We start from the raw sequence: 285,712 nt of genomic DNA, 5'->3' as shown, positions 1-285,712 counted from the left end.
GGACGAGGTTTCCTGTCTGGTGAGCGGCCTCACTCGGACGTCCATTGCCCATCAGGATGCCAAGCCTGAGGTGAGGTGCTCACACGGGCAAGGGTTCCCTGACTCACCCCACCCTAGCAGCTGCGGGAAGCTCGGGATTAAAGAGGCTGGTGAAGCATCTGGCCTCGTGGTGGCCTAATTGGCTGTGTCTCATTAGCCAGGCGGGGCTGACCTGGGCTGACCTGGGGTGACCTGGGTGCCAGGGCAGGGCTGAGCCATGGACTCTCAAAGATTTGGATTTTGCCCTGACCGATTTGGCTCAGTGGATAGAGCGTCGGCCTGCGGGCTGAAGGGTCCCGGGTTCAATTCCAGTCAAGGGCATGTGCCTTGGTTGCGGGCACATCCCCAGTAGCGGGTGTGCAGCTGATCAACGTTTCTCTCTCATTGATGTTTCTAGCTCTCTATCCCTCTCCCTTCCTCTCTGTAAAAAAACAATAAAATATATTAAAAAAAAAAAAAAAAAGATTTGGATTTCGGGGCCTATCTCACCACTCCTTTCCCTTACCCAATCCTCCAGGCTCCAGCAGCTTCTGGTCCAGCCCCCCTCAGCCTGGTAGAGACAGCGCCCGAAGACAGCTCACCCCGTGGGACACTGGCGAGTAGTGGAGATGGTGAGCAGCCAGGAGTATGAGAGGTGCTAGCGGTTACTGGGCTGAAACCAGGGACCAGAGGGGAGGAGGGAGCAAGAGGACATGGCCTGCGTCCTAGGGGACTAATGCCTAATTCTGAGTACCCGTTCCCGTTAGGGTTTGAAGAAGGTCTGACCGTGGCCACAGTGGTGGAGTCGGCGCTCTGTGCTCTGAGAAACTGCCTGGCCTTCATGCCCCCAGGTAAGGTTGGGGTCTGGGACATGTGGATGGTGGTGGAAGCTCTTTGGCTGGGAGGCCAGGAACAGGCCCTACTCCTTCCTCTCCCATGACAGCGGATCAGAACCCGGCTCCCCTGGCACAGCCAGAGCCTCTGGTGTGGGTCAGCAAGTGGGTTGACTACTCAAACAAGTTTGGCTTTGGGTATCAGCTGTCCAGCCGCCGAGTGGCCGTGCTCTTCAACAATGGCACACACATGGCGCTGTCGGCCAACAGAAAGTAAGTGCTGTTATGGGGTGTCTTGTATCCAGGCCATTGTACCCAGCAGGGCTGCACCTTGGTGTGTGCTCCTGGGCTCGGGGCCTGGGCTCCCTGTGACCTCCGTCTCCTCCCCTCCAGGACTGTGCACTACAACCCCACCAGCACCAAGCACGTCTCCTTCTCTGTGGGTGCTGTGCCTCGGGGCCTGCAGCCTCAGTTGGGTGTCTTGCGGTATTTCACCTCCTACATGGAACAGCACCTCATGAAGGTGTGTGGACTGGGATGGGGCACATGGAGGACTAACATCCTGGTCCCTTCCTGTTCCCTTTTGTGGAGGGGCTCAAAGCTAAAGGCTGAACCTCTAAGGGAGACATCAGTGGAGAGGGCCCTGACTCATGTCAGACGAGTGACTTGCCTCTGCTCCCAGGGTGGAGATCTGCCTAGTGTGGAAGAAGTGGAGGTGCCTGTCCCCCCACTCCTGCTGCAGTGGGTCAAGACTGATCAGGCCCTACTCATGCTGTTTAGTGATGGTACGGTCCAGGTAAGAGCTTGTCTGGGATTGGGGAAGGTCGGGAGGCCTAGGATGGTGGGGAGGAAACGACTGGGGACCTAGGGCCTGATCCATGCCACCCTCCTGTGCACAGGTGAACTTCTACGGAGACCACACCAAGCTGATCCTCAGTGGCTGGGAGCCCCTCCTTGTGACTTTCGTGGCCCGCAACCGCAGCGCTTGTACTTACCTTGCTTCCCACCTTCGGCAGCTGGGCTGCTCCCCGGATCTGCGGCAGCGGCTCCGCTATACTCTGCGGCTGCTCCGGGACCGCTGCTCAGCCTAGGCCCAGCCTGCAGAGCGGGCTACCACCCCAGCCCTCAGGCCTGAGGCCGGTGCCTGTAAGGCTCTGGCCCTGGCCTCTGTGGCCCTCCCTGTCCCTTTGGTGCCTCACTGGGGGCTCTGGGCCTAATCCCCCAGGGAATCAGGGACCAACTTCACTGGGGTTGCAGGCCGCCTGTCGTAGCTGCCTCCTACCCCTTCTCCAAGAAGAGCCTGAGCCTTAGCCCCCAGCTAGGGGGCGCTATTTATGGACCACTTTTATTTATTGACAGATTTATTTATTGGGATGTGCCGCCCTAGGGAGGGCCTCCTCCTGGGATAATAAACCGTTTTGCAGAACTTGGATGCCTCCTCACTCGTAGTAGAGCCCATGGACCGTGGCCACTGCAAAGAGCGAGGCGTTGGTGAAGGTGGCGGAGGCCAGGCCGTCATGTGCCCCGTCCCAGAGCGCACGGCTGACCACGTGCACGCCCTGGCCCGTGTGCTGCCCCAGCACCACGCTGCACACCAGCTTGTAGCGGGGCGGGCTGAGCTCTCGCAGGCGCGTGTGTACCAGTTCGCACAGCTCCCGCGCCAGGGGCCCTGCCTTGGTGCCAGAGTAGACTGTGTCTTGTAGTTCTGTGGCCAGCACTTCCTCCAGGGCATGTTGTGTTCGCGTGGCCTCCCAGCGCTCCCCAGGCGCTGGCTCAGTGCGATATGAGGGTGCCATCCGCCGAGGAGGTGCCAGGAGCAACCCGGAGAAGCTGATCCTTGAGCCTAAAGGCGGCATTGGGCCCAAGGATGGTCGCCGGCCCCCAGGACCCATGCCTGGTCCAGCCAGCGAGTTGCGGCGGGAAAAGGATGAAGTCAGGCCCAGCACTGAGCCGCGGCGGGAGGCTGGGCCCGGACCTGCTGGTCGGGCCTCATCAATGCTGGGCAGATGGCCTGGAGGCCGGACCAGCGATTGTTTCAACCCGGGGTCTTTGGCAGTCTCCTCCTCCTGGCGTCCGGGGGGCACAGGCCTACCAGCCATGGACCTGCTGGCTGAGAGACCCACCCTTGGGTTGGGTGGCCTTCACCTTTGAATACCACTCATTTTCTTACTTGGTAGTAAGGTTACCCCCTAACCTCTTCTTACCTGTGTTTTTGAGACACGGAAATCAAATAGTCCAAGGCTGAGTGGATTCCTAGGTGCTTAGAGGATTAAGTGCTGTTAGGGACATAAACAAGGAAAGAGATGCTGTTTAATTGTCATCTTGGACTCGACCCTGTCCCTTGAGCTCCTTCGCCTGGACACTGGGGGTCAGCCAGCAGGAGAAGGGGTGGAGGTATCTGTTTTTTGCCTCAGCCCAGACAGTGGTGCCTTCAACCCCTAACCAGAAGGAGGGACGGACAGACCCAACTCCAACCCACAGGTCCTAGCCCTGTGGGTGTTAAATTCAGTCATCTTCCACCCCCACCTGCTTCTAGGACGGTGGGCACAGATTTCTCCCCACACCTGGCTGAGGCTGGGGGTGGGTGATACAGGAAGCTCCTTCGCCCACTGCTTTTGGCCTCAGGCCCTACCTCCAGAATCAGTTCTTGGATGGCAGCTCTCTTCTGAAATCCCTGCAGGCACCCTGTCACCTGCAGCCTTTGGCCTCCAGCTCTCACAGCCTGGGTGGCCTGACCCGCAGGTGGGAGAAGAAGGGCCCCTTGCCTGTGTTGTGGAGTTGCCATGGGTTGCTGGGCAAACACTCCTCCCTTCCTGGTTCCCTCCCTCCCTCCGGGCTCTGACTTAACCTGGGAGTGTTACTCCTGTGAGCAGGTGCTGAGCGCAGGGTGCCTGAGTCACCAGGGGAGAGGGGACAACTGGGGCGCAGAGCCCAGGAACATTCCACCCCGACAAGGACAACTGGGAGCAGATGTAGCAAGGGGTGCTGGTCAGAAAGGTGCCCCTACCCCAGGGCTCTGAAGCCACTGTCCATTTCTCTTCTTGTGAAGAATGCCTCTTCGCTCTTCCCTTGTGAGTCTCAGAGGCCTGGGATATGGGGAGGCCTTGAGGCTGCTGCGGGGGCGGCTGCTCGGGAATCAGGATGTGGGCCCACAGGAAGGAGCACATCATGACTCTATCGTCTCTCCTTCAGTCTAAACAAGGACAAATATTTCCGCTCCCTGAGCAGAGCTAGGGTGGGGCGTGGCTGACTTCCTCAACTCAGGGCTGCCTCAGCACAGGGGAGGGGGGGCTCACTCAACTAGGCATCCAGCCTTCTCCGACCCCTGCTGACCAAGAACTCAGGGGCTGGTCCCCAGCTTGCCACGCCTCTTGGGTTGCATTTCAGGGATGCCAGAGGCCATGACTCCTTTGTCAGAGCTGACACCTCCTCACCTGGCCCCTCTGGGAGAGACAGGACTGCCGTCTCCCAAATAAGCCGTGCCTGGGCCCTGAGAACCTGGGCTTTCCCTTCCTGGCCTGTGTTATGAAGTTGCCATGCGTTGCTGGGCAAGCACTCCCTTCCTGGTTCCCTCCCTTGTTGAGGGGGGTTTCCCAGACCTGGCTAACCTGATCCTCACTCTGTGCGTGTGGGTGAGGGGTAGGAGGGCAGGGAGTTAGAACTCCGAACCCAGGACCGGCAGGGCCAGGGTGCTTATGCCCTCCGATTCTGCTTAGGGCCCCTCTGAAGTCTGAGGTTTTTCCTGGGCCTGTGGGAGATGGGCGGGGCCTCCTCAGGCCAGGCTCCAGTTTCCTTGGAAACCCACAGGCTTCCCACCCTAGTCGGCCTGGGCAGGCTCCCAGCTGGGGCCTCATTTGCAGTTAGCTTCTCCTCCCCCATTTAGTCTGCTCCAACTCGGCCTCTTTTGGTCCCCTCCCTGGGTCCCCAAGCCGAGCCTCTGGCCTCCTCTACCAGCCTCTGATGCCTTCTTCAGACACCTGGGCCTCTCCTGCCCCATCCCTCAACAGCTTCTCAGCCAGCGGGCCTCCCAAACCCCCGCCCCTCCCTCTCTGGCCTTTCTAGTCTCTTTACCAACTGGAAGGCCTGGCCAGGCCTCCTGCTCCTTCCCAGCTACTGCCTCCCACATACGGACCTACAACAGGCCTGCTAGGCTATTTCACTCACACCCCTGCCCCCGCCCACCCATGGAGGCCCCTGGACTGGTGCATGGGGGAGCTGAGCGCTTCTCCAAAGCCCTCCGAAGCCTCGTCAACAATCGCCTGTACAGGTGAGGGGGTGGGTCCTCTCTGTGGGTTTCCATAGCCCTGAGTGCAGGAGAGGCGGGGAGTTAGGACTTGACCCTCTTGAACTCAGGGGCCATAATATCCCCAGACCAGAGGTGGAGGGCAGCGGGTGACCGTGTGGCCTGAGGCAAAGGCCTTCCTTTTTTGGATGTTGGGCTCCTAGCAAAGAGCCCCCTGCCCCTGGATCCGGAGAGATGGGAAGTAGCTTGAGTCCCTCCCTGGGGAGGCAGAGGAGCAGATGACCCTGTCCTAGGAACTGGGGATTTACTAGAGGAACGAAGTTCAAGAGATTGAGCCAGTGTCTCAGACAGGAAGTGGTTCAAGGGTGCTGTCTGGGGCTCAGTGTCTGCCTAGGACACAAGGGGTCTGAAACCAGGAATAGAGAATGGGGGCAGGCTGGTCGGGAGAATTGGCATGTAGCTTGCTGTCCCCACTGGCTCAGAGCCAGGCTCCTCACAAAGGTGGCTGAATCCCATAACCTACTGCTTTGGAGGCCACAGGCCTTGGAACTGGGACCAGGAGGCTTCAGGAAGTCAGCTTTCATCCCCTGCCTCCTACCCACGTTATTGTCAGAGGCCAGAGGCTGGGGCCGGAAGTGATCATGAAGATGGAAAATGTGGTCTGGCCTCTTGATGGTGCATTACTGCTGTCTCTGTACCATTATCCTCCCACCACCTCTTGCCTGGAGGAGGCTGAAAAAAGCTGAGTGTGCAGTCTGTGGAGGAAGAGCAAGCAGCGTTTCCCCTCCCCCAAGACTCGGGCTGGGGAGGAGAGGGTATGTGCAATCCATCAGCCCTGGAGCTTCTTCAGTGATCAAGCACAGCCACCTCCTCCCAGACCGGAGAGTTTGGGATTACCGTCCCATTTCATGGGGGAGCAAACTGAGATTCAAAGGTAGAAAGTCACTTGCCTGAGGTACCATAGGGTGGAGCTGGGACTAGAACACAGGCCTTTGTATTCCAAACCTTCGGCTGGAAGAACTAAGCCTTGTCTCGAAGACACAGAATGGGTAAAGGCAAAGCCTAGAGTTGCACCCTAGACTCCGGCCTCTTCTCCCCTGGCTCTCTGCCCGTCTCTTCCACAGTGATGTTCGCTTTGTGGTCGGTCAAGAACAGCAGGAGGTGTTTGCCCACCGGTGCTTGCTGGCCTGTAGATGCAACTTTTTCCAGCGACTTCTGGGCCCAGAGCCAGGCCCTGGGGTGCCTAGCCCGGTGGTGCTAAGCACCATACCAGCGGAGGCCTTCCTGGCAGTGCTGGAGTTCTTGTACACCAACAGTGTCAAGCTGCACCGCCATTCTGTGAGCCCACTGGGCAGAGGTCTGGGGGGCGGGTGGGGGGGTGGGGGAGGGTGGAGAGGAAGCGGGGTTGAGGAGCAGGGAAAACTCTTCCACTTCAACCACCACTTTGCAGGTGCTGGAGGTGCTGACAGCAGCGGTGGAGTATGGGCTGGAGGAACTGAGAGAGGTGGGTTTATGGGCAGGCCCCTCTCCTTTCCCTTGCCTCTGATGGGTTCATTTCATACCCTTCCTCACACTCATTCTGTCCCGGAGAGGAACATGTACCAACACCGGGAGAAGTATCTTACTGTGTTAATAGGCATTTATGTGTGCCTGTGTGCAAAAGGATGCCTGCATGCCTGGTGTGTGCTGGGGGAGCATATGGGGTGTTTATGGCTGGTGCCGTATATACCAGATAAGAGCCTTCATCCTTGTTCTTCAAATAGAAATAGACATGAAAACTCTCCTTTGTGGAGGGCTGGGCTTGCCAAGGCTTAGGCCCTGGTGATTCCCTGTCTCCCCGGCCTGGGAGTCCATGGGCCTGGGCCTGAGCCTGCTAGGAGTCTGATGGCTGACGGTTCCAAGCCTGCTCACTGCTTCTGGGATGGGTGGGGGTCTGGGGGCAAGGATACCTCAGCACAACCTACATTCATTTCTGTTTCCAGCTATGTCTGGGGTTTGTGGTGAAGGTGCTGGACGTGGAGCTGGTTTGTGAGGCTCTGCAGGTGGGTGTTGCTGGACCCAAGCAGGCAGTCCCCAGCGTGGAGGGCTGGGCTACTAGTACACGGCCTCTCATCGCTACCTTGATCTCCCTTATTCTGCTCCCAGGTGGCTGTAACCTTTGGCCTGGGACCTTTGCAGGAGCGTTGCATAGCCTTCATAGAGGCCCACAGCCAGGTACAGCTCCCCATTTTCGTACAACCCCACACACCTCATTCTGCTCCTCCCTGACCCACTCCTGGACCCACAGGAAGCACTTCGGACCCGCGGCTTCCTGGAGCTGTCAGCGCCCGCGTTGCTGCTCCTACTGCGCAGTGACAAGCTCTGCGTGGATGAGGCCGATCTGGTCCTGGCGGCCCGGAGCTGGGCGCGCGTGGGAGCGGTGAGCGGGGCGAAGGGGAGCGCGGGCTGAGGGTGCTGAAGGATCGGGCTGCCAGAACCGGCGAGCGGGCCGTGGGCCAGGTGCCCCGCTCCCCGCCCGGGCTCAGGGCTGGTGTTCGCAGGCGGTGCTGGAGAGGCCTGTGGCCGAGGTAGCAGCCCCAGTGGTGCGGGAGCTGAGATTGGCCCTGCTGGCCCCGGCGGAGCTGAGTGCCCTGGAAGAGCAAAACCGGAGGGAGCCGCTCATCCCGGTGCGGAGGCGGGGAACCAGGCTCAGAGCCACTCGGCAGCGTGGGGTGGGGGGTGGCACAGGGTCTGGGGGGTGAGGGGGGCACCGTGGGACTCCACCGTGAGTGACCGGCCTTCCCCTGAAGGTGGAGCAGATCGTGGAGGCGTGGAAATGCCACGCTCTGCGAAGAGGAGACACGGCCCGAGGTGCGTCGTGCCGCCGCCGGAGGGGCACCCTGCCCCGGGAGCATCACCGCTTTCTGGACCTGCCCTTAAAGTGAACGAAGGCCAGGTCTCGCGAGGAATGCCGGGCCTCCCCTAAACTACATCTCCCGACATGCTCGGCCCTCTGAGCGGGCTTCCGCTCCCACCATGCTCGGCGAGCGGCGCGCGGGAAGCCCCGGGCCGACCGGGCGCAGAGCTCTGTGGGCGGGGCCGAGGAGGGGCCGGGAGGGCGCGGGCGTGCGCTGGGCCCCAAATCGTTTTCCCTGGCGCCATACCCTAACCCCACCCGGCCCCTGGGCACTCTCGTCCGCCCCATTTACTCTGGCACTTCCAGGCTCAGCCCCTTCTTTCATTCCAGACCTGCCTCCTGGAGGCCGCTTTGTAACTGCCCCACGGACACCTCAGACTCTGTTCGAAACCGAGCCTCCTCGTCTTTCCCGGTTCCGACCCCATGTGTGTCCCATGTCCGTGAGCGCCGAGCCCGCACCCGGCCCCTGGCGTCCTCCCGCTCGCGCCTGCTTCCGCCGCCTTCACAGGGACCAGGCCGCGGCCTGTGCCAGGCCCAAGTGTGCCTTCGGACATAAGGGTTATTTTAAGCTGCCCTTTCGTAGGGGAAGTTTATGTTTATAAAGGAATCTCCATGTGTAAGGGCGCCTCCCTCTGTCCCAGGAGAAGGATGACTCATCACGAGGAGCTCGTCGGTGGAAAGGCGCCCCTGGGAGCCGACCGCCCTCACCTCCGGCCCCGCTGTTCTCCTCTCGGCGGGAGGTGGAGTTCCAGTGGGTGCTTTAGGCCGCGCAGGGACTTCCTCATTCTCCCTGGGCCTCTCCATGTGCACACCAAGTGCTCACGTTAATAAACGTGCTTTTCTCTTGTTAACCTGTGCTTTTGTTATGGGGTCTCAGCCAAGAGCTCAGACGAGAGGAAAGGTATTTTTTCTCCTTGACAAGATTTTTACAGCTGTTTCAGCTCTTTCCGCCAGTCTGTCCGCGCAGGAATTACGGAAACAGGAGAATTACCTCCTCGCGCCCCGAAGCCGCTCTCACAGCGCGGGTTTGCCGGATTATCATCCCGACGCCCCGCTGTTTGCCGGGATTATCATCCCTATGCCCCCCCCCCGCTGTTTGCCGGATTATCATCCCTATGCCCCCCCCCCGCTGTTTTGCCGGATTATCATCCCTATGCCCCCCCCCGCTGTTTGCCGGGATTATCATCCCTATGCCCCCCCCCCGCTGTTTGCCGGATTATCATCCCTATGCCCCCCCCCGCTGTTTGCCGGGATTATCATCCGACGCCCCCCCGCTGTTTTCCGGATTATCATCCCTATGCCCCCCCCCCCGCTGTTTGCCGGATTATCATCCCTATGCCCCCCCCCGCTGTTTGCGGGATTATCATCCGACGCCCCCCCGCTGTTTTCGGATTATCATCCCTATGCCCCCCCCCCCGCTGTTTGCCGGGATTATCATCCCGACGCCCCCCCGCTGTTTCCGGATTATCATCCCTATGCCCCCCCCCCCCGCTGTTTGCCGGATATCATCCCTATGCCCCCCCCCCGCTGTTTGCCGGATTATCATCCCGACGCCCCCCCCCCCCCCCCCCGCTGTTTGCCGGATTATCATCCCGACGCCCCGCTGTTTGCCGGGATTATCAGCCCGACGCCCCGCTGTTTGCCGGGATTATCATCCCGACGCCCCCCCGCTGTTTGCCGGGATTATCATCCCGACGCCCCGCTGTTTGCCGGGATTATCATCCCGACGCCCCCCCGCTGTTTGCCGGATTATCAGCCCGACGCCCCCCCGCTGTTTGCCGGGATTATCAGCCCGACGCCCCGCTGTTTGCCGGGATTATCATCCCGACGCCCCCCCGCTGTTTGCCGGATTATCAGCCCGACGCCCCCCCGCTGTTTGCCGGGATTATCAGCCCGACGCCCCGCTGTTTGCCGGGATTATCAGCCCGACGCCCCCCCGCTGTTTGCCGGATTATCATCCCGACGCCCCCCCGCTGTTTGCCGGGATTATCAGCCCGACGCCCCCCCGCTGTTTGCCGGATTATCATCCCTATGCCCCCCCGCTGTTTGCCGGGATTATCAGCCCGACGCCCCGCTGTTTGCCGGGATTATCATCCCGACGCCCCCCCGCTGTTTGCCGGGATTATCAGCCCGACGCCCCCCCGCTGTTTGCCGGGATTATCAGCCCGACGCCCCGCTGTTTGCCGGGATTATCATCCCGACGCCCCGCTGTTTGCCGGATTATCAGCCCGACGCCCCGCTGTTTGCCGGGATTATCAGCCCGACGCCCCGTTATCCATCGCCCTCGGGACAAAACAATCCGGTTCGCTTTCAGGGCGCTCACAAGGTATTAGTGGCTCCAAATAACAGCAGCTTTTCTCCCAACAATTCTCTCCCCGAGAATTCACTGGTCCTGAAGGCACTAGTCCTCCAGCTCTGGATTTATTTACTTATTTATTTTTTAAATGTATATTTTTATTTATTTCAGAGAGGAAGGGAGAAGGCGAGAAAGATAGACACATCAGCGATGAGCGCGGCAGCTCCACCCCGGGGACGGAGCCCGCAGCCCAGGCTCGGCCCTCGGCCCTCGGCCAGAATGGAGCCTGGGACCCTCCAGCCCTCAGGCCGGCGCTCTGCCCACTGGGCCACACGGCGCGGGCGGCTCTCGGCCACTGGACTCCCCGTGCTGGTCTGTCGTGCCTTACCCATGTCGTCTTCCTGAGGATCTGAGTCTCCCCGGAAAAGATCCCTGGGGCCTGGAGCGGGGCTGATTGCCTTCTGCTTCCCCGTCGCTATCAGTTAAACAGGGCTCTGCAAATGGTCAGCAACGGCAGCCCTGACCGGTTTGGCTCAGAGGGTAGAGCTCCGGCCTGCAGGCTGAAGGGTCCCGGGTTCGGTTCCGGTCAAGGGCATGTACCTTGGTTGCTGGCACGTCCCCGGTGGGAGTTGTGCAGGAGGCAGCTCATCGATGTTTCTAACTCTCTATCCCTCTCCCTTCCTCTCTGTAAAAAATCAATAAAATAAAATTTTTAAAAAATTATAAAAAAAATAAAAATAAAAAGATGTTCAGCAACGGCATTTTTCCTTATTTAAATACCTTTTTATTCCATAAAGACTTTAAAAGAGCTGTGAAATAAAATGCTGTCAATCTGAAATAAGGGAGCATTAACTATTTGGAAGAAAATAAAGTTAGACTCTAACTTAGAGATTTTATACAAAGACCTGTTGCACATGATTAACAATACTTCATGACAGTAGTGTTTGGGGAATGAGAACTGGTAACAAGCTAGATGTCCTAGCAGTGGTTCTCAACCTGTGGGTCGCGACCCCTGGAAATACATCCTGCATATCAAATATTTACATTACGATTCATAACAGTAGCAAAATTACAGTTATGAAGTAGCAACGAAAATAATTTTATGGTTGGGGGTCACCACAACATGAGGAACTGTATTAAAGGGTCACGGCATTAGGAAGGTTGAGAACCACTGTTAGAGGATTCGTTTAACCTCGGGGACTATTTAAATTAACTATGGTATATTCCTACAATGGTATAAAAATATATCTGTGATCTTTGGTGAGAAAAGCACAGTGCAGACCAAGTAGAACATGAGTCTGTCAACGTAAGAAATGTCCAAACCTGTAAAGAATTTATAAGACTTTGAGTCAAACTGATGACAGTGCTGGGAAGCAAGATCTCAAATGCTCTGGCGAATGACAGTTACAAAGTTTCTTTTTAAAAAAATCCTCATTGGAGGATATTTTTAAAATTGATTCCAGAGAGAGAGGAAGGGAGAGGGAGAGAGAGACAGGAGAAAGAGAAACATCAATATGAGAGAAACATTGATCAGCTAGCTGCCTCCTGCATGCACCCCAACAAGGATGGAACCTGAAACCTGGGTATGTGTTCTGACTGGGATTTGAACCCATGACCCTTTGATGGGCAGGATGATGCCCTAACCACTGATCAAACTGGCCAGGGCAGTGGTGTAGTTTCTTTTTTAAAAAAATACATTTTATTGATATTTCACAGAGAGGAAGGGAAAGGGATAGAGAGCTAGAAACATCGATGAGAGAGAAACATCATCAGCTGCCTCCTGCACGTCCCCCCCTGGGGATGTGCCCACAACCAAGGCACATGCCCCCAATGGGAATCGAACCCGGGACCCTTCAGTCCGCAGGCCGATGCTCCATTCACTGAGCCAAACCGGTCAGGGCTGCAGTTTCTTTTATACGTTTGGAATTAAGGAGGGACCATAAAGAAGACTGCATCAAAGTGGAAAAAAGCAAGGTGGGTATTTGATTACAGGAAGTTAAGATTATGTACATGTTTTTTAAAAATATACTTTTATTGATTTCAGAGAGGAAGGGAGAGGGAGGGAGAGAGAGAAACATCACTGGTGAGAGAGAATCATTGATTGGCTACCTCTTGGGGATCAAGCCTGCCACCCCACATGTGCCCTGACTGGAAATTGAACCCTGACCTCCTGGTTCATAGGTAAATGCTCAACCACTGAGCCATGCCAGCAGCGCAAAAAAAGTTTTCTTTGCCCCTCTTTGGGTTCCTGGCTGGGTCTGAAATTAGACTGACAAAGACACATTAACAGGAGAAAAGCATACACATTTAGTTAAGCTTTGCATGACATGGGAGTCTTTCTAAAGAAATGAAGGCTGGAAGAGGTTGTAGAGAAATATGATAGGTTAGAGGATATGAGGGAAGTGTAACTGGAGGAAACAGGCCTGTTGGTTAGGATTCTTCTGGGAGTCCCTTTGTCTTTGGAGATAAGGATGGTAACTTTCCTCTGGGTAAGACCTGTCTTTAGGGAGAACGGAGTGGGCAGCAGGAATGGGACCAGGTGCTGGTCCGGTGGGGTCAGACCGACCTGGGTTCAGCAACCTCACTACTTGGGTTCTGGCTAGGAAAGAATTCAGAGCCAGGACTCCAACTATAAGAGAACATTTATTTATAAAACCACAGAAGTAATTCATAGAAAAAAAAATGGAAACACATTAATAGAAGTAAAGGAAGGGTCCTTGGAGATTGGGAGTGAGGAAGGGAATGGTAAGGAGCCTGGGGGCATGGGGAGGCGGAGGGAAGGGCTCGGGCTCCCAGGGGAAGAGCACACTGGGTTCTCTGCCCTAAGGGTTTCCAGGGTGGAGATTTTAGGTGACGTCCCAGGGGAGGATCTCAGTAGAGTATTCAGCAGTTTTCCAGGTGAGTCCTTTCAGGGTCTAGGTCTCCACTGATTGATTGGGGGTCATTATCCAACGCGCTGGTCCTAAGTGCAAGCAGCCGTGGCTGGGTTTGTTGCTTTTCTGGGCCTGGAGCTGAAATACAACTGAGGCCTAGATACTATCTCTAGGGAGGAAAGGGTGTCCAAACCGCATGACCAGATATGCTAGGGGAGGAAAAGTCACCCTGGGGGCGAGGTCCCACCCTGCAATTGTCCTTTGCTGGGCACCTGGGGCTTTCCACCTGGTGACCTTCTGTGCCTGGCCCGTTGTCCTTGCTCTGCATGTGTCTGTCTAACTGCCTAAAATAGGGTGAGGGTAGGGAAGGTCAAAGTGACTTTCCTGTTTTCTCAAATTCCTTCAGTTTAAAATATTCAATATGTCAAGGTGCCATATTTTGGGGTAGCATGTTCTGAACCCCACTAGTAGCACAGTGATTAAGAGTGTGGCTCTTGCCCTAACCAGTTTGGCTCAGTGGATAGAACGTCGGCCTGCGGACTGAAAGGTCCCAGGTTCTATTCCAGTCAAGGGCATGTACCTTGGTTTCGGGCACATCCCCAGTAGGGGGTGTGCAGGAGGCAGCTGATTGATGTTTCTAACTCTATCCCTCTCCCTTCCTCTCTGTAAAAAATCAAAAAAATATATTTTTAAAAGAAGAAAAAGAGTGTGGCTCTTCTGGAGGCAGGCTGCCTGTGTTTGAATCCCACCTCCACCCCTTTCTGGCTTTGTGGCTAGAGTGAGGCTCTTCAACCTATCTAGGCCTCATTTATTTATAAAATCTACCTATACAAACGGCTAATATGCTAAGTGTCCGACCGTCTGGGTTATGACGTCGAGTAGCAACACCTGGCTTCCTCTCCCTAGCAACGACTAGCCTCAGGTGGGAACACTTTACACGTTAACCAAATGTCTGTGAAGCATTTTCCTGTGCCTCATCTCATTTGATCCTCACAGAAGTCCTGGAGTAGGTAGATAGGAGACTCAGTGGAATACTATTTCCTTTTCATCAGCTGGAAAATGGAGATTTAGAAAGCTTAGAAACTTGACCCAACTGAAAAGAAGTAAGAAATGGTGGACCTTGAAAATGACTTCAGGTTTTCTCACTGCGCAGAATATAGTCAAACACTGCTGCAATTAAATATTTTCCCTTTGTTCTCCTGTGTTATCTACAATAATAATCTGCTTCGTGTTGATATTTACTGCTGTGTTGCTGACAATTACCTGAAAGAGAAGTTGGGGTGCTTCACTGGGCTGGAAAAAGTTTAGCAACATCAGAAAGCAGGTCTAATTAAGCAAGTTCGTTCTACATCTATAAAAGGATAAGTTGACTCGTGCATGCATGACACATATAAAGCTCTCGCTGGCACCAATCGCACATGTGTGTTTGATCTATCATTGTGGATCATGAATTTGTTTTTGTTGACATTCTGAAGCTGAAAGAAAGCGGCGGTGCCACATGGAGGTAACAATGGTGACTAAATATGATTGTAATAGTGATCAGGTAGATATAATTTTCCCCGTGTAACCAAAGTTGCCGTCATAGTCAGAAACGAAGATGGAGGACCTCCTTTCGAAAGGGACTTGCTCATTCATTGTAAACCAGATCCCAATAATCTGAGTGCCACTAAAATGAAACAAATCAGTATATCCTGTTTCCTACATTAGATGCAATGACATATCTTATTCTTTTCGCACATGGTGAAAAAGGCTGGGGAACAGGTATTGCATTAAAACGCAGAGACAACAGTGTAATCGACAATAATACTAGATTTAACGGATGATGCTGAAAAGGATAATTTTCCCATCGAATTTCTTAAAAGTATTACTTCTTCAGGAATGCCGTGTCATAAATTAGAATTGAAAGTAGGTGCAATCATCATGCTACTGAGAAATCTTAATAGTAAATGGGGTCTTTGTAATGGCACTAGATTTATTATCACAAGATTTCAACCTAACATAATTGAAGCTGAAGTATTAACAGGATCTGCGGAAGAAGAGGTTGTTCTGATTCCAAGAATTAATTTGTTCCCGTCTAACATTGACCTCAGTGTTAGAATAAGTTTAATTAATTTATCAGTCATTGTTTTTATCAATGTTGTTTTTATATCATGTTTTTGTTGTTTCTACATCATATTTTTGTTGTTTTTATGTCATGTCTTTGTTGTTATATCATGCTGTTATTGTTTATTAATCAATTTATATATTATTTTCATATACATTTTACTACTTTTCTTTCATCTCTGACACTTCTATTACAGAGAAAGGGTGAATAGTAATATTAAAATATTTCTTCTAATTAATTTCCTTTCAATGCACACGAATCTGTGCACTGGGCCACTAGTAGAGATAATAATAGAACCTATTCTATAGGATTCTTAGGATGAATAATTCTGTAAAGTGCTTATAACTGTGGTGGGAGAGATTAAATACTATATATGTGATTTAGAAAATAAATCTATTCATCCATTTGCTAAACAAATATACCTTGTCGATGTGCCAGACATTGATTTGGGGTCATGGAATCCATCAGAGAACAAGTTAGGTGAAGTCCCTTCCTCACAGAACTTCCATTGTAGGAGGAGAAACATACAGCAGACAGATTAATGTATGCTATAATCAGGAAGTAGATTGTGTTCCGAAGAAAAATAAAGCCGGTTAAGCCCTAGCCGGTTTGGCTCAGTGGATAGAGCACTGGCCCGAGGACTGAAGGGTCCTGAGTTTGATTATGATCGAGGACCCTGGCCCTGGTCAGATGTGCGGGAGGCCACCAAGAGACACCTCGGCGTTTCTCTCTCTGTCTCTCCCCTCCCCCCCACTCTCTCTAAAATCAATGGGAAAATATCCTCAGGTGAGGATTAACAAAAACAAACAAATAAAGCCGGTTAAAAGGATAAACGATGATGTGGTGGGTCTGGAACTGCTCTATACAGGATGGAGTGCAGACTCCTGATAAGGTTGTATGAGACCTGAAGAAGGAAGGAGAGGATGGTGTGTGTGATCGGATTTGCATTTACATAAAGAGCCTGTTAAGTTCGGAGTTCAGCAACTGAGAACCTCCAACAAGTTGCGCCAGCTTGGATACTAGTCACAAAATTAAACATGAGATACAGCACCAGAGTAAAAGCCAGCTTCTATTTTTTTAACTTTTGGAAAGTAGCCTCGTAAAAACGAGGCCTCAAAAAATTGAGTAAAAACTCATAACTGTTCCTCTCCACGGAAATCTTTAGTAAAAGGCGAAAGATTTATGCGATCTGAAGAGAAACCAGAGTATGCCCGCCGCCCTCCGCCCGGAAGGCTTAGAGCACGCTCACCCCCAGCTCAGTTACGGTGGCCGAGTGCCCGCGGGCCCGCGCCCCGCCCGGCGTTTGCAGAGACCCTGCCTTTCTCACAGCGGCGTGCCCGGCGGCAGCGGGAGGTTCCCGCGGGTGGGAATCCGCGCGGGGACTGGTTTCGTGGTGCACGATGGGTATGCAAATCACAGGCCGCTCGGGGCGAGGCCGCGACACCAGCTGCCCTCGCGGGGCGGCGCCGTCGGACCCGGGGCGGCAACTCTTCCCTCTTCTCTGCGGGTCCGCCGGGAACCGCGCCCGGTTTGCCTGGGAAGAAAGGGCGTTTCCCGCCGGGGCCGGGTGCCTAGTTCCTTATGGGGCTGGGATTAAGTAAGTCCCCATCGTTGAGGTTCAGTCCGAGCCTTCCATACCCGCAGGGACCCCACAGCTGTAGGGACAGAAGCGGAGACCGTCCCGCACAGACATTAGGGGCCACGGGAGAGGCGCAGCGCCAGCACCCCCGAAGGAGGCGGCATCCGAGGTGTCCGAAGGATAGTCCCGTCAAGGGGAGGGCACCGTGCTCCAGCGGGGGGAATGGGTGTGAAATTCGGGCGGTGAAGCAGCCCCGGTGCAGCAGGGCGTCTGAATGAGGGCGTGTCTGCAGGGCGCTGCCCAGGGCTGGGGTGACGGCGGAGGCTAAATGGAGTTGGGCCTGGAAACAGCGCGGATTTGATCTTGTCAGTGATCGGGAGGGGTGAGGGTGTTGAAGTCGGAGTCTTGTGAGGTGCCATCCAGGTTGCACTGCCCTGCAAGCTCGGACGTGTCCCAGAGACCGGATGTGGTCAGCGTCCCAGGACTGACCACTCCAGTGGCCGTGGAGCTCCCTGGCGGGAATCCCTTCAGCTGCAGCCACACCAGGACACACCCTTCATTCCACGTTTCAGGGTTTCTCCCTAAGCATGCAGTCACAGCAAAATCTTTCGAAAAAAGCTCACATCTATACAAACTACAAACACAGCACTTAGGAGATGCCAGGTCATTTCATTTTTTTTTTTTTTAATATATTTTTACTGATTTCAGAGAGGAAGGGAGAGGGAGAAAGAGATAGAATCGTCAATGATGAGAATCACCGACTGGCTGCCTCCTGCACGCCCCCCACTGGGGATGGAGCCCGCAACCCAGGCCTGTGCCCTTTGCTGGAATCGAAGCTGGACCCTTCAGTCCGCAGGCCGATGCTCTATCCACTGAGCCAAACCAGCTGGGGCGCCAGGTCATTTCTTTATTTTTTTTTTCAAAGGTAGAGATTTATTGAAGAACAGGTACAGACTCCCACGTGGGGAAGAGGAAAGAACTTCACAGCACAGACTCCCATGTGGGGAGGGGGAAAGAGTCCCTGTGTTTCCAGTTTTGGTTTTAGAGATGCCCTATCATTTAAGGCCTCGGCAACCTCCCCGGGAGGGCCGTATTTTCAACTCTAGACGCATCAACTGACTTTCCAGGCAAGGGCCCAGGATTTTCTTTTGTGGTGGGGCCGGGGCAGGGCTTTTGTTGACAGTCAGGCTTCAGGTAGTAATCTCTTTAGTTCTGTCTTGTCACCAACTCCTCTGGAAACCCCCTGGGGGATCTCTTCCATAGATTTCCTGGGATTTCTCATCACCACTCCCCCCCCAATCAAAGGCTTCAGGTCTGATGACCTTCCAGGTACTCTCTCTCAACTGATTCTTCCTCCACATCTTCCAATTACATATATGTTCAGCCGCTAACATGACGTCAGCCCGATGACCTCCAGGCTCTCTAAACCTAACATGCCAGAACACCAGCAGCTGCCTACTTCAGAGCATTCTTCCCAAAAATGTTAACCCAAGTCTAATCAAGACTCTGACTTATTGTCCAGTTTACAGGAAACGCAGGGGCAGAGGAACAGGTTAAACACCATCATGAGGAAGCACCAGCCAATGGCAGAACGTGGGGCCTTCTTGGATAACTGGCTTGGTCACGTCAAATGTCAAACAAAAGTCATGGAAGGCAGCCTGCCTTTCTTCTATGTATGTATGTACGTATTTGTTTATTTCAGTCTGGCTTTCTTAAAGATAAAAAAAAAGAAGTCATGGCAAACATGAGGTGGGAACATTATAAGATACTGAAGAGATACAAGGACCACTGTCATACACGATCCTTGATTAGTATATAGTTCAGGAGAAGAACCATCTACCAAAGACATTTTGGGAAAATTTGAATATGGAAGAGCATTAGATATTAGAGAATTATTTACTGGGTGGTTTTGTGGCTTTGTAGGAGACTATCCTGACGATTTGGAGAAGTTTGCTAAGTGTTTAGGTGAGAAGTATCAGGCTGCCTGTAATACACTTGGAAATGGTTCAGAAAAAATCTCTTTTTCTACTAAACAAATGTGGCAAAGTGTTAACATATATTGAATCTAGGTATATTGGTTATATTTCTCTTTTTCTGTATGTTTAAAAAAAATCACAATAGCACTGGCCGGGTAGCTCAGTTGGTTCGAGCATCGTCCCAATATGCCAAGGTTTTGATCCCCTGTCAGGGCACATACAGGAATCAACCAATGAATATATAAGTAACTGGAACAATAAATCAACGTTTCTTACTCTTTCTCCCTCTCCCTCGCCAGGTCATTTCTTACATAAGGATTTTATTTAAAATCCTGAAAGAAAAAGATAGCACCCTACAAGATAGGCTCTAATCGTCCCATTTCTTTCTTTCTTTTTTTTTTTTAAATATATTTTATTGATTTTTTACAGAGAGGAAGGGAGAGAGATAGAGAGCCAGAAACATCGATGAGAGAGAAACATCGATCAGCTGCCTCCTGCACATCCCCCACTGGGGATGTGCCCGCAACCCAGGTACATGCCCTTGACCGGAATCGAACCCAGGACCCCCCAGTCCGCAGGCCGACACTCTATCCACTGAGCCAAACCGGTTTCGGCCCATTTCTTTTTTAAAAAAAATATATTTTTATTGATTTTTTACAGAGAGGAAGGGGAAGGGATAGAGAATTAGAAACATAGAGCAGCTGCCTTCTGCACACCCCCCACTGGGGACAGAGCTCACAACCAAGGTGCATGCCCTGGACCAGAATCAAACCTGGGACCTTCAGTCCGAGGCCCAATGCTCTAACCACTGAGCCAAGTCAGGGCTAATCTTTCCATTTCACAGAGGAAGACACTGGGGCTTGGGTGTTAACTGTCACAGGTCACTCAGCTGGTAAGTGGCACAGTCGGGGACAGCTTTTGCATGTTCCAGTCTTGTAAGCTCTTCTGCTCCACCCAAAAGCTCCTAGTGACCCAAACACCCCCGGACCCAAATCCAGCCAACTTCCATCCCTTGGACACCTTGGGTACACCCCCAGTCTAGTTTCCAAGCCAACTACTGTACTCACGTCTCGTAAGTCTTTTTAGGTATTTTAGTGTTGATTCAGCTGCATTAGGCTTAGTTTTTTCATTTTTGGTCAGAACATGATTATCTGGCCTTTGGGGTGGAAGATGAAGTGTGAGAAGGCAGTGCTCTCAGGGTGGGATTGTTCCTGGTGAGTGGGTGGCTGAGACTGAGCCCCGGAATAGTTAGGGAAAGGCAACAAAAGATCCGCCCCCCCACCCCTACCCTATGGACTGAGCCCAGTACTCTAGTCCAGGGGTGTGGCCAGAGTCTGCAAGACCTCTCTGCAAGGGGACTGTTCAACCTTCATAGAACAAACATCTTCAATACAGTGCCTCACTGGTTCCTAGCACAATTTCTGAACAGTTCCCCACTGATCCCCTGGATGTCTGGCCTCTGGGGTGCCAGGCTGACTGCTAACCTATAGAGGCCTCTGCCTTGAGGTTGGTCTGAGCACAAAACTGAAATATCTCCCCAGACCCTGAAGGCCCCATCTCTTCCATGGGCTACTTTCCTGATCTCCCATCGCACTTCCCATCTGCTGACGGCTGTGCCCTCATCCATGCCTGGCATGCTGCTGAAACAGGAAGGGGGCAAGGCGCCTGGGGTTGTGCAGGGCTGGATTATCGTGGCTGAAAGCCACACAGCAGCGTTTGACACTAAAAACATTTAGATCATGTTGTACGCTAAGCACTCAACCCAGACCATTACCAAGCACATGACTGATATGTTTGCTGAACATCACCTTCACTCCTAGGTGAATAGACTGCGGGCATGTGACAAACACTGAGAACCTGGGGCCTTTCCCACCCAGGAATAGAGCAGCCCTAGGACCTTAGGTCCTGACATTTCTACTTGGAAACTCCCAACTCTGTCGTAAAGAAAAGCATCAAAGCCATTTGAGATGAGTTCATATAGAATATATTTCACTCTTTAAAAATAAAACTTTCAGCATAGCTAACATCTGTACAAACTACAAAAATAAACATCTTCATATAAATAATTTATGTGGTAGGAGGTAGGCAGGGATACAGAGAGCCTACCCAGGAGTCACCAGGCAGTGGGGGCCAGGACCAGCAAAGGGTGCTAGAGGGTCCCTCAGGCTTGGTGGGCTGGGGGCAGCAGTGTGGGGTGCTGGTTTTACTCCTACCCAGACACAGGGACAGGCACGCGGGACCCAGTGTGGGAGGCTGTTCACAGCCTAGGTGCTGGTTCTGTGCAGACGTCAGGGAGGTCTGTGATGGCCGAGTCAGGGGAGGGGGTGCAGGCAGGCAGGCGGCAGCAGCAGAGCTCTCCAGGAGTCCTCCCTGCACTCAGTAACCACCCACTGCTTTCCAGTGACTTCACGTGGCCCAAGCAGGGCCTCCATGCTTCAGCTGCGCTTTCACTCCGGGGCTGGACATGGTCCCCTAGAAGTGAGGTTGCTGGAGCCGTTGGCAGCCGGTGTGGCAGCAGGGGACCAAGGAGGCTCATCAGAGGCTGGGTGGATGTAGGCACCGGGCAGTGGGGGCGGGTGGAGGGCCACGGTCATGGAGGTAGTCACTCTGGCGAAGCTCTGGGGCAGGGTGGGGGACAACCCCCACCTGAGCCCTCCTGCTCGTGGAGCTGGGGGCCTCAGGGCCTCGGGGCTCTCTTTGTACATCTGCACCACCTGGGGAGAGACACCGGCCCGTGAGCGCAGGGCTGGAGCCCCGATCCCCTCAGTACCTGCCTGGTGCATTGCCATGGCTGTTGGGAAGCTGGGCCCTTGTTGGCCTCCAGCAGGATATGACACCTGCCAAGGGACAGGTGTCAAGGCCTGGACAAACCGTGCACCTTGCTCTGGACCCTGGAGGCTAAGGTGGGTTCTGTAAAGAAGCCAGGAGAGATGCGGGGCAGGCCACGGTGTCAGGGCAAAGGGGAGGCTGCCGCCTTCAGTTGGTAGCGCCTTGTGGGGAGGATCCTTGGGAGCTGAGCCCTGACTCTTGGCCGCTGAGGGCACTTTGTTCTGGCTTTGACCCTTTCCCTGCCTGTCCCACTCAGTCCCCTGGGCCAGGAGCAGAGGGAGGGCCTGGTCACCTCTGGTGGGGGGCCCAGGATGGACAGCAGCACAGGCAGCAGCACGAGCCCATGGAGGAGGCCCAGGAGTGTGAGCACCGTCAGCACCACGAAGAAGTACCTGGTGGGGGTGGGAGGTCAGCCTGGGCAGGCCCCGAGGTCAGCACGGGCAGCCCTGCCCCCCTGCCCTGCGCACCCCTCTACCTTACGATGAAGTCAAAGTTGGAACCAGCAAGCATGAGCAGACCCAGCAACGTGGAGACGGCCCCATCGGTCACTGGGGCGAACGTGTGCTCGAGGGCCCGGGCAGCCCGCAGGTTCCGGCTGCCCTGGGTGGTCAGGAAGCCCTGGGGGAACAAGTGGTCTGGGAGCGGCTCCTCAGCCAAGCAGGGCCAGCTCTGCTAGGTGCCCGCTGCCGTCATCTGCCCCTGGGGCACCCATGCCCTGACCCACAGGAGGCCGATGCGCCGAGCGCCTGGGAGCTGTCCAGGCAGCGTGCACGAGTCCGTTTAGGTGGCACTGTACAGAGGTGTCTGGTGAGACACAGAGCACTGTCCACAACAGGTTGGCAAACTACAGCCCGTCACCTGTTTTTGTAAATAAAGTTTTGTTTAAACACAGCCACACCCATTCACTTCTGTAGTGTCTGTCTCTGCTTTAAGGCTACAATGGCAGAGATGCAATGAAGACTATAGGGCTCGCCAAGCCTAAAATATTTACCACCTGGGCCTTTACAGAAACAGCTGGCCTCCCTGGCCTGGGAGGTGGACACCACTGTGCTGTCACTTCTCAGGGCGGCGTTTCTATTCTTTGCACTTCTCCGCATGCTGCCTTCTGCCCCCTCCCCCCCGCAGGGGTATAGTTCTTATGATCAGAACAGTAACAGGGCTATTGTGAGTGGAAAAAGAAGGGAGCTGTTTGTGTTGGTGCCTCCAGCTGGTCGAGGCCCCTCGACGTCCCACTCCTCCCTGTGGGGGAGCTTGAAGCTTTGCCAGGCCGGTGCCTGCCTCCGTTCTCCGGGCCTGTCTTGCCAGGAGCCCGTCTGCCCCGCATTGCCATCTGCCTCCATCCGTTTCTCTGACCCCCTTCACAGTGAGGCCACCCAAAAGCAGCACTGGGTCCCGTTTTCTCTCCTTCCACTCTGCTCAGGGGTTTGTCCCTCCTCTCGACTGCAATGGCTGCTTATTTATTTGCTTACTTGTTTACCACTGTCCTCTAGAACAGGGGTCCTCAAACTTTTTAAACAGGGGGCCAGTTCACTGTCCCTCAGACTGTTGGAGGGCCAGACTATAGTTTAAAAAAAAACTATGAACAAATTCCTATGCACACTGCACATATCTTATTTTGAAGTAAAACGGGAACAAATACAATATTTGTATTTGCATGTGGCCCGCAGGCCGTAGTTTGAGGACCCCTGCTCTAGAATATAAGCTCCTTGAAGGTAAAGCCTGCCTGTACTGCTATCACAGCCCCAATTCCGAAGTAGTCCCCAGCACATAGTAGGTGTTTGGTAAGTATGTGCTGCATCCTGAATCAGCTGGCCCACGCCTCCCCCAGTGCCAATGCTCACCAGAGCCACATGGACTGTGAACTCGACACCGATGCCCACAGAGGCCACAAGGATCACCACGGGGATGGCGCTCAGCTTGATGCCCAGGAAACCCATGATGCCAAAGAGCTCCACGGTCATCACGGCCAGGACCAGCACCTGGGGAGGGCAGAGCTCAGCCAGGGCTCCTGGGAGGAGGGGTGATGGGACGGGCAGGAGAGGGTGGGGAGCCCTGGGTCTCTCCAGCCCCAACCCTGCAGAGACTCACTATGAGGCCGGCTGTCCAGGGGTTGAGCAGCAGCAGGGCACAGACCAGGAAAGTGCACACCAGCAGGATGCAGACCGCCAGCAGGAAGCAGCGCCGCAGGCCCAGGTACTGCTCCCAGAAGAGGAAGGGGGAGCCGCTGGGGTAGGCACGCACCCCGGCCTGGCCTGCCTCGGCGCATGCTGCCCGGGCCCCCTCGATGGCCTCCACAAAGTCCTCTGTCTTCTGGAGGCCGCGCAGTAGGAAGGGGAACTGGGCAAACTCCAGGGGCTGGGCCGCCGGGACTGTGGAGGGGAGGGGGCGGCAAGGAGAGGAGGGGTGGCCAGTGAGCACGGGGAGCAGTGGGCAGGGCCTTTGGGTAGGGCCTGTGTGGCCCAGGCCGAGGCTCTTCTGCCCCCCTCCCCCTCCCCTTGGGACTCACTGCGCAGGTTCTCCCCGGTGGTGTCATACTTGTCGTGCAGCCACTCGGGGGGTGGGGGGTAGAAGTTGGCCTGCGAGGCCGCCAGGCCCAGGGGGTCACTGCTCACCCACACGGTCAGCCCCACGTAGAAGAGCTCGGGTGGAACCAGCCCCTCCGTGTCCACCAGCTTCCTCGTGGTCAGCTGCGGAGGCAGGGAGGGCTGAAGGCCTGGGCCCCTGAGGCCGGGTCCCCTGTGCCCCCAAGCCGTCCAGCCCTCCCCCCACCTGGCTGAAATCCAGAGGCTCCCGGGCATCCCCGGTCTGGATGAGCAGCTTGTAGGCCAGGGCCCCATCCTCAGAGCCATTGCGGTAGGAGTGGCGGGTAATGCGCCCAGAAGCCCAGTCCTGGTCAAACGCAGCCTGGATTCCTGGGGAGGACAGGGAGGGTGCAGTCAGCCCGGGCCGGGGTTCTGCCGGCAGCAGCCTCCCGCAGTCCCCTCGCCTCACCCTGCAGCCAGTTGCGGTAATAGTGCAGCCAGGTGCGGGGCGCCTGAGTGGCAGGTGGCGGCAGCACGGCCTTGAGGGAACTGAAGCGCTGGTGCAGATCAAAGAGGGCGCGTTGGGCGTGGGCGTAGTCAAAGCCACCCTGTGTCACCAGGGCCACCTCGTACAGGGAGAAGTACCTGAGCTGGGCGCTCAGGAAGGCATGCTCCTTGGTGCCCCGCGGCACCACGTCGGTCAGGGCCAGCCCGTCCTGCACCAAGGTCGCTCCGTAGAGGCTCAGGCCCAGAAGAGCCCCAAAGAGGACCAGCACCACAGCCTGCGGGAGACGACAGCTCCGATGGAGGCCCAGGGACACCCCCAGTCAGCGGGTGGTGGGCTCGGCCCCTGCCCTTGGGGCCCAGGGACACCTAAGTGCCTGCCCCCGTCCGCCCCCACTCCTCTGGGCTTGGACTTTTTTTTTTTTTAAATATATTTTATTGATTTTTTTTACAGAGAGGAAGGGAGAGGCATAGAGAGTTAGAAACATCATCAGCTGCCTCCTGCACACCTCCTACTGGGGATGTGCCTGCAACCAAGGTACATGCCCTCGACCGGACTCGAACCTGGGACCCTTCAGTCCACAGGCTGACGCTCCATCCACTGAGCCAAACCGGTTAGGGCAAGGGCTTGGACTCTTACCTTGGCGCGTGACTGGAGCAGCAAGGGTGCAAACTGATGGCGGGCAAAATGGGCAAGAGTCCAGCGGGCACAGGGCAGAGACTTGTAGGCTGCCTTCTGCCTTGTCCCCTCCTCCTGGCCCAGAAGGTCCCGAGTGGACCCTCCCGGGCTGAACAGCTCAGAGCTCAGTGGATCAGAAGGTGGAGGCACCAGGTGGGCCTGGGGAGGCAGGCTGGTGATCACATGCTGGCTGCTGGAGTCACAGTGGGCGAAGGCGTGAACGGTGGCCGTCAGGTGGGCAATGCCCACTGGTACTGTCCTGTCCGCCAGCTCCTGGGGCAGAATCTGAATCACCCGAGCAGAACAGGGGCTGAAAGGCAGAGAGATGGTGACAGGTCTGTGCCGGGAAATGCCAGTGAGGGGACAGGATGGGGTGCCAAGGGAGGACAGCCTGGTGGGGTGGAGGGGGGTGCAGGGGCAGCACCTGGAGAAGCAGCAGAGCACATCGAGGCGCTGGCAGTGGCGCCGGTGCAGGTCCAGGCTGAGGACCGCTGGGAAGACGAGCATCACGGCTGCAAAGTTGCAGCCAACCACGATGGCCGCCTGGGGACGGACAGGGAGGGCGCAGAGGCTGGATGAAGCAGGCCCGCCCCCCGCCCACCCCGCCCGGCCCTCTTCCTGAAGCCTCACCTGCAAGGAGAAGGCCCGCAGCGCAGGGATGGGAACGAGGGCGGCCATGAAGAAGGCCGCCATGTTGTTGATGGACGTGAGAGCGACGCTGGGGCCGGTGCGGAGCAGACACTCGCCCATGCGCTCCTGCCAGGACAGGGGAGGGGCCTGAGTTGTCGGGGTGCAGTGAAGGGGAGGCGTGGGGACGTGGACGGCCGAGGAGGGACAATGACCACACAGCAGCTAACAGTCCCTGAGCCCACGTGCGGCCCACACACTGTTCCAAGCACTCGACTTGAATTACCTCATCGATCCACACATCAACCTTTATGATACAAGCACAGTTATTACATCCACTTACAGATGAGGGAGCTGAGCAAAGAGGTAAATTACCAGCCCAAGGCCACCCAAACCACGAGGCTCTTAACCCCCGGGCTGAACTCAGACAAGCCCAGGCTGCAGAGGGAAGCGCACCTGCAGAGGGGTGCCAGGTGGGGCCTCTGCGAAGGCGTGTGCCAGCAGGAATATGTCATCCACGCCGATGCCCAGTGCCAAGAAGGGCAGCACCTAGAGGGGCACAGGGCGGGCAGCTGGAGGAACCGGGGAGCCTGAGCTGTGGGCACCCACGTCTGCCCTGCCTCCCGCTGTACCTGGGTGGTGGCAGCATTGAAGGCGATGCCGAGCAGGGCGCAGAGCCCGAGGCCTGAGGCCACTGCCAGGGCCACCAGCAGCACCCCGGCGAGGCCCACGGCACCCTGGGACTGGGCACAGTCCCACCGTAGCATCGTCACACAGGCGTAGGCCAGCTGTGGGGAGAGAGGACGGTCTGGGACAGGGGTTCCCAGGGCAGGCACTGGGCGGAGGGGGGCAAGGTGCCAGGGGCGGGACCCACCATGAGCAGATAGCCTCCGGCTACGCGGGCAGCGCTGACTTCGGAGAAGGCCTGCAGGATGTCATCCAGGGTGGCGGAGGAGAAGGCGTGGATCTGCTGGGACGCGTTCTCGGGCAGGGCCTCCTGGGCCAGCTGGAGACACAGGGTGGGTCTGAGGGGCAGGAGGAGGCGTGGCCTCAGGGCACCGCCCTGCCCTTCTCCACACTGACCTGCACGAAGCGCCGCTGCCAGGCCTGCAGCACGGTGCCCGCCTGCTCCTCGCTCCAGCCGATGTCGTGCGTCTGGTAGTCGCCCCGGAAGTGCTCGTACAGCTGGCGGGGACTCATCAGCAGGAAGGTGCTCTGCAGGGCCTCGGCCCTGGTGGGGGCAGGAGTCCGGGTCAGCGCTGGCCTGGATGCCAGGGGGGGCGTGCCGGGGGCTCTTGACCAAGCTGCCTGGAATTGGAGCGTGAATTCCCAGCCTGGGGTCCCCTTGCCAAGTCCCAGGAGGGCCCTACCTGAGCAGCTGTCCTTGGGGGCTCCTGGCCATGCCTCCCAGCAGCAATTCCTCCTGCCAGTGCATGAACTTGTGGGAGAAACCGTGGCAGCCCCCGCTCAGTTCCTGAGCCACACGGGGAGCCTGGAGGGGGCAGAGGAGGGTCATCACTCAGGGCTCTGGCTGAGGGGAACCGGGTCCCTGGGCTGGTCCCTTCAGGAACCACGGAGCTCTGTAGGCCTGAAGGGCAGATAACTTCTCCTGAGCTTCTTGCCTGGGCTTCAGTGAACAGCTAGTGACCTGCAGAGACGAGGCGAGGCCACAGGGCGGAGCAGGGGCCTGGGCTAGGCTGCTGGGAGGAGCTGGCCTCATTGGGTGCGTTTTGGGGAACGGCCCATATTCACAGGGACACTCGGGAAACCAGGTATGACATCGTGCTTAGCTACTTTTTCTCAGTTTCCCTGTACAAGTCTATTTTGACAAAGTCCAGCCTTTCTGGCTTAGAAAAGGACACAGGAATTCTTGTGCCACGGGCGGGTTCCCTGGGAGAACGGAATGAGAACGGAACACTAGATGTCTAGCACAGTGGGGACAGGGTAACAACATCCGGGAAACGGGGGGCAGAGCTCAGATGCTCCCTCCCATCCCAGGAAGAGAGGAGGGAAAAGCCAGGAAGACAGCCTTTCCCTGGCAGGCCTGCTGGAACCCACCTGCCTGCTGTGGTGGTTGGGAGCGCTAGGCGGGCAGTGAGGGTCATCAGGGTTCAGACAGGGCCGCCCCACGTAGGCCTGGCCCACCTGTGCCTTGGCGAGCAGCTCCCGGAAGCCCTCAAGGGAGGCGAAGGGGCCCAGCTCCTCCAGCAGCTGCTCGGGATCCAGGTTGGTCCACTGGATGTCGGGACGGCCGCTGAGGGGAGAGCCCGTGGCTGGTGAGAATCAGGGATCGATTCCCACCCTCCAAACTGCTGCGAGGGGACCCGTGCTGTACCCCAGCTCCTCCGCGTGGAGGGAATGCAGGCTCGGCTTCCCAGAGCCCCCAGGCTGCTGCAGTAGCCGGGGATGGAGGCAAGGGGCGAGGATGGACATCAGGACAGACGGGAAAGGCTCAGGAAAGCCGGGGGAGTCCCTTCCCAAGCCGTCGACCCTGAGTTCTAGCACATAACCACATGGGCACTGCTCCTAACAGGCTTCCTTTCTGGCCTGGGCAGCAGCGCAGCAGGTACCCAGCTAACTCTCCGTGGCACAGTCTCTTTCTGGGGATCTTTCAAAAAATCTTGGCTCAGGTCCTACAGACCTTCGTGTTTTGTCCCGTCTAGATAAGACAGGTCTGCCTTTCCTTTGGGGCGAGGAGGTGGGGGATGCGGAGAGAGCCCGGCAGCCCTGCTCTGACCGTGGCCTGGGAGGTCACTGGGCCCTTGGTAAGGTTTTGATCGCCTTTACTCCCACCCCTCTTTTCTGCTGGAGACGTCCCTGCACCCACCCAAGACAGGGCAGGGCCCCGGGTGGGGGGCGGGAGAGGGGGAGGGGGGCACTCACGGCAAGTAGGCAGAGCCCCCTTGGAGCTTGGCTCCCTCCCAGAAGCAGTCGAGGGGGGTAAGGATCACGCACGGGAACAGCTTCTCAATCATCTGCCAGGGACACCCCAGGCCCCATGAGTCCTGCCTCGGGGCTCCTTTCTCCATGACCTTTGTGTGGTCCCTCCACACCCCCCACCTCCCGACTTGGCCTCCCAGAGGGCCCTCTCCTTCAGGAAAGGCTCCACCTCCACCCACCGCGCACAGAACAGCTCAGGAGACTCACCCGCTCAATCATGCCATTTTCAATGAGGGGAACTCCTGACTTGTAGCAGATTTTGTTCAAGTCCCAGGACCTGCAGTAGCCGGGGGCACAGGCAGGAGGTCAGCAGAGGGGCATTCCCACTCCAGCCCTGCCCTCGCACGCCTCACCCCCGGCTGCTCGGGGACCAGCCAGACTCACTTTCCATAGAGTGATACTTGCACTTTGCTGGCGGTGAGGGCTGCCTGGAGGTGGAGGCGCAGTGCCTCAGGTGTGAGGACGTTCTCCCCCTCCTGGCGCGGGGTCTGTATCAACATCTGGGAGGTGTACGCAGCCTCCTCGCCCAGCTTCTCCTTGGTGTACTGCAGCTCCTGGCTCACCCGGCTGCCCACTGCCAGAGCGAGGGGGAGAGCGCAGGGGATCAGACTCTGGGGGATGTGGGGCCCTAGCCCACGATGCCCCCCAGGACCAGTGGGAGAAGTGCTGCTGAGCCCTCCCCCCACCTTCTCCCTGATGGCCACCCTGACGCCCCGGCTCAGAACAGGAGTCCGCAGGAAAGCCAGAGCCTCGTGGTGTGGTCCTATGGGATTCTCGCGTGGTCTAAGAACTGACATGAACCAACTGGCTAGGTTTGGGGCAAAAGACTAAAACATGAGACATCAGTTTGAGCTGGGCCAGGGCTGGGATGATGGGGCACTGTGCTGAGGGAGCCCTCACTCAGTTCCTCTCTGAGCTGGTGGGGAAGACGAGGTGACAAAAGGGGCCAATAGGGAGGCTGCCCTGGGAGGCTGCCCTAAAGGACGGGGCTGGGCCGGCTCCTGGCGCAGGCTGCCCAGGCAGTGACTACAGCCACACCGTCCTGCCAAGAGGGCAGGGCAGGGAGCGCCTGGAAACAGTGGGCCTACCGTGGCACAGGCGAGGGGAGGATCGCAGGCTCATAGTGTGACACCTTCACACACTGGGTCCCTCACACAGGAAGTCCCTGGACTCAGCTCATGTCCCTGGCAGCGGTGACAGCAAAGGGGGCCAAGGGGAAGAAAGGGCTCCCGATCCCTTTCACCAGGCTCCCTGCCAGACACCAGGGGTCCCAGTGCCAGGCCCCTCCCGCCCTGCATGGTGCTGGCCATGGAGTCAGGCTCTGTCACTGGGCTTGGGGAGGCGAGGAGCTGACTGGTTTGGAGGAGGGCGAGGGGCTTGGTGCCCTTGGTCTGGTTTTTTTTTTTTTTTTAAATTAAATCTTTATTGTTCAGATTATTACATTTGTTCCTCTTTTTTCCCCCCCCATAACTCCCCTCCTCTCAGTTCCCGCCCCACCCTCCGCCCTCACTCCCCACCCACTGTCCTCATCCATAGGTGCAGGATTTTTGTCCAGTCTCTTCCAGCATCTCCCACACCCCTTTCCCCCCCAAGAACAGTCAGTCCATTCCCTTTCTATGTCCCTGAATCTATTATAATCACCAGTTCATTCTGTTCATCAGATTATTTATTCACTTGATTCTTAGATTCACTTGTTGATAGATGCATATTTGTTGTTCATAATTTGTATCTTTACCTTTTTCTTCCTCTTCCTCTTCTTAAAGGATACCTTTCAGCATTTCATATAATGCTGGTTTGGTGGTGATGAACTCCTTTAGCTTTTCCTTATCTGTGAAGCTCTTTATCTGACCTTCAATTCTGAATGATAGCTTTGCTGGATAAAGTAATCTTGGTTGTAGGTTCTTGGTATTCGTCACTTTGAATATTTCTTGCCACTCCCTTCTGGCCTGCAAAGTTTCTGTTGAGAAATCAGCTGACAGTCGTATGGGTTTTCCCTTGTAGGTAACTGAGTTTCTTTCTCTTGCTGTTTTTAAGATTCTCTCTTTATCTTTTGCTCTTGGCATTTTAATTATGATGTGTCTTGGTGTGGTCCTCTTTGGATTCCTTTTGTTTGGGGTTCTCTGCGCTTCTTGGACCTGTAAGTCCATTTCTTTCACCAGGTGGGGGAAGTTTTCTGTCATTATTTCTTCAAATAGGTTTTCAATATCTTGCTCTCTCTCATCTTCTGGCACCCCTATAATTCTGATGTTGGTATGCTTGAAGCTGTCCCAGAGGCTCCTTACACTATCCTCGCATTTTTGGATTCTTTTTTCATTTTGCTTTTCCGGTTGGGTGTTTTTTGCTTCCTCACATTTCAAATCATTGACTTGATTCTTGCACTCCTCTGGTCTGCTGTCGGGAGTCTGTATAATATTCGTTATTTCAGTCCGTGTATGCTTAATTTCTAGTTGGTTCCCCAATATAAGATCGAGGGTCTCATTAGTTTTCTTGTAGATCTCATTAAGTTTATCGGCAGCTTCTAAACAGTTCTTGAGAGACCTTAAAAGTGTGGTTCTTGCCGAAACCGGTTTGGCTCAGTGGATAGAGCGTCGGCCTGCGGACTGAAAGGTCCCAGGTTCGATTCCGGTCAAGGGCATGTACCTTGGTTGCGGGCACATCCCCAGTGGGGAGTATGCAGGAGGCAGCTGGTCGATGTTTCTCTCTCATCGATGTTTCTAACTCTCTATCTCTCTCCTTTCCTCTCTGTAAAAACTCAATAAAATATATTTAAAAAAAAAAAAAGTGTGGTTCTGAACTCTATATCTTCCATTGACAATTTTGTCCTGTTTCTTTGTCTCCGCATTTTGTTATGCTTCCTTGGTGCACCCCCTAGTGGTCTTTGTGCGCAGTCTTATAGTTAAACCTTGATTGTTGTAGCTAATACCAGGGAGGGTTTGACCTCCAGGCCAAGTGGCTATGAGAATCAGCTGTGTCTGCAGTGAGAGAACTTCTGTCCTCTAGGGAGGTGCTAATCTAGCCTTTGCCTGAGGCTATCCGGCAAATGCCTCTGTGCAGGGCTTGGGCGGGGCGGGTCGCACAGGATCAACAGGGTGGGCCGGAGAGAGCAGTTATGGCGGCTCTCAGTCCTGTCCCCAGGGGCTCTGCCTCTCTGAGTCCCAGCACCCGCTGCAAACCTCGGAGAGAAAGCTGCACTCGCTCTGACCGAAGCCAGACAGTCCCGCTTCTCCCGTTTGAGTCTGGGTCCCTAAAGGCTCGCCTGTATCTGGAGCTCAGAGTCTGCGACTCCCTCCCGATTGAAAACGCCAACCGCGCCCTCCGCCGCCAGCCCGCTCCGCGCACTCCGCACCTCAGAATTTGACTTCAGCACTGCGCCTCCTCTGAGTGTCCGTATGTGTTTCTCTTTCCTCCTAGTTGTAGGACTTCCACTCAGCCAGCGTTCCTGTGGTTCTGGGTGATGTCCGTTCAGTTTTTTAGTTTCACTTTTGAAGTAGTTGTTCAAGGCAGCAAACTCCGGCGTTAACCTATGCCGCCATCTTGGTTCTCCTGGTCTGGTCTTAGACCCAGTTCTGCCTCTACCTACCCGGGCCCACACGCACTGCCTCTCTGAGATGCCAGTCCCACTGGCATCATCATGCTCCCCAATCTTTTTCAAACCCACACAATCTTCTCACTCAAGAGAGCCCCAAACCCTTGGTTCCCCCCAAAACAGATCTGCCTTACTTACATCCCCCCACCCAAACCCCATTTCTGGCCCTCCCTCCATGAACCCAGTTTCACACAGCCACCTTGCCCCCTTCCACCTACTCTTTTTTTTTTGAGAGAGAGGAAGGAAGGGAAAGGGAGGGAGAAAGGGATGGGGGGTTGGGGAGAAAGAGAGAAAGGGACATCCATTGCTTACCTCCCATACGAGCCCAGACCAGGGATTAAACTTTCAACCTGTGTATGTGCCCTGACCAGGAATCGAACCTGCAACCTTTTGGTGTATGGGATGACGCTCTAACCACTGAGAAACCTGGCCAGGGCATCCACCTACTCTTTTTCTCCCCCCTGACTCCCCACTCCTCTCCCAGGCCTGTACTATAGTGCTTATGTCACCAAGCTCAGGCCAGAGCTGCCACGAGGAAGGATGCGAGGGGAGGACAGGGATCAGCTCCCCATAGTGAGTGGGTGTGCTGAGGCGAAGGAGGGAGGGCAGAAGGAAGGAACCCAGAGAGAACTAATAAGAAAGCAGGAGAAAGAAACACTGACAATTTCAAATACAACATCAAAGAGAATAAAGAATCCTGAGAAAAAACGAGGAGAGAAAAGATCAAGCTTGGCTGACAGTGACATGATAGATACGGGGACAGATGACCTGGGATGTACTAAACGAGCAAAAAGAGAGGGTGGTGCGGGGGAGAGCAAGCAGGCTCTGTGCAGACCTGGCTTTGAGCCTTGGCTCTGACACTCAGTCTGTGCTTGGGGCAAAGTACGTTCTTAGTCTCTGACCCTCAATTTCCTCATCTGTAAAACGGAGACAACGCCTACCTCGGTGAATTACAATAAATGCAGGCACAGTCCTTACAAAATTGCCCAGCACGTAGTAGGCACAGATTACTCAATCGATGCTGGGAGGGAAATGATGTGACAGAAAAATGAGAAAGAACTGGAGAAAAAAATGACTGTAAGTGAGCGGGGAGGAAATAGAATGGGAGGAGACATCAAAATCGACATTTGCACCCGAGCCGGTTTGGCTCAGTGACTGGAAGGGTCCCGGATTCGAATCCGATCAGGGGCGTGTTCCTCAGTTGCGATTTGATCCCCAGCCCTGGTCCCGGCTCTTGTGGAGGCAACCAATCGATGTGTCTCTTGCATCAATGCTTCTCTCTGTCTCTCCCGCCCCCCCCCCCCCCCGCTTTTACACTCTCTAGAAATCAATGAAAAAATATCCTTGAGTGAGGATTAATAAAAACAAAAATCGATATTTGTTAAAACTTTCATGCCTACAAAAGGAAGAATATAACTAGTCAGCCGGCATGAGCATGGAAAAAGCCCACCTTATAGCTAATCCTATAAATGCAAATTAAAAAGGGCAATAGCCCTAGCTGGTCTGGCTCAGTGGATGGAGCGTCGGCCTGGGGACTGAAGGGTCCCGGGTTTGGTTCCGGTCAAGGGCATGTACCTGGGTTGTGGGCACATCCCCAGTGGGGGGTGTGCAGGAGGCAGCTGATCGATGTTTCTCTCATCGATGTTTCTATCTCTCTATCCCTTTCCCTTCCTCTCTGTAAAAAATCAATAAAATATATATTTTTAAAAAGAGCAATACTATCTATCAAATTAGCAAAAATAAAATGTTGATAGCACTCATTGCTGGCTTATAAGAGTGATAGGCCCTAACCGGTTTGGCTCAGTGGATAGAGAGTCGGCCTGCGGACTGAAAGGTCCCGGGTTCGGTTCTGGTCAAGGGCATGTACCTGGGTTGTGGGCACATCTCCAGTAGGGAGTGTGCAGGAGGCAGCTGATCGATGTTTCTCTCTCATCGATGTTTCTAACTCTCTCTCTCTCTCCCTTCCTCTCTGTAAAAAATCAATAAAAATATATTAAAAAATATATATATATTTAAAAGAGTGATAGAAACATCAACGATGAGAGAGAATCATTGCTCAGCTGCCTCCTGCACACCCCCCACTGGGGATTAAGCTCGAAACCTGGGCATGTGCCTTGACAGGGAATCGAACTGTAACCTCCTGGTTCATAGGTCGACGCTCAACCACTGAACCACACTGGCTGGGCGATTTAAAAAAAGGAGTTAGATTGTGGAGGGCCTAGAAAGTGTGCTAAGAAGCTTGGCCTTGATTCTGGAGCCTCCCCAGCACCTATAGAAAGTGATGGAGGGACTCTTAACAGGGACGGACTAGGCAAGATTTGGATGCACCACAGGAGGGCAGTGTGGAGGCAGATTTGAAGGTGAGAGGGACAGGATCAGTCCCTCTCTAACAGACCTTGCTTTTCTTGGCCATCCCCTGAAGGGCCTAATGATTCAGGGAAGCTGAGCCCCTTCCCAGCCTGGGGGGGATGGGAGGGAGGGGGTATGGGGGGGAGGAGGGTATCTGATTAGTCTATTACAGTGGTCGGCAAACTGCGGCTCGGCAAACCAAACCGCAGCTTGGGAGCCACACGCGGCTCTTTGGCCCCTTGAGTGTGGCTCTTCCACAAAATACCGACTTCTGCGCATGGGCCACGAAGTTTCAATCGCACTGTACGTGCACACCTGCACGTGGTATTTTGTGGAAGAGCCACACTCGAGGGGCCAAAGAGCCGCATGTGGCTCGGGAGCCGTGGTTTGCCGACCACGGGTCTAAGAAGTCAATCACAGTAATTCCACTGCCTTCCCCAGTGAAGAATTTAGGCACAGGGTGCTGCCCATTCTTGCCAACGTGACCATAGTGGGAAGTGAGCTGGGAGGCTTCTGGTACTGAAGCAACCATGACAAGGAGGTGACAAGTCTGAGGATGAAAGCCCAACACGCTGAGGCAGGCAGAGGAGAAAGGTACTTAGGCATTAGTCCTGAGGTTGCTGAATTAACCACCCTGGAACTTCTCTACTGTCTACTGCCAGATTTCCTGTTGCAGGGGATGACAACTTCATCTTCTCCCTTCCTCCCCCCCGCTTTCCTTTCTCTTTCATGTGGCTAAAAGCATTCCAAACGATACAATCAGAAATGTCCTGCAGGAGAGTGAGAAAGGCTTCCACTGGTCAATGTCAAGGGCCATTGGGATATTTATAACATCAATCACAGTCCATACGAAATTGTCAACTTAGAAGCAAGCCTGCTGTATTTGGTCAAACATTTAATTAACTCACCCCTAATGCCTTAGCAGGTCCAGACCAAATGATTTCTCGGGCCTTATATGGGCCTGCGGGCTGGATGTTCCCCACCCCTGAACTAGAGCAATGGCCACGAAGGTGAGAAGGAGGGTCTGTAATGAGAGAAGGTAAGAAGGAAGAATTTGCTGGTTTAGTAACCAATTAGGTGAGCAAGGAGAACTGAGGCTGACCTCTAAGGTTATAGAAAGAAAATCTAAGTATTTCAATGGATTTCAGTGGTTCTACCAACTGCTGATGTGTGGCCATCCCTTGCCTTCTAGATAGAATGGCGATGTATTTCTTATTTTCAGGGACAGCTCCAATTTCAAACCATCTCTATCACTGTTTCTGTAAGTACCATTTGGGCTTTTCATTTTAACGATCTATTTCTGAGACCTTTCGTCTTTTCTTTAAGTTAATCAGAAAGGACAAGTCACATTCCAACTCTCACCAAGGCAAAGCTGGAGCTGGAGAAGACCCTGAACTCCGGTCTAGAACTCGGATAGCCAATGTCTCGCTTCTTTCTTTGCTTTCTGTGTTAGTAACATGGAAAGGAATAGAACGTTCCTTTCCATCCTCACCTAGATTAGCTCCTCACTGAATAGGGCAGTGATGGTGAACCTATGACATGTGTGTCAGAGGTGACACGCGAACTCATTTTTTGGGTTGATTTTTCTTTGTTAAATGGCATTTAAATATATAAAATAAATATAAAAAATATAAGTCTTTGTTTTACTATGGTTGCAAAGATCAAAAAATTTCTATATGTGACACGGCACCAGAATTAAGTTAGGGTTTTTCAAAATGCTGACATGCCGAGCTCAAAAGGTTCACCATCACTGGAATAGGGCATTGCTGGGAGAAGCCTCACTACAGAATATAGAGAAAAGATCAGGTCAAGATCACTGCTTTAACCTCTCCCCCAGCCCAAGCCAGTACAGGACAGAACGGTATTCGAAATAAAGGAAAAAGTGCTAGGAATTGGCTACACCACTTACACCACTCTCTCAGCAACAGCAGCAAAAATCTGGTGGGATCTAGCCTGTCCTGGGCTGGGGTGTAGGGGAGAGAATGAAGAAACGTGGAGGTGCAAGCAATGTTGAGATGGGGAAGATTTGCGGAATGGAGAAGGAGGAAGAGGGGGGAGACAGCCTCCATTGTGGCAGGAAATCCAAGAGTAATTTGGGACCACCCAGGCAGCAGTGGTGTGGGTGGGGATGTGTGTATGTGCGTGTATGCACATGTGTGTCCTGGGGCTGGGGGCAGGCAGGCACGCATAAACATTGCCCTCAACCCCAGGCTGGCCTGGAGTGTGTATGTGTGTGAGTCTGCAGAGGGCTGGGGTGGGGTGGGGATGGGGTGTGGGAGCCAGGCAAGCAGGCAGGCAGGCTCTAAGAAACATCTGCTCTGGATCCCAGAGCTTGCCAGCATTTGAAGTAACTCGAGAGTGTGAGACTCTAACCTAGGCCCTGCCCTTGGGTGTGGGCCAGGGCTGGGGGAGGTTTGGGGAACCTACAAATGCAAATTTTTAGGCTAGAACAGAAGGGAGTTTGACTCTGTTAAAGGGCTGCCATATGAAAGCAGGCCCCGGGAAAGGAGATAGTTATGGCAAAATTATTACTAAGAAATAATTTTAGCCGAAACCGGTTTGGCTCAGTGGATAGAGCATCGGCCTGCGGACTGAAAGGTCCCAGGTTCGATTCCGGTCAAGGGCATGTACCTGGGTTGTGGGCACTTCCCCAGTGGGGGATGTGCAGGAGGCAGCTGATCGATGTTTCTCTCTCATCGATGTTTCTAACTCTCTATCTCTCTCCCTTCCTCTCTGTAAAAAATCAATAAAATATATTTAAAAAAAAAAAAAAAAGAAATAATTTTAATCTAATACTTCCATGAGGAAGTGAGGATTTGGTCTCCAGGAAGTGCAGACTGACTAAATGGTTGCAGGGGGCTGGAGGCCTGGGGCCTGGGACCACTCCCTGGAGCCTAGTCAGCCCCCAGCTCTAACTGCTGGTCTCCAGGTCAGATGGGATCTCTCCCTGCCTTCTCTTGTACAACATAATCATATTCTGCGTTGTATTATATTCCAGTACATGTTTTACTTTGCTACTAAAAGATGGGTCTTTAAAAAAAATTGCCTCTGCAAATCCTGCCATGCAGTTCAAAAATACACATAAAAGGCAGGCAATGAATGCTAGACACACACTCACAGATGACTATTCTATATACGTATTCACAGACCCCGTCAGATGTCCACTACGGGTGTGGGTGGGAGCAGTGCTGCCAGGTGCCGGGGCTCCGGCGGGCAGGTGTCCCCTCCAGACCCAGAGCCAAGTCCACTAGAACTCAGTATCAGCTCCCCACTCTGTTCTTCTTTTTTAAAAATTGATGTCAGAGAGGAAGGGAGAGGGACAGAGAAATAGAAAGATCAATGATGACAGAGAATCATTGATGGGCTGCCTCCTGCATGCCCCCTACTGGGGACCGATCCAGCAACCTGGGCATTGGAAATGGCCAGGAAACCGAACCCTGCACGACCTCTTGGTTCCCAGGTCAAGGCTCAACCAGTGAGTCACCTGGGCCAGGCCTCACTCTGTTCTTGTCTGGGGCTCACCATACCCCAGGAGCTCAGTGTCTACAACTCACCTTCCACCCAGAGCTGTTCTAGGTCTGTCTCAATGATGGCCACACGGAGGCCCAGTGCCAGGGCCCCAAAGGCCAGCAGTCCCAGGAAGAGCACTTTGCCACAGTGTCTCTGGATCCTGCAGCCCAGCGAGAAGAGCAGGCCCTGGAAGTAAGCACGAAGCCAGAGCGGAGCCTTCAGGCTCCCAGCTAGGATCTGGGATGGGAAGAGAAGGGTCAGTCGGCATTACTGCAACAAGGCACAGAATCCTTCCCTTTCCTCCCTATGTGCACCCTCTGCCAAACCCTAGCTTCTTGGTTTCTGGGTGCAGGACAGGGTGGACCTACATAGTCACAGGGCCAAACATGGAATAAGACTAAACTCCATTTCCTGTTCTCCTACCCAATGCACACTGAGGAAGGCAGAGCCCTGTTTTCTGAGAGTAGGATACATATATACACACCTGTTCTCAGGTAGAAAGGGGTGAAGCCACAGACACACTCACTGGCCGAAGACAGACACACACACACACCCCTTTCCCAGGCAGGCAGTAACACAAGGCACTTAGAGACGCCCCACCTTGCACTGACCTGAGTGCCAGACCCGGGGGTCCCAATCTTCCTTTCCCGGCTTCCCCTCCACTCACCTGGGGCGCTGCGGATCCAGCTGGCGGGGTGTAGTCCGGAGGCAGCTCCCCGAGGGGTGGCCGCCGAGCCATGCTGGCGGGAGTGGGGGGGCTGGGCGCCCCCAGCCCGCGTTATCTGGGAGCCCCCATAGGCTGGTCCGATCCCCCTGTACCGCTCGGGCGCGGGGCGTGGGAGAGGGTTGGGGGCAGGCGCGCCGCGGGGGCCGTGACCCAGAGGCGTGCGAGGCGGACTGAGTCCCGCGTGCCCGCAGAGCTACAGCCCGCGACGCCCGCGCGGCTCGAGGTGGCGACCGCAGTGCCGAGGAAGCGTCTGTAGCCCCAGAAAAAGGGCGAGGGCAGGGGCGACGCTCTCCCATTGGCTGAGGGGCCGGCAAATTACCCAGATCCGCGCGGCCCGGATCTGCTGCTAGGCAACGGCGCCGCGGGGGGTAGCGCAGGAGACCACCCAGGCAGGGCCACCCCTCGCCTGGCCTCGCCTCTCCGCCTGCCCCGGGGGCCCTGGGGAGGAGGAGGGAGGGAGATCCCGGAGAGCGAGGCGCTGGCCAAGTAAAGTAGGGAAAGGCCGATGCTGAGAAAGGCAAGACACAAACCCTTCTTTCCACGCTTCTCTGTCTCCAGTCTTGCCCCGTTCAGTCCACTCTTTGCACCGCGAGGCCAGTCATCTCTCTCAAAAGCAAATCTAACTCCAAAACACAAAGCCCAGTGGAGCACAGCGCTCAGCGTTCTAGCCGTTTCTCCTCCCATCGTCTCTTCACACCCATCCCGTGTTTCTTCCAGCCCCGCAGAGCCACATGGAATTTCCTAAAGGCACCGCCTCGCGTTGCTGCCTTTGTACATGTCGTGGCAGACAACCTTCAAAACTGAACATGCGTCAGTCACCTCTCTTTGAAGCCTTCCTCGATTCCCCCCTCCCTCCGACAGTTTGCTTCTCCCTTTGCACTCCTTATAGCACTCAACTTACGTATTTATTATTGCATTTGTGATAATTCATGTACTTGAAAGTCTGCCTCCCTCACAAGACGACACGTAGATGCTCAATAATTGTTGAGTGAGTCACTGAGAGTTGCGGAAATCAGGGTGGAAAGGCCTGGAAACAGGAAATAGTCCCTTTATTAAACTTTCATCAACTATCCCATCTGAGCGTGCTGTTCCTGCCAGGTTCCTGACTCGATTAACCATGACTGCAGAAGAGGGTAAAATCAATATTCTAAAGTTTGGGAAAAAGAATCTCCAATAAATTCATTACTCAAACACAATTACTACTATCTCCGGCCAATTTCTTGGTCGGTTCTTCTAGACTTGTTTATCATTACATCATAAATGTATTTGGTGTTACTACATAGTCTTTGTATCAACCATTTGGAGACGGTCCTTAGGACAGATTCCCAGAAGTGGGGGTGCTGGGGTTGGGTCTTGTTACAGATTGCCAAACTGCTTTCTGAAAACTTGTGTCAATTACCATCAGCTCCAGAGCCTGGGGAAGGGAATCTAGGCTGAGAGGGTGAACAGCTAACAGGTTTGCAGCTTCCACTGGTCCATTCATGTAGCAAAATGCCTATGGCACATTTTGATGCTATTGGCCAAGTAGTAACTACACATTAAAAGCAGCATATGTTCATAGCACTTTCTTCCTCCCTGTCATGGAGCAGTGAGTGGGTCCTGTTCTGCATAAAAATAGTATGTCCTGAGCCATTCTCTGGAAATGGAAACAGCCCCTGAAGGAGGCTGAATGGGCCTCTACATTGTTCATGGGCTACAGCCAAAGATGGGTATGGCTGGGTGTCACTAGGACTGCAAGTGGAGAAAATTTGCTGTAAGTAGCTCTGAGACCTCCTTCCTTCTAATCAGACTCTGCAAGACATAAGGTCCATGGAGAAGTAGATTTGTAATTGCCTGGGCCTTGGGACTCTGCTTCCACAGCAGGCCCACCATTGCTAACAACTGTGGCGAAGGCCAGCATGTTTATGGGTGCTCCCAGGGTAGGGCCTACCTGGTGAGGAAACATTTTGCCTTGTAGTTCAAAGACCAGAGTGGGAGAAATTGGTTTGGAGTTCCAACCATTCCCACCCAGAGCCTAGAGCTCTCTGGCTTTCGAAATGACTTTCTTCTCCCCAACCAAGTGATTTCCTGAGTGCAGCAGAGCTCAGCCAGGGCGAGCTGAAGCACAGACCCCAGGGAACAGGAAGGGAAGTAGAAGCGCACTTCTCTCTAAAAGCAGCCCGCTTCCCTGTGGAACAGCCTGGGTCACTGTCACTTCTACTGGACCTAGGCATGGGTTCTGGGCTCAAAGTGAAGAAGTTGTGCCAAGAATAACAAGAGAAAAGCAATCTAATTAAATTCATAATTACCAAGGAATGGATCCAATTACTGATTAATGAGACCAACATCCCTCAGGGTTTCTTATGTGTCCTTTGCTAAACTCGGGGGTTGCAGAGGACCTGCTTTTTGGATGTTCATAGCGTAAGGGGGAGCTGGAATCCTCAGGGAGGTTTCCAGGAGTGAGGAACTGGATCAGAAGTGGGAGGAGGACTGGATCTAAAGGAAGGGGTGATTCAAGGTCTGAATCTTCAATTTACTGGCTGTGAGATACTGGGTAAGTCACATAATCTTTGACATTGACATAAGGATTAAATGAGGTAATATATATGGCCAGGAAATGGGAACGCGCTCTCTCTCTCTCTCTCTCTCTCTCTCTCTCACACACACACACACACACACACACACACACACACACACACACACACAGGTTGAGTGAAGTGTGGCTTCAGGGTAGGGTCCATGTGGGAGAAGCCAGGGTAGGCCTCTCTCCTTGGCACTCCCCCAAGCTTCTCCAAGCTTCTCACTCACTAGCTGTGGGCTGGCTTCTGTTATCTGGGCCAGGCAGAGTCAATGACCTTGAGGTGTGGAGGGGCCTGGCAATCCCTACTGACACCCATTACGTTTAGAGGCCAAGCCTGGGAATGTATGCCCCTTCCCAGTTGGTAGCTTTTGGTCAATTGTACCCATCAAGTCTCTAGTGCCAGAGGCTGCAACCAGAGATCAGAGAATGCCTTTCCCCTTGAGGGTGGGGGAAGGAGAGAGGCGAAGAATCCAAGGAGAATCTGCCCATTTATCCATGGCAGAAAAGCCATGATGCAATCCTTCTGGGTGGTGGCAGACGGCTCAGGCCAAGGACAGGTCATCCTGGCCTCCAGGAGAATGTGTTCTCCTGCCCAGCCTTTCCCTGTCAGCTCCCTCATAGCTGAGCTTTCTAGACCGTCTATCTGGGTGGCCCTTCCCACACCCTCTCCCCCTTCCTCAAACACATTTAACTATTTAGAATGCAGCATACAAAGGCCTGGCTTATGTACCTCCTTAGGGGTAGGGATGGCTATGAATAAAAGTATGCTCTCTGCAAATTCTCTGGAAATAGAAACAGCTTATAAACTAGGCTGTGCAGGCCCCTGGATTGCTCTTGGGGCTCCAGGTAGAGACAACCCCTCCCGACCCCTGCCCCCCCGCCCCTCCCCCCCTTCCTTTTGGGAATGCAAAAGGAAGAATAATGTGGGGAAGGACTGGGAAGTGTAGCCTTGGTCTTGGAGGGCAACCTTGGAGGGCAACAATTCCCTTACAGGCTCAGGGAGCTCTTGCCAGCAGGTGAGGGGCAGTGGAGGAGAAATTCCTGGAGTGGCAGCCATCCATCACATTTTGTTGGGCCTGGCAGGGTCCCAGAGCCCTGTTCCTCCACACCTCCCCAGTCCTCCCTGATTTGGCACAGAAGGCCCCTTTCTTCTAGTTCCCCGCAGGGAGCATCGCTGGGAGAGGCAGGGCAGATCCTATCAACGCTTCCTGCCTGGCTCCCCTGGCTTCTGTCCCACGGAGAGGTGGCTGGCCCGTGGACATTCAGTTGTGCACTATGTCTCAGACACACTCAAACCCTCTGTAGCTGCTGCCAAAAAGAAACAAAAACTGTCCCTGCCTTCCGGCAGACAAATAGAGCAAAGAGAAGAGAAATCAAAGCATCTTGGGCACCCGGCCAGTCCTGGAGTTACAGAGACAATAGCAGCAGTGTCCTGAGCTGGGGGCTGCTCCCACCTGGGACTCAAACTCAGCAAGGCCTTCCCCTGGGGAGTCCTTGCCTAGTCTGTTTCCTGGAGTCGGGGCTGCTCATGTGCTCAAGGGAAGGCAGAGGAGAGGTTTTTCCTCCGACTGTCAGGGCTTCCAAGGGCTCAGTGGGGAAGATTGGGAAGAGATATGGGAAGGATCTGGGACAGTTCAATCAATCCCTTCTCCTTCCCCACCCACCCTCCCTCCGAACCGACCCAGCTCTGTCCGTTTTTGTGGTTAAGGAGCAGCCTTCTGGCCTCTCAGACCACCCAGACCTCAAGGGGCAGAAAGCTCTGAGAGGTGACAAAACCCGAGAAAGGGCCTTAAAGTTACCTAGTCCAGCCCTGGACAATGTTACTCAGTGGTCAGAGCACGGGCCCCTGCACCAAAGGGTCGCGGGTTTGCTTCCCGGTCAAGGGTGTTCAAGAGTCAGGGCATGTAAGGGAGGCAACCAATTGATGTGTCTCTCTCACACTGATGTTTCTCTCTCTCTCTCCCTCCCCGTCTCCTCCCTTCTACTCTCTATGAAAATCAATGGGAAAAATATCCTCAGGTGAAGATTAACAACAAAATATTACCCAGTCCAACCTTCCTAGTTTGCAGATGGGGAAACTCAGGGACAGAAGAGAGGCAGTGATTTGGCCAAAGCCAAACAGCATTACAGAGGGTAGGTCTTCCTCCATCCAGGCCAGGCCTGTCTCCAGCATCATCTGGGCCCCACGAATTTAATTTCAGTGCCAAAGGGGACCATTCTGGGCGCCACCACAGCTCTTTATTCTCACTTCTGCTGCAGTTAATCCAACCACTTCTGCTGGGCCATTTCTGCACACTTTCAGGAACCTTGTCCGACCTGAAAGTGGAAAGAATGTGAAGCTCTAGAGCTCCCAAGAAGGCTGGTGGAGGTGGAGCTCCCCCAGGGAAGGAATGCTCTTTTACTCAGCCTCTCACAAGTTCAATGAGAACAACACTAAGATTCAGGCACGATTACTCAAATTAACTTGAGAGACTTCAGATTTTTGAAGCAATGTAGAAACCAGTCTGTTTATAATTACTGCCACCCACAGTGAGCACATCAAGAGAAACCTTTACTTTGTTAATTCCAGGAGGTGAAATCTCACCCCAGGAACCACTTTTATCTTCCACCAAACTCCTTCAGGTTGTAAAAGCAGTACAGGGAGCGGCAAGAGCAGAGTGTCCGAGTTTGGGAGTGGGTGGTGAAGGGAAGGTGGCTAGGACTCCAGAAGAGCTGAGTATGGAAATCTCATTTCTCAATTATCTGAGGCAGGAGCGTCTGTATAATTAGGGAATAGGGGAGTGCACCTGGAGAAGAGTCAAAAGGTTTTCAAACCGTGATATAGTTTCCTGGCTCTTCCTCACCAGGTTGAACAGACCTCATTAAGGGGAGGTGGAAAGGGGTCTGGCTCTCAGACCATGGCTTTCTTTTATTGTTCTTGCTGCCACTAAAACCGGTGAGGATATTGATGGCCAGGCAGGGGCTGCCTTCTGCTTGCTTTAAGGGTCTCTAAGGGACAACAGTTGAGCTGGAGAAATTGGCTACAGGCTGTGAGGGTAGGGAGGGAATGACAGGGGTTAGAGCAGGGGTGGGCAAACTTTTTGACTCGAGGGCCACAATGGGTTCTTAAACTGGACCGGAGGGCCGGAACAAAAGCATGGATGGAGTGTTTGTGTGAACTAATATAAATTCAAAGTAAACATCATTACATAAAAGGGTACGGTCTTTTTTTTTTTTTAGTTTTATTCATTTCAAACGGGCCGAATCCGGCCCGCGGGCCGTAGTTTGCCCACAGCTGTTCTAGACGGTCTTTACCACATGACGCATGAGCACACACTGGAGCCCCGCCAATGTGAGCGTGGCACTACTCTATAAGACTCCAGCATGCCTGTGGGAGCCCTTCTTTATTGGGAAATAAATACAGTCAAACAGGTGGGCCAGCCAACATCTGTAGTTCCGGGGGCCAAGAGGAAGGCGTCTGACTTGCTCAGAATTCAGATCTCCATGAGCTGGTCATTCCCCACGATCACCTCATTTACTCGTTTGGCTACAAAAGAAAAGAAAAAGGTTGTTTGAGAACTGTCAGCAAAAGATGTCATCTTAAACCCAATTACTTTTAATTCTGTGTTCATAAACATCTATTCCTCTCCCAAGTGGCTCTGCTCTTGGGAATACAACTTGCCAAAGGAGGACATCATCTTCCCACACAGCAGGAGGGTCTGCTCCATGCACCTGGCTTTCAGGGAGACTGCACAGGAGGGGAAGGAGCAGGGTCTTAAAGGATGAATAGAGTTTTCTCAGGCAGTGTATCAAAGGGAAGGCACTCTAGGCCACTAGAACAACATGCGGGAAAACATAAACATGTAGGAAAGGAAAACATGAAATACTGTGGCGTGGCCTGGGGATAGGGAATAGGGGAAAAGAGTGAGGAGAAATGAGACTAAATGGTTAAATGGAGATATACAAAGGAAAAAGGGAGTTGCCTCATCTGTAATATGGAAATAATAGCATCAACTGTATAGGGTTGTTGCGAGGACTCAATGAGTTAAAGAATCATTGAGTGCTCCATAAATAGTGGCCATTGTTATTTTCATAGAGTCCAAACCCATAAGCCCCTCCATGACCTGACTCTTTGTACATCTTTAGCTCCATCTTCCACCGTTCTCCCTTTGTACCTAAAGCCATATATACTATTTTATAGCTCTAGATCTCAGCACATGCTATTCCAACATGCCTTACTTCCCCATCACACTCTTATCCCAAATGCCCTAATCAATCACCTTCACTATGTGATTAATGCCTTCCCGCCTGAGCTGTCCATTTTCTGCTTTGTGAGAACATCCTATCTAATACCTGTCTCTATCTCTGTATCATTATTTCATTCTCCTCTACCTCACTGTAAGGCTCTTGAGGGCTGGGGCAGTGTATTTATGCTCATAACCCAGTGTTTAACACAGCTACTGGCACATGAAGGATTTCAGAGATTTGGGATAATGACAAGGATAGGTATGTAAGTGGAGAGCTAAAGTTGAAAGGAAGTGAAGGTTGGTGGAAAAGTTAAGGAACTTACGAAGCTAAATTATGAAGTTGGATGTTTCACTGATGAATATGTTTAAGTCGTCCAAGATGTTTGGAAAAAAATCGGGAGGGAAGAGGAATACTGTGAATCCTCAATATATTTATAGAAGTGCCCTGAAGCTGATCAGTGGTGTGATGAAAGGTGAGGGTTAGCTTTAAAAAAATTTTTTTAAAAAATTGATTTCAGAGGGGAGAGGGAGAGATAGAAACATAAATGATGAGAGAGAATCACTGATCGGCTGCCTCCCACATGCCCCCCACTGGGGTGGAGCATGCAACCCGGGCATGTGCCCTGATTGGGAATTGAACCGTGACCTTCTGGTTCATAGGTCAACACTCAACCACTGAGCCATGCTGGTCAGGCTGTATTTATTTCTTTACTCATCTGTCTCCCTATAATAGATTATGAGCATCTAGACAGCAAGAGGCAAGTCTTATTCATCTTTATAGATACCCTCCTAGAGCCTAGAATAAGTAGGCTGTAACTCTTTGTTGAATGTGTGGGTTTTTTGGGGGGTAAGTGAGAGTATAGATCAGGGGTGGGCAAACTTTTTGACTCGAGGGCCACAATGGGTTCTTAACACTAGATTGCCCAAGGAAGTCATTTTGACTGCTTTTTAATTTCAATTAGAAAAACAATTATGTATATAAGGACACAATGTCTTAGAATTTTGTGATTTTTTGTACAACATATAAATGCATTTATTAATAATTGTAGTTACCTCCCCCTCCTTCATTTCCGGTATATATATGTGTTATACCTATATTGCCCAAAAGCAGTCATTTTGACTGCTTGGGAAATTTTAGACTCTTATTATTGAATTGAGTAAATTTTTTATATGACCAGTTCGGCTCTGTATTGAAATAACAGTTTTCATTTTTTTTCGATTACCGTCACATGATAACATACAAGTACATGATAAATTGTCGATACTTGATAAGTTGCAGTTGCTCAATAAGCTAAACTAATACTTGTTATTCGAATCTTTATGCAGTGATACTTGTTCTAATAAGTTATTTTATTTCTTTTGCGCCCTAAATTCATGAAAGAAATGTCGAATAGAAGTGAGCTATTGGAAAAGCTAAGGAACATAAGTGAAGAGTGCTCCGATATTATTCTTTCACAATGCAGTCATTTTGACTGCTTTTGGGCAATATAGGCATATACTAAATTTCAGTCTTTCTAGTGTTAAACTGGACCGGAGGGCCGGAACAAAAGCATGGATGGAGTGTTTGTGTGAACTAATATAAATTCAAAGTAAACATCATTACATAAAAGGTCTTTTTTTTTTTTTTTTTAGTTTTATTCATTTCAAACGGGCAGGATCCAGCCGTAGTTTGCCCACGGCTGGTATAGATGTAGGGGGAAAACCCCCACATGTATAGAAGAGAAGGCCTCCAATCTCCTTCTCAAAGAGAATTTAATTGACACGTCTGTTGCAGTAGAGCAACGGTGCTTGGGGATCCTGAATCCTCAGGCCTATTTCTCTAACTTTCTCCAGTGGGAAGAAAAACCTAGGTCTACATCTTTCACAAAGTTTGCTGTTATGGCACCGCATTGGACAGGGGCAATCTCATGTGAGAAAAAAAGGACAGGAAAGAGAGGAAGAAAAGGTAACAGTGCAGGAAAGGAAAGAGCTTGAGTCATACAGACTTGAATTCTAATGTGACTTTGAGCAAACTGTTCCAGTCTTTGGGCTTTAGTTTCCTCACAAAGTTGTGGAGGTTCAGTAGGATAATTGATGTAAAGAGCCCAGCACAGTGCTTTGATACGTATTAAACAGACATTACAGAATGGGGCTGGGTCTGGTCTGTGTACTCGTGCCCTGGGAGGAGCTCCTTTTTGGACTTCAGTGAGAGGAATGGGGAGGAGACCCAGACAGTGCTCAGGCTGCCAGATTCCCTAGGGCTGGGCTGGTCTTGGAGTGTGATTGTCGATCAGGCTCCACTGTTAAGATAAGACTGACCAGAAAAAAACAAAGGTGATGCCGTTCTAGTTAGCTTCCTAGGGCACCTCCAAAGGCTACACTTTACCCTTTATCCCTCTATAGCCACGCGTCAGCCTCATTTGCTTATATCCAGACTCGGACATTTGCTCTTCCTTCATCCAGTCTCTTCTTAGTCTCCAGGGACACTGGGCTGCTCTGAAGACAGTCCCAGCTCCATCTAACATTCTTCTTGGCCCTCAGTGCTCCAGACCAGAGGGGCTAATTATCTGCTTGGCTGGGGTAGACAAAGCCTTTTGTGCTCTGTCAGACTCTAAACACCTGAGCCTTCACAGGTTCGCCCTCCCTACTCTACACTCTGCCCTCTGGTCTGCTCTTACTCTGGGGGTAGGAGAAGAGAGAGACTAGATCTGGTATTTTCGGGGTGGATGTATTTTCATGGAGATTCAGTAAAGGTGGGGGGAACCTGTAGGGGAGCAACGAGCAGTTCTAGTTCTGCTTGACCAGGGTGGGAAGCAGGCTCAGTACACACTATAGAAAAGTTCTGGGCTAGAATCAGGTTGGGAAGATTTCAAAGGTAAGAGTACAAGGGAGGATGGTAAGTTGGGGAAAAATCAATGGGATAGAAGGCAATGACAAGTCACCTATGAAGAGCTGCACTTCTGGGAAGCTAGGAAGGATTCCTATTAGCCAGAACCTGCTCTATGCACCCATGAGGTCTACTTTCATGGACAAAAGACTGATCACTGTGGTCACAGGGAAGAGACCCAAGTTCTCTCACTGACAGTGATAAGAGACTCAGAGTCTCATCAGTCTCCCAGGTTTTAACTTTGTTGGCTATGGCTTTCTACTGGCTTAAGCAGAAAGAAGGTCAAACTTGGCTACCAGGATTTTTGTCAGAAATAATCTCATTAACTGAGCATGATGGGGTTGGGTGAGAAAAGCCAGAACTGTTAGAGAATAGTTTGTTCTGGTAATGTTAGAATAGAGTAGAGCCTGCCAGTGTGGCTCAGTGGTTGAATATCAACCAAGGAACCAAGAGGTCTCTGCTCGATTCCTAGTTGGGGTACAGGCCTGGGTTGTGGGCTTGATCCCCAGTGGGGGGCATGCAGAAGCACAGGCAATCGATGAATTTTCTCTCTCTTCAATGTTTCTATCTCTCTCTTCCTTCCTCTCTCTCTAAAAATCAATAAAAAAGCATATGAAAAATTAGAATAAGGTAGAGAGGCTTACACTGGGTTATGAGAGTCACATTTTTGGTAAAAGACTGTTATAGATGTAGTGACTCTGATATATAAGTGATTGGAATTTGGAGAGGGGGCATTACTTATGAGGGTGAATGTTTTTTCCTGAAATCCCTCCATGTGAGGAAGACCGACTGGGGATTTTACCATCTATTAAGCTCTTTGCTGGTGAACACCTGAGTTACTGATGTTTGTCTGGGTCATCCATATTAACAGGTCTTGAGTGCGGCACTGATGGCTAGGAATTTGCTTTATCCATACAGTTCAGCCTCAAAGAAAAGTGATAGTGGGAACAGGTGATTGGCCAGAAGTCCTTGTAGCAGGACGGCACTGTTAGATGTACAGATCCCCCAGCATTGAGGACGGAGCAGAAAGTGCTGGGGTTCTCTACTTTAGAGTCTAGATAACTTCCCTGGTCACCTCTCGTTCAGGAGAACCAGTAAGGAGTCTCCTTGCTAAAAAACGGGCACAGAGTGTTAGTTAGTGTCAGAAAGCCCCCAAGACAATGAAGCAGCCCTATGCTCCCTGATAGGAGATGCCCTGCCTCAGGCCCTCAGTACCTGGCATTCATGCATTCTGCACATGGAATAAAAAGGGTCCTTGCAACTTAAAAGGAAGGAGTACCATCACTTTGTTGGAAATGGGGAGGAGAAGCAGCAGAAACTGTGAAATTCCAGGTTCCAGCACACAAGAAAGGAGGGACCTCTAGGGTGCTGGCAAATGGAGTTCACTCATTCAAATAGGCCTATAGAGTAAACTCTTTTTAAAAACAACAAAAGGAAGCAGCTCCTGGCTCCAGGAGGGACTGAAAGAAGAAAGCGCTGGGGGATGTTTCTACTTTTTATTGAGCAGGAGATAGTTTACAAAGACAAAGAGGCAGGAAGGAGGTGGAAGAAACACTATGTGGGGGTCACAAACCCAAACAAGAGAACAAACCACAGAGAAATACAATGAGGAGCTGGGAGGGGCCAGGATGACAAAGCAGCTCCACAGACCAGATGAACAGCGGGCCCCTTCCAAGGCCTTCCACGGAGTCAGAGAAAAGGCTGGGGCTCTGAATCCTATTTTAAAGAAACAACCAACAGGTCCCAGCTGTCCAAGAAACAAGTTTCTCTGAAACCTCAGGGTAGGCTCATATGTTGAGCAGGAGGAAAGAGCAAGGACCCGAGGTTCCTGAAGATTACAAAAAGCTTGTATGTGAAGGCCAAATACATTTTTCCTATTGGTCCGGGAAAGATGGACTAAAAGGAGAAATGGGGTATCATTGATCAAATTCTGCTGGGCAAGCCAGGAGTGGCTTCTTCCTTTTTTTTTTTTTTAGAGAGAGAGAGAATGGAAGGGAGGGAGGAGGACAGGAAGAGAGAGAGGGAGAGGGAGAGAAACATCGATGTGAATGAGACACATTGACTGGTTGCCTCCTGCATGGCGCCAGGGATCAAATCTGAAACCCAGGTATATGCTCTTGACTGGGAATAGAACCCATGACCCTTGTGGGTTGATGCTCTAAATACTGAGCACACCAGCCAGGGCTCCTTTGGCCTATTTTTTAAAAAATCCTCACCCGAGGATATTTTTCCATTGATTTTTTAGAGAGTGGAAGAGAGAGGGAAAGACAGAGAGAAATATCGATGTAAGAGATACACATCGATTGGTTGCCTCCTGCACAAGCCCAACCAGGGCCTGGGCTGGGGAGGAGCCTGCAACCAAGGTACATGCCCTTGACTGGAATTGAACCCCAGATCTTTTGCTCTGCAGGCCAACACTCTATCCACTGAGCCAAACTGGCTAGGGCTCGTTTGGCCTTTCTAAAGGGTATCTGGCAATAATTCAGGCTGAAGACCCTGTTTTGTTACCTACTAGTTAGGCATCTTGGGTAAATTTCACTTTTCAGTCTCAGTTTCCACTTCACCAAATGGGTCAATAACGAATCTTATTCAGAGGACTTCTGTAAGAATCCAGTAAGACAGTGAATGTGAGAACATTTTAAAGTTTTAAACAGTTTTAGGCCCACAGCATTCCAGGAGGGCAGTGCCATCCATGCTTTCAGAGTTGGCGTTTCAGCTGCTGTCCAGCCCTCTTACCTGGGCTCATATCTGTGGTGCTGCTGCTGACCAATACTCCTGCTCAAAGGTTTTCTGGGTGGAGTCTGTCTGCCAGTAATTGAACTAAAAATACCGGCCTTCCTTGCAGCTAGAACATAGGCATATGACACTGGCTTGGCCTATCAGGTGCAGCCACCCCAAATCTTGGGCTGGAAACTAGTGATACAAAGAAGTAGGAACTAGGCAGCATCCACTTTGGAGTTGCTGGGTGGTTGGAGAGCTATTCCAGTGTTCAGTGAGATGGCAGCAGTGTCTACATCAGAATGGTTTGGGGTATAAATCTTTGCTATAGTCCATTTTCTAAGCTTAATTTGGCAGCCATTGTAGAGCTGTGAGCTAGTTTCTCTTCAATGAATTAAATTTAAAAAAATCCTCACCTGAGGAGATTTTTCCATTGATTTTTAGAGTGGAAGGGAGGAGGAGAGACACAGAGAGAAACATCAATGAGAGAGACACATGGATTGGTTACCACCCCCCCCAGTACCCTCCCAATGCAACCCTGTCGCATGCACCCCGACCAGAGCTGGGAATGGAGCCTACAACCGAGGTACGTGACCTTAACCGGAATCAAACCTGGGACCCTTCAGTCTGCAGGCTGACGCTGTACCCACTGCGCCAAACCAGCTAGGGCTACGTTTTTAAAATATGTTTTTATTGATCTTTAGAGAGAGAGGAAGTGATAGATAGAAACATCAATGAGAGGGAAATATCATCTATAGGCTGCCTCCTGCATACTCCTGGGGATCAAGCCTGAAACCCGGGTATGTGCCTTGACTGGGAATCAAACCAATGACATCTTGATTTATGGGTCAATCCTCAACCACTGAGCCACACTGGCTGGGCTGGTATGTTTTACATTTTTTTAAAAGATAATTATTTATTGTTGAAAGTATTACATATGTTTCCTTCCCCCTGCATTGCCCCCCTCTAGTCTGTCCCCACCTCCTGCCCCAGGACCTCACCCATTGTCTGTCTCCAAGGGCCATGCATATATGCATTATCCTTGGTTGATTACTTCCCATGCTTTAATTTTTTTTGATACATGTATGAGTTTATCTGTAAGATAAATTCCTGAAAATGGAACTGTTAAGCCAAATTTAAAAAATTTGACAATGATGTTAATCCCCCTGCATGAGCAAGCAGCTTTACCAGTTTATGTCCTCACCTCTGATGTATGCATGTGCTTGTTCCCCAATCCTCACCAGCACTGAGCACCATCTGTGCTGGTGTGATAGGTAAAAAGTGGCATCTATGACTGTAATTTGGGTTTTGTTTACCTTTGGCTTCAATCCTCTGGCCACTTCCAATTAGGCAGTCCTTGATGTCTGCTCCCTTCTCGATCACAGCATTGTTGCAGATGACACTGCCCTGGATGTTGCTTCTGTAACACAGTAGCCAAGTCAGGAAGTGTTTATGGCTCTCATCACCACCCTCACCACTATGGGCTGGGGGTTCTGGCTCCTCCACAGGCTAGGAGTAGCTGGTCACTCCAGTTAATGACTACATGCCTGAACTTATTACTAGAAGCAGAATGGCTCAGCTGGGTCAAGGGAGGACCTGGCTTTAGGGAAGTCCAGAGTTTGGATATGCTCACAATGACCTTCTCCTTAAAAGCCCGAAAAGAGCACACTCTGACTTCAGTTCTTTAGGCACCCCAGAAATAAACTCCACCCAATATTTCCTCCTTTATTTGGAGGTGGAAGCTGGTGCTGGTCCCTGGGCTGACTCATCCCTCCGCCTCTCATCTGGGAATATATACACCAAGATTCATTTGATATATTTGCAGCTCAGATCCTGCAATTTTCCTAGGAGATCAGCTATGGAAAATAGTGGGTGCCCCACAACTCATCACAGACTCTGGTTAAACCATATGCATTTAGGAAAAAACGGATGCTTTTCAAACCAGCTCCATGCCACATTAAAGACTACTCCAGATCCTCAAGCCACACTCTCAAGAGTAGCAACACTTGCTCTTAACATTTAAATGTGTTTAAAGAGCATCTTCCTGGCTCCTGAAATCTTCACTAGCATTAATTCATACCTACTCTATGCCAGGTACTATGCTAAATACTTATGTATATTACAGGAGTGACAAATCTAGCCATTTATCAGAAAAATCACCTGGGCAGTGTTAAAAATAGCAATCAAAACCACTCTCCATGTCTGGGCCCCCATCAATCTTTTTGGTAGGTCTAGAATGAAGGGCCTTATGCATTTAATTAGGGGGAAAAATGCTTCCTAGATGATTGTGGGAGTATCATTTTTACCTCAGATGTAGTAAAAATAATAACCACATTTTGTAGATAAGGCAACAGAGATGTTCAACCATTTACCCAAAACCACATAACTACCAAGTAGCAGATCAAATCTAGGTTTGCCTGACTCCAGAATCCATACATTTAACCATAATGTCATACAAATAAATCAAGGGGAGAAAAGGCTGGAGGAAGCCTGGACCTGCCAGGTTGCTTTTCTGAGCTGAGATGGCTCCAGAAGGATCTCTGTGTTAACGGGCGATATTCAGTGCCCTAAAGAGTCAGGGCAGCTGGAGGGGAGAAGGAGGTGAGAAGAAGGGTGTGAGCATCCACTGAAGCAAAACAAACAAAAATAAAACACCAATTAAGGAAAAATCCTACGAAACCTATGAGGAAGGGGGGATAGAGAAGGGACAGTCCAAGTACTGAAACTGTCGATGCACAGGCCATTAAAAAAGATCCTCCCAAATGCCAACACTTTAGTAAAATGTGAAAAATAAATATAGCACTTCATGGCATTTCAGAATCTTCTTTATCTCTGTTCTTCAAGTCGGTCGGAAAGCAGTGAAAGGCCAAAGCCACAGCACCTCTGTGGTATGGGCTAGAGACGGGCAGAGACAGTATTAGTGTGTGGGTGTTTTTTTTTTGGATCAAAGTCAGGATACACTCACTGGACAGGCATTAAGAGACTTTCTAGAGCTTTCCAACTCTCCCTCTGCTTCAGACGAAGCAGTTCAGTCAGAAGTTAGAGTGGTTCTTGTCCTTGGGGAAAATTCTCCCCCAAAGAACAGTAATGAAGTATAGAAAGCCTCAGATACACAGGCGCCTGGGACAGAGCAGGCTTGCAACTGGCTACTAGTTTGTCACTGAAAATCTCCTTTCTTTTTCCAAGGTGAGAGAGGGGATGCTCCTGCTCAGTGGTTTTAGGAGCCTGTGACAGCATGCTCTGGAGCTAGGCAAGAGGTAAACATGGTCAGCAGACAAAAAACAGCCAACAGAAACTCAAGCAGCCATAATTAGACACTATTAACTGGCTACTTTGGAATCTGGGATATAGGTGGGAGCCATTTCTGAAAGGAGGAGGCTGGAACGTTTGAGGTCAGATTCCCATAGCAATGAGTTCTCCTTGGGTTTAGCAGGTCTGAATGAGGTCTTCAGAGCCTCCCATATTGCTTTTCTCATCTGGTTTGTGTGTAACACCCTCTGGACACATAGAGTGTCTGCAGATGTGATGGAAAAAGTTGGGTTGATAGATGGGAAGCTGGGCGCTCTCCTGAGGCTCTTGGCCAGTGGATCTGTGGAAGGCTTCGAGATGAACACCTGACAAAATGCTCAGTGAGTGTGAAGCTCTTTTCTACCACTCGCTTCTTCCATTGTTCCTCATCATCATGCTGCAGTTACAAGTCACCTCCATTAGCAAGGCTGAGGTTCTCTGGAAAAATTTCAAGTCAATATACCCTTCCCTCTGTCCAGAAAGAAACTCCAAGATTAAGGATTTTACTGGAAGTGTGTGCGTTTGCTCATGGTAGAGAGGAAGGACAGATACTACTGTATGAAACAAGCCCCCTCATTGTTGCCAATCCACAGTAATGACTGCCTTTTCTGCTCAGTGCTTAAGGTGTGGGGGAAGGTGCCAGAACTACAGTTTTTGCATCTAGTTTTAACTCTCAACTGGGTACTAAGGACTTTGCTGTGCTAATGCCTGGTTGTGGTATCTAAGAAGCTGCTCAGAGATAGCCAAGATTAATGCTATTTTTGTTTGTTTGTTTGTGTGTGTGTGTCTATATGTTTTTTTGTCAATCTTTACCTGAAGTCCACTGATTTTTAGAGTGGAAATGAGAAGGGAAGGGGAAGGGGGGGGGAGGAGAGAGAGAGAGAGACAGAGAGAGAGAGAGAGACAGAGACAGAGACATCGATGTGAAAGAGGCGCATCGACTGGTTGCCTCCCCCACATTCCACAAGTGGGGCCAGGGATTGAACCGGCAACCCAGGTATGTGCCCTTGACAAGGAATTGAACCCAAGACCCTTCGGTGCACAGGCTGTACTCTAACTGCTGAGAAACACTGGCCAGGGCGATTAATGGGGTTTTGGTCCTCATTTCTCCTTGGTGGGGTTAAGTTTTAAGCACAATTGTAGGTCTTGGTAAATTATCCTGCTAACCTTAATGCTTCAATGAAGAGGAGGCCGTGAGGAAACACAGAGGTCTATGGTAAGATTATTGCTTGGCCAGGCACACCAGGCCACACACAAAGCACTTTATATTCATTATGTAACTTAGTCCTTTTAGCAAACCTGTAGGGTAGTGGTATTTACTCTAATTTTTACAGAGAAAATTGAGGCTCGCAGGGGTTAAGCAATGTGCCCAAGCTTACACAGTGGTGACTCTGTGTCACGGGCTTCTGCCTTAGGTGTTGACTTGGCAGTATTTGGCAAAGAGCCATGAAACTTCTCAGTAACTCCGAGGACAGGCAGGTTCTTCTCTAGGGATTAGTTGGCAGGCTTTCTAAATTTACTCATAACCTTTTCTAGACATGTGACTAAAGATCTGACTCACTACTTCAGTCTAAAGATTATGGCTGAGTCATCCATATCATCCCAGATACCAGAGCCTCCTAACCTTAGCTCAGTGATTTTTGTTTAAATCCTCACCAGATGTTGAAGGATGGAGGGAGGGAGGAAAAGTATAAGGGAGGAAGGGAGAAAGAAACATAGAAAAATATCAATTGGTTGCCTCCCATATGCACTCCGACTGGGGATCAAACCTGAAACCTAGGTATGTGCCCTGACCAGGATCAAACCCTTGACCTTTAGGTTTACAAAATGATGCTCCAACTGAGTCACCTGGCTAGGGTGGGTAGGATCTAGATTTTATTGTGTCTGACAGATATTCTTTTTTTAAAAAAAAATGTATATTTTATTTATTTTTTTTACAGAGAGGAAGGGAGAAGGATAGAGAGTTAGAAACATCGATGAGAGAGAAACATCGATCAGCTGCCTCCTGCACACTCCCTTACTGGGGATGTGCCTGCAACCAAGGTACATGCCCTTGACTGGAATCGAACCTGGAACCCTTGAGTCCACAGGCCAACGCTCTATCCACTGAGCCAAACCGGTTAGGGCCTGACAGATATTCGTTAGTCTGTGTATGGGTATGTGGCAGTTAACCTAGTGTTTTCATTTTGTTGAGTTTCAAGGAGTGAAGTACTCAGCTCTTTTTCTAGAAGTAGACAGGGCTCTCTTGACAGATACTCAGCCAATTACAGTACAGGGATTTAAACCAGGGATCTCTATTTTTCATTCAGTAAATACTTACACAGTATCTAGTATAGAAAATGTACAGTACTAGAAGTTAAGGAATACAAATACATATAAGAAGTATTTCTGTATTCAAGGAATTTATAGTCCTGTTGATGAGAAAAGAAAGAGGCAGTTAAATGCCATGTGAACATAAGTTAAGTGTTATGGGCGCCCAGGGAACACAGAAATGGGGAAAATAATTTCTGGCTAGGACAATTCACGAAGGTTGCATGTAGGAGCTATAACAGCCGTGGGCAAACTATAGCCCGTTTGAAATGAATAAACCTAAAAAAAAAAAAAAAAGACCGTACCCTTTTATGTAATGATGTTTACTTTGAATTTATATTAGTTCACACAAACACTCCATCCATGCTTTTGTTCCGGCCCTCCGGTCCAGTTTAAGAACCCATTGTGGCCCTCGAGTCAAAAAGTTTGCCCACCCCTGAGCTAGAATATGTATTGGACCTTGAAAGATGGGTAGGATTTATACAGATAAAGATCTCTAGAGAGAGGCAATTCAGGCAGAATGAATGTCAGGAATGAAGGATAGTAGAAAAGTAAGGGACCCAATTGGCAGGGCAGTCAGTTGAGTGTAGGTGAAGAGAACATTCAGGGTAACAATGAGCAGCAGTATCATCTTGTTTAGCTCTGAGGGCTCCACTTGCTGCTTGCAGAAAGCATGGAAAATCTAGGTGAAAACCTGGCTTCCTGGCCTGTCTACATGTGAAGGTACTATCCTCGACTACAGCTTGGGTCACTCACCTTGGACTAAGAGGAAATGCAGATGGACTACAGGGCCAAAGATGCAGAACACAGACGGACACTAAAGTCTCGACAATGAACTTTTCACTAGACTTTGGATTGCTAAGCATCAGCTGTCATATAAATTGGAAGTGGTAGAAAATGAGAAAGACAGGCAGGAGCCGTCTCTGCATAGTCTCGCCTACACCTTCCCCAAGGTGGTCCTATTAGCATCCCTCAAGCCCTGAGGACCTTGGGCAGGTATCCAAGCCACTGTCCAGAAAGCCTCATCAGTTCACTACTGAGGTAGAGACAAGCAAACAAAGAATATGAGAAAATCTTCCAGACAAATTTATGCTCCTACTCTACCAATCAGTCCAGATGTAATAGCAGCAGAGTAATCAAATCTCACATAACTGCAATTTAATTACCTTTCCCACATTTACCATAAATAAGACTAAATGACCTGAAAATAATGGGGAAAAGTTCATATGGGATTCAGGATGTCTGATCTTATCATTAAACCCATGTGGGCTATAGCTTTACTTCAACTTGTTTTTTTTTTAGAGAGAGTAAAGGGGAGGCAGGAGGAGTGGGGGAGAGGAGAGAAAGAGAGAGAGAGAGAGAGAGCGAGAGAGAGAGAAATATTGATGTGAGAGACACATCGATTGGTTGCCTCCTACATGCACCCCAATCAGGGCTGGGGATTGAGCCAGCACCTGAGGTATGCACCCTTGACCTGGAATTGAACCCGTGACCCTTTGGTCTGATGCTCTAACTACTGAGAAAAACTGGCCAGGACTAGCTCAACTTTTTTAGTTGGAAAAATAGCAGCAGATGCCATCTAAACCTTTATTGTTTCCCCAGCTAGAAACCTTATTAGGCCATCCAGAATTATACCTTCTCCAAAACAGTAATTGACTCTGAGATATTATGCAGGCCTTTTCCATGAACTTCTCTCATACAAGCAAGCTGGAGTTTCTTAGGAAGCCTTGGTTTTCTCACCAAGTCTCTTCATGTCAATTCAGGACACTAACACTGGACTTTAAGGAGGAGCTAGAGAGCTGATGCTTTGTCTGCCCACCCACAGGAAGGGAGGAAGAGGCTGTTGGTTAGAGTAAATGGTAAAGTTATGGCACTGTTTCCCTGGAATGTCTAAGGCAAGATGATACACAGAGTGGAAGTGACAAAGCCTCCTGAGCTACTCTGGAACCAGGTGATCAAATGGATAAAGGCTAGTGCAGTTCTGGTTTTCAAGAGAATGGTGAGGTCTGTCAGTCTCACACAGGAATCTAGAATGGGGCATGGAGTAGCAGAGGTGCAAGGAGAAAAAGTTTGGAATGCCACAATTTATTTATCTGTAAAAATGCAGGACTTGAGCTGGAAGACTTCTAATCTCATCTCTGCCCCATCTCACTCTAACATTCCAGGACTCGGTGTTGGAGCTAGATCATGAGAAATCTTGAAGTTCAAACTTTATTCTATAAAGGTAATGGAGAGTTTTCAAATGTTTTTTTTTTTAATAGGTCAGAGATAAGAGTAAAGATATCCTTTAGAAAGACAATGCTGGCAACATACTACCTCCGTGAAATGAGATAAAGTAATGGTGATGATAATAAAGTAACAGCTAACATTCTATGTGCCATGCACTGGTTTTTATTATGGCACTTCCTCCCTAAATCCTGCCTATTGTCTTTCTGCTCTAAGTGCTTTGTCTGTCAACTCCTTTAGTTTAGTACTCCTCATAAACCTGTGAGGTAGCTCAGTTTTTACCCCATTTTATAGTGAGAAAATCAGGCACAAGGAGGTAAAGCCAATTTCCTAAGTGACTAGTAAGTTACAGACCCAGGATTCAGTCTGGCAGTCTGATTCTAAAGTTTATGCTTTAGATGGTGGATTACATAGTAGGAGGATTTGGAAGAGAAAAAAAAATGGAAACAGGAAAATAAGTTAGAAAAGACCACAGTAATTCAGAAAGAGGTCTCTACGTCTGACCTCTTCTCTCAACCTTTAATCAAACTGGGTACCTAGATACCTTCACACATCTGAATGAAGTACTTCCAATCTCACGTGCCCTACACAGGCTTTATAGCCCCACAAATATACTGCTCCTTCTCCCTTCCTCATCTCAGTGAGTACTACACCATCTACCTGTTTACCCAACGAGAAACCTGGGCTTCACCTACCAACTGTCCCCTCCCTTGCCCTTTATATACCTTCCTTGCTCATTCTTTGTCAGTCTCCTTAGATCCCATTTCTTATGTCTAAAATTGCTGATGTTCCCCAAGATTTTGTCTTGGTTTTTCTTATAATGCCACACACTATCCCTGAGTGATCTTATGTGACCACTTCTATGCCAACCATTCCCAAATCTGTACTTTGCATAGGCTTCTTTCCTGAACTCCAGTCCTGCACATCAAGGTTGCCTGCCATGAACGCAACTTGTCCCAAGTGAACTCATCATTTCCCTGCCTACCAATTAGTAATGTCTTGCTCCTCCTTTTTTTTTTCTTATGAGGAGGTGGTAAGGGGCGAGGAGGGGTGTGGTGGAAGAGGGGGTGTGGTGGAGAGGAAAGGGGGGTGGTGAGGGGCAAGGAGGGGTGTGGGAGGTGGTGGTAAGGGGTGAAGATGTGCAGGAGTGGAATCTCTTGCTCCTCCTTTATTGATTTATATCTTAGTGACTAGCACATGAGAAACTTTATTGCTCAAGCAAAACCTGGGCATCTTGATTTCTCGCCCTTTTACCTCACATATTTAGGCAGTCACCATGTTTTATAGTGTTTATCACCTTATTATTTCTCCTTTCCATCTCCACTGCTGTTGCCTTAGTTTAGGACCTCTTTTTAAATTTTTATCTTAAATTAGTTTACATTCAATATTATTTTCTATCCGTTTCAGGTGTACAGCATAGTGGTTAGACAATCATATTACAAAGTGTTCCCACCAATATATCCAGTATTCACCTGGCACCATAGTTATTATAATCTTATTGACTATATTCCTTATTTTGTACTTTACATCCCCATGACTATTTTGTAGCTACCAATTTGTACTTCCTTTTTTATTTACTTATTGATTTTTTTATTTCTAAATATATTTGTATGATTTCAGAGAGGAAGGGAGAGGGAGAGATAGAAACATCAATGATGAGAGAGAATCATTGGTTGGCTGTCTTCTGCATGCCCCTACTGGGGATTGAGCCTGCAACCCAGGCATGACAGGCTCAATCCCTATAGGGCAGTGGTCAACAAACTCATTAGTCAACAGAGCCAAATATCAACAGTACAACGATTGAAATTTCTTTTGAGAACCAAATTTTTTAAACTTAAACTATATAGGTAGGTACATTGTTATTAACTTAATTAGGGTACTCCTAAGGCTTAGGAAGAGCCATACTCAAGGGGCCAAAGAGCCGCATGTGGCTCGCGAGCCGCAGTTTGCCGACCATGGCCATAGGGGAATCGAACCATGACCTCCTGGTTCACAGGTTGATGCTCAACCACTGAACCACACTGGCCAGGCTATTTATTTATTTATTTTTTAGAGAGAGGGAGGAAGAGGAAGAGAGAGAGAGAGAGAGAGAGAGAGAGAGAGATATTTTGTTGTTCTACTTATACACTAGAGGCCCGATGCACGAAATTCGTGTGGGGGGCGAGGGGGAGGGTCTTCTCAGCCCAGCCTGCACCCTCTCCATTCCAGGACCCCTCGGGGGATGTCTGACTGCTTGGGGATCGGGCCTAAACATCCCTCTCACAATCCTGAACCACTGGCTCCTAACTGCTCACCTGCCTGTGGGCCTGATTGTCCCTAACTGTCCCCTCTGAAAGCCTGATCATCCCTAACCACCTCTGCCTGCCAGCGTGATTGCCCCTCACTGCTCCCCCTGTCGGCCTGGTCACCCCTAACTGCCCCCACCAGCCCGATCACTCCTAACTGCCTCTGCCTGCTGGCCTGATCGCCCCCAAATGCCCCCCCGCCCCCCCCCCCCACTGGTCTGGTTGCCCCCAACTGCCCCCCCTGCTGGCCTGGTCGCCCCACGCAGCCTGCTGTTCGGTTGTTTGGTCACCCCTCACTGCGACCCCTGTTGGCCTGGTTGCCCCATGCAGCCTGCTGCTCGTTTGGTCGCCCCTCACTAACACCCCTGCTGGCCGGGTCGCCCCACGCAGCCTGCTGTTCGGTTGTTTGGTCGCCCCTCACTAACCCCCCTGCCGGCCGGGTTGCCCCACGCAGCCTGTTCGATTGTCCATTTGGTTGCGATGGTCGCTTAGGCTTTTATATAGATAGACTCATTCGTTTCTTCTTGTATGTGCCCTGACTGGTGTATCAGGACAACACTCTAACCAGTGCCAATGTGTACTTCTTAAGGCCAGACAGTAAAAATGCTACAAAGGATATAAGACAGGTTGATGTAATGGAGAGTACTGGGACAGATTATTGCTGATAGGGTAGTAAGCAAAGCCTCTTCTTAAATGGTGAAATCTGAGCTAAGATCAAAATGAGGAGATGTTTCTGAAATAAGAAAATATGTTACCATATTTTTAATTGCCTAGGGTTCTTTTTCTGTTCTTTGAAATGACAGGTTACTTGAAAGTATTTTTCTCTCCCTGCAGAGCCTCTGTTTCTTCTCAGTTGCTGTTTTCTATTTGTTTGATGTGGTGTCTATCTTTCATGATAGAAGCTTTCTTTAGATCTCTGGTGATCTTTGATTATGTCTTTGTATTTAAGGGAGAATTCTAAAGAGCTGATTGGAAGCTCTAGAAACATGAATGAAATTTGTCACTACAGGGTGATTTCACTGGGCTGTTAGTAATCTCTGATGCAAACAAATTTAGGTTTTTCTTATTGGGCTGGTTGGATTCACCAGAGAAGATTCTTCTTAACTTTTGGCTGAAGGCTGAGGGCTGGTTGCAAGGGTTCTGGAAGTCAAGCCAGGTTGTGGGCTTGGGGAAGGACAGATCTTAGTGGCAACAGCCCTGTGGTCTCCAGCGTTCCTGGTTTTTTATTATGGCACTTCCTCCCTAAATCCTGCCTATTGTCTTCCATCAGTCATTCTTTCTAAACAGCAAAGGCTTAACCTTTAGCTCTATCTCTATTCTCTTCCCAAAATGCTTCTCCCAACCCTCACTGGGAGCTGTGAGTAGTTCAGCTTTCACCAGGCTTGCAGTCTTCCCCTATACTTCTCTCCTCTCAGTTACTGGACAGAGAAACCAACAGATGTGTGAGCCAGAATCAAACTCAGGCTGGTCTAGCCCAGAGGTCTTCAAAATTTGTTTTATAGATCTGCTTCACATCCTATAACAGGGGTGGGCAACCCCTGGCACACGTGCCAAACATGGCACGCCAGTAACTTTTGCTGGCACATGAAACCCTCTCTTATAATCTTCCATTTACAATTTTTTTTCTTAATATCGACTTTTTTATTTTTCAGATAAATTCAGTGTAGGTGCATCTTAGATAAATAAATAATTTTACATAACATGTATACAATAAAAATTAAATGTATTTTTCATCATATACTGTGTTTTTGTCGCTTGAATGAATTTTATTATTTCTTCAAGGTTCTTCACATACGTACACCTTAAGAGATATCAAGTAGGTGTAACATGCTCTCAAAAAATTAGGGTTGGCACGCAAAAGAATTTTGAGTCAGAGATTTTGCTGGTTTTGGCACGCACTCACAAAAAGGTTGCCCACCCCTGTCCTATAAGGACAAGCACCCCTTCCTCACAGTATTCCAAACCACTGTGCTTTTATCACTTTTAAATACTGAGTTTCTGCATAAGATTTGCCTTAAGAAAAAGTCTGAAAACCTTTTTTTTGGGGCAAACCTTTCTAAAACGTCTGAAAATCACTGATTTGGTATCCTTCCTCTGTTTTCACGTATGCTTGCTTTTTATATAAGAAAATATCTGAGGTCAATACAGAGGAAGAATGCTATTAAACATTATTCATGTTTTCTTACTCCAAGTACAGGTTGTTCATAAGCCAAGATTTTAGGACACTATAGAATCTCAAAATGGGGGAACATTCTCCATAATTAGTAACAGAGAAGCGCTCCATCAAAAACGGTGTGTGGCTTATACGTCCACTCTTCCTAGGCCTCTGCCTTCTTCAGGGCATCTCGGGATACTAAGATATGGGACGGTGACCCTTAGATACCGGTACAGTGTCATCCCGCATTGCCAGTTCACTACTGAGGCCACCCATCAAGCAGGATATCAAAGCAGGAGAGAGTAGTTTCTTCTAGGACCAAATGTCATAAGTATGATAAGACTGTTGGAATGCTTTCAGAGACTATTTCATCATGGAACCAAAATTAAGACCTCAAAGGGCCTAGGAACTATTCTTCCCTTCATCCTTTTGCCTTTCTTCCCTTCGCCAAGCTGAGCCCTTTCCCAGGCTGTACTGGCTCCCAAAGCCTCTGAGCGGTACCACGGGCCTTGTCTCAAGTGGGCACAAGGGGAAACATACCCTTCCTCCACGGTGACTGAGTTCATGAGAAGGCAACTGGTGATAGTCACTCTATCTCTTATGACACAAGATGAACCAATGACCGAGTGCTTAATGGATGACTTCTCTCCAATCTGTGTATCTGGCCCAATGAGGCAGTCAACTCCAACCTGCAAAAGGCAAATAATAAAATTCTCTCCATTCATCTTGGCCAAATGCAAATTAGCCCCCCAGATCCCTTGAGCTGGGGCCTAACAGGATATTTTCCAAGGGATACTTCAGCAAGAGAAACCATCATCAGTATTTCTTAGGGTCACAAGTCACGCAATACCTCTGAGACCAACTCAAACTTACACTCTCATGCACTTGGGTGTATAGATATGTTCTCTTGGAGACAGTGCTCAATTCAGGGTAAGAAGAGGGGGAGAGAGGGAAAGCTCCTTTGTCTGAGCCCCAGGACTATAATGGACTTTCCTTAATAGGGTTTGTGTAGTTGGTGTCAGCACCTCTCCAGGCAGATTCTAGCCCAAGGTGAAATTTTGTAACCAAAACCCTGTTGGGATTTCCCTGGGGCTAATGAGGTTCTGGGCTTGAGAGCCCTATCTAGCTTCCCAAGAGCAAGCCTCAATGCACCCAGAGATCATCCCATACCTGCCCTGCACAAGCTAGCACTTACCAAGTGTCTGTTGACAATCTGGGCTGATGAATGAACCAGTGTTTCTTCTGGACAGAGAAGAGGTAGCAATTTGGGCACCTTGAGGAAAGAGATTTAGCCATTAAAGTAATACCAAAAAACACCTGAAAGCACCTTAGGTAGAACCCAATGCCCAGTCAGAGACGTGGGAGTTTCCAGCCACAGCTTCCTGTCTGGATGAGGCAGAGCAGGAGGCTCTTGCATTTTCCCTGGGACAAGGGTTATTTACGCAGCAGCTTCTATGGCCTTATCCTCAGTTTCTGAGCTGAGAGTATCATCCCTGAAAGTAATGCCATGTCCCTCAGCTAGGAGGTGTTGAGATCAACCTTTGACATATCCAGGCAGCACTTAGGGGAGGAGGCCTAAGGAGGGCAAGGAGCATTCTGAGTCCTGACCACAGTCATCCTAGGTTCTTGCTCACTTCCTGACCTCTGTGGCCATGCATGAGGTGAGGATGGGAGCAATGTTACACAAATTTCATAATCAGGACAGATCCTGAGAAAGCACCCATGTTCTTCACCAGTCAAAATAAAATGCTGATGGGAAAGTTACCACCATTCTCTCTCCAGTATGAGAAAACAAAAATGGTTAGGAGAATGGAGATCTCCTCTATTACAACCAAAGCCATTCAGGCCTGTTGGCTGCACAGCCTTTGCTGTCACTTCAGAGGATACTTCTCTAGCCTCATGCTGTCCATGGACCTGCTTTTGACCGGTCTGACAGACTAATGATAGTCTAAAGAAAGAGAACTAAAAATCTTGGAAGCTTTCTAATAGCTCTGACCCTAAATTGGGGCTAACTTTATCCAGGACTGCCCTGAGTAAACATGGAATTAGTTGTGATTTCTCATAAACTCTCTGGCCTGGATTCTTTTAAATCTATAACCAATTTTGGTGGAAGCCAGCTCGGGGTCTGGAGCTGGTGTGGGTTCTCAAGATTCCTGAGCCAGGTTTTCTTTGGACTCAATCCCAATCCCAATTTCCAGCAACTTTAATCACTCTACCTGCCTCTCCATCCCTCCCCAGCTTATACCTGCACTGACAGTTTTCACAAGGTTCTACCAGGAACCATGTCAACAGCTAATCTTTTCATAATCTCATCTCTGTTATTGAATGTCATTCTAATGTAGTTCCCTCAATCATCTATCTTTTCCTATTCTCATTTATTTTTTATTTTTATTATTTCAGAAAGAAAGAGAGAGGAAGAGAAACATCAATCGGCTGCCTCCTGCAGGCCCCGACTGATGACTGAACACGCAACTGGGCATGTGCCCTTGACCGGAATCGAACCCGGGACCCTTCAGTCCCTCGGCTGATGCTCTATCCACTAAGCCAAACCAGCCAGGGCTCCTGTTCTCATTTCAGTCCTTTACTGCTCTGTGTTTCTTTTCATGGTCTCATCTTTCCCTTCTCCAAAAACCTTTCTCCTGTGATTGCTACACGATAAGAGCTCCCCTATACCCTTAGCCTCTTCTCTGTCCCTCTCTGCATCCCTTAACTAAACTAAAACCTGGCTTGTCTTTCATGGCACTGCTTCCCCTTCAAAAGAAGTTACTCATTCTCTATATCTCATAAACCTCAGGGTTAAAAAAAGGGGTTAACAAGACTCCTCACCTTCTAATGCTGTTTCCAGGCATTTCTCTCATAGACGTTCCATCCTTGAGGTGTTGCCATCTGGCTACTCTATACTCTGTTCCTTCACTTTCTTAGGAAAGCCTCCTCTGTGTGCCTGTGTTTATGTCACCACAGGACTTATTATGCAGTACTTACCTGCTTGTTCATGAAGTACTGTACATATACCCCTGCTGAGCAGAATAGGGGAAAGCTGCTGAACCCAGAGCCATAGATTAGCCTTCCTGGAGATCTTAGCCTCTTTTTAGAGTCACAGAGGCTCTGCCTCTATGGACCAGGCCCTCTGCTGCCACTTTTGCTGTACCTGGAAACTCCAATGGTCTCGCCTGATAGTCCAGGTCTTTCTCAACCTGGAGTGAAAGGGATTCTGAACAAGTCATGGTCTATCTAATGAATAAATTAAGACAAAAGACTCAGTTTGTTTCTAGGGAAGGAGCTCCCATGACTTCTCTTCTAGACCCATCCTCTCACCTGTCTGTTTGCTTCTATGTAGAGTCCCAGGGTGCTCAATCGAAGGCAGAGCCCCTCTTTCATGATGTGGACATAGCAGCGCACCCGTGATCTGGACAAGTCTTCCCACTTGTCTCCTCGACAGGCATTCCAGCAGCCATCATAAGGGGCAAAGGTCAGTGCATTGGTTTCTTTTATAAAACTGTAAATATCTTCAGAACAAACATCCAAACCAAGCAAATGAATGAGAGAGGTGACAGAGGGGATAAAGATTCAGTAAGTTTTGAAACAGGGCAAAGTTCACACCTCTCCCCGTGGAACCCACTCATGCAGCATGGACCCTGGGAAAATCCCACTAGAGCTTGAAAGACTAAGTAAAATTAAAAGAGGCAATGTGCTTTCTTGTATGTTTGAAATATTGTAAGAAACAAAAATACTTTAAAAGAGGTCCTAAAGCAAATTTGACCAATAACCAAGCGCTACTAAGGGGAAAAAAAAATAGGTGACTCCTGTAAATCATGAAGTAACACAAGCAAGTGTCCAGGTTTTAGTGACCCGCCATATTGTGGGGCTAGCCTCTATTACATATCTGGAAGTTGTACCAGGACAGAAATAGCACAAAACTTAGATCCAAAGTAGCTGGGCTCCAGTTTTTCAACTCTTACAATAATCATTTGGGATCATTTATGATACAAAAACTGGGGTTTAGTAGACTGAGCACACCAAAAGCAATCTAAATCCATCTACGTATCACAACTGAGACAAATTGGGGAGTATGTAGTCTAAGGTCAAATAAAATGTACTGGTTTAAAAAACAAAAGAAGACTGAGTAACCTCCTTCAGGTCACAGAGCTAATAATTCATTTGATAAGTATATATTTTTAGGCAGGGATATGAGAGCAAACAAGACAGACCTCGCCCTTGCACCCTGGAAAGGAGACCTCTGGTTGGACTGTAATTGTACACCTTTCTTCCCTTGACAGAGAGGCTGAGTTTAGTCAGGAGTGGGGCTGCCCAGAGCCTAGAAAACAGGGGAACTGAGAAGTGGTGGGAAGAGTTTAAAGTTAAAATGGTCTAGTGAGGATCTAGAGAATGGTCTAGAGCAGGGGTGGGCAAACTTTTTGACTCGAGGGCCACAATGGGTTCTTAAACTGGACCGGAGGGCCGGAACAAAAGCATGGATGGAGTGTTTGTGTGAACTAATATAAATTCAAAGTAAACATCATTACATAAAAGGGTACGGTTTTTTGTTTTTTAGTTTTTTTTTTTTTTTTTAATTTTTTTTTTTTTAATATATTTTATTGATTTTTTACAGAGAGGAAGGGAGAGAGATAGAGAGTTAGAAACATCGATGAGAGAGAAACATCGATCAGCTGCCTCCTGCACATCTCCTACTGGGGATATGCCCGCAACCCAGGTACATGCCCTCGACCGGAATCGAACCTGGGACCTTTCAGTCCGCAGGCCGACGCTCTATCCACTGAGCCAAACCGGTTTCGGCTGTTTTTTAGTTTTATTCATTTCAAACAGGCCGGATCCGGCCCGCGGGCCGTAGTTTGCCCACGGCTGGTCTAAAGAATGAACCTGAGACATGATTAGCTTGTCCCTGAAGAGCACAGTGACAGGATCTGCTTAAGCAAGTTTACCCAGAGCTCAGAGAGTGGCGACAGCTAGCCTGTCTTGCTGGGTGACTAGACAAAAATCAGTAAGCTGCCCAGCCACTCTTTCCAAAGGTGCTACTACCCCAACCTTATTGCACCAACCCAAGTACTGACCTAAGGGCTTCAGCTCCTTTTTCTTTAGATCCTCCTCTTTTTCCTCTTGTCCTTGTTGTGAGGAAGCTGAGGAAAACTGTTTTCTTACTAGGTATGGAATCAGTTCACTCCGGACGGACGTGATTGACCTAGGAAGAAAGAGTGGTCAAATATGAGGAATCTGACTGTTTAAATCATAGAGATTAAAAGCTGTGCATCGAAGGAAAAGCTAAATTCCTTCCTGTCAGGCCACCTTGGGACTGACAGAGATAAAAAGTGGCATGAGGAGCAGTGGACCTAAGTTCTCTATCAGCTTTAGGTAGTATACTGAATCTGGGACTCCCTTCGCGTAATCTATGCAGAAAAGAGTCTTTCACGAAGCCCCATCTACATGGCATGTGTGCACATGCATGTGCGTAGGAGTGTGTGTATTTTAACATGGTGCCTTGACTATTAACCGACAATTATGCGGGAGAAGGTAGAATGCTCTGATCTTTTGAAAAAAGTTGCTTAAAAAACTTTCTCCATAAAGGCCTTGCTTATCTTCTGTTAGATTAATCCTAAGTATCGTATATTTTTGTTGGTATTATAAATGGTATATTTTATTAATTTTTTATTTAAAAAAATCTTTATTGTAAAAAAAAAATGTTTTTTTAAAAATATATTTTATTGATTTTTACAGAGAGGAAGGGAGAGGGATAGAGAGTTAGAAACATCGATGAGAGAGAAACATTGATCAGCTGCCTCCTGCACATCTCCTACTGGGGATATGCCCGCAACCAAGGTACATGCCCTTGACCGGAATCGAACTTGGGACCTTTCAGTCCACAGGCCGACGCTCTATCCACTGAGCCAAACCGGTTTCGGCTTTTTTTCGTTTTCAAAAAAAAAAAAAAAAAATTTCTTTATTGATTTCAGAGAGGAAGGGAGAAGGAGAGAGAGATAGAAACATCAATGATGAGAGAGAAGCATTGATTGGTTGCCTCCTGCACACCCCACACTGGGGATCAAGCCTGCAACCCAGGCATGTGCCCTTGGCTGGAATTGAACCTGGGACCCTTCAGTCCGCAGGCCGATGATCTATCCACGGAGCCAAGGCGGCTAGGGCTCTTTATTGTTGAATGTATTACAGATGTCCTGCTTTTTCCCCCACTGACCCTTTCTAGCCTCCCCATTTCCCCCAGGCCTTCATCACCCTATTGTCTGTGTCCATGGGTTATGCATATCTGTATACAAGTTCTTTGGTTGATCTCTTCCATCCACCACCCTGCCTTCCCTCTGAGATTCGACAGTCCGTTCCACGCTTCTGTGTCTCTGGATCTATTTTGTTCATCAGTTTCTTTTAAACAATTATTTTCTTCTTGTTACTGGTTTACAGAAATTCAACTTCTTCTCTATTTTGATCTGATAGCCAATTGCCTTGCTAAAAAATCTTATTAATTCTAATAATTTATCTGTAGGTTCTGACAATCATACCAACTATGAAAAAAACAATTTTTTTCTTCCTTTCTAATCACTATATATTTTATTTTCCCTATTTTACCATATTGGCTGAGTAAAAGCACTGATAGCAGTCATCCTTATTCGTTTTTTATTTTAAAAAGAATTCTTCTAATATTTTATCACTTAGATTGATGATTGTTACAGTTATATTTTTCATCATCAAAGCTATCATTTATTGGTTGTCTTCTATGTGTAGATATTGGTCTTCATGCTTTATAGCTAATAGTTGGCACATGTTATAGGCTTTTTAAAAATATCCCTTTTATCAGATTAAGGAAGTTCTCTTTTATTCCTAAATTTGTTAGGAGTTTTAATCAATGAATGGGTATTGAATTTTATTTAAAAAATTTTTTTGCATCTATGGAGCTCATCATATTTTTTATCTTTTAATCTGTTTGGGGATGACTCCTCCCCCCGCCCCCCAATAATAACAGCTGCGTTATTCAAAGACTGTATACAAGATTTCTGCTCTATCCTTCCTGTCAGTAGAGAGACTATGGGAGATTCTTTTATTCTTTATGCAAATTATTGAATTCTACAAATTTAGGCCATTCTTAAGTTTCTTGTCTCTCTCACTTTTTATTAGCTTCTATGAAACTGCTCTCCTGGTTTGATTCAGATTTTATAAATTTAAAATCTATTTAAATACTAGTAAGTACTTCCCATGCAAATTTCATTCTTCTGAGTCAGGATAGTAAGAAGCTAGGAAAATTCCTGGCAAGTGGAATGGGAAAACTGAAACAAGAGAATTAAATAAGTTGTTCAAACAATTTGAACAACTTATAGCCAGATAGTGAATCATAAGACCTTATCTTCCCGAACCAAGGATACTTGAGAGCAAATGGTTTATACCTCTTCTCCTTAACCAGGGAATACATAACTGAAATCACCCTGGTCAGGGAGATAGAGAACAGAGACCCGATTAATGCCATTTGTGCCAGCCAAACTCAAGGACAGATGAAATCAGGGGAACAAATAACAAAAATCCCATTAAAGTCAGACAGACCCAAGATAAAAGTAAAATAGCAAAGCAGACCAAAGAATAATACCAAACTCCCCTAAACTCTATTTTGATGCATCAGATATTAAAAAGGTACCTGAAAAACTAGTGAATATTCTACTGAAACCCCATCCCCTAAAATTCTTGCCCCAGAAGAAAGATAAAAACCCTCAAGACAAAGACCCAGTGTGGGCTCTCTTTAGAGTATGCCCATGACTCTTCTTGGGCATGAACTTTTTATTTCCTCCTAAACTTTAAGGGTCCCCACAAGACTTGCAACCAGGGAAGCAGTGGGTAGTGGCAGCTCATCCTGGGCTAACCCATAATACTGTCTCCAAGGCCCTCCTTTTCTCTGACTTCCCTGTGAGCTAACAGCAGCCCCACCTTGGCTCACTTCTTTCCTATAACGTTTCTAGGGAGCCACAGCAGAACACTGCCTAGACCAGGGGTGGGCAACCCCTGGCATGCGTGTTTTGCTGGCACGCGAAACCCTCTCTTCTAATCTTCCATTTATAATTTTTTTCTTAATATCGACTTTTTATATTTTTCAGATAAATTTAGTGTAGGTGCATCTTAGATAAATAAATAATTGTACATAACATGTATACATTAAAAAATAAATGTATTTTTCATCATCATATACTGTGTTTTTGTCGCTCAAATGAATTTTATTATTTCTTCAAGGTTCTTCACATACGTACACCTTAAGAGATATCAAGTAGGCGTAATATGTTCTCAAAAAATTAGGGTTGGCACGCAAAAGAATTTTGAGTCAGAGATTTTGCTGGTTTTGGCATGCACTCACAAAAAGGTTGCCCACCCCTGGCCTAGACTCTCTTCTGTTGCTTCTTCTACCCCAAGTCCTTCCTTTGTTTCACTGTCCCCAGCTTTAATAAACACACTCTCAAAGTCACCTGACTTGTATTGTGAAATCTTTCCTGTACGAAGTCAAGAACCCATGCACTACAGGCCAGCCTGAGGCAGACCCACTCTGGGCTGGTCCCGTCCAGTAACACTTCCATCTACTTAAGAGTGGGCTCCCGGAGAAAGATAAATATCACATGATCTCACTCATATGTGGGATATAATGAACAACATAAACTGATGAACAAAAATAGATCCAGAGACTAAGAAACACTGAACAGACAGTCCAACCTCTGAGAGAAGGTAGGGGAGGGGGGTAAGAGGTCAACCAAAGGACTTGTATGCATGCATATTAGCATAACCGATGGACACACACTGGGGCGGTGGGGGCTTGTCCTGGGGGAAGGAGTGGCAGGTTGGGGGGCAATCGGGGAAAAAGGCAACATATGTAATATCTTAAACAATAAAAAAAAAAGAGTGGACTCCCTCATATTAAATGTACTTATTTACCAATGGCTATCAAAGAATTTCTACAACAAAGTTAACTTCAGTTTACTTTTATATAATCACATTCTGTAATTACTTACAGAAATTAAGATCAAAGATCAATGTATAAAAGAACTTCCAGAAGCAAAAAAATTCCAGCAGTATTTTTACATTGCATTACATTACAAGTAGTAGGTTACTTTGGCTAAGAGCTTTGGAACTCTCCTTCATTTGGCCTTTTTGGGTCTCAGGAAGCATGGTGCTTCCTGATGGGTTATTGAGACAGGAATCTGTAACAGGGATGAAGGGACCTGATCCTTAGTACAGTGAGTACATGTTTGATTTTTACCGAGTAAAGGAAATGAAACCACAGAGGGATGAAAGATTTGCACATAATTTTTAATTTTCTCTCTCACACTGTGACCTTGTTAGAACTTTAAATCATGAATTAATTTATTTAGCATTTAACAAGCATCTATTAATATGCCAGTAACCGTGCTAGGCCTTTGAAATATATAGTTTCTGACTTAAAATAAGTCGTAATCCAGTGGAGAAGGGTAGAAGGAGTTGAGGCTGATTAGGTAATAAGGGAGGCAGACCATGGAAGCTTTTTGTGGTAGTTTTTAAGCAGGAAAATGACATGATCAGTTTTATTTCTTAGTAAGATAATTCTGGCAGCAGTGGAAATAGGCCTGGAATAAGGAGACTAAAGGCAGGGAGACCAGTAACAAGACTCTGAAAACAGCTCTATAAACATGATTGCTGCTCTACTAGTATACTCCCTCCACCCCCAATTCCCATTCAAAGAAGCTCTTCAGGCTGACACAGGACCACACAGATGGAGTATAGGTAGGAAGGCAAGACAGAGCAGAGGCTGAGGAGGGTAAGTAAAGTTATGAACCCTGAAGCTACACAGTTCATAGTTTTTGTCATTTTGTAAAGGATCAAGTCAAACATCTTTGAAAAATTCTGTGTAAGCTGGAAGCTCCTGTATTGAATTTCAATGTGATTTTTCTTCTGATCCTTTGATGGAGATTAAAAATTTCCATATGAATACAAAGAATGAAACAACATTTGCTTTTGGCTCTTTTCCTCCCCTTTAATGCATCAAACCAGTGTGGATAGCAAATGTTCCTTGGCCCCCTCTGGTAGAAAACAAGTCAGTTCCCTTTGAAGAAATAACAAAGCATGGACAGCTGGGGGATTTCAGAGCCATGACATTTACATTATGGACCAAACAAAACTGTCACTGCAAGAGGCAAGCAAACAAGCCTTGGCACACAGCCCCTTTAGGCAGAGCCCTTTAAGGAGATCAGCCAGTGATATGAGGAGAGGACGTGAAGCAGTCCTGCCAGTTCCCACCTGCCTCTGCTGGTACTGAACATCAGGTCAATTCCCTTAATGCAGTTGGCTTAGCAGCATAATGGAGGCCAAAAGTACTCTTCCTGTTTCCTACTCAAAGTAGAGACAGCTCAAAGCTGTGCTAAGAAGTGGGACAGGCCACTGTGAACAATCATCGTGAACATCCTGACCTTGGGGCCGAAGACTGGCAGCTGGGTCCACTCACTGCCCTGAACTCAGGCAACCTCACTCTCTCCCTTTCCTCTTGTACACAACCTTCCCAGAAACACCCACCTCATGAAATTATAAGCCCCTAAGAAATAAGAAATCACAAAGAACAACAGACTTGACTACTAGCAGTAAATAAACAACTCGACCAAATTAAAAAGAAAAAATAATTGCTACCAATAGAACAAAGGATTAATAGCCTAAATAGATATAAAAGTTCAAGAAACATAAAAAATTTTTTTAAAGAAATAAAAATTAAAACAAGTTGCAATTTCTAACCCCCAATCAAATTAGCAGATTTAAAATAATTCTCATTACTACTAAGGGTGCTTTCAGATGATAGTTACTCTCAGACAAAGGGAGTCAGAGTATAAACTGGTAAAATCTTTTCTGAAAAGCAATTGGAATACATTAGCAAAGAGTAGAGAGAATAGTTTTGTTTTTTTTAACTTAGTCAACTGCAGAAATCCTCATCTCTTTTTTCATTGCTGATGTACCAAATTATTTCTGCTGTTTGAACTGTTAGTACATTTCCTTTCCTTCCATTCACCAAACATACAGGGGTGAGCAAAAGTAGATTTACAGTTGCTCATCTGGAAAATAATACATAAATAATAAAATAATAAACTGTGTTTCGTGTATGCATAACTGTTAACCTACTTTTGTCCACCCCTGTATACCGAATGCCTTACAAATCCAGGTAGGTATCTAATTTCAAAGAATTTTGGTGGAAGAATTAACATGCCAACAACTAAAAAAGGCACAGGGCAGAATATGCTAACTTTTATAGGTGAAAAATAACAAAGGATGGCTAAAGCAGTCTTTTCTTGACGTTGCATCTCCTAGATTTACTTTTTCCTTTCCATCCCTAAATAAGTCATCACTCCATAGCTAGATAATTATAAATGACCCCTATTTCCCTTGGAGGATTCTCTTTCCTACCCAGAATCATGTATGTTCTCCTGCCAGGTTACATCATTGCTCATTCCATATGGGACTATTCTGTTTAAAGATCTATAACTCCCTGCTTAGCTTTCAAGGTCTTTTACATGCTGCTCCCACCAACCTATTCAATCCTATCTCCCACAACTTTCAGACAAGACCTCCACTATATCAGCCAGGAATAAAGAATCTCCCTCGAGTACCATTCTAATTTGTCCTGCTATGTCTTTACGTTTTCCCTAATATATTGAAATCTGTCAATTTTCAATATAACGATTTTATTCCCAACAACTCTGAGAAGTGAAGGGTAGATGGGGGGAAGAAAGAGATGAGGGTATCTTTAGCAGATCTTGAAATGGGGAGGCAGTTTGAGTTGAGGCTCTGAATCACTCTCTATTTCAGCAGGTTCTGAGAAAGTCCTATTTGGCAGGGTTTCTGACTAGAAGCCCCAAACCCACCAAATTCAGGCTCGTCCTTAAGGGACATATCACTGTACAATACTTGTCAGGTATGGGAACAGCTACTTTTGGTGGCCAAAAGAGCTACAAAGGAGATATTGTTATCCTGGTATCCAGACACCAAAAGCTATAATCCCATTTGGTAGTATTAAGGAAGCAATGTGTTTTGTTTTTTTTTTGGGGGGGGGGTTATAATGGTATAGGTCTTTGTTTAAAACAGAAAAATATTATTTATGTTTTAGAGATACATACTGAAATATTTACAGATAATTCAACTGAAATAATTACAGATGAAGTTATATCATAATGACTTGCTTTAAAATAATCTGGTGTGATGCTGTATGATGGGTATAAAACAAGATTGGCCATGAACTGGTAATTATTGAAGCGGTGTGATGGATCTATGGGAGTTCATCACATTACTTTCTCTGCTTTGGTATGAGATGGGTGGAGCTGGATTTTCAAGGGAGAGGAGCTGCTCCTCTTCTTACCCATATGCTTATTACATCTTTTCCCACCTGTTCCCCTGAGGACTCTAGTTGTATTTCCTATCAAAAGTCCTGAGACCAATAGCAAAAGGAGGTTTTCCCTCTGGAAACCCAAGTCCTGTGATCTGGCAGACACAGTCTCTGGGAATTGTTAAAGCCCGCAGTTCTGTTCTCAAAGCAAAATCAGAAAAGTACAAAAATTTGTTTCTCTGCATTCATGAAAGTTCACTCAGTGAGGTAGACTTCTTTTCCAACATTGGAGAGAAACTTGCTCTTCTTTTTTCCTTCCTCTCAGAGAATTCTCTGGCCCTTTGCCAAGAGGGCCCATCTATGGGATAATTGCCTAGGGAAAGGACATCTACTTAGAGACAAATAGCACTAGAGTTGGGGAGCTCACCCTTACAGAAGGAAGCAAGAACAGCTTAGAGCTGTGCAGAAAGAGGCATCATAGGTTACTATTAATTTTATAAAAATATTTTTCAGGTTTATTATAACATAGATCCCAAAAATACAAGTGGGGGACTCTGTGGTACAGACAAAATAACAGGATGCTGATAACATGATTTCATTTCTTGAACAAAGGTGAAAATAAATTATAATTTATAAAAACTGGTTACCTAACATTATCAAGGTTTAAAACTGTTAACTAAGTCAGATAGTAGCTTTAGCACTGTGGACCTGACTCTACCCGCCCTCTTTCTTACTCATTTTCCATTAGGAAGTCCACAACGTATTTTTTCATGCAGTAGAGATGGGCGTCCACAAGGCCTGTGTGGAAACGTATTCTAGGGTGCCTGCAAAAAGAAAAGAGAGAAGGGGCTCACAATCAGGTAACATGGGTTCTATCATATTATTAGGTAGTAGGCATTAGAAAAAAAAATTATTTTTCATTTTCTTTTAAAAAATATTTTAAATATATTTTTATTGATTTCAGAGAGGAAGGGAGAGGGAAAGAGAGATAGAAACATTAATGATGAGAGACAATCATTGATTGGCTGCCTTCTGCATGGCCCCCTACTGGGGATCGAGCCCACAACCTGGGCATGTGCACTAACCAGGAATTGAATCATGACCTGGTTCATAAGTCGATGCTTAACCATTGAGGCACACCAGCTGGGCGGCATCAGAAAAATTTAAGAGCTATGTTGCCTATACCCCATCCTGGGGAGATCAAGATGGTGGATACTAGCTCTGATCCAAACACAGAACAGGTCTTTTCTTTAAAGAAACCCTATTTCACATCTTATGAGGCTTTTAGGCTTCTAAAGACATTAAACCAAAATCAATAAGCCATCAAATCACTGGCAAGCCACCTTCTATTCTATTGCTCCTACACACAAATCTTGTCACTAACCTTTTCCTGCTTCTGCTTCAACTGCCCCACTTCCTGCAGGCCATACTTTACTCCAGGATTTGGCTTGTGTTACTCCATTTTCACAGACGCTGAAGTAAAATTCTACGAATACTCTCTAACTCCCACTCTTACTTATTTATTCATCAGGACTTTCCCCAGTTGTACTTCCTCCAGGAAACCTTCACCCAAGTTTGTGCTCTCACACTTATGCCCACATATATCAGACAACTTATCATACACTAAGATAATTGCCTATTTATTTGTCTCTCCCAGTGGTCGGCAAACTGCGGCTCGCGAGGCACATGCGGCTCTTTGGCCCCTTGAGTGTGGCTCTTCCACAAAATACCGACTTCTGCGCATGGGCCACGAAGTTTCAATCGCACTGTATGTGCGTGCCCGCACGTGGTATTTTGTGGAAGAGCCACACTCAAGGGGCCAAAGAGCAGCATGTGGCTCGCGAGCCACAGTTTGCCGACCACTGCACTAGACTGAAAATTCCCTGAGAACAGATTTATCTTTGTAGATTGAGCTCTTAGCATTGTATTTCACACATAGTAAATGTTAATAAATAGTTATTGAATAAACAAACAAATGAATAAATTAGGTCAACTTAAGGCATCTGCCTGATTGCTGTCTATTTTAGTTTGAGATTTTGGTTTCAGTCTCAAGAAATGTCATGCTTGCCCTGACCAGTGTGTCACCCCATGGACTTAGAGGTTGTGGTTCAATTCCCAGTCACGGCATATGCCTGGATTTTGGGTTCGAGCTCCGGTGGGAGCTCATATGGCATGTTCAATGGGTACCCGAGGCAACCCATCGATGTTTCACTTTCTCTCTCTCTCCCTCTTTTCTCTCTAAAATCAATGAAAGCATGTCCTTAGGCGAGGGTAATAAAAAGAAAGAAATCTCATGTTTGTAATTTCCAAGGTCATTTTATTTAATAAAAACAGGCAGTTGGGAGGAAGGAGAAAAGGGTGGAAAATAAGGATTCCAATCATAGCTGCCTGGTTGTCATTTTTCTTCTACTCTGTTACTTTGCTTTGACTGGCTTATAGCTTTAAGGAAAATTATTCTCATGGGATCGAGATACCCTAGAAGTAATTTATCAAATAAATTAAGGTGCACTACCCTGGGCTTCCATTATTTTTGGAGAAAGGCAAACAAAATTCTTTGAAAAGAGCAACAGAGGAGTCAAGACTTATTATCCCATACCTATAACACATACATTCCACACACAAGCCAATTAATATATACAATGACAATGAAGAAGAAAGGAGAAGCTACTTCTTAATCCTAACTTTCTGAGATTCTTGATTTCTAAGAAATTCCTCAGGATGAATGTGGTTACCAGGGTTTTCCCTGAACTCCACACTGATAATTCTCTTCCTTGGTCTAACCAATTTGGAAAGTTGCACTCTCCTGTTCAGTCTCTTGGTTTACAAATTCCCTGAATCATTCAACACACTCTACCTATACTTACTGAATCCTCACAACTACCTCATGAAGTAGATATGTTACTCTCATTTTTATAGCAGAGGTCAACTGCTATAAAACAGCCAGGAAAGGAATAAATTAAAATTTGGAATAACCATCTTGTAAACTGTTATCAATTCCTAGCATATATGGCACAAGCATTCATATAGCATGTTATAGCTTATAAATATTTCTTCCAACTTTTTTTTTTTTTTAAATATATTTTATTGATTTTTTTACAGAGAGGAAGGGAGAGAGATAGAGAGCTAGAAACATCGATGAGCGAGAAACATCGACCAGCTGCCTCCCGCACATCTCCCACCGGGGATGCGCTCGCAATCCAGGTACATGCCCCCGACCGGAATCGAACCTGGGACCCTTCAGTCCGCAGGTCGATGCTCTAGCCACTGAGCCAAACCGGCCTCGGCTTCTTCCAACTTTTTACTCTCACCCCATAAAATAGGTTAAAAAAATTCTCCCATTTTAAAGAAAAAAAATGTCCCCAAAATTTAGAATACTCAAGGCTAGAGAATTAGGTACAAATATGAAAGACAATGAAGAAATAGAGATGGGCAATTCAGATATATTTTTTTCCTTTCATATTAAATTTGTAGTGAATGTAAATCTTGGAACTGGGAAACTAATTGCATTTAAGTTGCCAAAGAGGTGGGTTTCTTATTTCACTCTATTATTTTTGAATTACATCAGAAATAAGGATTGATATTTTAAAATAAAATAAACAAAACCTAAAAGCCTCAAAGAGTGTCAGTAATACCTGGGTAACTGGCAGACAGTTCTGAGCCAGAGAGGCTTTGGATTTGTATAACATAAAGTAAGAAATTAGTAAATAGCCCTGGCTGGTTTGGCTCAGTGGATAGAGTGTCAGCCTGCTGACTGAAGGGTCCCAGGTTTGATTCCGGTCAGCGGCACATGTCCAAGTTGTGGGCTCAATCCCTGGTGGGGAGCATGCAGGAGGCAGCTGATCATTGATTCTCTCTCATCATTAATGTTTCTCTCTCTCCTTCTTCCTTTCTCTCTGAAATCAATAAAAAATATTTTAAAAAAAGAAATTGGTAAATAGAAATAAGATAATTAGAAATGCTTGAAATTTTATGTTTGTAATTTAAAACATAATTTTCCAAGCACAAGAAAAGTCCATTACAATAAAAAATAAAATATGTGAAAAATTTGTGGGAATCCATTCAATGATAAAATAACAATAAAAGTTCAGAGATGTGGTATAAAAATTTAAACTTTAAAGTCTATAAGATCATTTGTGAAACTCCCACGTATTTTTTTCTTCTCTTCAATTAACATAAAAATAATTTTTTTTGTTTTGTTAATTCTAACCCGAGGGTATTTTTTCCATTGATTTTCAGAGAGACTGGAAGGGAGAGGGAGAGAGAGAATTCTTTATCAACCTGCCTTCAAGTTTCCTCATACATTCTTGGGAAGCAGGAAAGCAGATATTAAGAAATGCTCCTAGCTCCTTGGCAGGGTCACTGGTACCAGCTGCTACAGGAGCTGGAGGGATGGAGGGCAAGCTGCCCATGGTGCTCCCCCATGGAGGAGACAGCACACAAGGCTGCAACCCTCATGCTCGCACCTTCCACTGGACAGTGATGAAGGCTGTAGCTGTGCCAGTGAGCACAGGAGAAAGTGGCCTGTTCGAGGGTGTGAGCAGAGGTGACAGGAGCAGAATAGCAGAGGGTATAGAGACTACATCATCTTGCCTCCAGCACAACCATTTCTGTCCTGTGATCAATGTGAGTCGCAGGAACTTCTTAAGTAACAAACAAAATGAGCCAGGGGCATGGAGTATATGACCTTATATTGGTCTAGGATTGGCTATGAGCTCCAGCATTATCACTGAAGGAGGTTTCATTTTGGAACAAACATAAAGGTCTTCTGTGACTTGTCAGGAAAGGCTCCATGAAAGCAGGTCAGTAACGCATAAGAACCAGAAGCAACAATTCCAATGAGGACAAAAACCTCCCAAGATAACTTAGCCATCTTGAAAGGTTCAATGCAACAATACAAACAACCTTCCTCAGACAGTCACCTTCTACTTTATTTGGCAATCTGAAACCTATTCCAATAAAAAAAACATCTCCCCCCCGCCCCCCAGAGTCAGAGCTAATTCCCTACTACCTAATCATTATAATTTAAAAGAAATTAAAGACCAAAGTGTGCTTGAAATAATCAAGGTTGCTCAGAAGTAGAGGAAAGAAAATGACCCATGAAGCATGACTACTTACTAGCTATCTACAATTCTAATGAGGCAGATTTTGGGGCAAGTACCCGTTGCCTAAGTACCTGGTAGCTGTTTTATAAAAAAGTACTTGCCATACCACCCCAAATGCCTGCTCTTGATGGCAGGGTAAGGGGCAGGAACACAGGCTGCTGATCATTAGGAGTGCATATGGAGCTACCAAACCAAAGGTCTGCCTATGCAGCAGCGTGGGCTCTGGCACCATCGGTGCTCAGGCCCTCTCCTAGAAAGGCAGTGTTGAAGTGAGAGCCCTGGACTCAAAGCAGCAGACAGTAAAAGTGCTTCTCTTCATTGTACTGACAGAAAAACAAAAGGAAATTATTTTAGTTCACATTAATTGAATACCTACTATATGCCAGGCACTTGGGATGTAACAGTAAACAAAATGGACACGACCCCTGCATGAAGCTTAGTTTACTGGAACATAAATTATTGCAAGTATGCAATAACTGTAAAAGGCAGCACAGAATGCTACAGAAGCATATAATGGGGGACTTCACTCAGGCTGAGAGATATGGGAAGTTTCCCTTTCAGCTTAGACCTGAAGGAAGGGAGAGAGATAGCCAAGTGAAAGGGGCATAGCAACTAAGATGGGCACTCAGGGTAGAGAAAAATAGCTGGTGACAAGACCTTGAGGCAGATTGGTGAGTGTGAGGAACTAAAGATGCCCAGTACTGACAAAACACAGATAACAAGATGGGGAGATACACAAGATGAGGCTGGAGAGGTTTTAGGCCATGTTAAAGATTTTGATCTTTATTCTAAAGGAAGTAGGTTTTGCTTTCCAGTGGTGACAACTTCCCCACGACAACTTGCTTCTTGCTAAGGATCTCCTTCATCCCTTCCCAGAGAGAAGAGGAAACACAAGAAGAAGTACCTGGTGCAGAGCCCCAATTCCCACTTCAAGGGTGTGAAATGCCCAGGAGGCTATGAAATCACCACCACCTTCAACCATGCACAAACGGTACTTTTGTGTTGGCTGTCCCACTGTCCTCTGCCAGCCTACAGGAGGAAAAGCAAGGCTTCCAGAGGATGTTCCTTCAGAAGGAAGCAGCACTAAAAGCACCCAGAATCAAGATGAGTGGCAAACCATCCCAATAAGTACATTTTGGATTAAAAAAAAAAGCAGGTCTCAGGTTATGTGTATAGGGAAAGGTAGAGGTGTATAACACAAAATCATCTCCTATGTCTCTAGTATATTCAATATCTTGAGACTAATGACCACCTATATTCTGTGATGATATCATTGGCTTAATAGTGAGCTAAATCAGACAAAGTCTTAGGGGAGAACCAAGATGGCGGCATAGGTTAACGCCGGACTTTGCTGCCTTGAACAACTACTTCAAAAGTGAAACTAAAAAACGGAACGGACATCACCCAGAACCACAGGAATACTGGCTGAGTGGAAGTCCTACAACTAGGAGGAAAGAGAAACGCATACGGACACTCAGAGGAGGCGCAGTGCTGAAGTCAAATTCTGAGGTGCAGAGCGGGCTGGTGGCAGAGGGCGCGGTTGGCGTTTTCAATCGGGAGGGAGTCGCAGACTCTGAGCTCCAGATACAGGCGAGTCTTTAGGGACCCAGACTCAAACGGGAGAAGCGGGACTGTCTGGCTTCGGTCAGAGCGAGTGCAGCTTTCTCTCCGAGCTTTGCAGCGGGTGCTGGGACTCAGAAAGGCAGAGCCCCTGGGGACAGGACTGAGAGCCGCCATAACTGCTCTCTCCGGCCCACCCTGTTGATCCTGTGCGACCCGCCCCGCCCAAGCCCTGCACGGAGGCATTTGCCGGATAGCCTCAGGCAAAGGCTAGATTAGCACCTCCCTAGAGGACAGAAGTTCTCTCACTGCAGACACAGCTGATTCTCATAGCCACTTGGCCTGGAGGTCAAACCCTCCCTGGTATTAGCTACAACAATCAAGGTTTAACTATAAGACTGCGCACAAAGACCACTAGGGGGTGCACCAAGGAAGCATAACAAAATGCGGAGACAAAGAAACAGGACAAAATTGTCAATGGAAGATATAGAGTTCAGAACCACACTTTTAAGGTCTCTCAAGAACTGTTTAGAAGCCGCCGATAAACTTAATGAGATCTACAAGAAAACTAATGAGACCCTCGATGTTATATTGGGGAACCAACTAGAAATTAAGCATACACGGACTGAAATAACGAATATTATACAGACTCCCAACAGCAGACCAGAGGAGCGCAAGAATCAAGTCAATGATTTGAAATGCGAAGAAGCAAAAAACACCCAACCGGAAAAGCAAAATGAAAAAAGAATCCAAAAATGCGAGGATAGTGTAAGGAGCCTCTGGGACAGCTTCAAGCGTACCAACATCAGAATTATAGGGGTGCCAGAAGATGAGAGAGAGCAAGATATTGAAAACCTATTTGAAGAAATAATGACAGAAAACTTCCCCCACCTGGTGAAAGAAATGGACTTATAGGTCCAAGAAGCGCGGAGAACCCCAAACAAAAGGAATCCAAAGAGGACCACACCAAGACACATCATAATTAAAATGCCAAGAGCAAAAGATAAAGAGAGAATCTTAAAAACAGCAAGAGAAAGAAACTCAGTTACCTACAAGGAATACCCATACGACTGTCAGCTGATTTCTCAACAGAAACTTTGCAGGCCAGAAGGGAGTGGCAAGAAATATTCAAAGTGATGAATACCAAGAACCTACAACCAAGATTACTTTATCCAGCAAAGCTATCATTCAGAATTGAAGGTCAGATAAAGAGCTTCACAGATAAGGAAAAGCTAAAGGAGTTCATCACCACCAAACCAGGATTATATGAAATGCTGAAAGGTATCCTTTAAGAAGAGGAAGAGGAAGAAAAAGGTAAAGATACAAATTATGAACAACAAATATGCATCTATCAACAAGTGAATCTAAGAATCAAGTGAATAAATAATCTGATGAACAGAATGAACTGGTGATTATAATAGAATCAGGGACATAGAAAGGGAATGGACTGAGTATTCTTGGGGGGGAAAGGGGTGTAGGAGATGCAGGAAGAGACTGGACAAAAATCGTGCACCTATGGATGAGGACAGTGGGTGGGGAGTGAGGGCGGAGGGTGGGGCGGGAACTGGGAGGAGGGGAGTTATGGGGGGGAAAAAAGAGGAACAAATGTAATAATCTGAACAATAAAGATTTAATAAAAAAAAATAAAAAAAAATAGTGAGCTAAATCAAAGTTGAAAGGCAGCTTGGTGTAGTAAAAAGAGCAATGGCTAAGAGGGCTCTAGTTCTGACCTCACCACTAAAAATGACAAAATCTTTCTTCATGCCAGTTTCTTATTATAAAACGGAGTGTTGTGCTTCAGTTATTCCTAGAGTTTTGTGGAGGTGCTTCAGGACCTGTTAAGGGAAGCCTGAATAAGGATAACCCTGTGTTCTAAGTTTATATCTTAGGCTCCTATATAAGATTTCAGTTACAGAGAAAGTTCCACTCCCTTAAGAGAAAGTTGGAAAATGATTGCAAATTTTAATCTTAGATAATAGATAATTTATTCATTAATTTATTCTATTTAACAAACACTGAGATCTATCATATTACCTACTTGTTGCAGAGTTATTAGGATGGTTAGAAATTACTTGAAGTTTGTACCTGGTACTTGTATATTGGGCACTCATTAAATAACCATTATAATTACCATCATGAGCCAGGTACTGTGCTTTGGTACCAGGGACACAGAGCTGAAATAAACAGAGCTCCTTAGGAGTTCACAATCTAGTAGGGAAGACTACATATTAGAAAACATTTTATAGTATACTGTGGTACATACTAATGGAGGGAGCTCAGTACAGAAGAGGATGTAGTGAGATGTCTAAAGAAGCAGGCACAGGATAAGGTTTCCCTGGGGTGGATGAAGCTTGGGTGGGTTCTGAAAGAGGAGGATATATTTGCTAGGCAGTCAAAGCAGGAAAAGAATATTTCAGATCAAGGAAATATAGTATATGCAAAGGCAAAGTGGTAATGAAAAAAAAAATCCCAAGATAAATGGCAAAAAATTAAAGCTGGAGAGCTAGGCAGAGGCCAGAGCACAAAAAGCCTTCTTTGACTCTTAGATGTCAAGTTAAGGAGTTTGGATTTTGTCTCTTAGGTGATAAAAAACCATGGAAAGTTATTGTTTTAAGTAAACAGTCATGTGCTGCATAACAATGTTTCAGTCAACAACAGACCAGATATACAACAGTGGTTCCATAAGATTATAACCAAGCTGAAAAATTCCTATGGCCTATTGACGTCATAGCCATTGTAAGATCATAGCACAGCTCATTACTCACATGTCTGTGGTGGTGCTGGAGTAAACAAACCTACAGTGCTGTCAGCCATATAAAAGTATAGCACATACAATTATGTACAGTACATAATACTAGATAATGATAGTAAGTGACCATGTTACTGGTTTATGTGTTTACTATACCGTACTTTTTATCATTACTTTAGCGTATACTCTTGCTGTAAAACAGTATGCCGTGTTACAAGAGCAGCTGGCTCACACATCTCATACTTATCGTGTTTCTGGATTGCATCATTTTCTCTCTCTTTTTTTTCTTCTTTGTAATCCTCACTTGAGGATATTTTCCACTGATTTTTAGAGAGAGTGGAAGGAAGAGGGAAAGGCAGAGAGAAATATTGATGTGAGAGAAAGACATCCATTGGTTGCCTCCCACAGGAGCCCCGACCAGGGCCCAGGCAGGGAGGAGCCTGCAGCTGAGTTATATGCCCTTGACTGGAAACGAACCCAGGACCCTTCTGTCTGTAGGCTGACGCTCTAGCCACTGAACAAAACTGTCTAGGGTTGTATCATTTTCTCTTGTGGTTGATTTACAAAACTTGTGTGTTGTTTTGTATAGTAACACTCTGTATAGGCTCATAGCCTAGGAGCAATATGCTACACCATATAACCTAGATGTGTAGTAGGCTGTACCATGTAGGTTTACGTAAGTGCATTCTATGATGGTCGCACAACAACAAAATCACCTAACGACGCATTTCTTAGAACGGATCCCTGTCATTAAGCAGCACATAACTATACATATACACGCTATGCTGGTTTTGTATGTTTTGATTTAGTTGAGCTGGAATTATTTATGCAAAATTCTCTTTTCTGAAAGGTTCTGAGTCAGTGATGGACCCAAGAGATATTCTGTGTGACATTTAGAGGGCAGAAGTAAAGCTGTAGCCACATTTTTAATGCTATGAAGGTCGATGGATGGTGCCAAGTACTGTGTCTACTTGCACATGATGTCACTGATACACTTGCTCACCCAGTAGGCATGGAACAGTATCCAGTCCTGCAGCTCCTCTAGATCCTGACAGATATCCTCCTTCAGCTTCTCTTGGGTCCTGAGCCAAGCACTGCGTAGCTCTGTAGTGAAGGAAACCAGCTTTTCCCGCAGATTACCCACAGCAATGAGACTGAAGGCAATAAAGACAGATGTGGTCCTTGTTTTGTTCTTGCTCTTGTCCACATCTAGATTTCCTTTCTGATTGTTGATCTGGCTGACTGACAGCAATCACTGTCCTTGTATAACGTATAGTCCAGAGCAATAAAGGGTTCCAGATGTTATCTAGACATTTCTATAGAATACAGGAGGGCACAAAGGAAGAAGGGTCAATTCTCGATTCTGCCTAGTGTGAAAATGGTTAGAAAAAGTTTCACAGAGAAGTGCTATATGAGCTGAGTCTTAAAAGAAGAGCAGGTATTGAGCCAGGGAGAAAAGGGTAACTGGCTGAAGAAGTGCTAGGAATGGTGAGAGCAAAAGGACAGAGGTGTAAAAAGGAATGCGGAAGTCAGGGAACTATAAGCCACTCTCCATAACTTATGGTGGAGTGCTGAGTATGGGGTTGCATTTGGGATGGTGAAATATAAGGCTGGAGAGGTAAGCCTGGTTAGATGATTGAGGGCATTAGGAATTTGTAGTTTTTTTTTTTTAAACATATATTTTATTGATTTTTTATAGAGAGGAAGGGAGAGAGATAGAGAGTTAGAAACATCGATGAGAGAGAAACATCGATCAGCTGCCTCCTGCACATCTCCTACTGGGGATGTGCCCGCAACCCAGGTACATGCCCTTGGCCGGAATCGAACCTGGGACCTCTCAGTCCGCAGGCCGACGCTCTATCCATTGAGCCAAACCGGTTTCGGCTGGAATTTGTAGTTTATCCTGTAAGCAATGTGTATGTAGGTAGAGGGGGAAGAAATAGTAGAAAGAAAAGTTGAAAATTCTGGAGAGTGTTGGAAAAACTGATGGAGCAGTTTCAGGGGAGGCAGAGGAAAATGGGGTACAGACATAGTTAGGGGACTGGTCTTAAATAGGAGGACAGAAACTTCTTCCTTTAAGGTTAGAAAAAAGGAATTGAGGGTGGGTCTGAGTGAAGATAAAATCATGGGTAGGATAGTATGCTGGGAAAATCAGCATCTGGTAGCCAGGATTTTCTTGCAGAAGGAGGAGGCAGGGTCATTTCCTGAGATTGGAAAGTGGAATGGGTTGAGAACAGTTGCTGAGAAGGTGGTCCAGGACAGGTGTAAGAATGTGGAGTGGTCTAAGGGCTCAGCTAAGATTGGAAATATGAATTTACAACATTGTAAGTTGGTGCCAATTTGCAACAGTGCATAATATTTCTTCTGAAGTCTTTTTTTTTTTTTTTTTTTAAATATATTTTATTGATTTTTTTACAGAGAGGAAGGGAGAGAGATAGAGAGTTAGAAACATCGATGAGAGAGAAACATCGATCAGCTGCCTCCTGCACATCTCCCACTGGGGATGTGCCCGCAACCCAGGTACATGCCCTTGACCGGAATCGAACCTGTGACCCTTCAGTCCGCAAGCTGACGCTCTATCCACCGAGCCAAACCGGTTTCGGCACTTCTGAAGTCTTTAATAAAACAGATGTAGAAGTAGACAAAGTAGATGTTAAAGTAATCCAAAATTGAAGATTATGAGGCAGACACAAGAAAAGGACAATGAGTGAGGATATGGAGGGAAATGCCTGAAGTAATATAGCATATATTCTAGACTGGATGAAGAAAAAAGTGAGGGATAAAAAGAGAGAGGGGGTAGGGAAGCAAGCAGGAAGGGCTGGTAAGGGAATGAAAGATATAATGGGACTGAAATGAAGGAATCAGGATTCTAGGTAAACATGGCAGATTAAATATAGGCATAAAGCCCTATTCCTTTTGAAAGCTCATTAAAGTGACAGTAAAGGTGTTACTATTTTTAAAAAGGCGTAGCCCCCAAGAACAAAGATTAGGAAAAGAGAGGATAGAAACAATATTTGAAATCTGGCAAGCAGAAGGATGGTGGTAACAGATTTAGCATATCCAAGAAAGCTGAAATCTAAACCAGCTCTAAGGAAAGCTGAGTAGCAACCGGATTTGTACTGCAGAAGCCCTGAAATGATCAGGAATTGGCTTAAGGAAAAGGCTTAAGGATGCTGACATGGGTTCTTTTACAAATAACCTATCTATATGACTTTATAGACATGAGAGTTAAAAGTATAGAACAATAAGAATAAAAGTCTCACTGTGTGTGCTGGACAAAATACCTTGGGAAAAGTTTTTGATCCTGACTTCTACAAGTCCCTCTGCACTCCTCCCCCCCAAAACTGCAAAATTAGAGAAGTACTTAAGGAATTTATGGCTGGTTTGCAGCAATGGGGATACTAATGTTAAGTAAATAGCATTTCAAGACTTTCCATTGGGAAAATAATCAAGAATATAAACCCATTTCTCATCATCTCATCATCCCAGAAATACAAATTTGGCCATGATTTTCGAGATTTGATTCAAGTCCTTGTCTTCCTAGATATAAATGTCTAAACTTTCCAAGACGAATGTGTGAACATTTTATTCTATTTTAAATATATCCTTTAGAAGCTTGTTTTAATTTTTCATTACTCTTCCAGTAAAAAAAAACCCCTTGACTAGTATTCAAAAGAAAACAACACAACACTAGAGAAAAGCTACATGATTTTCTTATTAAATATTTGGCACAAATACCTTTAACTTATGAAATATTAAAAACACATGTCTTTCCGAAATAAAACAGGAAATTTAGAACTGGGGGGACCGTCTTTAAAGAACTAAGTCAATTTTAGTTGGAAAAACTGAGGCTTAGAGAAGCAAAGTGATTTGCTCGAGATCATATAGCTGGTTTGTCTCAAGACTAAATTCCAAATTCTCTAGACTCGAATTTCCAATCCTTCTACCAGCAACATTCTTTTTTTATTTTTTTTATTTTTATTTTTTAAATATATTTTATTGATTTTTTACAGAGAGGAAGGGAGAGAGATAGAGAGTTAAAACATCGGTGAGAGAGAAACATCGATCAGCTGCCACCTGCACATCTCCTACTGGGGATGTGCCCACAACCCAGGTACATGCCCTTGACCGGAATCGAACCTGGGACCTTTCAGTCCGCTAGCCGACGCTCTATCCACTGAGCCAAACCGGTTTCGGCAGTAACATTCTTTTCCACTACATATAATGCCTCTCCAAGTCAGCAATACTTCAAGTCAACATTTGGAAAAGGTTTTCTGCTTTTTTAAAAAAACAGAGGTAGTAAGAATCTGGACCCACTGGAGTCAAGTACTACCTGATGACTGGACAGCTTGCTGGGGAGACTGCTTCTGTACCTGACTATAGGCTTAGCAGGATTCCTACTCCAACAAGCATCATACACTATCTCACTTTCTAGGACCAAATATGCCTGAAGCCCAACAAAACAGAACATTTCCTTACAATCAAGCAAACACTTCACCCTCTCTCAGACAGGGAGAAAACAAATGTTGTCCTTTTCTCCTACAATCACTACAAAAGTAAGAAACTTTAAAACAAGAGGTTTCTGGTGACCCCAGATATATATATACACAAAGGCCTTTTTCAAGATTTAGTGTTTGACTAATAGGAACTAGTCTTCACTTTTGGAAATTCAGTTTAAAAAAAGGATAGGAAGAGAACGACACAGACACCGTGCGGGACGAGGTCAGGACCCGCTTCTCTCAGGAGGGACCTGCGATGGCATTAGCCCATAGCAGCTGGCTTTTGCCCATCTCGCGAGAACTGGAAGTGCCTATGTGATCTGGCCTAAGCGGAAGTTGAGCCTCTTTTTCGTGGCGCCTCGGAGGCTGTCGGCTGCTTCAGGATGAAGCTCAACATCTCTTCCCCAGCCACTGGCTGCCAGAAACTCATTGAAGTGGACGATGAACGCAAACTCCGCACCTTTTATGAGAAGCGGATGGCCACAGAGGTTGCTGCGGACGCGCTGGGTGAAGAATGGAAGGGTTATGTGGTTCGCATCAGTGGCGGGAACGACAAGCAAGGCTTCCCCATGAAGCAGGGTGTCCTGACCCACGGCCGAGTCCGCCTGCTGCTGAGCAAGGGCCACTCCTGTTACAGACCCAGGAGGACCGGGGAGAGAAAGCGCAAATCCGTTCGGGGCTGCATTGTGGATGCCAACCTCAGTGTTCTCAACTTGGTCATTGTCAAAAAAGGGGAGAAAGATATTCCTGGTCTCACTGATACCACCGTGCCTCGTCGCCTGGGGCCCAAAAGAGCCAGCAGGATCCGCAAACTTTTCAATCTCTCTAAAGAAGATGATGTCCGCAAGTATGTTGTGAGAAAGCCTCTAAACAAAGAAGGTAAGAAACCTAGGACTAAAGCACCCAAGATTCAGCGTCTTGTTACTCCACGTGTCCTGCAACACAAACGCAGGCGTATTGCTCTGAAGAAACAACGTACTAAGAAAAACAAGGAAGAGGCCGCAGAATATGCTAAGCTTTTGGCTAAGAGAATGAAGGAGGCCAAAGAAAAACGTCAGGAACAGATTGCGAAGAGACGTAGACTGTCCTCTCTGAGAGCTTCTACCTCTAAGTCTGAGTCCAGTCAAAAATGAGATTTTTGTAACTAACAAATAAAGGAGAGCAAACATCAAAGCCCAAAAAAAAAAAAAAAAAAAAAAAAAAAAGGATAGGAAGTATTGGATTCTCATATTCAAACATGTTTTAAAAATAAAATCTGAATCTAATTAGCTTTTACCCACCATCCCACTGAGGCCAGGAGGAGCACAATGCCCCAGAGGGTCATATGAATATGGGGAAGAAGATTTTATTGCTCATTTATCCAGCCAGCTGCCCTATTGCAACTATACTCCAAAAATCCTGAATCACTGGGGTGTAGATTACAAGTTAGAAGAATGGAGGGAAAAACCTGCCAACAACAAAAAATGCAATCTAGTCTTAGGAAACCAGAAGAAGATCTGGGCTTTTAAAAAAAATATGTATTTTTTATTGATTTCAGAGAGGAATGGAGGAGAAAGAGATAGAAACATCAATGATGAGAGAGAATCATTAATTAGCTGCCTCCTATATGCCCCATACTGGGGATCGAGCTTGCAACCTAGGCATGTGCCCTGTCCGGGAATTGAACCATGATCTCTTGGTTCATAGTTCGATGCTCAACCACTGAGCCACACCAGCTGGACTCTCTTTTGTTCTTTTAAAGATAGCATACAGCTTTTGGGTTCATGACTGAAATATTCTCTCATTTCTCAATGAGAGCAAGGTTTTTGGTGTGTTTTGCTCACATTATATTCCTAGCTCCTAAAGTAGTGGAATTCAGATGGCTCAAGTATTAATAAACACATCTTTCTGAATAATGTTACCTTTTTTGACATTTTCTTCTCTTCATAATGTTTCCCTTTAAGGTGATTTTTTTCTCTCTGCTAATTTATTGTTTTTTCCTGTTTAGATCTGGTAATTCTTTTGTGTGTGTGTGTGTGTGTGTGTGTGTGTGTGTGTGCGCGCACACACGTGCAATATCTGATTGGGAGCACTGAATACGTGGTGGGCTTTTTGAACTTTGAAATTTAATGTAGGATTACCTAAGAGGTGGGTTATCTGTTGGGAATTCCCCGATGTTTGTATCTTAAGGTCTTTCCTCTTAGACTGTCTGATACCAGAGAAGAATTCTCTTCTGTCCTTGCTTGACAGGTGCAGGCCTGGTTGCTAGTATTTAGGAACCAAGTGGGAGAAGAACACTGAGAACCTTACAACATAGATTCCCCATTTTTTGTGTGATATCTCCAACCTCATCTATGTTTGGTGTTCTAATCATATTTATTAGCTCTTGTATATTTTTTTTAAAAAGAATATTTACTGATTTTTATAAACCGGTGACCTCTTGGTTCATGGGTCAATGTTCAACCACTGAGCCACACTGGGGTGATTCTCTGTAACTATTAATCATTTTCTTTTTCATCTAAATCACTAAATATCTCAAACCTTTCCTTTATGTCAATAACTTTATTTTCATTGGTGTCTACTATTCTGTTATTTGTTATTTTAAAATTTATTAGTTAACTCTGAAGTTAAGTTACTTGGTCCTCTATTTTCTTAGTTCTCTATACTCTTTTACCTCATTTTGTTGTTTTATCATCTCATCACTGAAATTTTGTTTATAAAATCTACATTTTAATGAGTTGTTTTATAGTTGTAGAGTTGTAAAGAAATTCTTCCTATTCATTGAGTTATTATTTTTCAGGGTAGGCTCTTTGTCTTTTGCAGGGTATTTTTCTTGCTTTCATTTTGTTTGGTGTATATTTGCACAGCTGGCATGCTAATTCTTTTGGGTCTTGTTCATTCTTTTATTAATTTTGATACAATATAGATGAATTCTTGCCCTGGCTGGTACGCTCAATGGTTAAAGTGTCAGCCCATATACTGAAGGATTGTGGGTTTGATTCCCAGTCAAGGGCACGTACCTGAATTTCAGGTTCGATCCCCAGCACCAGTCGGGGCATGTGCAGGAGGCAGTCAATCGATGTATCTCTCTTGCATTGATGCTTATCTCTCTCTTCTCCCCACCACCTCCCTGCCTTCCACTCTTTGGGGGGGAAAAAATCCTCTGGTGAGGATTAATGAAAAAAAAAATTTTTTAGTGTTGTATAGACATACAATGGAATATTATGCAGCCTTAAAAAGGAAGGAGCCTGGCCAGCATGGCTCAGTGGTTGAGCATCGACCCATGAACCAGGAGGTAATGGTTCGACTCCTGGTCAGGGCACATGCCTGGGTTGTGGGTGTGATCCCCAGTGGCAAGTGTGCAGGAGGCAGCCAATCGATGATTCTCTCTCATCACTGACGTTTCTGTCTCTCTCCCTCTCCTTTCCTCTCGGAAATTAACATCAATATATATTTTTTAAAAAGGAAGGAAATTCTGATACATGCTACACATGGATGAACCTTGAGAACATTACACAAAATGAAGTAAGCCAGTCACAAAAAGACAAATACTTTATGATTCACTAATATGAAGTATCACAAGGAGTCAAATTCATAGAAACAGAAAGTTGAATGGTAGTTTACCAGGGACTGGGGAGAAGAGATGGAGAGTTATTGTTTAATAGATATAGAACTTCATATTTGCAAGGTAAAAAAGTTCTGGAGATTTGTTTCACAACAATGTGAATATACTAAGATTAGTGAAATGTACACTTAAAAAACGGTTAAGATAGTAACTTGTATAAAAAAGGAAGCTCTATAACATTGTCAGAAAAACAGTCCTGTTCCCTGTTCTCCCCACAGCTGCTTTGCCCCACTCCTATGCAGGATCTGACTCTACCTTGGCAAGAAAAGACAGAGAAAAGCTAAGCTTGTGTGGTGAAAGAAAGTCTTCATACTGTCTCAGGAGAAAACATTCACATTCTTCTGTTAATTTCACACAGTATAATCTAGTTTTCATAACTCTTTCCCATCCACTGGGTGGTTTTATTTTGTTTTAAGACATGAAGAATTGCCAATAAGAAACACCCTAGGGCTTACTTCTGCAGGATGGATCCCTTAATGACCAGCTCCTCATCCAAGTCCGCTTCATTAGCCATGAAGAGCAGCCTCTTTCCTGTGCTGTCCACTCCAATGAAGTCACGCTGCTCCACTGGATCATACAAAAGAAGGAATATCAAACAAAGACATTTGCTTTGCCTGTATGACTAAGTCAGGGAAGAGGGTACCTGCTCACATTTCTCTTGGAACCAAATACAGAACTGAGTGTTATGTAGCACATACTCATTACAATGTTTAAAATTTTTTTATTGCTCTAAAGGATATTATTAGGTTAACTGCGAATTCTGAATAAGTTCTATAGGTTAAAGTATTGTGTCAATGTAATTTTCTATTTTTAGAGATCTGTCCTTTATGGAGGTAGGCGGAGGACACACTTTTGTGTATTTAAAGGCAAAGGGAATGATGCCTGCAATTTATTCTCACATAGCTCAGAAAAAAAATTATATATACATTATATATGCATATGATATATATTGAGTATATGTTATGAAAGAGAGAATGATAAAGCAAATATTAAACTTTGGGTGCAAGATATATAAGTTCTTGCCCTAGCCGGTTTGGCTCAGTGGATAGAGCATCTGCCTGCGGACTGAAAGGTCCCCTGTTCGATTCCCTGGTTCAAGGGCAGATGCCTGGGTTGTAGGCTCGATCCCCAGTGTGGGGCGTGCAGGAGGCAGTCGGTCAATGATTATCTCTCATCATTGATGTTCCTATCTCTATCTCACCCTCTCCCTTCCTCCCTGAAATCAATAAAAATTTTAAAAAAGATATATAAGTTCTTTATACTATTCTTGTAACTATTTTGTAAATTTGAAATTATTAAAAAAATAAAAAGTGAAAGTGGTGGTGGATATGTTAATTAGTTTGATTGTGGTAATCACTTCACAGTACATATACCAAAATATCACCTTGTAAACCTTAAATATATATAATTTTTATTTATAAAAAATAAATAGATAAAAAAGTTTTTTTAAAAAGAGGGGCAGTCACAATACTGCTTAACCACCTAAGTGGATTAACCACAAGCCCACTGCCTGGCACAAAAAGAAAACACAAGAAATCCTTTCTTTGAAATAATCAGCTAGGTCTGCTCACTGTGAAAATGGGAATAACATTACTTAAGGACATCCACATTCAACCAACATTAACTATATGTCTACTATGCACTAGACTTTATGCTGTGTATGGGAGCATTCAAATAAAATAAGGTACATATTTATTAAATGTACAGAGTTATCTGGTAGATGGTGATTTTACAGGCTGCCCTATTATTGCTGTTTTCTGTGTTACATTTCTTCACCCCAACCACATTATAAGCTCTTCAAGTGCAGGCTTAGGATTCCTTTAAATATAAACCCAGTACAGTGTTGGACACTTAACAAAATCTGCTAAGATCTGGATAGTATCTATCTAAGCTTGCAAAAGCATTTTCAAATAGAGGCAGCACAACATATAGTTAAGGGAGCCTTTGAAGCCACACCACTTGAGTATAAATACCACTTACTATTTGTATGTCTTTGAGCAAGATACTAAACCTCTCTGTTTCTCAGTTTCAGTTGTAAAATGAGGGTAATAAGGACTAAATAAGTTAATACATGCTTTCATTTGATCCTCAAAAAATCACATAAAGCAATGATTTAACACCAAGGAGAAAGTGAAAGTTGAACTCGAGGAAATATTTTTATCTCTAAAGATGAATTTATCTGCCTCCTATTGACAGGCAATGACTACCATATGATTAAACATGCTTCCCTGTCAGCTTAAGCTGTCTCTATACCAAGAACCAAATGCATTACTCAAGTGTATAATGTGTTTAGCTCAGTGGCTAAAGCATTCATTTCTTCAGATGGTGTCCAGTCATCTTATCATATGTAGTGTCTGAATCTGAATAGGGAGAAGCTACCATTAAAAGGTATGTTATTTTTTCAATATCTAAGATTAGTGAACTCCAAAAAAGGAAGGGTAAATAATGCCAATTTGAAGGCAAGTTTTTTTAAAAAAATATATTTTATTGATTTTTCACAGAGAAGAAGGGAGAGGGATAGAGAGTTAGAAACATCGATGAGAGAAACATCGATCAGCTGCCTCCTACACATCTCCTACTGGGGATGTGTCCACAACCAAGGTACATGCCCTTGACCAAAATCGAACCTGGGACCCTTCAGTCCACAGGCCGGCGCTCTATCCACTGAGCCAAACCGGTTAGGGCTGAAGGCAAGTTTTACAGAGACTTTCAACCAAACCTAAAAACTGCAGAGAATTTCAAATGCCATACAGCAGCTTTGACATATATCAATTCATTCATTCATCCATTACATGGAAACTTGAGAACATAACCAAGTCTGCAAAGGTCTGATCATGAACCAATATTTTAAAAAGAAACACAGAGATATTATTTTTGGATATAATTTGGAGTGCTTAGCCTATCCAAGTCCTTAGGCCCACAAAACCCCGAATGTCCCGGGAGCAGTAATTTCCAAGTCCACTTTTCAGCTTTGGTGCACTTCAGTCACATTCCCCTCACTCTCAGGCCCCACCTTTTGTATTTGCTTCTTTGTAGCTACCATAGTAACTGGGACCTCAGAATATGATATAAATTAGGGAAACTTGGAAAAGTTTCTGTTCTGTGGTTAACAAAGTGAATTCCACTTTGACAGCAGAGCAGGTAACATTAGAATGTTCCTCCTAAGGAGAAAGACCACACAAATAGTGTTAAGAAAGCAGTTAAAACTATGAAGTTCCATTTTAAAAATCTGTCATATTCAACTATTCATATTTCAGTCATTTTTTTGCTTCTTTGAACCCTTCTGTTTCCTCCATAGTCATTTACTTATCCATTTGTTTATTCAGCTAATAAATATATTTGTGTACCTCTTCTGTGACAGGCATTATGTTTGCTATGTAGAGAGCGGCCCAAGTGACTTTAAAAAATATACATAAATGAGGACAGCCTCTAGCTAACAGCTAGCTAGAAATTGAGATTCTCACTTCAACAGTCCTCAGGGAACTGAAATTCTGCCAACAAACAAATATGCTTAGAAGAAATCCCTTCCTAGTTGAGCCTTCAGATGAATCCTCAGTCCTGATGACACTCTGATTTTGGCTTATGAAACACTTTTGGATAACTATATCTCTCTTTAAATTATGGGCATATAAAATCTTGATAAAAGTGAAAACTAAATTTAAAAAAAAAGAAAGCCCAAGCTATGGAGTAGGAAAGCATGGGTTCAAGTTCTGATTCTACCACCTATCTCTGATGTAATCTTGAGCAGCTACTCACAAAATGCTATTAGGCTATAAATAGATATAAAAACTTGGTCAATAACATACTATCTAGCTCCAGTCACTGGATTTCAGCTTGAGAGCAAATCTTGATTATCTCTGTTTCCCATATAGGGCTTATAGTTTAGCGTAGATTATACATATACAGTATGTCCTAAATGCAATGACTTAAATCAAAATGTAAAGCATTTGTAGGACAGGGATCTGATTTCATACCCATTACCCTGTCTGCACAAAAGTAAACTGCTCACCTCTTTCTTTTCAAACATCATGTTTTAAAATATATTTTCCTATAACTGAGACATTGCTCCCTGTATTTTGCACATGCTCCTATTATTGTACTTATCACATTGTGATGATGAATTCTAGGCACATTTGAACATAATTCTATATACTTGCTTCCTCCATCACAGAACTTCAGTTTTGAATAATGCAGGGATTTCAAATCACTTCTGTTGGATATGATTAGAAAAAAAAGGGCAGAGGAGTGGGAATTGAGAAGAGGAAATAGATCAAGCAGAAGCCCAAGCAGAGTAGAAGTTTTCCTTTGAAGTACAGCTTTAAGAAAAATGAAGGAAGCTGAAGCAAAAGAAACACAGGCTCAAAACTGCCTACCAATAATTGTTAGTGTAGAGGCAACTAAGTTGATAGAGAGGTGACAGCTTTCACTCGTGTGATTCTGAAGCACACTAATATATACTGGTTCTAGTCTGGATCAAGACTATATAACTCTGAGAATTAGAGAGGAATATGAGAAATACTACTACAGTAAACTGGGTTAAACAAATTTTTTCCATTTCAAATATCCCAAGAGACACAGTGGAACTTCAGAGATAACAGTCAATAATTTGTGTCATAAAATCATAACAGCATAAAACATTTGCACAGAGGAATATACCAAAAAGACAAACCCCTTAATAAACATGTTATCTGTAATACAACAAAACAAATATACCATGTTCTTATTGAAACTGAGGAAAAAAGGAAATTTTTTTAGCTTCTAACAAGCAAGGAATGGTAAATGGGAATTAATGATATTTATGCATTATTACAAGTTTAAAATATGTATGTTTTTATATCACTGATATTCTCTTTATGTAATGTTTACTGTTTGATTTTTGTGACTGCAAAAATTACATGTATGAGGCTTTCATTAGTTCTCTCAAGATCACAGTTTCTATCCAATTTTCCCCTTCAGAATTCAGGTTTCTCAAAATGCCCTATGATTAGGGAGGGTATAACACACACTTGTCTGTCTATCCTTTAGATAGGGATATTATGAGGGTTTTTTGCCCATTTATATGGGCCTTGTACCTAGTTCTGTGCTTGGTGTAACACATACCCAATAACAGTTACACTAATCTGTTGACCCATTTGCTCAATAAGTAATACTAAGCAAATGGTAGAACAATGGCTAAATACTGACAAATGGCAGATTTTATACTTCCGTAATGGTATCCAATGCTGCAAAAATCAGTAAATAGGATTTTCCAGAGTTTATATACCCCATTTCCCTGCACAGCTTAGCTGGGTTTCTGGGTCTCTCTTACACCACTCAATCATCTAATTTCTTTTCTGAGAAGATGATACCTAAAAAAAGCTTCAGAAAGCAGAGCCCATTTGAAACACCAGAAAAAGTTACATGTGGTTCTTCCAAGGAGGCTTGTCTAGATGTTTAGGCTGCCACAATTAATTTCCCTATAGACTTAGAAGCTATAATGCAAACAAAAGCATTTTGATATTTGTGGTCTATAAAGGGTTACCATTTTACCTAAAATATCTAAAAATTCCCTTTAAAAATAATGTAGAATGCTCGCAAAGTTATTAAATGTGATTTTGTTAGGCTACAGGACCAAATTACTTCCCATAGGAGTATTTCTAAAATACATGTGGAAGTGATAATGATGATAAGAATAGCAATTACAATATATTAAGCAACTACTATGTTTCAAGGAATAAACAGAATGCTTTACAAATATCTTATTTCTCACAAAAAAAATCCTGAAAGGATTCAGTTACACTTTACAGCTAAATAAAATGAAGCTCAGGATGGTTAGAAAATCTGCCCAATATCATATAGTTTTGGGGCATTAAAACCTACACAGTCTGAACAGAGCCTCTGCTCTTAACAGCCATGCTTACAGCAGTAGGTGTTTATTTTAAAATTGAAAACATTTCCAACATAAGTTAATAGACAATGTAGTATCAGTCTAAAAAAATCATGATAGCCTTAGCTGGTTTGGTTCAGTGGACAGAGCGTTAGCCTGCGTACTGAAGGGTCCCAGGTTCAATTCCAGTCAAGGGCCTGTACCTCGGTTGCAGGCTTGATCTCTGGCCCTGATAGGGGCTCATGTGGGAGGCAACCAATCCATGTGTTTTTCTCATATGGAGTTTCTCTGTCTGTCTCTCCCTCTCCCTTCTACTCTCTCTAAAAACCAATGGCAAAATATCCTCTGGTGAGGATTAACAACAACAAAAAACCCCATTATAAATTATCGCTCTTATAATATTCATGTGAATTATAAGTATTATAATTTATGCGAACTTGCAACCTGGGTATGAGCTCTGAAGGGAATCGAACTCACAACCTTTTTGGTGTATGGGACAACGCTCCAACCAACTGAGTCACTGGGCCAGTGCTGTTTTGTTCATTTTATCCCCAGGCTCTGGCCCAGATATGGCCTATGGATTCATGCAAATTATACTCATGAATCCAACTACGGCTCAGACTCATAGTTTTAGGATTTAAACTGCTCGGGCTTGAATCTTTCTCTTACCTAGGAGGCAATAAGAGCTGCCTTTATAGGCAGATCCCTAAACCATTCAACACTGTAATATCTACTGACTGTTCACCATGGGCCATATCTGGGTCAGAGTCTGGGGATAAAATGAACAAAACAGCCCTGGCCCAGTGGCTCAGTTGGTTGGAGCATTGTCCCATACACCAAAAAGGTTGTGGGTTCGATTCCCTTCAGGGCACATACCCAGGTTATGGATTTGATCCCTGGTCGGGGGGTTGGGGGGCGTATGGGAGGCAACTGATAGATGTTTTTCTCTTACATCAATGTTTCTTTCTCTCTTTCTCCCTTCCTCTCTCTAAAAATCAATAAAAACATATCCTTAGGTGAGAATTAAGGGGAAAAAAAAAAGAAATAAAAATGAACAAAACAGGTATAATCCCTGCTCTCATGGAGCTTACAGTCTAGTAGAGGAGAGCGTAAATAAGAGGGCAGAGCTACCATATGTAGGTAAACAAGGGGATATAATTTCATATTAGAGAGTCAAGGAAGGCCTTGCTCAGAAAATAATTTGAAGGCTAAGTTGGATTTAGAGTGCGTGTGTAGTGGGAGAAGAGAACAACATGTGTAGCAGCCTGCAGCAGGAAAAATAGTCCAAAAAATCCAAACATGAACTGTCTTCCTCAGTATCTACATCTCCTATAAATCTTCCAAGAAAGGGGCAATGGGGAAAAAGATGGCTCTGGAAACATCTAACCATAGCCATTCTCCTATAAGTCAGTAAATGATGATTTGGGAAACTTGGACCTAGGGGATCTAGACTATTAAACAAAATATGGGAAAGAGGGGACTAGCTGTTCTGTCACACAACAGCTGCCAAGAAGCAGACCAAATATATAGTCTGAGAAATTTAGAATTCTTTTAAAAAATGCTTATCACTAAAATGCATAGCATCCCATGGGAGGAATTAAAAACTCAGGTATTTAGGTGAACCTTTCGTCTCAACTATAACAAAATATAAAAAATGAGAAGTTCAAAGTTCCATGTTAAGAATGACAAAATCTTTCTAAAACATAAATCTAATTATGAGATTCTCTTGTTTAAAATTCCTCAGTAGCTCCTCACTGTTAGGGATAAAGTTCAAACTCTTTAGTATGATCACTGTTTCCGCTTCACTCCCATTTCCTGCTTCCCTGTCTCCATGTTCACACTCCAGTTAAAGAGCAAGTTACCAATATACATCATACTTTTCAAAGAGGATAGAAGAGCCAGCTTAAAGGAACTTCCAATGGCCAGACTGTGACAATTTAAGCATCAAAACACTTTCAAATGGATGGGCAGATAGATAGTTACAGTTCATTTAAAATAAAATTGTAAAAAGCTATGTATTTATTTACTTATTTATTTAGAAATATTCTAAAACTTTAATATGAAATATTGCATCCAGTGAACTACAGAAAGATTACAAGATGGTCAGTGATAAATATGTTTGTATTTAAGACACTTCTGTTTCACTGATGTTGGCATAGTGTACTTTTGACAACACTTATTTCAGTTGCAGTTCTCTTTAAACTAACTTCTATGCAAAATAATGTGTACACACACACACACACACACACACACACACACACACACACACACACGAGGCCCAGTGCATGAAATTGTGCATGGGTGGGGTCCCTCGGCCTGGCTGGCGACTGGGGCCGATTGGGGCTGTCTCACCCAGTCCCAATTGGGGCCAACTGGGGCCAGCAAGCCGGGCGGGGGGGAGAAAGGGAGGGACCACGGGAGGTTGGCCAGCTGTGGGAGGTTGGCTGTGGGAGCACACTGATCACCAGGGGGCAGCTCCTGCGTTGAGTGTCTGCCCCCTGGTGGTCAGTAAACATCACAGCAACCGGTTGACCAGTCGCTTAGGCTTTTATATATACAGACTAGAGGCCCAGTGCACAAAAATTTGTGCACTGGGGGGGGGCATCCCTCAGCCCGGCCTGCACCCATTCACAGTCCAGGACCCCTTGGGGGATGTCCACCTGTCGACTTAGGCCCACTCCCAGGGGGATCAGGCCTAAGCTTGCAGTCAGACATCCTTCTGGTAGCCAGGGAGCCCTCGAGGGATGTCCAACTATAGGCTTAGGCCCCCAAGGGATTGGGTCTAAACCATTAGTTGGACATTCTTAGTGCTGCCACGGAGGTGGGAGAGGCTCCTGCCACCACCACTGCGCTGGCCAGCCATGAGCCAGCTTCTGGCTGAGTGGCATTGCCCATATGGAAGTGTACTGACCACCAGGGGGCAGCTCCTGCATCGAGCATCTGCCCCCTGGTGGCCAGTGCACATCATAGCAACCGGTCATTCTGCCGTTCAGTCAATGTGCATATTAGCCTTTTATTATTATTATTATATAGGATGTCCCTATTTCCCCCCTCTACCCAGCTCTTGCCCCCAACTTCTCTCTGGCCATCACCATACTGTTGTCTGTGCCCATGAGTTGTGCATATATTTTCTTTGGCTAATCCCTTCTTTAAATTCACTTCTTTAAATTTTTATTTTCAGATAAGTGTTTATAACTGCACTATTATATATTTTCTATTATATCATTTAGAATTAAGATATTTAATTGAACCCTTGTAAATTTTAGCACAATCCAATAAATTATGCTAGAAGCAATTAGGAGATTTTTCATGTAATGCATACACATTTCAATTAATATTTTATTAATTTTTAATTTTTTAATATTTTAATTTGAAATAATCTCATACATGTAAAAAGAACTATAAAATAATACAGCATATTATATGTACCCTTCACCCAATTTCTTAGGTGTTAATAATTTAAAAATAACCATTATACAACTAACAAAATTTGGAATATATTTTTCTTATAAACTCTTTACTGTTACTTAATCCATTTACTTTGTTTTTGTTAATCTTCACCCAAGGATATTTTTCCATTGAATTTTAGAGAAAGTGAAGGGAAAGGGAGAGACACATTGATTGGTTGCCTCCTGCACATGCTTTGATAGGGATTGGGGATCAAGCCAGCAACTGAGGTACATGCCATTGACTGGAATTGAACCTGGTACCCTTCAGTCCACAGGCTAATGCTCTATCCACTGAGCAAAACAGGCTGCAGCTTAATTCATTTATTTTTAATCTATATGTGTCTATATTTAAAGTGGGTTTTGTTTTTGATTCACCCTCATAATCTGTCTTTTAATTGGTGCATTTATGCCGCTGACTTTCAGAGTGCTTACTGATAGAGTTACTACCATATCAGGCGGCTGCTGGGGCTTCTGGGTGGGTGCGCCTTGCTGCCCGGGGACCTGCCTATCTGGGGTCCCGGGGCGGCAAGGCACAGCCGGCTGCTGGGGCTTCTGGGGCGGACGTGCCTTCCTGGGCAGTTGGCCTGCCCTGGATGTCCTGCCCTGCCTGAGGTATGCAAATTAACCGCCATCTTTGTTGGCAGTTAATTTGCATATCGTGCTGATTAGCCAATGTGAAGCGTAGTGAAGGTACGGTCAATTACCATGTTTGTCTATTATTAGGTAGGATATATACATATATATATATTCAAGATGTCAACTGAGTATAATAATACTTAAGAGATAAAAGCTAACATGAAATCTAAAATGTTCTAATATCAAGAAGAGTAATAAACAGAGCATTTGATTTTTTAAATTATTATAAATAGAAAAGTCTATAAAATATACATCAGTTTACAAAGTCTGGATATACAGTGTTTCTATCTGAATAAGTAGAAAAGACTAAATAGAGGGAATTATGAGTAAGCAAACCAGACCTTGTGAAAGTAGAAAATATATCAAGAACAAAAGGAATGATTGACATAAGGATTATACATAATAATAAGGTACAAAGAGGATCCAACCATTAATCTGCACCAGTGATCACCTGAACTCAAAAAGCAGCTAGAAAGAAGTTTCAATGCTATAATGCAAAATTATAACTTAACCAAATGCCCTAAAGAAAAGAGCTAAAAATACAGACTAGATTACTCAAATCCTAGAAATGAAAGCTCTAGGTGGCTCTATTAATAGCAGGATGCTAATAAGCCATACATAGCTTCTAGTAATTGTAAGAGACTACATCAATATATAATAATGCCAGGATAACGGGTTACATAATGCTGGATAAGCAAAATCTAAAGTACTCATCATTTCTAGTAAAAGCTCCAGGGTAAAAACACATCATTCCAGAAACAACTAAAACCTATATAAAAAGTGTGATCTTACAAAGCTTTTGGTCATAAGTTCAGTTATTAAAAGTAGCCCCATCACAGAATCAGTGGTTCAGGTTTGAAATATTCTGGGAAAAGCAATCAGGAACTATGCCTTAACCAAAATCAATAATTAGTTAATAACCCAAATTCTAAAACCGTGAATTGACTGGAGTACTTTTCCTTTTCTTTTTGGTCTATTAAGATTACTATAACTTTCTAAAGATTAAAAAAAATAACCTACTACTAAAATCATAGGAAAATATAAAAATACGTATCTTGTAATCTTAAGAAGACAAAGCATGGTTAATGACTATCTTGTTTATTTAGGGTGATTGGACCATTCAAAAGAATCAACCATACTACATTTGTAATAGTAATTCTAACTGCTTAAATGTATCTAATTAAATTTGCAATCAAACTTTAAATATTTTTTCTCTCTCTTTTTTAAAGCTTTTATTTATTTTTTAATATATTTTATTTATTTTTTACAGAGAGGAAGGGAGAGGGATAGAGAGTTAGAAACATCGATGAGAGAGAAACATCGATCAGCTGCCTCCTGAACACCTCCTACTGGGGATGTGCCCGCAACCATGGTACATGGAATCAAACCTTGGACCTCTCGGTCCGCAGGCCAATGCTCTATCCACTGCGCCAAACTGGCTACGGCACTTTAAATATTTTTTACAATTAGTTTTTAAATTATTTTTTTTTGTTTCTTAGATATATGCATTCCATTTTTCGAGCCTTAAACACAATGCAAACAGTTCTGAATGCTCTGCTCTGTATACAAAAGCCTCTAGGACCTTATAGAATCTGATTAATAGTTATAATCTCTTCAAGTCAGTGACTGTTGTATTGGACTTCATGTCATCAACTGCTAGCACAGTGCCTGTACTGCAGATAGTTTTCAATAAATGTTTTTTTTTTTAAATATATTTTTTATTGATTTTTTACAGAGAGGAAAGGAGAGGGATAGAGAGTTGGAAACATCGGTGAGAGAGAAACATCGACCAGCTGCCTCCTGCACACCCCCTACTGGGAATGTGCTCACAACCAAGGTATATGCCCTTGACCGGAATCGAACCTGGGGACCCTTTAGTCCGCAGTCCGACGCTCTATCCACTGAGCCAAACCGGTTAGGGCTTCAATAAATGTTTTTAAAAGGAAGTATAAATGACAATAATGATTATAAAAACCCAACAAACAAATAAGTCAAACTGGTCTCCTTACCTGCCTTTTTTTTCCCCTTTTGACCTGGAACTGGTTCTACGCCATCTTGGCCTTTCCTCATTAACATGGCAAGTGATGCATCATGAGCTCTGAACAGGTCCACAACCTCATGTAAGGCAACATCTGTTATTAGGTCACAGCTCAGGACCAATACGTCTGTCTGTCAAATGGAAAAGGGGAAAGTCAGTATCACAAAGGACAATGGATCACCCAAATCAGTAAAAATTACAGTGGCTTAGAAACATTGTAAAGATTGTATGTGTGGATGACAGTGGGCAGGACAAGGAGCAGGGGGTGGGGCTAAGAAAGAAAGAGATAATAGCACTCTTCAAATACTTGACAGTCTTCAGGAAGAACCAAATTTTACCTCAATAGCCCAAGACCAAAACTAAGAACAAACAGGTAAAATATGAACAGAAGTATTTTTGGTTTTCATATTAACTTGTGTCTGTTAATCAGAGCTAGTCAAAAAAGAATAATTTTGTTAGGAAATGAATCATTAGAAATGCTAGGGCAGAACCTGGATTATTGCTTGTAGTGATTCATTTATCTAACACTTACTGAGCACTTACTCTATGCTCAACCAAGTCCTATTGTGGAACTTGGAGGAAACTTGGACTGTGTATGTGCCATCAGTTGGCTCAGACTCCTATGAATGAGTGCTGTCCACAATGTCCTGTCCTCAGTATCCCTGCTCAGCTCCTTTCGATGCATGCCTATGGCTTCCTTATGGAGTCAATCCATCTCACATTTGGTCTTTCTCTTTTCCTGATACCTTCTATTTTCCTAGCGTTTTCCTAAAAACCCTGCCTTTTCATGATGAGCCTGAAGTAGGACAGCTTCGGTTTTGTCAGTTTTGCTTTCAGCAATGTCACAGGTTTAATTTGCTCTAGGACCCACTTGTTTGTTTTTCTGGTGTCCAGGGTATCCATAGTGCTCTTCTCTAACTCCATATTTCAAATGAATAGCTTTTTTTCCCTATCAGCCTTCTTCACTGTCCAACTTTTGCATCTATACATAGTAATTAGGAATACAAAGGTGTAGATAATCTTATCCTTGGTTTCTAATGACAAATCATCACTTTTGGTGATCTTTCTGGGACTAGAAAGTATTAAATGTGACAGGCTAAGAAAAGCTATTTATATATTTTAAACAAATCTCTACATATACATTCTGTCATATTTTACCATAAATACAGAAAACAAGTCCAAAAATAATGAATTGGAAAACAAAATTCCTTAAGTTGCAATTTAAATCAACTACATCAATGTTTCTTAATAACACACCTACAGTTTCCCAGAGGTACCTCAGAGAAAGGTTGTTTGCTACTGCCCTTTCTGAGTCAACCAAGGCAGCTCCTCTTTAATTAATTTTATTGTCTAGGCTTCTGTATAAGCTTTGGTTTAGAAAACAGGTTCTGCTACTTTTAAAAGTCTGAAAAACATTGTACTAAATTATCCCAGATTTAAAAATAAAGTGAATATCTGTATTCATGGAAATTTTTCTAAGTGGTTCCAACTTTTCTAAGATTTTAATTTAAAATCAAGTTTCTGTGTTGGGTGGGAAAATGGATGATTTAAACTCATATTCTACTACAGCAAAGGGTTGTCTTTGCTCAGAAAGTAAGGCTCAATGTTTAGGATGCCTTGTCTTACTGCCTGAAATTTCTTATTCTGAATACACATGCTCCTCAACTTAGGATGGATGGGGTTATGTCCTAATAACCCCATCGTAATTGGAAATATCATTAAGTTGAATATATATTTAATGCATCTAACCTACTGAACATTATAGTTTAGCCTAGCCTACTTTAAACTTGCTCAGAACACTATATCCAAAAAACTCTGGTAACAGTACACTATAGAGTATTAGTTATTTGCCTTCATGACTACGTGCCTGACTGGGAGCTGTGGCTCACTGCCCCGGCCCAGCATCATGAGAGAGTATCATACTGCATATCGCTAGCCGAGGAAAAGATCAAAATTCAAAATTCTAAGTACAGTTTTTAACTGAATGCTTATTGCTTTAGCACCAATGTAAAGTCAAAAAATCATAAGAGAAATCATCATAAGTCAGGGACCATCTGTATAGAATCTGTACCAGAACCATCATTTCTTTTCCTACATATAACTTATTATTTACAGCCTAAACAATTCCTTTTGAAGGCCTTAAGATTAAGAAGTTCAAATTTGGATTTTTTTTTCTACCCTTCTGCTTCTCTCTTAATTCTTTTTTTAAAAAAATATATTTTATTTATTTTTTACAGAGAGGAAGGGAGAGGGATAGAGAGTTAGAAACATTGATGAGAGAGAAACATCGATCAGCTGCCTCCTGCACACTCCCCACGGGGGATGTGCCCTCAAGCAAGGTATATACCCTTGACTGGAATTGAACCTGGGACCCTTGAGTCCACAGGCCGAAGCTCTATCCACTGAGCCAAACCGGTTAGGGCTCTCTTAATTCTTAATTCTGAATTAAAAAAAAAAAAAAGAAGTCCCTAAAAACATTATTTTTTAAGGGAAAAAAATTGCTATGCTCACCATCCAGGAACTACCAAATATTAATAAATCAGCCCACATACATGCAAGCTAAGAAAGAAATAGCCTGAAGAATCATACTTATTTATTTTAAAATATATTTTTATTGATTTCAGAGAGGAAGGGAGAGGGAGAGATAGAAACATCAATGATGAGAGAGAATCACTGATTGGCTGCCTCTTGCGTGCCCTCCACTGGGGATCGAGCCCACAACTCGGGCATGTGCCCTTGACCGAAATTGAACCTGGGACCCTTCAGTCCATTGGCTGATGCTTTATCCACTGAGCCAAACCAGATAGGGCGAATCCTACTTCTTATAACAATGCTTAGAAAGACAGAGAGCTGGGCCATTACTAAAGACATGTCATTACAGAAGTTGCTCCATCCTATATAATAAAAGGCTAATATGCAAATAGTCCGAACGATGGAACAACAGGAACAACCGAACTATGACGTGCACTGACCGCCAGGGGATGTGAGCGGAACATGGCGGGTGTTGGCTGCGGCAGGATGGTGGAGCAGATGAGCAGGGGCGCAAGACCAAAGCAGGATGCCGGTCGCTGTCATCAGGGCAAGCCTCTGGTGGTTACTGAAAATTCTTTGCTCCTGCGCGCCGCAGTCCCGCCTGGTGCTCGAACCTGCTGCTGGCCCTGCTCACACCCACTGCCAGTGCTGGAACTGCTGTTTGCACACACTGCCAGCACTGGCCTCACTTGCACCTGCTGCCAGTGCCCGGCGATGGTCCCGATCGCTTGGCGCCATCAGCGGGTGCGAACGGCCCTGATCGCCCCTGAGGGCTTCTCCACCTCCCCCTGCTCCAGAGGGGTGATCAGGGCAGCAGCTGCCAATCACTCTGCGCCTTCAGTGTGTGCGAGTGTGGGTGCAAGCGTGGCTGGCGCCATCAGTGTGTGGGAGCGACGGTGGCGGGAGCGGGGTTGCCGAAAATAGGGGACCAGGGCCCGCGGTGGGAAGGGCTGGGTGGTGGCAAGGAGGATGGTCTGAGACCTGCCCCAGTGCCTACTGCAGCCTCTTGGCCCACAGTTCCTTTTGAGGTACACAAATTCATACACTGGGCCCCTAATTTCATTATAATGAAAATGACAGTTTGCTAAGGGAAGAAAAGCTATTTTTCTAAGCTTCTCTAATAAGATGACTGAGATTTGCAAGCTGACTGTTTTTCAATTAATTCAATTTTAAAGTATACTCCAAAGTGAAGAAAATGACACCAATGCAGATGCCTCTTAATGGTGTCAATGTTGTCTTGGAAAATGACTGCTGTTATAATTCAATATCTGCAAAAAATTAATCTGTCAGTACAGTGAATGCCAAACAAGTCCTGCATAATTGTGAATAGTCCACAAACTCATATTTCTCTTTGCTTTTAGATGACTTTTTGCTAAGCTGAATGCAAAATCCCCAAGGAATATAAGGAACAGGCCCCTCCTCCCAATGTTTGGTTGCCATCTGTTCTCATTTTGAAAAGACAGGCATTGGTCTGAAAGGTCAGGGTCTGGGATACAGATGGAGTGCTACCCCTCAGGCCCTCTCCTGCCTTACAAGAATGCACCATGTAAGACTCGCTGAGACCAAACACATTCCCATTCTCTTCTAAAGGAAAGTCTTTGCTATCTGATCAATGTACTTTGTTTCCAAAGCTGTAAATCCTAGAAGAAGAAATAAAAGTCTAAAAGGAATACTAAATAATCTTCACATCTTTGTAATACTACCCATTTTCCTTTACATTTTTATAAGTCAGCGATTTTCAACCAGTGTGCCACAAGAGACACATCAATGTGCTGCAAGAATTTTTAAAGCATGCAATACCTTACTGTTTAGTCATGGGCACTGACCTCTTCTACCTTAGATTGGCAAATTTAGCCGTCTGCTGTGAATGAATCAAAATTATACCTATTTTCTTTTGTCAGATTGGCAAAAAAATAATATACTTTTTTGATGTGCCATAGAATTTCAGTAATTAGTTTATGTGTGGATGAGATGAAAAATGTTGAAAATCAGTTATAAGCTATAAGAGAAAGAAATTACTATTGTTTTGATTTTTATTCTACAAATGTAAAGCCCAGTATAGAAATGCAAATGTTCTTCTATTAACTGGAGTCCAGAGAGAAAAAGCTGAAAAACTGTTAAGAACTAGAAGTGTTTCTGATCATGTGTGACCACAAGCAATGAATAAACAGACTGTTTGGACTGTAAAGCAACTGTACAGTATATCTGAAATGCAATTAACTTGAAAGTGCCCCAGACACACTAGCCCTCAGCTGCCTTGTGTTTGGGGAGACCACTTCTTTTCTAACACCAGCAGTATGCCTCTTCTTCTGCAGAGCCCAACTGGAATCCCCACAGATCTCCCTACTCACTATTTTAATAGTCCTCAGTATGCTTTACCCCAAGCTTGCTTCTCTAGAGAAGCCAAGGCAGTGTCAAGGGCGGAAAGCACAGCTCTAAAGGACAGCAAATGTGTGTATTTGTGACAAAGTGGAAACATACAAGGTCTTCAAGGGAAGGCGGAAGACAGCACTTTAGTGTTTGGGGAAAATCAAGACACCCAGGAATTCAAATCTAAACTGCTGCCAGTTAGTCTTGGCTAAAGCAAACAAATTAAGCAGAGAAAACCCAATTACCAAGTCAGGGCAAAGCACAGAACTCTCTCATTACAGGAATATTTTCAATCAAGCCAAAAACCACTGAGTAAAACTAGAAGAAAAAAACAAAAGTTAAATCAGAAAACCGGATGTATGTGTGTGTGGTGGTAATGGTAGAGTGGGAGGTGGGGAGAGCTACTGGGAATAGCCTCTTTTCTTTTCCTGGCAGCTGTTCCATGACAGATTGTTATAAATAACACAATCTGGCAAATAATTTCCCACAGCAAGGAGAAAGGAAAACATACTTACTCCCCTGGAAAAAACTGTCAGGGCAAGGTAACTAACATGCTTTTACCCACCCAGCACTTCTACAAACCATGGCTATGATCTAAATCACCACCCTGTAACTCCACCCCTGCCCATATGGAACTAATGAATTCAGTTACTTGGTTATGACTACGAATGGTCACAATTTACATTCTCCTATGTGGTCCAATCCCAATCCGATACCCAAGAGTAGTTTGTTTGGTGCTTTAATAAACACCAATGGCTAGCTGCAAAAGATTCCCAGTCCCAACGTGTACAGTAAAGAGCCAACTGCCATTTTGTTTATACTGAGTTTGGGGCATTAGGTGCAGGATGGAATGACCAATTCAATCTATAACAAATGTGACAACCTTTAGGCTGAGAGCCTTCCTGTGATCCTTAGCCTAATCACAGTATCACCACCATCTAGATCTGGAGTCAGAAATCTGGCCACAGTCTAGGGTGATCTCTTCCCTCTCTTATCCAGTCCCCTACCCAACATCTCACTGGTCTCCAAGTCCTCTTCTTTTATCTCCACTACCTTAGTTCAGGCCTTGAAATATTTTTCCAGTCTCTTAACTGGTCTCTCTCTCACTCTAGTTTTCCCTTATTCTAATCCATACTCCTATTCCATACTCCTATTCCACTACATATTTCATTTCCCTGCTGAAAGCCAGCCTAAAATAGTGTTCTCCAGGATTTCAGGGAGGTAGAAGAGGTAGAGAGGTAAAAGAGGGGGAATGGGGGGGAAGGAGGAAACAAAACAAAACAAAAAATAGTGTTCTTCAAACATAAACAAATGTTGAACATATCCACTTCTTCCTACTTACTTTTAAAATACATGAATCACTATAAATAATATAATATGCTCTTTATATAACACACAAGAATAGACATTTTATTTATTTATTTAAATACAGAGGCCAGGTGCACAAAATTCATGCACGAGAGGGCGGAGTCCCTCAGCCTGGCCTTTACCCTCTCCAATCTGGGACCCCTGGGGGGACATCCCTCTCACAATTCCGGACCGTTGGCTCCTAACCGCTCACCTGACTGCCTGCCCGATCACCCCTAACTGCCTCTGCCTGCTGGCCTGATGCCCCTAACTCAGCTGTGGGCAAACTACAGCCCGCGGGCCGGATCCGGCCCGTTTGAAATGAATAAAACTAAAAAAAAAAAAAAGACCGTACCCTTTTATGTAATGATGTTTACTTTGAATTTATATTAGTTCACACAAACACTCCATCCATGCTTTTGTTCCGGCCCTCCAGTCCAGTTTAAGAACCCATTGTGGCCCTCAGGTCAAAAAGTTTGCCCACCCCTGCCCTAACTGCTCCCCTGCTGGCCTGATCGCTCCTAACCACCTTTGCCTGCTGGCCCGATCACCCCCTAACTGCTCCCCTGCCAGCCTGATCACCCCCTAACTGCCCTCCCCTGCCAGCCCGATGGCCCCCAACTGCCCTCCCCTGCAGGCCCGATGGCCCCCAACTGCCCTCCCCTGCCCGCCTGATCACCCCCAACTGCCCAGTCACCCCTAACCGCCTCTGCCTCAGTCCCTGCCACCATGGCTTTGTCCAGAAGGATGTCCGGAAGATGTCCAGTCTAATTAGCATATTACCTTTTATTAGTATAGATATTTTTTATTGTTGACAGTATTATAGATATCTCCTATTTTCTCCCCCTTCCCCCCCTCCTAGCCCCTATCCAGACCTATTTTATTTTTTAATATATTTCTATTGATTTCAGAGAGGAAAGGAGAGGGAGATAGAAATATCAATGAGGAGAAAGAATCATTGATTGGCGGCCTCTTGCACGCCCTCCACTGGGGATCAAACCTGCAACCCAGGCATGTGACCTGACTGGAATCAAACAGTGACCTTCTGGATCATAGGTCGATGCTCCACCAGATCGGCATACATCGGTTGGGCAAGAACAGACATTTTAAAAAGAAGAGGCAACATTAAAGAACTAGAGATTCTAATATTTTCCTCTGTCGTCTATATTACACACACACCTCTTGGCTTTGAGAACACTCCATTTTGAAGATCACTGCTCCACAGGACTGAGTTTACATTCCTTAGGATGACATTAAAGGTTTTCAAAATATGACTCCACCTACCTAATTCAGCCTTCTCTCCCACAATTTCCCCTCCATATAGCTAATGTTAACTTGCTGGAGTAAACTGCCAAGAATGCATGCCCTATTCTCTCTTTCTACTCATTCACATTCATCTAGAGATGAAGTCTTTTCTTATCCATTACAGACCTTAAACCACTAAATTGGATTACATGGTTTCTTTCCCATCCAGACTTTGTGCTTCATAAGGAGCTCTTTCATCTTTGTATCCCCAGAGTCAACCTAGCGCTGGCAAAGAAGAATCAGTAAATGTCAGCACTCTTCCTATTACCTCCTCCTTGTTGGAATTGACTCAAAGATGAAAACATCCCATTTCAGATATTTACGAATAGCATCCTTCCTGACAGCGCTGAGTGCCCCCTTTGTAGAGAGTGTGACTCTTCAGAGTTAGGAGAGGGGCCATCAAGGTAACTTTGCAGCTCCCTAAAGCGATGAGATAGGGAATAAACCTGCTGATTCCAAAGAAGAAAAAGGCAGAGAGGTCTGAAAGAAAAGAAATCAGATGCCACGGTCCTGGGGGGCATGGCTAGATTTATAATTTTAAATGGAGGCTCATCTTTTATAGTTCTAAAGTTTTCCTTTTTAAGTCAAGAATAGAGGAATTCTACTCATGTTTCCCGGGTGAAGCTAAGAAGTAATTGAGAATGTGCTAATTTCTAACTCTGTTAAATGAGTTCTTTATAAAAATGCTAGTCACTTCTCTTGCAGGATGTAGATATCTGCAATTAATTTTAATCTTCAAATGTACTGATATTAATAAAGAAATAACAAAGGCTTTTTGTTCTCAAATCAAACCTTCACTTTGAAATAGTTTACTATTCTGAATATAAATTAAATAGTTTCATTCTTTTTCTTTGGTCAGACACTAATACGCCACAGGACAAAAATATTATTGTCCATTTCAAGACCATGGAACAATTATATATTTTCTGCCTGTAACTTGAATTTTTAAAGAAGTATTTTTTCTTTTAATCCTCATCTGAGGATTTTTTTCCATTGATTTTTAGAGAAAGTGGACGGGAGGGGGAAGATAGAGATGAGAGAGAGAGAGAGAGAAAGAGAAAGAGAGAGAGAGAGAGAGAAACATTGATGTGAGAGAGACACATCGATCACTTGCTCTTCCTCCACTCCCCGCCTCCACATGCGACCCAACTGGGGGTGCGGATCCAAACCTGCAACCCAGGAACATACCCTTGACTGGGGACTCAAACCCTCGACCCTTTGGTGCACAGGTTGACACTCTAGCCACTGAGCAACAACGGCCAGGGCTTGAATTTTAATTATATCCTTAATTATGACATGGAAATATTGTCCAGTTTACTTGGAAACCAGAAAGCTTGGGAGGAGATCAGCAGAGGGTAGTTAGGAGCTATGACAAAGAAAAGTTTATAACAACATGAGAAAAAGACAACTAGCAAGTTATAAAGAAAACTAAACTAAAATCAGGGTTTTATTAACCCCCAAAAGCAACTTCTAAGATTGGGTATGTTTTCTTTTCCTATTAATTCCACATGTGACTTTAAATAAGCCACTCCCTCCTTGGGTCTCAGTTTCCTCATCTATAAGATAAGAGGGATGCACTATCTCTGAAATCATTTATGGCATAAAACTGGCGAGGGAGCAGTTAAAATAAAGAAGGCTGGTTAAAAGATCCCTCTTTTCCACCTATGCAACACAACTATTGCACGGGTTCCACCCTGTGTAGTAGTCTGAAGAGAAAAAAATAGAGGATATCTGAATTAGGAAAGAATAATCACAGTTGGGAGTAGCGGGAGGGAGGCACCTTACTGAAAAGGGAGAACTTATACAAGAATCTGAGATACCCTGATCCCCACTCATTTCCTAGAATGCCAGCAGCTGGTCTTTACCTTTAAGAAAGGAGAATTTAGCCCTAGGTTCAACCCCGGTCAAGGGCATATGCCCAGGTTGCAGGCTTGATCCCTAGTGGGGGGCGTGCAGGATGCAGCCAATCAATGATTCTCCTCATTGATGTTTCTATCTCTCTCTCCCTTCCTTTCTCCCTTCCTCTCTAAAATCAATAAAAATATATTTTTAAAAAAAGAAAGGAGAATTTAATATCTTCTCTGGGGAATCTGAATAATCTGAGAGAGAAAAAACAAAGATGCAGATATAAGAGATTCCCCCCTCCCCACCAAAAGAGCCTAACCACATTACCATATCACCCTACAGTGAAGCTCACAGTCAACATGCCCCATCCATATATAAAACTTGAGCAAAAAGATAGAGAAAAGAAAATATGAGAGGAAAGATAAGAAAATTAGAGGACCAGTCTAAGAAATCCATTATCAGAATAAGTTTTCAGAAAAAAATAAACACAGATAAGAAGAATCATCAACAAAATGATTTTTTAAATTTCTCTAAACTGAAGAACACAAATATCCAAATTGAAAGGGTTCACTGAGTGGAGGGCTCACATGGATAAAACAGATTCATGGGAAAGCACCTCATCATGAAATTTCAGAAAACTTGAAATTTTTCTGAAAGAGAAAGATGCTACAAATTTCCAAGAAAAAAAGTTGGTTACAATCAAAAGATTAGTAATCACAAAAGTTTAGTACTTCTCAACAACACTTGAAGTTAAAGACAATGGAGCAATGCCTTCGAAATTCTTAGGTACCTACCAGCTTTCCAACTGAGAATTCTGTGTCTAGTCAAATGATGCATCAAGTATGAGTTTAGAGTAGATTTTTCCAGTCATGCAATGTCTCAAACACTTTTGTCAGGAAGCTCTAATATGTTTCCCATAAAAACAAGGGCAGAAGCTAAGAAAAAGAAAAACGTGGCATCTAGGAAATAGGACATGAAACTGAAGAAAAGAGGCAAAATGAATCCTCATGATGGTGAAGGGAGTTGACGTAATGACAGCTGTGGACCAGGCATGGAAGGCAATCACTATAGGTTGAATTATGTCAGAGGCTCTGGGAGAACTTCCTTAGGAAGATGTAATTGATAGAATAGCTGATGAGTCTAAATATCTCAAGAGGAGATTAGACAACTAGTGAAAAGGTTGGGAATGATTTAATATAGTTCTTTTCCCACAGTCTTGTGCAGGGAGATGATGATATAGCAGATAATTTTAATCCTCCGTACAAGTACAAAAAAATGGTATCTAATCTAATCTTAGAAAGTCAGGGAATGCTTTTTGGAGCAGATGATACCCAAGTTAAGAGCTGAAAAAAAAATTGGGTAGCTACATGATACTTCAAATGAACTCTCTGGTTACAATGACAGAATGCTTACTGACTTCCCACAAATTGTATGGTCCATTCCACTAGTCAGGCTGTAGTGTTACCTTATTATTCAGAGCAGGATAGGGGCCCAACCAAGAGTTTCCAAAAATCTAAGTCATGTGGGTTGCTTGTCACTCAAAGATAGAGTTTGTGATGGCAGCCTGGATTTTCTACTTAGCTATCACATCCCTGTCCTACCCTGTATCCTTTCATTCCATAAAAGTGTCCCTATAGACAAAGGAAAGTGAATCAAAAGAATCAGGCTCACCCAGAGCTTACAAGTTTTCTGGCTACCAAACTAGTATTTCTGGCAGAAATACTATCCCAAAGACCAGAGTTCCAACAAGTTGCAGTCTTTGAGAGGTTACGATGAAAACACTTCAAGCTTGTGCATACATACACTTGGTTAGTACAGTCAATAGAAAAGCTCCATTGAGATTTCTGGGGGGAAAAGTTTCAAAAATTCCCTCATTCAACTTGTTAACTTGTTTCTGCTATAACTGCTGGGCTTTTCACTATGCCACCTGCAGGCTCAAAGAAAGCATCATAGGGGATATATGGAGGCCCTCCTAGGCAACCACAGCCCACCAAAGCAGCCATAAGAAAAAAGTTGCCACTTAAAAAAGTCTTCAAGCAAGTTGGGACCAAGTTCTCAGATCTTCACTTGACCAAATTGCACTCCTTTTCAAGCAGATAGAAATCTGCCAAAAACAAGTCTCTGGGCAAAATGAAAGGTTCCAGGAAAGAATGAGAGATTTGTAATTCGATAAGGACATCAAACACGCAACTAAAAAGAACTTGCACTTAGCTTTTTGAACATCTAAAAATAGCATGTATGCTCAATCTTTCTAACACGCTGTCTCTGGGATGGGGATTTCATTGGCATAGTTTGTTCTCTGTTGTAGCATGTTAGGTGTTTCATAAGACAGATAACAATAGTTCTACATCAAAGGATTTAAATAACTAAACCTCTAACTAATGTGTTGATATCACAGCCTATTTTCTTGGCTGTGAAACTGAGGCAAAGGATAAATGAGGCTTGCCTGAGGCTAAAGAAAGATTTCTGTCTAGATTAAATAAAAAATTATTAGCTTCACAATCTCTAAATTAATAGAAGCCATGAGACCTGCAATATAAGTGCGTTAAATATAGACCACAGAAATAGATTATAGATTTAGTCTGCTGAGGCCTCTTAATATACCTCACTAACCTATTCTCAAAACATTTATCTAAAGAATAATCTCATTGTTTCTAAAGCACAAATGGCTGATTACCTCAGCCAATCAGAGGAGCATGTAATGTGGGTGTGTCAGGTTCAATGTGCAAGGAGTCAGCCAGCAATGCTTTGTGCTGATCACAGACTGCATCCCTTTCTTCTTGCCCAAGAAGAGTTCTTCTTACTCGCGAAGAGCTAAGCTTCTTGCTCATATTGCTCTAGCAGGATAGAAAGTCTTCCTATAACAATGGATCTCCCTCCACTTAGAGAAAGATATCAACAACCAACAGCTGTCCACTTGCAAGACAAGGATACTGCATAGCTCACTGAGTCTTGTTAGATTTGCTAATTTTAAAATGTTTTATACACTCCCCCCAAAATATTTAATTAAGAGTTCCATAGGTACTAAGAATTGCATACGTTAAAAGAGTTCTATATACAGGGTGGAGCAAAAGTAGATTTATAGTTGTTCATATGGAAAATAATATACAGGCAGTCCTCAGGTTACGTTGGAGATCCATTCCTACAGTGTGACATAATGCAATTTTCACCGTAAGTCAGAACCCACCTACATAAGCACCTACATCACTCACATGGAGCACATACACAGCAGTAATGAAGTGAAACAGTAAAAAAAATTTAAAAGAAAGATAACAATTCCTGACCTTTACTTGTGGTAAATAAATAATAAAAAACATAAAGCACATATGTACATACGTCGAAATGATGGAACTTATTTTTTTTATAGATAAATGGGAGATGGCGACATAACCACGAAACGATGTACATCAAGTCCGACGTAACCTGAAGACTGCCTGTAATCCTATATAATAAAGAGCTAATATGCAAATGGTTGTCATGCCCTCACATCCTCATATTTGGGCCGGGGGACCTGAGGCTGTGCCCCCCACCCAGAGGGGCTTGACGGGGATAGGGCTGGCCAGGTCTGGGTCTTGCATTATTTTGAGGTGCATACTGGTGGGTGGGGACTTGACTCTGGGTCCCACAGCACGCCCCAGACTCTGACAGGAGGGAGATTTTCATATACATTTTACTAATTTCCTTTCATCGCTGACACTTCTATTATAAAGAAAGGGCAAATAGCAATATTAAAACATTTCCTCTAATTAATTCCCTTTTAATGTGCATGAATTTCGTGCACCAGGCTACTAGTAAATAAATAATAATAATACAAGAATAAACAGTTTTATACACTCACAACTGTAAACCTACGTTTGCCCCACCCTGTATACATACAACTATCTAATGTACACAAAAATTTGCATAAACATGAACCCCACACACTCACAAAGAGAAGAAAAAAGTAATTTTAAAATATTAGACCAGACCAATTATACCTGTTCTTAAAGTCAAGGTTCTAAAATTAGAATAGATTATAAGGATTACTGATGCTTGTCTTTTAGAGGCAACATGATAGAGTGAAAAACCCATGGGCATTTGAGATGCACAAATTCATCTCACAACCCAGGACTGGATTCTAGCTCTGACTCAACACCTAACCAGGTATGGAATTTGGGGTAGGTTATTTAACCTCTATGAGTGTCAGGTTTCTCAACTGCAAAATAGAATAATACCATCTACCTTTTAAGGTTGCTGCCGGGATAAAAAAAATCTACAAAGCCAGACACAGTAAATATGAAAAATCTCCCTTGTGATCCTCGGAGCAAACATTCCAGGTAACTCCAAGGAAAATAAAATTTACATCCTCATAATCAGCTAACAACTTAACTTCCTACTTTAGGGTAGTATCTAAGAACAGAAACTAATGTTCTGAAGTACATTCATTAATTTCTCAAATGTACTAATTTATGAAGCTTTTGCAAATTTAAGTATCCTCAGAAGTGTTCAACTGGCTATAGATAGAGATCTTGTGTGAATAATCAGCTATTACTGCAAAGCAGGTCTCTAATGCTTTTCAATTTCATTTTCATCTGCCTTTCTGTTCTTCCCCAAATTGTTCAACCTCTCAATAAAAGATCAAAATGTATATTAAATGTATATAATTCAGGCTGTCACTCAAAAAGACTACCAATAAAGTTATTTAATTGATATGTTTTATTTTTCAATATATCTCAAAGAAATACAGACCTATTTAAAGGTTTATGCTTACACTGACTGAAGCCTTCAGATGACACAATTTGGAGCTAAAAATATCCCTTCATATCTCAGCTTTGTAGTAATTCTTCAACTGTTAAAGCACAGGACCTACCGTCATTTTTATGCTTTTTTCTGGAGCTATTCTATTCCCTTCACACTAGGAATAACTATTCCTACAAATTGCTCCACCATCACAAATTCCAATTCTTTCTTATAAGACTCAGAAAGTGACATTTATGAAGCAGTCCCAACGGTGTTTCTTGATACTCCTCTAGAGGGCACACAGGGCTATTCTAACTTTACCATGCATGCCCCTAACCTCAGATAAAAATTCAATGTCCCCTGAAACATGTGCCATCTGGCTGTACCTGCCGACATTATTCTAGTAATCCATTGATTACTCAATGCATTTATTGAGACTTTGGCATCTAATGCATAGTCTTTCTTTCCACCTGAACTTTAGGCAAGTTACTCAAGCTCTCTGAGCCCTATCCTTCTCATCTGCAAAATGTGGATAAAGATAGTATCTACCTGAGTGTAGTTGGAGGATTAAATGAAATAATGTACATTAAGTATCTAGCATGTAGGCCTGTGGTTTTGGAAAACTGGTGAACTAAGAACCCAAAAATTCTGCTATGACCACCTAAAAACTTTGGATAAGACATTACTGCAAATATAGTCAAACTTATAAGAAAGAAAAGGAAAATACCAAGCACCAGAACTGAAGAAGGAAATGAACACTTAGTTGAAACATTGGCTACCCTAACTGAGGGTTTTTTTTTTTTGCTTGGTTTTGTTTTTATTGATTTCAGAGAGGAAGAGAGAGGGAGAGAGAGATAGAAACTTCAATGATGAGAGAGAATCATTGATCATCTGCCTCCTGCATGTCCCACACTGCAGATTGAGCCTGCAACCTGGGGATGTACCCTGACTTGGAATTTAACTGTGACCGCCTGGTTCATATGTTGATGCTCAACCATTGAGCCATGCCAGCCGGGCTTAACTGAGGCTTTTAAAGGCTTCATTGGGTCAAAATAAGTGTCTTGAAGCTGATACGAAGCAGGAAATTTGAACTGAGACCTTACATAAAGGGGACCTCAGTGAAAGGGTAAACTTCAGAGAAAAAATAATCTACCTACAGCACAGGGAGTCACCTAGAAGGTTTGTCTGTCTCTGGGCTTGGGACACAAAATTCTGAAGAACATTACTTCTAATTTAGAATTCTATACAAAGGTAAGTTGTCATTCAAGAAAAGGATGGAATAAAACATTCTCAAACATGCAAGTTCTCAAAATATTTACCTTCTGTGCTCTTTCTTTGAGAAGCCAATAAAGTTTGGGTTCCTTTGAAATGAGGAAGTAAACCAAGAAAGAGAAAAACATGGGATCTGGGAACCTGGCATCCAACACAGGAGGGAGAAGGGAATTCCCAGAACGATGGTAAAGAGAAGCCCCAGGATGACAGCTCTGCAACTGCCTAGAGAGCAACCAGTAGAGAGATTTGAAGAGAGAATGGATGGCTCACAAGAGGGCTGTCTCAAAGGAAAAAGTAAGTCCTTTGTTAAACTACTGAAGTATGACTGACATATAAAAAACTGTGCATAGGAAACTTTGGGCTTTTTAAAGAAATGTCTGATTTCAGATCTGGATACAATACAATAGAGATTACACATATGAAATATTATTCCCAAAAAAGTTGAAATTGAATCTAATCTGGGAAAAAGAAAAAAGTTAAATGACACCAGTAGAAAGCAATTGGACATACCAAAGATGTGGGATGTTCTACAGGACAAATAATCGGTTTCTTTGAAAAGTAAGTGGCATAAGGAAAAAAAGTGGTTGGAGGGGAGACTGTTTTAGAGTAAAAGAGACTAAAAAGATATAATCGCGCCCTAACCGGTTTGGCTTACTGGATAAAGGGTCAGCCTGCAGACTCAAGGGTCCCAGGTTCGATTCCGGTCAAGGGCATGTACCTTGGTTGCGGGCACATCCCCAGTGGGGAGTGTGCAGGAGGCAGCTGATTGATGTTTCTCTCTCATCGATGTTTCTAGCTCTCTATCCCTCTCCCTTCCTCTCTGTAAAAAATCAATAAAATATATTAAAAAAAAAAAGATATAATCGCCCTGGCCAGTTTTGCTCAGTGGATAGAGCATCTGCCTGTGGACTGAATGGTCCCAGGTTCGAATCCGGTCGGGGGCACATGCCCAGGTTGAAGGCTAGATCCCCAGTGAGGGGTGTGCAGGAGGCCGCTGGTCAATGATTCTCTCTTATCACTGATGTTTCTATTTCTCTCTCTCCCTTCCTTCCTCTCTGAAATGATTAAAAAAAAAAAAAAAAAAAAAAAAGAAGATATAATTAGCCTGGCCAGTGTGACTCAATGGTAGAGCATCGACCTATGGGACCAGGAGTCAGGGTTCCATTCCCAGTCGAGGCACATGCCCGGATTGTGGGCTTGATCCCCAGTGTGGGGCATGCAGGAGGCAGTTGATCAATGATTCTCTCTCATTGATGTTTCTGAAAAATATTATGTTAAACAAAATAAACCAGAATAAAATTGTATGATTCCATTTATATCTAGTTCATAAATAAGCAAAATTAAGATATGCTGATAGAAATCAGAATAGCAGTTGACTCTATAGGTGGGGGACTGACTAATAAGAAACACAAAGGAGCCGAACCGGTTTGGCTCAGTGGATAGAGCGTCGGCCTGCGGACTGAAAGGTCCCGGGTTCGATTCCGGTCAAGGGCATGTACCTTGGTTGCAGGCACATCCTCAGTAGGGGGTGTGCAGGAGGCAGCTGATCGATGTTTCTCTCTCATCGATGTTTCTAACTCTCTATCTCTCTCCCTTCCTCTCTGTAAAAAAATCAATAAAATATATTTAAAAAAAAAAAAAAAAAAAAAAAAGAAACACAAAGGAAATTTCAGAGGTGAAGGAAATGTTCTAGATTTGGGTAATGGTAAATTGGATGTATATATTTTTCAAAACTCATTGAACCCATTAATATCTGTATTTTACTGTGTGTAAATTATCCCCCCCCCCCAAAGGGAAGGGAGGGCCATGTACATTTCTGCATAAATTTTTGTTCTTCAATGCATAGGTAGGTTGAACATATTAATACATCTGTTTGCAGTCACCAGAAATAGCAGAAGAAGGTCTGCCCCCCAATTCAAACAAGATGTCAACGTTATCACACAGACTAGACTTTTTCAAAAGGATATCAATTTTAGAATAATTTATGATGGCTTTTTCTCAGTTTGTGGGCCACCAGCTACTGGGAGACTGTGTACTCATTTCCATATGCCCTTGTTAGTTTCTTTTAAAAATATATATATTTTTATTGATTTCAGAGAGGAAGGGAGAGGGGAGAGAAATATAGAAACATCAATGATAAGAGAGAATCATTGAATGGCTGCCTCTTGCACACCCCCTACTGGGGATCAAGCCTACAACCTGGGCATGTGCCCTTGACCAGAATTGAACCCGAAACTCTTTAGTCCACAGGCTGATGCTCTATCCACTGAGCCAAACCAACTAGGGCCCTTGTTAGTTTCTTAACCAAAGGAGACTAAAAGTTTAAATATTATCATGTGAGGGGATCTGCAATTTATTTATTTATTAAATATATTTTTATTGATTTCAGAGAGGAAGGGAGAGGTAGAGAGTGATAGAAGCATCAATGATGAGAGGCAATCATTGACTGGCTGCCTCTTGCATACCCCCTACTGGGGATCGAGCCCACAACTTGGGCATGTGCCCTTGACCAGATTTGAACCTGGGACCCTTCAGTGCGAAGGCTGACACTCTATCCACTGAGCCAAACCAGCCAGGGCTGGATCTGCAATTTTTTAAAGTTCCTTTGTACTTCTTTCCAGTTAATCTATCTAATAATTTTGCTTATTCGTTAATTTCATATAAATAGAATGTTTTAAAGTAAATTTGAAGTATATATATATTTTTCATAAAGATGTACTATTACCTTAAAATATTGGAAACCAGTGACTGACTAAATGTCTAAATATTTACTTAGTAATTAAACTAAAAAGAGTTGAAGAGTACATGCACAACAAAGTATGTGATGTAATAATATATATTTTAAAAAGCATTGTAAACTATAAAGCACTGGAAAAACATAAGATAACATTTACCTTTTATAAACAATAAAAATCAAGAAATAGTTTTTCACCTTAAGTTTTGGATATATGTGGCGCAGAGAATCTGCAGTTCCCTTGTCAGCCTCATCAGGAATACACACTATATCTAGCTTCATTTTCATCTTGAATTCTGCAGATAAAGCCTTTTGGACATCTCTGGTTGTAATGACAATGACTTCTACAGCACAAAAGAAAAAAAAGAAGGAAAAATAAAAAAACTCATTCATTTAGGTAATGATTTGTCTATTTTAATTAAATTTGGTCTGTTTCTAACAGTTCATATTGTTGAGCCTTTTCAATGTATTTTACTGCGTTCTCTCAATTCTTAATAATAATCTCATTTTACAAATGAGGAAACTGGAACTTTATGTTGTTTAACTTTGTTCAGGGTCACACGATTAGTAAGCAATGGATTCAAGATAAAAGTCAGGTCTGTCTAATTAGAGCCCTCACTTTAACATATTACATGATGCTTCTTGATGTAAAGAACCCAGAAGAGCATTCATCAAAGCATATAAAATGGGATCCCATTTTAAATCTTCATTCACTACAGAGAAAGAGCTATCACCATTTCCTATGAGGTAGCCACAATGAACCCTCGTTAGAGGCAATTTTCACATAACAGATGTCTTTATTTTATCCATGAAGCTATCAACCAATGCTAGAAAACTTGGAGTTTTGTCATGGATCTTGGGTAGGGTAATGTAAATCCACTGTAACATAACATATGCTGCTGACGTCTGAAGATTGAATTTTAGCATCTCTATAGTGGAAAAATTTCCACTTGTTCCATTATAGTATGCCAGGTTACAATTATCTCTCTCTTTCACTGTAAGCATTCTTTTCTATTTTCTTCCCTTCTTTCTTTTTTTTTTTTTTCAAATCATTTAACCTTCCTTCTTCCTTTTTTTTCTTCTTTCTTCCTCTCCCTACTCTGCTTTCTTTTAGTCACTAACTTACTCATTCATCCAATAAATACAAATACATTTAATATGTACAGAACAAATAGGCACTGAGAATTCAGAAATGAACTCAACATGGTTCTTATTTTTAAGAAACCTAACATGAAGAAATTATACATGGAAATGGTTAAGGAAGGTATCATGGAAGGGATGGCCTTTGAGGACATGATGAATTTTAAGTACAACAAAAATTTATTCTAATTAAAAATATTTTTATTGAAATGATTGGGGTGACACTGGTTAATAAAATTATACAGGTTTCAGGTGTACAATTATGTAATTTACAAAAATGTCTTTAGTACATATTTATGTAAAATGCTGACATTACAAAAATGAATTAGATATAGTACCTGCTCTCAGAGAGATCAGTTCCCCAGGCCATTAACTACAGCATGAAACAGGCATTGAGAGGTACTAAGATAGAAAACCAAAGTGTGATGGAAGGATAGAAGACAAGGTGATTGATGCTGTTCAGGATTTCAAAGAGAAGAAGCAGAGATTTTAGGTAGAGTGGATAGAGTGAAAGAAGTAACAACTGCAAAAGTCAGTCTAATAATTGGACCAAGATTTTTCTGTATGGAGAGAGACAAAAGCTAAGGTCTATGTTAACTTCTCTAAAATCATGACTTGGTTATTAAACTCCAGAATACTATATTTAGTAAGCACTCTCCAATTCCTTAGTGAGAAGGAATTTTTTATGTAGGGGGTATTAAATATACCACAAAAGGTCACCCCTAAGCATAACTAACTATACCTAGAGTAAAAGTAAAAAGAAAAAAAAAGTTACAGATGATGTATCCAAAAAACGTAATTAACAGAAATTATGAGATTTTAAAGTATGTTAAGGTGTGTCCTTCACCTGTGCAACTGAGCTCTAAAAACAAAATCTCTTCTAAAACATATCTCTTAAATCAATGTCACATAGACTACTTCATAGAAATGTTATGGGTTTGTTTCAGGAAGGCAGTTCTCATAGTGGAATGATCAATGGATCACAAGACTGGGCCCTAGGATCTAGCACCACCTCCATCCAGTCCTTGGATTTGCTATATCTAACTACATATAGGGCACTTCAAACTCATTGTGGTCAAAGCTAAACTCATTATCTTCATTCAAACCTGTTCCTTGTCTCTTATTCCCTTTCCTAGTTAATGCTATCACCTAGTCCAGTGGTCGGCAAACTCATTAGTCAACAGAGCCAAATATCAACAGTATAATGATGGAAATTTCTTTTGAGAGCCAAATTTTTTAAACTTAAACTATATAGGTAGGTACATTGTTATTAACTTAATTAGGGTGCTCCTAAGGCTTAGGAAGAGCCACATTCAAGGGGCCAAAGAGCTGCATGTGGCTCACGAGCCACAGTGTGCCCACCACTGATCCTAGTCACACAAGCAAAAAGTAGAGGGAACGCTTCTCTTTTTTTCCTACTTCCCCTCCTCTTAATCATCAACATTCTCAAATGTTCCCTCTTCTCCATCCTAAGTGCTACTTCTTTAGTTCAGGCCCTCTCCATTGCTGGTGTGGACTTTTGTATCAATCTAACTCATCCCCCTGTTTATAGTCTTGACTCCTTCAAATTCATTCCTCATATAGCTTCTAAAGCAATTTTTAAAAACTGTAAATCTGGAGAAACCAAGATGGTGGCATAGGTAAACACTGGAGTTTGCTGCCTCGAACAACCACTTCAAAAATACAACTAAAAGACGGAACGGACATCATCCAGAACCACAGGAAGGCTGGCTGAGTGGAAATTCTACAACTAGAAGGAAAGAGAAAAGCATACCGAGACTCAGAGGAGGCGCAGTGCGGAAGTAAAATACTAAGGTGCGGAGGTGCATGAGGAGCGGGCTGGCGGCTAAGGGCGCGGTTGTCGTTTTCAATCAGGAGGGAGTCTCAGGCTCTGAGCTCCAGTTCTGGGTGAGTCTCTAAGGACCCAGACTCATACGGGAGAAGCGGGACTGTTTGGCATCGGTCGGAACTCGAGGGCAGCTTTCTCTCCGAGGGGCTTGCAGTGATTACCAGGATATTGAGAAGCGGAGCCTCAGAGAGCAGCCATAACTGCTAGCCCTGCCCTGTTGATCCCGTGGGACCCACCCCGCCCAAGCCCTGCAGGGAGGCTTTTGCTGGATAGCCAAAGGCAGAGGCTAGATTAGCACCTCCCTAGAGATCCAGGAGCCAATGTACCCAGAGGTCAGAGTGGGACCATCCAGTTTGCAGCTCCATGGAACCATAAAGGACACACTCAGGGGGCAGACCCAGTGAGCACCAAAGCCCCATTGAAGCAAGTCTTGCCCCAGTGGGGTGTCTCCAGCACAGAAGTTCTCCCACTGCAGACACAGCTGATTCTTACAGCCAATTGGCCTGGAGGTCAATTCCTCCCAGTGATACCTACAACAATCAAGGCTTAACTACAACAAGACTGTGCACAAAGACCACAAGGGGGTGCACCAAGAGTGTCCTCCTCAGGTAATTGGGGAGGCTGAACCACTGGCCCTAGTGGACACTTAGCACAGAAAACCACTTTATCAACACAGGGAAGCATAAAAAATGCAGAGACAAAGAAAAAGGACACAAATGACAGAAATGGAGGAAAGCAAAGTACTGGATATAGAGTTCAAAACCACACTTTTAAGGTTTTTCAAGAATTTTCTAGAAAATGCTGATAAACTTAATGAGACCTACAAGAAATCTAATGAGAGGCTCGAGGTTGTGATAAAGAACCAACTAGAAATTAAGCATACACTGACTGAAATAAAGAATATTATACAGAGTTCCAACAGCAGACTAGAGGATTGCAAGAATCAAGTCAACGATTTGAAATACGAAGAAGCAAAAAACACCCAACCAGAAAAGCAAAATGAAAAAAGAATCCGAAAATACGAAGATAGTGTAAGGAGCCTCTGGGACAGCTTCAAGCGTACCAACATCAGAATTATAGGGGTGCCAGAAGAAGAGAGAGAGCAAGATATTGAAAACCTATTTGAAGAAATAATGACAGAAAACTTCCCCTACCTGGTGAAAAAAATAGACTTACAAGTCCAGGAAGCGCAGAGAACCCCAAACAAAAGGAATCCAAAGAGGACCACACCAAGACACATCGTAATTAAAATGCCAAGAGCAAAAGACAAAGAGAGAATCTTAAAAGCAGCAAGAGAAAGAAAGTCAGTTACCTACAAGGGAGTACCCATACGAATGTCAGCTGATTTTTCAACAGAAACTTTGCAGGCCAGAAGGGAGTGGCAAGAAATATTCAAAGTGATGAATACCAAGAACCTACAACCAAGATTACTTTATCCAGCAAAGCTATCATTCAGAATTGAAGGTCAGATAAAGAGCTTCACAGATAAGGAAAAGCTAAAGAAGTTCATCACCACCAAACCAGGATTATATGAAATGCTGAAAAGTATCCTTTAAGAAGAGGAAGAAGAAGAAAAAGGTAAAGATACAAATTATGAACAACTAATACACATCTATCAACAAGTGAATCTGAAAATCAAGTGAATAATCTGATGAACAGAATGAACTGGTGATTATAATAGAATCGGGGCATAGAAAGGGAGTGGACTGGCTATTCTTGGGGGGGAAAGGGGTGAGGGGGATGCGGGAAGAGACTGGACAAAAATCGTGCACCTATGGATGAGGACAGTGGATGGGGAGTGAGGGAGGAGGGTGGGGTGGGAACTGGGTGGAGGGGAGTTAGGGGGGGAAAAAAGAGGAACAAATGTAATAATCTGAACAATAAAGATTTAACTAATCAAAAACAAAACAAAAACTGTAAATCTAATTTATCAAATTTATTATTATAAAGTTGTTCATAATATTCCCTTATCTTTTTAATGTCTATAGGATCTGTAGATATGTCTCCTCTCTCATTACTGTTACAGTAGGTCCTTGGGTTACGTCGGAGATCCGTTCCTAAACGCGATTTTCGCTGTAAGTCGGAACCCACCTACATAAGCACCTACGTCATTCACATGAAGCACATACACAGCAGTAATGAAGTGAAACAGTAAAAAAAATTTTAAAGAAAGATAACAATTCCTGACCTTTACTTGTGGTAAATAAATAACAAAAAAATAAAGCACAGCCGAAACCGGTTTGGCTCAGTGGATAGAGCGTCGGCTTGAGGACTGAAAGGTCCCAGGTTTGATTCCGGTCAAGGGCATGTACCTGGGTTGCGGGCACATCCCCAGTGGGGGATGTGCAGGAGGCGGCTGATCGATGTTTCTCTCTCATCGATGTTTCTGACTCTCTATCTCTCTCCCTTCCTCTCTGTCAAAAATCAATAAAATATATTTAAAAAATAAAATAAAATAAAGCACATATGTACATACATCGAAATGATGGAACATTTTTTTTTTTTAATAAATAAATGGGAGATGGCGATGTAACCACGAAACAACATACATCGAGTCCGACATAACCCGAGGACTGTCTGTATTAGTAATTTCTTTACTCTTTTTTTCCCAGATCAATCTAACTAAAGACTTAACAATTTTATTGATTTTTCTCTAATGCTTTTGTTTTCTATTTCATTTATTTCTGCTCTTATCTTTTTAAAACTTGATCATCTAATATTCTTTTTTGAAAAGATATATTTTTATTGATTTCAGAGAGGAAGAGAGAGGGAGAGAGAGACAGAAACATCAATGATGAGAATCATTGATCCACGTCCTGTATGCCCCACACTGGGGACCGTGGGGATCGAGCCGGCACGTGGCCCAAACGGGAATCAAACCGAGATCTCCTGATTCATAGGTTGACACAACCACTGAGCCAAGCCGGCTAAGCTAAAGATTTTAAACTGATTTTTAGAGAGAGAGGAAGAGAGAAACATCGATGTAAGAGTGAAACATCGATCAGCTGTCTCCTGCACAACCCCTAGTGGTGATCAAGCCGACAACTGAGGCATGGAGCCAGCAACCTGGGAATCAAACCAGCAACCTTTCAGTGCACAGGAAGTTGCCCTACCAACTCAGCCACAACGGCCAGGGCTACTTTTATCTTTTTAAAAATCTTCTTTCTACTTATTTAGGTTTCATTTGCTCTTCTTCTTCTAGTTTCTGAAAGAACTTTGATGATAATTTGAGACATTTCTTCTTTTCTACTATAGTGCTTAATGCTATAAATTTTCCTATAAACAGAACTTTAGCTATATCAAATTTTAATACAGTGTATTTCATTTTCAGTAAATTCAAAATATTTTCTAATTTCCCTTGTGATTTCTTCTTAAACATACAGATTATGTAGAAGAATGTGATTTAATCTCCAAATTCTTAGGATTCTCTTGATATCTTTCTGTTATTGATGTCTAATTTAACTCTACCATGGTCAGAGAATATAGTTTGTATGATTCTAATCCTTATACATTTATTGAGAACTGTTTTGTTTCTAAAAATATAGTCTATCTTGGTAAAAGTACTTGAAAAGAATGTATATTCTGCTTTATTGGGTGAAATGTTCTACAAATGTCAATTAGGTCAAATTATAGAAAATCCTGAAGTATCTACAAAAAAACTATCAGAATTAATAAATGTATTAAGCAAAGTTGCAGGATAAAAGGTTAGTAAAAAAAACTGTGGTTTTTTGCATTAGCTAGTTTGCCTCAGTTGATAGAGCATCGGCCTGGAGACTGAAGGGTCCCAGGTTTGATTCTAATCAAGGGCACATGCCTGGGTTGAGGGCTTAATCCCCAGTGGGGGGTGTGCGGGAGGCAGCCGATTGGTGATTCTTTCTCATCACTGATGTTTTTATCTCTCTCTCCCTCTCCCTTCCTCTCTGAAATCAATAAAAAAAATATTTAAAAAAACCAACCTGTATTTTTATGTATTAGCAACAAACAACTGGAAATTAGAATATTGTATAACAATTACCATTTACAATAGCATCGAAAATATAAACTCCTTAGAGATAAATTTAATAAAATATGTTTAAGTCCTACACACGGAAAACTATAAAATTACTGAGAGAAATTACAGAAGATATAAATAAATAGAGAGATATACCATGCTCATGGATCAGAAGACTCAGTATTATTATGATGTGAATTTTCTTCCTATTGGTCTATAGATTCAATTCAATCATAATCAAAATCCCATCAACCCTTTTTGTAGATATTGATAAGCTAATTCTAAAGTTTATCTAAAGATGCAAAGGACATGCTTGACATAGAATAACTAAAATACCAATCTAACCACATTATACTTTTGTTTAAACCTTTCACTGTTTTCCCACTGCATTCAGGGAAAAAAAATCTAAATTCCTCAGCACGGAAGGCAACGCACTTTATAGCATGACCCCTGCTTACCTCTCTCATTACATATAATACGCCTCCTTATAGTTTATATTATAGCCACATAGAATGAATAGCAGTTGCCAGAACATGCTGTACTGATCATGAGTCTGTATCTCATCATTTCTGCATGGAATACTCTCTCCTCGCTTGTCAATCTGATAATCTATGTTTTTAAGAATTAACTCAAGGTCAGCTACTCTGTGAAGTGTTCCCTGAATCCCTCAAGTTGAAACAGCAACTTCCTCTGTATACCCAAGCACTTACAATGTACCTCCATTGTAACATTTACCATACTACACAGTGGTAATCGATTTATATGTGTATCTCTCTGTTAGACTTTAAGGTCTAATGGAGATCAGGACCTGAGTTATCTTTTCTTGTTTTTTTTTTTAATCCTCACCCGAGGATATTTTTCCATTGATTTTTAGAGAGTGGAAGAAAGAGAGGGAAAGACAGAGAGAAATATTGACGTGAGAGAAACACATCGAGTAGTTGCCTCCTGCACACACCCCAATCAGGGCCTGGACCAGGGAGGACCCAGAAATTGAGGTACGTGACCTTGATCAGAATTGAACCCGGTTCCCTTTGGTCCACAGGCTGACACTCTATCCCAGCGGTTCTCAACCTGTGGGTTGCGACCCCTTTGGGGGTGGAACGACCCTTTCACAGGGGTCGCCTAAGATCATCGGAAAACACATATATAATTACATATTGTTTTTGTGATTAATCACTATGCTTTAATTATGTTCAATTTGTAACAGTGAAAATACATCCTGCATATCAGATATTTACAATATGATTCATAACAGTAGCAAAATTACAGTTATGAAGTAGCAACGAAAATAATTTTATGGAAGGGGGTCACCACAACATGAGGAACTGTATTAAAGGGTCGTGGCAGATTCTCATAGCCAGTTGGCCTGGAGGTCAAATCACCCCCAGTATTACCGACAACAATCAAGGCTTAACTACAACAAGACTGCGCACAAAGACCACAAGGGGGTGCACCAAGAAAGCATAAAAAATGCGGAGACAAAGAAACATGACAGAAATGGAGGATATAGAGCTCAAAACCGCACTTTTAAGGTCTTTCAATAATTTTCTAGAAACTGCCGATAAACTTAATGAGATCTACAAGAAATCTAATGAGACCCTCGATGTTGTGATAAAGAACCAACTAGAAATTAAGCATACACTGACTGAAATAAAGAATATTATACAGACACCAAACAGCAGACCAGAGGACAGCAAGAATCAAGTCAAAGATTTGAAAAGTGAAGAAGCAAAAAACACCCAACCAGAAAAGCAAAATGAAAAAAGAATCCAAAAATACGAAGATAGTGTAAGGAGCCTCTGGGACAGCTTCAAGCGTACCAACATCAGAATTATAGGGGTGCCAGAAGAAGAGAGAGAGCAAGATATTGAAAACCTATTTGAAGAAATAATGACAGAAAACTTCCCCTACCTGGTGAAAAAAATAGACTTACAAGTCCAGGAAGCGCAGAGAACCCCAAACAAAAGGAATCCAAAGAGGACCACACCAAGACACATCGTAATTAAAATGCCAAGAGCGAAGAGAACCAAGATGGCGGCATAGGTTAACACCGGAGTTTGCTGCTTTGAACAACTACTTCAAAAGTGAAACCAAAAAACGGAAGGGACATCACCCAGAACCACAGGAACGCTGGCTGAGTGGAAGCCCTACAACTAGGAGGAAAGAGAAACGCATACGGACACTCAGAGGAGGCGCAGTGCTGAAGTCAAATTCTGAGGTGCGGAGTGCACGGAGCGGGCTGGCGGCGGAGGGCGCGGTTGACGTTTTCAATCGGGAGGGAGTCGCAGAATCTGAGCTCCAGATCCGGGCGAGTCTTTAGGGACCCAGACTCAAACGGGAGAAGCGGGACTGTCTGGCTTCGGTCAGAGCGAGTGCAGCTTTCTCTCTGAGCTTTGCAGCGGGTGCTGGGACTCAGAGAGGCAGAGCCCCTGGGGACAGGACTGAGAGCTGCCATAACTGCTCTCTCCGGCCCACCCTGTTGATCCTGTTAGACCCGCCCCGCCCAAGCCCTGCACAGAGGCTTTTGCCGGATAGCCTCAGGCAAACGCCAGATTAGCACCACCCTAGAGGACAGAAGTTCTCTCACTGCTGACACAGCTGATTCTCATAGCCACTTGGCCTGGAGGTCAAACCCTCCCTGGAATTAGCTACAACAATCAAGATTTAACTATAAGACTGCGAACAAAGACCACTAGGGGGTGCACCAAGGAAGCATAACAAAATGCGGAGACAAAGAAACAGGACAAAATTGTCAATGGAAGATATAGAGTTCAGAACCACACTTTTAAGGTCTCTCAAGAACTGTTTAGAAGCCGCCGATAAACTTAATGAGATCTACAAGAAAACTAATGAGACCCTCGATCTTATATTGGGGAACCAACTAGAAATTAAGCACACTCGGACTGAAATAACGAATATTATACAGACTCCCGACAGCAGACCAGAGGAGCGCAAGAATCAAGTCAATGATTTGAAATGCGAGGAAGCAAAAAACACCCAACCGGAGGGGCGGAATGAAAAAAGAATCCAAAAATGCGAGGATAGTGTAAGGAGCCTCTGGGACAGCTTCAAGCGTACCAACATCAGAATTATAGGGGTGCCAGAAGATGAGAGAGAGCAAGATATTGAAAACCTATTTGAAGAAATAATGACAGAAAACTTCCCCCACCTGGTGAAAGAAATGGACTTACAGGTCCAAGAAGCGCGGAGAACCCCAAACAAAAGGAATCCAAAGAGGACCACACCAAGACACATCATCATTAAAATGCCAAGAGCAAAAGATAAAGAGAGAATCTTAAAAACAGCAAGAGAAAGAAACTCAGTTACCTACAAGGGAATACCCATACGACTGTCAGCTGATTTCTCAAAAGAAACTTTGCAGGCCAGAAGGGAGTGGCAAGAAATATTCAAAGTGATGAATACCAAGAACCTACAACCAAGATTACTTTATCCAGCAAAGCTATCATTCAGAATTGAAGGTCAGATAAAGAGCTTCACAGATAAGGAAAAGCTAAAGGAGTTCATCACCACCAAACCAGGATTATATGAAATGCTGAAAGGTATCCTTTAAGAAGAGGAAGAGGAAGAAAAAGGTAAAGATACAAATTATGAACAACAAATATGCATCTATCAACAAGTGAATCTAAGAATCAAGTGAATAAATAATCTGATGAACAGAATGAACTGGTGATTATAATAGAATCAGGGACATAGAAAGGGAATGGACTGACTATTCCTGGGGGGGAAAGGGGTGTGGGAGATGCGGGAAGAGACTGGACAAAAATCGTGCACCTATGGATGAGGACAGTGGGTGGGGAGTGAGGGCGGAGGGTGGGGCGGGAACTGGGAGGAGGGGAGTTATGGGGGGAAAAAAAAGAGGAACAAATGTAATAATCTGAACAATAAAGATTTAATTAAAAAAAAAAAGAACATAAAAATAAATAAATAAATAAAAAAAAATAAAATAAAATGCCAAGAGCAAAAGACAAAGAGAGAATCTTAAAAGCAGCAAGAGAAAGAAAGTCAGTTACCTACAAGGGAGTACCCATACGAATGTCAGCTGATTTTTCAACAGAAACTTTGCAGGCCAGAAGGGAGTGGCAAGAAATATTCAAAGTGATGAATACCAAGAATCTACAACCAAGATTACTTTATCCAGCAAAGCTATCATTCAGAATTGAAGGTCAGATAAAGAGCTTCACAGATAAGGAAAAGCTAAAGGAGTTCATCACCACCAAACCAGTATTATATGAAATGCTGAAAAGTATCCTTTAAGAAGAGGAAGAAGAAGAAAAAGGTAAAGATACAAATTATGAACAACAAATATGCATCTATCAACAAGTGAATCTAAGAATCAAGTGAATAAATAATCTGATGAACAGAATGAACTGGTGATTATAATAGAATCAGGGACATAGAAAGGGAATGGACTGACTATTCTTGGGGGGGGAAAGGGGTGAGGGGGATGCGGGAAGAGACTGGACAAAAATCGTGCACCTATGGATGAGGACAGTGGGTGGGGAGTGAGGGTGGAGGGTGGGTGGGAACTGGGAGGGGAATTATGGGGGGGAAAAAGAGGAACAAATGTAATAATCTGAACAATAAAGATTTAATTAAAAAAAAAGGTACATGGGGGACATCTGCAATAGTATCAACAATAAAACATTTATTTATTTATTTATTTATTTTTTAAAATATATTTTATTGATTTTTTACAGAGATGAAGGGAGAGAGATAGAGAGTCAGAAACATCGATGAGAGAGAAACATCGATCAGCTGCCTCCTGCACACCCTCCACTGGGGATGTGCCCGCAACCCAGGTACATGCCCCTGACCGGAATCGAACCCGGGACCCCTCAGTCCTCAAGCCGACGCTCTATCCACTGAGCCAAACCGGTTTTGGCAACAATAAAACATTTAAATAAAAGTAAAAAAATAAATAAAAGGGTCGTGGCATTAATAAGATTGAGAACCACTAGAGGTTGAGTTATCTTTTCAATTCTGTACCCCAGTGCTAATATATAACTTGGCACATATAGATTAACAGTAAGTATTGAGTATGAGGTGTGTGAATCCCCACTATTTCTCAACCTTTTTTTCACACAGCAATAGAGTATTCCTATGTTCCTAATTTAAAGAGGCCAGTCTCCAGTCAACAGAGTCCTAGTCTTCTCTCATTTATCCTCCTCTCTTACCCTCATAAAAACGACAAATCATTGGGATCAAACACCCTAAAAGTTTTATAAGTGCATGTCATTACCATAGCTCACCTTCAAATCCAACACGCTCAAGCAGGTTTAATGGGTACCAAATTAAAGGTTTGTTCCCAACTGGAAGAAGAGGTTTAGGAATGCTGGAAGTCAGGTCTGTCATCCGAGATCCCCCTCCAACTGCCATTACTACTGCTTGAAATTCCATTTTTACCAACTGCAATCACAGAAAAAACAATTAACAGGGGAAAAAGTAACAAAAATTGAAGCATACACACGAATAATGCTATTTCTATGTAGGCTATTGATACCCACCATGTCAAATGCATCACTCCCAAGTCCAATAACCAGATAAGAAAGGTTCCTTAGCTGTAGTAAACATAATCTTTATCATATTCTCTTACCAATACAGGGTGAGGCAAAAATTGTAATTCTTTGTATGGCAAACCCTGTATCATAAAAGCCTAATATGCTAAGTGTCTGGTTGACCGGTCAGCCATTCAACCAATCAAAGCATAATATGCTAATGATATGCTAAGGCTGCTCAACCGCTCACTATGACATGCATTGACCACCAGGGGGCAGGCGCTCCGACCGGTAGGTTAGCTTGCCGGTGGGGTCCCTTGGCCATGCCTGTACCCTTTCGCAATCCGGAACTCCTTGGGGGATGTCAGAGAGCTGGTTTCGGCCCAATCCCACAAGCCAGGCTGAGGGGCCCACAGGTGCACAAATTTGTGCACTGGGCCTCTAGTAATATAATAATCTATATAATAAAAGCCTAAGCAACTGTTATGGGGCACAACGACCAGAACGATCGGTCGCTATGATGAGAACTGACCACCAGGGGGCAGATGCTTATCGCAGGAGCTGCCACCTGGTGGTCAGTGCGCTCCCACAGGGGGAGTGGTGCTCAGCCAGAAGCTGGGCTCACGGCTAGCGAGTGCAGCGGCAGTGGTTGGAGCCTCTCCGACCTCTGTGGCAGCACTAAGGAGCAGCGAACCAAGTGTTAAGGAGCAGCGAGCAGGCGGGCGGTAAGGAGCGAGGGGTACTGGACTGTGAGAGGGCGCAGGCTGGGCTGAGGGCACACCGTCACCCCCCACCCCCCAGAGCATGAATTTCATGCACCAGGCCTCTAGTTAAATAAACAATAATACAAGAATAAACTGTATGTTTCACTTATAGTTCTTACAACCTCAAACCTACTTTTGCGCCACCCTGTATATACTCCAGCTGGGCAGATAGGCTGGAGAAGGAATATAAATTTAAAAAATCTGGCCTCTGCCCTTGAATTGCTCACAATTAAGTAGAGAAGACAAATTCAGTAAATTATAACATGCTATCATTAGTGCTATTGCAGAGATATACTGAGTGGCCAGATTATTATGACCGGCCAGATTATTATGACCACCCCATCAGTACTTCATTGACACTTCCAAAAACAGTGAATATTGAAAACTTCCTAAGCAAATACTCTCAAGGTTTTATTATTATTTTTTTACTTTTTTTATTTTTTAAATATATTTTATTGATTTTCCAGAGAGGAAGGGGGAGGGATAGAGAGTTAGAAACATCGATGAGAGAGAAACATCGATAAGCTGCCTCCTGCACATCTCCTACTGGGGATGTGCCTGCAACCAACATACATGTCCTTGACTGGAATCGAACCCAGGACCTCTCAGTCCCCAGGCCGACGCTTTATCCACTGAGCCAAACTGGCCAGGGCTCAAGGTTTTATTATTATTATTATTATTATTATTTGCATAACTAATTCACTTCATTGTACTGGTGGGGTGGTCATAATAATCTGGCCACTCAGTGTATATCCAAGATGAAGTAGGCAAATAGTGAAGGTAATACCTGAGTTTTCTTAGAAAAGACAGGGAAGGTTTTATAGAAAGTAATACTTGCACTGACTCTTGAAGAAGTAATAGTTTACGAAGTGGGCTTCTGATTCAGTTCCTATTCCTTGAAACTTTCTATAACTTCTGGCTAAAATCAACTGCACACTACAAGCATAGTAGGTCTCTGAAAAGTATGAAATGACTTAAGATTCCTCCAATAATTCAGCCAATTGCTCCCATCTTCTCATTACCCCCAACTATACTAAACACAAATGTAGGCTTGTATCTGGATTTAGATTTGAAAAGCTCAATTGCAGAAACAATCCAAATGAATTCCTTTTTAGGAATCCAAATTTAAGGAACCTATCTGACCTTCAAAAGAATCTCTTTACAGCAGCTACCACAGAAAAGAGGCACAGTGAAAGGTCATAAATCCGAATTGATTAAAAATAAAAGCACTCTTTGCCCCGGTCAGGTAGCTCAGTTGGTTGGAGCGTCGTCCTCTACACCAAAAGGTTGTGAGGTCGATTCCAGGCAGGGCACATACCTAGGTTGTGGGTTCGTTCCCAGGTTGGAGCACATCTGGGAGGTACGGATCAATGTTTCTCATATAGATGTTTCTCTCTCTCTCTCTAAACATATCCTCGGATGAAGATTAAAAAAATAAAAATATTCTTTGACGTTTTGACTTACAACAAATAATGCAATCTTTTTAATACAAGTGTGAAATGCAATGTTCAGAAAAAGATATTTATTTAACATAAAACTGGCAAATAATGTTGCACCTTTACCATCATTATGATCAGTCCTGGGCCCCTCGCATTAATATCTAAACTGCAGTGCTTACACTCAAAATGAATGCTTTTGAACAATGTTCAGACTTAAAGATATGGTAGTTTCGATGGCAGCAAGCATGGACTCAGATTAGAATTTAACTTCAATCTGGCACTCTATAACACCCCTCACATCTGACGTTATTAAGAGTAGAGCACTGGCCTGGCTGGTTTGGCTCAGTGGATGGAGCATTGGCCTGCAGACTAAAGGGTCCCGGGTTCGATTCTGGTCAGGGGCACATGCCTGGGTTGCAAGCTCGATCCCCAGTGGGAGCATGTGGGAGGCAGCCAATCAATGATTCTCATCACTGATGTTTCTTTCTTTCTTTCTCTTTCTTTCTTTCTCTCTCTCTCTCTCTCTCTCTCTCTCTCTCTCTTTCTCCCCCTTTCTCTCTAAAATCAATAAAAATATGTTTTTTTTAAAAAAATAGAGCACTGGTCCTTCCGGAGCCAAAAGGCCCGAGTCTGAGTTCTGGTTCTGCCATTTACAGGTGGTGTGACCAGGGGCCTGACATTTACAACTCTTCGCGTCCTCAGTTCCCAGAAAGGAGCCTGGCGGTAAGTGCCCTGGAGCCAGAGGGGCTGGGTGTGAATTCCAGCTCCACCAGGTGAGCTGTGCGAGCAGGGTGAGCACATCACTTTCCTAGGCCTCGCTTTTCTTCATGGTCTAAGTGAGGATAAGGATCGTTTCTACGGCACAGAGTTGTGGGGGAGAAATGAGTTAAGCTACGTAAGGCTCACAAAATAACGCCAGCCCCAGGCCAGCGCTATAAAAGCTAGAATTATTAGCGCTGCCAATGACCCACGCTGCTGTATCGCTCCGGTCTGTGTTACCATTCCTGTTTCCCAGGCGCCTTTCCCGGGGCCCAGTAGTCACCGATTACACTTGAAGACTCAGTGGTAAGAACCATCTGGCCTAAGCAGTCATTCCCCACCCTGCCCACCCCCTGGTAGAGCGGCTCCCCCCCTCCCCCCCAGGTGCTGCTCTCCACCATGTCCAGACGCCTCTGCCTTCACAGGCATTAACGCCCATGGACTTCAATGTCCGTTCCCCTCGAGGTCCTTGAAGGCGGGGGCTGTGTCATCGCTGTATTATTCCGGGACCTCACACCCCCCCATCCCCATCCCCACCCCGCCAGGCGCCAGGCACTCGGCGTCTGGGAATGAGCGTCTGTGGCCCTCACCACCCTGCGCAGGGGGCGAACCGGTGCAGACGGACAGACCGCAGAACCAGCGCGCCGGCCGGGACCCGGGGCTCCTCGCTCTCTGCGAGGCTCTGGGCGACAACACGGACATAACTATCCGCGACGCCAGGCGGCTGTCGATGCCTCAGAGTCACTGCCGGGACCCGGTGGGATGGGAATCAAGGCAACGTCTCTCCGCGGCCTCTCGAGTGGGAGAGGGCGGTCAGGGCAGCGCAGACACGCTTCCATCACAGCCCCAGGGCCTCATCCCTTTGTAACCGGGTGAGAGAAAACACGGTGTCATAATCGATCTCTCACACGGAGCTTACTGTATTCCATCTTATATGTCACTGCCTTGCACCTAAACAACTACAAACAGGAGCATCGTGAACGAAGGGCTCACGTGGAAGGAGTTCGGGCGCTGCGCTAAGGGCGTCGGGTCCTGGGTGTGGGGTTCACGCGCTGGGACTTCGGCAGATCCTCCGCCTCCTGACACTCAGTTTCACCACCTGTTGCACGAGGTGGTTGGCGCGGGTTCTCCCCAGGTTCTCTTCTAGTTTGGACACTTGGCTTCCCGGCCGGCCGGGTCGCGCAGGGACTCGAGCTGGCGACTCTAGGGCTCTGCACGCCCGTGTACCCCCTGAGGCCCTCCCAGGCGAGGCTCGAGGGGCCGCCTCCCTCGGATGAAGCGGGGCTGGGTGGCCAGCACAGTGCTCCACGCCCCCGCCCGGCAGCTCGAAGGCGGCCGGGCAGCGCCAGAGCCGCAGACTTACCTCAGCTCCCGGCGCGCCGCCGCTCCCCGCACTCCGCACGCCGCCTCCGATTGACAGCCGAAGGCGCAGGCGCGCGATGGCCGAGCTGATCGATGGGACGGGACGGAACGGGCCGAGCGCCGAGCGGTAGATTGAGGACCAGAGGCGCGCGCACCTCCGGGGGAAAGTAGGCGGGGCCGCCCTTGCTCTTCATTCACAAATCACCAACACCCACTGAGGGTCCCTCCCAGTGCTGGGCTCCTGGAACCCAGATCGGAAAAGATCACGGTCTTCCTGCAGGGAGTTCTCCTTCTAGAACCTGGTTCCGACTACCACTCCGTGAAAAGAGAGCTCATTTGGGAACCGCAGTTTTGGATTAGCCTGTGGAGAAATCACCAAATGCCTGTGCAGGACAGGGCTCTCTACATCCATGAGGTCCAACGTGGCGACTCACGTCGACTTTCTGAATTATTGCACGGAAAACATCCACATTCAGCCATCAAAAGAGTGGGGGGTAGGGGGAAATCCTTCAATGGAGACCTCACTGAGTCAGTGACACTGGACAGCTTGAAGAGAGCGAGTCAAGTGGAGATCTTGGGTAAGAACCTTCCAAGAAGACTGGCCAGCAAGCACAAAGGCCCTGGAGAGACTGCATGTTCGAAGAGCACCCAAAGAAGCCAACAGGACTGAAGGGAGGTAAGCTGCGGGAGATGGATGATGGCCCAGGAGGTCGGAGAGGCAATAGGGGAAAAGGCGGAGAATTCAGATCCTGTGGGCCTTATAGGCCATTGTGAGGACCCTGAATTAAATAGAAGGGACATAATATGACAGGTTTGGGAAGGATCACCCTGGAAGCAGAGAGACTATTTAAGAGGCTGCAACTGCACAAACACCTGAGTCTAGACAACTCCAACAATTGTGAGAGATGATAAAATAATTGTTTTAAGTAGTAAGTTTAGGGTGGTTTGTTAAATTGCAGTAGATTACAAGAACAATGGTCATTCTCTCTTTCCCACACATTCCTGCAATTTCCCAATATTTTGGAAGCCTCCTGATGGGCAGCCTCCTGCACCCCCGCCCCCCCCCCCCCCACGGGGAATCAAGCCCAGGAATTCTGCTGAGACATCCTGGTTCATAGGTCGAAGCTCAACCACGGAGCCACACCGGCCCAGATATATCTATCGCTAAACGTTGAGTTGCTTTAGCTCTCTGTCAGTTAGGAGGCAGTCTAATTTCTGTAATAAAAAAGAAAAGAAAAGGAGTTTAACTTCATTTAACAGTATTTATTGAGTGCCTAACATGTGCAAAGCAGTCTTAGATGCTAGCTGGTGGGGATACAGCAGTCAGTGAGAAAGACAGAACTTGTAATTGTCCCCAGAGAATAGAAGCTCAGCTGCAATCCTACTAAAAAGAAAGACCTGAGGCCATATCCATAAACCAGCCTTATTCCAGCACTGCCTCCTCCTTCACTTTATGCTGCTGGTGATCCGTTATTGCATACTTATTTATTTTAACTCAACTATAACACTGAGTGTATTGGTAAAAGCGAGCCATGGTGTGATTGATTTGACTACAAAAGGCCCGAAATTTAACTACTTTTTCCTTCTGCGGCAAGATTCTCTCTCTCTTTAGTATAAGCTCAAGCAAACAGAAGCCTTCAAAATTATAGCATAATTTTAAAGTAAGATCTAGTTATAAAACAAGGACAACATTCAACTCCATATCTAGTGTTCATTTAAAATGCTCGTGTTTGAACTAGCAAAAGTTTTCAGGGAACTAGTTGAGGGAAAGTAGTTGAGGGATCGCTGCATTTAAACTCATTTTAAATTATTCTCTCAGGGCAGTGGTTTTTAAACTTTTTGGTCTCTGGACCCTTTACACTCTTAAAAATTATTGAGACCTCCCAAGAACTTTTGTTTATATGAATTATATTTATTGACATTTACCATATTAACAATTTAAATTGAGAAATTAGAAAAACTATTCATTTAAAAAATAAAAATAATAAAACTACTACATGGGAACATAAATAACATTTTTATGAAAACATATAACTATGTTTTCAAAATAAAATATTTTATTGAGAAGAATGTCATGGTTTTGCCTTTACAGATCTCTTTAACGTTTGGCTAAGTAGAAAATAGTTGGATTTTCCCATCAGTTGTGATACATTGTTTTGGCTGAATTGTATGATGAAAAACTGACCTCACACAGATAGGTAATTGGAAGAGAGATATTTTAATAGCTTTGTCAAATAGTTGTAGGTATTCATCTTTGATACTACACCAAAACTCAGTGATAGCTTGTAAAGATTAGTTGCAATGTAGAATCATTATATCAATGAACATTTTGTACTGTTATAATACTTGCACTTTGAGTGGACATTTTACCCATGCTTAATTTTGCAACTTGATGCACTGATCATTTGTAAAATATTGGTTCACTGAGTTATGCAGATCCTCCCAATGTTGACAATATTTTTTAAAATTTATCTTTATTGTTGAAAGTATTACAGATGCCCCCCTCCCTCCCCCCGCATCAACCCCTTTCATCCCCCTTAGGGCTTCACTGCACTAGTGTCTGACCGTGGGTTATGCATATAACTTCTTTGGTTAATCTGTCTCCCTCCTCCCCTGTCTCCCCTTCCTTCTGAGATTTGTCAGTCTGTTCCACGCTTCCATGTCTTTGGATCTATTTTGTTCATCAGTTTCTTTTATTTATTTATTTTTTTTCTTTATTTTATTTTTTTTTCATTTTTTTTTTCAATTTTATTGCTTGCAGTCTTACAAAGGGTATTACATATGTGTCCCTTTTTCCCCCCACCCTTGACAATCATCAGTTTCTTTTATTAATTAGATTCCACATATGAGTGAAATCCTGTGATGCTTATCTTTCTCTGATTGGCTCATTTCACTTAGCATAATACTCTCCAGGTCCTTCCATGTTGTCTCAAAGGATAAGATATCCTTCTTTTTCACAGCTACATAGTATTCCACTGTGTAAATGTACCACAGCTTTTTTATCCACTCATCTACTGATGGGCATTTGGGCTGTTTCCAGATCTTAGCTATTATAAATAACATAGGGGTGCATTATTCTTTCTGGTTAGTGTTTTGAGATTCTTAGGTTATATTCCTGTAAGTGGGATCACTGGGTCAAATGGCAGTTCCATTTTTTTTTTTTTTTTTTTTTTTGAGAAAACGCCATACTGTTTTCATAATGGCTGCACCAGTCTGCATTCCCACCAGCAGTGTTCTAGGGTTCTTTTTTCTCCATAACTTGGCCAGCACTTGTTGTTCTGGCAGGTATGAGGTGATACCTTATTGTCATTTTAATTTGCATCTCTCTGATGATTAGTGATGAACATTTTTTCATAAGTCTCTTGGCTATTTGTATGTCCTCTTTGGAGAAGTGTCTGTTCAAGTCCATTTAAAAAAAATAAGTTTTCATTGATTTCAGAGAGGGAGAGGGAAAGATAGAAACATCAAGGACAGAGAAACATTGATCGGCTGCCTCCAGCACAGCCCCTACTGGAAATCAAGCCTGCAACCTGGGCATGTGCCCTGACTGGGAATCGAACCAACAGCCTCCTAGTGCATGGGATGATGCTCAACCAACTGAACCACATCAACCGGACTGCCCATTTTTTTAAAAAAAAATGTATATATTTTATTGATTTTTTACAGAGAGGGAGAGGGATACAGTTAGAAACATCGATGAGAAACATTGATTCAGCTGCCTCTTGCATGCCCCCTACTGGGGATGTGCCCGCAACCAAGGTACATGCCCTTGACCGGAATCGAACCTAGGACCCTTCAGTCCGTAGGCCAATGCTCTATCCGCTGAGCCAAACCGGTTAGGGCAGGACTGCCCATTTTTTAATTGGATTGTCTTCCTTCTGTTGAGTTGTATGAGTATTTTATATATTTTGGAAGTTAACTCCTTATCAGATGTATCATTAGCAAATATGTCCTCCCATACAGTGGTTCCTTTTTCATTTTGATGCTGGTTTCTTCTGCTGTGCAGAAGCTTTTTAGTTTGATGTAGTCCCATTTGTTTATTTTTCCTTTATTTCTCTTGCCCTTAATTTATACAATGTTTTTATTTTTACTTATTTTTAAAATAATTCTTTATTGTTGAAAGTATTATATATGTCCTTTTCCCCCCACTTGACCCCCACAGTCCCTTGCCCCCCATACAATATTTTTAAAATAACATTTGTTACTGTCACCACTAATTTCATCAGAAAAGTCCTTAAATATTGGAAAGCTGGCAAGCTGATAATGACAGATACAACTTTTCCAAACTTCTGATTTTCTTTTGAAAGCTCAACTATTATCATTGGCAACAAATACTGTTAGTGGTTTTCCTTGAAGTGGCTGGCTTACTCCATTTTGATCATTTGTTGGCCATATATTGTCAATTGTTCTTTCAAGTAAATATAGTGTTCTATGAAAAAAGCAGTAGTTCACATATCAAACATTCAGGTAAGTGCTTTTTCTGGAGACAAATCATCATACTTCTTTAGTATGTACATTTCCTATTTCATCACAGAATATTAAAAAGAAATGTACCCAATGAGCAAATTTAATAAAATTATTTTATTGCATTATCAAAGACATTCTTAAGTGAAACTTACTTTGCTTTATTATTTTTATTGCAAGTGTGTGTAAGTAACTATGAACACAGTGTGGTATCACTGCTTTGATCCATGCAGAGCACCAGCAGTTTCACATTATTGCTTTTGCACCATCAGTGTCAATATCAATACAATAAAAGAGGCAAATAGTGTCTTAATATTATTAAGAAAATAGTTTTGACCTGACAGATACCCTGCAAGTGTCTTACTTTAAGAGCTGCTGTCTGTGGATTCCTTCTTTCTGGCTCCCACTGTTTCTAGTGCTTACCTATGGCACTCACCATAAAGGACTGTCATCCCCTTTTCCATGTCTTCTCTATCACACTGGAAACCCTTTGAGGCTATATCTTACTTGCTCCTCTTTCCAGAACAGGACATTTCATATCACAGGACTTGGGACATGCTAAGTAAATAATAGTGAATGAATTAAACATTTTTAAATGTTTTCCTGACTTTCCATTTGGTGTTGGGAAAACTGGGCTGAGGGCTGGGGTCACTGAGATCTCGTCTCCTGAACATTCCTTCTTATGACGTCAGTCTATATTATTATCTCTCATGCCTAACCTCATGCTTATTGTTTATTTTTATTTATTAGTCACATGGGAAGTACTTGATAAATGCTTACTGAACACAGGCTGTTCCCTGTTTGTTTCCTGCTCACATTTCTTCTGCCAGAGGCATTTGTGTGTATGTGTTTGTATGTTGTGGGGAACAGTTTCAGAAGGTCAATCTCTGAAGGTCTCTTTGAACAATGGGAGACAAAAGAAACCTTTCAAAAGTTGGGCCTTGGCTCAGAAATACTCTTCCCACAGTCTATCTGCAAGAGATCTCTCTTTGGGAATTTGCTGGCCATGTCACAATATTCATCTACTCCATTTGGCTGTGGACTTGTCAATGGGGCAGGAATTATTATTTTTAGAGGGGAAAGAGAAACTCTACTTTGGCAACCAACTGCAGGCATAAAAATATTTATGTTTTGTTTTTGTACACAGGCCCAGCAGTTGCCTAATAGAATCATGGTAAGTTAGCAAATGATGCTACAGTGTTTATATAGAGATCTTGGCAAGAACCTTCATTAATTAGGACTTTAATATTTCCTTTCAAGTACACAGAATTTCCTTTAAAAATTTTTTTTTTTTTTTATTGATTTCAGAGAGGAAGGGAGAGACACAGAGAGAGAAACATCAATGATTATGGAGTATCATTGATTGGCTGCCTCTTGCATGCTCCCTACTAGGGATCGAGCCCACAACCTGGGCATGCGCCCTTGACCAGAATCAAACCCGGGACCCTTCAGTCTGCAGGCTGATGCTCTATCCACTGAGTCAAACCAGCTAGGGCTACAACTTTCTATCAAATAAATTTAGAAGCAAATAACAAAAGGAATGGCTGACATCAGTAAAAATGGTGGTCCTCCAAAAGTTCTCTCCTCCCTTAAAGCAATGAGATTACTGTCAAAAATGTCAATCAACTTTTTGGATGTACATCATGAGCAGTGAATCATGTCACTTCTTTCAGTTTGTTGGTGATTAGTCACTACACAAAAAGGATGAAAATGTCCCAGAGGAAGTGACACCAACAAAAAACTTCACATTAAAGGAATTCTCAGAGATATTTCGTGAGGTTTAAATTCCAAAGAATAAAATGTTGGGAGCTGATCCAAACTTAAAAAGGAGCATGACAATTCATGCATAGTGAAGATGCTTGCTTCATATTATAAGACAAGAAAAAAGAGGCAAACACTGTTCAAACTATCCTTGGAAAGTTTTTTACAAAGAAAAACATTTTAATTCTCAATTTTTGTAAGTGCTTCAGATTACAATATACTAAATATTAGTTTTACTATTTTTCCCATTTCCCTATACATTTATAATTGATAGTAAGAGTGTTTTTAATGTTTGACAAGAAATTTTAAAGGTCACAGAACAATAGTAATTTCTTCCATTGGTTATTAAGATTTCTTTGCTTGGCTTCAACTTGCAGGGTCATTTTAACAGTTTTGGCATTACTGTACTGTGCAAAATGAGGATTTCTTATATATAAAAGTTTACCATAAAATGATAAGTATGTGAAAAGGTAGCATTTCAAATCAATGGTAAAAGAATAGGTACTTAAAAAAAAAGAAAGCTGAGGACACTGGTTAACAGCTAGGATGTGGTAAAGCTAGGATATGAATGCAGGCAAGCTGACTCTAGAGAATGTGCTCTTAACTAGTTTACTATATTGTCTCCCCTAGTATATATCCAATAAATGGTTCCTTCCATAAAGATTCTGAAATCATAAAAATTTAAAATTTTGTATATTAGGAAAGAATACTTATGAAATTAAATGTCAAAGTACAGACTGGAAAAACAATGACAACATCTGACACAACGAAGGGGTTAATATAGAAGTTAAAGCACCTTAGTTACCACATCAGCAGGCTGTGGAGCTGGCAGACCATCATCCAATTTCTAGGTTCATCAATTACTACTTATGTGACCCAGGCAAGTTACTTATTTCATTTCTCATCTAGAAGTGGACATACTAATAGTACTTACTTCATAGAACTGTACAGAAGATAAAATAGATAACAGATGTATAGCACTTAGCACGTTGCCTTATTTTAGTACAATGGACTTTTTATTTTAGTACTATGCAAAGATTGTTATAAATCAGTAAGAAAATGTGTGCCCTCCTGGGAACACACACCTACTCGAATTTCCTTTTCGAGTGAATTTTCTTTCTCCTAAACTCTAAGAGTCCCCATGAGACTTGCAACTATGGAAGCAATGGGCAGTGGCAGCTCACCCCGGGCTACCCCCTGAACCTGTCTCCAAGGCCTCCTTTGGCTCACTTTTTTCTCCTCACATTTCTAAACAGCCAATGCACCCCCACTTAGGTTCTCTCCTGTTGCTTCTTCTATCCTAGGCCTTTCCTTGTTTCACTGTCCCCAGCTTTAATAAGCGTACTTTCAAAATCAAAATCAATCAATCAATCAATGAACCAGAAAAGTATAATCAAACCAACAGAAAAAACAGACAAAAGACATAAAGGGCAGTTCATAAAGAAGAGAAACAATTGCTCAATATAATAAATAATCAAAACAATGAAAATTAAAATAATACCATTCATTTCTCAGCTCATTAAATTATCTAACAATATTTTTAAGTGTTAATACTCTAGGTTGATAAGAGTTTAGGAAATAGACACTAAAGGGAGTGAAAACTGATATATCCTGGCAATTTGGCAGTTTGATGAAGGGATTTTAGTTATTTTAAGGAAATAATCAAATAGGTATGCAAGGATATATGCATAAGAATGTTTATTGTAACATTTATAGTTTCCAATACCAAAAATTTATAAACAACCTTTATGTCCATCTGTAGAGGGCTTTAAATTAATAAACAGTATGAAAATTCCTTATAATGTAATACAATACAGTCAATAAAAATATTGATTAAAATGGTCTCTGACCATCATTTCCTGCTTGGGTTACTCCCTGCCTCGTGTCTCCCTCTAAGTTCATTCTCTAAACAGCTACCAAACCCAAATCTAATCCTGTCTCTCCCCTGCTTGATGTCCTCTTGGCTGCTCATTGCAAAATCCTAAAACGGCTCTCTAAGGCTGGAGTCTCTTCTCTCTTCCTTCGCCCAGAACTGGACATGCTCCTCAGCTGGCCTTTGTGCCCGGTTGTTCTCCCTCAGGATTTAACGTTCATCCTGTACATCCTCTAACAACAGTACCCTCCACTTCTCCCCTGGAGCTCTTACACACGTGATGAAATGTTTTTGCCATTATTTGTTTACTATGTGTCTCTTCCATTAAGAGTTTAAATTCCAAGAGGGCAAAAATTATCTGTTTAGCCACCATTTTATCCATTACACCTGCTATGGTGCCTAACATACATGCTTGATGCATTCATTGAGTGATTAAATGAAAAGCAAGCTGTAAAATATATAATGCATTGTGAGTCCAATTTGTTAAAAGAGGGACCAGACTCATATGGCCAGTAACAGACACAGAAATGGACTGCCTCCTGCAGGTTGGCGCGGGCCAGGTCTTTCCCAGAAAACAGGAAGGTGTGCCTCGGATGGGCGGGAACTTGCTGGGAAGAACAGAGCTGAGGGGGTGGCGGGGAAGCCTCTAGGGCTCCAGCCCCTTTAGCTCCAGGCAATGGAAGAGGCTGCCAGAGGACGGGAGCAGGGGTGTCTCCTGTGGGCCACCCAAAGCACAGGGATTGGGCAGCTGCAAGACTCACCTGGGGTGTTAGACTCAGAGCTATGGGGAGATAGGCCTCAGGGTGCACACAGCCCGGGGGGAGGGGCATTAGGGCTTGGGGAAAGGTGGGAGCAACACGACTCTCCTCACCTAGCACCACCCCACATGCCACTTCACTTGGGACCCTCTGAGGGTGGCTGCCCACTGTGAGAGTGAGGGGACTGTATCCGCATTTCTCTCAGGGGCACTTTGTGGAGGCAGCATGGGGGTGGGCAGCAATGCTGTTGCCTCCTCTTCTGTCAAAATTCTGACCCGGGTGGTTTATCAGCCATCTCAGGGCTTGCCCTCTATGTCAAATTCTTCTGCCCAGTTGGTTCCTGAAGGAGGGCTCCTATCCTCCACAGCACCACACCCATCCCAGATGATGCTAGGCCAACTTTTTTCTTCCTCCCTTCTGAGTAGTGGGGTCTTTATTTCCCTCTCAGCTCCAGACTAAATGTTTGCCACTAAGAAGCCCACCACTCCTGGAAAAGTCTCCTCAAACATTCCTCAAGAGCCCAATAAACACATTCCAAAGGAATGAATTCACCCATTTATTCAACTTTTCCCATGTGCAAGACATCTTTGATGGAGTGTCTTGGAGGCCCTTTTGTGAGGGAGAGGTGGGGCAGAGATGTCCATAAGGCCTACCAGGAGGTTTAAAGTCTAGGCTTTATTTTAGAGTTGGGTAAAGAGGAGCTATTGAAGATTTCAGAGAGGCTATAACTGGCCTTAACTTATGCAAAATCTTGAGAGTGAAACAGCAGATGGGGAGTCAGGCTGGTGGGGAGGCAGAATGATTAATACGGGCGTAGTAGCAGTAAGATTTAATGTTGAGTGGATGTAGGTTCTGAACCAGGGGGAGGTAGTGGCACTTCCCGTCAATGAGACGGGTTGGAGGAAGAGGAGGGAGCTCACACCTTGGGTGTTGAGGGAGAAAAGGAAAAGATAAGTATATGAGGGAAGGTGTTCAGTTGCTTTATTCTTGGGGCAGGTGACTAAGAAGGAAGACCATCACTCCTTATCCATCCCTGATACCTTGTTTGGGGAGGAGATCCACCACCCTCTATATTTTTTGTTTTGAGTCCAGGCTGAAGCCAGAGAAAAACAAGGATAAAAAAAGAGAGGAGCCAAACATTGAAGCAAAGTCCATGGGGAGTAGGGAACTAGAAGGCCTCCTTCAAGTAACTCAGGCCTGGCAGCTTGTGCTGGGCTTGTGGACGGTTCCCTCTCACAAAGGCAACATAACTCTGCAAGCAAGCCGAGCACGCATAGGGCTTGTGCGCCTGCGGGGCTGGGCCACCAGTGTCAGCTCACCGCCCGCACTGCAGCTGCACACAGAGGCTGTGCGTGCTGGCTTTTTCTGAGTGCATCCACTCACATCCTGCCCCAGCTGTGGTGTCTTGCCCCAGGCAAGGCCCAATGAGACACTGCTGGCCCACAGGAGGTAGCCGACTCACTCCTCCCAAGGGCTCATGTCGGTGTCGATGGCCACACAGTTGTAAGCCGCATAGCGGAGCTTCTCCTCGCACACCTTGGCGCTGCCGGGGCAGGGAGTTTGTCAGTGCCAGGTATAGAGGCCCCCATCACTACCAGGGGTGATGGGGCTCCGATTCGTACACTTCAGCACTTCAGCCACCCTAGGATGCCATCCTTCTCCCGCTCCCCACTCTCTGGGCTCGAACCTAGGAAACCCACCTGGCATACTGCGGTAGGAAGAGGGTGCTGGAGCAGGTGGAAGACTCGGGCAGCGCGTCTGTGGTCTCACAGCTGGAGGCGTGGAGGGGTCAGAGATCAGGGAGAATTGTAGGGGCACAGGGCAGGGTCTGACATGTGGTGGGGGCGGTGCTGGACAGAAGGCTGGCCACAGCCCCTTCAGACCTCCCTTCCGCACTCACCCCAGCTTGTCTGGGTAGATGTAGATACGTGCAGGCAGACGGCTACGGCCTGTGACAAAGCGGAGGAAGCGGCTCCGGTCCTCTGGATGGAGAAGGAGATCAGTGCCCGCACTTCCAGCCTGACTGTATCCCACAAGTGAGGTCGAACCCAGGTATTGCTCTGCCCTCTACCACTGACCATTGGTGAAGTTGTTCAGTGCCTCCCAGAAATACTGCACCCGTGTGTCAGATGGCTCGAAGTCCTCGAATCGGGCTGGTGGTGACAAGGCCAGAATTCATTCTTGTGTCCCAACAGATATAGCCCTTAAGCCCTACCCGGTGCTGCCCTGCCCTGCCCCACACTCACTGAGCTTGCGCAGAGCGTCCACAGTGACCTCTGGGTCCCCGCACACCTTCTTCTCTAACTCTTGCCAGGTTAGCAAGTCCAGCACAGCCTGCGGCACCACCTTCAGCAAACCTGTCTGCATGGCGGCCACCTGGGGAAGAGGGAAAAGGACTGGTTGGGGAAGAGCCACAACTCCCAGCTCAGTGTGTGATGGAGCCACTTGGCCTCCACTCATGGAGATAATGGGGGACATGGTCTTTGCTCAGCACTGAGAGTATCTTTGTATTCCACAGACCAGCAGGAATGTGGGGCGGAGGGATGATGGGGGACAGAGCTCTTGGGATTGGGAACTGGTGGCCTATCAGGCTGGGCTCTGGGCTCTTGTCCAAAGCTCTCTGTTCTCCTGGCCTCTGGGCAGTACCTGTTCCTTGCTTTCTTCTAGCCGTGCCTTCTGTACCAGTTGGATGAAACGGGAACGGTCCTCATATCCCACCACGATGCCTGTACCACCGGGGATCAGCTCCACCACCTGCTGGTCACTCAGTACAGTGGTGAATGTTAGCTCCTTCCCAAATTTGAACTCAAAGGTCTCCTTGTCCATTCCTTCCATCACTTCCAGGAGCTTCACCTGGGGGTTGGAGAGAGGCAGGAAGGTCAGCTTTTCATTATGGAAACAGTCATTTTTCCTCAAGATGCTCACAGGGAAGCAGGCCACAAGAGAAGTGAAGGGATCAGTCAAGGGCTGTGAAAGTAACAAGACAACATGTAATCAGGCTTGGAGATCAGGAAAGGCACCCTGAAGAAAATGGCATCTATACTGAGACCCAAAGGATGGCTAGGAATTGGCTGAGCCACAAGGAAGCCAGGGGAAAGAATATTGGAAAAAGGTGGAAGAACAAAAGGCATAAGGAATCTGTTTGGTTGGAACCTGAATGTGAACCAAGTGGCCACCTATACATGGGTCATGTAAGGTCTTTCTGGATTTTGTATTTTATCCCAGAGCTGAGCCATTGAAGAGTTTAAGTGAGTGTGAAATAAATTACCTGGCTGCTAGAGATCAGATGGGTAAGAGTAGATAGGGACACTAGCCTTTATAGTTAGTGGTTGGGTTAGAATGGAAGGTGGCCTGAACTGGAGGGTAGTAGTAAGATGGGAAAAGTAGACAGATTCCAGGAGATGTGACAGAATGTGGGAGGTGAGGGAAGAGGAGTGAAGAAGGAGCCTGAGAGCCTCAGCAGGGAAGGTGTGGGTGGCAGTGCCATTCTGGGAGAGGGAGCTCTAGAGGGCGGTAAACTGGGGAGATGAAGTGTGTGCTGAACTTGAGATGCCATCATAGAGCAGACATCCAGCAGGCAGATGCATACATGGCCCAGGCTTCAGAGAGAAACTGGGGTTAGAGGTAAAGATTTAGGAGTCACCAGAATATGGATAGTAATTGAGAAAATGAGAGTAGATGGGATTGGAGAGGGAGCATGTGTGTGGTAAGAGAAGGTTCAGGACAGCCCTGGGGAACAGCAACCTTCAGGAGCTGGGCAGAGGAAACACTAGTTCGAAGCCCGACTCACCAGCACGGAATCCACAGCTGGGAAGTCCTTGCTCCAGCTCACCTCCTCACCAGACAGCTGCTTCCACACAAAACCAGGCAGAGCCAGGACCTGTGGGACAAATAGTCATTAATGTCTTCTCATCCTGAGCTGCCCAGGTTTGGCTGGTCCTTCTTCCTTCCAGGGTCCAGGGCTGATCTGATGGGGTGCAGGTTAGGCTACTCACCAGGAACTCCTTACCCCGAAGGGCAGCCCCCATCAGCTGTCCAATCCACTCGTACTTGGCAAAGTCTCGGCAGGAGGGGTTGGGCACATACATGTCCCGGGCCTCACCTGTGCCATTGCCCTGCCCCCGAGATAGGGTTGTCAGCATGGCATGGGGTGGACCTACTTTCTTGTCTGAGATTTCCCAAAGACTTCCCTGAACACCTTTCCCTGGGGGCCCTGAATGATCCCTCTGAATGTATAATGGCTCTCCCCTCCCTATCTGCCCAGAGGCTGTCCTGGGCAACTTGGACCCTCTTCTGCTCCCTCTCTAGCTCAGCCTGGTACCTGGGAGGTTTGCAGAGACAAAACAGCAGAAACAACTTGGAGGTAAGGGTGGGAGTACCTGGTTGGCCGTGCGCACAAAGAAGGGCAGAGGCACAGGGGTGTCTGCCGAGCTAGGACACAACTCTTCTGACATGTCTGCCAGGCTATCCCGGAAACCACCCCCTGCAATGACAGAGAGATGCCCTCAGCTGGGGCACTCAAGAGCTCCAGCCCCCATAATGGAATAATAAAAGCGGGCCCTCAGAAGCCCCTACCACTCTAACTAGGGCAGGGTGGTTATTACCCTCCCTCAGGGCCTCACCTTGGTCAATAATGCCTTCTGCAATGAATTTACACTCCCACCACTGGTCATAGCGCATGGGCCACCTGTAAATGGGGGTGGACCTCTGTCATCATGCTGGGCTAGGGCTCAGGACAATTCATCAACCCAGGCACCAGCCAGGAGTAGGGCTACAGAGGGGTAGTGTGAGGGGTGCCAGAGGCAGTGTGTGGGTGTGTACGGACACATCTACTCTGAGTAAATCATTCAGCCTCATGCCATACCTGTAGTCCAGGGGCTTTTCATACTTGTCAGAGGGCTTGAGGCCTTCATAAACCTGGGGCAGGGGAAAGAGGAGGGAGTTGCAGGAGCCTGTGTCAAGACCTAGCCCCATTCTTGCCCAAAGACCTTACTCAGGTCCCTCTTGACCCAGCCTCCTAAGCCCCTTACTGGCCCTCCCTCAGTACAAGCTCAGGTAGTCCAGACCTGGGTGAAGACAGCATTCTTGCAGGCGGGATCCCTTAAGGGGCAGGCACGGTGTTCCATAGCAAGGCGCCGATTGATGTACAGGCGTGGCATGAAACTGGGCTTGCTGCTCTCTGAGTCACGCAGGCACTGGGCCACCAGGCTTGGCCGCTGATGTGACAGCAGCAGGAACTGCTTCACTTGCTGGTGAGAAAAGGTAACCAGAGCAGGACTGGTAGGCAGTCAGCCTCTGTCCAGGCCCTGGAACCTTCCTCTATGCCTGGACCCAATTCCACCATTCCAGCGCAAGCCTAGTCCATCCCTGTCCATGTTTCCAGTCCCTCCCTTAGACAGCCACCAGGGGGAGCTTTCTAAAACAGAAAAACTCCAACTTTGTCATAACTCACTTAAAACCTTTCAATGGCTTCAATGACCTGGGACAAAGTCCCTGCTTCACAGCCTGGTCCTCAGTGCCCTCTGCTACCAGAGCCTGCTTCCTGCCCACTCCCTCCCAGCCTCATCCCCATGCTATAATCACATCATCTAGATGCTGCTAGGATGCCTCTCAGTTCATCTAAAGTTGCTAGGAACTACCAGTATACACCTTTTATGCAACCTGTTCTATCCATGCTGTCACCTTTCCTCCACCAGCGCTTGTGTATTCCACAGACTATCTGGGGAATAGCACCAGAAAGACTAAATTTGACTATTTGCCTCTGGCTTTCTTCCTATGTACCCAGAGCCCAGCAAAGGTCCAGGCCTAGGTTAGGTTTTAAGAACTCTCTGCTGAAGAGTGAACGACTGCATGAGCAGAAAGGGGGAGCCCACTGCCAAGACCAGCACTGGATGGGCTAGGCTCACCTTAATCTCACTGAAGGTGCCCAGCGTGTGGTCCCAGGCAGGTACCAGGTGGTGCAGGACGCTGTCTAGGATCTTTATGAATCTGGGGTGGGTGGGTAAAGGTAACTGCAGCTGATGAGTTTGGCATGGATGTCAGACCCCCTCAATCCCCAACACACAGGTAGTTATAGCCAGGGCCCAGGGCTGCTCTGACACTTGAAGTTGAACAGCTTACAGTATAAGACCTGGGGAACTCCTCCACATAGACAGGATAGGGGGAAGGGAGGGGGAGGGCCTGGCGGGCCCAGGACCACAGCCACCTCTGCAGGAGAACAGCTCTGCGGTATAGGACTTCTGGGTCAGTGCCTTCCAGGCGTGGATATCGCACCAGGCTGGCGGGCTGGAAAAGGTCTGCATTCAACCCGAGCTCCCGCTGTCTAGATGACTTGATCTTGACCCCTCGAAGACGCACATCAATCCCGTCATCTGGGGGAAGGAGACAGTGAGGTCACTTGCTGTGCCTGTTGCCTCCTTGGCCTTCAGTCTTGAGAATGTCTCCTTAATGCTCAGCCTTTTGTCACCTTTTGCCCCTAATTACTTGGGACCTTTGAGATCCCCTTCTACTTACCTATTTCTAATTATTATATTCTTTGCTGGTTCTTCCGTCCACCATTATATCTGTTGGAAAGCCTGTGGGTCCCATCTCGGTGCCTCTTCCAGGTGAGCCTTAAAATCTCTATGGCTGTAAGGCAGGTCTATACCCTGGTACCTTACACCTGGCTCAGGCCCCAAAGTTTCAAATCCTGGAGTTAGTTCAGCTATCGCCTTCATCTCAACTCTAAGCCCACCGCCTTCTCCACATTCACTTCCAGCCCCATCTACACAGTGGGGCTCCTTTTCCCTCCTTATAACCTTAAGCCCCACCTCGGCACTCCACAATGCGGATCTCAATGATTGGAAGGTGGACAGTCATATCCTCCAGGACACAGACATCCCCGATCAGAGTCCTGAGGAGACAGATGTTAGATACTTTGGGTACTCCTTGCCTTCAAGGATCTCTGGGATCTCACCCAACCTTCCAAGCTGGGCCATCCCCACTGCTAGGATCATACCCCACCTCCCACCCAGGCCAGCTTGCTCACTCGTCAATGCTCACGTCACTCAGCTTCTTCAGGTTGTCTCCTTCGCCCCCATAGACCACCACCCGCTTAGGCATGAAGTTGTCATCTGTGGTATCAACTGTGAGAAGCAGCTTCCTAGGGGGTCAGAGTACACATGTGGGTCTCTGTACACCCACAGACACATGGCGCACCCACTGTGTCCTACTCAGAGCCCACTCACTTGACAATGGTGCCCTTTTTCATGGTAAGCCGCACCCAGTGCTGGCACTGGGACCCATCGCTCTCCCAGTAGGTGTCTGCATTGCTGTCTGTCAGACAGGACACATTGAACTCCTCCTGGGGAAGGACAGGGGGGTGGAATCAGTGTTTACCCCATCCCCTGCACTGGGAGTGTGCTTTGGGTCAGGGAGGAGAGATGACACAGTGGATCTGGGTTAAATGTGAAGCCGGTATGAGTGGAACTGTCTAGGGCAGTGGTTCTCAACCTTCCTAATGCCGTGGCCCTTTAATACAGTTCCTCATGTTGTGGTGACCCCCAATTTCATTGTTACAAATTGAACATAATTAAAGCATAGTGATTAATCACAAAAACAATATGTAATTACTTGTGTTTTCCGATGGTCTTAGGCGACCCCTGTGAAAGGGTCGTTCAACCCCCAAAGGGATCGCGACCCACAGGTTGAGAACCACTGGTCTAGGGGTTCCTATAGAATTTCCCAGATGGGGGGCTGCACTGAGTCTGGCCTATGGGGATTCAGGTTTAACCCGAGTCTAGAGGTGAGGGTTCTGGGTCAAGGAAGATGTGACAGCCTCTTACTTGGGGGGGGAGGAGGCCCAGCACCCACCGTGTAGGAGGAGACGTCTATGCTCTCCACATACTGCTTCACGCTCCCCAGGTTCTCATCCTCCTTGCCCAGGTGGTCGTACAAGAAGTGGATCAGGTCCTCGTCGCACTCGTAGGTCCACGTCGGGGGCACATAGCTAAGCAATCCCAAATCCTGCATGAGGGCGGGCCCAGACCTGGGCTCCTCCTCCCCATCCCGCCCAGCTCACTCACAGCAGCCTTTGAACAGCTTCCGTGTAGGCCTCCGCGGGCTGGGGCCTCGCTCCCAGGCGATGGGAGTAAGTCAGGTCCACCACCTGCTCCCATCTGGGGGGTGGGATGGGGAGACATCAGTGCGCAGCAGGACGATGCCCCAAGGCCTGGAACCTTCACCAGAGCTCCAACTCCTCCAAACGACACCACCCGCCTCACCCCCTCTTCAGGCCTCTCCCCTTCCTGCTCAAAACCCGACCTTCGCTCCGATCCCACCTAAAGGGCGGCGCCAGACCACTTTCCAACTCTCCGGCCCGGCCCACCGGCGGCCAGCCCCCCCCCCCCCCCCCCCCCCGTGCAGCACCTGAGCAGCGGGCGGTAGTCCACGCCGAAGAGCTGCTGGCGCCGCTGCAGGTGGTCGGGAGTGTCGATGGGCACCAGGCGGGCCCCGCCCTCGGCCGGGCGGCACACCAGCAGCCAGCCTTCGTCCAGCCCGCAGTCGCCCAGGTGCTCGGCCAGCTGCTCCTGCGGGAGGCGTCAGATGGGGGCAGGCGTCGGGGAGCTGCCCAGCCCAAGGCAAAGGGCACCGGACGCAATGCCAGCTCCGTGCGGGAGGGTGGGGGACAGCCGGGGCCTCCCAGCTCCGGGGACCGGTGCGGGGCTCAGGGCGGGCCGGGCGCACCTTGGTCAGCTTCACCCAGAGCCCGTGGCCGTTGCACAGCTCCTCGCCGGTGGTGCGCACGCAGGAGCCGCGCCGCAGCTCGATGCTGTTGCGGGCAGCGCGCAGGGGCCCGGAGCCGGGACCTGGGGCCGGGCCCGCCGCTCCCACGCGCAGTCCCAGGCCCTCCGCCTCCCACACGGGCAGCAGCACGCGCGACGGGCCCGCGGGGTCCTTGTAGAGCTTGTAGAGCACCTCGCGCGGCACGAAAGCCAGCGCCGCGGGCAGCGGCCGTCCGGCGCGGAGGCTCTGCGCGGCCTCCGCCAGGAAGCGGATTCGACCCAGTAGCTGCCGCGGGGTCTCCAGCGCCGCGCCGGGGCTCGGGCCCGCCATGGCGAGGCGGCGGAGGGCAGCCCGGGAGCGACCGGCTCGGGAACCGGGGCCCCGGAGGCTGACTGCGCTTCCCTCTCCGCGCGCCCCGCCCGCGGCCGGCCTCCGTCGTAAGTTCTGGACTACGCGCACCTCGCGTATTGCCCTCTGGACGCGGATCCTCAACCTATTACCTCTGCGCCTCCCACTGAGCAGCCCGACCCAGTTCAACAGCTTCTGCCTGACCAATCTCCCCTTCGCTCCCCCACTTCTACTACCATCTTCTCCCCGCTGCTACCACCCTTATTCAAGCCACCACTCTGTCCGTCCTGGATCATTGCAACCACCGTTTTCTGGTCCCCTGGCTTTCGTTTTGCCTCCTCACTAACAAGTCATACCACAACCAGCAGTGTTAAATTTTCTAGACATCCTCTCGGCGCCCCGTCCTAGGGACAGTGTGACTTAAATGACTGGGGGTATAACCCCCTCCCCAGCCCTGCCATTGGCAAGAGTCTTGCGTCACTCAGGCTTGATCCTGGTTGTTGCGTTCAAACATTCATGTGAGAACGCAACGCCGATTGGCTGCCTCCAGGATACTAATGGTCATTATCCCGTTTCTCGCAGTAATTCTGAACCAAATGAGAGGAAAGGCCTAGACAGGAAGGGAGAAGGCAAAAAAAGATGGGCAGGAGCTGTTGATGAAGTACAATCATGGAAGGAGAGGAAACTGCCCCCTCCCCCCATTAAAAAAAGTCTTCTTGCCGAAACCGGTTTGGCTCAGTGGATAGAGCCTCGGCCTGCAGACTAAAAGGTCCAGGTTCGATTCCGACCAAGGGCATATGCCTGGGTTGGGCTCTATTACCCCCCAGTAGCGGGCATGCAAGAGGCAGCCAATCAATGATTCTCATCATTGATGTTTCTATCTCCCTTCCTCTGTGAAATCAATAAAAAAATATGTTAAAATATTTTCTTGAAATATAATTCACATACCATTCAATACACCCATTTAAACTATAATTCAATGTTTTTATATATATATTACATTAATTTTTAAAAATTGTGGCCAGGCCAGCGTGGCTCAGTGGTTGAACGTTGACCTATGAACCCAGAAGAGAGGTCAGGGTTGGATTCCCTGTCAGGGCATAGGCCAAGGTTGTGGGCTGGATCCCAGTGTGCGGCTGCCTCCCGATCAATGATTTTCTCTCATCATTGATGTCTCTATTATCCTCTCCCTTGCCCTTCCTCTCTGAAATCAATATATATATGATAAATTAAAAAAAAACTTTTTCATCACCCCACACAGAAACTTTGTACCCTTTAGCAATTAATTCTTCATTGCCTCCTTTCCCCTGCCCTTAGTAAACTCTAATCTACTTGCCTCTATGAATTTGCCTATTCTAGATATTCCATGAGAGTGGAACCATACAATATGTGTTCTTTTGTGTTTTACTTCACTAAAGCATGTTACAACAATGTTATAGCATGTATCAGAATTTAAATTCCTTTCTCTCTCTCTCTCTCTCTCTCTCTCTCTCTCTTCTTCTTCCCCTTCCTTCCTTCCTTCCTTCCTTCCCTCCCTTCCCTCCCCCTCCCCCTTCCTTCATTCCTCCTTCCTTCCTTCCCTCCTTCCCTCCCCTCCCTCCCTCCCCTCCCCCTTCCTTCCTTCCTTCCTTCTTCATTCCTTCCTTCCTTCCTTCCTTCCCTCCCTCCCTCCCCCCTCCCCCCTTCCTTCCTTCCTTCCTTCCTTCCTTCCTTCCTTCTTTTCTTCCCTCCCTCCCTCCCCCCTCCCCCTCCTTCCTTCCTTCCTTCCTTCCTTCCTTCCTTCCTTCTCTCTCTCTCTCTCTCTCTCTCTCTCTCTCTCTCTCTCTCTCTCTCTTCTTTCTTTCTCCTCTCCTTCCTCTCCTCTCCTCCCCTCCCCTCCCCTCCCCTCCCCTCCCCTCCCCTCTCCTCCCCTCCCCTCCCCTCCCCTCCCCTCCCCTCCCCTCCCCTCCTCTCCTCTCCTCTCCTTTCCTTAGAGAGTGGAAGAGAGAGGAAAACACAGAGAGAAACATCAACATGAGAGAAACATATTGATTGGTTGCCTCCTGCAGGAGTGCCGACCAGGGCCCAGGCCAGGGTCAGTAGGCCAAGCAGAACTTAAATTCTTTTTATGGCTGAATAATATTGTATGTATATACAACATTTTGTTTTATCTGGCCAACTATTGATGGACCATTAGGTGGAAACTTTTTTTTTAATAGGCTTTTTAAAAAATTTATTTTTAGAGAGAGAGGAATGGAGAGGGAGAAAGAAACATCCATGTCAGAACACAACATTGATTGGCTGTCTCCTGCATGCCCTCCCACCTCCCCCAGGAATCAAATTGGTAACCTCTTGGTGCATGGGACCCAACCAGCTGAGCCACACTGGCCAGGGCGGAAACTTTGTTTTGATATATTTTCCAAATAATTGAGGTTATCAAGAAATAAATAATAAATAATCCCGTGTAATTTTGTCAGTTTCCCATCTCCCTAGAAAATTGGGACCATAGTGCTTCTCTTTCCTTCTCTTCAAGCTATTTGCATGCTATCTCATTACTACAGAAGAAAGTGAACAAATGCACCTCACAAGGGCCTGCATGACCTGAACTCTGTAGATATCTCCAACCTCTTGAATTCCACAGATTGATCTCTTGGTTTTCATAATAACAACCATTTGCTCTTTTGCCTCTTCACTTTACACATGCTGTTCCCTTTGCTTGGAACACCCCCACTGCTTTCCCAAATTAAGCAAGGAGCCCTTCCTAGTTGCTTCTAGCTTTTTCTTCTTAAAACATTCATTATTGTGTCCTGGCCGATGTGGCTCCTCAGTTGGTTGAGCGTGGTCCCATGCACCGAAAGTTTGCTGGTAACCATGTCAGGGCACGTAACCAGCTTGTGGGTTCAATCCCAGTTGGGATGTGTATGGGAGGCAACTAATCCATGTTCACTTACATTGATGTTTCACATCGATGTCTTCCTCTCCCTTCCTCTCGCTAAAAATCAATAAAAGCATATTAAGAAAACACATTGTGAGTGCTGATTCCCCTTTTTCCCCATCAGTCTGTAGCTCCTTGAAGAAAGGGGATATCTTGTTCACCACTGTAACTTTCGCACCAATTATAGACTCTTAGTAACATAAATAATGATTTACGTTTCCTGTACAGCTTGGTTCCATAATCCACAGTAAGATTGTTAGGATCATGGACAGTGGGAGTGAAAGTGAGACTTAGGTTGAGTCTCGGGGATTCCTAGGTCTTCAGAGGAGGGGAATGCCTCAAGCCAAGGGAAGGTGTAGTTTAGACTCTGGAGGTGGGGGGTAGGGGGGGGGGGGTGTTTGTTGCTGCGTCGCTACACCAGACTTTACGGTGAAGTGAGGTCAGGGGCCCTACCCACAGCTAGAGTGTGATCATGTGACTACCAACATGGCCACCGCCTTGGCTCAGTCCAGGAAGGGGCGGGGCCTGGGGCGGGGCCGGCTCAGACTCAGGTTCAAGTGGGACTGGCTCGCAGTTACTGACAGCTTATCATGGAGGCGAACGGGTTGGGGTGAGTTCTCCGCACCGCGCTCGGCGTGGCCAGCGAGGCCTCTAACTTGTAGCGGAGGAATCTGCCGTATACCCCGCTCCCCTGGAGAGTCCCCAGCCCGAACCCCAGGGCCCGGAATCCCGAAGATCCTCCAACCTTGGATTCCCGAGACCGTCCCAGGGTCCGCCTCGCGGGACTGCGCCCCCAGACCTTCGTAGGGGATGCTCCCAGGACCTTCTAATCTTCAACTAGGACCCCCATTTCCGGACCGTCAGCTCTGATCCCTTCTTGACCAGCTCCCAGATGCGGAACCCGCCCACTTATACTCCCCTGTTCGCGTGGTTTTCTGGTCCAGAGACCCTCAGCCTCTCCTTTCTGCCCCCCCTTCCCCTGTCTTCCCAGTGGCTTTGAGCTTGGGGAGCTGGGATGTGGGTGGGGTAGAGGCCCCAGCGCGGGCCTGCCGTCCTGTGCTCCACCTGATAGGCAGAGAGGAGGCAGATGGCCGGAGCCACGGCTCGGCTCGGCTCGGGAGCCGGTCTGGGGCAAGCAGATAACGGCGCTGGACTGAATCCGCCTGAAGGACCTGCGCCTTCCCCACCCTTCAGCCGAGCTTACTGACACCTGCTCCCCTTCCCGCCCCACTCCAGGCCCCAGGGCTTTCCGGAGCTGAAGAATGACACGTTTCTGCGAGCGGCCTGGGGGGAAGACACAGACTACACTCCGGTCTGGTGCATGCGGCAGGCAGGCCGCTACTTACCAGGTCAGGGGCAGGGCTTGAGTTTGGGTAAAACCGTGGAGAGCAAAAAGCTTTCGAGCCCTGACTGGTTTGGCTCAGTGGATAGAGCGTTGTCCTGCGGACTGAAAGGTCCCAAGTTCGATTCCAATCAAGGGCATGTACCTTGGTTGCTGGCACATCCCTAGTAGGGGGTGTGCAGGAGGCAGCTGATCGATGTTTCTCTCTCACTGATGTTTCTAACTCTCTATCCCTCTCCCTTCCTCTCTGTATAAAATACATTTTTTTAAAAAAGCTTTTGAAGTGCAGGGGAGGGCTCTTGAGGTTCCTCCAGGCTGAGCCCTGCCCTCCCTCTCTTGTCTACAGAGTTCAGGGAAACTCGGGCTGCGCAGGACTTTTTCAGCACCTGCCGATCCCCAGAGGCCTGCTGCGAACTGACGCTGCAGGTGAGGGGCCCACAGAAGAGGAAGGGATTTGTGCCCTCAGCTCACCACTTAGCAACCTGTCTTCTGTTCCCTATAGCCACTGCGTCGCTTCCCTCTGGATGCTGCCATCATCTTCTCCGACATCCTTGTCGTACCTCAGGTACATGCTCAAACCTGACTCTGGAATATGGACACTTATCCTCACTGGACAGTGGGGAAAAGTTGGGCTGGAAGAGATGGAGTTTGGCTGAGCTTTATTCTCCTTTTCCTCTTTCCTGGCATGAGCTGAACAGAGCCTTTCCTCCTGGAGTTACAGGTTGGAAACACAGGTGTTTTCTCCCGTTCCAGGCACTGGGCATGGAGGTGACCATGGTGCCTGGCAAAGGTCCCTGTTTCCCAGAACCATTAAGAGAAGAGCGGGATTTAGAGCGCCTCCGGGACCCAGCAGCAGTGGTCTCTGAGCTGGCCTACGTATTCCAGGCCATCACCCTCACTCGACAACGGCTGGCTGGACGTGTGCCCCTGATTGGCTTTGCTGGTGCCCCGGTAATGTGGAACAGGGCAGGCACTTGGGCCTGGGGCAGTCACTCTGGCAGGTCTGGGATAGGCAAGGGAAGGAAGCGTCAGGTAGACTTCTACACCTTTGCATTCTCTTTGTATCTTTTGCAGTGGACTCTGATGACATACATGATTGAGGGTGGCAGCTCAAGCACCATGGCTCAGGCCAAGCGCTGGCTTTACCAGAGACCGAAGGCCAGTCACCAGCTGCTTCGCATCCTCACTGATGCTTTGGTACCATATCTGGTGGGACAAGTGGTTGCTGGTGCCCAGGTGAGTCCTGAGGGAGAGACAAATAGGCTGAGGTTTAGTCCATAAGGACCAGAAGCAACATAGTCCCCTGCACCTGAGGGAGGGTAGGTGTCTTAATGCCAGGCATGAAAGCAGCTTAGCTTGCAGTGATCTGGCTGGAGCAGCTAAGTCCATCCAACACTGGCGGGGGCAGGGGGGCGGGCGGGGGCTTAATGTTTCATGTGTTCAAAGACCACAGCTAGCACTGGGATCTGGAGGAAAAGACAAAACCTTTTGACTGGAACTGGGTTTTTAGGCAGTATCAGGGGTTGAAGTCACTTGGGGAAAATTGAGTTCCATTCTGTGTGTGGGGCCTGAAATATTTCCTTTTTGTGTGTTAAGTATTTCTCTTCACCACCACCTAACTGTAGGCATTGCAGCTCTTTGAGTCCCACGCAGGGCATCTTGGCCCACAGCTCTTCAATAAGTTTGCACTGCCCTACATCCGTGATGTGGCCAAGCGAGTAAAGGCCATGCTGCAGGAGGCAGGCCTGGCACCGGTGCCCATGGTAAGGATGGGAATTGAGTGAAGGTGGGACTGAGACTTTCAGAATAAGTCCTGCATGAAATGAAGTGACCACTGGAGGGCAGCCGAGGTACAGCTGAGATAGGTTAGTAGGCAAAGCAAGGCCCTCTGTAGGCTCAGAAATCTGTCCTTTTGTTCCCTCAGATTGTCTTTGCTAAGGATGGACATTTTGCTCTGGAGGAACTGGCTCAGGCTGGCTACGAGGTGGTTGGGCTTGACTGGACAGTGGCCCCACAGAAAGCCCGGTAAGTAATGGAGGGTGAGGTATAGGGGTGCAGCTGCCATATGTGAAGTCACCAGAACATAGCACCAACTCTGCTTCCAGGGAACGTGTGGGGAAGAACGTGACCTTGCAGGGCAATCTGGACCCCTGTGCCCTGTATGCACCTGAGGTAACAACCAGAGTCCTCGTGTATGTCTGTGAGTTTGTCTGCATTCCCATGGCTGTGAGATGGTTGTATTATTGTATTTTTATGTCTGTCTCTCCCCTCTACCCCATACACACCATGTGAACTCCAGGAAGGCAGGGATTTCTTTTCATTGTTGTATTTGTGTTTTCTTAGTGCTTGGCCCATCCTAGGCATCCAATAAATTTTTTTGAATTAATGACTGAATGAACAACACTGGGTAGAATCGCCTACATATATGTGTGTCACTATTATGTATAGGGAGGACAGAGGCTTGCTGGCCTTCCCTGAAGCTAATGCCCTGTTGGTCCCCCAGGAGGAGATCGGGCGGCTGGTGCAGCAGATGCTGGATGACTTTGGGCCACAGCGCTACATTGCCAACCTGGGCCATGGACTTTACCCGGACATGGACCCAGAGCATGTGGGGGCCTTTGTGGATGCCGTGCACAAATACTCACGTGCACTTCGACAGAACTGAGCATACAGTTTTCCTCCTCAAGTACTACCAACACAGAAGATTGTTTCCAGGAGAATAAAAGTCCCAGAGTTGGAGTCTAACATGTGGTTTTGTTTGTGAAAGATCTGTTTCCTTATCTTCAGTTCCTTCTTAGGGTCTGCTCCTTCCCAGGGGCCTCCGTCTGCATCCTCTCCCAAAGTCATGGGAACTCAGATATCAGGGTGTGCACTGTAGGACTTAATGTTACGGCTCTCCCCACCATCTTGACTTCAGATCTCCAAGCCCCAGAGCTACATGGGTTTGGGTAGAGTTTCCTAATAGCTGGAGCTATGATATTTGCAGAGAAATAGGGTCCCCTCAGCTTATGAGGTCAAATTGTGTCTGGAGAAGGGGAGTATAGATCAGAGAGGGGCACAGGAATGGCTGGAATACTTCAGAGAGGCCTATCAAGGAAGGTGGAGTCTGGGTAAGCAGGGAAGAGGTGAGAAGCCTGCAGCTTTGATACCAAAAGATGGGAGGACATAAAGACTTAGAGCTAGGTTGCTCAGGGTTAGAGTTAGACTTGCATCACTGAGGGAAGGGCCTCTGAAGACAAAAGTCCCTGTGTTGCTCAGGGTTGCTCTGCATTCTTTCCGGAGCATACCCTCCAGTTTTCTCAGGATCTTGGTGTTGCTACCTATTTCCTGGAACAAGGCTCTACGCTGTTTGTGAGCTCTGGAGTGGGGTTTGGTGTGGCAGGCGATTCATTTGTCCTCCACATCTTACACCACTAGAAATCCACTGTGCTATAGGCCCAACCAGCTCCCTGTCCCAGCCAGGGCAATGCAGAAGAGAGAGAAGAGTCCCATTTATTGAGAGAACACAATTTCTGATTTTACAAAAATCTTTTCTGTGATCCATGATTTATTTATAGAAAAGCACTGAGTTCACATACTTGCTAAAAAATGGCAATCGTGATACAGAAATGGGAGTGGCTTTTTTTTTTTTAAACCAACCTGTTGGGCTGAGAGGTTGTAGGGCCCATGGCTGAACAGTAAGACTTCATTAGCCACAAATAGCAAATACAACTTACTGGTTAGTGTGGAGGGGGGGGAAAGAAGGTGAAACAAACAGTTTGTCAAAGAAAGGAAAATAGAGCAAACAGGTCCTTAGTTCACACTCTAGCTATACCACTCTTCCTATCACACCCCATCCCCTACTCAGGAACTAAAACATAAAATAGTAAACACCAAGACACTGGCATCCAAATGACTCTTCGGAATGCCCTTGCTACCTCCTAATTTCAGGCTGAGCATAGGGGCAGGAAGGTAGCAGGAATGTCATACATTGTGGAGGTCAGCCAGGGCTAACACAGGGGTTGCCCACTAGGGCTAGAAACTAGTCAGAAAGGGAAAGGCCAAATGTAACCCAGCCCCAGCCTCCAAATCAGTAACCAATGGGACTGTGACCAAAGCAGGCAGAGGAAGCTTGAGGTAGAGAGGCAGAGGGAGAAAGCAAGTGCAGGGTGAGGAGAGAACTGGAGCTGAAGAAGCCACTCTTAAGATAGACTAGTGATTAGAAGCTTGTTTGGTGAGAGAATAAAGGAGGCACAGACGTGGGGAACATGTTTAGCTGGTGAGAGACTAAGGAATTGGGAAGACAGATCTGGCAAAAAGAGAAGAGCCACATCCATGCAGATGCTCAAATATAAATTCACAAACATACCTACATGTTGAAATATACACAATTACACATGTAAAGATGCATCAATGGAGAGCAAGCATACACACAAACATGTTTATGCACATGAACTCATGTGTGCCCAGATACACACTAAACATGTATCAACATGAACACACACACAGATAAGTATTCCTACATGTTCACAAAAGTATATGCCCTCACACAGAAACCCACAGTCCAGCACACGGACATGTATTCACACAGATATACATATGTGCACATACAGGTATGCACAGATATATATATCTGCATACAGACACATGTACTTAGCCATATGGATACACACACACACACACATACATAATGAGAGATGAAACCAGACACTAACAATGGTGACCAGAGCAGATGAACAGTATGAGCTCAGTGGCCTCCCAGACCTCTACCTGCTCCCTGATCTTGTTTCTCAGGAGCTCAGCAGGCTCCTGGAGGCTGGGTGAGGCAGGAGCATGAGCTTCAGTGTCCTCATGGCTTCGGGCAGCAAAGTCTAAGTTCAGTCCTGGCCCAGCCCCTTACTCACCATGTGGCTACAGCTACCCCTTCTGTAGGCTGAAGTTTCTGCATAGACTAGACTTGGGATTTATTCTAACTGGCGTTTTTCTCCCTGCCACTTGCACTCTGCCACTGCCAACAGTATATACTCTGCAACGGAAACCTGAGAAATGGTGTGAGTCTCCTCAGAAAACAAGTCTACCTTCCCACCCACAGCTATTCAAGTACCCATGAAATTAGAACCGGAATTATAAATAGTTACAACTTTACAATGTAATTGGCAACACATATACTATAATATTTACAGTACCATACATGCTTCTGTTTCTCTGGTTAAGCAATCCCTGAGATGGAACAGTGTTCTGTGTTTGCCAAGGGAGAGAGGGCCAATGCCCAGGACACACGCAGGATATAGGGGCGTGAGGTGGCATGTTGTAGAGTTTCTGATCGATCTGCAGGGCCCAGCTCCTCCAGGAACAGTGGGCTATACTGAGAACCTTGCCAAGGCAGGTTCAGGCCAGGGTTGGACTCTCCCCATGCTTAGCCCTGTGGCCCTTTGGTTCAGCCACAGGTGCTTAGGGTCCTCTCAGGGTGGACGAATGTTTCAGTGTCCTTGGCCTGACCTGATGGTACCGGGAGCCCAGGCTGCCCCGGCAGTGGGCTGTCTGCTTTCTCAGCCAAAGCGCTCTCGCACCAGCAGCATCAGCTTCTTCTTGCCTTTGTAGATTTGTTTGAGGTTGTCGATGAATTGGGCGAACTGCAGGTGGCCATCCTGCGGCAGCAGGAAGGTCTCCCGAGCCTTGCTCAGAAACTCAATAAACTCTCCGTAGTGACGAGGGCTGATGTGTGTCAGGCGTGAGTGTGTAGTGTTGATATAGGCATTGATTGTGGCATCCAGCAGCTGGCGCAGTGGAGCTTTGTCAGTGGACATGAGCTTTCCAGAGCTGCGGCGACCCGGGATGCCAGCCAGGCCAGGTGCAGTCACCGTGCAGCGCCGTAGGATGTCTGAGAGCACTGTGGCACAGTGCACGCTCTTCACCACCAGGGGAATGAGGGCCGCCAGCTCATTCTTGCCCAGAGAGTGGCTGAGGGCACACGCCCAGAGCACATCATTGATAGCTGGATGGGTGTCCTGGTTGTAGGCTAAGTTGAGATGGCTCATGGCCAGTGAGGCCAGCTTGAAGGCACGTAGCGGGTAGCCACGGAGCTCCATGTAGCGGGCGATGGTGAACAGCTGTGAATGGGTCATGCCACCGGCGGCAGCATCAATGGCGATCTGGTAGGCTGCCTCGAAGGCGATGTGGTCTTTCTCACAGAGTGTAAGGGCCGACAGGGCACAGCTCTGTGGATCCTTCATAGCACACTGCAGGGCCAGTGTGCGAGCACAGCTAGCCAGCTCCTCCCGCTGTGGATAGTCAAGACTGAGGCGCAGGATAGTGGTGTGGGATACAGCTGTGGCAGCCACAATGCTAGTAGCCTCGGTGGGGGTGAAGAGTGTGTACCAGCTCTGCAAGATGCTCACCAGGGCCCGCACACCTGTCAGGGAGAGCCTGAGCTCAGCTGTGGCCATCCGGGTCCCGATCCACATCTGCCCAGATTACCATTTGGGGTCAGAACTTGCCTGCAGAGATGAGTTTTCCCTTCTCCTCAGCAGCCTGGAGATGATCTGAGGCAAACCAGGGCAAGGGGAGCATCCCGGATGGCCAGACCCTGTTCCATTCCTTCCTTCCCCTGGTCAGAGGACTGAAGGTCTCAGCAGATGCTCTTAGCCCATCACAAGGACGGAGCGGCAGAGCCCCAGATCTGCCTGGGGGTTCTAGCTGAAGTGGGGCCTCTCAGGGTAGAGTCTTATGCTGGGGCTTTAGGCTCTAGATGGGGTCCTGAGCCTCCAAGTTGTTTTGGGATTTCTCAGAAGTATGGATAGGGACTGGGTCCAAACCACTGGGTCAACTATCTCGCAAGGGTGCACTTGAGTACTGGCGGTTGACAATTCATTCTCTCAGATGTCTCTGATCAGAGGGACAAAGTGCTGCTGATATCAGAATATAGTCCAAGCAGAGAGGCAGAGCCTGGGCCAACTGGGGCTACCAGTGGCCCCATCCTTTCTTAGGTCATCAGTAACAGGAATAGGAGGGCTCTAATGATTTGTTGTCCTGTCCCAAGAGTAGGGCCCAGGAACTCCTTTACCCTGGGGGTAGAGGGAGGTGGAAGACTCACCCACTTCTGTAGCACAGGTCACCAACCACCGCACCATCTCCCGGCGCCTCCAGTTAAGGGTTGATAAGGTCATTCTCATCACCTGGGCAAAAAGACATTTCCAGTGAGTTAAGCATATGAACTTTCTCTCCCTATTTGCCATTTCTTTATGCAACAAGTATTTATTAGTGCTTTAAACAGTCATCGTTCCCTTGATAAGTACAGACAGGTTTATTTAATTTCAGCCCCACCTCCTACAAAACAGATAAAGGCTTCACTGATGACCTCTAACAAATAAGGTGCTATTTACCACACCTTGCTTGGCTTGGAGGAATGGGAGTGTGTGGGAAGAAGACCTGGACCCCGTGGATTCTAAAGCTATGTTGCTTCTGGACTTAACTTCAAAATGGAGCCCGATTTATAGAGTTCTTACCTTGTGCCTAGGCTAGAAGTTGTGTTCAGGGGACACAGAAAGAACCAGATTTGGCCTATGCCCAGTTCCCCTCAGATCTTATCCTCTGTTCATGGTCCCTCGGTCAATTACCAGACTAACGCCGGGAAGGCCCACTCCTCCATACCTGTAACCCCAGCTCCAGGGCCACGTTGAGCAGGGTGCTGTCAGTACTGCTGTCGGTGGGGGTAGCAATCTTGAATGCATCTTGGGCCAGTTTGAAGATGAGGGAGGAGGAATGGATGTGCTTCTGTATTGCTTCCAGGATTGTTCGGAGTCTCAAAGTGTCTCCTATAGGTACCGAGAGAAGGGGCAGGTCTCAAATAATTTTCATAAACACCTGAATTTTGAGCTGCTTATACAGAAGACAGAAAGCAATATTGTTGCCAAAAATGTATGCCAGTCCCATTGTTTGCCTCCCTGGAGCAAAAAGAAGCTGGGCTAGCACTTCCTATTCAGTACGAGGGCACAGAGTTAAGGAATACTCCACAGGAAGGGCATGTACACCATCAGAAGTGAAATTCACTGCATGAAGGCAGTCTGGTGTATGGGAGATTGGTATATCTTGTAAAGGGGTAGTGTTAAATAAAGACGCAACAAAAAGTAGGTGCTACGTTTTACAAAGAGGTATAGTGGTAAAAATATATAGGCTTTGGAATAAAATACAGTGGAAATTGAACCTAGTTCAGCCACTTACCAGCTCAGTTACTTCATCTATAAAATGGAAACCATAACCTTTTAGGGTTGTTGTGGGAATTAGAAACAATTTGTGAACAGGTAATATTCTATTAAACTTTTATATAAAAAAAGATAAGTAGCAGTGTGTGTATAGTGTATGTGTGTACATACATATGAATAGAAAATGAATAGAATATTTATACGAATGTCTGAGTGGTAGTTATCTTGGGGTGTCAGGATTATGGGAGAGATTACCTTTTTGCTTCTGTCAGCTCTAAAAACAATTTTTAAAATTAATAAAATTGAGCATAGTACAGAGTTACCAAATACCCCATTTCCCCACTTGCAGTTTCCCTTATTATTAACATTTTACATTAGTGTGGTACATTGGATGAACCAATATTCTTACGTTATTAATTAAAGTCCATAGTTTACATTAGGGTCCATTGTGGTTGTACAGGTCTATGGTTTTTGACAAATGCACAGTTTCATAATCCTCCGTTACTGTATCATACAGAATAGATTCATTGCTCTAAAAATCTCCTATGCTACACCTACCTATTCATTTTTCCTTATTCTTCCTGTGACTACTGATCTTTTTACTGTCTCTATAGTTTTTCCAAGTACAATGCCATGTACTTGGAATTATAGTATGTAACATTTTCAGACTAGCTTCCTTCACCAAGCAGTATACATTTAAGGTCCCTCCACATCTTTTTGTGGCTTGATAACTCATTTCCTTTTATTGGTAAACTAGAAGCCCGGTGCACGAATTTGTGCACAGAAGGGTCCTTAGGCCTGGCCAGCTGCTGGCTGGGGCCTTCCTTCATTCCACGCCGCCCCCTGGTGGTCAGTTCATGTCATAGAGAGTGACTGAACTCCCGGTCTCCCGGTCAAACTCCCGAGGGGACACTGCATATTGGCCTTTTATATATATATAGATAATATTCCATTGTATGGATGTATCTTAGTTTATCCATTCACTTTTTGAAGGGCACCTTGGTTGCTTCTAGTATTTGGCAATTACAAATAAAACTGCTGTAAACATTAGTGTGCAAGTTTTTGTGTGGACATAGATTTTCAAGTCATTTTGGTAAATATCTTGGAGCACAATTGCTGGATCATATGGTAAGACTATGTTTAGCTTTGTACACAACTGACAAACCAACTTCCAAACTGGCTCCAACTTTGCATTCCCAATGAGAGTTCCTGTTGTTCCACATCCTCGCTGATGCTTGGTGTTGTCTGGGTTTTGATTAGACTTTCTAATAGGTATGTCGTGGTATTGCACTTTTGCTTCATTTCTTTTCCCTAATGACATATGCTGAGCATCTTTTCATATGCTTGTTTGCCACTTCTTTATCTTCTTTGGTGAGGCATCTGTTTAAGTCTTTGGCCAATTTTAAAATGCAGTTGTTTGTTTTCTTGTTAAGTTTTAAGTGTTAATTGTATATTTGTGATACAAGTCCTTTATCAGATAGTGTTTTACAATATTTTCTCCCAGTCTGTGGCTTATCTTTTCAGTTTCTTAACAGTGTTTTTCATTGAGCAGAAAGTTTTCATTTTAATGAAGCCTACTTATCAATATTTTTCTTTCATGGATTGTGTTTTTGGTATTATTGTATCTAAAACGTTATTGTCAAACTCAAGGTCACCTAGAATTTCTATGTTATCGTCTGTAAGTTTTATAGTTTTGCATTTTATTTTATGTCTATGATCCATTCTGAGTTAATTTTTATGGAAGGTGTAAGGTCAATGTCTGTATTCATTTTTTTGCATATCGATGTCCAGTTTTTCCAGTACCAATTGTTGAAAAGACTATTCTTTACTCCTTTGTCAAAAGTCAGTTGACTATATTTGTGTGGGTCTATTTCTAAGCTCTCTATTCTGTCCCACTTACCTATTTGTCTGTTATTTTGCCAATATCACACTGTCTTGATTACTACAGCTTTACAGTTAAGTCTTAAAGTTGGGTAGTGTTAGTTCTCCAACTTTGTTCTTCCTTAATACTATGTTGGTTATTCTAGGTCTTATGCTTTTCTATATAAACTTCAGAAATAGTTTATCAATATACACAAAATAACTTGCTGGGATTTTGGTTGAGATAGTATTGAATCTATAGATTAAGTTGGAAGAACTGACATAAAAATAATATTGAGCCTTCCTCTCCATGGATATGAAATTACCTATTTAGATCTTCTTAGATTTCTTTCATCAAAGTTTTATAGTTTTCCACATATAGATATTGTATATATATATATATATATATATATATATATTATAATATTCTTTATTTCAGTCAGTGTATGCTTAATTTCTAGTTGGTTCTTTATCACAACATCGAGGGTCTCATTAGATTTCTTGAGGATCTCACTACATTTATCGGCAGTTTTTAGAACATTATTGAAAGACCTTAAAAGTGTGGTTTTGAGCTCTATATCTTCCATTTCTGACATCTGCGTCCTGTTTCTTTGTCTCCGCATTTTTTATGCTTGCTATTGTATATATTTTCTTAGATTTACTCTTAAGTACTTTTTGGGGGGTGCTAATGTAATGTGTGGGTTGTAAAAATGGTATTGTGTGGGTTTTAAAAATGTTATTGATTTTAGAAAGAGAAAGGAAGAGGGAGAACAGGGGGAGAGAGAGAGAGAGAGAGAAACATTGACGGTTGTCTCTCAACCAGGGATTGACCTGGGTATGTGCCCTGACTGGGAATCAAACCAGCGACCTTTCAATGCATGGGATGACACTCAACCAACTAAGCCCACTGGCCAGGGCTTGTGTGTGTTTTTGTTTTGTTTGTTTTTAAAGCATTTTTTAAATGAAAAAATATATATATTTTAATTGATTTCAGAAAAAAGGGAAAGGAAGAGAGAGAGAAACATCAATGATGAGAGAGAACCATTGATCGGCTGTCTCCTGTATACCCCTTACTAGGGACCAAGCCCACAACCCGGGCCTGTGCCCTGACCAGGAATCAAACTATGACCTCCTGGTTCACAAGTCGATGCTTAACCATTGAGCCACAGTTGTTCATTGCTGGCATACAGGAAAGCAATAGACTTTTGTGTCTTAACCTTGTAGCCTTGGTATAATCACTTCTTAGTTCCAGTTTACTGTTGAATCTTTGAGGTTTTCTACATAGACAATCATGTCATTTGCAAGCAAAGACAGTTCTATTTCTTCCTTTCTAATCTGTATATCTTTTATTTCCTTTCTTGTCTTATTGCATTAGATCCAGTATGATGTTAAATGGGTTTGGTAAGAAGGGACATTCTTGTCTCATACGTGATTTTCAGGGGAAAGCACCTAGTTTTTCCCCATTAAGTATGATAGTAGCTACAGGTTCATTGTAGATTTTTTTTTTTTTAATTCTCACCCGAGGATATTTTTTCCATTGATTTTTTAGAGAGAGTAGAAGGGAGGGAAGCGGGGGTGGGGGGGGGGGGAGAGAAAGCGAGAGAGAAATATTGACATCAGAGAGACCCATTGACTGGTTAGCTCATGCCCAGACCAGGGCCAGGGATAGAACCTGCAACCAAGGTATGTGCCCTTGACTGAGAATCAAACCTGCAACCCTTTGGTCGGTGGGCTGACGCTCTAACCACTGAGCTAAACCAGCAAGGGCATGTAGATGTTCTTTATAAAGCTGAGTCAGTCTGATCTAGTCCTAGTTTGCTGAGAGTTTTTTTTTTTTTAAACATGAATATGTATTGGATTTGGTCAAATTATTTTCTTGCATCTACCGATATAAATTATATGCTCATTCCTCTTTAGCCTGTGGATGTGATGGACTACATTTATTTTCAAGCATTCCATACCCGAAATAAATCCCACTTGGTCATGGTGTATAATTATTTTTATATTTTGTTGGATCCAATTAGCTAATACATATTTTTAAATTAAAAATGTTTTTATTGATATTTAAAGAGAGAGGAAAGGAGGAGAGAGAAACATAGATGTGAGAGTGGAACACCAATTCGCTGTCTCCTGCACGCCTCCCACTGGGGATCGAGCCCGCAACCTGGGCATTTGCCGGGACCAGGAATTGAGCCAGAAACTTTTTGGTGCACTGGACGACACCCAACAGAGTTACACCGGCCTGGGCCAATTATCTAATATTTTGTTGAAGATTTTTGCATTTATCTTCATGAGTGATATTGGTCTGTAGTTTTCCTTTCTTGTATTATGTTTACCTGATTTTGGTATTACAGTAATGCTGGCCTCACTAGATGACTTGAGGTGTTCTCTCTGCTTCTATTTTCTGGAAGGGATTGTAGAGAATTGGTATCATTTTTTTTACCTTAAATATTTGATAACTCACTAGTGAACTCATCTGGGCCAAGTGCTTTCTGTTTGAAAGATAATTGAATCTATTGCTTTAACATAGATAGGCCGAGTCAGATTATTTATTTCTACATGTGTGAGTTTTAGTAGGTTGTGTTTTTCAAGGAATTTGTCCATTTTATTGTCTAAGATATCAAATCTATGAGCATACAGATGTTCATAATTTTCTTTTATTATCCTTTCAAAGACCATGGGCTCAGTAATGATGGCCCCTCTTTCATTTACGGTATTAGTCATTTATTTCTTCTCTCTTTCTTTTCTTGGCAAGCTGGATAGAAGTTTATCAAATTTAATGATCTTTTCAAAGAAGCAGCTTTTGCTTTCGTTGGTTTTATTTTTTTTTCTTATTTTAAATTTCATTGATTTCTGCTTATTTTTTTCCCCTGCTAGTTTTAGGTTGGTTAGTTTTATATTGCTCTTCTTTTTCTTGTTTTCCAAGGTGAAAACTTAGATTATTTATTTTATTTCCATAATAGACTTAACATTGTGTAAGTTTAAGGTGTACAGTGTGATTTAATATGTATGGATTGCAAATGATTACCACAATAAGGTTAGTTAACACATCTATTACTCCACAAAGTTACCTTTATTTTTGTGTGTGTGGTTGAGAACATTTAAGATTTAATCCATTAGGACATTTCAAGTGTACAATATACAGTATTGTTAACTATAGTCACCATGTTGTACATTGAATCCCCAGAACTTAATCATCTTATAACTGAAAATCTGTACCCTTTGACCAACATCTCCTCAGTTCCCCTACACTTCAGCTCCTGCCAGCTACCAATCTACTTTGTTTCTATGAGTTTCCACATATTAAATGAGGTCATACATATTTATCTTTTTCTGTCTGACTTATTTCATTTAGCACAATGTCCTTAAGGTTCATTCATGTTGTTGCAAGTGACTGGATTTCCTTTTTTTTTTTAATGGCTGAATATTCTTGTGTGTGTGTGTGTGTGTGTGTGTGTGTGTACCACACTTTTTTCTTTCTTTCTTTTTAAAATATATTTTTATTGATTTTCAGAGAGGAAAAGAGAGGGAGAGAGATAGACACATCAATGATGAGAGAGAATCATTGATCAGCAGGCAGCCATATTGGGGACTGAGTCCGCACCACACCGCACCATGAGCACGTGCCTTGACCAGGAATTGAACCATTAACCCCTGGTTCATAGGTCTATGCTCAATCACTGAGCCATGCCAGCCGGGCTGTTTCTTTCTTTTTAAAAAATCTTCCCCCTTTCTGCCTTCTCTGGCTTAAATTAAGCATTTTATATGATTCAATTTTCTCTTCTCTCCTATTAATTATACTTACTTTAAAAATAAAATAATATTAAAAAGAACTATATTCTTCTAAAATTAATTATCTTCCTTTAAAAATAATTAATTAAGTGGTGTTCGTTTTAGAATTGCTATTATTTTTTTAAGAAGACATTATTTATTAGTTTAATTAAGAATTAAAACCCTACCCTGGCCGATGTGGTTCAGTAGTTAGAGTTGGCCCCCATGCACCGAAGGGTTGTGGGTTTGATGGCTGAATGTCAGTTCTTAGGTATTCTGGTCTGGTCCCTCCCACTCCCATTCTTTTTTTCTCTTTGTATTTCAATTTGAGAAGTTTCTATTGGCATTTATAATTTAAAATTTTAGAAATTTTCACATGATTCAGTATTGAAGATACCAAAAGTAAATAATGAAAAACTGTTTCTTCCCCTCATTCCTGTCCCTCATTCATCAACTTCTAACCCCATATACAACCAATATTATCAGTTTTATTACCTTCTAGGATAATCTATACATAATAAGAACATACATTATCTATTTCCTCTCTTTAAAAACATCCCACAAATAATAGCATAGTATACACAGATTCTCATTTTCCCCCTACATATCAATATATCTTAAAGTTTACTTATTTATTTATTAAAGATATTTTATTGATTTTTACAGGAGGAAGGGAGAGGGACAGAGAGTTAGAAACATCGATGAGAGAGAAACATCAATCAGCTGCCTCCAAGGTACATGCCCTTGACTGGAATCGAACTTGGGACCCTTTGGTCCGCAGGCCGATGCTCTATCCACTGAGCCAAACCGGTTAGGGCCTTATTTATTTTTTTAATATATATTTTGATTGATTTCAGAGAGGAAGGGCGAGGGGGAGAGAGAGCGAAAAACATTAGTGATAAGAGAGAATCATGAATCGGCTGCTTCCTGCATGCCCCGCACTGGGGCTTGAGCCCACAATCTGGGCATGTGCCCTTGACTGGAATCAAACCTGGGACCCTATGGTCTGCAGGCCGACGCTCTATCCACTGAGCCAAACCGGCCAGGGTTTAATGTTTATTTCATCAGTATATAAAGAGCTCCTGGTTCTTTTAAATGGCCATATAGTATTCCATTTATGGGTATACAGGTCCATACTCCTTATTCAAAGCTGTAGAATTTTGAATATATTTTGGAATTCAGAATTTTAAAAATTGCAGAAAGATAATTTGTATATATATCTATTTGCAGCATCCCATAATTAAAAACATTACTATTTGTACAGTGAATGTATGAATAATCACACTAGGTGGGACAAAGGACAAAATTAGCTTTGCAGTTTATCAATACAATTAGAGGCTCAATGCATGAAATTCGTGCAAGGGGCTCGGCCCATGCAGCCCTGTGGCTGCCTCCGGCTTCGTCCGGAAGGTTGTCCAGACAGTTGTTCCACTATTTGGCTGTCTGGTCTAATTAGCATATTATGCTTTTATTATTATAGATAGTAAGTAAACTGATAAATAAAATAGTATGATATATACGATAACTACTTGGTATCTTTATTTCTGAGGAAAACATTCAATAAAACCTCATATCAAGCTAAATATTTGTATATGTGCATGCAATAAATGTGTTATATCTAATTACTTGAGGATTTTGGACAAAAGTCTTTATCAACATTGCTATTAATGTCGTCAAAGATTAGAACTGCATATTTAATGATGGTCCAGGAATGGGATTCTTAATGATGAAGCAACACGACAAATAGATGGCCATTAAAAGGTGTAGTTCTGCCCTGGCCAATATGACTCAGTTGTATGAGTGTTGTCCCATGCACCAGAAGATTGCCATAGTTGGTTTCCTGGTCAGGGCACATGCCTACGTTGCAGGCTCGATCCCCAGTAAGGGGTATGCAAAGGCAGCCGATTGATGTTGTTTTCACATCGATATTTCTCTCTTACCCTCTCTCTTCCTCTCTTTCTAAAAATCCATTTAAAATATTTTTTAAAAAGGTGTAGTTCTAGGGTAATGTGTCTATTAGTGTGGACTTCTGTATGAGCAGTCTCTTCAATTAAGTAGCCATAATCTCCTTTTCACTGATAAATGAATGTTATTCAAGGTCAATTAACTGTTCTAACATTTCTTCTATATTGCCTGTGGAGATTTTTTTGCATTTGTGTTACATCTTATCACTATTAGCCTCTTGCTTATTTGGCTTAATACCATTTTAGCAATTTTTCTACCCTGCAAAGAATGTACAACAGATATATAACCTATATATTCAGTTTGTTTGTGTTTTTTAAAATATAAACTAGCTCTAACTCAGCACTTCTACAACCATGGTGAGCATAAAAGTCATCTGAAGAATTTGTTAAAACACAGATTCATGGGATATACCTACGGAGTGTTTGATCCAATAGGTCTGGAGTTGGGTCTGGGAATTTGCATTTCCAACAAGCTTCCAGGTGAAGTGATGCTGCTTGTCCACTGATTATATTACTTTGAATAGCAAGGCTGACTTATTTAGACTTTTATCCAATAAACTTCCAATGTAAGTAATGAGACTATACATATCTGTTGCAAGTATAGACTAAAACAAAAAATAAACATTTAGCCTTAGCCGGTTTGGGTCAGTGAATAGAGTTTTGGCCCTCTGACTGAAGGGTCCCCGCTTCAATTCCAGTCAAGGGCACATTCCTGAATTACAGGCCCAATCCTGGCTCCATGTCAGGACGTGTGAAGGAGGCAACAGATTGATTGCCTCACTCACATTGATGTCTCTCTCTCTCTGTCTCTCTCTCCTTCTTCCGCTCTCTAAAAATCAATGGAAAAATATTCTCATGTAAGTATTAACAAAAAATAAATAAATAAACAAACATTTATATTTTTTCTTCATTGGGAGTAAAATTTCTTGGTCACAAGTTCAGGAGGAGAGTGTGTGGAATAGTGGTCCAAGAATAATCCTATCTAATAAAAGAGAAACATGGTAATTAGCCGTATATCCGCTATCCTTCCCATTGGCTAATCAGGGTGATATGCAAATTAACTGCCAGCCAAGATGGCGGCCGGCAGCCAGGCAGCGTGAAGCGAACATGAGGCTTGCTTGCTTCAGTGACGGAGGACTCCAACGTTCCCTGCCTGCCGCTGCTGGCCTCTGAGCTTGCAGTTTGAAACATTGTTACAAATATAGAAGCTAAACAAAACCCCAGAAATCTGCTTTCAGCCAGCCAGGATCTCAGAGCTGGAGTTGAAACAGTGTTTCGATTATAGAACCCAAACAAACCAGATACCTGCTTTCAGCAGCGGAGGCCTAAGAGCTGGAGCCAAGCCTCAGAGCTAAAGCTGGCCCAGAATTAAAAAAAGAAAAAGAAAAAAAAGGGAGGCTGGGAGCTTCAGTCACCCACCAGCCTGAAAACAGCCCTCAGCCCCTCACACAGGCTGGCCAGGCACCCCAGTGGGGACCCCAACCCTGATCCAGGACACCCTTCAGGGCAAACCAGCCGGCCCCCACCCGTGCACCAGGCCTCTATCCTATATAGTAAAAGGGTAATATGCCTCCCAGCACCGGGATCAGCAGAGCCGCAAGGCCTCCCGGCACCGGGATCAGCATGACGGGGGCAGCGCCCAAACCCCCTGATCGCCCTGTGGCTCTGTGTGTGACAGGGGGCGGGGCCACAACCTCCCTATCTGCCCTGCTCTGTTCGTGACAGGGGAAGGCACCCCAACCCCCTGATCAGCCCTGCTCTATGCCTGATGGGGGGAGCTCTCCAACCCCCTGATCGCCCTGCGGCTCTGTGTGTGACAGGCTGTGGTGCCCCAACCCCCTGATCGGCCCTGCTCTGTGTGTGACAGGGTGCGGCGCCCCAACCCCCTGATTGGCCCTGCTCTGTGTGTGACAGGGGGTGGCGCCGCAACCTCCCCATCGACCCTGCCTTGAGTGTGACAGGGGGCGGTGCCCCAACCCCCCAATCGGCCCTACCCTGAGCGTGACTGAGGGTAGCATCGCAACCTCCCAATCTGCCCTGCTCTGTGCATGATGGGGCGGTGCCCCAACTCCCCAATCAGCCCTGCTCTGAGCCCAACCAGGGGCTGCACCTAGGGATTGGGCCTGCCCTCTGCCACCCGGGAGCAGGCCTAAGCCAGCAGGTCGTTATCTCCCAAGGGGTCCCAGACTGCGAGAGGGTACAGGCTGAGCTGAGGGACCCCCCCACCCCCCCGAGTGCACAAATTTTTGTGCACCGGGACTCTAGTCCTATATAATAGAAGCCTAATATGCTAAGTGTCTGGTTGTCCGTTCAACCAATCAAAGTGTAATATGCTAATGATATGCTAAGGTCACTCAACGGCTCGCTATGACGTGCACTGACCACCAGGGGGCAGACAGTAGACTGGTCGACCAGTTGCTATGATGTACACTGACCACCAGGAGACAGATGCTCCGACCAGTAGGTTAGCTTGTTGCTGGGGTCTAGTGGATTGGGACTGAGCAAGACGGGGTGGACATGCCTTGGAGCACTCCTGTGGTCCCACCCCAGCTGGCCAACCTCCTGTGTCTCTCCCTGGCACTGATAGTGCACCAGTGGGGTCCCTTGGCCTGGCCTGCGCCCTCTCACAATCCAGGACCCCTCAGGGGATGTTGGAAAGGTGGTTTCAGACCAAACTCACAGGCCAGATAGAGGGACCCCACTGGTGCACGAATTCGTGCATCGGGCCTCTAGTTTAATTATAGTTTTCTTTCATTCTAGCTTGTGTGCAATGAGCTCATGTCATTGGTAAAGATTACTGAGCCAGTTAGAAAATATCTCTGATTATAATGTTTTTTGTTTATATATTAAAAATAAGTTGTAAACAACTTTGAAACATCTTCAATGTTGACTTTTTCTAACTTTCAACCTGTGCTTAGAGTCCTTAAAATCTTGTTTGTGCATCAATCATTGCTAATTTTTTTTGATTCAATTTAATTTATTTCAATTATTTTTTTTAAATAAATTTTTTATTGATTAAGATATTACCTGTGTCCTTATCCCCACGTTACCCTCTATCCCCCCCCCCCCCCCGCTCATGCCCTCACCCCCCCATTGTCCGTGTCCATTGGTTAGGCCTATATGTTTGCATATAAGTCCTTTGGTTGATCTTTCCCCCTTACCCCCACCCTCCCCTACCTTCCCTCCAAGGCCCGACAGTCCAATCAATGCCTCTCCATCTCTGGATCAGTCCTTGTTCATCAGTTTATGTTGTTCATTATATTCCACAAATGAGTGAGATCATGTGGTATTTATTCGCTCTCCAGTTCCATCCATGCTGTGGCAAATGGTAAGAGTTCCTTTTTCTTCTTCCTCTTCTTAAAGAATACCTTTCAGCATTTCATATAATGCTGGTTTGGTGGTGATGAACTCCTTTAGCTTTTTCTTATCTGTGAAGCTCTTTATCTGACCTTTTATTCTGAATGATAGCTTTGCTGGATAAAGTAATCTTGGTTGTAGGTTCTTGGCATTCATCACTTTGAATATTTCTTGCCACTCTCTTCTGGCTTGCATGGTTTCTGTTGAGAAATCAGCTGACATTCATATGGGTACTCCCTTATAGGTAACTGACTTTTTTTCTCTTGCTGCTTTTAAGATTCTCTCTGTCTTTTGCTCTTGGCATTTTAATTATGATGTGTCTTGGTGTGGTCCTCTTTGGGTTCCTTTTTTTGGGGGTTCTCTGCGCTTCCTGGACTTGTAAGTCTATTTCTTTGACCAGGTAGGGGAAGTTTTCTGTCATTATTTCTTCAAATACATTGCTAATTTTTAAAATAAAAGAATGCAGGCCAGAACAGAGCTGTTTCAGCAGCACTCTATACATGTTTGGGACTAAGGTTTTCATTAAAAATTATTTTTAAGATCTGGCAGATGTGGGAGCTTTGGGGTCCTAGTGAACAGAACAGACTTTTGGCCAGGCAGACTGCTTCTAGGTGGCTCGGCGTGAGCACCTCTATGCACAGGAGATTTCTCCAGGACCAGGAGAAGCTGGAGGAGAACCATATGCTGCACCTGCAGCTGGCCATCTGGAGGCCTCCAGCAGAGCCCTGAACTCCCTCTGCAGACAGTTCCAAAGGAGGCTGCCCTGAGAGCAGTCAGCTTCAACCTAGGGGTGGGCCCCTCCTGGAAACACCTGGAAAACCCAGCCAGAGCAGCAGGGCCTCCAGACTTCAGCTCACTCAGCTAAGAATGCCCTGGGTGCCATGTTCCAGAGAATCCAGGAGTCCTGCCAAAGTGGCACCAAGTGGCTGGTGGAAACCCCAAATCCAGGAGAGGGAAGAGAGACACAGGGCAGTAGCACCCCCCAGCTCACAGCCTGAGCCAGAGGAGCACCCGGATTTCTGGAATGGGCCCTTCCCACTCAACTCCGGGCCCCTGGGAGCGGGAGCCGCACTGCAGCTCCACCCATTGTGGAGGTCCAGGAGGGAGGCCGCCTTCTGGACCCACTCCTCCTTTACAGAGCCCTTCTGCTCCCCCCGTGAATTCGACAGTGAACAAGAGCCTGTGGGGTCAGGAATTCAGCGCCTCCAGAAGTTGTCCCAGGAGCTGGAGGAGGCCATTACAGCTGAAGAGAGCGGTGATATGACTGTTTCTCCTTCGAGACTGAGGACAGTGCCCTTCAGGTAACACCCTCCTCCTGAGCATCTTTCCTTCCAAGCATCTTCCCCAGCATCCTCTTCCTCCTCCTCCTCTCCTCCTCCTACATGAGCACGTGTGCGTATTTGGAGGCACATTAAAGAACCGAGTCTCCTAGAGGAACCCACAGAGCTGACGCCCAGCAGAGTGGGAAGAGTGAGGTCTTCCTACCAGCTCGGACCGGAACTGCTGACCTCACTGACTCACCACCTTCCAGCTCCTTGTCCTGGGGGAAAGCTTGGTGTCCTCACTCCCCCTGTGTGCAGCACAGTGAGGGGCAAGAAGAGAGCTCTGTCTTGCAGGAAGTGAGCCATACCTGACCCCCACGTCCCCACATGAGGGATCCTTGCCTCCCCTCAGTTCCAGAGGAAGCCCCCAGGAGTTGGCAGTGCCCACGGGCCACTGCTAACAAGGACCTGACTAACAGAGGCCCAGGCAGAGGCTGGTCAGGGGCCTCTGCTCTCCTGAGCCCAGCAGAGACAGCCTGCCACAGCCCAGGGGGTGACTCCTTACAGACCCGGCTCCTGGGTGCACAGCTCCTGTGCCTGCTCCACAAGAAGGAATGGGAGAGATATCCAGGCTCTGAGACCTGGGGCCCACGGGAGCCTATTGATGTTCACAGCACCAGGCACTGTGGGTGGCAGCGAAGAGTAGCTGGCAGGGAGGAGTACCACTGCTCAGCAATTTCTGCCCTTTGTAAATTATTTAGAAACTAGAGGCCTGGTGCACAAAAATTTGTGCACTCTGGGGGGTCCGTCAGCCAGGCCTGTGCCCTCTTGCAGTCTGGGACCCCTTGGGGGATGTCCACCTGCTGGCTTAGGCCCGCTCCCTGGGGGATCGGGCCCAAGCTGGCAGTTAGACATCCTCCCTCTGGCAGCCCGGCAGCCCTCGGGGGATGTCCATTTACCAGCAGGGAGCAGACCTAAGCTGCAGTCGGACATCCTTAGTGCTGCTGAGGAGGCAGGAGAGGCTCCTGCCACCACCGCTGTGCTGGCAGCCGTCAGCCTGGCTTGTGGCTGAGCAGAGCTCCCCCTGTGGGAGCGCACTGACCACCAGGGGACAGCTCCTGCATTGAGCATCTGTCCACTGATGGTCAGTGTGTGTCATAGTGACCAGTCATTCCCAGTCGTTCTGCTGTTAGGGTCAATTTGCATATTACCCTTTTATTATATAGGACTAGAGGCCCGGTGCACGAAATTTGAGCACTGGGGGGTGGGGTTCCCTCAGCCCAGCCTGCCCCTCAGTCCGGGAGCCCTCAGTGGATGTCCTACTGACGGCCACAGTCTGGCAGCAGAGGCTCGGAGTAGGCGTCGTGTGTGTGTGTGTGTGTGTGTGTGTCCGCTGGGGGTCTGCCCCCAGCCACATTGGAGGCTCAGAGTAGGCGCTGTGTGTGTCTGTGTGTGTGTGTGTGTGTGTGTGTCTGCTGGGAGCCTGCCCCCAGCTACACTGTGGAGGCTTGGAGCAGGCACCCCTCTCTGTTGATCTCTCAGGCTCCTGGCCTCCACTGAGTGTTGTACTCTCCCTTGAGCTGTGGCCAGGGTGGGGTGCTGCCTGCAGGCTGCCCTTTCCTGCTCTGGGATCGCCATGGCAACCCAGGAGCAGGCCTTGCTGGGTGCTGCCTACAGGCCGCACTTTCCTGCTCAGCAATCACTGGATCGCCAGGGCACCTGGGGTCATGCCCTGCTGGGTGCTGCCTGTGGGCGGCACTTTTCTGCTCTCTAATCACCATGGGGTCCCGGCTGGGGGCAGGGCTTAGGCCGTGAGGGGCTTAGGTGGCACACAGGGGTCACGGCTGGGGGCAGGGCTTAGGCCGCGTGGGCTTAGGCGGCACATGGGGGCCCCGCTGCCCAGGGCTGCACACAGGGCCCGGATGGCAGCTTGTGCTGTCCTGCCCTGCCTGCAGTATGCAAATTAGCCGCCATCTTTGTTGGCGGCTAATTTGCATTTCGTGCTGATTAGCCAATGGGAGGCATAGCGAAGGTACGGTCAATTACCATCTTTGTCTATTATTAGATAGGATAGAGGCCTGGTGCACGGGTGGGGGCCAGCTGATTTGCCCTGAAGGGTGCCCTGGATCAGGGTGGGTGTCCCGCTGGGGTGCCTGGCCAGTCTGGGTAAGGGGCTGAGGGCCATTTTCAGGCTGGCCAAGCCCCCTGGCGACGGAAGCTCCCAGCCTCTCCTTTTTTTCTTTTTTTTTCTTCTGGGATTTATTTACCTTCTATAATTTAAACTTTGTTGCCTTTTGCGGAGGCTAGAGCCAGCCGCGGGAAGCTTGGCTTCCTCCATCACTGGAGCAAACAAGCCTCCTGCTCGCTCCAGCTCCGTGGCTGCCGGCCACCATCTCGGTTGGGTTAATTTGCATACAGCCACTCTGATTGGCTGGTGGGCGTGGCTTAAGGCATAGCAAAAGATACGGTCAATTTGCATGTTTGTCTTTTATTAGTGTAGATTCTGCTTTGTCATTTTATTAGAAAGAAATCAGGGTCTAACTTCCCTCCATAACGTTGTTTTTCCATAATAAAGACTCTTTCTAACAGACTGACAAATCTCAGAGGGAAGGCTGGAGGATGGGAGGGATTAACCACAGAATTTATATGCACATATGCATAGCCCTTAGACACAGACAATAGTGTGGTGAGGGTCTGAGGGGAGGCAGGGGTAGGGTGGAAGAAAAAGGGGACATCTATAATACTTTCAACAATCATCTTTAAGCCCTGGGTGGGTGGCTCAGTTGGTTGGATTGTCATCCTATGTATCAAAAGATTGTGGGTTCGATTCCTAGTCACCTCTATCTGTATCTTACCTTTTCTAAAATGAGCATGGATTTTGGGGGGACAATAAAAAGATACAACATAAAGTTATTTTTAATAAAAAATACTTTGAAAACTCCATGTATTACCTCATATCAGAAAAATACTTAGAGTCCATGGTAGCTAGTATTTTATTATAGCTTCCCAAAGGCTTATTTTCATTTTATATACATATACATATATATCCTATCTAATAATAGACAAGCATGGTAATTAACCGTACCTCCGACACACTTCCCATTGGCTAATCAGGGGCAATATGCAAATTAACTGCCAACCAAGATGGCGGCCGGCAGCCAGGCAGCTGAAGTGAATAGGAGGCTTGCTTGCTCCAGTGATGGAGGAAGCCAAGGTTCCCCGCCTGCCGCTGCCGGCCTCTGAGCTGCACTCTAAGAAACAATGTTGCAATTATAGAAGCCAAACAAACCCCAGAAACCTGCTTTCAGCCAGCCAGGCCTCAGAGCTGGAGCTGCAACAGTGTTTCAATTATAGAAGCCAAACAAACCCAGATACCTGCTTTCAGCAGGCGAGGTCTCAGAGCTGGAGCTGAGCCTCAGAGCTAAAGCCGGCTCTCAGTTCCAGTGACAGCCATAGAAGGTAAATAAATCCCAGAATAAAAAAAAAGAAAAGAAGGAGAGGTTGGGAGCTTCAGTCACCCGCCAGCCTGAAAATAGCCCTCAGCCCCTCACCCAGACTGGCCAGGCACCCAGTGGGGACCCCCACCCTGAAGGGGGTGTGACCAGCTGCAAACAGCCATCATCCCCTCATCCAGGCTGGCCAGGCACCCAAGCGGGACCCCCACCCTGATCCGAGACACCCTTCAGGGCAAACCAACCAGCCCCCACCCGTGCACCAGGCCTCTATCCTATATAGTAAAAAGGTAATATGCAAACTGACCCAAACAGCAGAACAACTGGGAATGACTGGTCACTATGACACACACTGACCACCAGGGGGCAGACGCTCAATGCAGGAGCTGCCCTCTGGTGGTCAGGGCGCTCTCACATGGGAGGAGTTCTGCTCAGCCACAAGCCAGGCTGATGGCTGTCAGTACAGTGGTGGTGGTGGGTGCCTCTCTTGCCTCCTCAGCAGCGCTAAGGATGTCCAACTGCAGTTTAGGCCTGCTCCCCGCTGGCAAGTGGACATCCCCTGAGGGCTGCCGGGCTGCCAGAGGGATGTCTGATTGCTATCTTAGGCCCAATCCCCCGGGGAGCGGGCCTAAGCCAGCAGGTGGTCATCCCCTGAGGGGTCCCAGACTGCGAGAGGGCACAGGCCGGGCTGAGGGACCCCTGTCCCCCCCGAGTGCACAAATTTTTGTGCACCAGGCCTCTAGTGTGTGTGTGTGTGTGTGTGTGTATGTGTATATATATATATATATATATATATATATATATATATATATATATATGTATTGATTTCAAAGAGGAAGGGAGAGAGAGAGAGAGAGAGCAACAGCAATGATGAGAGAGAATCATTGAATGGCTGTGTCCTGCACGCCCCACCCTGGGAATCAAGCCCACAACCCAGGCATGTGCCCTGACTGGGAATTGAACTGTGACCTCCTGGTTCATTGGTCAATGTCAACCATTGAAATACAGGCAGGGCCCAGGGGCTTATATTCATTTTTCTTTGTGGTGAAACCTCAATAGTTAACAGGGAGTATGTGAGCTTGAAAGCCTGAGAGTCACTTTGGCTGCCTATCTTTTAACAGGACCTTGGAAAATACAAACTCTCATATCTGTAAAGAGATTTGCAGCTCCATCTTAGCCATCATTTCATTGAATCTTCCAATGGTCCTAGGAGACTGATAGGTCATTGACAATGATCCCCGTTTTATAGGTTTTGAACCTGAGGTTTGGAAAGGTGAAATGCCTTTATCATATGGATGGATAGATTTAGAAGTTACCTTAAAGATGATCTCATCCTATGTTCCCAGGATTCTATAAATAGTAAGTAGGGAAAAACTTTGGACTGGACCCAGGTGATCACTCTCATGACAGCAATCAAAATGAGAATCACTCAGTCTAAGACAGTGGTTCTCAACCTTCTGGCCCTTTAAATACAGTTCCTCATGTTGTGACCCAACCATAAAATTATTTTCGTTGCTACTTCATAACTGTAATTTTGTTACTGTTATGAATCGTAATGTAAATATCTGATATGCGGGATGGTCTTAGGCGACCCCTGTGAAAGGGTCGTTCGACCGCCAAAGGGGTCATGACCCACAGGTTGAGAACTGCTGGTCTAAGAGGTCAAAGAAAGATGAATGGCTTCTCTTCTTCAGGAGACTGCAGCCCAAGCCCTTAACAGGGCCATGACTGGGCTGGCATAGTGGGGGTGCTGAAGCCTGTGATCTATCTATGCTTACCTTTGGCAGCAGTCAGCATGGTGGAGGCCAGTTCACACTGCTGTGATTCCAAGTGTCCAAGTGTGAACCAACGAGGATAACGGCTGGGCACCACAGACACCATATGCTGAGGGTGGGAAGTGTCCCCGGTAGAAGTTGAGTTTTCTAGAACAGGTAACCTAAAAGAACCAGAAAGAGTCATTAGCCACCATCCAGACCCTTGCCATTTTGAGCCATCTTATAAATGCTTATCTTTGTAGTGAAGTAAATGAGCAGGAAAGGGTTAACTGAGAACTTTGAAGATTTAAAAATCTAGGGTACTGTACTCTATATGAGGTGAATGCCTAGATACTTGTAGAACTCAAGCTGAATAGTCACTGTGAATGGATCTGAAAGGCAGTTCAAAAGCCATAAGATATTTTTTTAATCCTCATTCGAGGATATTTTTCCATTGATTTTTAGAGCGAGTGGAATAGAGAGGGAAAGACAGAGAGAAATATCAATGTGAGAGAAACACATTCATTGGTTGCCTCCTGCACGTACCTCGGTTGCAGGGCCCGGGCCAGGAAGGAGCCTGCAAACGAGGTATGTGCCCTTGACCAGAATTGAACCTGGGACGTTTCGGTCCATAGGCCGACGCTCTATCCACTGAGCCAAACCAGCTAGGGTCATAAGATTATTTTTAAAAGTATAAGAAATATATGCCAAGGAATCCTCAGCAGTTCTTTTCTGGTTGAGGTGAGACGCTCTCAACCTTATGGTCTAACTAAAATTCTTCTGTATGGTCTGCTGCATCCTTGAGGTCCATCTGCCTGAACCAAAGATCCCATTCTAGTTTGGGAACAAGATGCTCATAGCTCATTGCTCTCAAGTTTAGTTTTAGAAAACCATTTCTACCTCCCTAGGTGCATCTGGTGACCTCTTCCTGGGAACCATGACTCAGCTGAGCTATGGAAAGGCTCAAACCCCTTCTCAGCCTGCTTAAATGGCCCCAGAACTGGAAGACTCAGGTCATGGGTGCTCCAGATCTATTAAAAACTCAGGGGCTTCCTCAGATGACCCACCAAGAGTAGAGCCAGGGACCAAGTGGGTCACTAGCAAGACATCCCAGATAGGAATTCTTGATCATATGAAAATATCTAAGCCATTTTAGGGCAGGCTTGGTGGTAGGTCCAACAGAATAGATACGAAAGGAAAGTGATAAAAGTCAGATAAACAAAGAAAAAGAGCACCAAAGACTTCTACTTTGGTGGAGACAATTGGGCTAGGAAACATTTACTCACCTCATGGCACGTAAGGCTACTTTATAGGCCAGGTCTGGATCATGAGGCAGGAGAGCTGAGAACAAATACTTGGCAAAGGTATGCATGGGAACACTCTCTCGGTGAATGACTTCTCCCAGACCACTGAAGGGGCCTCCTGCAGGAAGAAGATAAGCCAGCCAGTTACTTACCTGTATGCTCCTATTTGCCAGCCTAGACTTGAACCCTAAGATCCCACACGTTTGCTAGCCATGGGAACCTTCAGTACACTTTAATGCCAAAAATGTTTCTGTACCTGTGCTCTATAATAGAGGAGCTCCCAGAGTCACAGATAAGACAATAGCCTCTTTTCTCCTTACCTTCTAGCAGTAAGAGGCACTGTTTCTGTAGGGTGTGCACCAGTTCATCGTCCAGCTGAAGCTCCTGGAGTCGACTCAGGAGCTGCTCTTCATTGCGGCACACCTTGTCCTGTGCGTAGAGGCCTTCAGGCATCACCCTCTGTTGACCCAGCCCCATCAGAGCAACTTCCAAGGCCAATGACAGGTAAGACTCACTGCTGTTTGGGCAGCCTGCTGCCATGGGTACATGCTGGTACACAGGGGGTCTGCTTTCATTCATATCTGAGGGCAACAGGTCACCAGATTCCTTAGGTCAGGCCCCGTGGATTCATCTGCTCCTCTCTCCCTCCCACTTTGGAATACAGCTTGGTCAGCAGCTGTCACAGGGGAGCTGAGTCAGAACCCCATGGCAGTAGGAAAAATGTACCGAAAAGAAGTTACACAGAGCCACAAAGATTCCTAGCTTCTTCCTAATATATGACGGGCTGGGCCAGTTGGGGAAATATAAAAATCTTATACTAATCTTTTGCTAGTAATTATAATACTGTAATTACCTGTTTTTCTATCTCTTTCACTAGAGTGTGAGTATCTTAAAGGAAAGCGACTTTATCTCATTGCCCTAGGTATTTCCAGGGTCTGGTGTATAGGAGGATCTAAGTGTATGTCAGTGGTGAATAAACCCCAAGTGCAACCTCTGGCTTTGCAGATGCAAGTGTTACTGTGCAGATGAAACAGACCAAAGATGATGATTCCCTTTTAAGGGATGAGAAGGAAGGTAAGGGCAGCCCTAGCTTAGATTGGGGCCAACCTTTGTACCTTGAACCAGAGAAATCCAAATCCACCCAGCTAAACTATTACTTTTATAACACTTATAACTTCTATGTTATTATTACTTCATATATTCCACCTTTGGATTCAAAGTTTCAGAAACTTTGAAAAGTTTAAAAGTTAGAGTTTGGTTTCTTTCCTTTTCTCTTTCATTTACCAAGTATTTATGAACGACTATTAAATGGGAGGTCTTACACTAAGTGCTGGGATCATAAAGATAAGTCAGTCATAGTTTCTGCTTTCAAGGAGCTGACAGCCTAGTAAGAGATTCTCACTTGTAAACAAATTGTAATGCAGTGTGTTAAATACTATAATAGATGCATGTATACAATATAGTGATGGCATAAACGAGAGAAGAATCAATTTTGTCTCTAGTCCTTGCTACTTTGAGATTACTGAATAAGGTCCCTTCTATTTTTTATTTGTAAAACTGGTATAAAACCAACATCATTAGGAAGAAAGTTCAAAGGAAACAGAAGAATATTATACAATTGCAAGGGACACACACATTCTTGATGGAAGTTCTTTCCCACTTCCAGACTGCTCTGAGGACTTGGCCTTTGACTCCTGAAATCTCTCTACCTCTTATTTCCCTTAGATCACACTCTTTAGATATTCATGGGAAGTGAGAGGAGCAAAGGAAGGTGGCAAGGTAAAATGTGAGAGAAGGACAGGGCTAGTCCACAGGGTACAAAAGTAAGGTGGAAAAGAGAGGAAGCCTAAGGAAACCTCTCAGGGAAGGTGGATAAGAGAGAAAAAAGGCTGCAGGAAGGGTAGAACACATCTGGCAGGATGAAGAAGGCTACCCAGGACAATTCAGCTTGCCTCAGGCTGACCCCCATACCTGACACTTCCAGATAGCTATCATCATTCAGGCGGCAGGCCTCAGTTAAAGTAAGAAATAGGCAGCCAATGGGATCCAGGGGGTGGCCCACCCAGCCTTCCAGGTTTGTGATGGCTGTGGTTCCTCTCTGCAATAGTTCTGGAAAGAAGCAGGGCAGAGTTTTAGAGAATGATAGAGATACACTGCTCTCTGTCCCTGCCTGGGCCTCCTCGTCAGTTTCTTTTAGGACTTGGCCCTAAGACTCAGAGAAAGCTTCCCTCATTGTCTTGCCTTGGGTTGATAGGACAGGTCACAAGCTTCTCAGCCAGCTGCAAGGACTTATGGTCTGCATTTAGGCTCCCTAAATGGAGGTAGCCTAAGTGTCAGTTGGCAGCTCACATGTAGATACAGCTTTACAGTTTTAAAAGGGTCTTATATCAGATCTTAGTGGGCCTTCCAACTGCCTTCTGAGGGAGGCATGCTGCCATTATTATTCCCATTTTACAAAGATTCAGAGTAAAGTGAGACATTCCACATAGCATATAGCATGACCTGGAATCCCCTAGCCTCTGCCAAACCATGAAACTTCATAAACATTAAGACCTACAACTTATAGCCACTGAGGATCCTCTTCAGCCTTAGCCTAAGGAGTTAGGATGTCTCCTAATAGCCTTAGAGTTAGAAGGGCTCCTAATCACTGTACCTTTCTTCTGATGCTTGTAGATTTCCAGCTGCCGTTGCTGCTGCAACCTCAAAGTATTGATGATGGCCACCGTGAGTCTGAGGGCCTCTTTTGGATAACCATGGGAATGCAGGGCATCTACCCGAGCACAGGCTGTAGGCACATGTTCTACCAGATGAGAAGAAAATATTTTGGTTGTGTTACATTTTCAAATTAGGAAAATTCATGCTTGAGAAAAGGAGTTCATGTTCTGTTCAATTCCTCAAATTCAACCTGATATCTACCATGTACCAGGAACTGTGTTATCTTTTAAGGATATAAAGTTGAATAAGTCACAGGCATTACCTTTAAAGAGCTACCCTGAAGTCTCAGGCTATGGTATAGAAAGGGACACACAACTAGGATAATAAAATATTGTACCTCTTTGTGAATATGTATTATGGGAATCCAGTGGAGGTAGCAACTAACTGACTAAAGGGAGAGGCCTCATTCACTTATTAATCCTACATTTCCTGAGAACCTATTATTTGCCAAATGAAAGTACAAAGATGAATAAGAAATAGCCACTTCCCTCAAAGAGCTAAAAAATGTTACATAAATAGATCATTATAAGACAGTTAAAAAGAAAAGACATGATAGGAATATATACAGATAGAAAATAATACTTGAGCTGCATTTTGTAGGACAAAGATTTAAAATAGGTAGACAAACAGGGAAAGGCATGCCTGGCAAAGGGAACTTATAGGCAAAGGCATATAAATAAAAGCATAAAAAGTATTCTATATAGCATCTTCACAGCATGACAAATAGTTCTGTGTAGAGTTAGGCTATGTGGCTAGAGATAGCCTGGAAAGGTAGAATCTGGAAGGTAAAGAGCTTAATGCCATTCTAAGGAGTTTGGATTTACCTTAGGGATAATGGAGGACTACCAAAGGCTTGTAAATGGGCAAGTGATCATAATGAGATTTATGGCTTATTTTGTGATTTCTTTTAAAGAAAACATTAAAATTTATAAAAATAATTGCAGAAAATTAGAAAACATAGATAAGCAAAATATAAAATAAACATTAGAGATAAGCATTGTTTCCACTTTCATACATATATTCAGATTTTTCTATTCAATTTTAATTACAATGGGGTGATATAATTATTGTTTTGTAACTGGGTTTTACACTTCACACAATGTAAATATTTTTCCATTTCATTAAATGTACTTCTATAACACTAAAAGTGATTATGTATCACTCCACTGAATATGTACTATTCACTGAGTCAATCAATTCCCTACTGTTGGATATTAGATTGTTTCTAATTTTCTCATCTGTATATTATTTATAACCATGCTCTAACAGACCCCCTAATTTTAGGCATATTTTTAGGTAATTATAGCTCAGGATAAATTCCTAGATGCAGAATTCCTGGATCAAAGGGTATGAATGTGTTTTAAAGGTTTTTGATAAGTATTGCTAAAATACCCTTCAGAAAGGCTGTAACATTTATACTCCTACCAGTAATATGAGAGTAGGTCTCTCTGCAACCTCTTTCAATCAAAAACCAATAGTCTTTATTTTTAAAATCCTTGACCAGTTGACAATCCAAAAATGGTAATTCAATGTTGTTTTGATTTGCATCTTTGTTTATTAATGAGGTAATTCCTTTTTTCACAAACTTGTTAGATTTATGTAGAAGTGTTGAATCAGAGAAGAGGGAAGATAATCAGAGGGAACTTCAGCTAGTGACCCACAGTGAGTTTGGCCAAGGCTTTAGAGTGAAAGACAGGGACATATCCAGATTCAGCAAGATCTTGAGCAAGACAAAGATAATGGGCTGAGGGATAGAGGTAGGGAAATGAAACAGATAATAAAAATGTAAATCATTAGTGTAAGACTCAGAAAATAAATCTATTTTAAAATAATTTCTCTTTTGAGAGGAACCAAGATGGCGGCATAGGTTAACGCCGGAGATTGCTGCCTTGAACAACCAAATCAAAATACACCTAAAAGACGGAACGGACATCATCCAGAACCACAGGAAGGCTGGCTGAGTGGAAATTCTACAACTAGGAGGAAAGAGAATATCATACCCAGACTCAGAGGAGGCGCAGTGCTGAAGTGAAATACTGAGGTACGGAGTGCGCGCGGAGCGGGCTGGCGGCGGAGGGCGCGGTTGGTGTTTTCAACCGGGAGGGAGTCTCAGATTCTGAGCTCTAGATCCGGGCGAGTCTCTAGGGACCCAGACTCAAATGGGAGAAGCGGGACTGTCTGGCTTCGGTCGGAACTCGAAGGCAGCTTTCTCTCCGAGGTTTGCAGCGGTTGCTGGGACTCTGTGAGGCAGAGCCCCTAGGGACGGAACTGAGAGCCGCCATAACTGCTCTCTCCGGCCCACCCCGTTGATCCCATGCGACCCACCTGCCCTGCCCAAGCCCTGCGCAGAGCCATTTGCCAGATAGCCTCAGGCAAAGGCTAGATTAGCACCTCCCTAGAGGACAGACGTTTTCCCACTGCAGACACAGCTGATTCTCACAGCCAATTGGCCTGGAGGTCAAATCCCCCTAGTATTAACTACAACAATCAAGGCTTAACTGCACACAAAGACCACTAGGGGGTGCACCAAGAAAGCATAAAAAATGAGGAGACAAAGAAACAGGACAAAACTGTCAATGGAGGATATTCAGTTCAGAACCACACTTTTAAGGTCTCTCAAGAACTGTCTAGAAGCTGCCAATAAAGTTATTGAGATCCTCAACAAATCTAATGAGACCCTCGATGTTATGATAAAGAACCAACTAGAAATTAAACATACACGGACTGAAATAACGAATATTATACAGACTCCCAACAGCAGACCAGAGGACCGCAAGAATCAAGGCAAAGATTTGAAATGCGAAGAAGCAAAAAACACCCAACCAGAAAAGCAAAATGAAAAAAGAACCCGAAAATACGAAGATAGTGTAAGGAGCCTCTGGGACAGCTTCAAGCGTACCAACATCAGAATTATAGGGGTGCCAGAAGATGAGAGAGAGCAAGATATTGAAAACCTATTTGAAGAAATAATGACAGAAAACTTCCCCTACCTGGTCAAAGAAATAGACTTACAGGTCCAGGAAGCGCGGAGAACCCCAAACAAAAGGAATCCAAAGAGGACCACATCAAGACACATCATAATTAAAATGCCAAGAGCAAAAGACAAAGAGAGACTCTTAAGAGCAGCAAGAGAAAGAAACTCAGTTACCTACAAGGGAGTACCCATACGACTGTCAGCTGATTTCTCAACAGAAACTTTGCAGGCCAGAAGGGAATGGCAAGAAATATTCAAAGTGATGAATACCAAGAACCTACAACCAAGATTACTTTATCCAGCAAAGCTATCATTCAGAATTGAAGGTCAGATAAAGAGCTTCACAGATAAGGAAAAGCTAAAGGAGTTCATCACCACCAAACCAGTATTATATGAAATGCTGAAAGGTATCTTTTAAGAAGAGGAAGAAGAAGAAAAAGGTAAAGATACAAATTATGAACAACAAACATGCATCTATCAACAAGTGAATCTAAGAATCAAGTGAATAAATAATCTGGTGATCATAATAGAATCAGGGACATAGAAAGGGAATGGACTGACTATTCTTGGGGGGGAAAGGGATGTGGGAGATGCGGGAAGAGACTGGACAAAAATCGTGCACCTATGGATGAGGACAATGGGTGGGGAGTGAGGGTGGAGGGTGGGGCGGGAACTGGGAGAAGGGGAGTTATGGGGGTAAAAAAGAGGAACAAATGTAATAATCTGAACAATAAAGATTTAATTAAATAAAAAAAATAAAAAATAAAAAAAATAAAATAATTTCTCTTTTGTAATGGGCGTCCTTTAATAAAGTCAAGAATAGAATGATAGAAGGCCAGAAGATGATTTAAATTGACAAAGGAACAGCTTTATTCTGTTATGATGAAGGAAAGGTGGGAAGGAAGAAGCTTGGTGACAAATGCAGATTGTGCCCTAGCTACTAGCACAGTGTAATTTAAGTTTCAAATGTAGTGCGTTTTTAGCAAAACATAATTTCAGAATAGATTATAATCTTGCTCAGTAACTGTTGACTAAGGGAGCAATGAACTGATGTCTAATGGTTTTGGTAGTACTCTGAGATTTATTAACTCCTTTCCCCTACCAAAATTTAAATTACAGAATATAAATTCCTCTATTTGAGGTTATTGTACCTCAGCTGAGTACATACGCCAAATGCTTAGCATTCACATAAATATTGAGGCCTGAATCAAGGACCCAAAAGATATGCATGAAAAGCGTCCCAATTATAGTTGTGTTGCTGGTACCGATGCAGATGGCTCATTCAGGCCAAGAGGTGAGATTGGGCTCCAAAAGTCTTAAGAGTAGAAGAGAGATACACTTACCAAGCCACAGTGGCTGGCCTTGGGAATTAAAGAGTAGTCTCTCATTTTCCTGCTGACAGGCAGGAGCTATATATATATCGCTGCTAATTATTCGCTGTAGGTGGCTGTCTTGCCAATGCAATTCACGGCCCTCGATGGCTCTAGTAAACACTGTTCGTCTTGGTCTGGATAACGAGTCTGGGGAAAGAAAGAAATGCATGCAGCAGTTTAATGATGGATTATCTGAAGCTCTAACTCTTGTGTTCCTCAGGGTGGGAGGGTAGGCATGTGGTTAGTGAGAGCAGCCACTCTGCCATCTGTCTGGGTGTTTGTTGTGTTACCTGTTTATTGGATAGCTTTTAGTGTGTCTGTGCCCTCTATGAAAAGATATTTTTTACAGAGATCTATGGCTGCCTTTCTACTTCTTACAGAAAACTAATTTCTCCTAGGACCCAGAGCTACATGAAAGAGAGAAGGAACAATGGTGTGCAGCTGCTCAATTATGAGGATACAAACTGCTTCTAGAGAAGTCAGAGGAAGAGAGAAGTAGGGAGGTAATCTTTCTGGTCAATCTATATCCTGTTTCATTTACAGCATGACCCTTATCAGACTGAGGACTTCCATGAAATTCATATTAAAAGCTGAAAGAAAGAGCTAAAGCCCTGTGTATTCTGGTATCTTTATCACACGGATAACTGCAGGCTTACAGCCTTGTTCTCCAATAAGAAAAACTGATACTGACAACAGTCTTATTTTCTCATTAGAGTCTTACCATGCCATCTCCCTTCCAGAAAAAAGCTGTAAGGAAACCAAAACAGCAGGCAAATTAGACTCACTTCTTAAGGGTGGTGTGTATGAAGACCAAATGGACAATATACTGTTATAAACTGCAGATAGAGGAATCATGGGAATGACATTTTAAAAAATATAAAAAGATGTAAAAGATTATTTAATGGACTCTATGCCAAATTAAGGGTGGTTGAAACTATTTTGGGATAAAGAACTGAATACTGCACAGATGTTTCCAGAAATGCCCAAATGAGGTGTGCATCTACTGAGCCTGTGCAAAAATATTGGGAAGAAAAGTCAAAAGATTCAGACTGAACATACTCATACACTAAGCTAAAGTCCCTGGAGTCTGGTTATCTCTTCAGAATTTGATATATTCCACAGAGTATGGGCTCAGAGAATTAAATGAGAATAACACTGACAGTAATTACTGAAACTGCTTCTCCTTCATGTTATTCCTCAGTAGAAGTACAATGACCCCTCTATTGGCTGCAGTCTAAGCCCCTCTCTTGTTGAAGTGAGAATCCACTGTGAGTTTACTTATCCCACAGTGGGGATTAGGCTCCCAATATGTTCTGTAATTCATTAAGTTAGTAAATAATGAGTCCTTACTACATGGAAGATACAGTTCCAGGTGCTAAAGATATACAAAGTCCCTGCCTTCAGCAACCTTTACATTCAAATGGGGAGAGATAGTTAAATAAATACATATCAGATGGTTATAAATGCTATAGAAAAGATGAGAGTAGAGTTAGGGAGAAGGCAAGCTGGAGTTAGGTGAGGGTAATTGTTTTATATAGAATAAGGTAAGATTTGAACAGAGACCTGAAGGAACTGAAGGCAAGACATAACTAAGGGAAGAGCATTCCAAGCAAAAGGAAAAGCAAGTACTGAGATCCTGAGGTGGGAAAATATCTGGAGTTTTTAAGGGCAACAAAGAGGCCAGTGTACTTAGAATGGAATGAGCAAGCAGGGAAATCATAGGAGATGAGGTCAGAGAGATACCAGAGAGCTGGATAATGAGGGCCTTGCAAGCCATGAGTGAAAATGACTTTGGCTTTCTGAGTAAGATGAGAAGCTAATGGAGGACCTTGAGCTGTTGAAGGTATATGATGTGACTTGCATTTTAATTTTTTGGGAAATATATTTTTTATTGATTTCAGAGAGAGAGAGAGAGAGGAGAGAGAGAGAGAGAGAGAGAGAGAGAGAGAGAGAGAGAGAGAGAGAGAGAGAGAGAGAAACATAAAAGATGAGAGACACACATCGATTGGTTGTCTCCTGTATGCACCCCGACCAGGGCCAGGGGTTGAGCCTGCAACTACGTTCCCTTGACTGGAATTGACCCTGTGACCCTTCAGTCCACAGGACAACACTCTATCCACTAAGCCAAACTGGCTAGGGCTTGACTTGCATTTTAAAAGGCTAACTGGAAGCAATATTGAGAACAGACTATAAGGTAGAGGGTAGAAGCAGGAGGAGCAGTTAGGAGGCTACTGCAATAATTTGTGAAAGATGATGATAACTTGGCCAGAGTAATAAGCAGTGGGAGTGATGAGAGTATATGGATTTTGTATATATTCTGAAAGTAAAGGCAATAGCATTTGCTTATGGATTACATCTGGGGTAAGAGAAAAAGGGAAAAATCAAGAATGACTCCAAGGTTTTTAAGACAGACTTGACATATATAGAGACAGGGAAGACTGCAGGAAGAGCAGGTTTGGATGGGGTTTGAGGGGTAAGAAATCCTACTGAGATGTCCATTAATATCTAAGTGGAGATACTGAAAGGTCATTGAACACACAAGCCTGGAACTGAGAGAAAATCTCTAAGTAGGAGGCATAAATTTGGAAGTTGTTAGTATATAGATGATTATTAAAACAATGTAATGAAATAAGTATAGAAAGATAAGTGGGCCCTAACCGGTTTGGCTCAGTGGATAGAGCGTCAGCCTGCGGACTCAAGGGTCCCAGGTTCAATTCCGGTCAAGGGCATGTACCTTGGTTGTGGGCACATTCCCAGTAGGGAGTGTGCAGGAGGCAGCTGATTGATGTTTCTCTCTCGTCGATGTTTCTAACTCTCTATCCCTCTCCCTTCCTCTCTGTAAAAAAGCAATAAATACATTTTAAAAAAAAAAGATAAGTGGTTTAATGACTGATCCCTGGGCACTCTAGCATTTTAGGTTGAAAAGTGGGGAGGAGACGGTAAAAAAGACTTAGGAGGAAGGGCCAATGAAGTAAGATGAGAACCAAGAGAGAATAGCAGTGTTTTGCTCTTTTAAAAAAAATTAAATTTATTGGGGTGACATTGTTTTTTTTTTAAATTTTTATGTTTTAAATTAAATTTGTAGTGTTTTGGAAATAAGATGAAAAAGATGTTTCAAGGAGAGAGAAATGATAGCCCAAATAGAGTGAGTTTAAGGGAGAATAAGAGCAGAAGAGATAGAGATGGTAAATATATATTATTTTTTGAATTATTTTTCTTATATCTACCACTTATTTCTACTACCTCAGAAAAAGAGGGAGGTACCAGAGAGGCATGTGGGGCCACAAGTATTTTTGGTTTTGTTTTGAGATGACAGATAAAAACAATGTGCTTGTATACTCTCAGGAATAATCCACAAAAATTTGTGATGCAGGAGAGCAAGGAAAGAATTCCAGAATGATGTCCTGGATAAAAGAGAAGAAATAGGATCTCTAGAATAAGTGGAAGGCTTGAACTTACATAAAAGAACAAACAAAAACAGTGGAAGAACCACGGTAGATGGACATAGACTGAGGCAGATGTAGTAATGTAATTTTGGAAATTCTCTTCTGATTGCTTCTATATTCTCAGTGAATAGGAAGCAAGGCTTCAGCTAACATGAGGAAAGAGAGGAATATAAAAAGTTTTAGTGAAAAGATGGTGGAAAATAGTAATTTAGAAGAGTGAACTAGGGCATAAACTAGGGAAATGCAGTACATGTTTAGTCTACATACTACGGATCCACTTGAGATGAGTGGTCATAAACTTAAAAATTAAGACCAGTTACCATGGGTGTATTTCTCTCTACCATGTTCAGCTTTGCAGTTGTGAGCACTGAGTAATTAGAGAGTTAGACTAAACTACTAACATTAGGGATCTGTTATGTGAGTGTAACAAAGGGAAAGGGGGGAGGGAGGGTTGAGTATGTATGCAAGGGAATGATTATAATGATGCACCAAGGAATCTAACCTGGATAAGGAGGAAAATGAAGCTATCAAGAGAATGAAAAAAATAGTAGGATAAAAATTCCTAGTGGGTCAAAAACTACTGGAATTGGGATACTAAAGAAAATAAGGTAGTAAAAGCTGCTGGTGATAATTAGAGCTGCTCTAAATTGAGATTATGAAGAAAGTTTTTGGTAATGACAAGGTTTAGGAGAGGATCTTGGGATTCCATGGCTATTAAAAGAGAGGAGATCAAGGAGCTGAGAAGCTAGAATATTGGAAGGATCATCTATGTAGCTACTAAAATCATTAAGAATTATGACAGAAGTAGTGACAGAGAGTAGTGTTGTAAGCCAATAGCCAAAAATCTTCAGGGAATGAGGGGGAACTTGACCCAGAGGTCTACAAATAACCAAAACCAGACGGGTAGCAGACAGTATATTTGATGGCATAAACTTTAAAGATGGGGGTTATTTTAGGAAGGAGTGAAGGACGTTGGGGAGATGGCAATGAAGGATAAGCAGGATGCCTATTGTTCCATCAGGTCCAATGGCAAAGAGATGTGAGAGATAAATCAGCCTCAACATGAAAAGACTGCAGAGGAAGCAACATACTCAGGTGAGAACCAGTAACAATAAATAACACCAATATACTATGACAAGGAAGAAAAGGCCAGGCTGGAGACATCTGTTTGTATACACTTCACTCTCTCTATGCCAACCCAAAACTAATACTGAAAAGATGGCTTCCTGCATTGTGGCGGTTGGAGGAGTACCAGTAAAGGGCAGCACAAAGAAGTGGCAAAACTGCAGCCTTCTCACCTCTCATTACTTTAGCTGCCTTAAATACACTGACAATCAACTATGGTACAGTTGATGAACACCAAGCAAGAACAATAATTTAAGTAATTTTCACTTTGAGATTAAAAAATTTCAGTAGATTTATCATCTAAAATAAAGGGGACCGCCCTACCTGGTTTGGCTCAGTAGATAGAGTGTTGGCCTGCGGACTGAAAGGTCCCACGTTCGATTCCAGCCAAGGGCACATGCCCGGGTTGTGGGTTTGATCCCCAGGAGGGGGTGTGCAGGAAGCAGCCAATCAATGATTCCCTCTCATCACTGATGTTTCTATCTCTCTCTCCCTCTCCCTTCCTCTCTGAAATCAATAAATATATATTTTAAAAAATTAAAATAAAATAAAGGGGACCACATATAAAATTAATGTCTTATCAAAATCTCCCACTAATAACAGAACTTAGAAGACAGAACCAAGAGGCACAGAACCTAGACTCAGAACCTAGAGAAGAACCTAGAGACAGAACATGGCAAAAGATCCTGGACAGAAACTGGCCTCAGAACCTAGAGACAGAACCTAGCGAGAACATGGCAAAAGATCCTGGACTGAACCTGACTACAGAAATTGGCAAGAGAACCTGACTAGAACCTGGTGACTGAACCTGGCTGGAGAACCTAGCAAGAGAACATGGACACAGAACCTGGCTAGAGAACCTAGCAAGAGAACATGGACACAGAACTTCGCTGGAGATCCAGACCAGAACTTGGCTGGAGACCCTGGCTGGAGATCCTGGCTAGGCTGCTGATCAACTGAACACTGTCTCTGTGTCCTTCCTTCTTCGCGGACTCCGTCTACGCCTTTGGGAACCCCTGGACCTGCTGGGGTTGGACCCCAGCATCAGACAAATTAAGGCACTTCCCTAAATCCAAGTGGCAAGAAAGCATTCAAACTGGCTTGCTCTAGAGCCCATGCTCTTCTTTAAAAAATATTTCAGATGTTTATTGTATGTCATAAAAAACACATTATCACATCTGTTAATATGAATTAAAATTTTAAGTTCACATAAAAAAAAAAATCTCCCACTAATAAAGGTTCTCAATGGGCAAAAGAGCAATCAGTTCCCACCATTAAATAGCCTGAGTCAGATAAACTAAAACTGATGCAAATGCTGATGCCCAGTGATATCAGTAGGCTATTGGGCTCAAAATGCAGAGGGTACAGTATCACTGTACTGCAAGCATGTCAAACTCAGGGCCGGCAGGCCACATGCCTTGTTTAAATAAATGAGGCATGTGGCCCGCCCTGAGTTTGACATGCTTGCTGTACTGGATTTGTCTTAAAATGAGCAAGCATCCTAACAATAACTTGGGAGCATGACCCTTCTAGCTATCTGCTGTATAAACATTTGAGGAAAACAGAGGAAAGTAAGAAAGGCAATTGTCATGACATTTAAAAATTTTTTTTGAATTGATTTTAGAGAGGAAGGGAGTGGAAGAGAGAGAGAGAGAAACATCAATCATGAGCGAGAATCATTGACTGGCTGCCTCCTGCATGCCCCCTACTGGGGATCAAGTCTGCAACTGAGCATTTGCCCTTGACTAGACTCGAACCTGGGACCCTTCAGTCTACAGGCCAATGCTCTATCCACTGAGCCAAACCAGCTAGGGCTGTCATGACATTTTTTTTTAAAGCTGTTTTCTGCAGGTATTCCATCCTTCCATTGAGGTAGATCTTTTGAATTAAAATCAGTCCCAACTGAGGCGAGAGCCATTAGTCATGAAGAATTTGAAGGGTAAAGAAGGTTCATGCAGAGGGCTCTAGGAATTTATGCTGGGTGCTATAAGGACACTGTAGATGTGGAAGAAGACAGCATCCCCAGTGTCAAAAGCTGACCTTTACTAAAGTTTTGCATTTCAAAACAAAAGGACTGGTTTTTCTTATTTGGGATGACAATTCTGATAGCCAATAGTTTTTCCAGCTACCTTTGTTCTACGGTTTTTCCCCTCAACCTTTTGGAGTTACAGGCACAAAGACCTAAAAAGATATCTGCTCACCTGGGCTGTGACTGGCATTCTGGGGAAGTGCGTTGGTGATATTGGGCAGCTCATGCCCATAGTTCCCATCTTCCAGGGGACAGACATCCAAGTCGCTCCACTTCTGCAGTTGCTGTAGCCAAGAGGATTTTTCCTCCAGTTTGCAATGTGGATTTAAAATGATGCACACCCACAAGGCCCCTGGAGAAGAAAACAACCCACAGTCTTCATATCTGTTCTTCAATGTATGTGTAAGCCTTACTCTTGTTCAGCTTATTCTTTTCTTCCATTTTGAAGTTTCCAAGACATCAGTGTTTCTCAATATAAAAAAATGAGATCTGCTAACGTTTTCAGAACTGGCTTATTTTTCCTTCCCAAAGCTTCCTTAAAGCAGAGTGACTATCTTGATATCTGGATATGTGCCTATGATAATGAACAAGACAGATTTGGGCTTGAATTCTTAGCTTGAATCTATAGTCCAACAAACATTTACTGAGAGCTTTCCATGTTCAAGGCTCTGTACTGGAGAATAAGATACTGTTCCTACCTTTGAGTAGCTGTCTAGGGGTGGAGATAGATAAATAAACAGACTGCCATTTGAATATAGTGTCAAGATAAAGATATGTTCAGGGTACAAGAGTAGCACAAAAGAAGGGCATTTAGTGCAAGGACAGGGATCAAAAGGTAGGTGCTAAGAAAAGGTTTCAATTTTTGGTTAGCTGACCTTGGACTAAAATTCAAATCCCTCAACTGTAAAACTGCGATCATAAAACACCTACATTTACAGATATTGTAAGAATTAAATGAGATAACATTGGTAAAGGGCCTAGCATATTACTTGGCACATAGTAAAATTTTAGTATTTCATTTTTCCAGGGAAAATGGTTTATTTGGATTTGGATTATGATACTGGTGATAAACTGTGATGCCTAAAATTATCACATTCATGCATCTTCTCTGTCATTGTAGCCGAGCATCACATATTACAAATAACCAATGGTTACTGTTTCTTTGATCATATCGCTCTTCTTTTTAAGCAAACCCACTTCTTCTCAAGGTTTGTGTGTAGCTAAGCCAGATATATTCTCAATCTCAAGTTAGCAATAAACCTGACTGTAGAGTGGCTTCAGTGAAACATCCTTTGGGATGGAGCCACTACATCTATGGATGTAGGTGCATTCAGACACTATTTCAAGGCCCCTCAAAGTCAAGTAAGAATGTTTTAAAAGGCCATTTTATTTTTTATTTATTTTTTTAAAATATATTTTATTGATTTTTTACAGAGAGGAAAGGAGAGAGATAGTTAGAAACATCGATGAGAGAGAAACATCGATCAGCTGCCTCCTGCACATCTCCCACTGGGGATATGCCCGCAACCCAGGTACATGCCCTTTGACCGGAATCGAACCTGGGACCCTTTAGTCCGCAGGCCGACGCTCTATCCACTGAGCCAAACCGGTTTCGGCTAAAAGGCCATTTTAGCTTCAATTTCAAATACCAGTATTAACTGAAGAAAATGAGTATTCATTTCTATTAGCTCAATCAAATTTTTATAATCTACCATGAAAAAGATTTCCAACCTAGAATTTTACACCCAGAGTGTCACTCAAAAGCAAAAGTGAGAGTCCAGTCAAGATGGCAGCATAGGTAAATATGGCATCATATCCTCCCACAACCACATCAAAATTAACACTAAATTACAGAAAAACCATCATCAAGAACCACTGAAATCGAGCTGAACATAAGTCCTACAACTAAGGATATAAAGAAGCAGCCACATTGAGACAGGTAGGAAGGGTAGAGACACAGAATGGGCTGGTCCCACACCCACCTGTGGTTAAAAATTGGGAGGGATTATCTCAGCTGCAGAGGTCCCCCAGGAGGAAGGAGGGGTCTCAGCCCCATACCAGGACCTCCAGCTCAGGGTTCCAGTGCCAGGAAGAGAAGCATCCAAAACTTCTGGCTGTGAAGACCAGCAAGGATTGTGGTTGAGTGAGAGTGAGGGCGGCTGAAGTCCCAGATGTTACTCTTAAAGGCCCCATGTACAGACTTACTCAGATTCATTTCCTCTGAGCACCAGTGCTGAGGCAGCAGCTTGAAAGGTTCCAGGCACATACGTGGAGGAACTGAATTGTCTGGCTCAGAGCGAGGGCTAAAAGGCCAGCTTTCTCCCAGAGAGAAGTGCTAGCAGAGGCCACTGTTCCTTTGCTGAGCCCTCACCTCATAAACTGGCAGGTGCCATATTGGAGTCTCCACTAACACTCTTCGCCCTACCCTGCTGATTCCTTGAGACCCTGCCACAACCAACTTGCAGGCCCACCCAGGCCATTCCCAGGGGCTTTCCCTGCAAACAGACTATTTTAGCTCATGCAGAGGACTTTCCTAAAAATCTCTCAAAGGTTCACAAACCCCAGACAAGCAATACCTGGCTTAGTGTGCCCCTTGCCTCTTTCTGAGTGGCCCCAGGCCTAGCACAAGTAATAGCTGGCTTTGGTATGCAGCTTAGCCTATCCTGGGCACTTCTAATCCCAGTTCAAGTAGCAGCCATCTGCAGATCACTTTGTAGTTCGTGCTGGTTGGCTCTGGGCAGGATGGCAGCTGATCTTGACCAGCAGCTGATCTTGGCCGGCACCTTCCGGAAGGCTCCAGAGCCAGCACACCTAGAGGCTAGCTTTAGACCTCACTGTAGCACCACACAACAACCACCACCAGAGACACACTTACGGGGCAGACTCACTGGGCACCAGAGCTCTGAAGTAAGTTCTGCTCTGTGGGGTTGGCCCCTGCACAGCACCTCCTCCATTGTGGTGGCTGCTAGTCCCCACAGCCTATTAGCCTGGGGGTAAATCCCTCCTACTGACATGCTAACAGCAATCAAGGCTCAACTACAACAGGAGGAAGCACACAGCCCACAGAGGGTGTGGTGGCACACGCGGAGCACCCAGATCCAGTGATCGGGGAGGCTGTGCCACTGGGTCCTACAGGACACCTACTACATAAGGCCACTCTACCAAACCGGGAGATACAGCAGCTTTACCTAATACATAGAAACAAACACAGGGAGGCAGTCAAAATCAGGAGACAAAGAAACATGTCTCAAATGAAGGAACAGAACAAAACTCTAGAAAAAGAACTAAACAAAATGGAGATAAGACACAGAGTTTAAAACACTGGCTATAAGGATGCTCAAACTTAGGGAAAGATTAGAGGAACTTAGTAAGAACTTCAACAAAGAGATAAGGAACATAAAATGGAGACAGAAAACATAAAAAAAGAACCAGTCAACCCTAGCCAGTTTGGCTCAGTGGATACAGTGTCTGCCTGGGACTGAAGGGTCCCGGGTTCGATTCTGGTCAAGGACATATATATCTCAGTTGCAGGCTCGGAGATAACCAAATCACTGTGTCTCTCTCACATTGATGTTTCTCTTTCTCCCCCTCCCTTCCACTCTCTCTCTAAAAAATAAAAAAAAGAAAAGAAAGAAAACCAATGGAAAAATATCCTCAGGCAAGGATTAACAAAAAGAAGAATACCATAACTGAAATGAAGATTACATTATAGGAGATCAACAGTAGAACAGATGAAGCAGAGGACCAAATCAAAGATTTGGACCAAATCAGAGATTTGGAAAACACCCAATCAGAATAGCAAAAAGAAAAATTTTAAAAAATGAAAGTTTAAGGGAGCCTTTGGACAACCTCAAATGTATCAACATCCAACATTTATAACATGGAGGTGCTGGAAAGCAAGGACAGAGAGCAAAGAATTGAAAACCTATGTGAAAAAATGACAGAAAACTTACCTAACCTGGTGAAGGAAATAGACATACAAGTCCAGGAAGTGCAGAGAGTCCCAAACAAGATGAACCCAAAGAGGCCCAAACCAAGACACATCATAATGAAAATGTCAGAGACTCACCCTAGCTCAGCCGTGGGCAAACTACGGCCCGTGGGCCGGATCTGGCCCATTTGAAATGAATAAAACTAAAAAAAAAAAAAGACCGTACCCTTTTATGTAATGATGTTTACTTTGAATTTATATTAGTTCACACAAACACTCCATCCATGCTTTTGTTCCGGCCCTCCGGTCCAGTTTAAGAACCCATTGTGGCCCTCGAGTCAATAAGTTTGCCCACCCCTGCCCTAGCTGGTTTGGCTCAGTGGATAGAGAGTCTGCCTGTGGATTGAAAACTAGTTCTTCCCTTATGGTGTGTCTATATTACACCGTTTGCTGGTTCTACTAAAATTAATGCAGGGAGAAATAGGTTCCCTCCTACCAACAAACAAAAAAGATAAGAAAGCCTCATCATTTAGAATAAAAGGAGAAGAATGCTAAGAACAAAATTTTGAGAAAAGATCAACCTTTAAGTTGTGAGCAGAAAAGGAGGAATAAGCACAAAAGAAAAGAAAGAAGAGAGAGATGGAAGAACCAGGAAAAATTGGCGACAAATGAATCAATTAACAATGTCTAGTGTGGCAGAATGTCAATATTAGTAACAAGCATTTATTTTATTTTTTGTTTTTTTATATTTTTTATTGATTAAGTTATTACATATGTGTCCTTATTCCCACATTATCCCCCATCCCCCCCATTCATGCCCTCACCCCCCTGTTGTCTGTGTCCATTGGTTAGGCCTATATGCTTGCATATAAGTCCTTTGGTTGATCTCTCCCCCTTACCCCCACCCTCTCCTACCTTCCCTCTGAGGTTTGACAGTCTGATGCATTTATTTTACATTTTAAAAAGTGCTTTCTATTTATAGTGAAGTAAAAGATTTTCACATTTAATCTTCATAAGTAGAATGAGAACCAAAAAGAGGCCATTAAATTTGGCAACTAAAGGGATTCTAGTGGCCTTATCAATTCCAAAATAAATAGGACCATAGGAACGAAAAATAGGTTGGGTGTGTTGAGAGAGACTTAAGAGTATGATTTGAGTCGTCAAGAAACTCCTATTCCTAAGCATTTAGATATTAAAAAGGAGATCCCTTGAGGGAGGAAGAGGCAGAGAGAGATAGAAACATCAATGATGAGAGAGAATCATTGACTGGCTGCCTCCTGCACGCAAGCCCCACAATGGGGATCGAGCTTGCAACCTGGGCATGTGCCCTGACTGGGAATCGAACCATGACCTCCTTCCTGGTTCATAGGTCGATGCTAACCACTGAGCACGCTGGCCAGGCTTTTATTGATTAATTTTAGAGAGGAAGGGAGAGAGGGAGAGAGAGAGAAACATTAATTTGCTGTTTCACTTATTTATAAATTAATTGGTTAATTTTTGTTTGTTTGTTAATTCTTATATGTTCCCTGACTGGGGACTGAACCTGCAAGCCTGGCGTATTGAGTTGATGCTCTAACCAACTAAGCTACCCGGCTAGGGTAGCAGGAACAAAATTCTTTAGAAGAGGAGATGGTATAGGGCTCAGAATAAATAGATAAAGACTGGCCTTTAATAGGAGCAGAGATACTTTACAGATTTCAACAGAAAAGAAAGTAAAGTGTATTTGTACAGACATGGGGAGATGAGAAAAGCTCATGTCTGATAGCTTCTATTTTCTCTGGTTCAGGAACTGAAATTACTGAGCCCACTCTCTAAGTTCCTACAAACCCTGCCTAAACCTTTCCCAGGCGAGCAGGTCTTGTGACCAGGAAGGAACCCTCATAGTAGTTAGGGGAAACACGACATGCACTGTGCTCTAGTATCTAACCCCCTAAGGCTTCTCTTAGTGCAGTGGTTCTCAAAATGTGGTCTCTGGAATAGCGGTGTCAGCATCCCCTGAGAATTTTTAGAAATGTGAATTATCAAGCCACACTCCAACCTACTGAATCCAAAACTCTGGGGATAGGCCCCATTATTTGTTTAAACAAGCACTCCAGGTGATTCAGAGAAATTTGAGAATTACTGTCTTTGCAGAATGCTGAGAGTTTCTTAGAAGATTGGTATAGCAATTTCTTAGATAAATAAAAATGTCAGAAGCAAGAGCTTTTCATAATGAACCTAAGTATATGCAAGAGCTTTAAAAGCACTCAGAGCCAATTCTGCTTATTTCCTCTCACCTACCTTTGCCCCAAAGGCCAAACCCAAGTCCACAGCACAATCCCATGATTTTCATAAAAATTACTCCAAGAGGTTTAGGCCTTAGACAAAATTGACTGTGAAGAAGGCTAATTTCAAATCTCAGAAAACATGCACTTTGGGGGAAGTATACAACAAGATAGAATTGAGGGAGATGTTATAGAAGGATGTTTGATTTGGAGTCAGACAGATGAGGTTCCAGTATTAGAGCCACCACTTAGTGTGTGACTTTGAATGAATTACTTAACTTGCCTGAGCTCAGTCTTCTCCTCTAAAAACATGGAGATGCCAATACCTTAATCTTGGAAGGGAATCTATGCCTATAATTTCTTTTTAGGAAAGAGTCTAGAAGCAGCTCCCAAGTTGGCATGCATTATGTCATGTGACCCTGGTCACAAAGATTGAACCAGTAGCTACAGACTAATAGTGCAACATTCTTGCACTTCAGAAAATGTGATTATGTTAAAGCGGAGAGAGTTTTCTATAATTCTTCATTTGATTCTGTATCCAGAAGTTAACCTGAGCTGTTTCTTTGTAATAAACACACAATTACCTCATAGTGTTGTTATGAGAATTAAATGAAACAAAGTGAGTAAAATCTTTTTTTAAAATTAAATCTTTATTGTTCAGATTATTACATTTGTTCCTCTTCCCCCCCCCCATAGCTCCCCTCCACGCGGTTCCCACCCCACCCTCTGCCCTTACCACCCCCCCCCTCAATGTCCTCATCCATAGGTGTATGATTTTTGTCCAGTCTCTTCCCGACCCCCCACACCCCCTTCCCCACCGAGAATAGTCAGTCCACTCCCTTTCTATGCCCTGATTCTATTATATTCAGCAGTTTATGCTGTTCATCAGATTACTTATTCACTTGATTTTTAGATTCACTTGTTGATAGATGTGTATATGTTGTTCATAATTTGTATCTTTACCTTTTTCTTCTTCTTCCTCTTCTTAAAGGATACCTTTCAGCATTTCATGTAATACTGGTTTGGTGGTGATGAACTCCTTTAGCTTTTTCTTATCTGTGAAGCTCTTTATCTGCCCTTCAATTCTGAATGATAGCTTTGCTGGGTAAAGTAATCTTGGTTGTAGGTTCTTGGCATTCATCACTTTGAATATTTCTTGCCACTCCCTTCTGGCCTGCATAGTTTCTGTTGAGAAATCAGCTGACATTCGTATGGGTACTCCCTTGTAGGTAACTGACTTTTTTTCTCTTGCTGCTTTTAAGATTCTCTCTTTGTCTTTTGCTCTTGGCATTTTAATTATGATGCGTCTTGGTGTGGTCCTCTTTGGGTTCCTTTTGTTTCGGGTTCTCTGCGCTTCCTGGAGTTGTAAGTCTACTTCTTTCACCAGGTAGGGGAAGTTTTCTGTCATTATTTCTTCAAATAGGTTTTCAATATCTTGTTCTCTCTCTTCTTCTGGCACCCCCATAATTCAGATGTTGGTACACTTGAACTTGTCCCAGAGACTCCTTACACTATCTTCATATGTTTGGATTCTTTTTTCTTTTTGTTTTTCCGGTTGGGTGTTTTTTGCTTCTTCGTATTTCAAATCTTTGACTTGATTCTTACAATCCTCTAGTCTGCTGTTGGGAGTCTGTATAATAGTCTTTATTTCAGTCAGTGAATGCTTAATTTCTGGTTGGTCCTTTTTCATAACCTCGAGGGTCTCACTAGATTTCTTGAGGGTCTCACTAAATTTATTGGCAATTTCTAGAAAATTCTTGAAAAACCTTATACATGTGGTTTTGAACTCTATAACCAGTAGTTTGCTTTCCTCCATTTCTGTCATTTGTGACCTGTTTCTTTGTCTCTGCATTTTTTATGCTTCCCTGTGTTGATAGAGTGGCTTTCTGTGCTAGGTGTCCTATAGGGCCCAGTGGCTCAGCCCCTCCAATTACCTGAGGTGGACACTCTTGGTGTACCCCTTTGTGGACTTTGTGAACAGTCTTGTTGTAGTTAAGCCTTGATTGTTGTAGGTATCACTGGGAGGAATTGACCTCCAGGCCAATTGGCTGTGAGAATCAGCTGTGTCTGCAGTGGGAGAACTTCTGTGCTGGAGACACCCTTCTGGGGCAAGACTTGCTTCAGTGGGGCTTTGGTGCTCACTGAGTCTGCCCCCTGAGTGTGTCCCTTATGGATCTGAGGAGTTGTAATCTGGATGGTCCCACTCTGACCACTGGGTACACTGGCTCTTGGATCTCTAAGGAGGTGCTAATTTAGCCTCTGGCTGAGGCTACCCAGCAGGAGCTATGGAGAGATCTGCAGATTCCTCTTCTTTGTTTGGGGTTTGGAGGTGCCCAGATGAGGCCCAGCTGTGAAGCAATGCAAGCTGCTGTGGGGCCCTGGACCTTCTTTTGGAAGTTCTGGGTCTCTCTGACCCAGCTGCAGTTTGTTAGGTAATTTTCAGATTGCAAAGGGCCAGGGCATTCATATGCAAAAGCCTCTGCTGCAGCTTGGGTGGGGCGGGGCTCAAGCAATCAACAGGGGGGAGCAAACAGTCATGCCCTAAGAGGTCCCGCGTCTCAGTGTCCTGGTAATTGCTGCAAGCACCTCTGAGAGAAAGCCGCCCTGGAGTTCTGACCGATGCCAGACAGTCCAGTTTCTCCCCATATGAGTCAGGGTCCCCAGAGACTCGCCTGGAACTGGAGTTCAGAGCAGTTGGGAGCTTGAGACTCCCTCCTGATTGAAAAAGACAACCGCAACCTCAGTTGCCAGCCCTTTCCACGTGCGCCTCCGTACCTCTGCACTTTACTTCCGCACCTCCTCTGATTCTCAGTGTGCTTTTCTCTTTCCTTCTAGTTGTAGAATTTCCACTCAGCCAGCCTTCCTTTGGTTCTGGATGATGTCCGTTTTGTCTTTTAGTTGTATTTTTGAAGTGGTTGTGCGAGGCAGCAATTTCCAGTGTTTACCTATGCCACCATCTTGGTTTCTCTCTTGAGTACAATCTTTAACACAGAGATTGGCACATAACAATAATGTAGCTATTCATTATTAATGAAAGCTGCAAAGCCATTAGTGTTCAGGTGATATAAAAAGGCCTCAACACCCAAACTAAAACCCTACCCTTACCAGCCCCAAAGTAACCAAGTATAGCTTCAGAGTCATTAAACCTAATTTCCCAAGGCTTTGGCCCTAACACTATAAAACATATGCTTCAGGGGCTTCCATCCAGAATTTACTACAATCCTAAACTGCAGTATTTCTTGTGCTATCTATAATAATAAAAGCATAATATGCTAATTAGACTGGACAGCCGAATGTCCTTACGGATGACCTTCTGGATGAAGCCGGGGCTACGAAGGCCGAGGCAAGCCGCCACAGCTGTGAGGGCCCAGCTCCTTGCACGAATTTTGTACATCGGGCCTCTAGTTTTGTATAAGTAGAAAGTCTGTTGTTGGTTTCTGGGGTGGGGGAAGTACCGAGGAGCTGTATTAGTACTTTTAGAATATGCCATATAGACCTTTTTCAGTATAACCCATGATTAGATGGTGAATCTAATGTGTGGAAGATTCTGAAAACAAGGAGAGGAGTTGAGTCTTAGCACTGCAAAGCTGGCACTGGAGCAAGGTAATGATAAAAAGAAATGTTGACCAAAGGATATGGCCTTAATAAGAAGAATGTGCAACAGAGGCTATTCAGGAGGCCACAGTTCTAATTTAATCTGAAAGTCCCAAGGCCCTCAACGAGAACAGTGGTGATGGAAATAAAAAGTGGAAATGGACACTAAATTGCATTATGAAGACTAGAGAATCAATGACGTTGGTGACTGGATATAGGAAATGAAAGAAAAATAAGTGCTCAACAAGTTTAGCAGAGTAAGGAATGGTGGAGGCAATGCTAGAGTCAGGGGAACCTTTTTTTGTAGGAGGCCTGAGTTCATTTTAGATTTCCCAAGTTTAAAGTGATGAGGGGATTCTTTCCAGTGGAAAAGGTCCAAGGGTGGCTGCTAATATGGGACTGAAACTCATAAATGAAAAAAAGATGAGGCTGAGATCACATAGAGGTAAACACTGAAGCCACGAAATAAAAAACAAATTTTAAAAGTTTTCAAGGAAGTATAGAGAAAGAAGAATAGAAGTCCAAGGCCCAACTCTTGGAAACTGCCATATGTCTATTTTAGAATGAAAAAGAACAGATCCAAAAAGGGGAAGAAAAATAAGACTGATAACTGTTTGGACAGCCAGGCTAGTACCACACAACAGAAGCCAAGGAAAAAGTTTTTCTCTCAGCAAAGGTTTCTATGTGGTATCATCTGGAGCAGAATGCTGATGTCAATAACAAAGCACAATGCAGTAGAAGCTACACAAGTGAGTTGAGAATTACTCTGGTGGCCTCTGTAGAACCTAAATCTTTCACCAGCTGGGCTAAAGTTCACTCAGCAAGATCTATGTAATGATTGATGGTAAGTGTTCATGAACACTGTTGCCAGGGAGCAAGCTGGTAGGACAGATACAACACTTCTCTGGGATATAGGGACTTACCTAGCTCATCCCAGAGCTGCCTGCACTTATCTGTCATGCTTGTTCCTTGCTGCCTCCAGAGTGTGAGTCGTGGGTCAGCCATAAACTGCTCAGTTATTAGTGTCAGCATCCTGGCTCCATTGGAATCTCTCATCCGCAGCATTTCTCGAACCTGACACATAGGAAGGGCAAGGGGTTGGTGACTACACATCATAAAAAAGTAGGATAAGAAGAAAGGAGAGGAGTGGGAGGAGAAGGTGAAGTGTCATCTCCAAAGAGCCGTTAGAAGTCCTCTTGTTCTGTAAGCAAGTTTTCTGCATGTATCAAGAAAGCCTGCTGTGCACAACTGAGATACCACTTCATATCCACTAGTATGGCTAGAATAAAAAAGTCAGATAACAACAAGTATTGATGAGGATGTAGAGAAATTGGAACCCTCATACACCGTTGGTGGGAATGTAAAATGATGCAGCCACTTTGGAATGGATATAGTACTTTTAGTACTATATCCAGCCACTTTGGAATGGATTAGTACTAGTACTAATGACGTTGGTGACTGGATATAGGAAATGAAAGAAAAATAAGTGCTCAACAAGTTTGGCAGAGTAAGGAATGGTGGAGGCAATGCTAGAGTCAGGGGAACCTTTTTTTGTAGGAGGCCTGAGTTCATTTTAGATTTCCCAAGCTTGATCCTCAAACAACTAAACAGAGTTATCATATGAACCTGTCAATTCCATATCCTAGAGAGAAATGAAAAGGTATGTCCACAGAGAAACTTGTACAAGAATATTTCTAGCAGCATTATTTATAACTAGTGTCCCGGTGCATGAAATCCATGCACATTAAAAGGGAATTAATTAGAGTAAATATTTTAATATTGCTATTTGCCCTTTGTCTGTAATAGAAGTGTCAGAGAAAGAAAATTAGTAAAATTTATATGAAAATCTTCCTCCTGCCAGAGTCTGGGGCATGCCATGGAACCCAGAGTCAAGGTCCCGCCCACCTGCGTGCACCTCGAAATTGCGCAAGACCCAGACCCGGCCAGCCCTACCCCTGTCAATCCCTGCCAGGCAGGGGGCGCAGCCTCAGGTCCCCTGTCAAGCCCCTCTGGGTGGGGGGCACAGCCCCAGGGCCCCTGTCAAATCCCACTGAGCGGAGGTGCAGTCTCAGGTCCCCTGGCCCGGTGCTGGGCAGGGGGCTCAGCCTCAGATCCCCTGGCACACCCTCAGGTTCCCTGGCCCGGCGCTGAGGCAGGGGGTGCGGCCTAAGGTCCCCCAGCCTGGTGCTGGGACGTAGGGCGCAGCATGAGGTCCCCCATCAAGCTCCGCCGGGCGGGGGGTGCAGTCTCAGGTCCCCCACTCTGGCCTGGCGCCATGTAGCCTCAGGTCCCTGCTGATTGCTCATTACGGCTCGTTACGGGAACCCCGCCTCCACTGTGGGCACAGCCATCTTATGATGGCGTGACGAAGGGAGGGTCAATTTGCATATCACCTCTTTATTATATAGGATAGCCAAATGGTGGAAACAATCCAATGGCCATCAATATGCAAATGTAGGGTATCCATATGATAGAATATTTGGCCATAAAAAGGAACAAAATACTGACAGATGCTATTAATGCAGATGACTGTTGAAAATATTATGCTAAGTGAAGGAAGCCAGTCACAAAAGACTACATACTGTATGATTCCATTCCTACTAAGGTCCAGAATAGGGACATCTATACACAAAGGGTAGATTAGTGGTTATTTAGGGCTGGGGGAGGAGATGCAGGATAGGGGAATGATAACTAAAGGGTATGGGGTTTCTTATTAAGGTGATTAAAATGTTCTAAAGTTGATTGTGGTGATGGGTGCACATATTTGAATATTCTAAAAATCACTGAATTTTACACTTTAAAATGGGTGAATTTTTAAAATATATTTTTAGTGATTTTAGAGAGGAAGGGGGAAGGATAGAGAGACAGAAACATCGATCAGCTGCTTCCTACATTTCCCCTACTGGGGATCGAGTTTACAACCCAGCCTTATGCCCTGACCAGGAATTGAACCTTGATTTCCTGGTTCATGGGAGTTGATGCTCAATTACTGAGGCACACCGGCTGGACTAAAATTGGTGAATATTATGGTATGTGAATTATATGTCACTAAATGTGTTTTTAAAAACAGGGCAAGAACCCCCTGGCAATGGGCAAGGAGACACCTGATTGGTGGTGTTGCTCTTATATCAATCAGGGGCAAAGCAGATGTACAGTCCTTAGTTCATCCTAGCTTGATGCCTGTGTTGGTGGCCAGAGCTGTTTCATGCCTGAGGCACATAAAAAAATAAATAAATAAAAACAGGGCAAGAAAGCCTATTGTGAGAGCCCCCACCACCAAAAATCTCTTCAAGGCCTCATCAGACAGTCTTGGATTCAAATCTTCATTACTAAAACACCCAGCAATGCTAACTCATTTAGAGAGTGGAGCAGAAGGAAGAGGACTACCAGGGTGAGGTAGTAGGGTTCCCTGGATGCAACCTGCTCAGGTCTGCTCTGATGAACCTCTCCTAATAGTTTTCAAGCATTTGATAGAGCTAAAACAAGTGAGCTGGCTCCAAGCATGAAGCCAAAAGTGTGGTAAGAGAAGGTGGGGGTGGGTGGGTGGGCAGAGATTAACCAAAGAACTTGTATGCTTATATGCATAATCCATGGACACAGACAGTAGTGTGGTGAAGGCCTGGGGTGGGGGCAGGCTAGAAAGGGTGGATATGGAAAAAAGGGGACATCTCTACAACTTTCAACAATAAAGTTTTCTTAAAGTAAAAAAAAACAAACAAAAAACCCTTTTCATATCTTACCTTGGCAAACATTGAATTGAGCTGCTTCCCAGAGCCATAGTAACAACCCTGGGAGAGAAAGAGCTTCACTTGTTCTTTCACTTGTTCTTCATCCAAATGCCAACAGTTCTCATCATCAATGCTGGCTCCAGCTGTGGGGTCAGGAGCACCTGTGAGAAATGGGAACCATGAAATGAATTCCCTGAGTTCATATGCTTCACATTTAACAGGGGTGGAAATTTGTGAGTGTATTCAAAAACATTTGCAGATGACATAATAGCATATATAGAAAACCCTATACTTTTATAAGTTTATACTCAAAGTATCTTTCATATCTTGGTTCACCTCAACAACACCAATTAAAACACAGTTTTAGTATTTACACATCCCTTTCCCCTAGTAGCCTGTTAGCTCATTGCTCACAGTTGAATTGCAAGTTAAATCACCTATGGCACAGTGCTGGTAATGTGATAGACACCCAGTGAATGTTTGTGGAATGAAAATGGAATCTTATCTCACTTTCTCAAAGACGGAGTCTCGTAATAGATTTTAAGAAACCTGCCTCCAAGTGACAATAGACTGTAAGTCAATACTGTATAGGTATGGTCACACAAAGGTTACAAATTTATGTCATGTTTAATCATTTTTCTTTTTCTCTATATTAAAGCCCTGCTTAAATGAAATCCAGTACTGCACAGCAAAGCTTTTCTGGTGCATCTTATTCCTGAGGGATCAGGAGGGTTCACACATTCATTTAGTCCACAAACACTAATTAACACATACGATCTTCCACTTTATAGTAGGGTAGTCCCTCCTTACCCATTAGGTATACATTCCAAGACCGCCAGTGGATGTCTGAAACCAGATAGTACTGAACCCGATATATACAATGTTTTTTTCTTATACATGCATACCTATGATAAAGTTTAATTTATAAATTAGGCACAGTGAAAGATTAGCAATAATAACTAATAATAAAATAGAATAATTATAACAATATACTGTAATAAAAGTTATGTTATTGTATTGTACTCACCTTTTCACTTAAAGGAAGCACTTTACAACTTTTCTTTGGTATATCCGAATTGCCAACATCACTACTCTTGTGCTTTGGGGCCATTACTAAATAAAATAAGGGTTACTTGAACACAAGTACTGTGATACCAGGGCAGTTGTGATAACCAAGATGGCTAATAAGTGGCTAACAGGTGGGTAGTGTATACAGTATGGATATGCTGGACAAAGGCATGATTCATGTCCTGAGTGGGACAGAGCAGTACAGAGTGAGATTTTATCACACTACTCAGAATTGTGTGCAAATTAAAACTTATATGAATTGTTTCTTTCTGGAATTTCCACTTCAATATTTCAGACTGCGTTTGACTACAAGTAACTAAAACCATAGAAAATGAAGCTGCTAAGGGAGGACTACGATATCCATTATTTGCTACTTTTCTTCAAATGCATTATTCTAACCAGAGTCCTGATCATATCACTTCCCTGCTCAAAAGTCTTCATGATGATTCAGAATCTTACTAAATTAAGTCCAGATGCCTTAGAGCAGTGGTTCTCAACCTTCTGGCTCTTTAAATACAGTTCCTCATGTTGTGATCCAACCATAAAATTATTTTCGTTGCTACTTCATAACTGTAATGTTGCTACTGTTATGAATCATAATGTAAATATCTGATATGCAGGATGGTCTTAGGCGACCCCTGTGAAAGGGTTGTTTGACCACCAAAGGGGTCGCGACCCACAGGTTGAGAACCACTGCCTAAGAGTTTGACATTCAAGGCCCTCCATGCACAGGCTCTATCTTTCATTTCTAGCACTGTCTTCCCTATACTTATGCTATGTTCCAGCTAGAAACTTAGTATTCCCAGAAGTCAACAACATTTCCTTATGACTTTAGTTATGCTTTTCTCTTTACTTCCCTCCCTCTCTCCCCAGCCTATTCTTTGGCTAAAAACAACACTTCTCATTGTCAGTATTTCCTCAGATCTAGAGTCAGGGCCACAATGAGAAATGGAAACCATAAAATAAGTACACAGAGAGGCTAATGCTGCCCAGGTTCATGTACTGCTTAGTTCACTTGGCAAGAGGGACTTTTTTTTACCCCCTTTCTGAATTAGCCATATACCTCATTGCCACCTGTCAAAGTATATATGTACAAATAAAGGCAGTAACACTCTTCTGAGCACTTTATTTATTACTTCTCTTTAAGACTTGTTGCACTTTGTTTTACACTGAAATTTTAATTTTTCATATATTCCCAACTAAATTGATTAAGGTTAACTGATTATAACTGCAAAAATATCCCAACCTCTAAACATAAAATAAAGCAACTAAGTAGATTTTTAGCAACAAAAATATTGTACAATTACCATTCACTTGGTTGATTTCTGAGTTGGAGGATAGAATCTCATCTGCCAGTTTCTGTGCAGTAGGAAGAACTTCAGTGTGGTGGGCTGTGATTAAATATTGAATAAACTTTTGTAGCTGGTCCCTATTCATCTGGAAAAGGGTTTCTGAGATAGGAAGACGCAATTTGACTTGGTCTGGTTTACGGATCCTGTAGAGTGAGAGTGCTACCACATGAGCACAGTAGAATATGTCCTTGTTGCCACAGCCACATGTCACTGAAGTGATTTTGCATCGATCAAAACTGATTGCAACTTTGTAAGTCATTGCTGGTTCAGAAGTAGTGGCTGGCTCAGTCACTGTGCCACTGAGATGGAAGCCTAAGGAAACAAAAGAAAGTGTGTTTAGAAATTCTGTAGTAAAAAACTTGAAGATTTTCATCTTGCATTTTAGTTAATCAATTCAGATACTATTTGCTGAGTATCTCCTATATATATGGTCAAAGATAGGTCAATGCTACATGGGTATTGCTCTTCAGGAACACACAATCTAGAAGGAGTCTTTATCCTAGAGTCCTCCTGAACTAATAAGACAACTTTTGTTTGTACATATGTACATTTTTCTGGGGAGATAATTCATAGCTTTCATCACAAGTCTCAAAAAGGTTAATAAGGAAACCAAAATAAGTTAAAAAAATATCTGTAGTAAATTTTGAGCTCTATCTATCTATTCATCTCAAGGCTTATACCAGCACCTACTGGGCAGTAGTTTGGGGGACAAAGAGTTTGCAAGTGAGAGGTGCTTTCTCCCTCAACCTGATTTTCAGCTTTAATCTCTCTACTGCAGCAATGTAGCTGGCTAATGAGGGATGGTAATTAACAGGATGTCTGATCATAGAGAGCCTTGTGCTATATGGACCTGAACAGCAAGGACTCATGTGTTTGGCCTTCCCCTTCTCACGTGTGTGTGTGTGTGTGTGTGTGTGTGTGTGTGTGTGTGTGTGTGTGTGTATGCAGTTTGTATTCCCTGGGAGTGCCTCCTGTCATAACAGGGGGCTTATCTGTGGTGCACTGTCCCAAGAGAGCAGATGCAGAGGTCGGTGTTAGGACTGCCTCCAAGCTGTCTTCCCTCTCCAGGCCAAGATGCCTTACTCGGTGCGGCTTTTCACTCAGCCACATCACTGTGCTTGAGAAATCATGGGTCACTGACTGGATATTGTGCAGAACTATTATTATACCTGGTCTCTTTTTCCCACTCTGGGATTACTGTGCAATAAATACATATACACTGAGTGGCCAGATTATTATGACCGGCCAGATTATTATGACCACCCCATCAGTACTTCGGTGGGCCACCTTTTGCCTTCAATACTGCAGCGATTCTTCTTGGCATTGACTCCACGAGATGTTGAAAGGCTATGCGAGGAACCTGACACCATGCCTAATGAATAGCACTGTCCAGTTCTGTGAGATTTGATGGTTGTGGAACCAGCTGCCTGATGGCTCTTTTAACTTCATCCCACAAATGCTCAATTGGATTGAGATCTGGTGATTGTGGGGGCCACCTAAGCAAGGTAAAGTCTCCCTCATGTTCTTAAAACCACTCCTGCACAATAGGAGCACCGTGGCATGGCGCATTGTCTTATTGGAAGAAGCCATCTCCATTGGGATACGCCATCAACATGATAGGATGAACTTGATCAGCAGCGATACTTAGGTATGTTGTGCTATTCAGACAGTTATAATGATCTGGCCCTCTAGCAACTTCAGCGTGAAATTATAGCTAATTTGCCTACAAATGTCAGGTGGTCATAATAATCTGGCCACTCAGTGTATATCAACAATTGAATCTAAAAAAATAAATGAACAAGCAGAACAGAAACAGACTCAGATACAGAGAACATATTGATGGTTGTCAGATGGGAGAGGGGTTGGGAGAATGGTGAAAAAGGTGAGGAGATTAAGAAGTACAAATTGGATGTTACAGAATAGTCATGGGGATGTAAATTCAGCATATGAAATATGGTCAATAATCCTATATAATAAAACCCTAATATGCAAATCAACCAAACGGGGAATGATCGGCAGAATGAATGGTCGCTATGATGTGCACTGACCACCAGGGGGCAGACCCTCAATGCAGGAGCTGCCCCTAATGGTCAGTGCGCTCCCACAGGGGGGGCGCAGCTCAACCAGAAGCTGGGCTCACAGCTGGGGAGCGCAGCAGCAGTGGTGGGAGCCTATCCCGCCTCCGCTGCAGGTGGAGGGTAAGGAGCGAGGGGTCCCAGACTGCGAGAGCCCCGGACTGCAAGAGGGATGTCTGACTGCTGGCCTAAGCTGGTAGGTGGACATCCCCCAAGGGGTCCTGGACTGTGAGAGGGTGCAGGCAGGCTGAGGGACCCTCCCCCCTGCCCCCAGTGTATGAATTTTGTGCACTGGGCCTCTGGTATTCTAATAACTATGTATGGTGTCAGATCGGTCCGAGACTTATCGGGATTGATCACTTAGGAAGTTATATAATGTCTGATCACTGGGGTATGCACTTGGAACTAATATAATACTATATGTCAACTGTAATTAAAAAATAAAAAATGATTAAAAAAATAAAATAAAACCCCACAGCCTGTAAAAAAGTTAGAATTGGGATATGAACACAGGTAGTTTGGCTCCAGAGCCTTCATTCTTAATTATTACAATATATTGAATATGACTATGCAGTTTAAATTATGTATACAAAACTTTATAAAAGTAATTAGCAAGTACAATTCTACAAAAATGCACTAATGACAAGTCTGTAAACTCTGGTGTTTGCCTGATTTCCTGGGCAATTGTTCAAGGCAACTGAAACTGACTGCTCTGTGATGCACTCACAGTTGGAATGACAGGCTCATGAACTCATCTGTACAAGACAATGTCTCAGCATAATGAGTGAATCATCTGCAGAGAGTTCTAAAGGAAAGCACTTCTCAGTACAGCCCTCTGACACTATTCAGTCTTTTGTGTTTCTGAGTGCAAGAAAGGCTCTAGTAAAGCTTGGGCAATTAAAACCACTTTGCTCATTGCTCTTTTGATTCACCAGACCCATGAGCAGGTGCTAATGCATGAAAATGAATATAATTTCAGCCAATGGCAGGGAAAGGAGAGCTGTGGTTTATAGAAAAAATTATTTTCCTTATAGTCTGTTTAAGAGTATACTGTGTGTGTGTGTACACACTATATATAAACTAGGTAACTCCTTTGAATGAGTATGTTTTCCTCTTGAATACATTTGGTTTTGATGATGTTGTATCATGTACATTAGACTTTCTCACTTAATTTCTGTCTTCTGGAAGGCCACAACAGTATACCAGCAGTCACTCTTTCTCTTTTCTGTCACCTAGCAAAATGGTAGCCACACAAAGGAATAAACAATGATAGCGACATCCTCAAAATAACTAATTTCCTTTCCAGAAAGCCTTATTCAAAAGCTAGATAACTACTCTCTAAACAAGAACCCTGGAATGGCTCTGTGGACTCATACTATGATAGAAAGAACGGAGGAATCAGGGTGCTTGCATTCTAATTCCAATATACCTCAATTCCTCTTTGTTTCAGTTTCTTAATTATCAAAAACACACAATAATACTTATATACCTATCAGACTCATGTGAAAGTAATTTGTAAAGAACACATTTCCCAGAGATATCATTCAATAGCAATCCCAACTGGCCAGGGCCAGCACCTATATCAGTTCACAGGAAGCAGATGGCGCCCACAACACTGGGTGTGAGTGAGTGAGATTTCAGTGAGGAATAGTATTGTTATTCAGGAATACAAATGATGCTGCCCCATTACCCTGGGAGCTACTTGGTTTGTTTGTATTAGAGAGGTCACCCTAAGCTTCTCAGAGCAGCTGAGTAAGCTGGAGGGCCCTTCTAGTGGCCATCTGCTCCCCTCCCAGACTCCTCTAGCAAATCAAGGGGTTTTCCTTGTATTAACCTCTGGCCCTTCTCAAGCACCAGCTTCTGCAAGCAATGGTCTCCACTCTCCATCTGTGCCAGCAACCAGTTAAAGAACAATGAGGCTTCCCAAGCCCAGGCATTCACTTACAGAGATGCCCTTGCATTACCTAGTTTTCCAGTACTCTTTTACTTGGATCTCTATAAAGGGAGTAGGTATGTGGTTTAAAAGACAGAGTTATTTTTCTTTTGTTATTTTAGAAACATTTTATGTAGAAAAATAAAATGGGAAGAATTTGTCTAGAAAATTCATTAAAAAATCTAACATGCATAAAACAATCACTTAAAAATAGCAATTTCATTTCCACCCCTCTCCCCAACTACTCTGTGGAGCATGAGGGCTTAGAGAACAAGTTCTCTTGTATATTGGTGGGTAACCAATCTGTTCTAGAACTGCAGATTGGATACCTGCTCCTTCGTTCACCGATTTGAACATAGATTGGGGGAAAATACCACCCTCTTTAGGCAGTTCTCTGCAGAAACAATGTGCACATTTACAAGGTACACATGTTGCCAAAATGGATGTTATAGGCTAGTAATTACCACATGGACTATTGATTTGAACTGAGAAAGGGCAACATATAATTGTAAAATGATTTCAGAAATTACCCTATTCCATTCAGTAGCCTACATTACTGGGGGAAAATAAAAATTGAACAATAAACTGCTTTTCAAAAGGAAGAGGATACATGTAGATACTTTTATCAACCACAATATTAACTGATCAAATATTTATTTTTGAGAGTCTTCAAAATAGTATTCAGATTTATTTTAAAGCATTAAAAAATTACCTAAAGAATGCAGACTGGTGCAACCACTGTGGAAAACAGTATGGAGTTTCCTCAAAAAATTAAATATGGACCTGCCATTTGAACCAGTGATCCCACTTCTAGGAATATATCCTAAGAAACCTGAAGCACCAATCAGAAAGAATGTATGCACCTCTATGTTCATAGCAGCACAATTTACAATAGCTAAGATCTGGAAACAGCCCAAGTACCTATCAGGAGATGAATGGATAAAAAAGCTGTGGTATATTTATACCGTGGAATACTATGCAGCAGTAAAAAAAAGAAAAATATATTACCCTTTGAGACAGCATGGAGGGACCTGGAGAGTATCATGCTAAGTGAAATAAGTCAGTCAGAGAAAGACAAGTATCACATGATCGCACTCATATGTGGAATCTAAATAACCAAACAAACTGATGAATAGAGTGGATCTAGATACATGGAAGCATGGAACAAAGTGCAGAATCTCAGAGGGATGATGGGGGAGGGTGGGTGGGTGGGAGGTAAACAACCAAAGACCTTGAATGCATATGAATAAATGCATAATCCATGGACACAGACAATAGGGTGCTGAAGGCCAGGGGCAGAGGGGTGTGAGGGGGAGCTGGAGGGGATCAATGGGGGAAAAAAGGGGACATAGGTAATACTTTCAATAAAGAATTATTAATAAACTAGAGGCCCTGTGCACAAAAATTTGTGCACTCGGGGGGGGGGGGGTCCCTCAGCCCAGCCTGTGCCCTCTCGCAGTCTGGGACCTCTCAGGGAATGTCCACCTGGTGGCTTAGGCCCACTCTCCAGGGGATTGTACCTAAGCTGGCAGTCAGACATCCCTCTGGCAACCCAGAAGCCCTCAGGGGATGTCCACTTGCCCATGGGGAGCAGGCCTAAGCTGCAGTCGGACATCCTTAGCACTGCTGAGGAGGCGGGAGAGGCTCCCACCACCACCGCTGTGCTGGCAGCCATCAGCCTGGCTTGTGGCTGAGCAGAGCTCCACCTGTGGGAGCGCACTGACCACCAGGAGGAAGCTCCTGAATTGAGCATCTGCCCCCTGGTGGTCAATGTGTGTCATAGTGACCAGTCATTCCCAGTTGTTCTGCTATTAGGGTCAATTTGTATATTACCCTTTTATTATATAGGATAAATAAATAAATTTTAGAATCAGCCTAAAAAAAATCAATGAAAAAAAATATCCGGGGTGGGGGCAAGGAATATTCTCTGGTGACTCATCTCTCTCTCTCTCTCTCTCTCTCCTCCCTCCCTCCTCCTCCTACTGTTTCAAAAAATCAATGGAAAAAATATCCTCAGGTGATTAACAACAACAACAACAAAAATCATATGATCCTATCAACAGACGCAGAGAAACCATTTGTCAAAATCCAACATCCATTATGACCAAAACTCTCATCAAAGTGGGAGTAGAGGGAATACACTTCAACATAATAAAAGCAAATATGTATGACAAACTCACAGCTAACATCATCCTCAATGAGGAAAAGCTGAAACGATTTTCCTTAAGACAGGGAAGTCTGCTTTGCAAGTCCAAGCCACAATAATCAGACAAGAAAAAGAAATAAAAGGCAAACAGCCCAGCCGGGTGTAGCTCAGCGGTTGAGAGTTGACCCAGGAACCAAGAGGTCGCCAGTTCGATTTCTGGTCAGGGCATATGCCCAGGTTGTGGGCTCGATCCCCAGCGGGGGGCATGCAGGAGGCAGCCAATCAATCATTCTCTCTCATCATTGATGTTTCTATCTCTCTTTCCCTCTCCCTTCCTCTCTGACATCAATAAAAATATTTTTTTTTAAAAAAAGGCAAACAAATTGGAAAGAAAAGAGTAAAACTGTCATTAATTGCAGATGACATGATACTATATGTAAAAACCCTAAAGATTCTACCAAGAAACTATTAGAACTGATACATGAACTCAGTAAAATAGCAGGATACAAAATTAATACAATATTCAGAAATTAGTTGCTTTTTTTAAAAATCGTCACTGAGGATATTTTTTCCATTGATCTTTGGAGAGAGAGTGGAAGAGAAGGAAAAGGGGGAGAGAGAGAAACATCAATATGAGAGAGACACACCAACTGGTTGCCTCCCACACGCATGAGTCTGCAACCGAGGTACATGCCCTTGACAGAATTGAACCAGGACCCTTCAGTACTTGAGCTGATGCTCTATCCACTGAGCCAAACCGGCTAGGGCTCAATTGCATTTTTATACATTAATAATGAACTATCAGAAAGAAAAATTAAGAAAAAAATACAATTTACAATGGCATCAAAAAATAAAATACCTAGGAATAAATATAACCAAGGAAGGAAAAGACCTATACTCAGAAATTATAAGACACTGAAGAAAGATACTGAAAAAGACACAAATAAATGGAAGCATATAACTTGCTCATGGATAGGAAGAATTAACATCGTTAACTTGTCCATATTACCCAAAGCTATCTATGGATTTAATGCAACTCCTATCAAAATACTGAGCTTTTGTTTTTTTAAATTTTTTTTGTTCATCTTCACCCAAGGATATTTACTTATTTATTTATTTTATTCCTTTTTGGGGGGGAGGAGGGAGTGTGGGAAGGGTGCTGGAAGGGTGGGGGAAGGTGTGGAAAGAGTGTGGGGCCAGTTCAGGGAAGGGTCTACTTATTTATTTATTTTAAATATATTTTACTGATTTCAGAGAGAAAGGGAGAGAGAGATAGAAACATCAATGATGAGAATCATTGATCAGCTGCCTCCTGCACTTCCCCTACTGGGGATCGAGCTCGAAACCCAGGCATGTGTCCTTGACCAGAATCGAACCTGGGACTCTTCAGTCTGCAGGCCGATGCTTTATCCACTGAGCCAAACTGGCTAGTGCTTTCCATTGATTTTTAGAAAGAATGGAAGGAAAGGGGAGAGACAGAAACATTCATGCAAGAGAGACACATCGATTGGTTGCTTCCTGCACGTGCCCTGACCTGGAGCCAAGGATCAAGCCTGCAACTGAGGTACATGCCATTGACCAGAATCAAACCCCAGACCCTTCAGTCCATGGGCCAACGCTCTACCCACCGAGCCAAACTAGTTAAGGCCCAAGAGTATTTTTTACAGGACTAGATCAAATTATTAAATGAATATCAAACCACAAATATACCCTGAATCGTCACAGCAATCTTGAGAAAGAAAAACAAAGTTGGAAGTATTACACCACCTGATATCAAACTATATAAGAAATATAGTAATCAAAACGACATTGTAGTGGCATAAAAACAAACACATAGATTTGTGAAACAATATAGAGAGCCCAGAAATAAACCCATGCCTATGTGACAAAGGAGGGAAGAATATACACTAGGGTTAAGACAGTCTATACAATAAATAGTGATTGGAAAACTAAGCATAAATGGAAAAACATAAAACTAGACCACCTTCTTATACCATATATATGAATAAACTCAAAATGGACAAAAGACTTAAATTTCAAGACTCAAAACCATAAAACTCCTAAAAGAAAACACAGGCAGTAAACTGACAATGTTCTTAGTGATAGTATTTTTTATTATGATTATCTCCTAGGTCAAGGGAAACAAAAGAAAAAAACAAATGTGATGACAGCAAACTAAACAGTTTATGCACAGCAAAGGAAACCATCAACAGATAACCTACCAACTGGGAGAAGACATTTGCCAATGATACATCCAATAAGGAGTTAATATCCAAAATTTATAAAGAACTCATACAACTTAACACCAAAAAACCACAAATAATCCAATTAAAATTGTGAGAGGATCTAAATATACATTTTTCCAAAGATGACACACAGATGGTCAATAGACATGAAAAGCTGCTCAACATCACTAATCATCGGGGAAATGCAAATTAAAACCACAATGAGATGTTACCTCACACTTGTCAGGTTGGCTACCATCAATACATCAAAAAACAACAAGAGTTGGCAAGGATGTGGAGAAAAGGGAATGTTTGAGTATTGTTGGTGGGATTGCAAATTGGTGCAGCCACTATGGAAAACAGTATGGAGCTTCTTGAAAAAATGAAAAGTAGAAGTATCTTATGACCCAGCAATTCCACTTCTGGGTATTTATTCGAAGAAATACAACACACTAATTTGAAAAGATACATGCAACCCCATGTTCATTGCAGCATTATTTACAACTAGTGGCCTGGTGCATGAAATTCGTGCACTCGGCGGGGGGTCCCTCAGCTCAGCCTGTGCTCTCTCGCAGTTTGGGAGCCCTCAGGAGATGTCCAACTGTCACGGAGGTGGGAGAGGCTCCTGCCACCGCCTCTTCGCTCACCAGCCTTGAGCCTGGCTTCTGGCTGAGCAGCGCTCCCCCTGTGAGAGCGCACTGACCCCCAGGGGGCAGTTCCTGCCTTGAGTGTCTGCCCCTTGGTGGTCAGTGTGAGTCACAGTGACTGGTTGTTTCACCGTTTGGTCGATTTGCATATTAGCCTTTTATTATATAGGATAGCTAAGATATGGAAGCAACCTAAGTGCCCATCAATAGCCAATTGAATAAAGAAGATGTGGTACATACATACAATGGAATATTATTTGGCCATAAAAAAGAATGAAATCTTACCATTTGCAAGATGCTAAGTGAATAAGTCAGATGGAGAAAGACATATGATGTGAGTTTACTCATATGTGGAATCTAAAGAACATAATAAATGAACAAATAAAACAGAAAAAGACTCATAGATACGGAGAAAAATTGATGGTTGCCATATGGGAGAGGGGTTGCGGAGCTGGATAAAAAAGATGAGATTAAGAAGTGCAAGCCCGCCCTAGCCAGCTTGGCTCAGTGGATAGAGCATCAGCCTGCGGACTGAAGGGTTCCAGGTTCAATTCTGACCAAGGGCACATGCCTGGGTTGTGGGCTCGATCCCCAGTAGGGGGTATACAGGAGGCAGCCAGTCAATGATTCTCTCTCATCATTGATGTTTCTATCTCTCTCTCCTCCCTTCCTCTCTGAAATGAATAAAGAAATATATTAAAAAAGAAGTGAGTTCATTACTGTTTTATTCTAAATTAACCTCGTCTTTCTCCACCAGAGTAGCCAGAGGAATGAGTTGCTTTTAACTACTTAACAAAGTTGTTGTAAAGACATGAATTCCTTTAAAAGTTAGTCACTGTGGAAAGTTATGATTCTGTAAAATAGTTTTTCAAAGTCATATATATATATATATATATATATATATATATATGTATATGCGCTCAATGCCCCAATCTATTTTAAGAAAATAGTTTATTCCCAAAGATGTTTATGAAAACATTAATTATAATAGTCAAATACCAAACAATGGAGCAATATAGAAATTATTAAAGCCATTAAATGATATTTACAAAGATAGTACAATGATACTGCTCAGATAATCATTACATTATCATTTTAAGTATAAAATAATGCAAAGTTGTTTATATAATTATGATCACAATGATAAGAAAATAGAACAAAATATTAATAGAAATTACTTTTGGAGAATGGGGGGGGGGGGAGAAGAAGTACAAGCCCTAGCCAGTTTTGCTCAGTGGATAGAGCGTTGGCCTGCGGACCACAGGGTTCTGGGTTCGATTCCGGTCAAGCGTACATACCTTGGTTGCAATCTCCTCCCTGGGCCCGGGGCCTGTCAGGGCTCATGCAGGAGGCAACCAATCGATATGTTTCTTTCACATCGATGTTTCTCTCTGTTTTTCCCTCTCTCTTCTATTCTCCCTAAAAATCAATGGAAAAAATATCCTTGGGTGAGGATTAAAAAAACCAAAGAACAAGCTCTCTTTAAAAAACAAAACAAATACCAATTGGCAGTTACAAATAGTCATGAGGATGTAAAGTACAGGGTAGGGAATATAGTAAATAATCCTATATAATAAAAGGGTAATATACAAATTGACCCTAACGGCGAAATGGAGAAGAAATGACTAGTCACTGTGATGCGCACTGACCACCAGGGGGCAGATGCTCAACGCAGGAGCTGCCCCCTGATGGTCAGGGCGCTTCCACAGGGGGAGCACGCTCAGCCAGAAGCCAGCTCATGGCTGGCAAGCACAGTGGTGGCAGCGCTAAGGATGTCTCACTAACGCTAAGCCGTTAGTTGGACATTCCCTGAGGGCTCCCGGGCTGCCAAAGGGATGTCTGACTGCCAGCTTAGGCCCAATCCCCTGGGGAGAGGGCCTAAGCCGGCAGGTGGACATCCCCCAAGGGGTCCTGGACTGCAAGAGGGCGCAGGTCAGGCTGAGGGACCCCCTCCCCAGCCGAGTGCACAAATTTTCGTGCACCAGGCCACTAGTATATTGTTAATAACTATGTATGGTGCCAGGTATGGGTACTAGACTTATGGGGACGGGAGGATCACTTTGTAAATTATATAAGTGTCTACTATGCTATACACCTGAAATGAATATAAAATATTAAATATCAACTGTAATTGACAAAAAATAAAAAATAGTATAGTAGATACATAAAACTGTAATATAGTCACTTATTATCGTTATCAAGTATTATGTACTATATATAATTGTATGTGCTATACTTTTTAGATCTGTTTACACCACCATCACCACAAACACATGAATGAGTTGCGCTATATGTTACAATGGTTACGTCACTAGGCAATAGAATTTTTTTAGTTCCATTATAATATTATGGGACCAACACTGTATATGTGGTGGGTCACTCACTGAAACATCATTATGTGGTGCATGACTGTATTATTATTATTTATGGATGAATAAACTGAAATTCAGAGATGTTTGGTGACTTGCCACAAGGTCATACAACTTGTAGATAACCAGTTCTACAAAAGTTATATACAAGATATGGAGAGAACAGAGAGATTGGAGTGACTCAGAAAATTTCCTAGAAGAACTGAATCTAGCCCTAGCTGGTTTGGCTCAGTGGATAGAGTGTCAACCGGTGGACTGAAGGGTCCCGGGTTCGATTCCGGTCAAGAGCACATGCCCGGGTTGTGGGCTCTATCCCCAATGGGGAGCATGCAGGAGGCAGCCGATCCATGATTCTCGCTCATCATTGATGTTTCTATCTCTCTCTCCCTTTCCCTTCCTCTCTGAAATCAATAAACATATATTAAAAAAAGAAGAGGAAAAACTGAATCTAGATGGCTATTAAGGAGTTTCTCTGAAATTCTAAACAGATATATCAACATATGCAAATTTCAATGATGTGAGGTAAGAAGAGGTAGGGAGTTTTTTAGGTTCCTTGGTGCTCAGGTTTCTCCTTCACAAAATAAGTAATTTGGACTGTGTTTTCTCTAAAGTCTCCTCTGGCTCATACAGTCTATGATTCCATGCTGCAAGTGGAGGAAATTAAACAAATTCCTGGGCCCTATAGATATAGTCCTTGTCCCTATGTGATATTAGAAATAACCCGTGGGAGATGTGTCACTGTGTCCAAGAAACAAGGGGTACAGCTATTACCAATGATAAATGAACTACAGTTTAAAAGACTTTGGAATTAGTTGAGGAAACCAAAGCACCATTTTCATATTGCTTCTTTGGGAAAATAAGTTCCTAACTAAATATACCATATAAAGCAATTGTTTAAAATTTGTGCATGCTCTGTTCAAATGTATTATAAAATGTCTGTTCAGAATAAAAGAAAGAGATGGGTCCCTTAAAAAAATAGAATCAAGCTGTGGGTCTTAGAAAAAAGTTAATGAATAATCTTTTGTGTCTAATGCCAATTAGGTTTTATAACAGTTCCAGCCTTCAAAGGACAGGAAGCACAGAGAAGAATTCAAGAGAATTTCCATCCAGGCTGGAAAAAAGCAGCAGAGGGTAAACCTAAGAAAACAGTGCATATATAAGCAGAATCACTTCCTCTTTTTTTTTTTTTTTTTTTTGTTTAAATTGGAAAAAAGCAGAATGCTGAAAGATGCTAGGAGGTAAGTGAAACCTGAACTAGGGTAGCAGAATAAAAAATAGCCAGTGGGCCCTGACTGGTTTGGCTCAGTGGATAGAGCGTCGGCCTGCGGACTCAAGGGTCCCAGGTTCTATTCCAGTCAAGGGCATGTACCTTGGTTGTGGGCACATACCCAGTGGGGAGTGTGCAAGAGGCAGCTGACTGATGTTTCTCTCTCATTGACGTTTCTAACTCTCTATTCCTCTCCTTTCCTCTCTGTAAAAAGTCAATAAAATATATTTTTAAAAAAAAAATAGCCAGTGGGATCCAGTAGTACAAGAGCAACTAAGAGCAGTACTTTCTCTTAGCTTTTCCTTCCTATAAGTAAAAAGAAAAGTTAGAATTCTTGTTAAACCAGAGTAAAGCCAAGGTTAAATCACAACTGTGGAAATCTGCGAAGTAAATAAGTATGCTCGGTATTTTATTAAATTATGCTGTGAATTGTGTTTTTATCCTGAAGCCCCAGGTTGTATATTGACTATTCCAAAATAGTGACTTGTATTTATAGTTTAGGACACGTCCCTAAATTTAAAATACTTATATTCAACTGCCTACTTGATGTTACCACTTAGATGCCCAACAGGCACATCATACTCAATATGTGATCTCAGCCTATACCTTTGTCTACCGCTGCTCCTGGCACAGCTTCCCTCCAATCTTCTCCATCTCAAGAAATGGCATTAACATTTACCAAAGTACCCAACCCAGAAATCTTAACTTTTCCTTCTCTCTGACCTTCACATACAGTCTATTATCACATCATGTTGGTTCTACTTCCAAAATATTATTCTATTCCTTCCATTGTCTCCCTTGACACCAGGAAGCCCTGACCATTTGTTTCTTAGTTTACTGCAAGAGCCTGCTAACTGATTTTTACTTCTACTCTTGATATAGTCTATGCTGATTCAGTTCCTACTCAGCAGCCAGACTGATCTTAAAATGTAAATTAAATTAGATCATGTAGGCAACCTATAAAATGGGAGGAAATATTTGCAACTCATATGATAAGGGCTTGATATTAAGAATATATAAGAAACTTCTAGCCCTAGCCAGTTTGGCTCAGTGTATAGAGCATCGGCCTGCGAACTAAAGGGTCCTAGATTCGAATCCGGCCAAGGACGCATGCCCAAGTTGCGGGCTTGATCCCCAGTAGGAGGCAGCTGATCAATGATTCTCTCTCATCATGGATGTTTCTCTCTCTCTCTCTCCCTCTCCCTTCCTCTCTGAAATCAATAAAAATACATTTTTTAAAAAAATTCTACAACTCAACAGCAATAAATGACCCAATTAAAATATGAGCAAAGTACTTGAATAGACAGTTCTTCAAAAAAGATTTACAATAAGCATATGAAAAGATGCTCACCCCATCACTAATCATAAAACATAAATTAAACCCACAATGAGATATCAGCTCACACCTATTAAAATAGCCATTATCAGAATAGAAAATAAGTTTTAGTGACGATACAGAAAAATTGGAATCTTTGGGCACTGTTGTTGGGAACATAAAATGTGCACAACCATTATGAAGAGGAGGGAATACTTCCTAACTCATTCTATGAAGCCAGCAATATCAATACCAAAGCCAGGCAAAAACACTATAAGAAAAGAAAAATACAGATTTATATCTCTTATGAATATTGATGAAAAAATCCTCGCCCAGCTAATGTTGCTCAGTGGTTGAGCGTCGACCTATGAACCAGGTCATGGTTTGATTCCCAGTCAGGGCACATGCATAGGTTGCGGGCTCAATCCCCAGTGTGGGGTGTGCATGAGGCAGCCAATCAATGATTCTCTCTTATCATTGATGTTTCTATCTCTCTCTCCTTCTCCCTTCCTCTCTGAAATCAATAAAAATATATTTTTTAAAAATCCTCAACATAATACAGCAAACAAAATTCAGCAGCATATTAAAAAGATTATACACAATGACCAAGTGGGATTTATTCCTGGAATGTAAGGATGGTTCAACATATAAAAATCAATCCATATAATAGACTAAATTAACAGAATAAAGGGGGGGAAAAATGGGATCATTTCATTGATGCGGAAAAGGAATTAATACAGAAAAGGCATTTGACAAAATTCAACACTCTTTCATGATAAAAACTCAACAAACTAGGAATAGAAGGAAACCGCCCTTCTGATATTATAAGTCAGAATATTATAGATCAATATTTCTGAGGGACATAAGATGTAAAAATCCTCAAAAAATATTAGCTAACAGAATTCAACAATACATGAAAAGGATCAGCCACCATAATCAAGTGGAATTTATTCCAGAGATTCAAGAATGGTTTAACATCTGCAAATCAATCAGTGTGATACACCACACTAACCAAATGAAAAATAAAAATCATGATCATTTCAGTAGATATAAAATAAGCATGTGACAAAATTCAACATCCATTCATGATAAAAATTTTCAACAAAGTGGGTATACAAGGAGTTTAACCCAACACAGTAAAGGCCATATATGTTGACAAGCTCATAGCTAACATTATACCCCACAGAAAAACTGAAAGCTTTTCCTCTAAGATCAGGAACAAGGCAAGTATGCCCACGCTTTCAACTCTTATTCAACATAGTATTGGAAGCCTGAGTCATAGCAATTAGGCAAGAAAAAGAAATAAAATGCATCCAAATAGGAAAAGAAGATGTAAAACTATCCGTATTTGCAGATGACAGGACATTATATATAGAAAAATCCTGAAGACTCTACCAAACAACTAATAAACCAATTCAGTAAAGTTGCAGGATACAAAATCAAAATACATAAATCAGTTTCATTTCTGCCTATCTATATAAAAGGCTAATATGCTAAGTGTCCTCAGCTTCTGACTGGCCTGGTTGCCATGACGTGCACTGACCACCAGGGGGAAGATGCTCAATGCAGGAGCTGCTGTGACGCACACTTGCCATTTACAGAGAAATGGCAGCTTGGATCTGGCCAACAAAGCAACACTCAGCTTCCCCCAAGTGGGACACAGGCCCTGCCACCACCCTGGAGCAACAGCCCACCAAATCACAGCCGACGCTGCCAAGACTCCATGGCCAGCCTGGAAACAGTTGCTGTGGGCGCCGGGTAATGACATCACATAGCAAAGTCTGGCTTCCTCTCCCTAGCGATGACTCTAGCCCCCTTGCAGTTTCTTCAGCTCAGGTACACGAGGTGTTTTGTTTTTTTAAAAAATATATATGTTTTATTGATTTTTTACAGAGAGGAAGGGAGAGGGATAGAAAGTTAGAAACATTGATGAGAGAGATCGATCAGATGCCTCCTGCACGGCCCCCACTGGGGATGTGCCCACAACCAAGGTACATACCCTTGACTGGAATCGAACCTGGGACCCTTCAGTCTGCAGGCTGACGCTCTATCCACTGAGCCAAACCAGTTCGGCATACACGACGTGTTTTATAGCCAGGTGCAAACACTTTACACTGTAACCAAATGTCTGTGAAGCATTTTCTTGTGCCTCATCTCATTTGATCCTCACAGAAGTCCTGGAATAGGTATATGGGAGACTTGGTGGAATCCTATTTTCTTTTCATTAGCCAGAAAATGGAGATTTAGAAAGCTCAGAAATTTGACCCAACTGAAAAGAAGTAAGAAATGGTGGACCTTGAAAATGACTTCAGGTTTTCTCACTGAGCAGAATATAGTCAAACACTGCTGCAGTTAAATATTTTACTCTTTGTTCTCCCTGCGTGATCTACAATAATAATCTGCTTCGTGTTGATATTTACTGCTGTATTGCTGACAATTACCTGAAAGAGAAGTTGGGGTGCTTCACTGGACTGGAAGAAGTTTAGCTAAATCAGAAAGCAGGTCTAATTAAGCAAGTTTATCCTATCCTATCTAATAAAAAGGGAATATGCTAATTGACCCTCACGCTTTCGCAAAGATGGCAGCACCCACAGCCAGTCAGGAGGGAATATGCTATTGACTGCCCCTCCCTGAAAGATGGTGGCTCCCACAGCCAATAAGGAGGGAATATGCTAATTGACTGCCCCACCCTCAAAGATGGCGGCACCCACAGCCACAAGATGGCAGCACCCAGTCCCCTCAGCCCCACTGGGGTGGCAGGTGCGTGACTAGACCGGGCCCACGCCAAGGCGGGCCTGGCCACTCCGCATGCCTGCCTCTGGAGTCCCCCAGTCCACTCAGCCCCCCAGCCACCCAGGCTGGCCCGAGATGCAAGCAAGCCTCGGATGGCAGATGCCCAGCCGCCTGGGGCCGCCCGAGGCTCAGGTAGCCAGGGCTGGCTGAGGTTTCGCTGCCAGCGATGGTAGTGGCAGCAGCAGAGGTGTGATGGGGCGTCGCCTTCTCCTTATCACCAGTTTGCCTCCCTCCGCTGAGGGCTCCTGGACTGTGAGAGGGGGAAGGCCAGGCTGAAGGACCCCACCCCGTCCCGCTTCAGTGCATGAATTTTCATGCATCGGGCCTCTAGTGTGTGTGTGTGTGTGTGTGTGTGTGTGTGTGTGTGTGTGTGTATATACCCTATCTAATAAAAGAGAAACATGGTAATTCGCGTATGTCCGCTACCCTTCCCATTGGCTAATCAGGGCGACATGCAAATTAACTGCCAGCCAAGATGGCGGCCGGCAGCCAGGCAGTTTGAAACGAACATGAGGCTTGCTTGCTTCAGTGATGGAGGCTTGCAACATTCCCGCCTGCCTTAACCGGCCTCTGAGCTTGCAGTTTGAAACACTGTTACAAATATAGAAGCTAAACAAAACCCCAGAAACCTGCTTTCAGCCAGCCAGGAACTCAGAGCTGGAGTTGATACAGTGTTTCAATTATAGAACCCAAACAAACCAGATACCTGCTTTCAGCAGCAGAGGCCTCAGAGCTGGAGCCAGAGCTAAAGCTGGCCCAGAATAAAAAAAAAAGAAAAAAAGGAGCAGTTGGGAGCTTCAGTCACCCACCAGCCTGAAAACAGCCCTCAGCCCCTCACCCAGACTGGCCAGGCACCCCAGTGGGGACCACCACCCTGAAGGGTGTGTGACCAGCCTCAAACAGCCATCAGCCCCTCACCTAGGCTGGCCAGGCACCCCAGTGGGGACCCCACCCTGATCCAGGACACCCTTCAGGGCAAACCAGCCAGCCCCCACCCGTGCACCAGGCCTCTATTGTATACAGTAAAAGGGTAATATGCCTCCCAGCACCGGAATCAGCAGAGCTGAGAGGCCTCCCGGCACCGGAATCAGTGTGACAGGGGGCAGCGCCCAAACCCCCTGATCGCCCTGCAGCTCTGTGACAGTGGGTGGGGCCACAACCTCCCTATCCGCCCTGCTCTGTTCGTGACAAGGGAAGGTGCCTCAACCCTCTGATCATCCCTGCTCTGTGCCTGATAGGGGGGAGCTCCCCAACCCCCTGATTGCCCTGTGGCTCTGTGTGTGACAGGGTGCGGCGCCCCAACACCCCCCCCCCCACGGGCCCTGCTCTGTGTGTGACGGGGTAGAGCCATAACCTCCCCATAGGCCCTGCCCTGAGTGTGAGAGTGGCGGCGCCCCAACTCCCTGATTGGCCCTGCTCTGTGGGTGATAGAGGGCGGCGCCCCAACCCCCTGATCTGCCCTGCTTTGTGCGTGACAGGGGGGAGCTCCCCAACCCCCTGATGGGCCCTGCTCTGTGCGTGATAGGGTACAGAGCCCCAACCCCCCTGATGGGCCCTGCTCTGTGCGTGACAGGGGGCAGCGCCCCAACCCCCTGATTGGCCCTGCTCTGTGCGTGACAGGGGGGAGCTCCTCAACCCCCTGATCGGCCCTGCTCTGTGAGTGACAGGGGCAGGGGGAGCTCCCCAACCCCCTGATGGGCTCTGCTCTGTGCGTGATAGGGTACAGAGCCCCAACCCCCCTGATGGGCCCTGCTCTGTGAGTGACAGGGGGCAGCGCCCCAACCCCCTGATTGGCCCTGCTCTGTGCGTGACAGGGGGTGGCGCCACAACCTCCCCATCAACCCTGCCTTGAGTATGACAGGGGGCGGTGCCCCAACCCCCCAATCGGCCCCACCCTGAGCATGACTGAGGGTGGCATTGCAACCTCCCGATCCGCCCTGCTCTGTGCATGACAGGGGGCGGCGCCCCAACTCCCCAATCGGCCCTGCTCTGAGCCTGACCAGGGGCTGCACCTAGGGATTGGGCCTGCCCTCTGCCACCTGGGAGCAGGCCTAAGCCAGCAGGTCGTTATCTCCGGAGGGGTCCCAGACTGTGAGAGGACACTGGCCGGGCTGAGGGACCCCCCTCCCCCCGATGCACAAATTTTTGTGCACCGGGCCTCTAGTCTATATATATAAAAGCCTAAGCGACCGTTTGACCATTCAACCGGCTGGTAGCTATGATGTGCAATGACCACCAGGGGGCAGATGCTCAATGCAGGAGTGGAAACCACAGGCATGGAAACATGGAACAGACTGATGAATCTCAGAGGGAAGTGGGGAGAAGGGAGGGTGGGAAGAGATTAACCAAAGATCTTATATGCATACTAGAGGCCCTGTGCATGGATTCATGCAGTGTTGGGACCTCTTGGCCTGGCCTGCAGGGATTGGGCCAAAACCGGCTATCTGACATCCCCCAAGGGGTCCCAGATTGTGAGAGGGCGCAGGCCAGGCCAAGGGACTCCACCGGTGCACAAATCTGTGCACCAGGCCTCTAGTTTTTCTATATAAACCCCCCTCCAGCCTGACTGGCGTGGCTCTGTGGTTGATCCTTGACTCCAGGTCAGCGTACATGCCTGGACTGCAGGCTTGATTTCCAATGGGGGGCATGCAGGAGGCAGCCAAGCAATGATTCTCTCTCACCACTGACATTTCTCTCTCTCCCTCTCCCTTCCTCTCTGAAATCAATAAAAATATTTTAAAATAAATAAATAAAATACCCCTTCCAATTACCACAAAAAAGAAAAGAAAAAATATATCTATATATGTTTCACCTTGCCAGCTTCACTAGTAAATGTACAATTACCATTACCAGAAAGGTTTCTGCTTTGCAGAATTCTACTGTGCATTCAAAAACAGTTCTAAGAAAGGCCTCTAATCTGTCCCATTGTTAGTCAAGTGGTCTATACATGCTGCAAAAAAAAAAAAAAAAAAAAATCAGGTGTATATAACATGAAAAGAAAAATAGGGAGCCAGAAGAAATCACCTCAACAATTCTTATTTTTCTCCTTTCCAAAACTCCCTTCTTACTACCCCATTTTCTCATTTCTCTCTCCCAAAAGAATAAAAAAGCCAGGATATTTGCCAACCCCCATAAAAACCCTTAGGCCTCTCTCAAGCATGCAAATGTAATTTTCTACCCAGACAACACACTCTCTTTTTAATGAACTCCAAAAACAATCTGTGAATGCCCACTGAAGAGAAAAGAGGAAAATTACAATGAAAGAAAATACAAACAGAGAGATGTGGGGGAGGGTCAAGATGGATATGGCAAGTTCACAGTTTATATAGACATAAAAGATAATTAAGGTGAAGGAACTGCAATCAAATAAAATGGTCTGCAGGCTGTCATTTCATACAAATTAGGGATACCTAAGTCAGAGAAATATATGAATATTCACTTGAATAAAAAAATCACTCATTATGAGTGGTCTTTCAAGTAAAAGGATCCTTGTCAAGACCTAATGTGGCTGTTATTCTTTGTTCCGTTTTGTAATTAAAAATAAAAAACAAAAAAAACTGTATAGACAAAAAAAGAGGAAAAATAATTTTGCATATGCACCCACCTCTTAAACAATCAGGAGCAAGTGCAACTTTCTTCATGATATAACCAAATACTATGTCAAAATTAGATATTCAAAGAATGTAAATAAATGACAAGAGACACTTTAGTCAGTCACATGATTCAGGATCCCTCCAGATGCACATTATGATTCAGATTTGAACACTAAACAGAGTAGGCCACAGGGTAGGGTGAGAAGACTTGAAGAAAAACACAATGCAGGAAGGTCATCAAAATGAAAAATGTCTTCTTGCCTCACAATTTAAAGAGAAGTTTTATTGAAAAAAAAATAGCTTTAAACCAATTTAGGTTGAAATAATTACAACATTTTACAATCTAACCTCTTAACGATGAATAGAATTCTTCTCCCTGCTTAAAGATCAAATTGGTTGGGCTCTACACTTGTCTGGCACCATGCTGTGGGCTATTTCCTTTAAAATATAACCAATCAAAGATGTATTCAGGCTTTTGTGAGATCCAAAGCTTTGCTAACTGCTAGAGCATCATTAAGTTTCTCTAAAAAGGAACAGACAAAGCTGCATACAGTGATAGCCTCCCTTAGATATAGCTAGTGTTCAGTGGCCCTTCATTTCCCAAAGGTAGATATTGAACCCTTTTATAATACACCAAATAGACACTTTTAAAATAATATTTATAATACTTGTCCTATAATATTTATACTAATTTTTTCTCCCTTCAATTTGTATCAACACACCACAAGATCACAGATGCTAAGGGAGTGACAAAGGAAAACTGTTAGGATCGCCGAAGGAGGAATGCACGAGGCCAAAAGGAGTAAAGAATTATGAATTTATTAGGTCATCTGGAAACCCAAATGGGCTGAACCCCAAAATGGTGCCAGCCCCCAAAGACGGGGAGTCAGAGGTTTTTAAAGGACTCTAGGCAGGCTTTTTCTGGACAGAGAATTCTCTGTGCAGGTCTGTATTCTGGGAAACTCCAGAGGGGAGAGATAATGGTCTTAGCAAGTGGAACGTGGTCTAAGCAAGTGGACTGTCCATTGTGAAGTGGCCTAAAGGTCAGTTCCCAGGGGAGGGGGTATTAATTCAATTATTTGATTAGACCTAACGAAAAGAAACTCTTCAAAATATGTAATCACTACAACACAATAACCTATAAGTACTAACTAAAAACTAATACTATTAATAATAAATGTCATTAATTGAATATAGAATTTAGGATAAATATTTGTGGACTGACTATGCTCTTTAAGACATAAACATTATGCCATTGTTAAATTTATGGTTTACAGGTGAAAGTAATTTTACATATCAGCACATATGTTATATAAGAATTCTGTATAATAAAAGCCTAATGTGCAAATTGTTCAATCGTGAGTTCAACCACTAGCTATGATGTGTGCTGATCACCAGGAGGCGGTGCAGAACATGGTGGGCGTCAGTGATGTGGCACTGGCAATGGGTGGCAGTGAAGGCATTGCCAGCCCTGATGGGCCCGGACAAGAGTGGGACCACAGAGGGATGGTGGAGCAGGTGAGCGGGCGGCGCCAGGCCAAGATGGGTGTGAGTGGGAGCCTGATAGCCCTGCCAATCGCCTCGCAGACAGTGACCAGTAGTGGTGGCAGGCTGCTGCCTGGCTCCCAGACACTGAGGGAGCCAGGCGGGGGGGCCCAGCCCCAATCGATCGCCTTACAGATGGTGACCAGCAGCCAGTAGGCCCTGATTGCCCGATTGGGGCTGGGCCCTGGGTTGGGACGGGGAACTGGGGGTGGGTGGCAGCAACCAACCTCCCACAGTGCATGGACGGGGGACTGTGACCTCTACCTGGGGGCGGGGGTGATGGGGATGGAAATGCGGTGAGAATGTGGGGTGTCCACTGAGCTCGCTCTCACTCTCCCTGCTACCCTTCCCTGGGATGCCAGGAATCGCGCGCCAGGGAAGCCCCATGCTCAGGTGCCGGACACCCACGAGGAGCCTGCCCTGCACCCACGCAGCCTCTTCCGGGCAAGCCGGGCCCCAGCTGCCGGGACCACAGAGACCAGTCGGGCTCCCCATGGGTTCACACAGGAGCCAGTCTGTGAGGGCGGCCGGGAGAGAGTGCGCCCAGCTTTCGTGTAGCACTGCTGGGCAGCCCAGAGGCCCATGCTGCGTCCCGGCCCATGGCGTCCAGCCATGTTCACCGCATCTTTGCTTGGGGACTTGTGACTCAGGCAGAGAGCGGCCGGGGGCCCAGGTGCTGCCCAGGGCCCAGAGGTCAGCTGGGACCTGCCCTTCCACACCAGACACTCGTGCTTCAATCGCCATCCAGGCCTAGGGAGTGCACCCATGCATGAATTCGTGTACCGGGCCTCTAGTTATTCATAATAGTCAAAAGGTGGAAACAACCCAATGTCCATCAACTGGTGAATAAACAAACTGTGGTATATTCATACAATTGAACACATATTATTTAGCCACAGAAAGGTATAATGCTAGAACCTGAATGAACCTTGAAAACATTAAGAGCAAGAAGCAGCTCACAAAAGGCCACATATCATATGGAATATCCAGAATAAGCAAATCTATAGACAGAAAGCAGATTAGAGGTTTCTAGCAGTTTTAGACAAATTAATCAGTACAAGGTATTCTTCTGAGATAATGAAAAAGTTTTGAAACAAGAGAAAGGTGGTAGTTGTACAACATTGTGAATGCATCAAATGCCACTAACTTGTACACTTTAAAATGGTTAATTGTGTTGTGTGAATTTCATCTCCATAAAAAAAAGCAACAAATTCATAATTTAAAAAATTAGGACTTAAAATGGTATATAAATGTTATATGTTCTGAAAGGAAAGAGAAAGTATAAAGTAAAATAATACCATTTATGGTAAAGGTAATGGTAAGACTCAAAGGATACCATTTTTTTATGTTTTTATTGATTTTAGAGAGAGGAAGGGAGAGGGAGAGAAACATCAATGTGAAAGAGAAACATTGATCAGTTGCCTCCCCCAAGCACCTGACCAGGGATTGAACTCACAACCTGGGTATGTACCCTGACCGGGAATTGAACCTGCAACCTTTTGGTGCATGGGACTATGCTCAACCATCTGAGCTACACTGGCCAGGACAAAGAATACCATTTAAAAATAACAAATTGTAGCCCTGGCATGTGACTCAGTGGTTGGAGCATCAGCCCACGCACCAAATTGTCACAGGTTTGATTCCCCCATTCCCAGTCAAGGGCATGTGCCTAGGTTGCAGTTTTGATCCCCATTGGGGTGCATGTGGGAGGAAACCAATCAATGTGTCTCTCACATCTCTCTCTCTCTCTCTCTCTCTCTCTCTCTCTCTCTCTCTCTCTCTCTCTCTCTCTCTTTCTCTCTCCCCCTCCGTCCCTCCCTCCCTCCTTTTCCCTCTCTCCCCTGCCTCCTTCCCTTCCTTCCACCCTCTCTAAAAGTCAATGAAAAAAATATCCTCCGATGAGGATTTTAAAAAAATTTTTTTAGCCGAAACCGGTTTGGCTCAGTGGATAGAGCGTCAGCCTGCGGACTGAAGGGTCCCAGGTTCGATTCCGGTCAAGGGCATGTACCTGGGTTGCGGGCACATCCCCAGTGGGAGATGTGCAGGAGGCAGCTGATTGATGTTTCTCTCTCATCGATGTATCTGACTCTCTGTCTCTCTCCCTTCCTCTCTGTAAAAAATCAATAAAATATATTTAAAAAAAAAATTTTTTTTTTTAACTGACTAGGTTAAGTTTAAAATGATGAGTGTGGGCATGATAAAATATATAAAGATAAGCACTAGAACAAAAAGCAGACCTTTCCACATGCCAAAAGAGACCTTAAAAGAATAACAAAGGCACAGAAAAAACTCCCAGAAAATATAATATGGGTAATTAAAACATAAACTAATAATACAACAGTGTTGAAAATCAAACATGTCAGTCACATCAATGAATGGAAATGGGCTTAATTCACTTATTGAAAGAGATTTTCAATTGATTCATAAGAAAGTCTAAATCTATTAGAGGCCGGTGTATGAAATTCATTCAGGTAGGGTTCCTGGGCCTGGCCAGGGATCAGGGCCAACCGGGGCCTTCCGACTGCCAACTGGTGCCTTCCTTCGTTCTGTGCCGCCCCCTGGTGGTCAGCACATCTCATAGCGAGCAATCGAACTCCTGGTCTCCTAGTCAAACTCCTAAAGGGACACTTTGCATATTAGGCTTTTATATATATAGGTGCTGTATACAAGAGATACACCTAAAACACAGAGATTTTGAAATACTAAGTATAAAGGAATAAGTGAATATATAATCAGCAAATTAATATTTGACAAATTAATATTTAATAATAGCAAGTGGTCAAACTCCCAGGAAGAACATATAGTGAGGTAAAGACAATCTATTCAATAAATGGTATTGGGAAAACTGGATAGACACATGCAAAAAAATAGAACTAGACCACCTTCTTACACCATATACAAGAATAAACTAAAAATGGATTAAATAATTAAATATAAGACTTGAAACCATAAAACACCTAGAAGACAACATAAGCAATAAGCCCTCTGACATTTCTGTTAGTAATATTTTTTTCTGACATATCTCCTCAGGCAAGGGAAACAAAAGAAAAAAAATAAATAAATAGGATTATGCCAAACTAAAAAGTTTTTGCATAGCAAAGGAAACCATCAACAAAATGAAAAAACCCGCTGAATGGAAGAATACATTTACCAATGATACAGCTGAGAAGGGGTAAATATCCAAAATTTATTTAAAAACTCATACAACTCAACACCAAAAAACAAACAAACAATTCAATTAAAAATGGGCAAAGGACATGAATAGACACTTCTCCAAAGAGGACATATGAAAAGCTGCTCAACATCACTAATCATCAGAGAAATGCAAATTAAAACCACAATGAGGTATCACCTCACACCTGTTAGATTGGCTATCATCAATAAATCAACAAACAACAAGCGTTGGCAAGGATGTGGAGAAAAAGGAACTGTCGTACACTGTTGGTGGGAATGTAGATTGTGCAGCCACTGTGGAGAACAGTATGGAGGTTCCTTAAAAAATTAACTGCCTATGACCTAGCAATTCCACTTATGGAAATTTATCTGAAGAAACCCAAAACAGCCCTAACTGGTTTGGCTCAGTGGATAGAGCATCGGCCTGTGGACTGAAAGGTCCCAGGTTCGATTCCAGTCAAGGGCATATACCTTGGTTGCGGGCACATCCCCAGGAGGGGGTGTGCAGGAGGCAGCTGATCGATGTTTCTCTCTCATTGATGTTTCTAACTCTCTATCTCTCTCCCTTCCTTCTGTAAAAAATCAATAAAATATATTTAAAAAAAAAAAAAAAAAAAAAAAAAAAAAAAGAAACCCAAAACAATACTTTGAAAGAATATAAGCACCACTATGTTCATTGCAGCATTATTGACAATAGCCAAGTGGTACATATATACAATGGAGATTACTAGGCCATTAAAAAGAACAGAAATCTTACCATTTGCTATAGCATCGATGAACCGAGAGAGTATTACACTGTGAGGTAAATCAGTCAGAGAAAGACAAATGCCATATGATTTCACTTATATGTGGAATCTAAAAAATAATATAAATGAACAAACAAGGCAGAAACAAACTCACAGATCTAGAGAACAGATTGATGGTTACCAGAGGGGAGTGGTGAAGGACTGGGTGAAAAAGGTGAAGGGATTGAGAATTACAGATTGGTAGTTATAAAACAGTCATGGGATGTAAAGTACAGCATAGGAAATATAGTCAATAATATTGTAATATTATTAACTATACTATGTATGGTACCAGGTGGAGATACGGGAAGTATCAGGGGGAATACTTAGTAAAGTATATGGTTGTCTAACCACTATGCTGTACACCTGAAACTAATACAAAATAATACTGAATGTAAACTGTAATTGAAAAAAATTAAAAAACACAATAAGAACATGGCCCTGGCCTGTGTGGCTCAATTGGTTGGAGCGTCGTCCTGTACACTGAAAGGTTGCAGGTTCGATTCCCAGTCAGGGCACATACAGAAAGCAACCAGTCAATCTCTCAATCTCTCTTTCTCTCTCTCCCTTCCCCTCCCTCCCTCTCTCCCTCTCTGCCTCCCTCCTTTCCTCCCTCACTTCCCCTCTATCTAAAATCAATAATCCAAAAACAAGAATAGAAAAAAAATTTTAAAAAGAGGGAAAAAAAATAAAAACAAAGAAGAATAAACTCAATAATCCTTGGGTGAGGATTAAAAGATAACAAAAACATGTTTTGATAACAAAGCAACAAAATTAAAGAAACAAGAAGACCCTTTGACTCAAGAAATGAAATTCTTCTATTAAATAATTTTTGAATAAAAGGGGAAATACAAAGAGAAATTATAGGATTTCTGAAAAATAATATCAAAAACACTACATATCAGAATCTATGGCATCTACTTAAGCAGTGATCAAAAGAAAAAAATCATAGCATTAAACACCTATATCAATAAAAATGAATTAATAAAAATTAATTAATTAAATTCCAATCTCAAAAAGCTAGAAAAAGAACAGAGAGAAAAAGATAGCAAGTAATAAAGATAAAAGCAGAAATTAATGAGGTAAAAAAGAAAAATTATTTTATAAAGTTAAATTAAAACCAGGTTCTTTGAAAGGAAGTTAACAAAATAGACAATGTAAGAGAAAACTCCATTTACAACAGCAACAAAAAAGACAAAATACTCAGAATAAATTTAAGAAATGTTCAAGGAACCAAGATGGCAGCATAGGTAAACACCGGAGTTTGGTGCCTCGAACAACCACTTCAAAAATACAACTAAAAGACGGAACGGACATCACCCAGAACCACAGGAAAGCTGGCTGAGGGGAAATTCTTCAACTAGAAGGAAAGAGAACAGCATACTGAGGCTCAGAGGAGGCGCAGTGTGGAAAATACAAAGGTGCGGAGGTGTGCGCGGAGCAGGCTGGTGGCTGAGGGCGTGGTTGTCGTTTTCAATTGGGAGGGAGGCTCAGGCTCTGAGCTCCAGTTCTGGGCGAGTCTCTAGGGACCCAGACTCAAACAGGAGAAACGGGACTGTCTGGCATCGGTCGGAACGTGAGGGCAGCTTTCTCTCCGAGGTTTGCAGCGGTTGCTGGGACTCTGAGAGGCAGAGCCTCTGGGAACGGGACTGAGAGTAGCCATAACTGCTCCCTCCACCCGCCCTGTTTGATCCCGTGCGACCCGCCCTGCCCAAGCCCTGCACAGAGCCATTTGCCGGATAGCCTCAGGCAAAGGCTAGATTAGCACCTCCCCAGAGGACAGAAGTTTTCCCACTGCAGACACAGCTGATTCTCACAGTCAGTTGGCCTGGAGGTCAAATCCCCCCTAGTATTACCTACAACAATCAAGGCTTAACTACAACAAGACTGCGCACAAAGACCACTAGAGGGTGCACCAAGAAAGCATAAAAAATGCGGAGACAAAGAAACAGGACAAAATTGTCCATGGAGGATATAGAGTTCAGAACCACACTTTTAAGGGCTCTCAAGAACTGTCCAGAAGCCGCTGATAAACTTAATGAGATCTACAAAAAATCTAATGAGACCCTTGATGCTATGATAAAGAACCAACTCGAAACTAAGCATACATCGAATGAAATAAAGAATATTATACAGACTCCCAACAGCAGACCAGAGGAGCACAAGAATCAAGTCAAAGATTTGAAATGCAAAGAAGCAAAAAACACCCAACTGGAAAAGCAAAATGAAAAAAGAATCCGAAAATACGAAGATAGTGTAAGGAGCCTCTGGGACAGCTTCAAGCATACCAACATCAGAATTATAGGGGTGCCAGAAGATGAGAGAGAGCAAGATATTGAAAACCTATTTGAAGGAATACTGACAGAAAACTTCTCCTACCTGGTGAAAGAAATAGACTTACAACTCCAGGAAGCGCAGAGAACCCCAAACAAAAGGAATCCAAAGAGGACCACACCAAGACACATCATAATTAAAATGCCAAGAGCAAAAGACAAAGAGAGAATCTTAAAAGCAGCAAGAGAAAGAAAGTCAGTTACCTACAAGGGAGTACCCATACAACTGTCAGCTGATTTCTCAACAGAAACTTTGCAGGCCAGAAGGGAGTGGCAAGAAATATTCAAAGTGATGAATAGCAAGAACCTACAACCAAGATTACTTTATCCAGCAAAGCTATCATTCAGAATTGAAGGTCAGATAAAGAACTTCACAGACAAGGAAAAGCTAAAGGAGTTCATCACCACCAAACCAGTATTATATGAAATGCTGAAAGGTATCCTTTAAGAAGAGGAAGAAGAAGAAAAAGGTAAAGATACAAATTATGAACAACAAATATGCATCTATCAACAAGTGAATCTAAGAATCAAGTGAATGAATAATCTGATGAACAGAATGAACTGTTGATTATAATAGAATCAGGGACATAGAAAGGGAATGGACTGACTATTCATAGAAAAGGGTGTGGGAGATGCGGGAAGAGACTGGACAAAAATCGTGCACCTATGGATGAGGACAGTGGGTGGGGAGTGAGGGCGGAGGGTGGGGTGGGAACTGGAAGGAGGGGAGTTATGGAGGGGGGGAAGAGGAACAAATGTAATAATCTGAACAATAAAGATTTAATTATAAAAAAAACAAGAAATGTTCAAGTCTGAATGAAGAAACTCATAAAACTCTGGAAAGAATAAAAGTGCTTATTTAAAGATGTAACTTGGAGAGAGAAACCAAGATGGCGACATAGGTAAACACCGGAGTTTGCTGCCTCGAACAACCACTTCAAAAATACAACTAAAAGACGGAACGGACATCATCCAGAACCACAGGAAGGCTGGCTGAGTGGAAATTCTACAACTAGAAGGAAAGAGAAAAGCATGCCGAGACTCAGAGGAGGCACAGTACGGAAGTAAAATACTAAGGTGCGGAGGTGCATGTGGAGTGGGCTGGCAGCTGAGGGCGTGGTTGTCGTTTTCAATCAGGAGGGAGTCTCAGGCTCTGAGCTCCAGTTCCCGGCGAGTCTCTAAGGACCCAGACTCATACGGGAGAAGCGGGACTGTCTGGCATCGGTTGGAACTCGAGGGCAGCTTTCTCTCCGAGGGGCTTGCAGCGATTACCGGGACATTGAGAAGCAAAGCCTCTGAGGGCAGGACTGAGAGCAACCATAACTGATAGCCCCGCCCTGTTCATCCCATGGGACCCGCCCCGCCCAAGCCCTGCAGGGAGGCTTTTGCTGGATAGCCTCAGGCAAAGGCTAGATTAGCACCTCCCTAGAGATCTAGGAGCCAAGAAACCCAGAGGTCAGAGTGGGAACATCCAGTTTGCAGCTCCGTGGAACCATAAAAGACACACTGAGGGGGCAGACTCAGTGAGCACCAGAGCCCCACTGAAGCAAGTCTTGCCCCAGAGGGGTGTCTCCAGCACAGAAGTTCTCCCACTGCAGACACAGCTGATTCTTACAGCCAATTGGCCTGGAGGTCAATTCCTCTCAGTGATACCTACAACAATCAAGGCTTAACTACAACAAGACTGTGCACAAAGACCACAAGGGGGTGCACCAAGAGTGTCCTCCTCAGGTAATTGGGGAGGCTGAACCACTGGGCCCTAGAGGACACTTAGCACAGAAAACCACTTTATCAACACAGGGAAGCACAAAAAATGTGGAGACAAAGAAAAAGGACACAAATGACAGAAATGGAGGAAAGCAAACTACTGGATATAGAGTTCAAAACCACACTTTTAAGGTTTTTCAAGAATTTTCTAGAAACCGCCGATAAACTTAATGAGACCCTCAAGAAATCTAATGAGACCCTCGAGGTTGTGATAAAGGACCAACTAGAAATTAAGCATACACTGATTGAAATAAAGAATATTATACAGACTCCCAACAGCAGACTAGAGGATCGCAAGAATCAAGTCAAAGATTTGAAATACGAAGAAGCAAAAAACACCCAACCAGAAAAGCAAAATGAAAAAAGAATCCAAAAATATGAAGATAGTGTAAGGAGCCTCTGGGACAGCTTCAAGCATACCAACATCCGAATTTTAGGGGTGCCAGAGGAAGAGAGAGAGCAAGATATTGAAAACCAATTTGAAGAAATAATGACAGAAAACTTCCCCTACCTGGTGAAAGAAGTAGACTTACAAGCCCAGGAAGCGCAGAGAACCCCAAACAAAAGGAATCCAAAGAGGACCACACCAAGACACATCATAATTAAAATGCCAAGAGCAAAAGACAAAGAGAGAATCTTAAAAGCAGCAAGAGAAAGAAAGTCAGTTACCTACAAGGGAGTACCCATACGACTGTCAGCTGATTTCTCAACAGAAACTTTGCAGGCCAGAAGGGAATGGCAAGAAATATTGAAAGTGATGAATAGCAAGAACCTACAACCAAGATTACTTTATCCAGCAAAGCTATCATTCAGAATTGAAGGTCAGATAAAGAGCTTCACAAGATAACTAGAGGCCCGGTATACAACATTCATGCATGGGGGGGTGGGGGGGGAGGGGTGTCCCCTTCAACTGGCCTTTACCCTTTAGCAGTCTGGGAGCCCTCAGGTGATGTCCTAAGCCGCAGTTGGACATCCTTAGCGCTGCCGCTGCACTTGCCAGCTGTGAGCCCGGCTCAGGGCTTCTGGCTGAGCAGCACTTCCTGTGGGAGTGCACTGACCACCAGTGCACTCCTGCATTGAGCGTCTTCCCCACTGGTGGTCAGTGCACATCATAGCAACTGGTCGTTCTGCTATTTGGTCGATTTGCATATTACCCTTTTATTCTATAGGACTAGAGGCTCGATGCATGATATTTGTACAAGAGTAGGCCTTCCTTCCCCCGGCTGCTGGCACCGGCTTCCCTCTGGCACCTGGGACCCAGGCTTTCCTCCGGCCGCCAGCAGGCACCCAGGACTCGGGCTTCCTTAGCAGCCCTGGCTTCAACCAGAAGGTTGTCTGGAAGGATGTCCGGTCTAATTAGCATATTATGCTTTTATTATTATAGATTACTAGAGGCCCAGTGCATGAAATTCATGCATGGGGGGTGGTGCCCCTCAGCCCAGCCTGCACTCTCTCCAATCTGGGACCCCTTGGGGGATGTCCGCCTGCCAGTTTCGTGCATCGGGCCTCTAGTCCTATATAATAAAATAAAGCGGCAGTCTGACATCCCTCTCACAATTCGAAACCGCTGGCTTCTAACTACTCGCCTGCCTGCCTGATCGCAGCTAACAGCCTCTGCTGGCCTGATCACTGCCTAACCAGCCTAATGCCCTCCCCTGCTGGCCTGATGGCCCCAACTGCCCTCTCCTGCCGGCCTGATCGCCCCTAACTGCCTTTCCCTCGGCCCCCAACACCGTGGCTTTGTCCAGAAGGAAGTCGGATGTCCAGAAGATGGCCGGTCACCTGGTCTAATTAGCATATGACCCTTTTATTAGTATAGATTGTATTATTTTCCAAATAATACACATTTCAAAAACAGTATATAAAGTATGCTATTTTTGTGTAAGAGTTTAGAAATAAAAACACATAAATGTATCCGCTTATTTTTGTAAAAAGAAACAGAGGAAGAATAAATCAGAAACCAGTGAAATTGGTTACCTACAATGGTAGAGGCAGATGAGGTGGAAGGGATGGAGGAGTAATACCTCTCTGAGTGTATCATGTTGTATCATTTTCTTTTTTGTTGTTGTTGTATCATTTTCATTACACAACATGTTAATGATGTTCTAGAAAAACAAAATTAAATCTACAAAGATGGTGGATAGGAATTGAAAAACTGAAGGCAAAAACAGGAACAAATGACCTCAAGAATATATATCTATAATAATAAAAGCATAATATGCTAATTAGACTGGACAGCCAGACGTCCTTCTGGACAAAGCCAGTGCTGCAAGGGCCAGGGCCAAGCCCCTTGCATGAATTTCATTCATCGGGCCTCTAGTATATATCTATAGTAATAAAAGTGTAATATGCTAATTAGACCAGATGGCTGAATGACCTTCCGGGTGACCTTCGAGACAAATCCAGGGCTGCGAAGGCCAAGGCAGCTGCCGTGACTGCAAGGGCCAAGCCCCTTGCATGTATTTCGTGCATCGGGCCTCTAGTATATATATATACTGTGTGTGGGTTCTTGACTTTGTACAGGAAAGATTTAACAACAAGAATACAAGTGATTATGAAGGTACATTTACTAAAGCTGGGGACAATAAAACAAGGAAGGACTTAGCATAGAAGAAGCAACAGGAGAGCCTAGCCTGGGCTGCCTTAGCTCACTGGGAAGTCAGAGAAAAGGGGTCCTTGGAGAAGGTTCAGGGGGTTAGCCCAGGAAGAACTGCTGCTGCTCATTGCTCCCCAGGCTGCAAGTCTCCTGGGGACCCTTAGTTTAGGAAATGGGTGCCTGTGGGGGAAGGAGAGGGGTGAAGGGAAAGTGCAAGCGTGCTCCCCAGAGGCTGAGTGCACTGACCCCAACACTATTTCAGAGTGATAACAACCACATCTCAGAAAGTTCCCTCGCTGAAACCGGTTTGGCTCAGTGGATAGAGCGTTGGCCTGCAGACTGAAGGGTCCCAGGTTCGATTCTGGTCGGGGGCGTGTGCCTTGGTTTCGGGCATATCCCCAGTGGGAGATGTGCAGGAGGCAGCTAATCGATGTTTCTCTCCCTTCCTCTCTATAAAAAATCAATAAAATATATTTTAAAAAAAGAAAAGGAAGTTCCCTCATGCCACTTCCCAGTCAATCCCTATCCCCCCTCCTGCTTCAGCAACAACCATTGCTGAAATGTACTTTCATTTATCTTAAATAAGTACTTGAGTGGAATTTCCAGATTATAGGGTAGGTGTGTGTGTACACCTTCTCTCAAAGTGGTTATACCATTTTATATTTCCAACAACAATGTATAAGACCTCTGATTGCTCCACTTCCTTGCTGACAGTTGGCTTTTGAATTTTAGCCATTCTGGTGGAAAGTCCTCATATCTCATTGTGGTTTAATTTACATTTCCCTGATTGAGTATTTTTAATGTGTTTATTAGCTGTTAAATATAATCTTTTGTGATGTATTTGTTTGCATCTTTTGCCCATATTATCTTGGGTTACTTGTCTTATTATTGAATTGCAAGAGTTCTTTACATATCTTAGATACCAATCTTCTGTTAAACATATGCTTAGAAAATATTATTGCACAAGGGGCAAGTATTTATTGTCCTTACTTACAGTTTACTTATCTTTTTAAAACCGAATACACTTGGATTTAAATCCTGGCTCCACCTATAACTAGCTATGGGAATTTGAGTGAGGTATTTAACTTTTGAGACATTTCTTCCCTTCAGTAAAATAGGAATAACACTTACATTTATAGGGTTGTTGTGATGATTTAGACAATGGATTTTGACATATTTGGCATATAAAAGGTTTTCAATAAGTGTTAGTTCCACTCTTCTCTATCCATTTTATGATAATATGGCAGTAGCTGCCTTAAACAGCTGAACTGCAATTTTTATACTGCAAAACTCTATAAAAATTTCAATGGTAAAACCACTGCAATAGTGGAGACTATAAAGAATAAGGGCTCCTGGGAAGAGAATAATATCTTTACTTTATTCTAGTTCTGTAACATATTCAAAATAAAGCTGAATCCAAAAGTAGTCAATCAAATGAAATTCACATGGAGGTGAAATTGAAAAAAGGTGAAAATTTCAAATTGTGTTGTGTTAACAGTTATCTGCTATCGCACAAGAAAAATTTAAATGGCATGCTTTTGCAAATAACAACTGTACTGAATTCTATATCTATCAAAGTTAGTTCTATTTTGTCCCTTATAGAAATTCACATTAAAAAATAGGTTCAGCCCTACCCGGTTTGGCTCAGTGGATAGAGGGTCGTCGGCCTGTGGACTGAAGGGTCCTGGGTTCTGTTCAAGTCAGGGGCACATGTCTGGGTTGCAGGCTCAGTCCCCAGTGGGGAATGTGCGGGAGGCGACCGGTCGGTGATTCTCTCTCATCATTGATGTTTCTATCTCTCTCTCTCTCCCTCTCCCTTCCTTTCTGGAAAAATAAATAAATAAATAAATAAATAAATAAATAAATAAATAAAAAATAGGTTCAGCCCTAGCAGTTTGGCTCAGTTGATAGAGTGTTGGCTTGCAGACTAAAGGGTCCCAGGTTCAATTCCGGCCAAGGGCACATGCCTGAGTTGCAGGCTCAACACGCACTCCTCCCCCGCCCCCCGCCCCACGACGGGGCGTGCAGGAGACAGCCAATCAATGATTCTCATCACTGACGTTTCTCTCTCTCTATCCCTCTCCCTTCCGCTCTGAAATCAATAAAAAAATACATTAAAAAAGAAAAATAAGTTGAATCCAAAAGCATTTTTAGGGAATACCTTTGACATATTAATAATACTTTTAAGTACAAGTTATATTAATACTTTCTATAAATAAGTTGATGTAAGTTATAGTAATTACTACAAGTGTATCACTTGTAAAGAACTTGCTTTATTGTTTCCTGTTCCTGTATTTACTTGTTGCTATAAAAATTTCACATTCCAGACCCAAATTCTGTCCCCTTAATTTACTAGTAAAGTTACTTAACCATTCTAAATCTTATTTCTTTTACTTGTAAAATGGGGATAATATTATCCATGTTATATAACTGAAATGAAAATAAAATAAACTTATAAAGCCCTTAGCACAGAATACTCTTAGCATATAGCAGGTAATCAGTAAATATTAGTTACTTATTACTGTTGTTAAAATGTCACTCAAGTTTTTTTTTAAGTTTCTGTGACAAGTCTGAACTTCACATTTTCCAACTTGGAAAGATAATTGAGATATGATTACAATTCATTTATAAAGATGATTGGAAAATACTGACAAATTATATCATTTTGCAATCTTCAGATCTCAGCTTAAATGTCACTTTCTTCTTTTTTTACTCCTCACCCAAGGGCATTTTCATTGATTTTTAGAGAGAGGGGAAGAGAGAGAGATTAAGAGAGAGAGAGAAACATTGATGTAGCCAGTGTGGCTCCATTGGTTTAGCACTGTCCTATGCACCAAAAGATTGCAGGTTGATTCCCGGTCAGGGCACATACCCAAGTTGCAGGTTTGATCCCTGGTCTATGTTTCTCTCTCTTCCTCTCTCTCTAAAAATCAATTTAAAATTTTTTTAAAGCAATAAAAGAAAAAGCAGATAAACTAGACCTCAAATTAAAAATTTTTATTCTTCAAAGGATACTATCAATAAAGTGGGATAATATGTTTGCAAATCATATCCTATCTAATAAAAGAGAAACATGGTAATTAGCGTACATCCGCTACCCTTCCCATTGGCTAATCAGGGAGATATGCAAATTAACTGCCAGCCAAGATGGCAGCCAGCAGCCAGGCAGCTTGAAGCTAACATGAGGCTTGCTTGCTTCACGGAGGAAACCAACGTTCCCCGCCTGCCTTGCCGGCCTCTGAGCTTGCAGTTTGAAACATTGTTACAAATATAGAAGCTAAACAAAACCCCAGAAACCTGCTTTCAGCCAGCCAGGATCTCAGAGCTGGAGTTGATACAGTGTTTCGATTATAGAACCCAAACAAACCAGATACCTGCTTTCAGCAGCAGAGGCCTCAGAGTTGGAGCCAGAGCTAAAGTTGGCCCAGAATAAAAAAAAAAAGAAGAAAAAAAGGAGCAGTTGGGAGCTTCAGTCACCTGCCAGCCTGAAAACAGCCCTCAGCCCCTCACTCAGACTGGCCAGGCACCCCAGTGGGGACCCCCACCCTGAAGGGTGTGTGACCAGCTGCAAACAGCCATCATCCCCTCACCCAGGCTGGCCAGGCACCCCAGTGGGGACCCCCACCCTGATCCAGGACACCCTTCAGGGCAAACCAGCTGGCCCCCACCCATGCACCAGGCCTCTATCCTATATAGTAAAAGGGTAATATGCCTCCCGGCACCGGGATCAGCGTGACAGGGGGCAGCGCCCAAATCCCCTGATCGCCCTGCGGCTCTGTGTGTGACAGGGGGCGGGGCCACAACCTCCCTATCCGCCCTGCTCAGTTCATGACAGGGGAAGGCGCCCCAACCCCCTGATCAGCCCTGCTCTGTGCCTGATAGGGGGGAGCTCCCCAACCCCCTGATCGGCCCTGCTCTGTGTGTGACAGGGTGCAGTGCCCCAACCCCCCCGCCATGGGCCCTACTCTGTGTGTGACGGGGTAGAGCCATAACCTCCCCATCGGCCCTGCCCTGAGTGTGAGAGTGGTGGCGCCACAACCCCCTAATCGGCCTTGCTCTGTGGGTGATAGAGGGCGGCACCCCAACCCCCTGATCTGCCCTGCTCTGTGTGTGACAGAGGTGGTGCCCCAACTCCCCTATTGGCCCTACTTTGTGAGTGACAGGGGGGAGCTCCTGAACCCCCTGATCGGCCCTGCTCTGTGCATGACAGGGGGGAGCTCTCCAACCCCCTGATGGGCCCTGCTCTGTGCGTGACAAGGGAAAGCACCCCAATCCCCTGATTGGACCTGCTGTGTGTGTGACAGGGTATGGAGCCCTAACCCCCCTGAAAGGCCCTGCTCTGTGCGTACAGGGTGCGGCGCCCCAACCCCCCTACCCCCCACGGGCCCTGCTCTGTGTGTGACGGGGTAGAGCCATAACCTCCCCATCGGCCCTGCCCTGAGTGTGACAGTGGCGGCGCCCCAACCCCCTGATCGGCCCTGCTCTGTGGGTGATAGAGGGCAACGCCCCAACCGCCCCCCATGGGCCCTCCTCTGTGTGTGACCCGGTAGAGCCATAACCTCCCCATCGACCCTGCCTTGAGTGTGACAGGGGGCGGTGCCCCAACCCCCCAATCAGCCCTATCCTGAGCGTGACTGAGGGTGGCATCGCAACCTCCCAATCCACCCTGCTCTGTGCATGACAGAGGGTGGCGCCCCAACTCCCCAGTCAGCCCTGCTCTGAGCCCGACCAGGAGCTGCACCTAGGGATTGGGCCTGCCCTCTGCCACCCGGGAGCAGGCCTAAGCCAGCAGGTCGTTATCTCTGGAGGGGTCCCAGACTGTGAGAGGGCACAGGCCGGGCTGAGGGACCCCCCCCACCCGAGTGCACAAATTTTTGTGCACCGGGCCTCTAGTCTATATTATAAAAAGCCAGTAACTGTAACGCCGTAACGACTAAACAACCAGTCACCAGGAGGTGCATTGATGGGTCTCATGGTGCAGCGGGTCTGGGTCTCACGTGATTTCGCACACTGGGCCTCTAGTATGAGATAAGGGACTAGTATCTCAAATAAAGAACTCTTACAACTGAACAATAAAATAACAACCCAAAGTAAAAATGGGCCAAGGATACTGAGCTGGTGAGGCTCAGCTCAGTTGGTTGAGCGTCATCCCATGCACCAGGAGGTTGCTGGTCTATTCCCAGTCAGGGCATATGCCTGGGTTACAGGCTTGATCCCCAGTATGGGGGGATGCAGGAGGCAGCTGATGGATGATGTTTCTCTCTCATTGATGTTTCTCTCTCTGAAATCAATTTTAAAATATTTTTTAAAAATAAAAATGGGCAAAGTATCTGAATAGTCATTTCTCCAAAGAAGATTTGCAAATGAATACTTAGCATATGAAAAAAGGATCAACATCACTAGTCATCAAGGAACTAGAAATCAAAACCAACTCCAATGAAATACCACTTCGCCCTCACTGATGGTAATAATGAAAAAGATTGATAGCAACAAGTGTTGACAAAATGAAGAGAAATTGAAACCCTCATATATCACTGGTTGGTTTTTAAAATGGTGCAGCTACTTTGGAAAATAGTTTGGCAGTTCGCCAGGCTGGCGTGTCTCAGTGGTTGAGCTTGACCTATGAACCAGGAAGTTACGGTTCAATTCCCAGTCAAGGCACATGCCCAGTTGCGGCTTGATCACCACACAGGGGCATGTAGGAGGCAGCCATTCAATGATTCTCTCTAATCACTGATGTTTCTATCTCTCTCTCCCTCTCCCTTCCTCTCTAAAATCAATAAAAATATATTTTTTAAAAAAGTTTGGCAGTTCCTCAAAAAGTTAAACATAGTTATCACATGACCCAACAATTCTATTCCCAAGATAAATAAAAAACTATGTCCACACAAAAGCTTGTATGTAAATATTCATGGTAGCATTAATCATAACCAAAAAGAAACAATTCAAAAGCCCAACAATTAATGAATGAACAAAATGTAATACAGCCATATAATGGAATATTATTGAGCCATAAAAACGAATTCAGAAATGATACATGCTACAATATGGATGAACCTTGAAAACATTATGCTAAATGAAAAAAGCCAGCTTCAATTAACTACATATTATATGACTCCATTTATATAAAATGTCCAGAATAGGCACAGAGGCAGAAATTAGTGCTTGTTTAAGGGCTAAAGGCAATGGGAGGATTGGGGAGTGATATTAAAGGGCACAGCATGTCTTTTGAGATGATGAAAATGTTCTAAAATTGACTATGGTGATAGCTGCCCATATCTGTAAATATACTAAAAACCATTTAATTGTATACTTTAAATGGGCTAGTGATCTGGTATATTAATTATATCTTAATAAAGTGTTAAGAAGAAAAAAAGAAAGAAAGAAAGCCTTCTGGGAGAGCCCTCAGTTCCAAAATACTAAGTTTCTTCAGGCTTCATCAGCCAACCTTGGGCTCAAAGCAGAGGGAAGATAACTTCCTTACTAAAACCTCCCAGCAATGTTGTTGTGATGGTTTGCTAAATGATGTATTTATCACATGATTGTATAACTGCAGTAAGTTAAAATCAAATCCTTCATTTTTCTACTCTAATCTCTAAGTGGATAGGTAATGGAGAACAGGTACTAGGAAACTCACTACTAAATAAAGTTCTAAATAAAACTACACTAAAGTACTAGAAATAAAAACATAAGATTTTGATTGACTTCTTTCGTTGCTAATTATCCTGATGATATATTAATAATAGTTGCAAGAGGCAACACAAGAGGTGGAAATCTACAAACCTCTGCAATTAGCACTCTGATAATGTATCAAATAAACATTAATAAAGCAGATTCAACAATGTTTTATTTGATCTTTAAAGTCTACATAATAGATGTTATTTTAATGTTGCATAATGTGCTACCTTAGCAATATATAGTGTTTATGAAATAAAAGTAGATTCACCCACAAAAAGAAAAGTAACATTAGGAAGTAGGTGACATTTAGCACCCAGGTTATCACTGGGGCATGACTTGGTACTTCCCTGCTCAATGTTGACAGTAAATGAACAAGTACAGTGGCCAAAGCCTAAAAAGGGCACAGTAACGAGGTTCATAACCCCATCTCGCAAGCCACCTAGACAAGCAGAGATTCTGGCCAAGAATCTAGAATGAAGATTAGGAGAGTATCAGTCGTAATTTGCCCACTGATCTTACTCTTATGTAAATTCCCCAGAAAAAGACAAAACAAAATGCTCCGGCAGTTGTTCCCGCATGGAATGAATTTACTGTATGAAATGAATCCAAGCCCGGTGAGTGTGGCTCAGTTGAGGTTCAATTCTGGTCAAGGCACATGCCCGGATTTCGGGTTCAATCCCCAGCAGGGGGGGTGCAGGAGGCAGCCAATCAATAATGATTCTCTCTCATCATTTATGTTTGTATCTCTCTCTCCCTTCTTCTCCAAAATCAATAAAAATATATATTTTTTAAAACTTCCATAAAAAAAAAGAAGAAATGAATCCAAGTGGCACAATGAGTGCAGTGACCAGATACTCCCTTAAGGATCAAGGCATTCATTCCTCTGCCAGGAGAGCTAGCTCACTACTGTCTTCCTCTATAAACTGCCCTCAATGAAAGTATCATGGATTGAGTTTTCTGAAAGCAGACTCTGAGATGGACTTTGGGATGCAAGATACTTATTTAGAAATCAACACCTGTGAAGGGAAGGCAGCAGAAGCAGAACTGAGAAAAGGAAAAAAGTCAAACTGCAATACAGGCCTGACAACCAGGTATAGCTCTCTGAAGCAAGTATCGCCTACTATTCCACGTTAGACTGAAATAGTTGAACCTTTATACCCCCACCTCGCTCAGTCATTTGCAAGCTGCCCCTATAAAATTGTGACAGGTGAAGCAGCTCTCTGTAGCTGAGGCAAATGCTGAACCAGCTGACAGCGGGAAGCTGTCTGCTGAAAGCACCTTCTGCAGCTGGGAAGGGGAAATGTGAGTTCATCTCCATCTCTAACACAGACAGAAACTGCCTCACCCAAGGTTATGCCACCTCCCCCTCAAGTCAGCTCACATATAATTCCAGACAACTCTGAAGTGTCATCCTAGCTCCAGAGTTCCAAAACGGGGTGACTAAAGTCTCTGCTGCATCAGTTCAGTCTCTCTGCCCTCCCAATCTTGCTTCCCTCACTCCAAGTGTTGCTCCTCAATAAACCTTCTGCAAGCAAATCTCCATCTTAGAGTCTATTTCCCAGGGACCATAACCTAAAAAACCTGGTTCCATAGGAAAATGCAATAAAAAAAAGTAGCTATGACCTACTCTGTTCAGTAACCGCTTAGGATATTCTTTTATTTCGGCTAGGACAAATCATTAAAACTCAGCTGTCTATGGCACAATAATGTCAAGCCATCCTTCCATTGAAACAAACAAACAAACAAAAGCAATTTATACAGCAGCATTTAGATAAATAGCAGACAGGATGATATATATAAATATATCAGAGATGCCAAACCTGAAATATTTAACTAGCAGAAGTAGCATATAGTAGATCTGTTAACCTTTAAGAAAGTAAAGTAACTATTCTCTCCATAACCTGAAAATGGGTAAAATAAGAAAGGTTAATAATCAAATTCACCAATATTATATATAACAAGGTTCAAAGGCAATAGAAATTGTAGATTTTTAATCAAATAAAGGAGATTATTTTGCATAAATTAGTGGTTCCTGAACTTATTTGAGTCATGGATCCCCGTGAGTATCAAATGACAGTATGGACTGTCTTCTCTCAAAAATGTCCAAATGTTTTTGTAAATTCTGAAAATAATTTCAGGAGTTCATGGATCCTTGAAAGCCATTTACTGATGCCAGGTTAAGAACCCTTGACCTAAATCAGGTTTATAAAGGTTAGATGACATCTCTCTAACCCATGTTAACTTAAAAGGCAAAAGATGCTGACCAAGTCCTGACCAAGTAGCTCAGTTGGTTACAGCATCATCCCAATATACCAAGGTTGTGGGTTCAATCCCTGGTCAGGGCACATACAAGAATCAACCAATGGCCCAGCCAGTGTTGCTCAGTGGTTGAACATCAACCCATGTACCACTAGGTCACTGGTTCGATTCCCAGCAGGGCACATGCCTGGGTTTGAGAGCTCGATCCTCAGTAGGGAGTATTCAAGAGGCAGCCGATCAATGTTGATATTTCTATCTCTCTCTCTCCCTCTCCCTTACTCTTTCTCTAAAATCAATAAAACATATTAAAAAAAATATCAACCAATGAATGCATAAATGGGTAGAACAACAAATTGTCGCTTTCTCTTTCTCTCCCCTCCCTGCCTCTCTAAAATCAATAAATTAAAATTTTAAAAAGATACTGACCAAAAAATGCAGATGAATAAATCATATTGTCTTTAACTTATTTTAATTACATTATTATACAGAAACTAGAGGCCCATTGCACGAAGATTTGCACAATAGTCCTTCCTTCCCCTGGCTGCTGGCACCAGTTTTCCTCTGGCACCCGGGACCCAGGCCTTTGGTCCTGCCGCAGCGAGGCTTGGCTTCTCTGCTCAGGCTGCAGCAGCGAGGCTTGGCTTCTCCAGTCTGGCCGCAGCAGCAAGGCTTGGCTTCTCCGCTCCGGCTGCAGCAGAGAAGTCAAGCCTCTTCAGTCTTCAGTCATCTACAGTCGTCTTCAGTCTTCGCTCCGTGCCTGCATATGCAAATTAACCGCCATCTTTGTTGGGTTAATCTGCATACTCATCCTGATTGGCTGGTGGGTGTAGCGGAGTGACACCAATTTGCATGTTTCTCTTTTATTAGTGTAGATACATAAATATGGTTCTCACCATAAAACAATTCAAACAATACAGATTAAACTAAATTTCCTCTTGGTCATCACATATTTCCCCTTTCTCTTCAGAGATGTAAATTCTTTCAGGGTTTTCCAATGCTTTTTCAAAAACTATGTACCTATTAAAATGTAGAGAATTATTCTGAATAAACTATATTAAGAACTAACATTTTTAAAAATATATTTTTATTGATTTCAGAGAGAAATGGAGAGGGAGAGAGATTGAAACATCAATGATGAGAGAATCATTGATAGGCTGCCTCCTGCAACCTGGCATGTGCCCTTGACCAGAATTGAATCCAGACCCTTTGGTCCACAGGCTGATGCTCTATTCACTAAGCCAAACCAGCTAGGGCAAAAACTAGCATTTTTAAAAAGACAGAGATATATTAGAGATTTTTTCCATTATCAACAAATTGTAGGATTGCTGAGCATAATGAGTTTTTCATGTAACTCTTTCCTGAATCCAGTCTTTCCATTTAATTCAATTTGACCCACAAGTTCCAATTCTGGTTTGGAACAAACTAATATAAATAATCAATAAAGCAACCCAACCAACATTTACCAAGCACATTCTATGTAAATCACTTGTACTTAAGTGCTATGGAGCAGTAGTCCCCAAACATTAAAACCTGGAGACACTGTCAAAAATACCAGTTTGTCTCAGTGGACAGAGCATCAGCCTGTGGACTGAAGGGTCCTGGTTCGATTCCGGTAAAGGGCATGTACCTTCTATTTTACTTTCTCTATGAATTGGCCTATTCTAGTTAGTGCATATAAATAGAATATCCTATCTAATAAAAGAGAAACATGGTAATTAGCCGTACGTCCGCTACCCTTCCAATTGGCTAATCAGGGCGATATGCAAATTAACTGCCAGCCAAGATGGCGGCTGGCAGCCAGGCAGCTTGAAGGGAACATGAGGCTTGCTTGCTTCAGTGACGGAGGATTCCAATGTTCCCCGCCTGCCACAGCCGGCCTCTGAGCTTGCAGTTTGAAACATTGTTACAAATATAGAAGCTAAACAAAACCCCAGAAACCTGCTTTCAGCCAGTGGGGATCTCAGAGCTGGTGTTGAAACAGTGTTTCGATTATAGAACCCAAACAAACCAGATATCTGCTTTCAGCAGCGGAGGTCTAAGAGCTGGAGCCAAGCCTCAGAGCTAAAGCTGGCCAAGAATAAAAAAAAAGAAGAAAAAAAGGAGCAGTTGGGAGCTTCAGTCACCTGCCAGCCTGAAAACAGCCCTCAGCCCCTCACCCAGACTGGCCAGGCACCCAAGTGGGGACCCCAACTCTGAAGGGTGTGTGACCAGCTGCAAACAGCCATCAGCCCCTCACCCAGGCTGGCCAGGCACCCCAGTGGGGACCCCCACCCTGATCCAGGACACCCTTCAGGGCAAACCAGCCGGCCCCACTTGTGCACCAGGCCTCTATTGTATATAGTAAAAGGGTAATATGCCTCCCAGCACCGTGATCAGCGGAGCAGCGAGGCCTCCCAGCACCAGGATCAGCATGACAGGGGGCAGCGCACAAACCCCCTGATCGCCCTGCGGCTCTGTGTGTGACAGGGGGCGGGGCCACAACCTCCCTATCCGCTCTGCTCAGTTCGTGACAGGGTGCGGCGCCCCAACCCCCCCACCCCCCACGGGCCCTGCTCTGTGTGTGACGGGGTAGAGCCATAACCTCCCCATCGGCCCTGCCCTGAGTGTGACAGTGGCGGCGCCCCAACCCCCTGATCGGCCCTGCTCTGTGGGTGATAGAGGGCAACGCCCCAACCGCCCCCCATGGGCCCTCCTCTGTGTGTGACCCGGTAGAGCCATTACCTCCCCATCGGCCCTGCCCTGAGTGTGACAGGGTGCGGCGCCCCAACCCCCTTATCCGCCCTGCTCTGTGTGTGACGGGGCGGTGCCCCAACTCCCCTATCGGCCCTACTCTGTGAGTGACAGAGGGGAGCTCCTCAACCCCCTGATCGGCCCTGCTCTGTGTGTGACAGGGGGAGCTCCCCAACCCCCTGATGGGCCCTGCTCTGTGCGTGACAGGGGGGAGCTCCTCAACCCCCTGATCGGCCCTGCTCTGTGTGTGACAGGGGGAGCTCCTCAACCCCCTGATGGGCCCTGCTCTGTGCGTGACAGGGGGGAGCTCCCCAACCCCCTGATCGACCCTGCTCTGTGCGTGACAGGGGGTGGCATCGCAACCTCCCCATCGACCCTGCCTTGAGTGTGACAGGGGGCGGTGCCCCAACCCCCAATCGGCCCTACCCTGAGCATGACTGAGGGAGGCATCGTAACCTCTCGATCTGCCCTGCTCTGTGCATGACAGGGGGCGGCGCCCCAACTCCCCAATCAGCCCTGCTCTGAGCCCAACCAGGGGCTGCACCTAGGGATTGGGCCTGCCCTCTGCCAACTGGGAGCAGGCCTAAGCCAGCAGGGCGTTATCTCCCGAGGGGTCCCAGACTGCGAGAGGGCACAGGCCAGGCTGAGGGACCCCCCTGCCCCCCCCGAGTGCACAAATTTTTGTGCACCCGGCCTCTAATATATATATATTCCTAATATGCAAATAGACTGAATAGCAGAACAACCGAACAACCAGTCACTATGACAGGTGCTGACCACCAGAGGAGCGCGTGGAACATGGCGGGCATAAGCAGCAGGAGGCAGAGCACGTAACATGGCGGGCATGGCCGCAGCAGGATGGTGGAGCAGGTGAATGGGGATGCCAGACCAAGGTGGGGCGCTGGTCACTGTTATCAGGGTGAGCCTCTGGTGGTTACTGAAAATTTTTTGCTCCCATGCGCCACGGTCCCGCCCAGTGCTCACACCTGCTGCTGGCACTGGCCCCACTTGCACCCGCTGCCGGCGCCCAGCACCGGCCCCGATCGCCCCTTTGGGCTTCTCCACCTCCCCCTGCTCCTGAGGGGTGATCAGGGCAGCAGCCGCTGCTCCCACCCACTGACAGCACTAGCCCTGCTCACACCCACTGCTGGTGCCAGCCTCAATCGCTCCACACTGTCAGCGGGTTCAAGTGGGGCTGGCACCGGCAGCACATGGGAGCCATGGAGGCAGGCGCAGGGCTGCTGGCAGACAGGAGACCAGGGCCACAGCGGGAGGGGTTGGACAGAGTCATGGAGGATGGGCCGAGACCTGCCTCTGTGCCCATCATAGCCTCACAGCCCACAGTTCCTTTCAAGGTGCACAAATTCGTGCACTGGGCCCCTAGTAATATAATATTTGCCTTTTTGTGTCTGGCTTACTTCACTTAACATAAAGTCTTCAAGGTTCATCCATGTTGTATCATGTATCAGGATTTCCTTCCTTTTTCAGGTTGAATAATATTCCATTGTATATATATATACACCAAATTTCATTTATCTGTAATGGATACCTAGGTTGTTCTGGCTGTTGTGACTAAAGCTGCTATCAACATGGGAGTACAAATATCTGTTAGAGTTCCTACTTTCAACTGTTTTAGTTATATAATGAGAAATGAAATTGCTGGATCATATGTCAATTTTATGTTTAATTTTTTGAGGAACTGCCATACCATTTTCCACAGCAGCAGCACCATTTTATATAGCTACTAGTGATGCACGAGGATTACAATTTCTCCATATCCTCACTAACAGTTGTTATTTTGTATTTTTTATAATAGTCATCTTAATTAATGGGTATGAAGTGGTATCCCATTGTGGTTTTGAGTTGCATTTCCCTAATTATGAATGATGTTAGGCATCTTTGCATTTGCTTATTATCCATTTGCTTATCTTCTTTGTAGAAGTATTTATTTAAATCCTTTGCCCATTTCGGGGGGGGGGCATTTTTAATCACATAGTTTTTTGTTGTTGAGTTCTAAGAGTTCTTTATATATTCTGGACATCAATCCCTTATCAGACATGTTGTTTTGAGTAGCTAATAAGATATTCATTTAGAAATATCTAGCAGGCAAATATACATGCTGATCTTGCATTCCAGAGGGAGAAACAATGATGCAGACTTAACAGTCATATTGTTTGCACAGTAACATTTATAAGTGTTTTCACATCCCTCTCACAGTCCGGGGCTCTCGCAGTTCGGGGATCCCTTGCTCCTTACTGCCCACCTGCAACGGAGGCAAGAGAGGCTCTGACCACTGCTGCTATGCTCGCCAGCCATGAGCCCGGCTTCTGGCTGCATGGCACTCTCCCTGGGGGAGCACACTGACCACCAGGGGGAGCTCCTGCATTGAGCGTTTGCCCCTCGTGGTCAGTGAGCATCATAGCGACCAGTCGTTCTGCTGTTTGGTTGATTTGCATACTAGGGTTTTCTCATATAGGATATTATATTAGTGATAATATATACGGTAGATATATGCAAATATATATAATACAGATTACAATCTATCCTATATAATAAAAGCCTAATATGCAAATTGTCCGACCAGGAGTTCAACCACTCGCTATGATGTGCGCTGACCACCTGGGGGCGGCGTGGAACATGGCGGGCGTCAGTGACATGGCACTGGCAGCGGGTGGTAGTGGAAGCGCTGCCGGCCCCGATGGGCCCCAATGAGAGCAGGACCACAGCAGGATAGTGGAGCAGGTGAGTGGGCGGCACCAGGCCAAGGCGGGTGCGAGCGGGGGCCCGATCGCCCCACTGATCATCCTGCAGATGGCGACCAGCGGTGGCAGTGAGGGATGGGGCCGCTGCCCAGCTCCCAGGTGCTGAGGTAGCCGGGTGGTGGGCCTGGCCCCAACCAATCGCCCCTCAGACGGAGCTCAGTGGCAGTGGCCCGGCCCCAATCAATTGCCCTGCAGGCAGGATGGTGGAGCAGGTAAGGGGGCGGCGCCAGGCTACAGCAGGGTGCCAGGTGGGACTGCAGGGCTGTGAGGCTGGGGGCACAAGCTGGGGCCCGAATCCCAAAGGCCACCTCAAGGAACCCCTCCCATGCACGAATTCGTGCACTGGGCCTCTAGTATACATATAAAAGCCTAAGCAACCATTCGACCATTCTCTATGACATGCACTGACCACCAGGGGGCAGATGCTTAACATACAGGCATGGAAACATGGAACAGACTGATGAATCTCAGAGGGAAGGGGAGAGGGGGGAAGGCAGGAAGAGATTAACCAAAGATCTTATATGCATACTAGAGGCCTGGTGCATGGATTTGTGTACCGGTGGCCTGGCCTGCAGGGATTAGGTGGAAACTGGCAGTACGACATCCCCTAAGGGGTCCCGATTGTAAGAGGGTACAGGGCCTCCAGTAATATAAGATTGAGTGAGAGTAAAGATTAACAACATTACTTTTTAACCACAGGAAACCATAACATGGAGAAGGATTTTATATTGCTACATCAGTGTATGTTGATGAAGCTTGTCAGTCATGTCAGTTTGTCAGGTGTTGATAGATCTAAGCAAAATAAAAACAGGCTGGCTTTTCCTGAATGTATTAATTCTTCAGGCTTCCCAATAAAAGCATGAATAAATAGGAAAAATGTATATATTTCTTTGAAAAGACACAAACCTCCTTTAAGTTTTAGCAAACAAAGGGAAATTAATTTAAAATATGATGGACAGGAAAAGGGTCCACATTTTAAAATTATTAGTAAATTATAGTTTTCCCATTCTTGTACCATCTTCAGACTTCTGAATTAATATTTCCCAACGTTTATACTATTGCTATTTCCATGGGCTTCTTAAACAGTTTAAAAATGCAGGAGAACCAAGATGGCGGCATAGGTTAACGCCGGAGTTTGCTGCCTTGAACAACTACTTCAAAAGTGAAACTAAAAAACGGTAGGGACATCACCCAGAACCATAGGAACGCTGGCTGAGTGGAAGTCCTACAACTAGGAGGAAAGAGAAACGCATACGGACACTCAGAGGAGGCGCAGTGCTGAAGTCAAATTCTGAGGTGCGGAGTGCGCGGAGCGGGCTGGCGGCGGAGGGCGCGGTTGGTGTTTTCAATCAGGGGGGAGTCGCAGACTCTGAGCTCCAGATACGGGCGAGTCTTTAGGGACCCAGACTCAAACGGGAGAAGCGGGACTGTCTGGCTTCGGTCAGAGCGAGTGCAGCTTTCTCTCCGAGGCTTGCAGCGGTCGCTGGGACTCAGAGAGGCAGAGCCCCTGGGGACAGGACTGAGAGCCGCCATAACTGCTCTCTCTGGCCCACCCTGTTGATCCTGTGCGACCCGCCCCGCCCAAGCCCTGCACACAGGCATTTGCCGGATAGCCTCAGGCAAAGGCTAGATTAGCACCTCCCTAGAGGACAGAAGTTCTCTCACTGCAGACACAGCTGATTCTCATAGCCACTTGGCCTGGAGGTCAAACCCTCCCTGGTATTAGCTACAACAATCAAGATTTAACTATAAGACTGTGCACAAAGACCACTAGGGGGTGCACCAAGGAAGCATAACAAAATGCGGAGACAAAGAAACAGGACAAAATTGTCAATGGAAGATATAGAGTTCAGAACCACACTTTTAAGGTCTCTCAAGAACTGTTTAGAAGCTGCCGATAAACTTAATGAGATCTACAAGAAAACTAATGAGACCCTCGATCTTATATTGGGGAACCAATTAGAAATTAAGCATACACGGACTGAAATAACGAATATTATACAGACTCCCGACAGCAGACCAGAGGAGCGCAAGAATCAAGTCAATGATTTGAAATGCGAGGAAGCAAAAAACACCCAACCGGAAAAGCAAAATGAAAAAAGAATCCAAAAATGCGAGGATAGTGTAAGGAGCCTCTGGGACAGCTTCAAGCGTACCAACATCAGAATTATAGGGGTGCCAGAAGATGAGAGAGAGCAAGATATTGAAAACCTATTTGAAGGAATAATGACAGAAAACTTCCCCCACCTGGTGAAAGAAATGGACTTACAGGTCCAAGAAGCGCGGAGAACCCCCAAAAAAAGGAATCCAAAGAGGACCACACCAAGACACATCATAATTAAAATGCCAAGAGCAAAAGATAAAGAGAGAATCTTAAAAACAGCAAGAGAAAGAAACTCAGTTACCTACAAGGGAATACCCATACGACTGTCAGCTGATTTCTCAACAGAAACTTTGCAGGCCAGAAGGGAGTGGCAAGAAATATTCAAAGTGATGAATACCAAGAACCTACAACCAAGATTACTTTATCCAGCAAAGCTATCATTCAGAATTGAAGGTCAGATAAAGAGCTTCACAGATAAGAAAAAGCTAAAGGAGTTCATCACCACCAAACCAGGATTATATGAAATCCTGAAAGGTATCCTTTAAGAAGAGGAAGAGGAAGAAAAAGGTAAAGATACAAATTATGAACAACAAATATGCATCTATCAACAAATGAATCTAAGAATCAAGTGAATAAATAATCTGATGAACAGAATGAACTGGTGATTATAATAGAATCAGGGACATAGAAAGGGAATGGACTGACCATTCTTGGGGGGGAAAGGGGTGTGGGAGATGCGGGAAGAGACTGGACAAAAATAGTGCACCTATGGATGAGGACAGTGGGTGGGGAGTGAGGGCGGAGGGTGGGGTGGGAACTGGGAGGAGGGGAATTGTGGGGGGGAGAAAAGAGGAACAAATGTAATAATCTGAACAATAAAGATTTAATTTAAAAAAAAACAGTTTAAAAATTCAGATGCTTAGAGCATTTGAACTTCATTACCTTCATAATACTAAGAGATCATCAGACTCTAAGTCAGCGGTTCTCAACTTGTGGGTCGCAACCCCTTTGGCAGTCGAACAACCCTTTCACAGGGGTCGCCTAAGACCATCCTGCATATCAGATATTTACATTACTATTCATAACAGTAGCACCATTACAGTTATGAAGTAGCAACGAAAATAATTTTATGGTTGGGTCACAACATGAGGAACTGTATTTAAAGGGCCAGAAGGTTGAGAACCACTGCTCTAAGTCTATTCGCACAGCTTCAAAATTACAGATGTCTATGAAAAGACTAATTTACAACTGTTCCCTTTAAAAAGGAACAATAAAAACAAAACAAAAGGAATAATACCTCTGATTCAACACTGTTATGTAAAAGAAATGTATCCTTTGAGCTTAACAACCTATATAGTTCTCTCATTTGTTTACATCAAGCTGGGAAAGTTTTCATTCTGATTCAAAAATCTGATGTTTTCTACAGAGTACTTGCTTTTCAGTCAGTCCATGATTCCCATTACCACATTCCATGTGAAAAATAATCACAAGTGCCTTAGCCAGTTTGGCTCAGTTGATACAGCATGGCCTGCTGGCTGAAGGGTCCTGGGTTCAATTCCGGTCAAGGGCACATGCCTGGGTTGTGGGCTCAATCCCCAGCAGGAGGCGTGCAGGAGGCAGCGGATCAATGATTCTCTCTCATCATTGATGTTTCAATCTCTCTCCCTCTCCCTTCCTCTCTGAAAAAAAAAATTTTATTTTTTAAGTAATGACAAGTTACTGAATTTAATATACCTCCTTTTTAAAAAAGTTTTTATTGTCTAATTCATTTTCCTTCAAAATTTTTGTTTTGTGTTTGCCATTTTTTTTATTTTTATGATTTACTTATTTGTTTTTATTGTAAAGTCTTTCTGTTTTCTTTATTTAAATCCCTTTAGGAATCTTTTCTTTTAAAAAATGTTGTTATAGAAATACCCTTTCTCCCCTTCCTTCCTAAAGCATCAGTCTTCACTAACTTCCCAATTCTGAGGTTATAACTATGGCTTGGAAATAGTAAGGAAATATGTAGAATTTTTAATTAGCACCACTCATTAGTAATTAAATTGAGTCTGAAGTGAAGTTATAAACTGAAGAACATGATAACTATTCTGCTTTCTAAATTACTTTCTCACTCATCTTTTGGCAATCCTATCCTATCTAATAAAAGAGAAACATGGTAATTGGCGTATGACCGCTACCCTTCCCATTGGCTAATCAGGGCAATATAAAAATTAACTGTCAGCCAAGATGGCGTCCGGCAGCCAGGCAGCTTGAAACTAACATGAGGCTTGCTTGCTTCAGTGACGGAAGACTCCAATGTTCCCTGCCTGCCGCTGCAGGCCTCTGAGCTGCAAGCAACTATGTAACAAACATAGAAGCTAAACAAAACCCCAGAAACCTGCCCGGCTTCAGCCAGCAGGATCGCAACATTGTAAGCAAAGGCCAGAAACCTACTTTCAGCAACGAAGGCCTAAGAGCTAGAGCCAAGCCTCAAAGCTAAAGCTGGCCCAGAATAAAAAAGAAAAAACAAGAAAAAAAGGAGCGGTTGGGAGCTTCAGTCACCCCCAGCCTGAAAACAGCCCTCAGCCCCTCACCCAGACTGGCCAGGCACCCCAGTGGGGACCCCCACCCTGAAGGGTGTGTGACCAGCTGCAAACAGCCATCATCCCCTCACCCAGACTGGCCAGGCACCACAGTGGGGACCCCCACCCTGAAGGATGTGTGACCAGCTGCAAACAGCCATCATCCCCTCACCCAGGCTGGCCAGGCACCCCAGTGGGGACCCCCACCCTGATCCAGGACACCCTTCAGGGCAAACCAGCCGGCACCCACCCATGCACCAGGCCTCTACCCTATATAGTAAAAGGGTAATATGCCTCCCAGCACCAGGATCAGCGGAGCCGCGAGGCCTCCCGGCACCGGGATCAGCGTGACAGGGGGCAGCGCCCAAACCCCCTGATCGCCCTGCGGCTCTGTGTGTGACAGGGTGCGGTGCCCCAACCCCCTGATTGGCCCTGCTCTGTGTGTGACAGGGTGCAGCGCCCCAACCCCCCCCCCCAAGGGCCCTGCTCTGTGTGTGATGGGGTAGAGCCATAACCTCCCCATCAGCCCTGCCCTGGGTGTGAGAGTGGCGGCACCCCAACCCCCTGATGGGCCCTGCTCTGTGAATGACAGGGGGCTGCGCCCCAACCCCCTGATTGACCCTGCTCTGTGCATGACAGGGTACAGAGCCCCAACCCCCCTGATGGGCCCTGCTCTGTGAGTGACAGGGGGAAATGCCCCAACCCCCTGATTGGCCCTGCTCTGTGCATGACGGGGTAGCGCCGCAACCTCCCCATTGACCCTGCCTTGAGTGTGACAGGGGATGGTGCCCCAACCCCCCAATTGGCCCTACCCTGAGCGTGACTGAGGGTGGAATCACAACCTCCCGATCGCCCTGCTCTGTATATGACAGGGGGCGGTGCCCTAACTCCTCAATCGGCCCTGCTCTGAGCCCGACCAGGGGCTGCACCTAGGGATTGGGCCTGCCCTCTGCCACCTGGGAGCAGGCCTAAGCCAGCAGGTCGTTATCTCCCGAGGGGTCCCAGACTGCGAGAGGGCACAGGCCAGGTTGAGGGACCCCCTTCCCCCCCAAGTGCACAAATTTTTGTGCACCGGGCCTCTAGTCCTGTATAATAAAAGCCTAATATGCAAATTGTCCCCTAGACTGGGAGTTCAACTGCTCACTATGACATGCACTGACCACCAGAGGGCGGCACAAAACATGGCGGGCGTCGGTGATGCAGCACTGGCAGCAGGTGGCAGTGCAAGTGGGGCCAGATAGCCCTGCAGACGGTGACCAGCAGTGGCAGTGGGGGGCAGGGCCACTACCTGGCTCCCAGGCACTGTGGGAGCCAGAGGGGGAGGGGGTGGCCAGCCCCGACCCATCGCCCCGCAGACAGCAACCAGCAGGCCGACAGACCCTGATCGCTAGATCGGGGCTGGGCCCCAGGCTGGGACAGGAACTGGGGGTGGGTGGCAGCGACCAACCTCCCACAGCTCACGGGTGAGGGGCTGCAACCTCTCACCCACTATCTGGGGGCAGGGGTGACGGGGATGGAGGTTTAGTGAGAATGTGGGGTGTCTGCCAAGCTCCCTCTCACTTCCCCTGCTACCCTCCCCCGAGACGCCAGGGCTTGCATGCCACCGAAGCCCCGGGCTCCGGTGCTGGGCACCCATGAGGAGCCCACCCAGCACCTGCACGGCCTCTTCTGAGTGAGCCGGGCTGCAGCCGGGACTGCAGGGGCCAGTCGGGTTCCTTATGGGTTTGTGGAGGAGCTGGTCTGCGAGGCTAGCCAGGAGAGAGGGTGCTATCCACTCAGCTTCCATGTAGCACCAGTGGGTGGCCCAGAGGCCCACGCTAAGTCCCGGCCCGCGGCATCCGACAGCACTCACCACCTCTCCACGTGGGAACTCGGGAACCGTGACTGAGGCAGAGGGGGCATGCAGGGGTCCAGGGGCCCAGATGCGGCCCAGGGCCCAGAGGTCAGCTGGGACCTGCTCTTCCACACCAGATGCTCACGCTCTGATCACCGGCCAGGCCTAGGGACTACACCCATGCATGAATTTCATGCACCAGGCCTCTAGTACTTTTATAAAATTTATCTTCTAGATTAAGTCACATACATTTTAAATTTAAAAGATGAGGGATGAGTCCCTAATTTTACATATTAAAAGATGGTTCATACCTGATACAGAACTCATAAGGATACAGAATGGCATATCCTTTCTTCCACATTCATTAGCATAAATTAAGGTCAGAAGAATAAAGATTACATAGCTCAGGGTTTTCAAATAGCATTACATACCTAAAAGTGATTAATTCATTCTTCTACCTGCCTTTGTCTATGAAATCCAAAATCTTATGTGTCTTTTCTCTGGTCCTCAAAACTCTCATACAAAACCTCATTACCCCTAATAAGCATGCTATCATATTATAAAAGAAAAATATCTGATTTAAACATGACCTGGATTATCCACAAAATCTGATTTCATTTAGAACTTAACATTATAGTCACTTTCAAAATATACCTCTTTAAAACTTTTCCTCTACCTCATTTGTCCCCTCAAGTTGGAAAATTCTTTCAAATCCATCTCTTACTATAAAATGACCACTTAAATTGACACATTTCAATTTAAAATATTGTAAACAAGAATCTTAAAAGTTAACTGATCTAAGAAAAAAGTTTACAGACTAATAGAGAAATGCCTATATTCATGTTCATGTTTTAGTATTTCAGTGTTAAAGCTATACATCTTAATTATCTGATTACTCAATTCATTCTTTCAAAAATACACACAAAATAAAAAAGAAAGAAAAAAAAGAAGAAAAAATACACACAAATATACAAAGGACTAGTCTTTTTCAAATAAAACTTCCTCAATCCACTGTCACTGTATTCAGACACAGGATAAATTTAGATAAATTTACATTTCCCATTTGCAAAACAAATTGTGGAATACTGTTGTTTTAAAAAGAAACACAGGATTCAGTGATTCTCAATAACCAGAAATAGATTACTTTAAATGAAACACCACAATGTACTACTCTTCAAAAAAAAAAAAAAAATCAAATATGTTAATTTTACCTGTGCAGAAGAGATCTAGATGTTTGGAGTTTATGTGTGTTCCTGTGCTTAATTCTAAAAACAACCTCTCGCCCTAACCGGTTTGGCTCAGTGGATAGAGCCTCAGCCTGCGGACTGAAAGGTCCCAGGTTCGATTCCGGTCAAGGGCATGTACCTTGGTTGCGGGCACATCCCTCGTAGGGGGTGTGCAGGAGTCAGCTGATCAATGTTTCTCTCTCATCGATGTTCCCAACTCTGTATCCCTCTCCCTTCCTCTCTGTGAAAAATCAATAAGATATATAAAAATGAATAAATAAATAAAAATAAAAACAACCTCTCTCCAACTCTTTTCAAAAATCAATATTTTTTCAATAAATATGAGCATATATCGTACAATAAAATGCATTAAGATAATGCGCACTTCCAGAATGCTTTAATAATCCAAATAGAAAAAAAAAATCAGTGCTTTAATTTTCCACATAGCAAGTCAATGTTAAACAATGTCATTTTTCCCCTTTCTTCCTAACCATTCCAGAAATCAGAACTACTATATTTTTATATTTAATAAGATTAACAAACTGACTAGAAGCGCCGAAGGAGTAAAAAAGACAACAACAACAAAAAAGAAATCATTTTTCATTTTCCCACAAACAAAAAGCAAATAGGAAGATTCGTTAAATGAGACGCATCTGAAAAACCCAACGTGACCAGTTTTTGATTCACCCCAATGTGACAAGGGAGACGGACCCCGCCCCCACTCCGGATGGTGCAGCGCTTTTCTCCTTGGGTGGGGGGTGCAGAGAAGCGAAGCTGTCACAGTTGCATCTTCGCTTATTGTTAAGTCCGCAGCCTCGACTCCCAGGTATTTGGTCCAGGAGGAAAAAATATTAAAGCAAGAACATTGAAATTGCCTGAAATGCGCTGTATTTTTGTTGATTCCCCTCCCCCGCGAATGTTAAAGTTAATTATACCCAGCTTCAATCTGCTAAACCTACAGACCTGCCTCTGACAGCCTGTCCCTCAAACAGTCCCTATTACGATCACTTGCTCCAGATTCATTAACAATTCCCTCCTCGATAAGCTTAAATTAGTAAAGAACGCATTCCAGAAATTATTACATCCCAAAAGGTATTCCTCCCCGTCCTTTCTGCCTTTGGTGTGGGTGTAGAATGGAAGAGTAGAAGAGACCTATTCGCTCTTCAAAGGAAACGAAACCGGGATGGCGGGCCGGTGCGGGGCGAGCGCAGCGGCGGACCTGACCGAAAAGCCTAGAAAAGTTTGGATGCGGGTCGTCCGTTCCGGGCGGGGAGGGAGCAGAAGTTGGGCGAAAGCCGCGGGCCCGGGCCGGGGCTCGGGCGAGGAGAAGGTACCTGCGGAGGAAGAGGCCGGGACCAGACACCATCCCGGCGAGCACCTACCGACTTGCAGCACGTTCTCCACGGAGCCGCTGTCCAGCAGCCGGATGCCCCGGCGGAACGGCAGCCCCTCGCCGGCGGCTCCGGCCGCAGAGCCGAGTCCGGGGGACGTGCCGGCCGCGGCGGCCCCGGGGGCGGAGCCGGCCGGAGCGGCGGCCCCGGGGGGTGGCGGCGGCCCCTCCTCAGCCGGCGAAGCCCCCGCGGCGCTGCCGCCCGCCGCGCCGGCGCCGGGGCCGCCGCGGTGCTGGAAGCTGGAGTACATGCAGATCTCCCGCTCGTTCCGCGGGAAGGACCAGTAGACGATGCGGCGCTGCACGGGCTCCGGGATCCGCTCGAAGCGCTCCTCCACCCGCTCGTACGCCCACTTTTCCGCCACCGTCTTGGCGGCGCAGTCCAGCAAGGACTCGGGCTGCAGGTGGGGGCGGGCCCCGGGGGGCAGGCCGCCGCCGCCGCCGCCCCCCGCCCCGCCACCGGCCGTCCCGGGCGACCCGCGAGGGTGGTGAGCCCGCGGGCTGGGCCAGGAGCACAGGCGCTTGGCCGGAGAGACGGGCGGCGGCGAGAGCAGCTCCTCTCGCTCCCCTCCTTCCGCCATTGCTGGGGACTGACTGACTGACTGAGGCGGCCGCGGCGGCACCGGCTGCGGCGGAGACCCCGGCCACGGCCACGCGCCCCGCGCAAGCGCCCAGCTGCGACGCCGGGCCGGGGGGAGGGCGGGGCGAGCGAACCCGCGGGCCGGCCGGCCCGAGTGGGCTGCCGGGGCCGGGCCGGGCCGGGGCGCGCCGCCGCGAGGGCCGACGGGGGCGGCCTGAAGCCTCGGGCAGCGGCGCGCGCTGTCCGGCCGCCGCGGGCGCGAGGAGGGGCGGGAGCGAGCGCGGGCGACGGCGCGCGCCAGGCGCAGACGGCCCGGAGCGCGCGCCGAGCGCTCGCGTGGGGCGGACGGCCACCGAGGGGCGGGGAGCGCCGGGCACCCTCGCCCGTTCGCACCCCAACCCAGCCGCCGCCCGGCCGGGGAGAGGGGCGCCGTGTGGCCAAAGGCAGATGGTCGGGCCGCGAGGCGTCCGAGGAGCCGCCCCCGTGAAGTTCAAGGCTGGCGGGCGCGGGAAGAAAGAAAACTCCGAAGCAGGCGTCGGTGGTAGAGGCAGGAGGCTGTCCGCCGAGCGGGGGATCGGGCAGAGAGCGGCCGGAACAGACAGGGAAACCTCGCCAAGTCCAGCGATGAACCTCTCCTCGCCCCAGCGATGCAGCACCCGGCCGGCGGGCCCTCCGGAGCCGGGACCGGGCGCCGAGAGCTCCCCGCCGCGGCGGCTGCACCCGCGCGGGGCTCCGGGGGGTTAGCAGCTCGCAACCCAGGAAACAAAAACACTGTGTGTGGCTTTTGATAGAATTCTCAGATCCCCTGCCCCCGGTCTAAATTGGGTCTTCCGTTTTTTTCTTACTTGGCTCAGCCGTCTACACCTTCATATTATTTATCACAAGTTGTACACGCATTTTTACATATTTGTGTAATGTCAGGCTGCCCACCTGACTATCAACTCCATCGGAGCGAGGACCTCTTTTTCTATTTGAGTCGATTCCTTCACTATAATGTATCCTCTGCCCTGCAGGGGTTTTTCTTGGAATTGCATTACATTTATAGATTAATTTGGGGGCAACGACAATCTTTATAAATGAGTCTTCATAAAAATAGTATATCTCCTCATTTATATTAGGTCTTATTGATCAATCTTTTTAGATCTAAATATCTTGTTAACATTTATTTTGTGTTCCTAGTGATTGCTAGATCTTTTCCAAAATACCATTAAACAAGAAACAACCTGGCCCTGGCCAAATGGCTCAGTTGGTTGGAGCATCATCCATGTTCCATCCCCAGTCAGGGCACAAGTTGGGGTGCACCAATGAGTGCAGGAGTGGGTAGATCGCCAATCAATGTTTTTCTTTCTCCCTCTCTCTCTAAAAAATAAATAAAAGAACAAACAAGAAACAATCTCACCTCTGATAGTTTAACATTTAGTTAGCGAGATAAGATGAAACATGAAAAATTAAATAACAGTAAAAGACTAGAATAATACAAAAAAGCAATAGCTTCAGAGATTGTCAAGTGACTTGAAAAAGCAGTAATTATTTGGGGAATTAGAAGAAAGATCCCTTTTAGAAGAAATCATGAGAGGAAGCTAGTGTATAGTCTTTTGCTGTTGTTGTTAATCCTCACCTGAGGATATTTTTCCATTGATTTTTAGAGAGAGTAGAAGGGAGAGGGAGAGACAGAGAGAAACATTGATGTGAGAGAGACACATCGATTGATTGCCTCTTGCATGCACCCCGACCAGGGCCAGGGAACCTGCAACCAAAGTATATGCCCTTGACTGGAATTGAGCCTGCGACCCTTCAGTCCGCAGGCTGATGCTCGCTCTATCCACTGAGCCGAACCGGTTAGGGCTGTATAGTCTTATTGCATCTAGATCTTGAACGATGAGAATTGGAATAGGTCAAAAGCTTAGGGAGGGAATTTTAATGGGATTGAACAACTTCAGCAAAAACCCCAAAGCTGAAAATACAAAACATTTTCATGGAACTTAAAAATAAATCTGGTTGCCCTGGCCAGTGTGGCTCAGTTGTTTGCAGCATTGTCTGGTATGCCGAAAGGTGGCAGGTTTGAGTCCCAGTCAGGTCACATTCCCAGGGTCCAGTTGGGGCAAGTGCAGGAGGCAGCCACTGTTTCTCACCTCTCTCTCTCACTTTCTCTCTCTCCCTTTCTCTAAAATCAGTAAAATAAATAAAATAAAAAAGCTTATCTTTAAAAATAAAAAATCTAGTTATAAAGAGTGGTAAGTAAATATTAGGTCTTTTAAAACCAAATTATGGATAATCTTAAATGCCAGGTTAAGGAATTTGAAGTTGAATATACAATATGGGCAATGGAAAACCAACACAGCGAAAATTGTTACACATCAGTATAGCATTATAACAGTGAATATAACCTATTTTTTTCACATCTTTGCCCAAATTAGTCTGTACTTTGTACTTAGTAATTTAATAAATCCTCTATAAATATTTCATGAATGATCAGGCTGGGATGTGGAGAACCTATTTGAAGGGGAGAAATGAGAGAGATAGAAACCTCTTAGGTACCTATTCCAATAACATGGTCATGAGTTTTTAGTGGCTGCAATTCAGATGACAGTAGGAAAACAAAACCTGAATAAAGTGCTTTGCCCTGTTGTTACTAAAAACTGATATAATTAATATTTATTAACAACTACCTATACTTAGAGTAGCAGGGTGCTTTTTTGTTTGTTTGTTTGTTTGTTTTTGTTTAATAGACCATGAAGCTACACTTTGTGTTTTCTGGTATATTTGCCATTTCTAAACAAATAAAATTTGTGAGGCATTGTAAGTTAAATACAGTGAATGATACTAGGTTGTTTAATACAGTCTGAGCATTAAGAATGGAAAAAACCATATGTGGGCCTGAGCTGGGACTGGAAATTAATACAGAAGAAGTTGCAAGAAAATAAGGAGGCAGGGGCATCTGTATATATAAAAGCCTAAGCAACCGAATGACCAGTCACTATGATGCGCAGTGACCACCAGGGGGCAGATGCTCAATGCAGGAGCTGCCCCCTGGTGATCAGTGTATTCCCACAGCCAACCTCCCGGAGCTGGCCAACCTCCTGAGGTCTCTCCCCGTCCTGCAGCCCCTCCCCCTCCCCTCTTCACCCTCCCCTCTCTCCCCTCACCCCCTGTCAGCCCTGATCGCCCTGATCACAGGCCAGGGCGAGGGACCCCACCTAATCTAATAATAATGATACTTAAAATTGATACAGTGCTTTACAGTTTGCAGCTAGGAGATAAAGCATTGCTGAAGAAAAGTCACTGACTTGTGCTGACCAAGAATACTAATTTCATATGTACCCTTAATGCTGCCTAGTGACCCTATTATTCATCGCTAATTGACTAGTACATTTATCCCCATTTTTACCTATGAAGAAAGGCCCAGAAAAGTTGTGTCTTAATCAAGGTCACTAGAAAATGAGTGACAGAACCAGAACCAGGTTGTTAGAATTCAACGTCCTTTAAATACTATAGTTTTCTCGCCCTGGCCGGTTTGGCTCAGTGGATAAAGCGTCGGCCTGCAGACTGAAGGATCCCGGGTTTGATCCTGTCAGGGTGCATTTTGGGGTTGCAGGCTCAATTCCTGAGGGGGGGGGGCGTGCGGGAGGCAGCCAATCAATGATTTTCTCTCATCATTGATGTTTCTATCTCTCTCTCCCTCTCCCTTCTTCTCTGAAGTCAATAAAAATATTTTTTAAAAAATACTATAGTTGTCCCACCCAGAAACCAAAGGATTTTGTAAGGACAGAATCAAAGTGATGTATGTTCTCTCTCCTGGACAGGGACGCAAATTTGGCTACAAATGGGCTATTAGATTGTATAATTTAGAAGGGAATTGGCAGATTTCTCAGTGAAGCATGAGAACCATCCCACTGGCGGTAGTCAAATAGTGAAACTTAAAAAAAGGAGGGAAAGGGGGACAAGAACAAGAGGAAGGTGAAGGAAAAGATGAAAAGGAACAGGAAAAGCAGCAGTAATACACTGGCACTATCAGCGAGTAGAATAATAATGAGGCCCAAAGTAAGGCCTTGTTCACATGTGGCTTCTGTGGAGTAAACACTGAGGGTGGTGTTATTGAGAGCCATGTGAAGCCATTGTTGATATCTGCCAGCTCTTTTCAAGATTAGCCTCAAACATTGGTTCAGATTAAAATAATAGCAGTTTGTTGATGTTAGTGTAATTATTCTAATGCTTTAAATACTAAAATCAACATACAATGTGGAGCTTCTAGTCTAGTTTGGGAAATAGACATTAAACAAATAAATGTATAAATATATAAATACAGATGGTAATGACACGGCATATAAGACTTTGAGGAACATGTAAAATGTGATTGGGAATAGCGAGTACTCTAGGTTAAGTGGAACACAAAGATCCCGGTGAGCCCTAACCGGTTTGGCTCAGTGGATAGAGTGTCGGCCTGTGGACTCAAGGGTCCCAGGTTCGATTCCAGTCAAGAGCATGTACCTTGGTTGCGGGCACATCCCCAGGAGGGGGTGTGCAGGAGGCAGCTGATCGATGTTTCTCTCTCATGGATGTTTCTAACTCTCCCTCTCCCTTCCTCTCTGTAAAAAACCAATAAAATATATTAAAAAAAAAAAAAAAAAGATCCCAGTGAGAAGTAGCAGGAAAAGACTGTAAAGGAGACTTGAGAAACACTGTGAAAACCTTTAAAATGCTAACTTAAAGAATCTGAATTCTATTAGGTTGGCAGAGGGAAACGATAAATGTGTTTTGAGCAGAAGAGTAACATGATCATAGGTAGTGTTTTAAGATTAATCACACTAACATCAGGGGTTTTCCCAACAAAAAACTTGTCCAGGTCTGTCCACAGGGAGATTCAAAGTCAATAAGCCTCGCTCATGCTCAAGGTTCTTTATGGGGAAAAAAAGGTTTTTATTGATTTTAGAGAGAGAAAGGGAGAGAGAGATGGAAACATCAAGGTCAACATCAACTGGCTGGCTCCTACTCGCCCTCTGCTGGGGATCAAGCCAGCAACCCGGGCATGTGCCCTGATCAGGAATCGAACCATGACCTCCTGGTACATGGGTCAACGCTCAACCACTCAGCCATGCCAGCCATCTAATATTCAAGCTTCTAATCAGCCTTTCAAGTTGTAATCATGAGCAGGCAACCAAGAATTACCATATCTCTGAAGAAAGCCTCTGACATGAAAGACATAGATAAAAACAACCAAACAGGAAACAGGAAGAAAAGAAATCTCTGAGAAAACAAACCTCTGCACGTAGAAGAAATCCCTTAGAAAGAAGAGAAAGTGACACATCCAAAAAACAAGAATAGGATGTCATTAATAAATGAATTAATAAAATGATAACACGGGGGGGGGGGTAAATTCCTCTTGGGGGTGGAGGGAGTCTAAAGGTACAAACTTCCAGTTATAAAATAAGTCATGGGATGTAATGTACAGTATGGTGATTATAGTGAATAATACTGGGTGGCATATTTAAAAGTTACTAAGAGAGAAAATGTTAAAACTTCTCATCACAAGAAAAAAATGATGTAACTCTGCTGATGAATGTTAACTAGACTTATTGTGGTGATCATTTTGCAACATATACAAATATCAAATCATTATGTTACACACTTGAAACTAATATAATGTAATATGTTAATTAAAAAAGAGAAAAGCTGCCCTGGCCAGGTAGCTCAGTTGGTTAGAGCATAGTCCCAATACACCAAGGTTGTGGGTTCAATCCCTGGGTAGGGCACATATAAGAATGAACCAATGAATGCATAAAAAAGTGGAACAACAAATTGATGCTTCTCTCTATCTCTCCCTCCACCTTCCTCTCCCTAAAATCAATAAATAAATTTTTTAAAAGAAGAAAAAAGACTTTTGGAAATTAAGTACATAATAGCAAAAATCCAAATATTAATAAATAAATTTAAAGAAATATCTTTAAAATAGTGCAAAAAAGTTAAAGATGAAAAATAAGAAAGAAAATATTAGATAACCAGTCCAAAAGGTACAACATCAGAATAATTGGCATGCCAGAAAAGGAAGGGAATCTTTGCTGAAATAATTTTTTTAATTTCCCAGAATTGAGTTACATAAGTTCTAGATTTAAAAGTGCTATTGCAAAAAGTTTGAAGTGGCTAGAGTATGAGAAGTTTAGGGCCTTCTAAACTATTCCAAGGGGCTTAAATTTTATCCTGTAGGCACTTAGGAGCTAGCAGATATTTCTCTGTAGGGAATGACCAGATTAGATAGTATATTAATGGTTAAGAAAAGACTGTTGAAGCATACTTAAAAGCTATTTAAGATATAAACAAGGCAAACTTGGAACAATAAAGAAAATTTGATGGAAAACAAAGAAAGTAGAAAATGGCTCCCAGGTTTCTAATTTGGATTATATAGTAAAAGTTAAAAGTCAATAACCAAAATAGAAAATTCAGGAGTAGAAGATTTAAAGGAAAGGATAACAAGTTCATTTGGGACATTAGGGTTGAGGTGCATGGGAAACATCCAGGTGTGAATGGACTGAAACTGAAGAGACTGCCTTAGAACAAGGGAGAATTTGACTAGGGTTAGGGTAAAGTTTGAGTCTTATGGAAGAAATGGGATCACCCAGGGCACGTGGGTAGAAGTGGGTAGACGGAGACAAACTAGAATGAAACCAAGTGATCACCAACCATTAAAGGGTAGACACACAGGGAAAAACAAACAAAGGAGAGTGAAGTCATACAAGAAGCAGAGATTAGGATCATACAAGCCAAAGGAAGAATGAAAGTTAAGAAGGAAAGGCAAAACAACAAAAAAATTAAAGAGGTACGATAGATTAAGGATAGAGAAAAATTTTGATTTGACCATTAAGAGATTCAGTTTCAATACTGTGGTGGGTCATATACCAGACTTTAGTATATATATTGATTTCAGAGATGAAGGGAGAGGGAGAGAGATAGAAAAATCAATGATGAGAGAATCACTGATCAGCTGCCTCCTGCACGCCCCCGACTGGGGATAGAGCCCGCGCTCAACTCAGCCATGTGCCCTTGACTGGAATCGAGCCCAGGACCCTTCGCAGGCCAACATTCTATCCACTGAACCAAACCAGCTAGGGCCAGACTTTACTTTCTTAAGGATTGAATGGGAAGGGAAGAAATGAGGACATGTAAAAAATAACAGCAATACAAGGCATATGTGTATAGTATTAGAAGATATACATATACAGCATTCTTCTGCTCCTGCTCACAGTCTGTTGTCTCCATGGTAGCTGACTTCCTTCAGACTGCTGGCCCCTTCCCAGCTACCCACACAGCAGTGCCCATGTCCCAACCTCCAGTAGGGCCCCCCTTGCCCATTCAAAAGGAGAACACATCCTGTTTCTTAGGACTAGCAGCTCAGGCCCCTAGTAGGCAGGATTTTCTTCCATTCAGCCCTCTCCTTTCCAGAACACTTAGGTGCTACAGAAGGGGTTGAAGAGGTTTGGATTAAATAATGGTCAGCACAGACTTTCCTCGTACCTGCAACTACTACGGCCACCACTCTCCAGGACTTGTCATTCAGTCTACTTTCTATGCCAGACATTTTCATTCAGGATGTTTTTCTCTTAGAAGCTCCATGAACTCTCCTTCCAGCCCTGTCCTGCAGACGGATATGTGTACGCCAAAACTCAAACATGAGCCAAGTTCAGGTTCTTCCCCAGACTTCTGGACTTGAAGCAAACCACAGAAAGTGACTGGAAACATTTTTTTTAATATATTTTTTATTGATTAAGATATTACATATGTGTCCTTGTCCCCACGTTACCCTCTACCCCCCCACCCAACCCCCGCTCATGCCCTCACCCCCCCCCCCCCCGTTGTCCATGTCCATTGGTTAGGCCTATATGCTTGCATATAAGTCCTTTGGTTGATCTTTCCCCCTTACCCCCACCCTCCCCTACCTTCCCTCCAAGTCCCGACAGTCCAATCAATGCCTCTCCGTCTCTGGATCAGTCCTTGTTCATCAGTTTATGTTGTTCATTATATTCCACAAATGAGTGAGATCATGTGGTATTTATCCGCTCTCCAGTTCCATCCATGCTGTGGCAAATGGTAAGAGTTCCTTTTTCTTCTTCCTCTTCTTAAAGAATACCTTTCAGCATTTCATATAATGCTGGTTTGGTGGTGATGAACTCCTTTAGCTTTTTCTTATCCGTGAAGCTCTTTATCTGACCTTCTATTCTGAATGATAGCTTTGCTGGATAAAGTAATCTTGGTTGCAGGTTCTTGCTATTCATCACTTTGAATATTTCTTGCCACTCTCTTCTGGCCTGCATGGTTTCTGTTGAGAAATCAGCTGACAGTCGTATGGGTACTCCCTTGTAGGTAACTGACTGTCTTTCTCTTGCTGCTTTTAAGATTCTCTCTTTGTCTTTTGCTCTTGGCATTTTAATTATGATGTGTCTTGGTGTGGTCCTCTTTGGATTCCTTTTGTTTGGGGTTCTCTGCGCTTCCTGGACTTGTAAGTCCATTTCTTTCACCAGGTAGGGGAAGTTTTCTGTCATTATTTCTTCAAAAAGGTTTTCAATATCTTGCCCTCTCTCTCCTTCTGGTACCCCTATAATTCTGATGTTGGTACGCTTGAAGTTGTCCCAGAGGTTCCTTACACTATCTTCATATTTTTGGAATCTCTTTTCTTTTTTCTTTTTCGGTTGGGTATTTTTTGTTTCTTTGTATTTCAAATCTTTGACTTGATTCTTGGGATCCTCTTGTCTGCTGCTGGATCTCTGTAAATTATTCTTTATTTCAGTCAGTGTATGCTTAATTTCTAGTTGGTCCTTTTTCATGTCCTCCATGGTCTCACTATACTTATTGAGGGATTCATTAAATTTATTGGCGGTTTCCATAAAATTCTTGAAAAACCTTATAAACGTGGCCTTGAACTCTATATCCAATCGTTTGCTTTCCTCCATTTCTGCCATTTGTGACCTGTTTCTTTGTCTCCGCATTTTGGCAGCTTCCCTGTGTTGATAGAGTGGCCCTGCGCGCCAGGTGTCCTGTAGGGCCCAGTAGCTCAGCCTCCCCAGTTACCTGGGGTGGACACTCTTGGTGCACTCTTGGTGCCTTGGTTGTTGTAGGATCACTGGGAGGAATTGACCTCCAGGCCAATTGGCTGTGAGAATCAGCTGTGTCTAAAGTGGGAGAACTTCTGTGCTGGAGACACCCTTCTGGGGCAAGACTTGCTTCAGTGGGGCTTTGGTGCTCACTGAGTCTGCTCCCTGAGTGTGTCCCTTATGGATCTGAGGAGTTGCAGTCTGGATGGTCCCCCTCTGACCACTGGGTACAGTGGCTCCTGGATCTAAGGAGGTGCTAATTCAGCCTCTGCCTGAGGCCACACAGCAGGAGCCACGAAGAGGCTCAGCTGTGAAGCAATGCAAGCCGCGGCGGGGCCTTGGGCCTTCTCTTGGAAGTTCCGGGTCTGCCTGGCTCAGCTGCAGTTAGGTACATTCACATGCAAAAGCCTCTGCCGCAGCCTGGGTGGGGCGGGGTCTCAGGGAATCAAAGGGCGGATCAAGGAGCTATGGCTGATTCTCCGCCCAGAGTCGCGCGTCTCAGCGACCCGCTAATTGCTGCAAGCACCTCTGAGGGAAAGCCACCTTCAAGTTCGCCCGCTGCCGCTGCCGGACAGACCAGCTTCTCCCCGTATGAGTCCTGGGTCCCCAGAGACTTCCTGGAACCGGAGTTCAGAGCAGTCGGGAGCTTGTGATTCAAAAAGACAGCCGCGTCCTCAGGTGCCACCCCCTTTCCTCACGCGTGCGAGCCGCCGTACCTC

The 285,712-nt window shown here is 45.0% G+C and overlaps 9 protein-coding genes, 1 non-coding gene and 2 pseudogenes across 49 annotated transcripts in view; 6 read left to right on the top strand and 6 right to left on the bottom strand.

The window, feature by feature from the left end:
* PLK3 (polo like kinase 3) overlaps positions 1 to 2,277 on the top strand; it is a 5,190-nt gene extending 2,913 nt beyond the window's left edge. For 2 of the 5 annotated variants that reach the window (XM_036350117.1, XM_036350120.1), the window contains 7 exons: positions 1 to 70; positions 557 to 650; positions 786 to 869; positions 962 to 1,124; positions 1,245 to 1,374; positions 1,534 to 1,647; positions 1,751 to 2,277. The exon at positions 1 to 70 is cut by the window's left edge and continues 22 nt beyond it. In XM_036350117.1, coding sequence (XP_036206010.1) covers positions 1 to 70; positions 557 to 650; positions 786 to 869; positions 962 to 1,124; positions 1,245 to 1,374; positions 1,534 to 1,647; positions 1,751 to 1,942 — 847 coding nt within the window. In that variant the 3' untranslated portion in view covers positions 1,943 to 2,277. Of the gene's footprint in view, positions 71 to 556; positions 651 to 785; positions 870 to 961; positions 1,125 to 1,244; positions 1,648 to 1,750 lie in introns of all 5 variants that reach the window. The other 3 variants (XM_036350116.1, XM_036350119.1, XM_036350118.1) reach the window with 2 other exon arrangements.
* DYNLT4 (dynein light chain Tctex-type 4) lies at positions 2,271 to 3,992 on the bottom strand. 2 transcript variants are annotated; one of them, XM_036350126.1, is made up of 3 exons: positions 3,859 to 3,992; positions 3,056 to 3,127; positions 2,271 to 2,961 (listed from the first exon to the last, which is right to left on the bottom strand). In XM_036350126.1, the coding sequence occupies exon 3, from the start codon at positions 2,948 to 2,950 to the stop codon at positions 2,291 to 2,293; it is 660 nt and encodes a 219-aa protein (XP_036206019.1). In that variant the 5' UTR covers positions 2,951 to 2,961; positions 3,056 to 3,127; positions 3,859 to 3,992; the 3' UTR covers positions 2,271 to 2,290. The 2 variants fall into 2 exon arrangements, with proteins under 2 accessions (XP_036206019.1, XP_036206018.1); XM_036350125.1 differs by lacking the exon at positions 3,859 to 3,992 and adding an exon at positions 3,484 to 3,562.
* Positions 3,993 to 4,076: 84 nt separating this feature from the next.
* BTBD19 (BTB domain containing 19) lies at positions 4,077 to 8,841 on the top strand. Of its 3 annotated transcripts, XM_036350123.1 has the most exons (9): positions 4,077 to 5,118; positions 6,219 to 6,432; positions 6,545 to 6,598; positions 7,077 to 7,136; positions 7,240 to 7,308; positions 7,382 to 7,513; positions 7,635 to 7,760; positions 7,884 to 8,029; positions 8,321 to 8,841. In XM_036350123.1, the coding sequence occupies exons 1-8, from the start codon at positions 5,036 to 5,038 to the stop codon at positions 8,016 to 8,018; spliced, it is 873 nt and encodes a 290-aa protein (XP_036206016.1). In that variant the 5' UTR covers positions 4,077 to 5,035; the 3' UTR covers positions 8,019 to 8,029; positions 8,321 to 8,841. The 3 variants fall into 3 exon arrangements, with proteins under 3 accessions (XP_036206016.1, XP_036206014.1, XP_036206017.1); XM_036350121.1 differs by having other exon boundaries at positions 7,884 to 8,841; XM_036350124.1 differs by lacking the exon at positions 4,077 to 5,118 and adding an exon at positions 5,130 to 6,028 and having other exon boundaries at positions 7,884 to 8,841.
* Positions 8,842 to 16,356: 7,515 nt separating this feature from the next.
* On the bottom strand, positions 16,357 to 16,472 carry LOC118677776. The gene has a single exon (XR_004974502.1). It is a non-coding gene; the product is annotated as a U5 spliceosomal RNA (small nuclear RNA).
* Positions 16,473 to 20,786: 4,314 nt separating this feature from the next.
* Positions 20,787 to 39,765, bottom strand: PTCH2 (patched 2). 27 transcript variants are annotated; one of them, XM_036350510.1, is made up of 23 exons: positions 39,032 to 39,765; positions 38,409 to 38,601; positions 29,304 to 29,493; positions 29,127 to 29,196; positions 28,863 to 28,954; positions 28,038 to 28,233; positions 27,350 to 27,471; positions 27,063 to 27,210; positions 26,854 to 26,985; positions 26,612 to 26,767; positions 26,436 to 26,528; positions 26,266 to 26,286; positions 25,983 to 26,108; positions 25,777 to 25,895; positions 25,314 to 25,662; positions 24,639 to 24,951; positions 24,417 to 24,559; positions 24,154 to 24,334; positions 23,736 to 24,016; positions 23,489 to 23,626; positions 22,123 to 22,265; positions 21,940 to 22,039; positions 20,787 to 21,532 (listed from the first exon to the last, which is right to left on the bottom strand). In XM_036350510.1, the coding sequence occupies exons 1-23, from the start codon at positions 39,101 to 39,103 to the stop codon at positions 21,266 to 21,268; spliced, it is 3,645 nt and encodes a 1,214-aa protein (XP_036206403.1). In that variant the 5' UTR covers positions 39,104 to 39,765; the 3' UTR covers positions 20,787 to 21,265. The 27 variants fall into 27 exon arrangements, 23 of the variants coding, with proteins under 23 accessions (XP_036206403.1, XP_036206404.1, XP_036206408.1 ...); XM_036350511.1 differs by having other exon boundaries at positions 24,154 to 24,559; positions 24,639 to 24,726; positions 24,815 to 24,951; XM_036350515.1 differs by having other exon boundaries at positions 28,125 to 28,233.
* A 5,250-nt stretch (positions 39,766 to 45,015) lies between these two features.
* Positions 45,016 to 141,101, bottom strand: EIF2B3 (eukaryotic translation initiation factor 2B subunit gamma). 3 transcript variants are annotated; one of them, XM_036350542.1, is made up of 12 exons: positions 140,502 to 141,101; positions 135,931 to 136,087; positions 123,879 to 124,024; positions 105,528 to 105,687; positions 94,023 to 94,134; positions 76,788 to 76,877; positions 68,795 to 68,922; positions 67,041 to 67,231; positions 64,921 to 64,998; positions 64,266 to 64,414; positions 52,778 to 52,881; positions 45,016 to 45,177 (listed from the first exon to the last, which is right to left on the bottom strand). In XM_036350542.1, exons 2-12 carry the CDS (start codon positions 136,076 to 136,078, stop codon positions 45,125 to 45,127), a joined length of 1,359 nt encoding a protein of 452 aa, XP_036206435.1. In that variant the 5' UTR covers positions 136,079 to 136,087; positions 140,502 to 141,101; the 3' UTR covers positions 45,016 to 45,124. The 3 variants fall into 3 exon arrangements, 2 of the variants coding, with proteins under 2 accessions (XP_036206435.1, XP_036206436.1); XM_036350543.1 differs by lacking the exon at positions 140,502 to 141,101 and adding an exon at positions 140,132 to 140,486; XR_004974125.1 differs by lacking the exon at positions 45,016 to 45,177 and adding an exon at positions 53,958 to 54,045.
* On the top strand, positions 90,327 to 91,136 carry LOC118676503 (40S ribosomal protein S6-like). Its single transcript, XM_036350544.1, has one exon. The coding sequence runs from the start codon at positions 90,347 to 90,349 to the stop codon at positions 91,094 to 91,096; it is 750 nt and encodes a 249-aa protein (XP_036206437.1). The 5' UTR covers positions 90,327 to 90,346; the 3' UTR covers positions 91,097 to 91,136.
* Positions 141,102 to 141,227: 126 nt separating the features above from the next.
* HECTD3 (HECT domain E3 ubiquitin protein ligase 3) lies at positions 141,228 to 158,530 on the bottom strand. 5 transcript variants are annotated; one of them, XM_036350537.1, is made up of 22 exons: positions 158,081 to 158,529; positions 157,763 to 157,923; positions 157,420 to 157,512; positions 157,208 to 157,343; positions 156,583 to 156,698; positions 156,384 to 156,497; positions 156,166 to 156,248; positions 155,562 to 155,727; positions 155,263 to 155,344; positions 154,423 to 154,605; positions 154,221 to 154,273; positions 153,979 to 154,043; positions 153,736 to 153,839; positions 153,352 to 153,471; positions 153,147 to 153,236; positions 152,003 to 152,209; positions 151,603 to 151,732; positions 151,435 to 151,509; positions 151,257 to 151,338; positions 151,057 to 151,128; positions 147,660 to 147,668; positions 141,228 to 141,279 (listed from the first exon to the last, which is right to left on the bottom strand). In XM_036350537.1, exons 1-22 carry the CDS (start codon positions 158,447 to 158,449, stop codon positions 141,243 to 141,245), a joined length of 2,547 nt encoding a protein of 848 aa, XP_036206430.1. In that variant the 5' UTR covers positions 158,450 to 158,529; the 3' UTR covers positions 141,228 to 141,242. The 5 variants fall into 5 exon arrangements, with proteins under 5 accessions (XP_036206430.1, XP_036206433.1, XP_036206428.1 ...); XM_036350540.1 differs by lacking the exon at positions 141,228 to 141,279 and adding an exon at positions 141,694 to 141,715; XM_036350535.1 differs by lacking the exons at positions 141,228 to 141,279; positions 147,660 to 147,668 and adding an exon at positions 144,716 to 144,929 and having other exon boundaries at positions 158,081 to 158,530.
* Positions 158,531 to 161,900: 3,370 nt separating this feature from the next.
* UROD (uroporphyrinogen decarboxylase) lies at positions 161,901 to 165,468 on the top strand. The gene is made up of 10 exons (XM_036352083.1): positions 161,901 to 161,991; positions 162,618 to 162,730; positions 163,070 to 163,149; positions 163,226 to 163,288; positions 163,477 to 163,674; positions 163,798 to 163,959; positions 164,349 to 164,486; positions 164,648 to 164,748; positions 164,829 to 164,895; positions 165,227 to 165,468. Exons 1-10 carry the CDS (start codon positions 161,972 to 161,974, stop codon positions 165,386 to 165,388), a joined length of 1,104 nt encoding a protein of 367 aa, XP_036207976.1. The 5' UTR covers positions 161,901 to 161,971; the 3' UTR covers positions 165,389 to 165,468.
* Positions 165,469 to 166,215: 747 nt separating this feature from the next.
* ZSWIM5 (zinc finger SWIM-type containing 5) lies at positions 166,216 to 276,048 on the bottom strand. Its single transcript, XM_036352468.1, has 14 exons — positions 275,326 to 276,048; positions 219,182 to 219,538; positions 216,819 to 216,967; positions 214,002 to 214,152; positions 203,462 to 203,641; positions 196,660 to 196,836; positions 192,281 to 192,427; positions 191,599 to 191,736; positions 189,948 to 190,208; positions 189,610 to 189,745; positions 188,348 to 188,505; positions 170,353 to 170,516; positions 169,796 to 169,877; positions 166,216 to 169,114 (listed from the first exon to the last, which is right to left on the bottom strand). Exons 1-14 carry the CDS (start codon positions 275,912 to 275,914, stop codon positions 168,252 to 168,254), a joined length of 3,552 nt encoding a protein of 1,183 aa, XP_036208361.1. The 5' UTR covers positions 275,915 to 276,048; the 3' UTR covers positions 166,216 to 168,251.
* Positions 182,405 to 183,286, top strand: LOC118677445 (annotated as a pseudogene).
* LOC118678024 lies at positions 216,156 to 216,300 on the top strand (annotated as a pseudogene).
* Positions 276,049 to 285,712: the final 9,664 nt, after the last annotated feature.

Source organism: Myotis myotis, unplaced genomic scaffold (genome assembly GCF_014108235.1).
Source record: "Myotis myotis isolate mMyoMyo1 unplaced genomic scaffold, mMyoMyo1.p scaffold_m19_p_2, whole genome shotgun sequence".
NCBI lineage: Eukaryota > Metazoa > Chordata > Mammalia > Chiroptera > Vespertilionidae > Myotis > Myotis myotis.
The sequence above is the reverse complement of the archived record's forward strand: the minus strand, read 5'-3'. Positions and strand labels throughout refer to the sequence as shown.

What these genes read in the sequence shown, in the direction of transcription:
- DYNLT4 (XM_036350126.1), bottom strand. Translation starts at nt 2,950, where the DNA reads ATGGCTGGTAGGCCTGTGCCCCCCGGACGCCAGGAGGAGGAGACTGCC.
- BTBD19 (XM_036350123.1), top strand. Translation starts at nt 5,036, where the DNA reads ATGGAGGCCCCTGGACTGGTGCATGGGGGAGCTGAGCGCTTCTCCAAA. An exon ending in GTCAACAATCGCCTGTACAG is followed by an intron (nt 5,119 to 6,218) that starts GTGAGGGGGTGG and finishes TCTCTTCCACAG; the next exon opens with TGATGTTCGCTTTGTGGTCG. An exon ending in GGCTGGAGGAACTGAGAGAG is followed by an intron (nt 6,599 to 7,076) that starts GTGGGTTTATGG and finishes TTCTGTTTCCAG; the next exon opens with CTATGTCTGGGGTTTGTGGT.
- PTCH2 (XM_036350510.1), bottom strand. Translation starts at nt 39,103, where the DNA reads ATGGCTCGGCGGCCACCCCTCGGGGAGCTGCCTCCGGACTACACCCCG. An exon ending in AGAACAGCTCTGGGTGGAAG is followed by an intron (nt 29,494 to 38,408) that starts GTGAGTTGTAGA and finishes TCGCTCTGGCAG; the next exon opens with TGGGCAGCCGGGTGAGCCAG. An exon ending in TCAATGCTGCCACCACCCAG is followed by an intron (nt 26,529 to 26,611) that starts GTACAGCGGGAG and finishes GTGCCCCTCTAG; the next exon opens with GTGCTGCCCTTCTTGGCACT.
- LOC118676503 (XM_036350544.1), top strand. Translation starts at nt 90,347, where the DNA reads ATGAAGCTCAACATCTCTTCCCCAGCCACTGGCTGCCAGAAACTCATT.
- EIF2B3 (XM_036350542.1), bottom strand. Translation starts at nt 136,078, where the DNA reads ATGGAATTTCAAGCAGTAGTAATGGCAGTTGGAGGGGGATCTCGGATG. An exon ending in AAAGGGGAAAAAAAAGGCAG is followed by an intron (nt 94,135 to 105,527) that starts GTAAGGAGACCA and finishes TGTATGATCCAG; the next exon opens with TGGAGCAGCGTGACTTCATT. An exon ending in ACATAGAAGCAAACAGACAG is followed by an intron (nt 64,999 to 67,040) that starts GTGAGAGGATGG and finishes TCTTTCCTCAAG; the next exon opens with GTGCCCAAATTGCTACCTCT.
- HECTD3 (XM_036350535.1), bottom strand. Translation starts at nt 158,449, where the DNA reads ATGGCGGGCCCGAGCCCCGGCGCGGCGCTGGAGACCCCGCGGCAGCTA. An exon ending in GACTACCGCCCGCTGCTCAG is followed by an intron (nt 157,513 to 157,762) that starts GTGCTGCACGGG and finishes CCCACCCCCCAG; the next exon opens with ATGGGAGCAGGTGGTGGACC. An exon ending in GAAAAGCCCCTGGACTACAG is followed by an intron (nt 154,044 to 154,220) that starts GTATGGCATGAG and finishes CCCCATTTACAG; the next exon opens with GTGGCCCATGCGCTATGACC.
- UROD (XM_036352083.1), top strand. Translation starts at nt 161,972, where the DNA reads ATGGAGGCGAACGGGTTGGG. An exon ending in ATGGAGGCGAACGGGTTGGG is followed by an intron (nt 161,992 to 162,617) that starts GTGAGTTCTCCG and finishes GCCCCACTCCAG; the next exon opens with GCCCCAGGGCTTTCCGGAGC. An exon ending in ACATCCTTGTCGTACCTCAG is followed by an intron (nt 163,289 to 163,476) that starts GTACATGCTCAA and finishes CTCCCGTTCCAG; the next exon opens with GCACTGGGCATGGAGGTGAC.
- ZSWIM5 (XM_036352468.1), bottom strand. Translation starts at nt 275,914, where the DNA reads ATGGCGGAAGGAGGGGAGCGAGAGGAGCTGCTCTCGCCGCCGCCCGTC. An exon ending in CTACAAGCATCAGAAGAAAG is followed by an intron (nt 191,737 to 192,280) that starts GTACAGTGATTA and finishes GCTTCTTTCCAG; the next exon opens with AACTATTGCAGAGAGGAACC. An exon ending in GTGCCTCTTACTGCTAGAAG is followed by an intron (nt 189,746 to 189,947) that starts GTAAGGAGAAAA and finishes TTCTTCCTGCAG; the next exon opens with GAGGCCCCTTCAGTGGTCTG.